The sequence below is a fragment of the Carassius gibelio genome, chromosome B16, assembly GCF_023724105.1.
Source record: "Carassius gibelio isolate Cgi1373 ecotype wild population from Czech Republic chromosome B16, carGib1.2-hapl.c, whole genome shotgun sequence".
Classification (NCBI taxonomy): domain Eukaryota; kingdom Metazoa; phylum Chordata; class Actinopteri; order Cypriniformes; family Cyprinidae; genus Carassius; species Carassius gibelio.
Genome location: NC_068411.1, coordinates 15,747,486 through 16,035,843, shown reverse-complemented (window position 1 = coordinate 16,035,843; position 288,358 = coordinate 15,747,486). Strand labels below are relative to the sequence as shown.

The following is a 288,358-nucleotide window of genomic DNA, read 5'->3' as shown; positions in this document are numbered from 1 at the left end:
GTCAGCACTGGAAACGTAACTATTTTTAAGTTCATTTAAAAAAAAAAGAAAGTTTGATAGCACTGTTAACTGTAATCTTTAGGAAGTTAATATATCAATTTTTCATGCTTATATTATAATGTTGTGATGATGCTATAATTCACAGCAATTGTAATTTATGCGGTTTTATTTTCTATTCATTAAGAAAAAGTTATTAAGAATTTTATTAAACGGAAAAGTAGGGGAATAGGATCTGTCCATGGCCAAGGTCAGACATTGATATGATATACATATGTACATGTTTACTGAATATGATGATGACAGCAGGCCTTGTTAGTCGGTGAATAACACCTAATAACACAGCAGTCATCTTTCTTTGCATCTGTACATATCAACCACAATCTGATCTCTCCTTTCTGCTCTCTCCATCTCTGCAGGGTTTACGTTCCCAGACTGGGCCTATAAGCCCGAGTCCAGTCCTGGCTCCAGACAGATCCAGCTGTGGCACTTTATCCTAGAGCTGCTGAGGAAGGAGGAGTATCATGATGTGATTGCCTGGCAGGGAGATTACGGGGAGTTTGTGATCAAAGACCCTGATGAGGTGGCCAGGCTGTGGGGCGCGCGCAAGTGCAAACCTCAGATGAACTACGACAAACTCAGCAGAGCTCTCAGGTGAGTCTTTTGTCTTTGCCCTTATTCCTGTTTACAATCAAGTTTACAGTACACAATTTCAGACACAATCCCCTTGTGGTTGAATGGGTACCTTTCTGTTACCAGGCCAGATAAGAGCGGTTCTTTAATTCTCTTTTAACAGAGTTAATTTCAGCAAAAATATTTTGAGGGTTATGATTTGTCCCTTTTATAATTTGGTCTGTCTTTTCCTCCTTATGTTATCTTTGGACCAACCAAAATATGCTGGTTATTACAAAACATGGTCCATCTTCAAGTATTTACTATTAAAAGTCAAATCCTTGACTGTTTTAGTTTGACCAATGAAGACTGAGGCCTATTTCTGCTCAGTCTAATGTTAGAGGAAGCTAATTCGTCCGACTCTTGTGTTGCGTTATGGGATTGACCCTTCCGCTGGAGAGTTATAACTGTATGGAGTCTGATCTCTCAGTAATCCCGGTCCATTTACCGGTGCAGGAGCTGATCTCATTACAGTACAGACAGGTCAATGTATTCTGAGCAGCCCACAGTTTTAGCCTTCACTCTATTTTCTGACCTGATCTGCATTTGCTCATTTGTGCTTTTATTTTGGTTCATGACTCACCTGCTTTAGCAGATCAGTGCTGATCCTCAAAGCGGATGGAGAGTGATCCACTTTCTGCCTTTATTTTGAAGGCTTCTCAGGACAGACCTCATACGCTAGGGCTGAGTTACGCCACATGAGGCTTCAGTGCTGGACGTAATCAATCAAACACTCTATTGATTGCCATCAGTGTATGATCCAGCGCAGTTAAACCACTACTGTGGATGTGGCATTTGTTAAAGGGATAGTTATTTTGCTATCATTTCATATCATCATTTTTATTTACAACTTTTAAACAAGTTTTATTTGTTCCTAACCTGGATGCACTATTGATACAGAACCCGATTGACTTTCATTGAATAGAGATAATGTAGTTTACCTCAAATCTTATAAGTTAATATATATATATATATATATATATATATATATATATATATATATATATATATATATATATATATATATATATATATATACACATATATATATATATATATATATATATATATATATATATATATATATATATATATATATATATATATACACACATATATATATATATATGTCAGCTGACATATTAATTGACAATATTTTCCCAAAATGATCCATTAGTGAATTATTAGTGCTTATTAGTATCAGGCCTCTATGTGTGCTGCTGATTACTGATGTAGAGCCAGACTTTGCAGCCGTGGTGTGTAATGATGTGCTATGGGATTGGAATTAGGGAATCACATCATGAAATCCATGGCAGTTAGGAGACAGTTGGAGCTGTTGTAGGAAGAGAGATCAAGATGCCATGTTAACAGCGTAGTGCAGGATTAATGCTTGTGTGTGTGTATGTGTGTGTGCTGGTGTGTGTTGGTGTGTTTTTCCATCATCTATCCAAAAGACATAAACACTGTCTTAAAAGCTCTACCACTTATGTTTGATAACCCAAGTTCTACTTTAGTTCTCTTCTTCTCTATTTTTAGCCTATTGTTTGTTTTTCCCAGATCAGATTTTGAGCTTAAATGTATTCCTTTACAAAACAGAAAGTATAATGAGAGTGAAGTGTAAACTGTTTACAAGCTGACAGCGTTGCTAAACTATGATGTCACCCTTCCTCTTCACTGTTATGTGAATGTGAGCTCTGTTCACACAAATGTGTATTTTGACTTTAGTGTTTGAAAGAAAGTATACTATGAAGCCAAGCTACTTGTTGCTGTAATTATAAGCGATTTCTCTCAGACTGTCCCTGTGAGACTTAGACAAACACACAGCGACACAGATACGGTTGCCAGATTGTTAGTCCAAACCTTAGAACCTTCAGTTACACGAATCCTTTTTTTCATAGAGTCAGAAAAAAAAGGTTTTTAGAATTTGGAACACAACTGATAACCATTCATTCTGTATAAGCATGTGCATCGAGGGATAAGTGTTCTGATCATCAAAAGTGCTACATCTGGAAACACTGGTTTTATTAAGAGTCTCATTTGGCCATCAGAATATGACTTTCAGGTATATTGATATACATATTTTTAAGGGGGCTTTCTTTCATTTCTTCTCACTTTGCTCAGAAACTTGTCACTTGTTTATAAGTAAGCTCTGTAGAACTTTCAGAATTTGGCTTATGGACAGCACCGAACATCATTTTTGTTTTTTAATTTCTTCATTTTAATTTTCTTTTAAAATGCACCCAAATCATCACAAAATATTTTTCGTCTGTCTGCCCAAGGACAGCTCAATCAAAACCAGCTAAATTCATTGACTTCAAACTGCTCAATCTGGCAACACTGCACAAAGAGTAGCACAAAGTGCGTTTTGAAATCTGAACCTGGTAATTGTTGGACTGGTGGACCTTCATTTGGTGTCAGATAGAGACCTTGTGCTTTGATCATTCTCAGCATGAGTTCCTCTCTGTGTTCTGGGCAGGGGATATTTGCATCGCCCTCGTCAGAAGGTCAAGCACCCGCACATAACTTCTCATTTGACTCCTCTGTTCTCTTTCCTCTCTCTGTAGACCTTAGTCAGAGTAAACAGCGCATTACTGTGAATGCGGAGGGGACGGAATTAAAAGCAGAAATGTGTAGGTTGTGTTTTTGTGTAAGTGCTCGCATTAATTCTTTGGTACAAAAAATGTGTTTTTTGGGCCATAAAGTTGTCTCCCACGTATCATGAAAAGGTTACAGGGTCTACATTACAAGCAATACTCACTGTAACTTTGCACAAATTAGTGATTTTTATTCTCACTTTTGAAACCATGAGTATTGTAATGTTTATCCAAATACAATGCCACAGAGACTTCCATCGTTTCAATTCACTTCATTAACATTAAAGTCACATCAGACCTTTTTATCTGATTGTAACAGATGATTGAAAAAGCATTTGAGACAACATTAATGTTAATTTCTACTTGTTCAAGCTAATGTCTTAAATTAACATTAACCTAGATTAATAAATGTTTTAATAAACCGAGGGCTGACTTGTAATTATTTTCTGGAAATAGTTTGAACTTTCTTGTAAGACCGAATGGTCTTGTTCCTCTTTTCTTTTTTCCCTTTGTCTTATTTCCTCTCCATTCTTTTCCTCTTTCATGATGTCAATGACTCACTGCCTTTCCTCCACATCTACAGCGTGTCCCTATCCCACAATCCCACACTCTACTCCTCCATCTGATTCATACCTTCAATCTGACACTTCTCAAACTCACAACAGGGCTTTCACATTCAACCCTGCAACTTGTGACATCCCTTTTATTCCAGGACAAACGCTCATTTTCAGACATTTCTTGGCCACTCTATGGCATGTGTTAAAGTCTGGGCTAATGCTCTAATCCGTCTGGTATTTGACTTGATGTTGATGGATTCAGGGTGTTGTTTCAATTATGTTCTCCTGCAGACGGCCCGCTGGGACTCGACTGATCACCCTCCCACCACACGCGTGTGGAAACTCCGCAAAAATGGAATTCTATTGTCCTGCTGTTGATATTCCACTGAACATCAGGACATTTCCTGTCTGGCACCCAAGCACGACGGACGCCCAAATACTCAGTCCCTTCCTTATTAGATTTCATCCCTTTTTTGTCAAAACTGACCCAAAAGAACTCATCAGAGCTTGTTTATTTAAACTCACAGTAGCTTCTTGCTAAGAATTTTTACTTTACAAAGCCATCAAAGTGCCAGTTCAAGTTATGTGACAATTTGAATCCACCGAAGCTGTAGTTTATTCTATTCTATCACAAACCTTCATGTAGTTCCATAACCATATCACTGTGTCCTAATTACACATGACACAACAAGATTCCAGCCATAAACAATTTGACTGTCCACACCAGATGCATCAAGATGAGTCAAGACCCACGCGACAGAATCAATCAAATACCAAACAGCCAATCAAAAGTGTGTGTTGGTAGGCTCTCTCTTGAAGCACACTTCACTCACCACGAAATGGATACGTTTATAATCAAATTCATAAATATTAAGTAAGGGATAATGTACATCCAGCCAGTTGTTATCAATATGCGATAACAACCGGCTAGATGTACATTATCCCACTTATTACACGGTTACTTGCCTCATAAGTAAATAATTAGACAAGAAATAATGATTTGAGCTGAAATATTTGAATGCAAAGCTTCCGTGAAGACATCATTTGCGAGTAAGCAGCAAGTTAATATTTTATTAGCTAAACAAACGCAAAGCTTCACCAAGAAAAAACTGTTCCGTTACCCGGATGAGCCTGTGTTATCAGCTTTTACCGGTTGTTATCGAGGGATAGCATACCTCGGAATGTTGCGACTGACCAATCAGAATCAGGTATTCCACAGAGCCGTGTAATAAACCTTTTTAACACTTGGTAAAAGTACACACTTAGTGACAGATACCATCTTTGTTATAGAACACACTTGTTGGTTCGCATTGAGTTTGCAGCTTTAACGTACAAGTTTGCTTAAATTTATTTTCAAGATCTGAGGTAAACTATCTGTTGTTGTTTTCAGTATGGCTATAAATGTCACACGATATGATATTCTCGAAAGAACATCCTTTGAATAACTTCAAAGTCAAACAATATTAAATGCACATTTTTGCTTTCTCAAAACTTTTCTAGATCTTTCTGGTGCTTTTTCCCTACAGGGAATTAAAACCCTTTGACAAATTCTTTTGTCAAATGAAACATGCCTATGATGTTTTTCGATGTTCTCGGTGCAATCATCAGTATCAGAACCGATGTAGTGTTGATTAAAGTGGCCAGCCATGATTTCTTCTTCACTCTTTGGAGATTTGATTAAGATTGACTGTGTGTGTGTACTTGTGGAAAGAGTGGGTCAGAGGCTTTGTCCTACAACAGCTCTCTTTGTTTGGAGGAGGATGACGACATGCGCGCGTGTGTGTGCGTGTGTATTTGAGGGCAGTTTTGGGTCTTATTGTCAGGGACAGAATGAGCTCTTTATTAGCTCAGTGGGTAGAGATGCACGCATACACACGCTAGTGCAACAGTGACACGCGCTAACACACGCAGCATACAAAACATGATGTTTATCTCTGGCTTCTCAATAGAGCTTATGGATGGAGTGGATCTCACTGTCCGTTTACCATCCGCCCTAGAGCCACACAGGCCCACTCGAACCCCACCCCATCATTTCACTTTTTCTCCACTCGTTTCAGAAACGCACACACATTTACCATATAAATGAGGGCTTCTGTTGTTTATGAAAAGCTAATTGAAACAACTGTAGACCTAAACCACACCAACCCTGTCTTTAATAGAAAACTCTTTAGGATCTTAAAATGTTTTTATGAATTGATTTGAAAATATAAATGTTCTCATAGAGAGGTGTTTTTTTTTTGGTGTGGGGGGCAAATTTGACCAAAATTAGAGCTAATACATAAACCTTTAAATTTCCGAGAGCTTTCCATTAAGTTCTGTTGATTTTCAGAAATTTGTGAGAAACTATGCGAGGACATTTTTCATTTGAGACATTCGTAAAGATTTTTTTGTAACTTTTATGATGATATTTTCCAAAAGTTTTTAAGAATGGTTTCAGATTTTTGAGGACATTTTAGAAGCTTGTGATGACATTTGAGATTTCTCAAGATTTTAGTTTTTTGTAAAACTATTTGTACATTTTCCAGGATATCTAAGGATATTTTAGACTTTTTAGACATTTGGCTTTGTGTGTAATTTTTCGTGTTTTGTGTCATGTTTGTGAACTTTTTTCAATCTGTCAATCAATATTTTACATCAAAATATTTTTTCAGAAGTTTTTAAGGATAATTTCAGATTTGTGAGGTTATCTACGTTGGTGAGGATGTATTTTTTAAAGTTTGTATATTTTATAAAGTCATATATGTCTGAGTATTAAGTTAAAAAAATATTTTGAGGATTTTTCAGGAATTTGTTTTCAGAGATTTATGAGTTTATTTCTTAAGTTTGTAAGTGAATGTCAAATGATACAGTATGTTTAAAAAAAGTGTAAATTAAAAATCTTATATTGTTGGTATATACTCAGACATATGTGTCTATCTTTTAAAAGCTTTATCTATCTTTTTGCAAGGATATTGTTAGAAATTTACAAGGACAAATATTCTGGTTTGTGGGGATTTTTCCCCTAATATTTGGTCCTCACAAATATAGCACAAGTCCACATAATACAGGAAAAAAAGCAGCACAATATGTACCTCTTTATCTGATAATCCTCATCCTCTCTGTCTTTTCTTTATTCTGCCCCTTTTATAAAGTGTGTTGTTCAGGCCCTGATTTGCAAATACCAGGAATTGCTATATTCCCGTCAGTCACAGAATATTGACTCTGAGAGCTTTTAATAATCTGCTGTTTAATCCAAGTCCTAACCCAGTAAAATCTGATCGTTTCCTGGAAACCTGCTCGACTGTACCACCTAAAGTCATTTAGTTACCAGAGTATATATGTGTCTGGCTGCATCTGTTAAAATTTGGTCATTTTATGTCCTATCCCTTGAAAATGTCTGTCAGCGTTCAGTGTTTCTGTTAGACCAGCCACCAGCGTGTGGGTTCACAGGTGTGTAAGTGAGTGTGACAGAAGGAGGGTTGTTGCCACTAGATGCAGATGCTCAAAGAATCCTTTCTTCTGCTTTGAAGTCAGTTCAAATGCTCTTTAAAGTGTGTTTGAGAGAGTGGGTGCACATTCACCATGTGTGTGGGGTGCGTGGCACTTCTTTCACACACTGTTCTGTGTCATATAGGCTATGACTTTAAGATATATCCTTTATAAACAACTTTACGTTATCTTGTGCAGTTTTGCTTATCTTGTTTAAATCAAAAACACAATACACATATTGATTAAGAAACCTTTTGTGATTTTTATTATTGCAGGTTTTATTTTAAAAAATACATATATAAAAAAGGGAAACAATTTTTTTTAAAATCTAGCTTAAAACGTCAAGTTTCTGGATGAATTCTTTGTTTTCATTTTAGTTTGACATTGTTTTAAAAAATGTATATGCCAATGTCAACTAAGTTTTTATAAAACAATTTAATGATGAAAATGTCATGTGGTGTAACCAGAAAGCACAATTATTCATAAATATTACATTTTGTGTGTGTGTGTGTGTGTGGGGGGGGGGGGGGTCGTACTATTTAGCATTTTACGACTTAAACTAACCTTTCCTTATCAAAAAGTCAAATTTTTAGAAGATTTATTGACCTTGAAATAAAGCCATAATATTTTTTTTCTTTAATCAGTGTCTATTTATTTGAATTTTTTATCTATTCTTTTATTCTATTATTATATTTTAACAGTGTTACTGCTTATTGTTTTCTATGAATAATTAACCAGAACAATTAAATCCTTCTTGATTGAATGAGGCTTTTTTTCAATTCAATTTAAGGATTGGAAAGGTTATGAATTGCATTATTAATGCATTTTTGAAAAGAATAAATAGATTTGAGTAAAACCTGAACATCACATCTGAGCATCAATTCATTGAGAAAAATGCAGAATATGACGATACAAGAAAAACTCCAACTGTTATATCCCATTATAATTATTCATTATTAATTATTAACACTGGTAGTGGTTGATGAGATTACCCCCTTCTAGCGCTTTCAGTGCCCAGAAAAAACACTATATAATTGTAAGGAATTATTATTATTATTCACTGGTTTTCACATCAGAAAGCACAATTTACTATAGTTCAAGAACGTTTAACCTCTGCCTTTGAAATCCTGCTTGCTACATAGAAAACATATGAAGCGACGGCATTGAGTGAGAACCAGTCATACCTGACAGCCACAGAAATAAGTGTTACTTCTCCTGGACTGTTGATTGGAACATCACAGTCAGGACGTCATCATTAGAGCATCCCTTCATCTCACCTCTGCCTTCTCATCTGTCATCCGTCATATAAGCTCAGGTTACAACCTCCAGCCAGACAGTGCAGAAGTACAGGAAGTAGATTGTGTGAGCTGGATATCTATCCATGCAAACACTGCTGCTGCTGGTGTATTTGGTTGACATGCTAATCCACAGCTGTCTCAAGTATATTTATATCGCAGTGTGTGGCTCAAGAGTGTTACCATGGGTCACATAAATGCTCATAACCTGCTTACATCGGTGTCTTTGTTAATGCTTGTATTGGAGGTGCGTTCAGTGTATGGTGCCCATAGTCACACATTTTTCCCCCTTCTGGTAGCCCGTACTTTGTTAAAAATAAATGATGCTTGTCTGAACTTGAAAAAAAGAACTCAAATCATTTTGACCACAACTAAAACATTTACACACGCTCACATCTTCGTCTGACCACAAGACTCTGTCTGTCTGTCTCAGCTTAATCTTTACAGACATGCCTGTCTGAACTCACTCACTCTCTCTCTCTCTCACACAAACACACACATGCAGGGTGAGTAAATATATCCTCTATGCATTCAAAAAGCTCAGTGTCAGCATCTTCCCTGAAACATGTCATTCACAGAGAACTGTGGCTCGAAGGTTATTAAGTACAAGATGAATCGCTGTCACAGGGATTTGCACACACACAAACACACACTAACTGGTGCAGGTCTGTTAGAAAGATGCAATGTTATTGGAGTTACATAAATGGATGGAGGTTTGTGAGGAATAGAGAGATGTTATGTAAAGAGCTGGGGAAGGACAAAGGTTAATATATAGATAGGAAAAGAGAGAGAATGGGATTATATAAGGGGATTAAGAAAGGAGAATTTATCAGTGGGTTATGGTGTTATATAAACAGGCACTAGAGTGACCAGAGCTGTCCTGACAATACCCCCCATCACATAAATGAACATATAAAAAATATATTAACAATACATACAAAAATATATTTGAATATTTATTTGTTTCTTGATGAAGTGGATTCATTTAAAATGTACACTGCACTGTTGGCTCTATATTTAATTTATTATTTAATATATAATACTTATTTATTACTAAAAAACAAACAATCAAAAAAATTATTCTGTTTATTTTTTTTTATCAAATTTAAATTCACTATCAGAAAAAAAATATATTTTATATTTTTACATTAACAATGTAATCAATATTCTGTTTGCTAAAGCCATGTATGAATCTCATCAAGTTAATGTTTTAAGCATTTTATATTTATTTCAAAATAATAACTCGAGGCAGTAACAATTCAAACAATATCTTTTATTTGTGAACATATGTTCAGCTGTTCTTTTTTAATAGTTAACTTTAACTATTTTTGAATATTTCGGATCAACAGAGATTTACTTTTAAATTTCACCAAGTTTTTAGATTACTGACTAAAAACTTCCACAGATCATGTTTTCACGTCAATTTAAGTCTTATTTCTCAGTGTGAGTTGTTTACTTACTTTTTTAAATTCCCATTAATGCCATTATTGTTCATTCCAACTGATTTGTGAACATGAAACACACAAACACAAGAGGCGGGATTTATCGCATGAACCAATCATAGCCATTCATAACCAGTAATATCCAATCTCATTGCATTGAAAGCATTGCCTCCTCTTACGTGACTTTCCCTCATTCATTCTCAATATCCCCCCACCAAACTGCACTCTTTAGGGGGTCTGTTAAAACTCAATGAGCTCAGGGGAGGCACTTTTAACTGCTGGTTTCACTGTTGGACAATGTTTCTGTAGAGACACTGCCTCCCTTGCCTCTTCGGAGAAAATGTCCCAGCAGATACGTATACATATGACTGTACAAAGTTTACACATCATCAGTGTCATACATTTACTTATTTTATTATTACAGAATTTGAATTTTTTTTATCTTAACATTTCTTTGTTTTAAACTTTTAATAACGTAAAACCTCATTTCAGGTTTAAATTTGGGCTAATATGTGTTCTGCTTGTCCTTGTGCAGGTATTATTACAACAAGAGAATTCTACATAAAACTAAAGGAAAACGCTTCACCTACAAGTTCAATTTCAACAAGCTGGTCCTGGTCAACTACCCTTTCATTGACATGGGGTCTGCAGGTACAAAATTAGGACACTCAAATCACATACATTTATTTACGCAATAAAATGCAAAAAACAGCTAAGACCTCCATCCCGGTTTGTTTCTCCACAGGAGCGGCTGTTCCTCAAAGTGCTCCACCAGTGCCTACAGGTGCCCATTTCCGTTTCCCTCCATCCACTCCATCAGACATGCAGGTGTCTGAGGGGCTGCGATCCCCCAGCAGCGAGGAACTGCGCAGTCCAGGGATGTTCAGTGGCCGCCGAATCGCCCGTGGGTCTGTCTCTGACTGCAGCGATGGAACTTCTGTCAACTCTGAGATCGAAGATGGGAACGGAGGTGCGGCCGAGGAGAGAGTGACTGAAAGAGTGGCTGAGAGAGGAGGAGGTGGAGGTGGTTTCCGAGGTGCCGTTCACCCTCGTCTGTCTCACGAGGCGATGTTCAGGATGTACGGTGGACCGGGAGGTCACAGATGTCATCGAGTGTCAGAGGTTGGTGGACACAGGGTTCATCCCGAGCCTCTCTCGCCGTACACTGTATCACCTCTGCCTGGTCCTGGTGGCCCAGGCCTGTTGGCGCCGCCTCTCTCGCCGGCGTTCTCCATGACCCCAGGCTCTCACCTGGCCTACACACCCTCCCCTACCCTGTCGCCCATGCCTGGCTCCATCTTCTCCTTCAACCCAAAGGACATGCAGCGCTACCTGCAGGCTCACACCCAGAGCGTCAACAATTACCACCTGAGCCCTCGTGCCTTTTTTCATTACCCAAACATCATCGTTCCTCAGCCTCAGCGCCCCGACAAAGGCATGCCCGGACCCCAGGGCTGTGATCGTGGCCCTGCCGAGAGGCCCTCGGTGCTCAACAGCCATCACTCCAGCCTCCCGCCACCTCACGCTCACCCCATTCACCATCACCTGGGGGAGGAGCAGCACCATTCTCCATTCAAGTTCAAGCTCCAGCCTCCCCCATTGGGCCGAAAACAGCGTGACAGTCAGGGTCGACAGGGCTCTCTGTCCTCCTCATCTACATCCGGTCTGGGCTCCTCATTGTCCTTTGGGAGTGATCTCAGTTCAGCCAGCGGATCAGGACTGGTGTCCAACTCCTCCTCAACTGGCTCGCTAAACAGTGCTGGGTTGCCCAAGATTAAGGTAATCAAATTTTTTTCTTTTCATATTTGCCATCCTTTCCTATCAAAATTCTTGCTATGGATGTGAAAATGCAGAAAATCTAACCTGGTCCAATTGTTTTAATAACGTAATTGACACAACATGAGGTTGTATTTATTGTTTAACAAAAATTTTTTTACAGTAATTTCGGACTCGGTGTGCAAAGACCTTAAGGCCTGGAATGCAGCATGCAGCTTATAAAAATTAATACTTAAAACTTTGTAAATAATTACAAAGAAAAATTGGCCATCATACACCAAACCAGTGGTTCTCAAATCCATCCTCATGACCCTCTGCTCTGCATATTTTGCATGTCTCTCTATTATTAAAGACACCTGATTCAGATAACCAGCTGTTTAGAAGAGTGCTCTATGCATGAACTGTGTTCTGACTGACTGGGTCCCTACACAGTGTTCATTGCTTCCTACTCCCTGAGCACTGGAAATCATCTGAAGTTCACTTTACTTTCGGACATTCATAAACAGATTTGGACCATGGCCTGCAGTGTCTTCACACACAGATGAAACTTACTGGAGAAGTGTGAAGTGTGACATAATGTACCTCTGTGAATAAATTACATTTAAATTCACGTCTCGCACAGTTGAATGCCCTTTGAATGGAACATATATGCTCCCTTCAAACTGGAATTTGGAATCAATATCCTGTTTAGTCCATTTCATATGGCAAGTAAGGTTGAATAGAACAAACATCTGTAGTGGTAAGAGATGAATATAAAATGTGCAGAGTGGGGGACACTGCACCAAACGACTGAGGATCAGTCATTCCAAACTCAAAGAGAAACTCTTTAAGCCTAGTTGCTAGAAGACACATTATAAATTAAAACAAATGTTTTCTAAATATGTGAGCAGAAGTCCTGAAGTGTATTCCCGCATTAAAAGTGTTTACAGTGCAACACAAAACTTTTAAAGTTTAACGCATGTTAAGAAATGTACTGATGGTTGTTCACACTGACTTCAAATGTTCAGAAAATCAGAAAATATATAAATATTGAAACAATGGCTAACAATCCATTAATCTTTACAAAGGAATGACAAAAAAAAATTCCTGGACCAGACTGGTTTGAAGTTTTACTTGTGTGATGCTGAATTATAACAGACTAAAGTCAAGAGTTCCCACAGTCCTAGAAAACCAATTTCAAAAGTGTTGTTTTCAGGCCTGGAGAACTAATTCTAGTTATGCTCTGTTATAAACAATTTATTTGCCTGGAGCATGATATTAAGTGGAAAAACAACTAGAATATTCATGGAAATGAGTCTTTAACACCCAACTCTGTTTTGACACTACATGCACTCTCTCTCTCTATAGGTCGAGCCCATATCTGACATTGAATCAGAAGAGGAAGTTGAAGTGACTGACATCAGTGATGAAGACGCTGATGAAAGAGATGAAGAGTTTGATGTTTTCCCCTCTCACTACCATAAATACCGTCATCATCATCATCACCATAATCATTATCCTCACAGCCAAAAGCACCCACAGCCCAACGGCACAGATGCTGCTCTCCACCCGGATGAGGACTTGGAGGAGGAGGTGTTCAAAGCCCCCGCCCCTCCACCCTTCTTCCTCCCTCCCACCTCTTCCTCAGGTGATAGCCGGCGCGGGACCACCATTGTGAAGAGTGAACCTGTGGAGCCTGCGGACATGCAGCTGGCCTCCGGCGGCCTGCCACAACCCAACTCTCAGTGTATCCCACTGAAGCTCCGCTTCAAACGCCGCTGGGACCAGGACCAGCACATGGAAGAGGCAGAGGACAAGAAAGTGAGAGGAGAAGTGAGGGGGAGAGAGAGGAACGGGATGGCGGAGGAGAATGGCAGTGGAAGCGGGAGCGGAGAGGCAGAGAGCCCACCTCCTCTCGCTCATCACAGAGTTAGCGCCGAGCTCCACCGAGCCACGGCACAGCTGTCACTGGAGAACAAGGAGTGCTGATATGCATCGACACACCTAGACGACTGCTGATATACAACTGCTGATGGATCCACACTCACACGTGACTCTTTTTAGATCAATGACTGCTGATACTGACAACAGTAATACTGACACATACACTGCACACTTAGACTAACTGACCCCTGCTTAATCGAATCCCGTTCCCCAGGCTTCCCCTGTTCCCCCGCCAGCACACGTTCCAGTACATCTCATCGTGACCGTTATGAGGAATGAGTTCACCCACGTGCCCCAGCGACCCTCAGGAGTCATGAACTTTGACCTTTGGCACTAGAGTATATTTTATATTTTTAGAAGAGAATTTTATTTTGCAAAGTGCCTGTGAGCTGTCCCTCAAAACCCCTCAAAGAGAACTAGAGACGGGCCTCAGAATGATCTGGTTCGAGGGGCTTGATCTTGATCTTCTCCAGCAGCCCAGCATTATTTTCCTCAGCGAGAGACTGTGATCAGTCTCGATGTGATGTGATGGGGTACAGATGCACAGAAAGTCACAAACAGACACTGTTCTAAAACCAGCCTGGTCAGAAGTCCGAACCCTCAGGGACAAAATCCCTCAGCGCACACACACACTCAGCCATGATCCCGTTCTTATTCCATGTATGAAACATGTGTCTGATTCGAGTTTGATTGTGTGTGTGTGTGTGTTTCGGAAATCTCCTTTTCTTTTCTATCCAAACCAGCTCACCATAAAACACTCACTCTTTTTTTTTTATCTCCTCTGGGACCATTCCTGAATCACTTTCATTCCGTTGGGGACGAAATGACTCGGGCGTATCGTGGTTCAGAGACTAAATCTCTTAAACGGCTAGTTCCTTAGTTGGTTAGTCTTCGAAATGACAGTTTGGAGGTAGCTTATAACAAGCTTTCCTTGTATAGCCAGTCCTTTAGCTTAAACTAAAAACCAGCATCCCACACTCAAGCTTGTACAGTGATACTAGACCAACAGGGACTCCATTTCTAACTATTTTGGCACTTGATGATGTACCCCTAGAACCAAGTGCTGATTCTTTGTCCTGATTAAATGTCCTTCAGCCATATAAAACAGCCGCTGACTTCTATGAGGGGGAGGTGGAACAGCAGTTTCAATCCGTAATCCCGACATTTAAATACTAACTTGAGTATAGAAGGCATGTTGCCAGAAGTCGCACACTCTCTCTCACACACACACACACACACACACTGCCTCTTACGCCTTATTTTAATAGCATGTCTGAAAAGGAAATACAAAAATCTTAAAAAAGATAGACCAGTATACACTCAATGTACCTTTATATATTATGCATTACACATATTATAAATGGAAAGCATAGCATTAACAGATGTATCAGTTTCAAGGGGTTTTGTAACTGATTTTGTTTTGAGGGGAAGGTTGACTCTTCTCCTCAGGGATAACATTGCTATTTGGGCAAGGGAGGAAAATGTTGCTTTTCTTATCACGTTAATAAAAGGTGGGTTAGAGGAGTGAAAAATGAAATTGTACACAAGACTCTAACAAAGTGAGCACGAGAGCTTTGCACCACAGATGATGTGGCACATTCGGTTCTTTAACCAGCACGCACCTCCTCAACATCCTGTTCCTACTGCTACAACTGATGTGTGTGTGTGTGTGTGTGTGTCTGTGTTTGACAGAGGCTGCAGGTCTCTGTGCATGTATGTCACACCACACCCAAGGCTGTAATTCTTTTGAAATCTTGCATCATGAACCTCATAAACCTGTGTGCACTAAAGCCCTGTGGAAGTTGAGCACAGGACTTGAGACATCCAGTTGGACACTAGCCATTATATAATGGTTTCCAGTGACGGGAAGGAGTTATATCATGGCTGAGGGGTCTCTAAAACCTAAGATAATGCATAAGACAAAATTGAACTGGCAACAGTGTCACCTCCTCAAAGTTTTGGACTCTTTCTAGCTGCCTTATTCCCACTTTAATCAGATTTGATTATGTTTAAGATCTCTTTCTTATTCGACGAGTCAAGTCTTTAACTAGGGTGAACTTGTTTTGCGCCCTTCATACCTCGAAATTGAAAAAAAATGGAGATGGAGTGAGCAGTATTGACCAGTGCGGTCTGTAAACTTTAGTTTGGGCACAAAGTGAGAAACATTGTTTCTTTTCAGGAGGCGAGTTATTTGTTTTCTCTTAGGCTGCTCTAGTTGGTGTTATCCCAGGATGTCACTTTTTCAAGTCGAATGACGTTTTGTTTTGTTTTTCATCCGAACTGCTCATGTTTATCTGCTTTCTGATGTCAATGTTGCTGTACATCCTAATTATTATTAGTTATTATCATTATTTTCTTTACATTTTCTCCTTGTGTTGTAGTCATGATAACATTGTATACAATACTGTAAGAGATCCTTTTTAAGAATGTTTCCCCCAGCCCTGCCTTCCCACGAGCGACCCGACAGCGTGTTTAGTGTAACATTTAAAATTCTGTAAATTAACGTGAAACTGTAACTTTTAATATAGGTGGTTATTGTGGAGAGATATTGGATGGAGGAAGGGCATTCAAGGGAGGATCGGGCTTATGATTTGAACTTGTCATGTAATTGTTATTTTGTAGTGTTACTGATTTCTTGCTCTTGTAAATTTTTTTCATCGGGGGATTGTATGATTTTAAAAGATATATTGTGTATTGTTTTATTGTGTAAAAGTCTCTATCGCTCTCACTTTCCTTCTCAAAATTGATTTCTGTGGTTCCATAATTCATAATAACAGGTTTTAATACCATGATGTAACACTTTAATTCCTCCTTTATTCATTTTTGTGTTCTTTTTCAGAATTGTAATTAAAATGTAATCAGGGTCAATTAAACTGGTTTAAAGCCATCTGGTTTCTGCAACTTTTTTTTTTTCACAACACAAATGCGTCCATTTTAGTCATGCAAGTAGAATCTCCTTTCCAGAGTTTTGTAGAAGCTCCTACTTGTGTTTAGTGTGTATTTTCTGTTAAAATTGCAGCAATTGGCATCTTAGAGGAGGCTACAAACAAAAAATTACAAAAATTAGTCAATTAGTGAATACATGAATAAATAATAAAAGTATAATTCCATGCAAATCAATATACTTTAAATGACTATTAGCTGTTGAGAATTTTTTTCTAAATTCATGTTGTGTATCCAGCCTATTGATATGATGAATAACAGACTCTTTAAGACTGACCTCTGCTGTCTGGAAAGCTGAAGTACAAGCCTTATCAACCATCTAAAATCATCACCATTGTTTTTTGAAAACATCCCTCATCTTTTTGCTCATACAAATGGTACATGTATTATAAACATTTAAATGTAAATAATATTACTAAATAAAATATTGCTATTTAATTGTATGAGGAATAGGAATGACACTGATGATAAACAACTAAGAATTTTAAAATAAGTGTTTTTGTTACTTCTATTATGACTGTGTTATGGAGGGTGCTTCTCAATGAATTAGAATGTCGTGAAAAAGTTCATTTTGTTTCAGTAATTCAACTCAAATTGTGAAACTCTGATATTAAATAGATTCAATGCACACAGACTGAAGTAGTTTAATAAGTCTTTGTTTCTTTTAATTGTGATGATTTGGCTCACATTTAACAAGAACCCACCAATTTACGATCTCAACAAATTAGAATACAGTGACATGCCAATCAACTAATCAATTCAAAACACTTGCAAAGGTTTTCTGAGCCTTCAAAGTGGTCTCTCAGTTTGGTTCACTAGGCTATACAATCATGGGCAAGACTGCTGACTGACAGTTGTGCAGAAGACAATCATTGACACCCTTCACGAGGAGGGTAAGCCACAAACATTCATTGCCAAAGAAGTTGGCTGTTCACAGAGTGCTGTATCCAAGCATGTTAACAGAAAGTTGAGTGGAAGGAAAAAGTGTGGGGAGAAAAAAGATGCACAACTAACAAAGAGCAATTGACAATTGCAATTGTCAAGCGAAATCGATTCAAGAATTTGAGTGAACTTCACAAGGAATGGACTGAGGCTGGGGTCAAGGCATCAAGAGCCACCACACACAGATGTGTCAAGGAATTTGGATACAGTTTTCATATTCCTTTTGCTAAGCCACTCCTGAGGCGTCTTACCTGGGCTATGGAGAAGAACTGGTCTGTTGCCCAGTGGTTGAAGTTCAGTTTCCACAGTCTGTGATGATTTGGGGTCCATTTTTGGTGTTTTTTTGGAAACCAAAGTCACTGCAGCCGTTTACTAAGAAATTTTGGAGCACTTAATGCGTCCTTCTGCTGACCTGCTTTTTGAAGATGCTGATTTCATTTTCCAGCAGAATTTGGGACCTGCCCACACTGCCAATAGCACCAAAAGTTGGTTAAATGACCACAGTGTTCTTGACTGGCCAGCAAACTCACCAGACCTGAACCCCACAGAGCCATAGCCTTGCTCAAGGGAACTTCAGCCATGGGTATTGAGGGAGGAAGAAAGCACTGTTCATTCACCCCTGCCCCACAACTTCTGCGAGCACCAAGACTTGAACCTGCAATCTCCAGGTTACAAGTCCAACTCTCTAACCATTAGGCCATATCTGCTTAAGTGTCTGTGGATGTGAAAGTAGCAGAAAGAGAAAATGTACACAGAGATGTAACTTTTAACTTAGTGCTAGAACAGTTTAAAATGGACCATTTTATGTGAATTTTGAACTTGACATTGTCTGATTATCTTAATTCACTCTTCCTATAGTAACTTTTTGTATGTACTATTGATTTAACTTAATCAGTAAGTTTCAGGTCTGTCTACTCATTCAAATAAATTTTCTCTATGAGCACTGACTGAATGAAAAACTTTCAGTAGACCGGTTGTGGGATTCAAATAAAGCCTGTGATTATATGTGTCATTCTGGTTCATCTCATCACCCATGTTAGGTTTTGTTTTGTCACATTCTCTGTCTGTTGTCTCCCTTTTACTTCTTTTATCACTTCAGTTGTCTTCTACATTTCAGAGAACTAGAGGAGGGAATGCAGCTCGCTGTGGCACGGTGGGAGTGTAGGGTAGAGGGATAGATGTATGACAGCTGATTGACACGACAGCATCAGAGCCAAAAGAAAGGGATTGACATCATGGAGGGGGTCAGGTCAAAGGGCAGGGCTCTGGGGAGAAGGAGTGCTAATAAGGGGGTATGACACTTGAGTACTACAAAAAGTGATTTATTTAAAATTATCTATTTTAATCTACAATGAAAAGTGCGCTAAAGAACTTCACCTTATTCTCAGTGTTCTGAATAACCCTAAGCCACCACACAGTGGCGCGTGCACTATGTTTACAGTTTTGTGCTTATCAAGATTAAAACCGACAGAGGTCGCTGTACATTGCTTATACATTTGAGGAGTATTTCACTTGATTCTGTCAACAGCAGCGATTATGTAACGACTTCTTTGCCTCTCAAAAGACTTTCACTACGAACATTCATTCGCTTCAATGCGTCAGCATGTCTGAATATGACTTTCTATGCGTAAATTGGCTACGTTTGAAAATAAAAAAACTTCTTTATGTAGTTGAAAATGATATTAAAATGATGATATTTATTTTTCCAGCGTGTTTTCAAAACGGTCATATATCGCTTTCATCAGTCACTAGTATGTTGTCCTACTACGCATCAAGCATGGGGTTAGGCGAGTACGTCAGGCCACGCCCCTTCCATCCAGCTGGTGGCAACATGCTTGATGACTTCATCGCTGAGTTTGATCATTGGCTCATCGACGCGGCGCATCTGGCCAATCACACAGCGGAACGATGACGTCACCTCCAAAATCCTGCAAGGGTTGTGTAGATGGGGCGGGGCACAACGGCTCATACGTTAGAGACAGCGGAACGCGGCGCAACGATTGGCTCTCGCACACGAGGTGAGGGGCTGTTGCTGAGAGAAAACCGAGGCAGAGTAGAAAAAAAAATGAGTACAAGAGCGACAACAGTCCATCCCGTATTCACAAGCATAGTAGTGTGAAAGTGAAATGGTTAGTCAGGAATCCGTACAAGGAGGGCTTTATCGTGATTAAACGAATCAAGTTTAGAGATTTTACCTTTTCATTATCAGAACCTAAATTTGTTTAATATAGCAAACAGTATTAAAACTGAAACGTGCGTTTTTTCATATATATGTATATATATATAGTTTAGAAACATTCCTTGCCTTCAGGGCATGTGAAAAAAACAGTGATTTTAGGATTGTGTAGCGCTGTCGTTTGCGGTAAACACGCACCTTTATTTAGGGAGCGAAAACTCGTATCGCGTTATTGGCCAGCGCTTCTTGAACACTTCCCTAGAGCCCGCCCACACCCTGTTCCTAAGGTTCCCAGCGCTCTCATTGGATACTGTAACTTTTGGAGTGAACGCCGGCTTGGTATCTAGCTTCATTCCGATTGGCCTAAAGCTCCTGGCAATCAAACGGAATAAACCACTGAGAAACGCCTTTTAAGTTTGTGCTGTCACATCCATAGGTCTCTGTATCTGTCAGTGCGCTCTGATTGGCCAAGCGGGCCAGCTGTTAGTGGTTCATTCACCATTTTGTGACTGTAGTGGAAAAGGGATTCATATAGTTTTTAATCCCTGTCTGAGTTGCTGTTGGGAGGGGGAAAAGATGTTTTACGGAGGACCGATATAAAGTAAAATTCGCGACAGACAGAAGACATGGTTGCTCGCCACTTCAGACGACACGACAGAGCCCATCTACAATTTGCCCCGTAAATTCATCTCTTACCTCCTAAGTATTTCTGCTGTTTTGGTAAGTAGTTATTACTAAAACGAATCTATCGCGTATATTAGTGACAACCCGTATTTTAGACACGAGTGTTGTATGCAAAAGACAAATGGAAAACAAACCAGCTCGCTATAATATAAAGGAAGGACCTAGAGCAAGAAGAAGGAAGGGGGTGGGGATGCAGTTAAACTTTGTCAAATGTTTAAAGACAGTGTTCAAACCAAGCTTTTGAGTAATTTATTAAGTTCACCCTTTCATGATTGTTTGGAGTGAATGGCATGAGTTTGAGCAACTTGAACAGAGCAGACTGGCGCTCGTGCAGCGCGTTACGCACTTGCAGGATCACGCTCGAGGAGGACTGCTCTGCCTTCAGTAAGCGAGGAACAACGTCACGGCGCCAATGTAAAAACAAACAAATTAATACTTTTCTTCATAACCAACGCTATTACCCGGACTTACTGCACGCGCTGTCATCAACGCTCTGCTAGGACGGCTCATAAAGGTGGATAATTTGCAAGTTTTGCTGCATGTATGTCCTTATTGACATGTACAGCCTTTGCGTAGTGTTTTTGCGCTTCAGTACGAGTGTGTTCGAACACGTTTTAAAGCTTTCTTTTACTCTCTTACAAGGTATTTGCTTGTCTAATTTAGCTGTTGCGAGTCCTTGGCATAGTACTACTCCCGTGACATTGCGAAGCGCTGCGAGTACTACTACTACCAGCGGCGGCTTTCGTGCGCATTCTGACGATACGCTTTTTATTATGTGCATTATTTCAAAGGCTCACCTCATAGTCCAATACATGTCGTAATACGTCCTTATGGAATTTTAAAAGAGCCTTTCATCCAGACTGCAGTTTTATAATCAGTGCATATTGCAATTGATATTTTTAAAAGTATCATTCAGTCCTAACGGGCCTTCTTGAATAGAGCCGTGTTGACACAAGTGGGTTTTTCATGTCACACACTCCTGAGATTTTGTCTTTAGCTTCAGAGATGCACGTAAATATGATGCACTCTGCTGTTAAAGAGTGTCTGCATAATAATGGCTCAGTTTTCCTGCATTAACACCATCAGTCAAATCATTTTTCATCAGGTCTTGTGTGCCACTTTGCATGCTTTTAGTATTGGTAGATGTTTTCCACTGAGGACTTTTGCTCTTTTGGGTCATGTTGGATAAATGAGTGATATTCTTCCGTGGTGGGGTGTTGATAGGATGTTGTTTTGGGCAGCCTTGAGTCTACGTCACTCACTACATGTACTGCTTCAGCATTCATACAGCTCGTCTGGCACATTCTTTATCGGTAGTGTTTTGCTACTGATTTCAAATTGTTTGAACTCTTTTGCAGGGAATTTCTGCACGGCTGCTGATTTTTCAAAGTGTGAGGCATGTGTCCCTGATGCCCCTTTGCTGTGCGCTCGTCTCTTGAGTTTCTCCATGTTTTTGCTGTTTCATGTGTGTGACTGTAACACCCCCTTGGTGACCCACTTTAAAATCCAAGTAAAGCAGGTAATATAGTTGGAAGTGGTCGGGCTTGGGGAGGAAGGAAGTCAAAGCACCCATGCATGCCCCTGAGCTGCACGACACTGCACCGCTGCAGCCCTGCATCCTTCTGTATGCCCCAGAATGCACATTTGCAGAATAATCTGTGAATGAGCACAAATCAGCGTCGATACGCAATGTGTTGTGTGGCGTGGGCAGATCGTTGACTTGAAAATCATAAACATTGTGGTGTATGGCACTATCGTGGATTGGATTTATTGTTATGTTTATTTGGTAATCCACATTTTTTGCATGTTTATTTTGCTCCGTAACACTGTGGTGGAGCGATGCACTGTAAGACTTATTCTCCAATTAAATCCAAATAGTGTGACAGGATGGCATACTGGCATCACAACTGCGTGTGAGTCTGTGTCCCCCTTTTCTGTCGCACATCAGTCTGAATATATAAGATAGGTGCTTTATTGACCCCTGAGGGGAAACGGTGTATAGATGTATGGTTGTGTTTTGGTTTGAGCATATAGTCTTTGGCACAAACAGTTGCTCCACTGACAACTGGTTCACAGTCAGCAGTGTGTGTGTGTGTGTGTGTGTGTGTGAGATCTTGCATGTTTTTGCTCGGTACTGGTGTGTGACGCATCGTGTGTTCTAGGCTTTATATATTTTTAAAAATAGATCATTGTGCAATATTGCTCTCTTAATCATGGTGGCTTAACTCTTAGTATTCAATTTATTATATCACCTTTTAATCTGGAAACTGAAATATGTTCTGGCTCATTTGATTCACCTTAATAAATGCATAGCCTGTGTGCATAATGACTATAAGTGAAAAGGAAAAAAAAACAAATGGATTCGTTGAGCCTTATAAACAGGAAATATTTATTATTAATTCTGAAATCATTTGACCTTTAAGGATCAAAGTAGTTGTTCAGTGACAGCTGAACGTATCTAGTCCATTTATCAACTGAAGTCAAGTATAGTTTTGAAGTGGATTAAGGTTGTACTGAACAGCAGTTGTTGGCCTGAGGATGAGGATGGCAGGTTTTACATCGATGTTCACGTAGACTTGTATAACACAGCAAGGTGTTCAGCTGAAAACCCTCCGCTCAGAGCGTGTGCTTGGATTGGACCTCTGTCATTTGGCTGGCGTCAGAGTTTTTCTTGCTTTAGTTAGACCTTAAATACAGGTATCATGCTGATATCTAAAATGCAGAGGCTTCGTTTGACCAGCTGTAGACACATACATAAGGAGTCAGAGCTGTCACAGTCACGGGAAGTGGACCTAGGATTAGCTGAATGTGCGTGTAGTTTTGCACGACTGTTGTGGCACAAAAGACATATCTGAATGTATGGATGTTATATAGTTTATCAGTTGTAATTCATTATTAATTTCCAAATTTGCTAATCTGTTTACTTATAATTTAACACATAGATGCATGTCACAGATTGCTGTGGTCTCATGTTTGATTTTTGTGATGCCAGTATTATTTAGACTAGAATTATATAATATATAAGAACAAAAATGTGGTAACACTTTAGAATAGGTAATACCTATTAGTTGCTTATTAGTATGCATATTACTACAATATTAGCCATGTATTAGTGCTAATTAAGAACATATGAATGCCTTTTTACTTGACCTTATTCTACATCCCTAATCTTAAGCAATACCTAAACCTAACAACTACCTTACTAACTATTAATAAGCAGCAAATTAAGAATTTATTGAGAGAAATGTTGTAGGTAATATTTAACAAGTGTTACCTATTCTAAAGTGTTACCAAAATTTTTTTTTTAAGGTACTTAATAACTACTCCTCCACTAGTCCACTAGACTGCATTTTACACACACACACGCACACACACACACACACACACACATCATTAGATAGGAATTTACTGTTGAATGCTGAAGTATTAAAGCAATGAAATATATTGCAACTATAAACTTGATGCATGCAACTTTTAGACAAGCCAACTTGTGGTGTACTAGTTCTATTATCACTTACAACTTGGCAAGTTGTCAAGTGCGTTCATTTAATCTAGTTCATGCAGATTTGAAAAGCAGCATGAAAAGCTAAATTCTGTGTGAAATGCCTTAGATGATTGTGATTTTAATGATCAAATGAAATTTACTGGTTCAAATTCATGAGAAGTAAAAATTTGGCTGAATAGTGATCAAGTAAAAGTAAAAGGGCCACATGTTTTCTAGATTGTAGGTTGTGCAGTTTGACATCATCCATGGGGTTTTCAGTTTCCTGAGCAGGAATTTCTAGAAGCTGCAGGGATCTCTGAATGTATGCAAACGTAGTAACACATTTTAAAAACACACTTAAGCTTCGCTGAGAAGATTATATATGATACATTTTCAGATCATGGGCATGGCATAATTTGTCGAATTCTGTCAACCATAAACAACAAGTTGGAAAATCGTTTGCAGTATACTAAAATATATACACACTTGAGGGTTATGTTTCTCTACATCAGTTAAGCAACAACTTTGCTTATCATATATTAAAAATAGACCAAGGACAAGGAAGACATAGCCATGTTCAGGATTTATTGGTTAAAAGATTATAATACACTTACAATCAAATTATAGCTAATTGCTTAGGATATTGCAGCTATGCTTTTAAGAACAATATTTATTAACATGAATGCTATGTATCCCCTCAATTTTTTTTACAGACTTTATTGTGTGTTTGTTTCATTAAATTTAATTGGTATGCTTGGTGACTCTAACTGAATATAAACCTCTAGAATAATGTTAGCAAATTACACAACCAGCTGTGGTTGGAGATTCACACCATAATTTGTATGTTATATAATTTATTGTGAATATTGTTTTTGTGCATTTACTGAAATAAGTAGTAAAACAGTGTATTGAGGAGAAATTGCCAGTGAGCACAGCAAACATTTGTGGCATCATATTTCTTTTTTTGAAGATCGATCATGTAGTATGAGATTGGTCTAATTTCTTTATTTTAAGCGTTCTTAGTGTGTGGATCCTTATTTACTTACAATTATTTCTTTTTGACCTCCGTGTCAAAAAAGACACTCACACTTTATGGTTTCAAATTCGCGAGACTTTCTGACTCCTCATCAGGGGGAATACAAGGGAAAACATGTTATTAAATTACCAACCTATGCTGAGGTCAGAAAATAGCTGATAATAGTGGAATTGACTCTGAATGTTGGCTTGATTGCTGACTCATACATTGTGTTCTGATAAGTGCATCCAAGTAATTCAAATTATTTAGCAATTACTAAAATGACATGCTGTCACACTATCTCAGAAGCCTTCTCACAAACATATTTTCAGAAATATCAGAAACAGTGTGCATAGTGATGCAAAGATCCTGAATTTTGAATTAAGCGTACTAACAATGTTTTCTGTATAATATTCCATGTAGTAACCAGGAAGGAAATCTCTCTCCATTGCAAATAAACAGTTTAAGGTCAGTAGGAACGGTGGGTGGGGTGTCTCCTGGAATGAGTCAAAGAATTCCCTAATTCTCCTTTTAAAGCCATCTCTCACAGGAAAATCCTTTGTGTGTGTAGTTTGTGTGGGAGTGTCTGTTTGCAGGTTATTTGTGAGTAGGTGGGAGTGTTGAATAGTAGAGAGAGTGAGAAACTGAGTGAAGAGCAGTGTTAATTTCGTTGACGAAGACTATGACGAAATATATTCGTCAACTAACCTTTTTCACGGACGAAAACTAAATAAAAACTAAATAAAAAGTCAGATATGATGACGAAAAACGTGACGAAATATAACTGACACTTTAGTCAACGAATAAAAATGAGACGAAAATATATGGGAGGGACGAATGGAGAAGAGATCCAATCAGAGCGAATCTTTGAGGGTAGGTTGATCTATGCAGAAGCAGCCGAGCCATTTTAAAAAGCTGCGGCAAATGCAAGCGCAACAGCTAAACAAAGCAGCAGTTACACAGCAAAGAGAACAAAGATGAGTTTGCAGAAATTCGCACAGTTTCGAGGACGTTTTCATAACAGTTTAGTTGTTTACACAGGGAACTACACTGCGACCTTTTGAAATGCCATTGCGACCCAAATTATTATGGGTTCGTAAATGTATCACTGATTATTTTTGTACCTACTTATGTGTAATGCTATGTTTTAATATGAGCATTTATTAAAACAGAAATGTGTATTTTAAGAATACGTTTTATAACGTGCTCCAAGCATTCAACACATCAAGTTGGCTTCAGCCCCGCGCTGCGGGAAAGTTGAACTGAGCTGAGCAGCTGGTGACTCGCGCAACACTGAACCGAGCTCTCGTTCAGGACGTTTGCGTCCTCCTGCACCCTGAACGAACAAATACAAATCGCATTTTAAATAAACATTAGAAAAAGTGCGAAAAGTGAAAGAGCTCAATTCAGCAGCGTGGTGTTCTGGTGTTCAGGGAGCAAGCAGAGACGCGTCTCAAAGTCTTCTTGCTTTTGTACCGACAACAAATACATACTAAATATGTCGAAATACCCGTCTTGGAAAGTGTGTTCGAAAAAGTCTGTAGTTATGTCTTCAGTGAAAGTAAAGAGTTGGAAATCGGATGCGTATCTTTATAATGGATCCATTTGTCTCTTAAAGTGACCGCGCCTAATTTACTAGCTCTGCTGTCAGTGTCTTTAATGTATGAAAATGAAAGTAAATCACTCACTGCTCTTGATTGAATTACTTTGTAGTTTTAACAAGAATTTATCCAAAGTCAATCCAAAAATCAGATAGAATAGATTATATTGTTTTACTAGTGTCTAAAAAATACAAAAAATAAAAATAAATGTATTACGGAGCTGAGCATGTTTTGCTTAAGTGTTTCTTTCTTTAATTGCTAATGCAACCTTTTCACACCACAGACTGAACCAAATTAAGCATTTCATCCGACATTATCAAGATGAATTTGTTGTTCTGACACAGTTTAACCCTGAGTTATTGTCATATTTTATTACCAATTTCTAAACTACAGCAAATAAACTGTGATATTGTAAGAAACGTTGAAGGTGTCTGAATACATTTTGGTTTGATTGTGTATTATATTTTACAGTGAAGACTATGCAGTGCTATTTTAAATGAACAAAAACAAACTTGTGAAAATGTAAACTTTGTGTAAATAGCACAAATAAAGAATGAACATACAATACAAATATAATATAGGTGGTTGTCTATTTCAATAATATTGTACTTCATCTTGAAAGAATGTCATATGCATTGCATATCATTCAGGACGAATGCATATCTTTTTCAGAGAGCATGTATATTTTTCATTGAGAGCAGGCCTTATGTTTATTTTATAAATACCATTCCATAACAGACTGATGGAAACATTTAGTCAAGTCAACAAAGTTGACTTTGTTCTACTAAAAAAAAACTAGACTAAGACTAAAAGACTTAAGACTAGACTAAGACTAAAACTCTTATGATATTTAGTCGACTAAAACTAGACTAAGACTAAAACATTTCAGATGACTAAAATGTGACTAAAACTAAATGGTGTGTTATTCAAAAGACTAAGACTAAGACTAAATCCGAATTCGCTGTCAAAATTAACACTGGTGAAGAGGAGTGTGATTTCACACACGTGTTTCTGTGTACGAATGAATAAGGACAGGCTGGTAAAGGGGGGCTGGCTTAAAATGCATTTTATGTGTAGAGGAGTGAATGTTTGTGTTTTTCTCTTGCTGAATTCTCAGCCTGAATTTCCACATGTTTGTGCATTGCAGCATGACAGCAGATGCTAAATATGTCTGTTTTGTTTGTGTGATATTGCAGTGTGGGTATGGGAAAAGAGGCATCCACAGAATCCCAATCCGTTACATGCACATGGGTGCTATATATCCCCCTAACATCATTTTGATACTCAGACTTTTTATTGTGAGATATGTATTCACAGAAAATTCATAATCATGAGTCAGTGAATTGTGCACACATTGATTGTTGATTTGGCATATCTACTATGTAGATATTACAGTTTTTTTTTTTTGAAGACACTTAAGAAAAGGCAAATATGCAAAATATAGCAGCTAACATGAATTAAAGTAACCACATGTCTTGACTAATGCAACAAAATACAAGGCTTAAATATGCTATCAAATCCAGTTATCTTGATTTTGGAATGTGGGGATAAAATTCAGGATTTTTTTATCGTGGATTTATTTTAGTCTAGATTTTTTTTTTTTTTTGAGAGGGTTACATTCTTTTGAATGTGGATATGGATGTAAAAGCAACTTTACACTCTTGGATTAACTCGTTTTTAATGGTACAATGTTTAATTAATGGGTGCCAACTATGGATAAATAATTTAATTATTTTTTATACTAAGTACAATGTGTTGTATATAATTATTTTTTTTTATTTTCAAATAAAATACATAGTTTTTTTGCACTTATGATTTGTTGACTTTATTTAAAATGTCTAATGTTTATTTAAAACCTTCTTCTTTTTTGGAAAACTGTGAAGTTCTGTGTCCGCTAATTCATGTCACTCTAAAAAAGTATAATGTACCAAAATTAAACCGATTGGACAAATATTTACATTTTTTACTTATGTGGATATATTTTCTTATGGGGCCTTGTGACTTTCTCTCTGACAATGTCATTTATGCCACCTATCTACCACATACCACCTTCTCTTGGTTTGATGGAAAACTGATGAATCTTTTATTTTATTTTTTTATTCAGTAATATAAAAATTATATTTTAATAGACCCAAATATTTTTTTCCTTCAATAGAATGTTATAACCTTGACTTACAAATTCTATAAAATTGACCTTCTCCTACAAATTTCACAAAAAATAAAATGTTATGTACTTTTTTAAATGTTTTCCCATATGGCACTGAAAATTATAGCACAGGTTCAAGCCTAGGAAAAAAAATACTTAGAAAGACTTAGGCCCAATCCCAATTCTATTTTATACCCCTTCCCCTACCCCTCAGCCTACCCCTTCCCCTTGTCCCTTGAAACACAGTGTCAAGGGGTAGGGGAGAAAATATTTCCCTAAGGATTGGAACACCACTACCATGACGTCACACGCCATTATTCATCGTCTAGCACACACATATGCTGGTGTGCATTAGAGCCTTTAATTATCGTTCTGTATTAATGAGCTGCACACGCGCAGCTCACACCTCCAGGAGAAAATAAACTTGCTCATTGCATGATTCAGATATTCTTGTAAATATTACAAACTATTAGTATGATCGCTCTTTTGCGGCTGAAGTAAGTAAAAAAATGTTTGCGCGGGTTTCGAACACGCGCTAAAAGACAGCACGTCTCGCCACAAGACAAAAGTCACTAACCACCGAGCTACCGGTCTACACAGAATCAGCTCCAGATCGGACTACTGTGGTTTAATTATAAACACTATCGATAACTCATATTTACCATAGTAAAACATGGTACATTTTAGTATGATCGAAGATACAAAAATTCTTCCAGAACAGACTTGTATATGTGCATTCCCAGAAGAGATGAGAAATGGATTCGTGTTCAGCACCACAAAAAGAACATAAAGTGTCAATATCAGGAAACATCTTTTTTAAGTAAAGCTTCACATGATAGAAAAGATGAAGTAATTTTTAAGACACATCCTTAACCTTATTGGTTATTAAGTATTTAGATGACAAAGTCCACACTATGATTATTAAATAATTATTTATTACCGTCGACTGTGAGTGACGTCACTTCTCAATGCAAACACGCCCAATAAAATGGCCCCACCCCTGTCACTTGATTGACAGGTTTCCGTGTAGACGTTGGAAATTCAAATACAAAAGGAATTGCGATTCCATTTGAGTTTTGGCAGTTTACATGCACAGTGCAGAGAGAGTGAAAAGGCAAATGTGTAATTAATATTGCTATTTAAATGTGACAGGCTCATAGCTCGTAAGATATTGGAAACACAATTGCAAATGGACTTTGCATTTCCATTTTAAATTTGGCAGACACTGTGCGTTCGCTTAAATGAAAATGCAAAGGTAATGCCCGATTTGCATTTGCGTTTGGATTATGTCACATTTTATGTGTCAACAAATTGAAAACGCAATTGCAAATAAAATTTGCGATTCCTTTTGAATAATGTCCGCAATATCATTCCATACAAAGGGTTTATTTTTTGTAGGTGAATTCTGTTAAATAAAATATCTCGCTTGGCATTGAACTTTGAGCTTTAGAATTTTACAGATATTATTTATACTCTAACAACAACATTACACACTAACTAAAGTTTATGGGATCACGAAGAACAGGACCTTTAACTGTACATGAATTTTGATTAACCAGTCTTGTTTTCAGAAAAGTACTTGGTGTACTGGAGAGAGTGTGTCCTTTGCTGAAGATTTCCTCATTGTAAATATTCTTTTTTAAATTTGTTGTTGCAACTTGTTTGCGCTATTCATAAGCACACTCAAGGTCTGCTGGTTTTCAGTAGACTTGTATGCTATTTAAATAATGTTGATATCTAAACATCTGTGTAAATATAAACATTAAATGACTTTTTTTTTAATACACCTTTTTGTGCACAAAGCACTACTGTTTCTGTTTGAACACATTAACAAAGATGGAGCAATATCTTCCGATTTGTTCTATATTGACATAAAGGAAATTTCTATTTATTTGTTTCTCTCTCACTTTTTTCCTTCTTGTTATAGGTTGTTGTGAGGAGAAGTAAAAGAAACCTCGAAAGCCAATTAAACAGGAGAAAAGAAAGAAGAAAAAATAAGAGAAAGAAGTAGTTGCCGCACTACAAAAGATGAGGACACCAAAGAAACAGAGAGGACGCTCTCCTTTATCAACAAGAGCAAAAGGAGCAAGAAAACGAGGGGGCAAACTTGAAGGACATTCACAGACAACACCGCCTGGACCTTCAGACCAGAAATACACTCCATCCAAAGAAGATAGCTCTCAGGACAAGCATATCAAGTGTAGCAACATTCTTAACAGTGAAGGGTTAAAAGAGCAAATTAGAGAAAGAACAATGGAAACATCAAAATCTGAAGAGAATACAGTAATAGTGAGTAAGGCAAAAAGCCCCAGGAAGGTTAACACTAAGAGTTTAACAGATAATACAGACTCAATCAAGATAGCCAGCAACGCACATGAAAATTCACATAGTAATAGCACAGACATCTGTAACACAAACACACAAAACTTTACTAGCACAAACAGTAAAGGTAGCAACCAACATGCAAACAGCATTGCTAGCAATACACAAAACACAAATACTACAGCCAACAGTTTAAATAAAAATAACTCTTTGAGTGCCAACCACACTTCTACCACACACTCCAGTCGAAAAACAGCCACTTTCAAAGCCAGGGTGCCCAAGAAGAAATACATGTATGAACATCAAGCTTTCAGTACCTCTCCCATCAGGTCTACCCCTGTCCAACTCACTATTCATAGCAATCATCGAAGTTCTCCACAGAACTCTCTTTCTCAAAGCACTACTCTTATGGTCAGAAATGATTTAGCTAAATCAGATATTTCTGATCTGAACAATAGTGGGAATGATAGGAGAGAAATGGGAAAAATAGCAAGCACAGAAACTCCAAAAGAAGATAGATCTAAGGGTGATATGTTGAAAAGTGAGGTACCTTCCGAAGGAGAAAAGGTGGTCCAAAAGGTGGAAGTAGATGGATATGGGGAGCAAGCCCCAAATTCTGTGCGCTCATCTTCCACAGACACAGCCAGTGAACACTCTGTGGACCTGGAGGTCCCTGAGCCCTCTTGTGTGCAGAAAAATTCAGGGAAACATGTAAGAACGTCAAGAAGATTCAACCTCTCCAACAACTCAAACCTGTCTGTTCTCTTGTCCCCAAAACACACACAAATTGAACATGGAGGGTCTGTAACAATAGCAGAAGCACTAGCTAAAGGACTGAAAAACCAAAGGGTGCTAGCACGTAGACGACCAAGAACTCATTTAAATGAAGATGAGAAGGTGATCAAAGAATATGTATTTATCTGTGGTGTGGTACGTGGGTCCAGTAGAGAGCAGCTGAATGTAGAGTTGCAGATTAATGGGGAGGGGACACTGCTATCATATCCATTTCATACATTAGTAAGTCGCCCACACCAACCCATCGACCTCATTTTAGACTCCCCACCCCCAGGAAATGAACTTGTGGAGGTTGGGACGCATGTTTGTGTGCCTTACGAAGGAGATAAAGGTGAAGAGTGGTACAAAGAAGGTGTGGTTGCTCAGGTAGACTCTCATTCAGCTTGCCCCTACATGGTGCTTTTGCAGGAGCAGGAGAAAGAGAGGTGCAACAATGAGGATATGCAACAGACATCAAGTACAAAGACTGTATGGGTTAACCGTCAGAACTTGCGCCTCCTTGTTCCACCATGGGATGGGGTTATGAGAGAGAAAGAACGGGAGGAGAGAGAAGACAGAGAGGAGATAGAAGTGGAGAGAGAGCTATGTCAGTTAAGTGAGGGAATAGATCTGGTAAGTGCAGGCCCTCCCAGGGAGAACTGCAGATTCCCTTCTCCAGACACAGGGGTTCATCACTTTGGAAGCACACATATTTCATCTTCCACTTCACCAGCAATTGTTATGGTAGCAAACAATATGTATAGTTTAGGAACTAGGAGAGAGGATGATGGAACTCAGAATAGGGAAAGATTTAGAGAAAGAGAACACGAGCGAAAGCAACTGCAGACTCCAGAGGTGGACATGGAGGTTTTGCGGCTTAACATGGCACCACACAGAGATGGTGGAGGACCCATATTCTCAGGGGGACCAAAAGCAGGTGTGCCTAATCAGCACAGACAAATTCTTTCCAAACCTCCTGGTTATCCAAGTCCCATTACAGTGGTGCGAGGCATCACCAGGACCTCTTTAGGAAGTCCACAGCCCACCTCTTCACCTACAGTTTCAGGGTCTGACGGAGGTATCTCTCACCCTATGCCACCCTCTGTGCCTCCTTCCCCCGGCTCCAGAGTTTCTTTGACACCTCTGGAAAAGACTCCTTCACAGACCTTCACCCCAATTCCAGGGAGTTCTGCCTCTTCTTCTGCTTCTTCCTCAAGATCAAGGACACCATTGTCAGCTGCCCAACAGAAATACAAGAAAGGCGATGTGGTTTGTACACCCAATGGGATACGTAAGAAGTTCAATGGGAAGCAATGGCGCCGCTTGTGCTCACGAGAAGGTTGTATGAAAGAGTCCCAGCGTCGTGGCTATTGTTCTCGTCACCTCTCCATGCGTACCAAAGAAATGGAGGGAGCGGTGGGAGAGAGAGGGAGCGGAGGAGGTGGAGAGAGTAGCTCGGGGACCGTGACCCCTTCAGATCTGCGGGGTCGTGCTAGCAGTGAATTTGACTGGGATGAGACTTCTCGCGACAGTAGTGAGACAAGCAGCCGAGGTACTGACTCTCGTCCACGTCTTGGCTTGCCATCACTGCTTCCTCAAGACTTCTCTCGTTTTGACTTTGACGAATGTGAGGCTGCAACAATGCTGGTATCCCTGGGCTCAAGGTCTGTAACGCCCTCATTCTCACCGATTTCAAATCAGTCCCCATTCTCACCTACACCTTCCCCATCAGCTTCGCCACTTTTTGGCTTTCACCCTGCAAATTTCAGTCCTATTACTGCCTCTCCGGTCTTGCCTCCTCGCCGCCACAAACACCCCAGTGGTACCAACAGTGGTGTCCCAAAACATGGAACAGGAGGCACAGAGAGGGAGAAAGACAGACACTTGTCTGGTATTGTGTCATCCTTACACACCAATCTAACCTTCACTGTACCTATGAGCCCAGGCAAACGCAGGACGGATGCGCCACCTCCCCCGGCTCCACTGTTGCAGGAATATGACAAACACAATCAGGAACAAAGCTGTCGTGACCCTTCTATTGTAACAAATCTCTGCATTATCTCTCCTCAGACCACTATTGTCATGCACCCCCAAAGACTGCCTTCAACCACTGCCTCTTCTCCACCCACTTCTCCCCTAAGCTTAGAATCAGGTTCACAATGTACAGTCTCCCAGCAGCCTTTGAGAGACTCTCCAGTAATAGTGAGAAATCCTGAGGTTCCTTTAATAAAGTTTACAGAACTACCACTGGCCAGAGTTGCAGAGGTGGACAGGACCAGTTCCACAGAAAACAGCCAAACTGGTGTGCATTCAGAGACAGGGCTACAGGTTCCTGTTCCAATTAACGCTGCTTCCACTAATGGATCTGTCTTACTGCAGAATCCCACCTCAACTCTTGTTCTAGTATCTACTACCTCTTCCATTCCAAACCCAACCCCTGCAGGTCTACCTACGCAATCCAGCACCACATTAGCCTGCATATCAGTGTCTAGCCCTGTCCCAGGGCCAGGTCTCATTGGTGCGGGTGATGGAGGGGGAGATAAGAGTGGCCAAGTGACACTGCAGCAGCCTGTCCCTTGTCACCCTGCTCCTACTGCCCTGCTGCCGCTCATACTTCCCACAGAGACCTTGCATCCTGTGCCATGCAAAGACATCATCATGGGGCGACCTGGAACTGGTAAGAGAATTCTATATTTATATTCAGTGCTAACACCAGTGTTTAAATTGTGATTTCCTGGAGACGTTACATAATAATAAAAGATGCCATGTTAGACTAAGTAAATGGAAATTTAAAAATGAAACAATTTAAAGAATAAGGATGCACTTTTATTTGTCAATTTTGTGTATGCACACAAAATGTCAAAACAGATTGAATATAATTTTTATTCGTTTACTTTTTTTAGTTGCTCTTCTTTAAATTATGTAACTTAAGTAACAAAACTATTTTACATATTAAGTTTTTTATTAAAGTAAAATAAAGGAATAGTTCACTTAAAAATGTAATTTTCTTCATCATTTTCTCAGCCTCATGTTGTTCCAAACCTGTATTAAAAAAATGCATGAATACTTTTTTTGTAGTGTTGAATCAATGAAAAATCAATATTCAAACACAAATCAAACATAAATAAATGTTATGTAAGGAATAAAGTACAGTTAGCCGATCGTCACAAAAAAAAAATAGAGCTTTCAGAAATAAAGAAACTATTTTTATGTACGTGTAAGGAAAAGTTTGAAGAAAGAAATAAGAAACTAGCACAGTTATGTAGGAAATCAGCTGCAGAAGACAACAATCAGTTATACAGTTTGGTCATCACACAAACTGTTTTGCAAAATGTGATCAGTAACCACTCAAAATCCAAAAGTATTTCAGACAGCCATATTTACTGACTATAATTTTAGAATGTTAGAAGTATAGATTGTCAATGTGTTTTCAGTGCTCAAAGTAATATTTTTTGTCATTTACAAAATTGCATTAATCTCATACCACAGTGTTGTTGAATGCTTGATATTGATCTTCAATGACTATACTTTTTCCCTTTTACTGAATTTACATATGTAACATCAAAATCTTTCTTTGTTTTTTCTTTGAGATAATTAGATTTCAAAACTCAAAAAATGTATTTGGTTTTATTATAATTTTATTTAAAAAAGAAAAGAAAAATATCCTTGAAATAAGCTGTTTGCATAAATGTTTTACATTGTTAAAAAGAGTATATTCCTTCAGTTTTTCAAATATGTTTACATTATTTTTCACCAACCACATTTTAACATGACTCTCAGTTTCCGCTGATGAAAAGCAGTCCCAAAACATGCTCTTCTCATCACCATTCCTCATATGGTGTCATTTTAATTCTGGGCAAAAAAAGTCTTTAAAGCTCTGTCTTGGTTTCATTTCACCACAAAATCTTTTCACACATAGTACTTGGCATATATCTTTTACATACAGATTTGAATCCCATTAGTGTACTGTAGTAAGTTTAAAAGTAATTGTTAGTCTTTCTGGCTTTTCTCAGATGTGTGCGCTAAGAATTTGGAGGCACTTTTCTAAACAGTTTTTGGATAGTTGATGTAACTTCCTAATTTAACCAACAGTACACATTGGGAAATTGTATTTACCCCTTTTCTTAATAATGCATTTTTTTTATTTTAGCTCTGACTCGTGCTCTCTAGTCTTTATTTTCAAAGTTGAATTTAAGATTCTCAAATTGCATGAATCCCCAGTTTTATTTTTTATTTTTTCAGTGATTCACATGTAAGGACTAAGGCAATTTTGACCTTATTAGGGCAGGTGTTTTTGTGAACACATGTGTAAAACAAAGACCAAATATATATTCAAAATTTAAGAGCACATCAGAAGTACAGTTTCTCAGTTTCAGTGTTTCAGAGTTGATAAATGGAGATCTGCATTTCTTCATATTTCAGTGAATTTATAATTGAATAAAATAAAAAGTTATGCTTTATAAATGTTGTATATCCAGATTAATATAGTTAATAATTACATATTAAAATTAAGCTCAAAACTAAGGTCTCTATTTCATATCAGGAATAAATGCTTTGGCATTAAAAGCAGCGGTATTCTGGTAATTATCGGATTTTGCAGTGTGGTTGTAATCATCAGCATGCTTTAATAGTTGGTTCGATGAAATGTTGCGCTGGTCGTAGCACTTGCAGTGCTGATCCTAGCAAAATATTCAAAACATGGTCATTACAACATGTACACTGATAAACTGAAAGTGAAGCAAAGTAAAAAGACTGATCTGAAAGAGCCAAAGACTGAACTGAATTAGTAACGTGTTCATTCTGCATGATGCATGCAGTAAAGAACGAGAGAATCTTTACTCATTCATACAGTCATAACAGGGTGTCATTTAGGGAGGCATTTAGTGTATGCTTGTGTGCTAGTGTAATATAAAAAAGTCTTCATAGTGTATTCATGCATATATATAAATATGTGTGGTATTTGTGATTTAGCTGTCATCAAGAGTGTGTATGGTGTGAGAGGGAAAGGGATGTGTGTTGTGAAATAACAAGAGGGCCTTTGTAAAAATTTAGGCCTGATCTCGTAGGCCTGCCTTAACAAGCAAGCCTGTGAGAAAGACGCTAACACACACAGTCTGTATAACAAAATTGCAGACCTGCTAAAATGTAAAAAAAATTTGATTTGCTTTTGTTGTTGTAATGTAATTTTGTATTGCTGCTCAGTTTTGATAGTTAACCTGTACGGTTAGCCCAGAGAATTATAAGCATTATAGGAGACTAATACTCTGAAATGTAATTATTGAAAAGTATATTGTTAATATTGATCTCTTTTAAATTATTAATATCTTAAAGCATGTTATTGTATTGTGATGACTGATGTGACTTCAACACACACAGATTTTTTTTTTATATACTGAACTTTTATAAATACTTTCATATATACTAAAATATACTAAACCAGCACATATAAATGGACATTTCACAATGCTGCCCATGTTTATAATAATTTGTAATCTTTCATATATAAAACAAGTTTTATTATTCAGATTAATTTGATAAAGACAGTAATTTGATAGTTTTAAGACAATTTGAAGTAAACAGACAATTCAATGTGTGCTTGTGTGTGTGTGTGTGTGTGTGTGTGTGTGTGTTCCTGGTATTTTCTAAGTTCTAATGTCCCCACAAGGATAGTAAAACCAGTCAGTTTTGACCTTGTAGAGATATTTTTTTAGTCCCCATGAGGAAAACAGCTTATAAATCGTATCAGTTTTTGTGTGGTAGGGTTAGGATAAGGAAAATAGAAAATAATGTTTGTACAGTATAAAAACTGTGTGTGTGTGTGTACCTAGTTAACTATGTTTTGAGGCAAATTTGATGTGAGCTAAATCTAAGCTTCTTTTGGGGTTTCTAAATTTTTTTTTTAAATTTGGGTTAGGTTTAGGTTGTAGTATATACAACTATCATATGTAAAAACAACAGAAATCAATAGAATGTTTCCGTTTAGATAGATTTACTGAAATGTGTGTGTGTGTGTGTGTGTGTGTGCAAGTTTATGGTCTTATTTCAGATGTGTTTATTGAGTGAAGGTTGATGTTTAGGATTACATCTATGATTGGTCCATATATGTTGTCTTACTCAGTAATATATGTGTTATATATTGCATAAGTGCAAAACTGTTTTGCTAATTTATTTCAAAACTGAAATAATGATTTTCAACTTGTTTTAGATAAAATACTGAAATATTGCAGCTTACAAACCCGTCAAAGCATCCTAAAAAAAACAGGTCATATTTTTCAGCTATTTTTGTTATTGTACATTATCTTAAAGGACATCTATAAATAAATTTAGATGATTGGTTTTGAGGGCACTCAGGGATCACATTTGAATACAGTGATTATGAGTATGATGTATATAACCAAAGTATTCTATAGTATTTGATATAAGCTAATATTGAAAACTAAAAAAAAAAAAACTTAAGAGAGAGGAAATACATTTCCTATATATCATGAGTCTCAAGTGAAAAAGTTGTATAAATTTACTATTTACTAAAAATACTATTTAGATATCAGAGAGAAAATATCTTTGTATCAAAGTATCTGAATCACTAAACAGCAGAATTTCATCTGTCATTTACTATGGCAATGATTCCAAACATTCTCGGCATCATTTAATCCACATCCTTAGCAAACACAGATGCACTAATCACTAGAGCCGACACAAATACTAACAATATGCATGTCTTTTTCTGTTGCTGTTTTTTTTTCTCTTCTAAAAACTGAATAACTGTACTACAACACTGAATCGAAAAGAAGTTAAACATTCAATTTTTTGCTGCAATTTTAAACTGATAAAATAGACTGTTTGTGTCTGCTTATTTCTCTGCTGAACATATATAGCACCTTCCTCAAACTTCAACGCATCACTTTAATTACATGTATTGCAGGCTGTTTTTATTTTGGGCTATAGTATAATTTTGTCTGTTTTTTGATACAGCGTTTCTGATGGTTCTCTGCCTCAATAGCACATAGGACATGATCTCTTCCATTTATGTGCCGAGTTCTGAGTCGCCATCTGTCGTATAGTCTAACTCTGCAATGTTTAGCACTTGTATGGTAGCACGGTGTCTCCCTTTTCATAATTTCTGTACTCATAATATCAATTTAATTATCTTCATTTTTTTCCATTCACCCACTTATTTGTGTCAGACTTTTTTACTGTTTTTCCCTCACCTATTTATTGCTCTCTGTCTCTCTCTCTCTCTCTCTCTCTGGTGCAGTGCAGAAGTCTCTCTGTTTCTCTGACCGTAGAGTATTCCCCGGGAATGCCATCCATTTCCTTTTTGTAGATTTCTGCATGAACACAAACATGTATATTGAACATTTATATAAACCACATCATAGATAGACAGCATTTTATATAATACTCTTTCATTGCTATATTGTGTGCCATCTTTCCTTGTATTCTACGTTTTAGTTCACACTAGTATCCGCTGAATGTTTGCTTTCTATGTTATATCTCAAGGGAGATCACAGGATCTAAAAATGAAGTCTCGTAAGACTCTTGCACATACATTCACATAAAAGCCCCCGTCTCTAGCTGTGATCTCTCCTTCACTCAGTCCTGTGTCTGCCAGAGCTGTGATCGCCTGTGTTTTTTCCACAGGGCAGTGCTGCCTCCTTGTGAGAAGAGTGTACCATTGCAGGCTTTAAAGAGACACCTGCGTAGTTTCATAACTACCTTTTTTAAATTTGTGGTGCATTTCATGGACCTGCACCTAGTCTATTAGACTTTCCTAACAGTGGTAAAAATGTTATAAGTGAGTGTATCGACGTGGATCAAAGGACATTAATCCAACATGATGGATTTTTGGTTAGCCAGCTTTTTTCTTGTCTTTGCCCCCTCCATATGTCCTTTGGAAAATAGCTGGAATGCTTTCACTGGCAGATGGCAGCAGTGATATAAATATCTTACAAAAGGGCAGTGTGTTCGTGGGGAGATAGTGCCATGGTCAGTGGTCACCAAAAGTGGCATGAGTAACAATACCCATAAACCTGTTGCTATGGAAACAGGGAGTGGGTTTTTTTGAGGTTGTGTTTTAATCACGTAAAAACAATGATTGGATAGGAGGAACAGAAAGGTTTTGGAGCATGGGGCTCTTAGACTATTAACCCTCAAACATACAGCACTGTACCAATCTCTACATGCGAGAAGTGTCGCTCATGGCCAACTAATTGCTGATTTGAGATATTTTACTGGCATTTTCCTGTATTCATATTACTATATTTAAAAGTAGTGAGCGATGTTATATTTTGCCCATGTGTCATTCTCAGTGGAATCAGTCAGGAAAGAGTTAAGAAGTTGTTTACTATGATCATAGTCTGAGCTGGAGGCTCTCGGGCTCACCTCATTGGCTGTTGCCAGGAGCTCAGTCCAAGCTCAGTGGCTGAGAGAGTGATTAGCGCCTCCCACTACTCTGACATTGTGTTATATGAGGAGCAATGTCTCTGATAACCCATTCTTACCTCAGTTTGATTTGCGTGGATTTCAGTACATCAGTTGAGTGTGTAAATATGTGTTCCTGCATAATCAAGTTTCCTATCATCAGTTCTTATTCTATTTCTCCTTTCCTGTTGTTCGATTACCATCTTCCCACATTCAGCGAACGAGGACGTTTACACAACTTTCACAACTCCCTCCTCCCCTCCTCTCCATGAAATGACTCTTGTTCTATTTTTATTCGCCTGACTTGCACAGTTTCCCCTTCCCACCCATTTTCCCTCTCTTTTCTCAAACATTCCACAGCCACTCTTTTTTTTTCACCCACTCTTGAGTGTCTTTCTGTTTGGTACTGATATATATATATATAAAATGTGTAGGATAGTCTTCAGGCATAAACGTAGCGTGGAATGTATTTCTCAGATAGTATCATGTTGTAATATTATTTGGCCTCTGTGTTTGAGTGGAAAATGTTACTGCACTTACGGTTAAAGTTTCCCTGCAGTTTTTCTCTCTCACACAAATCTTTCTTATTGTAGCGTGACTGTTTGTGAAGGGACTGGCTGATACTGGGCACAAGGCCAATACCCCTCTGCCCCAAACAAACAAACCAGTCACTGAACTCAGCATACACACAACCTACACACAAGCACGCTGACATTCATAGGCACCGTGAGCATGCCCGTGTCATGCCGCCTGAGAGTGGTATACTGATAATAGTGTTTTGGACAGTCACCTTTGTCTGTGACAGAATCACTATCAGCCGATTCACTGGTCAATGTCCCGATGGCAGTAACAGTGGTCACAAAGTTTAATCTCTGACCTATATTACTGCACTCAATCAAAACAAAGTTAAAAAACATTAAACAAATAGTAAAAAATGGGGCAATGTAAAGAATATTTCTCAACCTTTCTTCTTTTTTTCCATTTGCTTTTGATTATAACTGTAATGTGACAATTTTTTTTTTGACACTAGGCATTAAAATCAAAAGCATACTATTCTTACCTTTACTTACCACTCCAGAGAAGTTTTATAGGTGTTCAGTTCATACAAAAAAGAGCAATGTAGTGCTGAATATCAGCATAGAGATTAATCAGCTGCAAGTACTATGAACAATAAATTAATATCAAACAACCTACATTTCAGACAAAATATGTCAGTTTAGTTCCTTTATATGAAAGAAGCCAGAGCATCAAGCTTTGTGCATCACCAAACACCATGTCTGTATCACTCTCTGGTCTTGAACCCAGTGAACAGAAACCAGTAGAAAGAAACAAACTGTTACACAAAACATCACTCTTGAAACGTAGCTCAGCCAATCGGATTCGAGAACTGAAACTAACTGTTGTATAATGCTTACTACAGTGTTTTAAACTGTGTTTAGTGTATAGCTACAGTAGAGTTTATTGCAATGGTAATGAGATCAGTTTGTATTTGTATTTGTTAACTACAGTTTTGAAAGGAGAGGATTTGTCCAGCTGATGTAAGGATTTGTCACATGCCTTCGAGTCTTATCAATCTGTCCTCAAAATAACGCATTCGTCAATGTTATACACAATACAATGAATATAATACCTGTACAGTAGTTATGTCAAGCTGGGCTTTTTCCCATTAGAGTTACGCGGCTGCTTCAACGTCACAGTGGGAGCAAATATCACGAGAGCCCGCGTAAAGTCATGCCACAGATTCTGTGGCGCGTTATATATTTATGAGCTCGTTTTTTAGCCGCGGCCAGTGAGATGCAGAAAGCCAAAGCCGAATTTGCATATGACTGACATTCCAACGCACACTCCGACCAATCACCGCGCCGGATTGTCTTACGATAGGTTGCGTGGATGACCAATCAGAGAAAGCATTCGAAGAGTAAAAGGCGGGTCACGCGCTGGGCGAGGCTGACACGCTGAAAGAGCGAAAGAGGACAGCCTACTATACAACAAGAGGAAGAGGGAGGGAAAGAGAAAGAAAGAACGGGTTTGCAAAGCGAGAGAGGAGAGCGAAATCGAGGGAAGAGTCGTGGCCAGTTGAATGATGTTATGAGACAACGACTTATTTACTACGAACCCCCACAGAGCGAGCGGAGAGAAGCGCGTGATCATCCGCAGCGGATCGGACAGTGACCCGCAGCAGGAGAACCGCACTGGACTTTAGGGGCTGTTATTACACCTCAGAGCCGTTATTTCATCACAACAGCACTGCACCGGATCATCTCGGTCCAGCCTTTCTTTTCTGTTTTGTATTTCCCCGCCGTTGCCCGCAGTCGGTTAGGACACGGCGGAGTCTGACCGTTATTTCTTAGTGGATTTCTTACTAGTTTGGCGATTGTGTCAGAGCCGAAGGCGAGGCGTTAACTGCACGATTAGCTTTTTAGTTGAGACTTTTTGGGGCTGGGGTGTGTGTGCGAGGGAGGGGGTCTCGGAGCAGGCATTTAAAACCAAGTCGTTGCAACTAGAGTCCAGTTTAAGCGAAACGTGCGTCGTTTGTAAGCCCGAGCGAGATCAAAACAAACGTTTCCACAAAGGCAAGGCGATAAAAGGCGAGAAAGACAAAACGATGCTTTCTGCGTTTAGGGATAACGTTAGAGGATCAGCGTGCGGTGGTACAATCTACAGGGGCTTCATTTTCTTTGACATAATATGAGAATGCTGCTTAGAGTTGCGTGTGGTGAAGTAGTATTTATAGCAAAATATAGAGCATTTTAATGACACGATTACTTGCGTAATTACAGCGAACAACTCCAGCGCTACTAACTGTTACAGTTTGAGTAATGATTGTTGCTCTGGAGCACTGCACAGGTGTTGTTTCTCTATTGAATCCAGTTGTCTTCTGTCTTTTTACTCGAGACCACTCACTGGTTTTGTTGGTTTCTCTCTTTCAGGCACCCGTCTCTTCCCCTTTTTAAGTCCTAACTTGGGTGTTTTCCGTGTAGTGACATGAGGACAGGTTTTGTTGTGGCGGCCGGCGGTGCGGATGCGAGTCCAGGGGCGTTCCCGAGGGGACGGACTCATATGGAGCTGTGCTGCTGAAACCAGCTCCGGTTCTCCCAAATGCAGCCCCTAGACCAAAGTGGCAGTACAGAATGAGTCTGGTTACTACTTGTGTACTGGGCAGGGTGTACTTATGCGTTTGTCAATCAGAGATTGAGGCCAAACTGATGAATATAGGTCAGATATGAAAACAGGATGTGGATCTGCACTGACAAGCAGAGAGAATAATAGTGACCACGTGAAAAGACAGATGTGTATTACATGTGGCCTTTTATTATTAAGCATTTGATTCGTATAATTTCCCTGTCGGATGGATATTGCATTTGGTTAGTATTTTAAATAGAAGATCGCTTCCGTTGAGAGTCGCAACCCAAAGAATAAATTACACTCGTACTGCGGGTGTAGTAGCACCATGATCGTGCTAACCTGCTAATCTGGCAGATTTGGGCTTCCTATTTTCACGACGATTTACTGAGACAACCGTTTCCACGTTTTAGACAGTGGTTAGTTGATGCATGCAGTGCTCTTTTATTTTTTTGTAACCGTATTTAATACTATTTATCGCCCAACTAGTTATTAATCGTGATATTGTACATGTAAATCCCACTGTGCTGAGGTGAGCTCAGGTCGAGGACTGTTGCACTACTCGAGCCCGAGGATGACTGAGAGGCCTACTTAACCCCTTCATCCCCGCAGCTATCCGTCAATGTAAACAAGCTCAAACTGGGGGGCAAACAGGACCAAAAATAAACAACATCATCCAAATAAAACCAAACCCGTTTCTGCATTTCGAACCTCAATAGTGTGTTTACTCGTAACTGTGTTCACGACAGTGTTTTAATGCCAAGATCGCCATTTGTTGTAATCTGCGCGTTCCTGAAGGTGGAACGTCGCTTTACTCTTCTGTGCGGTACCTGATAGCACGATGTCATCATTTTACTACAATAGATCCGGTGTCTGAGCCAATAAATCAAAGAATACAGAAGGACGTGATCAAAAACTAAAGATCATTGTGACTGAACGACGGCAGGTCATTACCAAGAACATTTGGTACCAACATGAAGAAACTCCAGTAGACGGATGCTGGCTGCATCGTTTATGGCCGCTTATCTTCATCGCTTGACTCAACATCACCTGTCTGGGAAAACGTCATGTGGATATTTAATTTTTAATCGCAAATACTTGTTTTACACTATATTAGACTAACGTGTGAACAAGTACCTCTATGTAATATTACATGTTTGTGAAGTTTTTTCCGTAAAAAAAAAAAGCATTTCAAGCTTTTTACTCGACCATGTTTTCATCGGAAAGCCCGCAGTATCTTCGCCAGGGACTCAGCATGTTCGGTCAGTCATTATTACTCAACTTGTCTGATTGTTTTTCTTTCACTGCTGAAATACAGTATTGGTAAATCGTCACTGTGTCGATTTAACTGCAGCAGAAAATAATTTCATGAACAGCCTGTTCCTGAATCATTATTTTGGAAGTGATTGTTTGGCGCCAAATACAGCCTGCTTAATATCTGTCGCGTACAATATGTTTATGCACTTACTGTATTCATGACAGTCTGTCTTCTTTAATCTGTTTTTGTAATGTGAAACAAAATTATGCTACAACTACACGAGTTTTCTCTTATAATATTCAAATATTTATGACAGCTTAATTTAGTAACAAATAGCTTTTTTGTTACTGTTAATGGTTTTATATGTTTTGGTCTGTTATCCTTGATCTCCCTCCATCATTTTGTCTATTTTGATGTTGTTTGTACATTAAATATTTATTTTGTTATCATACAGAGTGAAACTGAGATTTGTAAATAGCATCTAAATCAAGAAATAATTGTATGTTACAGTTGTCCATCCAATGATATAACATTATTATGTGCATAAGCGTGTATTCATGTGGCTCATCAGGCTGTGATTTGGGTGTTGATATGGTTTATTGCTTGCTGTTAATACTGGCTAGACTGAATGCTCTTTTATTTTCTCCTGTAGTGTGGACTAATGTTGAGCCCAGATCGGTTCCAGTGTTTCCTTGGCATTCATTGGTCCCTTTCCTGGCACCCACCCAATCAGATCCATCGGCTCAGCCTGGTGAGGGCCAACAAACTGTCAGTCATCCGCAGACATCTTCTCTGAAGAAAGGTAATTTAGTTCATACAGCCATTGTCTGATTCCAAAATGAGCTAAAATGTGTTTGTCAAGAGATTATAAAAACATAATTATGGTAGATATAAAAAAAATTCAGGAGCATGTTTCCTGGGATAATCCGGATGCTGTTATGTATCTGGCCTCTCCTGTCACATCTGCAGTGACTCTCTGTAACTCTAGCTGCTGTAATTTAGCCATTACCCAGTGCAACGATTGACCTCAGAGGTTGCCAGATTGGAGGGATTCATTAAAGATGCTGTAATGAATAACCCGTCTTTCACTTTCAGAGGCTCAGAGCGGGTCAGTGCTGAAGGAGATTATAGAGGGAGCACCTAACCCTTCCTCACGCCCCACTCCCTCCGCCGATGAACTGCTCCCGGAGAGAGAGAAAGATGCGGAGCGAGAGAGACCTGACAGTGAAACAGAAAGTGACGTTGATGATCCGTGAGTGGTCTAGTGTGTGTGTGTGTGTGTGTGTGTGTGTGTGAGATGCGTCACATTCTGTTTGAATGTGTTTTGTTCCTGGTGTTCCTGTGTGTGGAAAGAGCTGCATAATGGCACCACAAAGAAAGAGAGAACAAAAGCATTCCTCTTTCTCCTGTATCTGTATATGAATGACAGCAGAAAACCAGAGGCAGTTTACATTAATGAGCTGTCATCTCAATACACTTCTCTCACTTGTTTTTCCCACTCCTTTATGAATCACATATAAAATTCTGCTTGCTTTATAATCATTAAGTCATGTAGTACAGTTCCTGCTCAATGTGCTTTATCCATTAAGCTTATTGTATTATCTTCGCATTAAGGTGTTATTGACATTCGCAAAGCATCCATCCCTTTAATATTGTACTCTGGATATTATAGAAGTGTTGAAGCTCTGTGCTTTCTGTTTTGGTGGTGGGCTGCAAAGCAGTAGCTCATGGACACAGTGCATTGCAGTTTTCAGTAATTGGCTCGGTGCATTCTGCTGTATGTTTCACGGCACAGTGAAGAGCCCTGAGTGTTGCAAGAGTGAAATTGGTGGATCTTTTGGGCCTCAGTAGCTATACGGTCGTGACTGTGTAATAATTATTAGTTAAATACCAAAGAGCATGTATAATAGAAAAATCCATCTTCAAACTTATGTGCATGCAAGTAGTAATACATCATCTTAATGTCTCCGCACTTAATAAGATAACTCAGATGAGGATGGCGTGTTGTCCTCGCGCTTGTTAAAAATAGGCAGCTGTGATCAAATGTTTCCTTTGTATTGAAGTTTGAAGTGTGAGAAACAATGTTCCTTGTTGTAAGCTAGAAAGAGAGATCGTTGTGCGTTTATTAGCGATAGACCGGCATAATCAATGTATGCTGCTGGATCTTCTCATATTATTTTGTATTAACTGCCATTTGTGTGTGCAGGTTTTTCCCAGGTGTTCTTCCTGATCCGCCAATTTCTGCGTCTCCTGGAAAACGTAGATCTCAGTCCCTCAGTGCACTGCCCAAAGATGACAAAACCAGTCCTGGAAAGGTAAACGTTTACACATGTGCGTTTTTAATAAGATTGTGCTATTTTTTTAATTTATGATTAATATTTGTTATTATTAATGTTGAAAATGGGCTCCTAATGCTATTATAGATACCTTTTTTTTCAAGATGATCAATAGACAGGATGTTTGTTAAATAAGTCCTTACTGCCACTTTTAATCAATTTAATGTGTCCTTGCTGAGTAAATGTGTTCATTTCTTTTTTGAAAACATCATACTGACCTGAATTTTTGAATGGTAGTGTATCCTTGTGTGAAAGCCTTATTCTTTCACACAGACTCATTTACTCATTCCTTATTATCCTTTCACTTTACAGAGGGAGAAAGACCACATCCGGAGGCCCATGAATGCATTTATGATCTTCAGCAAGCGGCATCGTGCACTGGTTCATCAGAGACACCCAAACCAGGACAACCGCACTGTCAGCAAGATACTTGGAGAGTGGTGGTATGCTTTGGGACCCAAAGAGAAGCAGAAATACCACGACCTCGCATTTCAGGTTACTGGAAACGTCTTGCAGATATGAATGGTTAGACACCGATTAACCCCATTAAGTCTTTCCAGCCCCCGTAAATGTTTTTCTCACTCATTTACAGGTGAAGGAGGCACACTTTAAGGCACATCCTGACTGGAAATGGTGTAATAAGGACAGAAAGAAATCCAGCAGCGAGGGACGTGGTGTTCCAGGGGGCAAAGACATCCGCGAGAGGAGCATGTCAGAAACCACAGGTGTGGAACAGGACAAGAAGTGAAGATTGTCACTGTGGGCAGTGTTATGGATGGATTATATGGTGTTATGTGTATGGATTATAGTTACACGTTTTTTTAAAGTAATTATTAGTTCAATAGTTTATCAGTCTTCTTAATATCTGAAAGGATTTTGCTCCAGAGTTCAACAACAAGGTTTTTTTTTTTTCAGCTGGTGATTTTTTTGCATCAGTAAGGTTTTTCTTTATGAAGATAACTACTACTGTATTTTTCTGAATATAAGATGAACCTGGTTATAAGACAATCCACTTTTTCAAGATTTTTGAAGATCAGATCTTGTCTTCTCTTGACCCAATTCCTTAAATATGTTATACATTTTCAAGTCATGTGATTTATTGGTATTGTTTATTTCATAATTTACCAACATAACTACATGTTTCACACTCATATTTTCTTTTGAGCTGTATTTATAATGTAGTGATATACAACGTGTGCCACCGCATTTAGTTTATAGCAATTGAAGAATGCGTGCAACAAGCACAGTGTAACACCTGACAGGAGAAAGTTCATTTTTCTGAGGTGAGAGAGACTTATAACCCGACAACATCTTATCTGACCATAGATACTGAATCAAGACAACTCCTTTTTTCTGGCACTCTTAAAGGGTGAGTTAACCCAAAAATGAAAATTCTGTTGTTAATTATAGTTATTTTTGGCCAAGTCCAGGAGTTTTTTGACCTTCTATACTACATTCAAGGCTCAGAAAGGTAGTAAGGACATCATTAGAATAGTCCATAGCCACCTTTCCATCGAAATTACCTGGAAAAATTTGTCCCAGGAACTTTTTTTCCTCCAGACCTGTTGCTGTCTGCGTTTCCATTACAGTCTAAAGTACTAAAAAGATTTGGCAAATAGTTTGGTGGGATAGGTCTGTGCGCGTTTCTCAATTTTAAGTATGCGAATTTCGAACTTGCATCCTCGGTAGTTCGCACTTCGCAATCTGATCTCCTGAGGTTGGGACAACGCAAGTCTGGTAATTCTGCAAATGGAACATCAGCGTAATTGATAACTTCAGTCAGCTCCCCTTGGCTACTGCAATTTTCCTCACTGTATGTACAATTAGACGAATTGAATTGAATTGAATTGAGACTAAATGTAATCTGAAATACCATTGCCTCTTTTCGTTTTCATTTAAACCTGAATGTAGAAATGTAGTTTAGGGAACGTACATACATTACAGTGAAACAAAATATTATATCAAACAGTATTGCATCTTTTTCATTTAAATTTTAACATATTAATAGATTAATAGAATAAAGACCAAAGATTATCTATAAGATTTACCCAAAACAAATTATAACTTATGTTTAACCACTACAGAGACATCAGAGCCAGCGGCAAATGTCAGAAAAACTGCTCTCGTAGGGATCGCGTGGAGGTCACGTCTCCGAGATCGGCGAAGCACATTTTCAAATAGGCGCTGTCTTTACAAATAAACAGCATATTTGATTTTTAAACAAATACATTCTCACCTGAAATACTTTGAAAACTACATTTCATGTAAAGAAATACAATGCTGGTAGAACTCAACCAATCAGCATGTTCAGCGCCAAAGTCCCGCCCCTGAAAGTTCCAGACCTTTGAAAAAGTACTACCTCACGAGCAGGGACTTTCTGGGGGGCAAATTTTTACCCAGAACTTTATTTAGATCTCGGTTTATGCTGTGGAAACACACAGAGTACCAGCTCAAAGTCCCTGGAGAAAGTTTGTGGGGTGGAAATGGATATCAGTGGTTAAATCTTAATTTTGTGAAGCTAAGAGCTAATACTTTTTTTGCACAAAGAAAACAAAGATCAGACTTTATTCAACAATTTCTTCTTTCTTGTGTCAGCTGTCAGTGTACATTCACAAAAGTACCACGCAGAGATATAAAGAGTATTTGAGAACCATACTTGAGTAAAAGTACAGATACCTTACAGTGAAAATTACTCCACTGCAAGTTACAAGCAGTGTAACAATACTTAAATATTTTACTTATACTAAATATAGGCTCAAAGAAGCGCTAGTCAAAGAGATACCAGTGAAAATCTGTAATGTTGTGGTGAAGCTGGGGAAAAGAGGCAGAAACAAGGATCTATGTGCAGGTATTTAATTGAAAACCTAGAACAAAAACAAAAATCAAAAACCACAGGGAACAAAGCATGCCAGGCAAACAGACAACTATGACATTCAATAACTCACAAGAAACTAGAGTAACACTAGGGATATATATACACGGGGTTAACAAGATAAAAAGACACACCTGGGGAAACTAATCAAGGGGAACCAATGAACAAACGAACTACAAACTGACTACAAAACCCACGGGAGACAAGAAGTGACAAAAATCCAAGACGAAGCACAGAGAACATGTAACAAAAACAAGAAAGAGTTGATTTGTGAAGAGAACAATAATGTTCATTATTTAAAACCAAACTAAAACTGAACACCTCAAAACTGCAAAAAACAACAACAACAACATTTTCCTTCAAAAAGATCTATTTAGTATAATGAAAAAATAAAACTCTCAGGTAAAATTAAAAAGACAAAACCTTCTTGCTCTGGATGTGCTGGTTTTGTCCCCATTGCCGGCTGCAGTCTTGTCCTCAACTCATTTAACCTGTGATCCACAACTACTTGCTAATGAACTCGCATTCAAGTAAAGTAGCCATGTTTACAAGTTTGGGTGAGTAGGGGCAAAATGAGTACTTTAAGTGCCCTGTAGTTGGCAATTTCACTTTTGTAGCAGAAATAAACTGCTGCAGAAAAAGCTAGGTGCAATGCAAAATGTAATATACATTTGCCACTAAAGAGTACAGATACTCATTCAAAAATGCAGTGAAGTAGAGTGAAATCTGCTTGTAACTAAGGTGCAGCCCATCCAGGTTCTACGTATGTAAATGTATTCCTGTAGCTTCATAAAATTAAGGTTAAACCCCTATGTCCTTACTACCTTTCTGGAGCTTCAACGTGTCAGTTGCGTTGCTATTTATGGAGGGTCAAAAAGCTCTCAGATTTCATCAAAAATAAAAAAATAAATAATCAAGGCTGATAGTAAGCCATGCAAATGAAAAATAAAGCCAAACTGGACACAAGAAGAGCTGTTACTTCTTGCCGAACTGATTAATGAAAACAAGGATTTAGGTTAATCAAAAGAAAATTGCCCCTACAAGTTCTACAACGGTAATAATACCCCCGTGATAAAGGCGAAACACCTTTTTAAAAGCCCATTGTCATCAAATGTATCTTAAATGTTTACATTCTAAGGCAGATTGCCGGCAACAGCCATTTTAGGATCGTTACTTTGTGGTTCGGTCTTAGTGACTTGGGGTCTTCTTCACCACACCTAACATTTCACAGATTTAGGAGCTAGTTTTATTGACAAAATGCTTTATGAAACACTCTTTATTTTTTTTAAATAACACGCCCGTTATTTTTTAAAGATTTTCTCCTGAATCTGCGATTTATTAGCTAGCCTTAAGATGTTTTGTGAATACGGCCCAGATTTGTTCTTAGTGTGACAGTGCACAGTGTTGCACAGTGAATCATATTTTAATCTTGATCACAATTTCTGCTTCTCTTTGGTTATTGATCTTTCATTTTAATTTGGCATTTGCATTATCTTGAATTGGTAACAAGCCTCCACAAGCTTCTATGTTTATGGTTGCCAGATTTCAAGGGTTTAAATCCCCAGTCAGAGCTTTTTTTCAGGAATCATTTTATGCACAGTAGTTCTTCCCAACCTGGAAACCATGGGCACACACTCTCTCTGCATTACGAAAAAATTGCTGATAAGCTGAAAACACTTGCATACATTTAAGCTGGAGTTTAGTGATCTCTATTGAAATATTCTGCTCAAAAATAAAAAAGTAATACAGTCTATTCACGCAGTTGTTTGTGCTGTTTGCTGTGACTAAGTCTGTGACAAACCATGTTAGTTGAATTTTTCCGATGAAATGTAAAAAAAAAAAAAAAAGTCAATGATCATGATTTAGTAATCATAAAAATTTCCATTGTGAATGCACAAAATGACATCAAATTGTTCATATGTAATTCAGAACCTCCATCTGTGTCAATGGGAATGGAGCTCAAAGGTGTGGGGCCTGGGATGGTGAGCGTGTCAGAGCGAGTTGGAGGTGAGGGACATAGTCAATTGCCTCGTCCTCGTGCCTTCTCTCAGAGCGCCATGCACAATCTGGAGAGGAGCGAGAGAGGCAATCCACAGGCACTCGCTGAGCTCACACAGGTATTACATGCACACTTGTGCAAGTGAGACATTTTCAGAGATTCATGCTCAACTTACTCTTTCTGTATTGTTAGATGTGTGGTGATGGTGGTCAGGTTGCTGGGCGGGGTGCTCTCTCTCAGACACAGAGGGGGGTAAGTGAGGACATGACAAGTGACGAAGAGCGTATGGTCATCTGTGAAGAAGAGGGGGATGATGATGTCATTGGTGAGTCAGACTTCATCATTTAAGACTACTATATGTATTGCCAAGAGTTTTCCAAAACAAATTAAGTAAGTGCTGATGTCATTTCTGTCGTCAAGACTTTTGTATTTATTAGCAATTGTGTTAGTCATTATTGTGTGTAATGTCTTATTCAGATGACTCATATCCAGGCAGCTCCATTGACCTAAAGTGTAAGGAGAGGGTGACAGACAGTGATAGTGAAAATGGATCTGGAGATGAAGGAGAACGCAAGGTATCATCTCGCATATTTCACATCTGTTAGCCTGTCTGTGTTGATCTGTACAAAAATATAATGTTTAAAGGAATAACTCACTCGAAAATGAACATTTTGTCATCATTTACTAAGCCTTATGTTGCTCCGAGAACCACAAAAGACTAAATATTAGAGAAATTCTGCTTCACCATACAGTGAAAGTGGAGGATGACATTTGTTCTACATTTAAGCCTACATTTACTTAATGTGAGGATAAGGCCATAATGTAGGATGTTATTTACTGATAGACGCTCATTCTGATGAAGCTCTATAAAATTTCATTCTTGCTCGAGATCAATTAAAAAATGGCACCTTTGGACGTGTCACACCAGGTTTGACGCCATTGGTGCCAAATGCCATTAGTTCTTGCATTTTAAATGAAAATAAGTGATAAGAAAATAACTTGATTGCTGTATTTGAACATTCTAAAAATGACATTTAGGATTTTCGGAGCTGTGGCTGTCAGGGTTCATTATCAGTGAACAATGACTGATATTCCAGTCTGTTCAAATCTATTGCATGGCTACGAAAGACTTATAAAGTATAAACTATATAAGAGTATAAAGAACAGTTCGTATAGCCTACGTATTTTCCTTTTTGTAGTTTGAAAATATGAAATGAAAATGAAATGAAAATGAATGAAACTGAATGAATGAAAATTCGTCATGACATTTGCCAAGTATGGTAACATCCAATTGCGCACACACACAGTAGTGAGAAGTGAACACACCGTGAACACACCCCCGGAGCAGTGAGCAGCTATATCCAGTGCCCGGGGAGCAACTGGCACTTCAGCCTTGGGTATTGAGGGTGGAAAAGAGCACTGTTCATTCACTCCCCCCACTAAAAACTTCTGCCAGCACGACACTCGAACCGGTGACCTTCGGATAACTAGTCCAAGTCTTTAAACCATTAGGCCACAGCTGCTCCAAATTTACATCGCTATTCATGAGTGTGTATGGAAATGAGAAGTATTCCTACTAAAGGCCTGATCACACCAACAAAGATGAGTCAGATTTTCACATTATTTGTCTGTTCAGTCCAGTGTGTAAATGTGTATAAATTGGCGGATGGGGCTAAATGAAAATGCTAATTCACTCTCTGACAGTAGGTTTTTACAACCCCAATTCCAGAGAAGTTGGGACGTTTTGTAAAATGCAGTAAAATCAAGAATTTGTGATATGGTAATTCTCTTGAACTTTTATTTAATTGACAACAGTACAAAGAAAAGATTTCCAAAGTTTTCACTGACCAGTGTAAATTTATTTTGTAAATATTACATTTTGTTTTTGACGGCTGCAGCACATTCCAAAAAAGTTGGGACAGAGGCAAAATAAAAGTGAAAAACTTAAAGAATATCTACATTAAACTGTTTTGAAACAGTTCAGAGTAAACAGGTGAATTGGTAATAGGTCAAGTTATCATGTTTGGGTATAAAAGGAGCATCTCAGTCTTTGCAAGCAAAGCCGGATCATTGCTCATCACTTTCTGCCGAATCCCTGGGCCAGAGCTCATTTCAGATGGTCAAAAAGACTGATTTCCACATTTTAACTTTTTTACCCGGGAAAGATTTTGGGTTCTCAGCCCCAAAGACCAAAGGGACCATTCAGACTTACATTAGCGATATGTGCTGTTGACATGGAGACATATGTTGGGATTGTACGGAGACATATACTGCTATCAAGATGATGTCTTTTATGGGAAGTCCATGGTTATTAGATCAACACAATGCCAGTTCTCATTCTGCATGTGCTACAACAGTGTGGTTTTGTAGAGACAGAGTGAATGTGTTAGACTGACCTACTTCCTATTGAAAATGTATTACCAGTCATAAAAAGGAGAATTAGACAATGACGATCACAGACTGCTGAGCTTCTGAAGTCTTGTATTAAGCAAGACTGGACAAAAATTTGTATAGTATAGTATTCTCAATTCCAAAACAATTAAACGTTGTAATTAAAAGGATGGTTGATGTGACTCAGCATTAAACATGCCTTTTTCCCAACGTTTTTGGAGTGTCTTCAAAATCAAAATTTGTTCATATTTACAAAATACATTTATGTTGATCAGTGAAAACTTTGGAAATATTACTTTGTACTTTTGTCAATTAAATAAAAGTTAAGGAGAATGCCAATGGCTGAATACCATTGTCCATGTTGGTCTGAACGGGCGCAATAAGAACCATTTATTAAAATGTAAATGTTTATCGCATTGCTTTTTTTACACCAAACATTCATCAGGGTGTGAACAGGCATCTTTAATGACATTGGGGTGAGTAAATGATGTCAATTTTCAGATGAACTGTGCCTTGATGAATTTAGTCCCAAAAAACGGTGAAGTGTAGAACAAATTTCTCCCTGTGGAACTAGAAAATAGCTTGTGGTCCTAAAGCATTTAACTAGTTTAATTATTAATGAAGTTTACAGAAGTCTATTGCACAGTATTTTTATTAACTGGTAAAGGATAAATGTCATTACATATGCTTTCTGTCTTTGGCTAATTGATGTTCTCCTCTTTTCTCTGCTGCTTTATCACTTGCGTGGCATCAGAGAGTTTTTGCTCCTGTGATTTGCTCCTCATCTTATGGCCCCGGTCATGGTCGGAGCGTGTCTCTCTCCTCCTACCCCACCTCTAGACATTTTAGCGATGCTTCATCAAAAAGAAAGCGAGCAGTGGAGGGAGGTGATGGAGAAAGAAGGGAAGGTGAAGGAACAGTGTCCCAGCCCACTGGGGGTCAGTCCATCCTGGTCAGTTCAGCCGGGGGAGTGTCGTCAGTGCTAGGAGCGGTGAGAGTGGCGTCCACTGTTGTCACCAATGTGGTGCGACCTGTGGTCAGCACGCCGGTGCCGATCGCCAGCAAGTCCCCACATGACCGGAAACTCGCTCCACCACAAACGCAGCTTTTCATTGGACCTGGAACCACAGGAAACCCAGCAACAGCTTCAGCTGGAGGGGGTGGGTACTATTCCTCATCATCGCCCAATCCTGTTAGTGCATCAGGAGCTCAAGGGGGACTAGTGACCAATATAGTTTTGGGAGGCACATTCCAAGGCCCACCCGCCGTACAGCTTGTCACACCACCTCCTTCAGCCTCCCCAGCATCAGCCCCACTTACTCATAGTAACGGTCCAATTCCTTTGCCCGTTCTGCAGTCGCACATTCTCCCCTCTGCCTCAATAACGCCTTTATCAGGTCAAAAACCCATAACACAGGTCCAGTACATTCTCCCTACCCTCTCTACCAACAATCCCAAGAGCCCCTCCCCTCAGCAGGCCAGTCAGCCAACCAGTATCTTCACCCTACCTACAGCTCTGCCCACTCACGCCTCGTTGGCCAACGGGAAGCAGTCGGGATACGTCTCCAGTCCTGCTGTGGGTGTAGTTAGCCCAGGAACCAGAGGTGAGGAGATATATACAGTTTAATAACACACTAAGAGATATTAGAGAATAATAAACTTGTTGCAATATGTGTCATCATATTAATAAAAAAAAAAACAGTAACCATTTTCATACAAAATCTGTTACATTGCAATAAAATTGCCAGATTACATCAGCATGAAAAAGCCAATGAATTTATTCAGGCAGTTCATGAGTTTAATGGAAAGCTATTAATTAATTAAAGCATACATTTTTTTTTATTATAAATACTTTTAAAATAACATCAATCAAAATAAAATATAAAAAAAAACATTTTATTTATTTATTTGATTTCATGTGACTATTGAACAACATCAGAGAACCATAAACATGCAAATGTGGTATTTAATGAAAAATGTTTATTTTAGCTCACGGGTACTTCAAGTAAATATATTAGTTTGGGAATGTATTACATGTAAATAAGAAATAAACTGTATTTGGGTCTTTTAATGTGTTTGAATTAATTGAGTGATTAATTCAAATAAAAATGAATGCTTACTCCGTATTTGATACAATGTTAAATCACTTCTTAAACCTGAAAAGGATTTTTGTAAATGAAGTGTTCAAATGCTGTTTAGCAATGGGACGGATGACTGGTCTTTTTGTGAATGTTTACAAAACTGAAAGACTTTCTAAGGTGTTTGTGTATATATATATATATATATATATATATATATATATATATATATATATATATATGTATGTATGTATGTATGTATGTATGTATGTATGTGTGGTATTTAAAAGAGTTTGGAAGAATTTCAATTGGAAATTGTGAGAATTATGATTACGACTATTTTAAAATGTAATTTAATCTGCTGCTTAACCTAACATGCGTAAAAAACGCAGTATACTTCAGGCTTAATTTGACAGCTAAAATCATTTTATTTAAGATGGATGGAGAGTTTTAAGTGGCTGGAGTACCACTGCAATGTGTCAGAAATAGAAACGCCATATCACATAGGTATATCGCAACAAAATGGGCAAACCACAGTTCACACTTGCAGTGTAGACAGCTTTATGCACTTTATATACATATGAATCATCATCCTTGTGGTTTAATTCTAATGCACCACTTTTATCAGGTCTAGACAGGATTTTTGACAGCAGACCACTTTGTTCACACATAGCACCAAACTGAAACTTTACTGGTACCAGGAAATTGAAAAGGCTCTAACACATGATCTCCAAACAGATAAATGCTGTTAATTTCCACAAAAGCCTGTATGTGCGAAAGTGCCAAGTGTCTTTTTCATTGTACTGTGGCTCACAGCCATCATCATGTTCAGGTGCTGTTCTCCATAGTTTTGTCCTGTGCCAGATAAGATGATCTGTGCAAGACCCAGTTATTTTAAACACTTTCTTTCTTTTTTTTTCTCCTGCAGTGCAAACACAGTCACCAGTCTTGCAGGGCAAGATGCTGGTTCCCATGGCAACAGTGCGATCTGCTACTGCCCCCTCTCAGCAGTTTCCCTTGGTAGCCCCTCCTCTTCCTGTTCAGAATGGAGGACAAGCAGGAAGCAAGGTGAGATCTCGAATGGTAAATGCTTTAATAAAAATACTGAATAACCAATTGAGTCATTTGTAGAGATAATTATAATTTATTATCTTTTTTGATTAGCATGTCTTCCTGTTTTCTTTCTAGATTATTCAGATTGCTCCGATTCCTGTCGTCCAGTCGCAGCTTCCCTCGACGGGACCAGTGCAACCTGGGAGCCCGTTTTCTGTTACTATGGGAACAGCTACTGTGGTCGCCCCAGGCTCTACCCCGTCTCAGACCGTGCTGCTACCGCCCCCACCTACAAGGTATAACGCACTCTTTCACAGGCCTACTTATACTCACCTAGCCGCACAGGCACAAACATCTCCCCCACTCTTATTTTAACTTCCACACCCACACTCCTGAAGTGCTGCAGCACTAGAGAATAACCTTGCATGGCTGCTCTCACTCTTTGTAAAAGCTGTCTAATCTGGTTCCGTAAATATCACTTTTCTCCCTCAGAATCACTTATGTACAGTCCACTCCTGGGGTTCCTTCTCCTTTGCCATTAGTTCCCATGACAACAGGCTCCTCCTCTCAGACAGCTTCAGCAACACCTGGATCTGCTTATGTTCCATCACCCTTGGCCACCTTTGCAGCGATCGCTCATCCGGGACAGACTTTGGTGCAGCCACTGATTGCAGGTTAGTGGATTCATAGTTTAAATAACTTAATACACGTTTAAACATTTCAGGGCAGTCGGTTGATTTAAAAAATTTATTATATTTTGTTTATATATTCTTTTGTGATTAAAAAAATAAAAAAATAAAAACAAATTAGGGTTGGGCAATATACATGCTGAAGCAGTAGAAATTTTCAACCGGTAGAGATTTTGAACTATCATCTCTATAGTGGTTACAGGCTCACTTGACATTGCTTTGCTACGTCGTCATGAAAACTTAACATTTGCACGTGTTTTTAAGCATTGTGGTTTAATAACAAGAGATTTTAAGTTGTTGAAATGCAATCAGCATGCTGTCTGAGAGACTTTTTATATTCAGTCTGACTAAAGTGACAAAGGGCTCAAAGAGCAGTTCTTTTATTTAAACTGACTGAAGGGGTAGTAGAATGATGTAAGTTCTATGCTGAATGAGGTAGTGAGCAGACCAATGCTGCACAAAGTGACTGGTGCATGTCAACGTATTTTAGTGTGGGGGTCATAGTTCAGTGGTACCTGGGGCAGGAGAGGGAAGGGGGGGGCAAGTTCGGGAGCGAGTTCAGCTTCCTGACAGCCTGATGAATGAAGCTGTCCTTCAGAAGCTGTGTGACGGGTGGGTGGGATCACCTGGAATGCAGAGTGCTTTATGGGTGAGATGGGTTCAATAAATGTCCTGGAGAGAGACAACAATGATCTTCTATTTGATTACTTTGTACAATGTATGTAGCATTTCTTATTTGTTATACTGTAGTTTTGTCTTATTGCTTTAAAGTAGTTTTCTTTTCATATTTAATTGCTGACTGTTTACTTGTCAGGAGTTTTTTTTGCAGTTTAGGCTAGTATTAGCTTTTCTGTGATATTGACACTGGTGACGAAAAACTATTAAATTTCTATGGTATCAAAAATGTTGCTATCATAACTTTATTTAAAGCAAGAATAACAAAAAAAAGTAAAATGTGATATATATATTGTTACCATAGCGCTGCATGATTAATCGATTGCAATAGTCATGTGCATCTTATCAGTAAAGCTGGTTCTGTGATCAGTAATAAATCGCCATCATATGCTTTCAGATAGAGCAGCATTTATACAGTTTGCGTAGCTCCTCAGTGAACTAAGGCTCTGTGTGATAAACATTGCTCCATCTGAAAGCACGTGAAAATACCACATTTGAGATGTTTTTACTCCGAACTCACTTCACAAGGACATTCAAGTGTTTGAAATAAATCCTTCTGAAATGATAAGAATAAGGCACGCAGAATATTTCATAGTATTCTAAGCAGTGATATAGTCTACGTCGATTAACTTAGTATTATTATATACTTTATTATAATGAAAATTATAATAAGAACTCAGAGAAATCATATATTGTTGTAGTCCTGTGTTTATTAGTCGTGCTGAATCAATGAAAGCAGTTAAATCTTCTGTATATTCAGCTACCCCTATAGGAATTTCCTGGATTTCATCTGTAGGGTGTATTTTGGAGTTTCAGCATGAAAGTGCCCTCTTGCCTTCAGATGGACATTTACTACTGTTCACAGAACCGTGCTTCACTGACAAGTTGTGCATGACTATAGCAGCTTTTGCCTTATTGCGATTTCATTTAGATTTATCGTGCAGCCCTACATTACCATGAAACAAATACATTTTGCAAATGTGGTTAGTTTGCATTTTTGGTGTTTCGTAAAGTGTGTTGCATTGCTGTTATTTTCTGTTTCACCAGGTCAGCCATCGCTGTTGGCCCCTGCCCAGTCTCCCAGCGCCCCTCACGCTCCTGCCATCACCGCCATCTACACCCCTACAAATGTGACTTTGCCAACTGGTGTGGTGTCTAGGGCAACGGTGTCACCCAGTGTGGTGTACACAGTGTCCAGTTCCTCTAGCCTCTCTGCACACATCCTTCCTAAACACACCACAACAACCTCTATGACCTCTGTGACCTCGGACAGGCAGAGGAACATATCCACACACTATGAGCAACAGTTGCACCAGGAACGAACACTGGACAGACAGCACATGGACAGTCAGGTCTACACACAGTCCTCTGAGAGACAGGCCGAGAAGGTTTCGCTATTACAGCAAGAAAAACAGTTCCAGGTCCCAAGTAAAAGCAGCAGCAGTTCAGTTGCGCCCCCACTGGGCACCTCAGTGCCACTGCAGCCTGGAAGCCTTGCTCAAATCTCCCATTCTGGTACCATAGAATTTACCTTCATAAAGTTTGTCTGTTTTCATGATGCTGCCCAGTGGTGATTTCTTTAGGACTAAACACAGTCACTCTTTTCTCTTTCAACAGGAAGTGCTCCAGGGACACCCAAACTGATGACACCAAGGCCTCCTCAGAAAGTGAAAGCCACAGTGGCCAACATCCCAGTGGGCAGTTATGATGGAGGAGGGAGAGGCAAAGAACGAGAAAAGGAGAGGGACAGAGAGAAAGAGAGAGAGCGAGAGAAGGACAAAGAGAGCGGCAGTCGGTTCTCATTTGAGGTAGACAAGGCAGCTGAGACGAGCTCGCCTGCAACCTTCCCACCAGAGGAGGGGTCTGCAGAAGCCCCCACCCACTCTTTAGCGGAGAGTGCTACGCCTAGTTGCCGGGGCAAAGAAGCAAATGCTAAGGAGGTTAGTGTCATTATCCTGGCTGCCAGTTAGATTTAAATTTAGATTTTTTTATATCAGTGTGTTAGTTGTCAAATATATTATGTTTTAAAATTCAGACTTTATTAATCGAAGCAGTGTATGAAAAGTAATACTACATCAATTGAATGTGTAGTAGGCCAAAAAAAAAAGAAGAAAAAAACATACTCCGCTCACTCACTCATTTTCTTGCTCTACCCAGACTGAATGGAAGGAATCCCACCCTTCTTCTCCATTACCTTCACCCTCTGGATCAGATCCTGCTCTGCCTCAGTCTCATGGTGATAAAGATGCACCACCTAAAAGAATCAAGGCCCGGCCCCCACCACTCAAACGACCATTTGATTCTGTTGACAAGTATGTTTCATGGAATATGGCATCATTTGTACTATGACTTATTTCCAGATTCATGTTAATCATATGTTGGTAGTAATTACTTTTGGTTGGCCTATATATCAAAATATTTGCTATATTTCCAACATCTGCATCAGGCGATACGTTTTTCTGTTTGGCCAGTGCATTCGAGACTTATTTGGACGGCTCTGAGATAGGCGGCGCCTGAGCACACAGTGCTCACATTCTCTCTCTTCATTGTTTGCTGTCGCTGTTAAACAGTTCTTTCAGATACGGATAGAAGTCTGTCTATTCAGATAGAACTGTAAAACAAAGGAATTAAAAGGTATACAAAAAGTATTATAACGATTGCTTTTATATTTTTAGTAAAAGAAAAACAAACATAATATTTTCCCTTTTACCATTGGCATTCACCAAATACTATGATAAGTGTCTCAAAGTGTTCATTTCATTTGTGACCTGGTGCAGAATCGTAAATATTTTAACATTAATTATGTTTAACAACTATGATGTTTGCCTCACACTCTTAATTTGGTGCTTATTAATAGTTAGTAAGGTAGTTCTTAAGTTAAAGCACTGGGTCCGATTAAGGGTTCTAAAATATGGTCATGCAGAATAAGGCATTAATATGTGCTTTTTAAGTACTAATAAACCAATATACCATCATGCAAGTAACATGCGTGCTAATAAGCAACTAGTTAAAGTGTTACCAACTGCTGTTTATTTTACAGGTTAAAATGGAGGAAAAAATGTACGTGTTTTCAGATTTTGGACCCCACTCGATGTATAGAGTAGTCAAAATCTTGTGATTGGTGATGTGTGCAGGGTCCTGTCAGAAGTGTACTTTGAGGAGCGCTTTGCAGAGCTGCCAGAATTCCGTCCAGAAGAGGTTCTGCCCTCTCCAACCCTGCAGAGTCTGGCCACCTCCCCACGAGCCATACTGGGCAGCTACCGCAGGAAGAGAAAAAACTCCACCGGTGAGAGTAGCATTCAGACCTCTCTAACAGCTCAGTGGGAAATCTAACTATAGCTGCCTCAGTTAATTTGTTCATGGCTATCAAATCACAAATCAACTAGCCTTCAATCCCCCTTTCAACAGACCTGGACTCATCCACAGAAGATCCCATCTCACCAAAAAGGAAAAGCCGCCGCAGATCTAGCTGCAGTTCAGAGCCAAACACACCTAAAAGTGCTGCAAAGTGTGAGGGGGACATTTTCACCTTTGATAGGCCAGGTAATACTTCACCACCCACAAAACCATCATCATTCTGCAGCCTATATTGATTCTATACTGATTCAACTACATTATAATTTTCTCTCTATCTGGTACAGATGGAGAGGATGTTCTGGGGGAGCTGGAGTTTGAAAAGGTGCCCTACTCCTCTCTCAGGAGAACTCTTGATCAGAGGAGAGCTCTTGTCATGCAGCTATTCCAGGAGCATGGCTTCTTCCCCTCAGGTAACGCACACACACTTTTATACAATACTGTACCCACCCACACAGCTTACAGATAGCACAGAAGTAAAGTAAAGAACAAACCAATCACAGCACAAATCTTAACCAAAATGGATGCTACTGACATAAGACTATTCATTCGACCCATGGATTTCAACAAGAAAATATAAATATAAAATAAATCCATAATATTTCCATTAATTATTCACCCTCATGTCATTCCAAACCTGTAAGACCTTCCTTCTTCTTCTGACAAAAATCAATTAAAGATATTTTGGATGCATTCTGAGAGGTTTCTGACCCTCCCATAGACAGAAAGAATCCTTAAACGATCAAGGCTCAGAAATGTAGCAAGGAGATCGTTAAAATTATCCATGTGACATCAGTGGTTCAACTGTAATTTTAGGATGCTACAAGAATGCTTTTTGTGTGCAAAGAAAAAAACAAAACAAAAAAAAACGACTTTATTCAACAATTCATCTCCTCCATGTCACCCTGGCATCATTTTGGAGAGTATCAGTAGGGGTACACCCCTGTTGAGTAGGGGTGTAAAGGCCCAGATATACTTCAAACAAAGTTCTTTTTCATTTTTCATTTGAGGGCAAGACAGAAGTTCATAAAGGTTAAGCGACAGTATTCTATTTTCAAACATTCTGACCTCCTGCGCTGCTGGAGGCTGGGTTGTAAACGTGTTACGCTGCCCGTGTGTACCCCCTAAACACAACAACAATTGTGGCTGTGAGAGAAAATCAGTTTTGTAAACATCTTGCAGTAGCATTGATCTATTCTGTGGCAAGAAAAGAAAAAGAACAAGAACAAGGGGCGTAGATGGTATGTGAGTTCCACTACGGAGAGACTAAGCCTCAACACTCCGAGTACTAGCTTGTGGGGCCAAGCAACACAATAGCCCCTTTCACACTGCCATTCCGGCAAATACAGGGGTAAAGTGTTCCTGTAATTGTTCCCTGGTCGCTAGATTTGGCACTTTCACACTGCCAGTGATGACCCGGTATATGTGCGTGCTTTCACACACAACCCTTGAAGATCCCGTAACGACACGTGACATCAGCGCGTGACGTGTAATGTACGAGTCGACAACGCTTGGCACGTTATACTTTAACTGAATCAAGCAAACGATCTCGGCGTCAGCGCGGAAAGTGAGGAACTAACTGATCTCTGCTTCATTACAGTTTGCACATATGTTTTCGTCGCGAATGTTGATCTTCCTTCAAAACAGCCGGTAAAAGAGTCGCGCGATAACGCGCGTCATCACTTCCATACAGAATTAGATCTGGCTTTTGTTCACACAGCGCTCGTTCCGGATCGATTAGCGCAATGTTACTAGGTCCCTGACCCGGGTTCAATTCGGTAATCAATTCCGGGACGTGGTTGCTTTCACACAGAACCAGGCGACCAGGCAATGTTACGGGAATATTGCGGGTCCGACGTGCAGTGTGAAAGGGGCTAATGTGTCTTAAGCATTCAAGATTGGACTGCGCACAGTCCACAAGATAGTCACAGAGATGTGTTCTCCTGTCTGACCTCCGTGGAATGAGAAATGAACTGGGGGAGAAAAAAATCGCACGTCTAAGAAGGCAGAGTTCTAGAACACACTCACCTACTGCGTAACCGCCATGGACCAGTGGTAACTCAAAGGTGTTTAGGAGACAAAACAAAGAACTTTGATCTTTGTTGCCTGATTTTGTTCGCAATGACGTCATTTCAGTTCGTTCTTTGATTTCGTTTGAAGTATATCGGGGCCTTAACCCGGCATCCTAGCCAAATTTGTCAATTGGACTCTGACCATCATGGCCTCCTAACCATCCCCATATTTGCTGATTGACTTCATCACTCTGTCTCCTCTCCCCCAATAAGCTGGTGTGTGGTGGGCATTCTGGTGGACCATGGATGCTGCACACTGGTGGTGGTTGAGGAGATTCCCCCTTCTATGTAAAAGCACTTTGAGTGCCCAGAAAACTATATAAATGTAATTAATTATTATAATTATTATTAGCACATACGCAAACAATGTGTGCAATGTATATATATATGTGGATACATTGTTTACATTCATATCAAACTGTAAATTATGTAATTTTTTTTTGTAAAATTTTAATTTTCTTTGCACACAAAAAGCATTCTCATAGATTCGGAAAATAACGGTTGAACCCCTGATGTCACATGGATTATTTTAATGATCTCCTTTTATTATGAACCACTAAAGATACATCAGAGCCAGCGGCAAATGTCAGAAGGACTAGCCGAGTTGAGAGTGCTCTAGGCGGATACATGATCACTGTGCGTTCACACCAGACATGACTTGCGCAAATAAATCTGGCTATTCGTGCATAGTTGGGCGGTTGAACATTTTGAGTTAATTCGCTTCATTCGCTCGTGAAATTAACTTCAAAACATGGGAGGGGCTTCTGACAGTTGAGTTCACGCAGCATTGTGATTTCAACCATCATTTATTCTGATAATTTTCTAAATATTACTGTTATTGTGTCATGAAATGTAGTTTTAAAGGTATTTCAGTCGAGAATGTAGTTGTTTTAAACTCAAATATGCAGTTTATTTATAAAAACAGCACCTATTTAAAAATGTGTTTCACCGATGTCGGAGATGTGAGCTCGGTGCGATCAGCAGGAGCTCAGAGCTCATATGTCCACCTAGACCAGCCTCACCTCAGCTAGACCTTCTGATATGTGCTGCTGGCTCTGATGTCTCTTTAGTGGTTCAACTTAAAATATAATTAGTTTTGGGTAAATCTAACAGGTTAATCCTTTTTATTCCTGTTTCTGTAAAAGTATGAAGTACAGCTCCGGGTATCCACATACAGCGACGGTGACTCTGTCCTCCATTGTTGTTTCGCATTTTTCCTCCGCTTGCTACGTCGTAATCACGTCACTACTAGAGCAAGCTCCTGATTGGTTAACGTGACGCGAAATTTCGACAAAGTTCAGATTGTTCAACTCGAGCGTTTCGGGCATCAAAACGCCTGAAACGCTCAATTCGCGCATGTACAGTATTGTTCAAAATAATAGCAGTACAATGTGACTAACCAGAATAATCAAGGTTTTTAGTATATTTTTTATTGCTACGTGGCAAACAAGTTACCAGTAGGTTCAGTAGATTGTCAGAAAACAAACAAGACCCAGCATTCATGATATGCACGCTCTTAAGGCTGTGCAATTGGGCAATTAGTTGAAAGGGGTGTGTTCAAAAAAATAGCAGTGTCTACCTTTGACTGTACAAACTCAAAACTATTTTGTACAAACTTTTTTTTTTCTGGGATTTAGCAATCCTGTGAATCACTAAACTAATATTTAGTTGTATGACCACAGTTTTTTAAAACTGCTTGACATCTGTGTGGCATGGAGTCAACCAACTTGTGGCACCTCTCAGCTGTTATTCCACTCCATGATTCTTTAACAACATTCCACAATTCATTCACATTTCTTGGTTTTGCTTCAGAAACAGCATTTTTGATATCACCCCACAAGTTCTCAATTGGATTAAGGTCTGGAGATTGGGCTGGCCACTCCATAACATTAATTTTGTTGGTTTGGAACCAAGACTTTGCCCGTTTACTAGTGTGTTTTGGGTCATTGTCTTGTTGAAACAACCATTTCAAGGGCATGTCCTCTTCAGCATAGGGCAACATGACCTCTTCAAGTATTTTAACATATGCAAACTGATCCATGATCCCTGGTATGCGATAAATAGGCCCAACACCATAGTAGGAGAAACATGCCCATATCATGATGCTTGCACCTTCATGCTTCACTGTCTTCACTGTGTACTGTGGCTTGAATTCAGAGTTTGGGGGTCGTCTCACAAACTGCCTGTGGCCCTTGGACCCAAAAAGAACAATTTTACTCTCATCAGTCCACAAAATGTTCCTCCATTTCTCTTTAGGCCAGTTGATGTGTTCTTTGGCAAATTGTAACCTCTTCTGCACATGCCTTTTTTTTAACAGAGGGACTTTGCGGGGGATTCTTGAAAATAGATTAGCTTCACACAGACGTCTTCTAACTGTCACAGTACTTACAGGTAACTCCAGACTGTCTTTGATCATCCTGGAGGTGATCATTGGCTGAGCCTTTGCCATTCTGGTTATTCTTCTATCCATTTTGATGGTTGTCTTCCGTTTTCTTCCACGTCTCTCTGGTTTTGCTCTCCATTTTAAGGCATTGGAGATCATTTTAGCTGAACAGCCTATCATTTTTGCACCTCTTTATAGGTTTTCCCCTCTCTAATCAACTTTTTAATCAAAGTACACTGTTCTTCTGAACAATGTCTTGAACGACCCATTTTCCTCAGCTTTCAAATGCATGTTCAACAAGTGTTGGCTTCATCCTTAAATAGGGGCCACCTGATTCACACCTGTTTCTTCACAAAATTGATGACCTCAGTGATTGAATGCCACACTGCTATTTTTTTGAACATACCCCTTTCAACTAATTCAACTAATTGCCCAATTGCACAGCCTTAAGAGCGTGCATATCATGAATGCTGGGTCTCATTTGTTTTCTGAGAATCTACTGAACCTACTGGTAACTTGTTTGCCACGTGGCAATAAAAAAATATACCAAAAACCTTGATTATTCTGGTTAGTCACATTGTACTGCTATTATTTTGAACAATACTGTATCGTGCAAATCGCTCCTTTCACGCCGCCTCATTCATACGAAGCGCGCCGCAGGATGTCTATTCACGTCTTTGCATTGACTTAACATGTAGGTCACTCACGCTTAACACTTCATTCGCGTCTTGTGTGAACGCATCATTACTGGTTTGGAACTGCTTGAGGGTGAGTAATTAAAGACAGAATTTTCATTTTTGGGTGAACTATCCCTTTAAATTTGTTGAGAGGAGCATCTGAGATTATGAAGGCCGAAAACCCCTGCATTAGATAAAAACACTTTCAGAGTTTTCTTTAATCTAATGCTCTTTTTCTCTCCCCCTTTCTCCCTTCTCTCGATCAATAGCTCAAGCTACTGCTGCATTCCAGGCGCGATACGCTGATATCTTCCCCACTAAGGTGTGTTTACAGCTCAAGATCCGTGAGGTCCGGCAAAAGATCATGCAAACGGCAGCTCCATCTGAATCGGCTGGCATTTTGGATATTTCCTCATTACCAGGACCTTCTGGGGCGGCGACTGCCAGTGACGCAGCTATGGGGGCAGAGCCTGAGGAGAAAGAGGACGAGCGGGAGGGTGAGCAAAACAGCTCGGGGGAGCCCAGAAGCGCTGTCGATTCACAGGACACCAGCAGATGAGGTTGACGGGAAAATGGATGGCTTGAAGACCACGTTTCCCCTCAACATCTGCATGATCTTCATTTGTTATCTTGTCTCTGCTATGACCGCCTCCAAAGGACTTAGAGAGAAAAAGCAAGAGCAAAATTTGTATGTAAATGGAGCAGATGAGGGGAGATGCCTCAAAACACTTTGGGGTTTTGAAACTTCTCAGTATTTTACGTGATGTTGATTTATGAAAACTTCACATTCAGACACTTGCCTACATACAAACAGACACTCTTAACTATACATCATCAGTCAGTAGGCTTCCTTTGGACTTTGAAACTACAGGACTGTGGGCCTGTCCTGTACGCCAGTGAAGTAACAGTATTGCTGATACCTCTAAAAAGGTGGAACGTGCGAGGGCACTCCTACCCCTTTCCGGACTGAGTTGTGTTCTTATGGCCTGATTGCCAGTAGCTTGGCCACAGGTGTTTTTTCTTTTATTGGTTTGTGGGTTTCTGCCAGTCATTGTGAGGCGGGCCTCCACTGGCTGAGTTTAAGTGATAATGAAGACTTGTTGGACTTTGATATTTTTCTTCTGTGGTGTTTTAATTTTAGAAGAATTTTCACAGAGAGCTTTGTTAAGGCACTGAAAACCTTTGGCGAGAGACTCTGCGCTGCCATTCGTAAACCTTTCATCCTATGATTGGCTTTAGTGGCTGTCAATCAAACTGGGGTCATTCCAAAGCCTCTAATTGACTAGCCATGAAGGAAAAAGGTAATGGAAGGGAAGTCAACAGGCACATTATTGCCATTGATTTATGTTTTTCCATATATTAAGAAATAACATATTTAAGCATTTCTTTCCCCTGCATTTTTTATTAAACTTTTCATGAGCTGGTGAAGCAAGGAGCAAAGAAAATGTTTGGGAATATATTCTTAAGAATTTACTATAAGAATTTTATTAACTTTTTAGAGGAGAAACTTGATTTTTCAACATGTAATAATACAGGTCATTATGTTATAAAATCTCATTATACTGTTCTTATTAATGCTTTGATGTTCTTGTGGATCTGATCCTTGTAACCAATATATATATATATATATATATATATATATATATATATATATATATATATATATATATATATATATATATATATATATATATATATATATATATATATATATATATATATATATACTGTATTCTTATTAATACTCTTTCTCTAGCAGAAATGGAGGGATGAGTTTGCCCTCTTCCCTTGCTCCCAGATGCACTTCCACTACCTTTTTTTAAACATTTTCTCTTTAACTCTTTATCTTGATATTCACAATATGTTTTATTTCTTACCAGGAAGCAATTATGTAAGCCTTTATTGTAAAACACTCCAAACATCTTTCTGGTAGTTATACATGTTTTTTATTATTTCGATTTGCCACTTACATTCCTCCCCTTTCTCATTCCTCCTCCTGTCACTTTATCGTTTTTTCCTCAATCACTTTAAGGCTTTGGTGGGACTGGGAGGCCACGGATCATCTTCTCTTGCAGCAGTGGTCTTTGTTGTACATCAAAACAGTAGAAGTCCATAAACTCAAGGATCACAATAAAGAGCATCAACAAAATCATTGTTGGAAGAAACAAAGCCAGTAACAAGAAGAAATTGTAAAACAAAAGGGGAAATAAAGAAATATGGTTATAAACTGTTCTTTTTGAGTTACCTTGTTTTGCTGATTTACGTACCTAAGAAAGACTTTACACTGAGAAGCTTTACATTTTAACTGTATCTCTCATTAAAAAATAAACAGATGTTCAATAAAGCAGACTCTTCGTTATAAGTAAAAAGATTGAGGAAACAAGTCTTCATTGGACATTGATTGGGTGACGTCATAGATTTTTCAGTGTGCAACAACCATTTAAAACTTAAGATATATTTTTGTGTTTTGAGTTGGAGTATGCCTGAATGGTACATAAACGTTATAAGATGTGACCATTAAGAATAATGGAATGATTGGGTGTTTCCATATGCAAGTATTAGTAACATTATATTGTGGTTAGTTTTTTAATCACATTTCTACATTCTAGCCAATTGAATTATGGCCAAACGAATTAATTCTGGTTTTGTCCATACAATGAAAGTCATTGGGGACCAGTGTTGCTTTGGCCCTCTTTGACATGGATTGCATCTACTAAGAACACTGAAACATTCAAAATATACTCTCTTAGTTCAGCAGAAGAAAGATTTTTTTTTTTAATGACCTATCTCTTGGTGGCCTCATGATTGCTGGGTATTGCTGTTGTAACCCCACTTCCTCAAAGAAATTACAAGGAAGGGAGACAAACTGTTTTAAGTTTATTTTCAACACTTTTCCAAATCAGCATCATAACATAAAAAATGCTACAAACATTCAGTGCACAGACCAAGAGATGGGAATACATGGGAATTCATTGTCACTGCAGCGATGGTGCATAATATCTGTCCATGATGAGCACTTGTTTTGTCCTTAAACTCCCACTTCCCAAGAACTGCAGGTCAGAACTTTAACTGGGAATCATTACACAGCACCCTGTGTTATCAACCTGCTCTACTAATGTAATTCTTTACTTCTGAAATCTGTGCCTTCATAGCCTCCATCTGGCTTTGTCCAAATGTCAGAATGAAAGTGTCATGCAGTTTCATCAGTAAAACAGACTGTCCATTTCTTGTCCCAAAACAAGAGCCATCCTATTACAGATTTCATCTTTAAAACCAGCCCTCTTTTAAGATTGTTAGCTGAAATTATTTTGCAAAAAGTCTTTTAAAATGGAAAAAATAAAGCTGCAAAATATCTGAAAGGATGGACAAGAGTGGCTATTTGAGGTACACTTGTTCACACATTCAATGGAAATGACTAAAATGTTTTGAATATGGAAAACTTTCTCAATCTCTGCTTTCCCTGTTTTTTTTCTCTCTGCACTTTTTCTGATCCCCTTGTGCTTTTCTTTTAATCGCAGTCTTCAAATCACCAAGATGATGGCCACTGGAGTGCTGCACTGTTTTTCACTTCTCTCACATTAACTGCAGGTTGTCCACAGTGATGGCCTCCATGTTGATGCCACTCTCCAGTGCTGTGTGGTACAGCTCGATGGCCTCTGCCAGGTCTCCGCTCGTCTCAATGATGGCTATAGTCTCTCCAAGCTCATTATACATGATAGTGGGGGTTCCCTGTGTCTGAAACATTGAGAAAATTTAAACCATTATTGTGTGCACAAAAAATTAACTATGCAAGACTAGCAAAGATGCCAGTTTGCATTTTTCCAGCCTTTGCAATAGATTTTTAATTCCAAACATGTTTTTTAAATCGATTCCCAGTTCTAACACAAAAGTAACAGTTTCCTACCTGTGTCAGGTTGGATGTTTGTATTTGAATGACTTGGGGTTGTCCAAGCTGCACTTCTTGTTGGCAGAAGGCTGGTACCAGGTCCATCTCAGAAGCTTCCACAACAGCAACAGTTGCGGTTTCAGAATCTGCAGCCACTGCTTCTGCGCTATGTTCTGATTCTTGTTGCTTTTGGGTACGATTGTGGGTCTTCCGATGGTTCCTAAGGTTCGAAACCGTCTTGAAGGTCTTTCCACATTCACCGCAAGCATGCGGCCGCTCACCCGTGTGTGTACGCCGATGTTCTGCCAGATGCATGCTCTGCACGAAGCCCTTATCGCAGAACTCGCACCGGAACGGACGCTCACCCGAATGCGTGCGAAGGTGTTCCCGCAGGTGCGTATTCTGGCGAAACCGTTTTCCGCAGATCGCGCAAGGATACGGACGCTCACCGGTATGTACCCTCTGGTGTAGTGTAACACTGGAGGCTGAACCAAAGAGTTTTCCACAGACCGGGCAGGGGTGATACTTGCCAGTGGCGGAGCTTGAGCCTCGAGGCCGGCCGGGCCCGAGTCCATGACTTAGCTGGTGCAGGCGGAGATTTGCAGGAGAGTTTAACCGCTTGCCACAAATAGTGCAATCTAGATTAGGTTTCACCATTGAAGGAGCGCTTAGTTGCTCTGTATTATCCATAGAGCCCTGCTGGCTGCTAAACTGCGAATCCTGAGAGATACTGTGTGGCTGAGTCAAGTTGGGATGTTCCTCCAGGCAATGAATGTCTCGTTGACGCTTGCGCAAGAACCCCTCGCAACAGTGCGGGCAGGGGTAAGGTGCTGGTGACCCTGGGTGGTGAAGAAAACGATGAGCTACAAGTTTAGCAGGACGGATAAAAGTAGCGGAGCAGTCTGGACAGGGCGAGGGCGTCACATTGCCGTGAAGATGCTGACGGTGTTGACGAAGATTTGACGATTGACTGAAGGCTTTGTGGCAAATGTCACACCGGTACGGACGGACTCCTGTGTGGGTGAGTCCATGACGGGAAAGATTTGCAAGAGAGGAAAAGGTCTTTCCACACATGCTGCACTGGAACGGCCGCTCGCCGGTGTGCGTGCGCAGGTGGTTGCGCAGATGGATCTGCTTCTTGAAGGGTTTCCCGCAGATGTTGCATTTAAAGCGCCTTTCGGTGGTATGAGTCGTTCGGCGATGACGCAACAGACTGACCTGTGAGGGGAATCTTTTTTTACAGATAGAGCAAGGGAACTCTGGTTCTTCCTCAGCAGCAGTCCCATGTTTACTTGGTTCCTCTCCTCCTCCGTCCACACTGGCAGTAGTTGAATGGTTGTGTTCAACTGTCAGTATTTTCACTCCATTTTGGGTTTGTTCTGTATTTGAGGGTTCAGCGTGAAGCCCGTTTTCTGTTGGCTCTGAAGACTGGGAAACCACTGAAATACCTTCAACGAGCACAGGACCTGTGTCACTGGATTCTTTTCTGTCATCTTTCACCGGAGGAACTGTCACAACATGTCTTTCTTTCCTCCAAGCAGCCTCTCGTTCTCTTGCTCTTTGGATGATAGAGAGAGGTGACTGCTGGGCCAGTACAAACTGCAAAGCGGAAATGGTTGAATTAATCTCACAATGAATCTTTTTCTTAGTTAAAACGGTCACATTCAATTCCCTTTTTGAGGAAAAAGTATATAATAGGCCACTGTGTAATTAATAGGTTCTGAGGTGTGTGAAATTTCTTTACAATAGCATTAACAGTATGCATTTTTCTTGAATGTGATATTTTTCAAATTGCATGGGAAATGAGAAGACTGACGTTAGTGCTATGTTAGAATACAATTATAATAATTCAGTTCTGTTAAGTTATTGGTGTTTTTTTTTTCAAATGAACAATATATCGGTACATTATTGGTTATTGGCAAATATTACAGATTTTTTTTAATGTATTAATTTTACTTAAAAAAAATTTTTATTTATACATTTGAAATATTCTATATGCATCACAATACTGAATATTTATTTAAATTCCCTTGCTTAAATTCCCTTGCATCATTTAAGGTTTTATTTTTATTTACGTTGTATACAATATAGTGTAAAAATTTTAATATGAGGCATTTACAGATTTTCAGCCAAAACATGAAACTCTAAATTTCATTTTGATTAGGGCAAAGGCATCTAAATGTCATTATACGGGAAATTAACATAAACAAATAACAGCAAACATATATCCAATATTGAGCAATGCGAAAATATTTAATAAATGTTTTTATAAAACCAGCTGATAAGCTAATTTCCTTTATTAAGTCAACTATTACCTGAGAGACTGGTGCGGTTGGCTCACGTACTACTCGGTGAGTGCGACGATGGTACAAGAACTTCGTCATGTTGGTGAAAGTTTTAGCACAAAATGGGCATTTGTGCAGTGGCTCAGATGTATGGGATTTCCTGAAGCGGGAAAAGTGAAAGAAAAATGAGTTTTGATGACAGAGAACCCAAATCACGAGCAAGTTTTAATGTTTGACTATACAGTTTGTATTTATTACCTGTGTATCATTAGAGTCATTTCTGTTGTAAAACCATGTCCACAGTCCACACACAGAAAACGTGCCTCACCAGAGTGTGTGCGCATGTGAGTCTGAAGGGACACCAACTTCTTAAACACTTTATCACACTCTGGACACTCGTGTGTTCCTTGTTCATGCACTCGAAGGTGCGCCACTAGCCGATTGGCAGAGGTAAATGTTCTTTTGCAGTCCTCACACTGAAGATTGCTGGGTGGCGGCGTCAATCCCAAACCAGCTGACCGGGCAGTGTATGTTCGCCTCCCAGCAATACTTTTGCCAACTTTGCTGCCCTCTTCGGATCCATCGCTTCTTCCTTCATCTTCCTTAGCCCCAGAACTGTCTTCATACCCCACCATCAGCCCAGTGTCCCCACTCTCTTTGTCCTGGCCTAAGAAGTGCTCCCCCTGGTGTTGAAGGAAATCCTCTGGTGTGCTAAACAGCAGATTGCACTCAGAACACTCATAAGGATGGATAATTAAAATCTCCTCATTTCCCTTCTTTAAAGTGTTGACCTGACCAGAGGAAGGGAGGAGGTTAAAAGTGGTCACGTTGTCCAACCGGATAGGATCGGCGGGTAAGAGAGGTGCGAGGAGTTTAGCTTTGCGGAGAGTAGCTGAAGCAGAACCATCAGCGATCGCTTGGGCGGAGCAGAACTGTAGGCGGAGCATAGCAGAGGTGGAGCCAGGCAGGGAAGCGTTGGCTGGTACTAGCATAGTTCTGGGAGGGGCTGAAGTTTTAGATGGGGTTTCTTGCTCTCGAAGAGCCTGAAAAATAAAGGCAATGGAAGTGAGTTCGGGAATTTGGGTCGTGTGACATCCTCAAAAAATATGGAAATAGGCTAGATTTAACTAGATGCATTGCCAACAACACTTTTCAGAAGATTTTAGACCAATGAGTGGGCAGGACTACCCACTGTGACAGAAAGAGAAATCAAAAATACATTTTATCGCGTCACTCCTAATAAGATCATGGTGTAAAACAAACCCCCTTTAAAAATGTATTTGTATTGTGTGTATAGCTGTATGTATGCTAACAGACCTGGGCTAAGTTCAGGATCTGGCCTGCCTTCTGTTCATCCAGAACTAGATTTTGAACATTGAGCAACTGAAGCGGAGTGACTGAACCATCTGCCTGAAGAACATATTCCTGAAACGGAACACAAAATTCAATTAGAAGTTGCTAAAAAGATTACAAGATTAATATTTTACTCCACAGTATGTGCAAGTTGTTTATTGAGCACCTTAAAGTTCCCCTGAAGTGCCTTGAAACATGAAGCATAATTCTATGTGGTGATGTAATTTCAACTGAAACAGGAAGAGAGTAATGATGGGTCGTTCTTGAATGATTCATTCATTTTGAACAAATCTTGAATGTGACTCGGAAAGAACGAGTCGTCTCGAAAAGTGATTCGTTCAGTCGTAGATGCGCAAAATTCTATAGGTTCTATACTGGAATTAGTCTAGTAGTTCACCTGTTTCAGTCAATAGAGTCTGAGCCAGAAAGAGAATTGATTAGTTCATCTCAGTCTTTTGGGTTTGAGTCATTCCTTTACCACGTGACAGACCCATAAGTTTGTCATATTAATATTTGTATTTCTAAGCTGAAATTTACACTCACTTCTCTGATGTGAAAAGGTGAATCTGAAAGGCACATACAGACAATAATCAAATTTGTACGACATATTTACTTTTGCACTTAACTTCAATTTTTTGGCACTTGCAACCTTTCAGATCTGGCAGTACAAGTTCAAATTCTAGTGCTTTGACTTTTACACTTGTATATGCAGATATGAGAGAGCAGAGCTGAGGGCAGGGCTTTAGTGTTAATGAAGACATTTTATTGGTCGAAATAAATAATTTTTTTTTGTATCAGCTATTTGTGAAACACTGCAAACTATTTTCACTGAACATCCTTTGCTTTGACAGGATTTTAAGACACTAGATTTATCTTGTCATTCAGGAATGGTAGACAAATAATGCAACATCTTTCATATGTATATCCTATTGCATATCACTGTATCAGAGTTGAGACATAACTCTGTTGTTTGTATTTTTATGTTTTATGAAAATAATTTTAACTTCTTTATTTGGTTACATACCTAATTTGCTTGTCAGTAATTAACCTTTTTAAATGCAACATTACCTAAAAAAATAAAAACCAAAAAAATAAATAAAATAAAACAATCGGTTCACTCAGAGGAGAATCAATATTTTAACGTTTCTGTTACTGCGTTCCCCGGATATTATTACCATTTCTAAACCGGTTCGGGTGGAAGAAATACCGGTTAATAACGTTTTTTTTTTTTTTTACAATTTTCCTTGTCTATAATTTGCCTAATAATAATAATATAGTACAGCATTTTCTTTACTCAAAAAGAAAAAGAAAAAAGAGAGATCTGGTAATGTTAGCCAATAACCTGCTGAGTTAAATCACAGCCAACTTATTATTTTCTAGATTTTGGCCAAATTTATACAGGCTACTAAAGAATCTGACAACAATTTAAAGAAATTAAAGTATTTCTAAGATATTTAATAAAGTTTTTTTTAACAATGTTTTTTTTCAAACAATGTATGTTTCTTTAACTGTATTTTATTTTGATAATGAACAGGGGCCCACTCTGCTGTTTCGTTTTCTTTTCCGAAAACTTTGGAACGTGTCACAATGAACCGTAATTTAGCAATTTTTTTCTTTCATTTCGTTAATCTGTCAATATGATTTAAGCAAAATATATTTAGTGTATATGCCAATATTCCTTTATATGTAATCCTATAGTTTTTTTGTTTTCTCCATTCACAGAAGCGCTGTAGGTGGGTGTGATCTGTTGAATTCATCTCACACTATCCTCAGATAAACTCTAGGGCGGTGCATTGCCATTGAGACTTGCCTTTGATGAGTTCACAGCTGAGAGGTTGGCTTCAGCATCACATTTGCAAAGGACGTACTACTGGAATTCTTGATTGTTTGACAGCAAATTTCAAATATTAATTGGAACGATAAAATAACGTTATTAACCGGTTAAAGGCCATGACAAATTTTCGATTCTGTTCAGAACTATAAAATTTAATTTTGTTTGTTTCTGGTTCTGTTCCTGAAAATGAATTCTGCATCTCCATCAAGTTGGTCAGCAGCAGGAAGCATAAAGTGCTCTAAAACTTCCTGGTATACGGCTGTGTTGACCTTGGACCTCAGAAAACACAGTGGACCAACACCAGCAGATGACATGGTACTCCAAACTATCACTGACTGTGGAAACTTTTCAATGGACCTCAAGCAACGTGGATTGTGTGCCTCTCCTCTCTTCCTCCAGACTCTGGGACCCTGATTTTTACTTTCATCAGAGAACATAACTTTGGACCACTCAGCAGCAGTCCAGTCCTATTTGAAGTGAGACGCTTCTGCTGCTATCTGTTGTTCAAGAGTGGCTTGACAGAAGGAATGCGACAGCTGAAACCCATGTCTTGCATATGTCTGTATGTAGTGGTTCTTGAAGCACTGACTCCAGCTGCAGTCCACTCTTTGTGAATCTCCCCCACATTTTTTAATGGGTTTTGTTTCATAATCCTCTCCAGGGTTACGGTTATCCCTATTGCTTGTACACTTTCTTCTACCACATATTTTCCTTCCCTTCGCCTCTCTATTAATGTGTTTGGACACAGAGCTCTGTGAACAGCCAGCCTCTTTTGCAATGACCTTTTGTGTCTTGCCCTCCTTGTGCAAGGTGTCAATGGTCATCTTTTGGACAACTCTCAATTCAGTAGTCTTCCCCATGATTGTGTAGCCTACGGAACTAGACTGAGAGACCATTTAAAGGCCTTTTTGAGTTAATTAGCTAATTAGAGTTGCACCAGGTGTCTTCAATATTGAACCTTTTCACAATATTCAAATTTTCTGAGATACTGAATTTGGGATATTCCTTAGTTGTCAGTTATAATCATCAAAATTAAAAGAAATAAACATTTGAAATATATCAGTCTGTGTGTAATGAATGAATATAATATACAAGTTTCATTTTTTGAATGGAATTAGTGAAATCAACTTTTTGATGATATTCTAATTATATGACCAGCACATGTATATATTGTTATAAAAGTAGTTTTACATATAAATAACAATAAAAAATTTAAAATAAACATTTTTACAATATACCAAGTCAGAAGGCTCATTAGCCTCATTTATTAGAGAGTGTGTGTGTGTGTACTCACTGTGTCATTGCCCAAGCTGCTGTGGGTGCTGCTTCTGTTGTGTGTCTCTCTGTGAGCAAACCACATCTCAGGTGTGTCAAAAAGAGCCAGACATTCCAAACACTGATACTGGATTGGCATTTCGGCATCGACAGCATCCACCTCTGTGACCTCACATAACTCTGTAAATAAAGCATTTATGTGCTGATTACATGCACTTTCAAAAAACCCTCCAACTAAACATACAGTACAGCAGAACACACATTAAACACTGCACTCACCCTGGCCTGCCTCTCTCATGTGCAGCTCTTGATGCAGCAGCAGTTCATCTGGGTTCCTCAGGATGGCTCCACACTCCAGGCACTGATAATGGCTCTCCCCAGAGTCACAGTCCTCAAGGCTCGGCAGGACCTCGACCTCGCCCCCATCTGCTCCAGTGTGGATCTGTTGGTGCACCAGCACCTCCTCCAGTGTATTAAAGAGCTGCTGGCACTCACTGCACATGTACTGATGCTCCACATATTCCTGATCACTCATGGTAACTGCACAGTGCTAAACCTGTTAAGATGCAAAAACTATCGGTGTGATGAAGAGCTGATGCAGTGCTGTAATGCTCAATATGAATCCTAAAAAACGTAAGCAATACAGATATGCCAGGAGACTCTCATCGTCTGGCCTTGCACTTTCGTATTACATTTCATAACCTATCATTCAGGATTAGATTCCCACGGGTCACTAATTATAAAGATATAATAAACATGATTTATATGATCATTGAGGCTTGGGATAAAGTATGTCCCACAATTTTTCACCCTTCATCTAATTTCTAAAATATTAAAACTTTGAGATTATCACTACACAAATTCACAGATTTTCTCTTTCATTTTAATTTGAAATACCCATAAAACCACCTCAGACCAGTTAGATCAGTGGTTCTCAATCACAGGGCCTCAGTAAATGTTATTTAGTTAGTCATTTTAACATAATCCTAACTAAACTAAACAAGCTACAGGTAGTCCAAAATATAACAGCTAGATTCCTTACCAGGTCAAGAAAATATGATCATATTACCCCAATTCTACGGTCTCTGCACTGGATACCTATTAAGTTCTGTATCAGTTACAAATTATCATTACTTACCTATAAGGCCCTAAATGGTTTAGCTCCTGAATACCTAACTAGCCTTATATCATGTTACAATCCATCACGCTCCCTAAGGTCACAAAACACTGGACTTTTGGTAGTTCCTAGGATAGCAAAGTCCACTAAAGGAGGTAGAGCTTTTCCACATTTGGCTCCCAAACTCTAGAATAGCCTTCCTGATAATGTTTAGACACACTCTCTCTATTTAAATCTAGATTAAAAATGCATCTCTTTCGCCAAGCATTCGAATAATGCATCTCATAAATTGTGACTGCAGTTGCATCTGATCAAATGCACATTTTTTTCTTTATCTTTGGTTAAACTAATTAATTTTACTTTTTTGGAACAGCAGCTACGTTGATTATGTCTCTATTTGTTTCTCTGTTTTTTCTCTTTTAGTAACTAGGATTTACACAAGCTCCAGTCTGGATCCAGAACACCTGAGAAGAGATGATGCTGACCTCTCAGAGGACCTCAGATGATGCTAACCCTGAATCAACAAACAGAACTAACAAATATTTGTGATTGCATCAAAAACTGCAGTTAGTAATGTTCTTCGTCTGCCTGACTACATCTTGTATAAATTTTTCTGAAAAATCCTGTCATATGCACATAAACTGACAGTCGCCACTTATAAGATACTACTAAATATTGTAGAAAGACACACTTAAATAGTTTAAAATAATTTTGAGATTAATACACATAGATTATTATAAATTATAGTTGGGTCTAAATTCTCTCTTCTACAAAGGGGGCCTTGGAGTCAAAAATGTTTCTCACTCTCTCCACACACACACACACACACACACACACACACATATATATATATATATATATGGATATTTCTATTACTTAAGATCTCAAGACTGTGTCCCTACTTTTTGTAAACTATCAGCTGTTTATGAGAATATTTATTAAATCAGGTCACATGTCATTAGGCCTATGCATTAAATATATTTATGCACAACATTTTAATATGAAATCGGTGCACAACATACGAGTAGACAATTCGATAACTTCTCTTCATCAATAAATCAGAAAACAGATGCGTGTGTTAAAAGCAAACTGTTTTATAATAAACCTGAAAATAATGCAAAACTTCTGCCACTAACGTTACTCTTGGCGCAATCGGTACTAACAAACAACAGCTTTAGCGGGTTTCAGGCGAGTGGTTTACCTTGTGGCGAGCAGTTGGTGGCGCTCTTCAGATTTTGCCAGAGCTTCTGGAGCGCACCGCTGTCTCCTGAGCGAGTCACCCCGCTGTACGGCGGTCGTCAGGCGGCGCTCTTCACTTTTCCCCGCAGGTCTAAGAGTGCTGAAGGGAGGCCTTCTTTCCCCAGTCTTTTCCGAGCCTCGCCTCGCGCGCTGCAGCTGGGTGATCCCTCGTGCAGCGCTCGTCGGCCCCGCGGAAGCGTTCCCGTGTTCACAATGCGTTTCTCACCGCAACGAACCAATATTAATCAGTGCTACGCAATGTTTGTTAAATATTTTGACGTAAAGACGATCGTGGATGTGGAAATGTACCGTTTGTCTGGCCTCTGTTCCTTGCTCTGTGCATGCTGCCCCGCCCCATGGAGGGTCGCCTGTGGCGTGGGCAAGGCGCTGATTGGATAAAAAGACTGTCTGTCTAACTCCAGCTCTTGTGATGGACAATCTAATGATTGAAGCATTTCTGGATGTTAGAGCTTGTAAAAGCACATCTGCTGATAGAAAGGTCCTAAATCATCAGTAAATTCATAAATAATAAAACTAATAAAACTTTATAAAAATAAAATAAAAATGTATTGTTACGTATTTATTATTCGTTGTTCATTTCATGAAATGTATAAGTCCCTCAAATAATAGACAATGCTAATAAAACATGTCAGACCTTCCTGAACTCAAGGGAAAAACAGTTTGACTTCTGTGTAAACGGACAATTTGTCAATGTAAACGTTTTTGTAAAACTAAAGATTTTAATCAACAATAAATGTGAACAGTTGGATATTTATATATTGAGTTGTTACTGTATTATAGTGTGTTGTGCCATCAGGTTATGTAATTTGAAATTATGTTAGTTTCGAGAATGTTATTCCATTTACGCTCAAAGGTTTTTTTTTTTTTTATTGTTAAGACAAAACATTTTTGTTTTTTCCTTGGCATGAAAAAAGAACGAAAAGCCGGCCATTCTTAGGCCGGTAATGCTGCAGGGTCACGATCTATGCACGTGAGAGCGTTGTTGAACTTCATTACCCAGAAAACAATGCGCGTAGAGCGTCGCTGTGCGTCAGCTCTAGTTGCCCAGCCAGCCACAGAGAAAGAAAGAGGAGGTGCACAGTTTGCTATTGATAGAATAGTTCAGCAATCTTATATTTTTTTTAACGATTATTATAGTTTAAATTGACATATTCACTACGCGCCTGGGCCAGTCTACAGGCACAGTTTACCCCTGCTCTGGCACACCTGCAACCCGAAATGAGCGGCAGCGGGCGGCCCAGGACTAGCTCGTTTGCTGAGCCTCCAGGGGTCCCGGGAGCCGCTGCAGCCGCTGCCGGATCAGCCGTCGCGGGCGGAAGCTCTTCAGGAAAGACGGGGGGCGCGCAGGCCTCAGGCGGGAGTTCGTCTGGTTTCGGAAACCTAAAGTTGGGCAGTGAGTATCATTTAATGACATCACACGACAATCAAAATTAATGTGATATTGGTAGACTAGTAAAAGCCCAAGTGCTGAACAGTGTAGTGTGCTGTTCATTTATTTGTCTGATTATTTTGCCACGATCGCGTTAACCTACTTTAGGCGGCTAACTGGCTAAGCTAACGTGAGATTGTTTTTGTAGACGGATCAAGGGCTTTGATTGCTCTAAATTAGCTCGACAATCCTCAATAAGAGCACTGGCTACAAGCTTCTCTTAAGATCGATACCAATGCATCACATTTTTACAACCCTGAACCCTTCTTTAAAATATAATACTTGGTTTATTAGATGTAAAGACGTCGCGTTATTGAGGATGTACTCGTTTGGTAACAAAGCTCAGTTAGCCTGCCGGCGACATCTAACAGACTGTATCTTCAGTTTTGCGTTTGATTTTAATAATTTCATCATGGATGCATTTAGTCGCATAAGAAATGTCTTTAATGATAATCTTTGTTTTAAGTTCAACCTGCCTAAAGAGGGCCGAATTAGCGTTTGCCTGTCCACATATTTAAAGGAGAAATATAATGATCAATATTTATAACATTATTATTATTATTTGAATGTAATGTTAAACGACCCAGCCTTCCTGCTCGCAATCTAACAGATCATCACAAAGCTTCGAGTACAAACACTGTCCTATGAAGAAAAAATGACCCAATGTAAATTTGTGGTTTGGCTACTCCTGTGAAAACTAGTGGTTTCCCTAGAGGCATAAACCTCTTAATTTGTTGCTCCAGAAATGATTCTCAGTGACTGCAGTGCTGGCAGCAGCGTTTATCTACACTGGTGCTGACTGCTGGATTTCCATAAGAATGGTGATGGGTGTTATTACTAGGAATGACAGGAGATGGAGTGGGTGGATGTTTGACTGTAACCCACGAGAAACCTTCAACCAATAGTTACAACACAAAAATCATTGCTGTTTTTGTCCTGTTTTTCAGCATAGTAACCATTTCTACTTACTCTGCTTGTTCTCACCGAAAGATATGATACATTTGTGTGTCATTTATGTATAGTTTGCATAAAGTGTAAAATGTCTTTACATTTTTATTTGCAAATACATGATTTTTATACTCATACACACATTTCTACTGGAAGCAATGATAAAACTGTAATTCAGTTCATCACTGAAAGCCACTAAATGGCATAAACATGATCAGTGAGCACATGGCGAAGTGACTGGCCATTAACTGGACTGAATCCATCTCTCTCATCCTAGAGCACCATACTAGACCGTCTTTTAATGGCAGGCTCTGGCTTTTCAGATTCATGACCGCATCATTTTAGATTCTATATAACGATTTCCTTTTTTACTCTGAGAGAATTATTCAGTTACGTGAGTGGTTGTGAAAAAGCCGCAAGACATTTATGTAATAATCTTTTCCTCAGTTAATTAGCTTGCCTTCCTGAATAAAAATATATCCATCTCAAATGTATGATTGTTGCAAATGTAAATTTTTTTTTAATGCAACATCAAAAAATTGGCAGTCAAAATGTAATTTTATGTGGTGGTGATTTTAAATAAGCCACTAATCCAGAGTGTTTCTCATCCCACCCGAAGCAGTGTTATTCTGATGAAAAATTCTCAATAGCAGCAACTGTCTATGTCATGCATGACAACAGCTGTCTGCTCTGCTTTGATCCGCTAAATAATAGTTTTGCCGTGTAATAAAGCTTTTGTTTTGGTGAATCTGTCATTCCTCGTCTAAATCTAAACTGACAGCCACTGATGGAAAAAAACATCACCCTAGGGCTCTGCTTGTCTCCAGGCATCCCCATTATTGCGGCGTGCTCTTGGCCACAGGTGGAAATGTGGTCAGACTTTAGTAGACTCCACCCGTGTTCAAACAGTCTTAAGGGTGGTTCTGCTATTCCTTGTGATAAGCTCTACCCGTTGTTCTGTTGTGTTTGGTCACGCATCTAAACACAGGTGTTGGATTACTATTAACACCTGTCAGACGGAGTGGCTAACAGACATAGCGTGCTGGATAAGAGGGCACAGATGAGTTCATAAAGATTTCATGCTGGGTCTGGACTTTTTGCTTTAATGTTTTCATCTCTTTTGAATATAAAGATCTCTCAGGCATTCGGGAGTAGTTTTGAGGAATGTCATGTCAATCTAAACCTGATTGACTTGCGTCCATAGAGTGTGAAAGGAGAAGTTTTAAGGAATGTGCTGCTCACCAATTTCAATGAAGGGAGGAACTGTGATTTCATGCTTCAAAAGGCACCACAAAATAACCATAAATGTTGCATGTGACTCGTCTTTTCAAATCACCACACTCACCAGCTTATTACAGCTATTACTCATGTTTTCTCAGCTGAAATTGCACGGTAGATTCATAATTAATACTGTCAGCAGTCAGCACATAATTTAGGAACGTGTCCACCACCAATCCTGCAGCATAACATCAATACATGTAGATCATACAGCAGCGCTCTGCTTCTGACAACTTATTCAAAATGCTGTGTGTTATCACACAGATATTATCTTATTTTACAGGGTTACTTTTTTGTTTTGGATGGACAAATCTCAACGCACTTGAGTATCACTAACCTCAGAAAGGCTACGTTTGACACTAATAATGAGTGTAGGCGACAAAGATAAAAGTAACCCTCTTTTAGTCAGTGTCATGCATTGGTCCAGTGCTCCTGACAGAAGCTACGGCAGAAAGAAAAATACACAGAAAATACTAGTTTTGTTAGTTCACTCAATGGTAGGATTCTGCTTTTGTTATATAAGCTAATATTTAGAGACCAACCAAATAAAATTCCAATTTAAATGCAGTAATTCACCTGATATTACAAAAACAGTTTAGTAGAAAAACTGAAGTATTATAATAAAATAGTAAGTCCAGTCGATTTTTCAGTCTCTTACTTACAGGGTTGGTGCATCCCAAAATGAGAATTGTTATTTTTCTCTTCACCCTATAAAACATTTGTAAAGAGATCAAAAACCAATTCCATATGAATTCAGCAGTTTAATCCAAGTCTTCCGAAGAGACATGATTGCTTTATATGATGAACAGATTTAATTTAGGCTTTTATATACGTATAGACATGGATCAGGGAACATAAATGGCTCAACCATACTTGACTTCATTTCATTGGTCCTTGCGCCTCAAGCGAGCCTCCTTGAGATCCATAACCATATATTGCTGTTAGCTGGTTAATGTTTATATGTGACTAAAAGTCTAAAATATATCTGTTCATTATACAAGGCGATCAGGTATCAGCAGACTTGGATTAAATAGCAGAAGGCACAGAAATCTCTTAGATTTAAAAATATCTTAATTTGTGTTCCAAAGATGATCGTATTTCTTATGGGTTTGAAGCGACATGAGGGGAACGCAGCATGAGCGACGTGAGTAAATGCTGACACTGAAGCTGAACTTTCATTTTTGGGCTGAACAAACCCTCTTAAACATGAATTAAGCAATGACTATAAAGGTAAATCATCAGATGTGTCACTATCTTTGAGGTTGTTGTCTTTGTAATTTTATCACATTGAGTACAAAAGTAGTGTTTAAAATGTGACCGCTTTCGTTCAGGTCATGGGGGAATAACACCTCCTGTGGTTGAAATCTTCATTCTTTTGAGCAGTCAGATCTTTCAGTCAAAGCCCTGTTATGTAAAAAAAAAACCTTGTTTTGTTGTGTGTTCAGGGGATAGTGGGAAAGTAACAACGGTAGTAGCCACACCAGGGCAGGGTCCGGACCGTCCTCAGGAGGTCTCGTACACAGACATCAAGGTGATCGGGAATGGATCGTTTGGAGTGGTGTACCAGGCTCGGCTCATCGACAGCCAGGAGATGGTGGCCATAAAGAAGGTGCTTCAGGATAAGAGGTTTAAGGTAAAATGAGAGGGTGTCATTATCATAATAAAAAACCTGGAAAATGCCTTTGAACATGAAATGTTTTTACTTGTAATGCTACAGGCCCTTTAAATATGGCTGCTACAGTCACGTTGGAGTTTTCTCTTTGTCATTGCGATTTGTCCAGTGATAAACATTTAATATCTGTTGCTTCTGCTTCGATTTCAAAGCTAAAAGTACAAAAAGCCTTATGATCACATTGAAAACACCCCCTTTTAAGTTCATCGGTGTGCTCCAGTTGTTTTGTCCAGGCTCTACTGCCTTGAGGAAATGTTGCTCTACACATTTTCAGAAGACCTGAAGCTCTTTCAAACTGACTCAAAAGTGAACAGGCACTACAAAAACTATTGCATTAATGTTATGGTTGACTCTGATCACTTTTTGATCCACTTTAGTTTTAATAGGGTATCAGTCCACTTCTCAGTCACTGTTTTTCTATAATTGCAATGTAATATTTATTATTAATCGATTTTAGGACTGTTTTAGAAATATACAATTAGTAATGTAGTGTTAGTGTTATATATTTCTGTCATGATTTGTGTATTTCTATATGTAGTGTACAGTATTTTTTTAATCTCCTCATTCTGTATTCATTCTCGCATAATAATTTGTAGCAGCCAAAAATGCTTGAAATTACTCACATGTGAGCCTGGAATACTTTGCATTCGCAATGCATGTTATTAAAACACCCCACAAACCTGTAAGGATTTAAAAGGCAATATGTCCCATCTCTGCCCCCGAAGAACATGCTAATGTAAATGGAAGCAGTGTGAAAACACTGAATTATGAGCATGTGTAGCGTCTCACAGACAGGATAAGGCACGGCCTTCCACCTCGAAGTGAGCATTGCATGCAAGCTGTATATTTAATGAAATATGTAATGTATGCAGCACTAGTTTTACATAGGCTGCAAAGTCAGAGAAACACTTCCACAGATGAATGCATTAAATATGATGAATGTTTGATTTTAATGCCTTGACTTAACGTCCTTTACACATCCTTTCTTTCTCCACAGAACCGTGAGCTACAGATAATGAGGAAGTTGGACCACTGTAATATTGTCAGGCTACGCTACTTTTTCTACTCCAGTGGAGAAAAGGTTATTTTTCTGTCCAACCTTTGATATTTTATATTCCCAGTGATGTTAATTTGTCATGGTGAATAATATAGCTTTGAAGAATGTAATCTCTGTTGAACAATCTTCTCTCTTTTTTCTCCTCAGAAAGATGAAGTGTATCTAAATCTGGTCCTTGATTTTGTACCAGAAACCGTGTACAGGGTGGCACGCCACTTCAACAAGTCCAAGACCACCATCCCCATTATCTATGTCAAAGTAAGTCTGTGTGTAATCATGACTGCTGCTACTGTGCCCATTCAAATGTACATGTATAATAAACAATAACATCTCTTTCCTGTCTCTCTTTCTCAGGTGTATATGTATCAGTTATTTCGCAGTCTGGCATATATTCATTCCCAAGGCGTCTGCCATAGAGACATAAAGCCACAGAATCTCCTGGTGGACCCAGACACAGCTGTACTCAAGCTGTGTGACTTCGGCAGGTGTGTGTTCTGATGCGTCTCTGTGTGTCATGTATTTGAAACACACCCATGAACAGTTGAAGTCAAAAGTTTACGTGCACATTGCAGAATCTGCAAAATGTTAATTATTTTACCAAAGTAAGAGAAATTATTTTTTTTTTTTTTTTTTTTTTTTTTAGTACGGACCTGAATAAGATATTTCACATAAAAGACGTTTACATATAGTCCAATGGAGAAAATGATATATTTATAAAAGTTTACATTTACAAATACATTTGTAAAAATGACCCTGTTCAAAAGTTTACATACACTTGATTATTAATGCTGTTATTGCCGGAAAGATCTACAGGTGTGTTTTTCTTGTTTAGTGATAGTTGTTCATGAGTCCCTTGTTTGTCCTGAACAGTTAAACTTCCTGCTGTTCTTCAGAAAAATCCTTCAGGTCCCACAAATTCTTTGGTTTTCCAGTATTTGTGTGTATTTTAACCCTTTCCAACAGTGACTGTATGATTTTGAGATCCATCTTTTCACACTGAGGAACTTTTTTGTAAACTTTTGATCTTAAAAGGATTGTTCACCCCAAAATGAAAATTCTGTCATTAATTACTCACCCTAATGGTGTGCTAAACCCGTAAGACCTTAGTTTACCTTCAAAACCCAAATTAAGATATTTTTGTTGAAATCCATGAGCGCTCTGACCCTCTCATAGATAGTGATGTAATTAACACAATCAATGTCCAGAATCGTTGTAAGGTAATTGGTCAAATAATCCATGTGACATCAGTGGTTTAACCCTTATTTTACGAAGCTACGAGATTACTTTTTGTACGCAAAGAAAACGGAAATAACGGCTTTAACAATTTTGTCTCCTTCGCATCACCCTAGCACCATTTTGGAGAGTATGCATCTGACACAGAACAGCATTTTCTGTTTTCATTCAGTGCCAGTGTTTCAAACTTGTGTGCATTTGTGTCCTGTGGTGGGAGTCTTGAAATTTGATTTAGATTTGAGAACCTTGATCTGATTCCAAAATGATTCTTAAATCAGCTCTGTTTTTCAGAAATGAAGTGAAAAGATTGCCAATTGTACGCCTTCATATGCAGCCCACTATATCGTTACATGTGTGTATTTTTTATACGATTTTTCTAACCCTCTGTCTCTAACCCTCCACAGTGCAAAACAGTTAGTTCGTGGGGAGCCCAATGTGTCATACATCTGTTCGCGGTATTACCGCGCTCCCGAGCTAATATTTGGAGCCACGGATTACACATCCAACATTGATATCTGGTCAGCTGGCTGTGTATTAGCAGAGCTGCTTCTGGGACAGCCCATATTCCCCGGTGACAGTGGAGTGGACCAGCTAGTGGAGATCATCAAGGTAAGTGGAAGATCTACATTGCTGTATTTTGAAGAGTAAGCATAGACACAAGTTTTAACTCTCACTCTGTCCAACTTCTGCAGGTTTTGGGGACCCCGACAAGAGAGCAGATCCGAGAGATGAACCCCAACTACACAGAGTTTAAATTCCCACAGATCAAAGCTCACCCTTGGACGAAGGTGAAGCACCTGTTGCTGTGAAACAGATGCTGACACAGTCAAAACATGCCATCTGATCAGTGCTAGATTAACCCCACAGTTGTGGTCAATGGCTTTGGCCCTCTAAAACTGTTTCAACTGATGAAGTCTTTCATTTTTAAGCTTGTCAGATGCAACATTTCTCTGTGATTCTGTGCATTTATGCTAGGTGTTTAAGCCGAGGACCCCTCCTGAAGCCATCTCATTGTGTTCTCGTCTGTTGGAGTACACACCGGTGACGCGGCTCTCTCCGCTCGAGGCCTGTGCACATGCCTTCTTTGACGAGCTGCGCCAGCCGAATGCCCGTCTGCCTAATGGCCGAGAACTTCCCCAACTCTTCAACTTCAGCCCTGTGGGTGAGTTGAACTGAAAGAACTGCTTCTTCTATTCAGATTTTGCCATGTTGGGATTAATCAGAGGCCCATGCTCGCTCTCTTTATTGTCGTGGTTTTTATTTTGCACACAGTAGAAAAACTCTTACGGTTTAGTGTGTTACTTGTATCTAAAGAGCTAATTTTGTCTAGTGTGTTTTGGTGAGTTTCTGATGATCTGAGGTTTTCTTAAAACAAAACAATGTAAAAAGCATTTTCAAAACTCAGCACAATAACAATTAAGAAGTGAACATTCGAGTAAGCTAAAAAATAGCAACCCAATCAGAATGTGAATACAGTGGTGCATCCAAAAAAAAGGATGTAGTTCCAAATTGATGCTGGCACTATCGATGTTCTTTAAAGAAAAAAAAAAGGTGCTTATTTTAGCCTTGCAGCTTGGTTTTATATTAATGTGACGTGAGCGTGTCTTTAACTTACGGTAACTACACATTGTCAAATGAACAACCAGTCAGTAATTAGACTGATTTAAGTCTAATGAACCTATTAGTAAACAGTAGACTAATGGTTTTTGGTTCATCAGAAATGTCTGCTCTGTGAATAAGTGTTATATTGAAGCGTGAGCATAATTTTAACCTGTTCGTAAGTAATTAATACACGATTTGAACATCATAGCAGCTTGCAGTTTTCACTCTTGCACAGCAACAGAAACAACCCGAACTTTCTTTTTTATCAAAGAAAAAATTACACAAAAATATAAAGCCAAACTTTTTTTCATCATTAATAATAATAAATGTTTCTTGAGCACCAAATCGGCATATTAAAATGATTTCTGAAGTATCATGTGACACTGAAGACTGGAGCAATGATGCTGAAAAATCACAGGAATACATCAAACATCTCCCAATACTATTGGTTTTACTGTATTGCTTAAATCGTGTCTTTGTAAGAGAGCCTTGTTTTCCAAAACACCTTGCTGACCCCAAACTTTTGAATGGCAGTGTATACACCTCAAGTACATATAACTTAAAAATTGTATTGTTTTACATGAAATAATTTAACTTTACATGTATTTGACTAAAGTAATAGTGTGCAGAGGCTTTTGAGATGTGTCCCTTAAACACAGCCCGTGGTCATGTCTGTTTGTTAAAAAGCAGGAAACCCTAACCTGGCCACTCAGGGAGCTGAAGTGCACTTGATGTATTTATACTTCTAGTATGTATAGGAACAATGTACTGCACACTTAGACTGATAGCAGAGCTTTACAAATTATGATTTGATGCATTGCCATTTGAATCTTCCCCCACTGCATAGATAGATCCTCGCAGTGAATCTGGAAAAGTGAGCTTGAGCAAAAATGTCAGCGCCATCTGTATTGAGTGATTCTGTAAACTACCAGCTAAAAAAGGTTTCCTTTTAAGAGCCAGTGCTTCCCTAATCCATTTTTTGGTCTGGAGCTCTGCAAATAGTGTGGGTAAAATGGTACATTTTGTTAATCACCACCTTTTTTCTTGAGCTTGTCACAACCTATGCATCAAATTTGGCCTTTTAGGACACTTAGAAGGGAATCATTGTAATGCTTTCACATCCTATGACGCAAGTAAAAAGCTATTGAAGGTTTTGACGTGTCTTGATATCAATGGCTAATTCTTTGTGTTTCTCCCCACCTGCAGAGCTGTCTATCCAACCACAGTTGAACTCCATTCTCATTCCTCCCCATGCTCGCTCGCAGACGACACCTGCCTCACACGGTACTGATCACACATACACACCAAATGCCTTTGATTTCCCCTTCCTGTATGCATTTGTGAATCCACATGTCCTGTGTGTCTTCACAGAGGGCAGCGGTTCAGACGGTCCAGCCCAGTCTAGCTCAGCACCGGGACCCCTGAGCAACAACACCTAATTGTTCCCTTGGCATTAATGCGACATTATCACCCCTCTCTCCTCATCCCTTCTTTCTCATTCCTCTCTCCTTCCCAAAAGCAGCTCCAATCAGTCTCTCTCTCACACGCTCTCTCTCTCTCAAACACACAAGTACGCACACTCGTCACCTCGTGTTACGCGTCGTCACGATGAAAGAAGTGTGTGATGCGCAGATTAATGTCGTCAATCATCACAGGAGGAGATAATGAGGTCGATTTAAATTTAGTGCGATGATTGTCATGTTTCGGTTTAAAGACTGGGAAGGGTCTCTTAGGGCACATGTGCCCCCTAGTGGCATGAAGAGCACCGCACAGTTACTGCTCTCTGCCTCTGCTACCATCCTTTTGACTTTTTAACAATATGTGGAGCTCCTTTAAATTTAATTTTGCTCTTAAAGTGATACGTTTTAACTTTCTTTAAGAGTTCTTGCGCAAAGCAAGGACTACGATGGGTTTTATGAAGCAGCGAGCGTGAGATGTCAGAGTTTGCGTGTCAGGATGTGCTGTTTCTCTTTGCAGAGATGAAAATGGGTGTCTTTGTGCGAAATGTCAATTTTAAGTAATCATTGCACATTTTTTGTTTTAATTTCTTTTAAGGAGAGTATGTGGAGAAGTCGAGACAAGGTTTATCTGGGTTTATGGTCAGTTTCATTGTAAAACGTGCTTTCGCTCAGTTTTTTTTTTTCACACAGCTGGTAGGTCAGTCCCATCACTAGCTGTGTTAGCTGTTCTGTTGTGCATTATGGAGTCTATGCCACGTGTGTGTTTCTATACATCGGCATGCCCATCAAGTGTGGATTTAGCTGATGTTCATCTAAAAGACACACACACACACACACACACACCATGAACACTGAGCAAATAAGACTGGAGCTGTTTGTCTTTCCCTTCTTCCATCCTTCCTATCTTCTCCTCCTCTCTCATTGCTAATATGTAAATGCCATGTACCTTTTATTTTGTTATTTTTGTTATTGTTCTTCTGTTGTCCTTGTGATTAGATTTTTCTTCTAGTGGAGCAGTGCTGGTATGAGCAGAAACCAGCCTTTCTTGGTGTCTCTCTCTCTCTCTCTCTCTCGCCCGCCCTCCCTCCCTCTTTCCTCCTATCCCTTCATCATACAACTGTATATAACATTTCATCCAGGCTCTCCCTGCATCTGGGGAGAAAGACAAAACTGATCAAAATTTTGTTTTTACCTGATCTCTCAGTCTCTTTCTCTGACTCTCTCTCCTCGCCCGCCCGCCTGCGTGCCCTTCCCCCTCCTCATCAGTGTTAATTCTGATCCTTTTATTTATTGTATTGCTGTCTGATTCTGGTTTTAACAATCTGATGGGGGAGGGGTTTGTGTGTGTGATGTCATTTGGCGTAACGTTCATATCTCAAACTGGAATATCGTCTGATGGTATGTTCTGGAAAGGGCAGGTGCACACTACCACACACAGGCTGCTCGTCCCATCAGTCAAAAGATGAACGGTTAAAGGGAGAGAGAGGGAGAGAGAAACGATGTTTTTGTTTGTTGGTATAAATAATAAACTCATTAATAAAGGTATAAAATGCCTCTGTGAGTTAAATTGTTTATTTACCATGGATTATTCAATTGTTGATACATTTTTGAACAGTAAAGGACATACAAAGGTTTTAATATTTAAAATGGTATAAAAAATTGATAAAACTATTTAAAAAGTATAAATACTTTTTTTCGTCGTCTGAAAACACCATTTATTAAAGTAGGTTTGAAAATTAAATTTTTTCAGCAAGAATGCAATTTCAATATTTCTGTGTTCTAACCATATTCTTTAATCAAAATTATTTTAATAATTGGCATTAATACTCCTGTTTTCAACATTGTTGTCTTAAAACACACAGATAAATGTAGCTTCTGAAAATTTGTTTAAAAAAAAAGTCAATAAAAGTGTTTAGGTGTTTGTGGAGACACCAGTGTTTTTGGTCACCAGTGGGGGTCCTCATGGATTCAAAATCTGAACAACCTTCAAAATGCAGTTGCTTTTCAGTTGAGGGTGAGAATTTGAAATGCCTTATTGTGTTTGTATGATTGTAGGACATTTGCATTGCCTGACATTTAAAGGATAATTGCACCAGATGTTCAATTCTGAGTAGACTTTCAGTTCAGCACCACTGTGTTTAGACTGATCACAGTGCACTGAAAAACCCCTGACAACAAAAGCCAATCAGGAGCTTCTGGAAGTCTCTGTTGTCCTCTGTTCACACTCTGATTAGGTGTTAACATTTGAAAATTAGTACAGGTTAGAGGGTGGCAATAAGAAATTAAATCATGAATAGAAAAATGTAACGCTTCTGTTGATTTGACCTTATAATCATTTTTAGTCTCATCTCCCTGCATTCATTTTTCTTCAAGTCAACAAATACAAATGTTAAATAAATAGGCTTAACTTTTATGGCCACTTCTTTATTGACTGTAGAAGTAATATAACCTTACTTTTTCATTAGAGGAGACGGAGACCTCAGCTCAAGTCCTTTGGCATACGCTTGATTACTCTGTAAGGCACTGAGTCGTCATACACTGAATACTAATGGAGTGTTTGTTTCAGATGGCCGGAGATATGCGGTCACCTTTCTTACTTCAAGCAAGTTTATAATTTCTGCAGTCTCATCACTAATTACCTCAAAATGATTTTGTCTGAGCAAAGAATTGCAAAGCACCCTAGCAATTCTTACATGTGATGAAAAAAATTATTTATTATAAGATTCTGAACTGCTGAATGTAAGCTAAATGGATTTTTTTTTATTCCTAATATATGACATTAATGAGAAATTGACCTGATTGTCAATTGATATTTGGCTAAAGGACTTTAAACCTTTTCCATGATCTAATATAGGCCTATAGATATGTGAATATCATTAATGATCAAGTTTAATTTCTTTAACGTCATAGCAACAGCTTTTCTTTTACAAGATCTCTGTAAGTGGCTATAAACTTTGAAGCTTGTGAATGTAAAAGGGTTGCATGTGATTATGAAATTATTTTCATTTAATTTAAATCAGAATTTGTTTCATTGCTGATTTTTACATTATTTTAATCTCATGTCAAAAAATGCCAAATGAATAAAATAAGTCCAATAGTAAAATGACAGGTCTTCTTATTTTGTATCTATTTTTTAGTTTCTAATGACATTCACGGCAGGTCTATGTTGTTGAATCTTGTTTATGAACTGTATGATAAAGCAAATAATACCATTGTAATCAATGTTATGATGTACTGAATCATGCAACTCGGTTTGTATTTTATTTTGTTTTTTAAATAATAATGGTTGCATACAGAATTAGAAATGTCCGAAACATTTTGGAAAAACAGATGTAGGCTACAAAATGTATAGCCTATAAGAATTAATTTCTGTTCAATTAATAATAATAATAATAATAGATTTTATTCGTAATGCACTTTTCATTCACAGAATCTCAAAGTGCTACAATAGAATAACAAAATCTAAAAACAACCACAGAATCTAAAATATCGCAAACACTAAACATAATATTTCAGCAATTGTATGCTTTCCTAAATAAAAAAGTATTCAGGTTTGCTGTAAAAGAGTCCAGTCTCTGTGTGACTCGCAGCTGGACAGGAAGATGGTTCCAAAGCTGTGGGGCTCGTCCCCCCTATATAGTACGAAGCTTGGTGGAGGGAACTTGAAGGAGCATGCTACCTGATTATCTGAGGCCATGATTTGAGGGTTGTAAGCTAGTCAAATCTTGAAGATACAAAGGTGCCTGGCCAAAAACACATTTATGGATTAACAGAAGGATTTTGTATTAGATCCGGGAAGAAACAGGGAGTCAATGGCGTGATTTAAGGATGAGAGCGATATGTTCATATTTCCTTACTTTCATTAGGATTCTAGTAGCACTGTTTTGGATGTATTGTAAATTTTGTATGTCCTTAGCAGGAATCCCAACAAAAAGTCCATTGCAGTAGTCCAGCCTTGAGGAGATAAAGGCATGGATAAGTTTCTCTGCATCTGGGAGGGTAAACAGGGTGCGGAGTTTGGAAATTTTTCGTAGATTATGAAATGATGTCTTACACAGATGTTTTATGGTCGCTGAGGGTCAGCTGTGAATCAAACCTAACCCCCATGTTGGTGACTGAGGAGGAGAGAATAACGTCCTTGCCATCAAAAGTGAACTGAGCTATAGGAAAGGAACAGATCTGACGGGGATACCAACAAGGAGTCCCTCGGTTTTACTACTATTTAACTGTAGAAAATTGCTGTTCATCCATGCCTTTATCTCCTCAAAGCATGCAGTGATGTGCAAGATGGCTTCTGAGGGGTTTGGGGCAGTTTTGAGAGCTGCGTGACATCAGCATAACAATGGAAGAAAAACCAATGTCTGCTGATGACATACTCGAGAGGTAACATATAGATGGTAAAAAGGATGGGACCAAGAACTGACCCCTGCGGAACACCACATGTGACGGTGGACAGCCTGGACTTACATCCTCCCAACATGACATGTTCAGTTCAATTAATATACTTTATTCTTATTCAGTTAATAAAATTTATTTTATTTCGTAAATTTCAAAATCCAATTAAAATAGTCATAGATTAACATTAACGTCTTCGCTGCTGTTGAACCTGCAGAGCCCTAGATGACGTATTTTTGGCAAGTACGCTTGACTTCAGGGGAATTCTATTGGCGGACTTGAAAAGTGTAGCGGACCAATGAGATCGTGTTTTGTTGAGACGTTCCAAATAACATTTCTGACAGTTACGAAAGGGGAAGGCCATAATCGGTGAGTTGTATATTTTATTCTACCGGAGCAATACTTTTTTGCGACTTAATCAAGGTTATTCACAGTTTCTGTAATTCAACAGTAGCTGTCATCTCGGAGACTCGACTGGGGGAGACATTCGCCCTTCGCTAACGGGCGGATTCCGCCAAACTACCACCGAAGAAGCGCGCGCTGCCCTTCTTCGGCGCTTCTCTCTCGCTCGCGCTCGGCATTCAGTTGTTTGAGCGCGACCAAGCACCCATAGCGGCTGCACTTTGAACAGATAAATATCAATAAACCAATGACTGTGGCTCTGTAAATGCATTTCTCATATATTAACCATCTTTCAGTAAAAGGAAGTTGGTGCATCTAAATGCTAGCAGGCCAGCAGAGCCCCGCTAGTTGAGGCTGCTGGCTAACTGGTGTTAGCTCATTAGCCTGTCGGCGCAGCTTCTTGATTCTGCTGTCCCTCCAGATCCTGCAACTATCACATTTCTGGTGCAACAGAGAAACACATATAGCTTATTAACAGATTTAGGGGTTAGCTGCAGACATAGTTATTAGTAGATGGCCATTATATCTGAAAATCTAAATGTTTATCAATATCGGTATAGTGTCTTATGACCGATATGTGAAACCGTTGTTAATCATTTTATGTCTGTGTTTTGACATTAAAGTCTAGAAGGCATTAATTAATTAATTTTTTGGACAAAACTATAAAAACTCATTATGCATGATAAAAAACAAAAACAAAAAATCATCTAATATTTTTAGTAATGTAGGAAGTTATATAAATACTTAAGAATAATTATAGCACAATTTTTTTTATTATTTATTTATTCAGAAGCAACTTAATGAATACTGTGGTTTCCGGTTAACATATTGCCATTGTTTTGTGATACTCTTCTGGTTTTATGGCATTTATATATATATATATTTTTGACAATCATGGCAATGATGAGGAACTGACATATGTGACCCTGGACCACAAAACAAGTCTTAAGTGTAAATTTTTCAAAATTTAGATTTATAGATCATCTGAAAGCTGAATAAATTCGTTTTCCAATGATGTAAGGTTTATTAGGATCAGACAATATTTGGCCGAGATACAACTATTTGAAAATCTGGGTGCAAAAAAAAAAAATCAAAATACTGAGAAAATAGCCTTTGAAGTTGTCCAAATGAATTCGTAGAAATGCATATTACTAACCAAAAATTAAATTTTGATATATTTACAGTAGGAAATTTACAAAATCTCTTCATGGAAAATGATCTTTACTTAATATCCTAATGATTTTAGGCATAAAAGAAATATAAATTTTTGACCCATACAATGCTTTTTTTTTTTTGGCTATTGCTAAAAATATACCCCAGCGACTTAAGACTGGTTTTGTGGTCCAGGGTCACAAATACTTGTGAATATTGGTGACAAAATGTAATATGCAATATGTAGAACAACAGTAAAAATATTTAACTTAAATGCATTTCTGTTCAAATTTAAGCTGTATATAAAACAGGTATTATTACATATAATTAACTTTTAAAACTTTATTTACATGTGATCTGTTTAGTGACCTACCCGATGCATTTTGTTTTTAAATATTGTTGACCTGATATTGAAGAACCAGTAGCTTCTTATAAGGAAAAATTAGAATGACCGAGTCATATTTAAGCTTGTTTTGTGACATTTCAGCTTTAATTCTTTGGTCTTTTGTGCCGTCTTTATAAATTATGTGGAGTGAAACTAATGAGTGTGGCTTTGTTTTGCCACAGTTTGCACGCCATGTAGCACTCAGCCCCCTCATGTTAACACTGATAACATGCTGTAAGGACATTTCACTTGCCATCTGCCATGGAATATCTGTTATTTCACACTCATCCTCCTGTCTTCCTTAAAACATTTCCATCCATCCTCTTCCTGTCTGTCACTTCATGGAGGTGTAGCATGCAGCCTGAATCAGCCCAAAACTCTTATCAATGCTTCAGTTTCGTAGTTCTAAATGTTTGTCATTAAAGACTTTTTTGGCATAGTTGTCTTTTTCTTTTCTTTTTCAGTTTTGAGCTACATTCCTGTAAAGGTTTAGGGTCAGTGAGATTTTTATTTTATTTTATTTTTTAAGTCTCTTATGCTCTTATTACATACAGTAACTCTAATAACTCGTCTTTTTAAATATATTTTAAATAGTTTATTCCTCTGCTGTCATTTCTCCAGTCTTAACAGTAACATGATCCTTCAGATATCATTCTAATATTCAAGAAACATTTACTCTTATTACCATGATATGTATATTTTCCTAAAAATAGGAAGTTCGGAAAAAAGTTCTGAAATAGAAATGTTTTGTAACTGTGTACATTTATTTTTTTTCCTGCCGTTTTCGATAAATTTTATTAATTGCTAATTAAAAGGATTATGTAAAAAAATAAAACTACATATAAAATAATAATAAAAAAAAGCCATAAGCTTTTTAAGTATAGGTCAAAAAACCCTAATCCTTGTCAAATAAATAAATACAATTTAAACAATTGAAGACTATGTAAAAAAAAAAAAAAAAAAAAAAATATATATATATATATATATATATATATATATATATATATATATATATATATATATATATATATATATATATATATAACCATCTGCTTATACAGTGGGGCTCGAAAGTTTGGGCACCCCTTGAAGAATCTGTGAAAATGTGAGTAATTTTCAAAACATAAGACAGATCATACTAAATGCATGTTATATTTTATTTAGTACAGTCCTGAGTAACATATTATACATAAAAGATGTTAACATTTAGTCCACAAGACAAAAAAAATGCTGAAATTATTAAAATAACCCCACTCAAAAGTTTGGGAACCCTTGGTTCTTAATACTGTGTTCTGTTACCTGATGATCCTCGGCTGTCTTTCTGTTTTGTGATGGTTGTGCATGAGTCCCTTGTTTGTTCTGAACAGTTAAACTGAGCAGCGTTCTTCAGAAAAATCTTTACGGTCCTGAAGATTCTTTAGTTTTCCAGCAACTTTGCATATTTGAACCCTTTCCAGCAGTGACTTTATGATTTTGAGATACATCTTTTCACACTAAGGACAACTAAGGCACTCAGAAACCACTATTAAAAAAGGTTCAGACGTTCACTGATGCTCCAGAAGGAAACAAGATGCATAAAGAGCCAGGGGGTGAAAACTTTTGAACACGATGAAGATGTCCAAATTTGTCTTATTTTGTTGAAATTTTTTAGTTCTGCCCTTCGTAAGCAACAGAAGATACTTGTATGTTTCCCGGTACACAAATTAAGTACAACTTACCTTGATCTTCAAATTCCAAAAGTTTTCAACCCCCAGCTCTTTATGCATCTTGTTTCCTTCTGGAGCATCAGTGAATGTTTGAATCTTTTTAATAGTTGTGTTTGAGTGCCTCCATTGTCCTGAGTGTGAAACGATGGATCTCAAAGTCATAAAGTCACTGCTGGAAAGGGTTCAAATATGCAAAGATGCTGGAAAACTGAAGAATCTGCAGGACCTTAAAGATTTTTCTGAAGAACAGTTCTCAGTTTAACTGTTCAGAACAAACAAGGGACTCATGCACAACCATCACAAAACAGAAAGACAGCCGAGGATCATCAGGTAACAGAACACAGTATTAAGAATCAAGGGTTCCCAAACTTTTGAGGGGGTAATTTTAATAATTTCAGCAATTTTTTTGTCTTGTGGACTAAATGTTAATATCTTTTATGTACAATATTTTACTAGGGACAGTACTAAATAAAAAAATATCATGCATTTAGTATGATCTGTCTTATGTTTTGACAATTATTCCCATTTTCACAAATTCTGCAAGGGGTGCCCAAACTTTCGAGCCCCACTTTATATATATATATATATATATATATATATATATATATAGGTATGCATTAAACTGTCCCCAATACCTCTTTTTGTTAAATGAATGTTAAGTGCTAGATACTTTATTTTTTTAATTTGTCCCTTTTTTTTTAAATGGTCCAGTTGGAGTGCAAGTAGGATTGCTGCAGTTTATTTTTAGTTGTACAAAAGATGGCACTGTTATTGGAGTCAAACCTTTATACCCTTCAATCAAACTTGTATTATTGTTTTACTTATATTCTTGTGTGTTTTGAGCAGCCATGGAGTCCTCTTCAGTGTACATGTGCTTTCCCTGTTATCGGGAGTTTCCCACACTGGAGGAAGTGCTCGCACATCAGATGACCTGCACTGCGGAGAATCCACAACTGTTGCCCAATGAGACGCCCATCGAGGCTGCAGCCACCGCCGCCGGTCTGCCACAGGTATAGACACATATCTCCCAGCATGCACTGTTCACCCTAAACTACTTCACTACTTTATCTTTCTGATAAAACTCCCAGGAAATCATCTTCTTCCTAAGAGTCACATGAGATGGATTTGTCAAGTTCCTTTTCATTAAAACAAGCCAATTTTTCTTTATGGTGTTACTCAGCATTATCTTTAAATGGGGTGCATTAACATGTAGCTTCTGAAAGCCTGTGAAAAATGTAATCTATTGTATCCCCTTAATACCCCTTGAACTCGTAACTATAATTATCCAAAATAGACTAGAAAATTTGAAGAGCAGCTTCCAGTAATCCTGAATGGTGAGCTGAAATGTAAAAGGATAATTTTGTAAGCGGATGGGTTTTTTACGCAACTGCTAATTTGCCTCTTCACTACAGGGGGGAAATGAGGCACTTGAGATTCTGTCTTTTACGCTCTGATGTTGATGCACTTTTACTCTAGTTGTTATAAAAACAGTCAAGTTTGAATTAATGCTTGACTGTTTTTATAATGATTGGAGTAGCTCTCTTCAAGTTAGTTATTAGTCACAGCTGAAAAAGACATTTTCTTTCTTTCTGCATTTGAAACAAGTAGCAAATCACCACTCAGGAAAAAGGGGAATCAAATGAGAAAATGTGCCTTTTCATTTTTGCATTGTCATAGACAAAGCCTCCAACAGAAATATTCAACTATTTCTCCATATAAAGGTTTTAATTAGAAATGGATATGTTGCTGTTCCGTTTTCATGTAATGGGCTTTATATGTAGGCCTATATTTCAATTTTTTTCATTCATTTTCTTAAACAGGCTTTTAAATGCATTAAATAAGTGCAGACTTAAGTATGAATACTAGCAATACAGAGGTTTAATTGCAAGGATCAAAGCTCACATAAAAACTAGAAATGTCATTACGTTGTGAAACGTGATTTTGAAAATGAATATACAAAATACACTTTAAAGTGGTGAACAATTAACTTACAGCTTTCTTTTAAACAGAGGCAGGTGACAGAGTATTGACAGACATGTCACAAGTTTGTTTTAAGTTGGGTTTTAATTATTTTAAAGGGTTCATGAACTGAGAAACCAAAATCTTTTAACAAATAGGTCACTGTACTATAAAAACATCCTCAAAATGTATTTGTTAGTCTAAAAACATCTTATATTGAAGGCAGTCTGCTACAACAAAAGCTTGTGGAATGTAAAACTCTGATGTAATAGTGTGGATAAGCACCGCCTCCTCAGAAGAAGTTAGCCCCGCCCACCGATTTGCCCATGTAGTGTTAATTATTACTTTCTAAATTATGTTTTTTGATGTACAAATGTTGATAACATCATAAGTGGATCTCAGAGGGCAGTACAAAAAAAAAAAAAAATGAAAACCTCTTTATATCAATATTTTTCACCTCATTTTGAGTATGTGATGATAACGCTGCTCCATTTCAGCTGGTGAACGAGACAAGGCTGCAGCCTGTTATGTCGGTTTCGCAGTGGCATCGTCTCTTTGACTTTGTTTTTAGATCTCCATCTGCTCTTATCTCATTCGAAACATCCGGTTTACGGATGTCCTCAGCCAAACCTCCCTGTCTCTCTGAGTCATCCTCTACTCTTAATACCCTCTCATCAAGATGGCTTAAATGGGTGCTTAAACTATTAAAAAAAGATAGCATGGCAAACACAAACAGTTTGTGCCATGTCAGTTCAATGGGATGTCGCAGCCGGTTGCGTCAGATGATGGTAACACGGACCCCCACGCTGTGCCCTTGATAACAGTGTGAATGTTAGCTTGAATTGAGTGTGACATGAGCTAACTCCTTGAGTTGGTTTTTACACTCTGTGAGAGCAGTCAGCACCGGGGTGTTTCCTCTCGGTCACTGTGTTCGAGAAGAAGTTCAAACTTGTTTGTTCTTTTTCAGTGTATATAAAATATTAAAGTCCTTATACAATACAAAAAACACTGTACTGAAAACCCAGACAATCAAGTGTTACATAAATATAAAAAATCAAATAAACACATTATTGGCATTGCAACTGCTTTGCACAGATTCAGATGTTTATGCATGCTTTACACTGAGACATTTTAAAATGTATGTTTCTTTCCAACACAACTTTACAATTTAAGCAGTTAAGATGAAATATTTACGGAGCCCCGCACATGACATACAGGAAAAAAGTAGGCTTAAACGTGCGCACGATTTACTTTTTAATCCCTCGATTTATAAATTGTCCACACAATTTACAAATTAATTCCCTCGATCTGCTAAATCGTGTACATGATTTATAAATCGAGAGAACAAATTACTAAATTGTGCGGAAGATTTAGCAAATCGAGGGAACAAATTTGTAAATCGTGCGCACGTTTAATTAAGTACATTGAGGGAAGGAATTAGTAAATCATACACACGATTTATACATTTTTTCTTGCATGACATGCAGGGCTCCATAAATGTTTAAAATAATGATGAAAATCTGAAATAAATTTGAAAAATGTAGAATAGAATTTTTACAAATGGCTTCTGTGAAGTATAATTTATGAAAATGGGTCAATGACAAATAAGAATTTGAGTGATAAAGAGAAGTAAATATATTTTTTCTTTAAATTCATATAACTTTCGAAATTAATTGAAGAAAGGTTTAAATGTAATAACATTGTTCAAATATGTTTTTAAATACATAATTTATTTCTTACAAATATTAATTATTAATTCATCTATATTGAGTTTTGGAGGAGTTTGCATCACATGACATGACGATGAGAACCAACTTTGCCTCGTTACAAAAAATGCCAGATTATCTGATATTTTAAGAGATGTATTGACATTGCAGTGAAGCAGTTAAAATATTTTTCTAAGAAATAATTATATTAAATAATAAAAGGTTTATGCCAAAAAAGAGAGAGATAAATATTATTTATTTTGAAGAGACCTTTTGTTTCCGTGAAGTCTATGCTTTCTTTCATCTCACCAGGTGGTGATGCAGGCTGTGCCAGTAAAAAAAAAATAATTATATGTATATATATATATATATTTGTTTTTTTTAAAAGAGTGACATATCATTGACCCAAAGTGCTATTCCAAACTTTTATTTTGCTCTGCACTTGTCATCGTTTGTCATGAGTACTTGATGTATGTTTTCTTTCATCTCACTAGGTGGCGATGCAGGATGTGTCAGTTAACCAGATCCAGACTCAGACAGCTGTTGATCTGTCATCTCTGCTAGAACAGAAGAAAACTCTTCAGGTGGATGCTCCACGTGTTCTGTACCAGTGCGCTGACTGTGAGGTTCTCTTTGATGCTCTGTCACTGTGGCAGCAGCACCGCAAAATGGGTTGTTGCCTTAAGACGGGACCGGGACCGGGACCTGGACCTGGAGGAGAGCAGAGTGTTGAAAGTGCTGCAACAGCAGCCCAAACGCTTCCTACCCAGACAGAATATCAGGACGTTGAGCAGTCACAGAATTCACACGAACAGATGGAGGTGAAAGAAGAGGGAAGGCAGGCTCAACTAAAGATGGAGAGCACTAGGCAGGTATTTGTGGCAGTTGGAGAGGTTTCTGGAAGAGTAGCGGTGCCTAAGGCCGTACAGAGAAACAGTGTCCCCATAGATCCTCAGGAAACTGTGTCTGTGGAGTCCTCAGCTGAAGAAAACAGTCCCGCCACAAGGCGCAGAGGGCAAAAAAAGGCCAAGCCCCCCTCCAGCCTGCTCTGCGTGGAGTGTGGGCAAAGCTTCAGCCTGGTTCCAGAGCTTGTGACTCACCGTAAGAATCAGCATGGCTTAAAGGATGCCATACACCGCTGCACGGTTTGTGGAGAGGGCTTCCTCAACACCACTCTTTTCCTCTATCACCGAAAGCAGCACCGCTCCGAGGTGGAGGACAAGCCCAAGCAGGCTCAACCTGCCATTCCTCAGCTCTCCACAGCCATCCTAGAGGCCCCAGGTGAGGGTCTCTTGCTTTTAGCCACAGCCGGAGAAGGCCAGAGCCTAATGGAGGTGACCACTCTGGAACAAACCATAACTGAGACCCCTGTAGCACACGTGGAGGTTGAGCTGGACAATGATGGGATGAGAGGATCCGAGGCTCTCCAGAATGAGCAGGAACCTGCCACGGAAGGCTCAGAGGTTTTGGTGGAGAAGATCGTGGAGATGGTGGAGGAGAGGAATGAAGCAAACCAGGAAGAAGGTATGGAGGTGGTCGTTGATAAGATGCAAGAAGATGAGGAGATGGAAAAGAGCGCTGTTGTTGAGGAGATCCAAGGAGAGGTGGAAAGCAGCGCAGACAAGGAACCTGAAAAGGCTCTCTCTTTGAGCAAAGAAGGACTGAATTTCCTCTGCCATCAGTGCGGATCTGTTTTCACCAGTGACCAGGAGTTGGCAGAGCACCGCAGAACCGAGCACGGCTTGGAGGCGGCGTTGCACACCTGCACAGAGTGTGGGGCTGACTTCATGAGCACCACACAGTTCCTGTACCATCGGCGAGAGCATAAGAACGCAGCTGCGGGAGATCCACCTGCTGGAGAAGTGAAAGGCAGGCTGTACCTTACTGATGGGAAACACGGAGACAACGTGAACCTTGGACAACCAGGTCAGACTGAGTGCTTGCAACACAACACCATTCCAAAGAGATCTTACTAAGTAGGAAATCCATACTGGCATTTTACTAACTGACAATGTAACTATGATTCTGGTACACCAACAGACCTGAGAAAACTCAACTCAACTCAACTCAAGTTGGACAATACATAAAAGAATAGTTCATTTACTCACTCTCATCTCATTCCAAACTTGTGTGACTTTCTTTATTCTGTGGAAAAGAGATTTTAAAGAATGTTGATAAATTAACCAAACAGTTTTAGTTGCTATTGACTTGTATGTCCTTACGAAAATTAATCATGGTTTTATTGTAGTTAACGTGTAGTAACCATGGTTCTGATTGCCATATGTGTATCCACAGTTTTGATACAAATACCATGGTTAAACTTTGGTTAGTGTAGCACAAACATGGTTAATTTGTGGATACCACGGTTTAACTATAGTAACCATGTTCTTTTGAATTTATTTGTAATAAAACCATAGTTCATTTTCATAAGGTTTGTCCAACAAAAACAAAAAAACACTTAGTTTGTCACATTTTATGTTTCACAGAGGGGAAAAAAAGTAATTTATTTATAACTATCCCATAAAGTCAAAATTGTGAAGTTGCTGATTAATTATTTTCAAGTACTGAAAGTACCAGATGAATTACTTAAAATCAGAACATTTTAAGTTTTTGTAAAAAAAACGTTTTTGTAAAAAAAAAAAAAAGAAGAAGAAAATTTTTTTTGCTTTATAAAGACATCAGAGCATCAGATCAGAAACCATTATAATAATCATAAATATTTAATTATATGGAACATATAGTATTTTAATAGTAGAAAAAAACTAGTTAAGTAAAGTTTGTTTAAAGTAAAAAATAAAATAAATAAATAAAGATTTTTTGCGGTATTATCTGACTAATTATTGATTCACAAGATCATATGTGACCATGGACCACAAAACCAGTCATAAGGGTCAATTTCTCATTTTGGTTATTGCTAAAATAAACCAGTGGCTTAAGACTGGTTTTGTGTTCCAGGGTCACATATGTACAGGTAGATGCATTTTATTGATTTGTGAAAACCTGCATGTAACAAGTCTCTGTTAAAGGTTGTGATATGGTTCATTATTTAATCAGCATTTACATTTATGCATTTAGCAGACGCTTTTATCCAAAGTGACTTACAGTGCATTCAGGCTGTACATTTTACCATCGAACCCATGACCTTTTGCGCTGCTAACACAATGCTCTACCACTGAGCCACAGGAACACGGCATCTCACAAAGTTCTTAAAGTTTAAGCCTGAAATGTATCAAATGAATTCAATATTACTTGTTGACAGTCTCCTTTGTTTAGATTTCCTGTTAACAAAGTGTTTCTGTCGGCAGCAGCAGACGGCACCATTGAGGCTCCCGCCAAGCTGTGCCGCGACTGGTCACGCACTGCCCTGCCCCACGAGTGCCCACATTGTGGGCAGGGCTTTACGCGGCGCAGCCGTCTGCGTGAGCATGTGTTCCAGCACACAGGTGAGAAACTCTTCAACTGCAAAATTTGCAAAAAGAGCTTCCCGTCTCCGTCCAACCTGCTACGTCACAACCTGACCCACGGAGGATCCCGCATATTCAACTGTCCCCTCTGTGACAAGCGCTTCTTCCAGCCGACGTCACTCAAACGCCACATGCTGATTCACCAGGGGGGTGAAAGCCAGGAACGCAAGATCAGAGGCAGAAGAAAAGGCAAGGGACAGTCGAGCGATGGGGGTCTGCACATCTGCCCAGAGTGCCCAGCCAGCTTCAAGTTTGAGTCCCAGCTGAAGAGTCACAGGTCTGTGTGTGTTTCAACCAATAATCTCAATTCATCATCACTTTCAGTAACTATATTAATATATTAATATATCAATTCCAGAGAAGTTGGGTCATTTTGTAAAATGCAGCAAAATCAAGAATCTGTGATTTGTTCATTCCCTTTAACTGTTATTTAATTGACAAAAGTAGAAAGAAAAGAATTCCAAGGTGCACTGACCAGCGTAAATGTATTGTGTAAATATCATCACATTTTGACACAATCAGATCTCTGTGTGAAGCACTGGCTGTTGTCAGCCTCCTTGTGAAAATCTCACAGGATTATTACAGTTAATGGCAAAATGAATGATTTCCAAATTATATTTTCTAATGACACACTACAGCAGAACATGGAAATAACTGACATGAAACCATTTAAGTTCTAATTTACTTCTAATAATTTTGGCCACCACTGTATATCTCTTCTTTTGTGTTCCATAGAAGTAAGAAAGACACATAGGTTTGGAATGACATGTGTTCATCCTCATTTTTAGCTTGTTTTCAGAGATGATCTTTATTTCATCTGAGAAATGGAAAGGTATAAGTAGCTGGCGACAAAAACGTAAATGATCTCACGCTGGTTATCAAATCTGATCTTTAGGAGCTACTGTCTGCACTGCCATTTAGCAAGTGATGAAATCTGATCCGTTTGCTCAGACAGTGCAGTCAGTATCCGGTGCATCAACATGGGTTGTTGTAGTAATGATGTGAGCGTCAGCATGATGCCAGACTTTCTCAAACAACAACAACTCCAAGTAGCTGTCAGTGTGGGAAGAGAGGACGGAAAACTGCCTCTTCTCCTGTCTATCATGACATCTCGCTGCGGTGCTGAACTACGAGGTGTGTGAGAGAACAGATGAGTTTTTTGTGTATACCAAAAGAGTGAGTGAAAATGATCTTTACAGCTGTAAACATAGCAAGCTTTACGTGTATTTTTTTGTGTGACGGGTTTGAGTCAGATATACGAAAACATTTGATTTTTGCTGCCTGTCTGAGCAAAAGGGCCTGATGCCAGATTCATTTAAACGGGAACTTGACTTGAGATGACACCGGGCTAATCATAGATTGTTCTTGTTGGTTAACAAGCTCTATTTGGGCCCTTACATGTTATAGTCAACGTCCCTACAGGTTTTTCTGAACCGAAAACACTTGCCCTGTCAAACTGTACAACATCAGGAATACTTCTGATTAGCAATGCCTTATTTTGGCCTCCAGTCAATGTGAATCTTGAAGAAATAAAAACAGGAGCTCTAAACAGTCACCATAGACATTAGACATCTTGCTGCCATGTGGCTTTGCTTTACTCAAGATATAAAAAAAATTAAAAACTTTTATTCTTCAAGGATGCATTAAACTGATCAAAGCTGACAGTAAAATTATACTGTCACAAAAATATTTCTTTTGAACTTTCTATGCACTAAAAGAATCTTGAAAACATGCGTTACAGCTTCCACATAAATATTAAGCAGCACAACAGTTTTTGTCACGTTACTTGAGCACCAGATCATCATATCAGAATGATTTCTGAAGGATCATGTGATACTGAAGACTGGAGTAATGATGCTGAAAATCCAGCTTCGCGTCATAGCCATAAATTACATTTTATATCTAAAAATAAGCAAGAAATATTTATTTTAATTTGTAATCATATTTTAGATTACTATTTTTACAGCATTTATCAAAAAAAATAAAAAAATAAAATCCAGTCTTTATGGGCATAAGAGACTTCTTTGCCTAACACTTAGAAATCTTACCGACCCCAGAGTTTTTATATATTTACGGTAGGAAATTTACAATACAGGTGCCGGCCATATAATTAGAATATCATCAAAAAGTTGATTTACTTCACTAATTCCATTCAAAAAGTGAATCACCTTAGCAGTGCCACAGACTGATCGACTCCATGCCACGCCGCATTGCTGCAGTAATTCAGGCAAAAGGAGCCCCAACTAAGTATTGAGTGCTGCAAATGCTCATACTTTTCATGTTCATACTTCTCAGGTGGCCAAGATTTCTAAAAAGCCTTTCTTTGTATTGTTTTAAGTAATATTCTTATTTTCTGAGATAATGAATTTGGGATTTTCTTTAGTTGTCAGTCATAATCATGAAAATTAAAAGAAATAAACATTTGAAATATATCAGTCTGTGTGTAATGAATGATTATAATATACAAGTTTCATTTTTTTTGAATGGAATTAGTGAAATAAATCAACTTTTTGATGATATTCTAATTATATAACCAGCACCTGTATCTTCATAGAACATGATCTTAACTTAATATCCTAATGATTATTAAAATCAATCATTTTGACCCATGCAATGTATTGTGGGCTATTGCTACAAATATACCCGTGCAACTTCTGACTGGTTTTATGGTCCAGGGTCACAAATAAATTGTGTATAACCTAATGAAGTTTGATGTAAGTAAATAAGACACACACACAGAATTGCCTAAATTTATATTTTACACGTTTCATATATTACATATTTACACATTGACACGACGTCTCGAAAATGTATAATTAATTGTACATACATTTTCCCCTTTGTTTTTCACAAAGGAAATATGTGTAGCAATGTAGGAATGTGTCGAGAAGAGGGAATGTTTCCAGTAAAGACAAAAAAAAAAAAATCGAAACATGATGGATTTTCAGATTGAAATGCTTGGCATAGTTAAACACTTAGGGAGCAGAAAATGAAAAACATTCAACAGGGTGAATGCTTCTTCCTGCTAAGTACCTTAATGATGGTAGTGTGAGATATGACTGCTTTCCTTATGTGTTTGCAGTTATTTCCTCTGTGTTTGGTGTCATCAGCATACTGACTACAAATGAATGTGGTGTTACTTACTCTGAAACAAGATGAATTCTAAAGAAGTTCAATAACCAGATTTGGAGAATGCCTCTTTATAATACATTGTGAGATTATAATGCTTGTCTAATTATTTGAAACTCTATTCACAAGGGCCTTCATTACTGGTTCTCTCATAATGCTCAGTGGCACAGGAGTAAAGCACATTAATGCTGCAATTGAACAGAGTTATTATCTCGGTACCATCAAACTTTCTTGATTTTCCAGAGCAGTGATACAGCTAATAAGATCAGAAAGCAGATAAACTGTTCGGTTGTTTACAACTAATAAGCATTTGTCAGTTAATTACTGAAATTGCATTCTAAATTAAAACATCAATAATAATAATAATAATAACAATAATAAATCAGATGATATTTCTTTCACCAGTCATTTTACTGAGGGCACTGGTTAAAAATGACAGATTGCCACAGGACTGGAAAGTAAATATAAGCAGTAATTATTGATTTCAGGAATAATTAGTAAGGCCCCTGCTGATTTGAATCCCCTGCGAGTGGGCTTTAAGACATTTATAGAGTCTGCCACTCTCCCACACGCTTCAGTTTAGTGACGTTTCTTTAGCTCAAAGACAAAGTTGAAGCTGCATTATTTACCGGTGATGTTAATTATAACTCTATGCACGTACATGACTGTGTGTCTTATGATATGTGGGTGAATCGAAACGTAAATTTTCTCTCAGCGATTGGTGCTGGATTGGCTCCAGGGTTTGCATGATGCAGCCTTTCTTATTCACTTTCTCTGTTTTTCGCTGTTCTAGACTCCTACACACCAGCCATCCCTTCCCTTGCAATGTGTGCGGGGAGGCATTTATACGACGCAAAGAGCTGGACCTCCACTCTCTCATCCACCAAGGTCAGCCTGCAGGAAACACTTACACACTCAGCCTTTTGTCCTTACAAGCTCTCATTCACATGCTATTTTCTACATGATTAGTGTTAGGATTAGGCCTAAAAATTGATTAATGTAATTAAATTAATTAAACAAGATGATCATTGATTTAATTGAGCGCATATCATTTGGGCTTCAACTCATTTGGACTACAATGCAAATTTTCCAGGATTTGTGATCTCAAACTCACTGAAGCTCGCTGCAGGGGTAAGTGGTGTGATATTTCCGGACCAGGTACCGAGTGCTGCCAATCACAACACACACTGGACCAGCTGACCAATCAAAGCACATTTCGTTTTTCAGAAGTTGGGCCAACTATTCGAGCCGTTCATGCCAGACAGGGCAGAGAGGTGTTGAAACAATATAAAATATGTGAGAAATAATTATGTTTTTGGAGCAACCTAGTATGAGAGCCTATTCTAGTACAAAACAAAATCAAGACTTTTTATAAGAGCATAATAGGACCCCTCTAAATAAAAAACGTATAAACATAAAATTGAATATCAATATCTACATCTAGGTGTGTGTGTGTGTGTGTGTGTGTGTATGTATATATATTTGAGTGCTCTTTTTTTTTATTAACTACAGCTTACTACTATATATATATATATAGTAAATAAAGCTACTTCTAAAGCTACTGTTTGTATTAACTGTTCATTATATCGTAATAATAATTATAGTAAGTAAATCAATATGGATATCCCAAGTACACTCACAAACTCACTTTAATCAGTTTCTTCTTTCGAGTCACAGCTCTGTGTGGGTTCTTGTTTGTTTCTGAACACACACACACACACACACACACACAAACTCTCTGACAGATCTGTCAAATGAATGAGCTTTCATCGATTGCTTCCAAGTAAATAGATGGGGTCAAAGGTCACATTGATCAGGATGGGTTGTGTATATTGATAAGATCAGCTGCTGATCACTATCACCTCTGATCAGAGGCTCTTACACGGATCGGTCCACTGCCGCAGCTGTTCCCCTCTTGAGCTGAACAGAAGCAGAGAACGAAGCAGGATAGATTTTTTTATGCAGGTGTAAATACGGGAGTGCAGAGTTGCTTAGTTGAAGCTTTTAAAAGCCTGGAAAGGTCAGTGAGGCTGAGTCACAGCCCGACAGTTTGAATGCCCTGCATCTAAACATCACATCACCCGTGACCCCCATAAAGTGCTGTTATTTCTGTGTATGCGCTGTGCATTCTGTGAAATGTCTGTTTATCAGATGGCTGTCTCTGGTTGGTCCTGTGTAAATAAGAAGGAGCTTTTTGTGTGCTCATGTTTGTGTTGCTATCTTCGTCTCCGGCCCTCTTTTTAGATGAGGAACAATCGAAACATGTTTGTTTTTCTCAGTCTATAACAAGTAGAAGATTATTTTTTGTGTGCGTGTGTGTGAGGGAACGTGTGGGAAAAAGTTATTGGATAACTTGCCCATCATATGAGGGTAAACTCTGTCATGTCCAGGGTAAAGGTCACTTTTTAGAATATATATGATTTATTCATATTTTAATAATATTTTATATAAAAATATTTTAACTGGGCACACGGTTTAGCATTAAGTATCTCACACGTTATCCTATAGTTACCCGTCTGATAAAATTATTTGCTTTAATAATGTAAATTACAGTGAGAATTAACCCATATTTTTCTCAACCTCAAGCCATCCTAAGTGTATATGACTTTCTTCTTTCAGATGAATATAATCTGAAAATGAGATTAGTTATATTTAACAATGTCCTGGCTCTTCCAAGCTTTATAATGGCAGTTTTTGAAGTACAAAAAAGTGTGTCCATCCATCGCAAAAAGTACTCCACACGCCTCTAGGGGGTTAATAAAGGCCTCCTGAAGGGAAGCAATGCGTTTTTCTTTACAATTATTTGTTTTGTACTTGTAATTTGTGATGCAGCTTAAGCTAAACCTACATCCTACATCATCCTCTGAAAAACCATTCTCTTGTGAACACGCGTATAACCGTTAATGAAAGCTAGAGTTTACAGTTTATAAAGTTTTATGTATTGGTAATTCATCAAGATGTATGACATATGTGTTTAGACTTGGACAAATTAGCTTCGATATAAAATATATTTGGCCTGCATCTAGAAAATGTATGTTTACATTTCTATAAAAAACATCTTTCAATCCTAAATATTTTATAATTTTTCATCCCTCAGTCTAGAGCTGTATGGCGATTTAAATATGGCCATGTGAACACAGTAGTAGTTTCCATCCACATATTTACATGCGTTTTAGGACATCATAAAAAAGCTGTATAGAAATGGTAAGAAGTGCTAAACATTTTTAAATGTGCATGAACAAAGTGCTCAATTGAGGTTGATCTTTTTTTAATGATTTGGAAATATGCACATTAAATGTGATAGAAATCCTTTACTGAATAAATTCCTGAATATAAAGTCATGTGACTTTGTCTCAACAGATCATATGACTGGACAATTTTATTATTGATCATTTGCACCAGTTTCCCAGGAAGCAACAGTTTAGTCCTCTTGAACACACGGAATGGAATCTGTGCTTTATTTAGAAATGTTAATGTTAAGAAATATTCAAAATGTTCACTTCAGTTTGCCACTTACATAGTGAGTGACACATCTTACCCCACTCTCAAACTCTCTGTCTTTGTTTGTAGATAAAGAGCCAAAGTCGTGTCCTAACTGCGGCTCTCAGTTCCTGAATCAGACAGTGCTGGACACACACCTGCAGCGCTGCACAGGGGAGGACAAGGGCCGCCGCAGATATAAAGGTCAGGGAAGAGGCAAGGTGGGAGGTCAGCTGGAGTGCGATATGTGCGGCCACCGCTGCGTGACTCAGGATGGTCTTGACCTGCATCGCCTCTCCCACACGGGCCAGACGCCCCTGCGGTGCCCGCTCACCCCCTGCAGACGCCGCTTCGCCTCCAGCACTGCTCTAGGGGAGCATCTCTTGGCCCACTGCTGTGGAGCATTAGGCAAAAGAAATGCCCCACGCCGATTCACCTGTGACTTCTGCGGAAAAGAGTTTGCCTACGCGTCCACTTTCACTGTTCACATGAGGACGCACACCAACGAGAGACCCTTTGAGGTATTTGGAGGTGTTTTTTTTTTCTCAGGAAAAAGAGATCCTGAATGGCTGAAATAAGTGCTGGTTCCAGTGTTCATATTTATTGTGATTTTTAAATTTTTACTTCATTAGTTTTAGGCCAGCTTTCTCTGGCTAAAATATAATAATATACTGTTATTCAAGTGTGTGCCATCAGTATGATTTTTTAATACTTTTATTCAGAAAGGATGTGTTAGATTGATCAAAAATGACAGTAGAGATGTATAATGTTACAAAGTATTTATATTAGAAATAAATGCTTTATATTAAACTTTTTTATTTATTAAAGAATCCTGGGGATTTTTAAATTTACTTTCTACAAAGATATTAAGCAACACAACAGGCACAACAATAAGAAATCAATAATACAGTACATTAATTCAATAAAATGCTTTCTGAAGGTTCATGTGACACTGAAGCTGCTAAGTTTTGAAATTACATTTAGAAATATATTAAAATAGATAATCTATTTATTTTAGTTTAATTTTAAATTATAAAAACATTTCGCAATATTGCTGTTTTTACTGTATTTTGATCAAAAAATTTATCTTTGGAGAGTATAAGAGTAATGTATAAACATTTAAGAATTTTAAACAATTAGTAAAAATGATCAATATTAAACATAAAAAAACTAAGCTACTAAAATAGTAGTATCTTTATTGGCCACTTTTCTTAACTTTTCTATTTTTTCAAGTCTCTGTGTTCTGCGTTTCTCATGCTTTAAAGAATTAAATATTTATTTTCCATGTTGCAAACTATTACTAGTAACATTATGGCATTCATTTTTTCATCTCAGCTCCATTATCATTTACGAAATCAGAAATTCTTTCATTAACAAATCAGCAATGATGAGAACAAGATTTTTCACTCATTCACCTGCTCTCTCTGTTTCAGTGCTCTCATTGTGGGAAGCGTTTCCGGCAGCTTCCGCACCTGCAGGATCACGAGCGCATTCATAGCGGCGAGCGTCCGTTCACGTGCTGGGTGTGCGGTAAAAGCTTCAGCGTAGCAGCGAGGTTAACTGAGCACGCTCGTGTGCACAGCGGCGAGCGGCCGTACATCTGCCCTCGGTGTCCCACTGCCTTCCGCTCACGACCCAACCTCGACAAACACATGCGTCAGCACGCCAACGACCCCGTGGATCCTTCCGCACAGAACGCAGATGATGACGCAGCAGTGCAGACCATCCTCTTAGTACAGGAGTCTTCTTCATCTTCACCATCCTCCTCATCCGCCATACCTGTGGTCCAGGAGGGCATGCTGGTGGCAGAGGAAGGCAGCTCCTCTGTGGTCTTCCTGCACTCCAACCTCAACATGCCCACCATCACTGTGCCAACTATCACAGTTCCCTCCATAAATGTAGTGGAGGGTCAGGATGTGCCTCACACTATTGAGGTTATCTTAGAGGAGACCGTGTAACAATATGATCAGATGAATGCGGGGTGAACGTGAAGAATTTTTGTTTGTTTGTTTGTTTGAAAAAGAAAGGCAGATACAGCAATAGGTATAACAATAGGTATGGACTTAACAAAAGTTTGTGTGGATTTTCTGAGAGATGTCTCATTGATTAGGACATATTTCGCTTTTGCAATATAGAAATACAACAATTTGACATCTTTACCCTGGAGAAAATAAAATCACAAAGGTTTTTGCATATGAATGGCAACGCTGTAATTACGATTTGATCTTATCTTTTGGTTTGAGTGTTTTATCTGCCTTTAATACAAAAAGTGAACCATAATTTGTGGTGTTTAATTTTAATAAAAAGCTTGAGCCTGTTGGGGTCCGTTACTGTTTAATTTAAAGAGATTTTGACTTCAGCAAACTGGAATGAAGCTGCTGATGAAGTAGAAATGTTCTTGTCAACTCACAGATGACTGTACATGAAGCTTTGGCCAGTCAGGGAAAAATTATTTTTGCTTATCATATCAAATGAATTAAAGGTGCCATGTCAGGTTTTTTTTTTTTTTTTTTTTTAAATCAATTCATTTTTTTCTACACCAAGATTGTTGCTCTAGTATTCTTGCACCCTAAACACTCCTAATTCAGAATGGGCATTGCATTGTTAAAAAGACTTGAACTGAATGTGCTCTTGTAGTGTACTTTAAATCTAAGAAGTTTATTTTTCCTTCAGTAATTTCTCATAGCATAAAAGGCTGCTTAAGTGTACAATTTCATGACTGTTTCTAAACACGTATTTTATAAAGTTTGACACACATTGTCAAGTTACAAATGTTACTTTAAAGTACATTTTAAATAGTTGTTTTAACAATGTTTTGTTGTTGACCAAACACACTAAAGCACAATTAAAGTACTTGATTATTTATTTAATTCAAATTGAATATATTTTATATATACTCGTAACTAAATAACATATATATCTAAATACATGATATACACGTTTCAATAGAAATTACTTTAGATCATGTTTTATTCCGGCAAAAATGTTTATCAAAACATTAAGCAGCACACTCGTATTTCGAAGATAGAATAAGTAATTATGACATTACAAATGAAGAATTGCTCAAAGTTATACTTGAGTGAGTTGGCTAAATGCATTTTAATATAAATGTAAACTATAATACATATTAATGACAGGCATGTAATTGTCTGGAAACATGACACTTACTGTAAGCTTGTGTCTGTCAATCATTTTGCGCGTTCACAGCTGGCAGTCCATATATGGGAACCGGAAGCGTAGCTTCTGACGATGGATGAACTTGAATAGGTTTTCGTTAGAAACCTGTGGAATGTTCGCGAATTCTTACGGTTTAAACTGCTACAACTTCAAAAGTAAAAGATAAACACCCCCCCCCCCCCACAAGACTAAAGTGAGTATTGATAAGTTAAAGCTTTTCAACGTTTGAGGTAGCTGAGATGCACGTGAAAATGGATGGCGTTTTTTTGTGTTTTGTTGTTTGTGCTTCTTTCCAGGTAAATATAAATCAGCGGAAGTTCTAGAAAGGATAACATTCCTTGCATGTAATAATTGGGGTTTATTACTGGGGGTAGTATAGATTGAGCTGCCAAAGGGGTGCACTGGTGCAGAACATTAAGCAGAAACCAACTTAAAAATTAAAATGCACAGCTTTTAAGTGACTTGAGTTATTTCTGTCATCAAACTGCTATATAAGAGGGCTCAATAAAGCAGGTTTCAATAAAAAAATTAATGTATAATAATAATGATAGTGAAAATAAAAGAATAAGCAATTATTCAGCAAGGTAATATATAGTTCATCATCCTCACTATAGGCCACTTATGGTTGCCCAGCAACATGTATGCAGTCCCAGGTGTGCTGCACCGGGAAAAAATGGCCAGATATTTGCAGAAAAGTAATTTGTCCAACCTATTTGCCTCAGAATATTATGCTGAGAATTATGCCTCTCTTTCTGTGCAAGCACAAATGAAATAAAGGGAAAAAAGTGGTTTAAATTTCAGTTTTTCTCTATTTTTTCACCAGCCTCCCAGAGTACAAACACAGTAAATGATCCTGCAGTTTTGGATGTAAGTGATGACTGCAGTGAAACCAGCACTTTGGGCTCTTTAACTGCAAATTTTGTCGTGAATTTTCACTAGTTGAATGAGGTTTGAGTTGAGCTCCATTACCCCAGCTCATTGAGAGATTGAGGCTAAGTAGAGCCATTACTGGAGCTCATAGTGTTTGCCTGCACTCGCTTCCTTGCTCCCTCAATTTACTCAGGACCCGCTGAACTCCTCCCCATACAGCTGCTGCATCATTATGATTAGTCCCATAAATGATAGACAGTGATATCGAAACAGCATTTCCCTTCCCTGCACTGAATTCCCAAATAACCATTTGATAGATATCTTCCCCAGCTCATTAATTTACAGACTTTGTCTAGCAATAACTCTGTGACCTTCATGTAAATGGGCAATCTGGCAATTTAAGATGCACCAGCGGTATTTTTTTGTCATTGAGCTGCTTTAGGGGACAAATAAATAAGATAATCGATTTATACAAAATGCTTTTGATTGAATCTACTTTCTGTTAACAACACCAACATCTGTTAACCAACATTAGATAAACAAAGAGTAAAGACTATGTCTTTAGAATTTAAATAAAATCAGCTATTTTTGGAAAAATACAATGAAATATTTTTATTGTATAAACAATGATCGACTAGTAAAAGTTTTTTTATTTTCTTTATTTTTTTTTTTATTCAGTTGTAATTCTGAATAACATTAAATAATAAATATAAATCCAAGTACTGATTTTCTGATGTTTTTGCTAGTATTTGCTAATATTTTAGCAAAGACAGAATGGCTGTTTTTGTAGACAAATCAGCTGGTGAGTGAAAATTTATTTCAAGCTCCTAAGGAAAAAAAATGCTTATTAACTTTTTATGTGTAAAGTTAAATCTCCTTTGTTGCCATGATACCTAAATGTAAAAGAAAAAGACTAAAATTACCATAAAAATAACATGAACAACTTATTAGCTAAAAATGTATTGTAAGTGGTATTGTAAGAATTTATGTAAGTGGTTAAATAAAATAGCTCCATATTTCTGCTTTTTAAAATACTGGCCCCCATTCACTTTCATATAAGTTTCTCACCATAACCTTGAGTTTTTATTAAAATTAAGGGCAAGTCATAATATTTTTTTTTATTCATTAACATTATGGCACAGATTCTGTTCATTGAGCTAAACAGGTATCAAACTCTATGATGTTTTATCTGAGAAAATTATTTGAATCATATACAGTGAAGATGAACTGATAAAATATTATAAAAAAAGGAAAACAAAAAGCTGTGTAATTTCCTCGGTCAATAAGCCTTGAAGAATAAAACCATTTAGTTCGCCTTTATCCTTCATACTGTTTAATCTTGTAAATTCTATAAATATCTACCCACGAGTACAAGCCGTGAGGCTGCATATTCAGTGCTGAGCTGAAACCTGCTGACCTTACAATACACCAGTGAGTAAAGACTACGAGTGTCAGGTATAGACGGACCGCAAATGTCTGACCCTGATTCTTCTACACCTGTTTTACTTGTTCAGTGAGCGACTTTGATGTGATGAGATCTGTGTTTGTGTTTAAATGATAAAGATATTTGGACGATGATGCATATTTTTGTGGCATGTGCATATAAGTCCTCTCTTTCTCTGCATCTGTCTCTTTGCTGAGGTAGCTGTACCTACTGTGACTTTGACAAAGTGTTCCCCCTTGTGTGTTGCCCCTCTGTGTATGTGTGTGTGCTATATCCGTACTGCAGCGCGTGTATGTGTGATGCTGCGGTATATATATTCATTAACGAAAGAGACCCATGAGCTTGTTTGTATATAGAAAAGAAGCTCTGGCCCTCATGGATTGCGCTGACCCTTCGTCTTTGTGTGTTTGAGAGCGAGAGAGAGGGTAAACGTGATGAATGAGGTGTGGATATGCTGATTTAGCTATCATACACCAGCTTCAGCGCTGGTGGGAAATAACATATCATGTTCATGTGTGTTTCTGAAATGGCTACATGTTTGCGAAGCCTCCTGTTTAAAGGTTTGCCATGCTTATCTGGTGTAGTTGGGTCCGTTTCTCTCCTGTTCTCTTTCACACGCGCGCTCTGTTTGCCGGTCCTTCTCATTACACTGCTATACCATCTCTCTCTCTCTCTCGCTCTCTCTCTCTCTCTCTTTCGCTCCCACTCTTTCCCCCCCATTTATTGTAGAGGCTATGTGACTGGAATACTGAGTAGCTAATCATTATTCCACCAGTGAGGCACAGTGCACAGGCTGAATGTCAATTCTCTCTCTCTCTCTTTCCTTTTCCCACTCCCTCCTTCTCCCTATCCCACCTCCATTCCCTCATCCCTCTTCCCATTCACTCCATCATTTTCCGTCCGTGTCCCTCCTTCCCCTCCCATTCAGTCCCTCCTCTCTCTCTCTCTCTCTCTCTCTCTCTCTCTCAGCCTTGTACCCTTGGGTTTCTGCTTGTCTCTGTAAGAATAACAAGGGAATCTTATGGAAATGAGGGTTGTATTCAAGGATTTACCTCCAGTTACAGGTATAGAACACAAGGCTTTGAAACGGCGTCATCCCAGTGCAAGATTTGTGCCTCGTGTCATATTGGAGAGTCTGCTCGGTTGCATCAAAAGGGGATTCTGTGCTGATGAGGCTGCAGAGCAGAGGTGGAGAGACAGCTGTTGAATGCATATTTAGCCATTTCAGGAAAAGAGAGAGAGGGCTGGATGATTCTCCAGTGTGTAGACAAACAGGGCTGCAGTGAAGGGGACTCCTGCTTAACAACAGGTGCACATGACAACCCTTAAAGAGACACGACACACATGCTTATCAAATGATTAGAAGTTAATTGGTAGGATTAGGAATGTCAGTGTGCATGTGGAATCTGACTGTCAGTGAATAAACCTTTTTTTTTTGTCTGTTGTTTTCTCTTTTTCCTTTTGTCAAATAGGTAAAAAAAAAACATTGTGTGTGTGTGTGTTAGTTTTACAATCATTTTAGTACACGTATAACCTGTTGGGTTTCTATCTCTGTGTTAGTTTGTTAACTTTATTCAAATGCTTCAAATAATCGGTACAAGTTTGAGTTGTAGTTTGTAGTTTGAGTTGACATTGTGGCGTCTGTTACCTAGCATTGTGCTGCTGCGTCAAGGCACGTCAAGTGTTTTACCTTTGTGACTGTTTTCTATACTTATTTGAACACTTGTGTGAGAAGCTTGTGATCTCACTGATGCTGGCTGATATTTGCTTTCGAAAGAGGAGGAGGAGGAGGAGGAGAGAGAAGGAGAAAAGGGGTGCAGGAAGGAGCAGCGAGAGAAGGAGTGAGAGCTGATTGGATTGGAGGGAGAGCAGAGGAGGTAGGGGGATACAATGATAGAGAGAGAGAGAGAGAGAGAGAGAGTGCATATGAGGAAGGGAGGGGGTTTGAAGACCGAGTGAATGCAGCTTGCACTGCTGTGCTTTGGAATTACAGCTATGAACATTGTTAGGTACTTGAAAAAGAAAGGAAAGCAAAGGAAAAAAAGGACAGTTGGTAGAAGAGAAACATTACAGAGCCTCTTGATGCTCGACGCTGAAGAGAGTGAGTGAGAAGACAGAAGGAAAAGAGGAGGTGCACCGGAGGAGCTTCACACGATCCTCTCATCTTCAGTTCCTGAGCAGATCGGCCTGTTGTCTCCCATCACTGGGGTCGTCGTTGGAACTGCGTCTCACCGTGTTTATCTCTGTGTACGTTTGTGTCAAAGCTTATTGCATTATGACCGTTTCGTTCACAGCTCATAAAGCACAACTACTGTTTTGTGGTGGCTTGCTTTTGAAACACTGAGTGAAAGAGAATGCCATGCCGCTCGCTCACTGACTGACTGACTGTGTGTGTGTGTGTGTTGCCGGTGTGTGATTGGTATTCTGTAGACAGTGTGCGGTGCTCCAAACAGGCTCTGCCCAGAATGGTTCCACAGAGCAGGGATTGTATTAACCTGAGGAGGACCACTCTCACACAGGGGTGAGTTTCCAACACTCTCACGCTCTCTCCAGTTTTCTGGTTTTTCTCTAGATCTTCTTTCTGTCATAGGATGTCCTCTGGCATCACTCTTGATGAATTTCTCATTTGCTGTTTCGTTAAATCTCAGTGCACCGTTCAGATTTTTTCCCCTGTTTCCTGAGCTCCCTATTTTTTATTCTTCCTCCATCCTCTAGTCTGAGTCAGAGAGAGCTGGCTGTCTTCTTCTACTTGCACATTTGAAAGAAATTTGTATTGGTTGCCTCTCTCCTCTCCTCTGCTATACTGATTCTTTCTTTATTCGTACACTGGGAATAATCATTTTCTTAATTAGTAGTTTGCCTGCGTTTCTAGGAAAAAGATCCAAACTAAGATGTTTAAATATTTTAGTTGTTTTTATTAAGTAATACAAAATCTGTTTTCAGAGAACATTTCTTGAAGTAGGTCTTTTTACCCCACTGGCATTTGGTTTTTCTTGTTTTAAACATACATTTCAATAAATGTTATAGATTTATACTTCAAACAACATCAAATAAATGCCAAAAAGAAAAATATTTTAAGCATAACTCATAAGTGTATTATTTTCTTAATGTTTGTTCTTGTATATTTAAGTAAATATCTAAAAATTCTTAAAACAAGATTCACTTTATTTTGGAAAATGTAAAAAGTAATTTTGTAAGATAAGAGGGACTTGTTTGTACAGACTGACTATATATCTTTGTTTGTTGAAGTTTCCATTTTCCAGCCGATTTTCCTTGTTTTGAGCATAAACCTTTTTAAATAGTTACATTTGTTCTTAAAACAAGGATTTTTTTGGAATGTGTGTGTTATTTATTTTCATTTAGTTAATTTAATTTAACACAAATTATAATGTAAATCTATCATAGTTTGAGGATTATGCATAAAACACAGGGTCCATAAGAAAAATAAATGTTTTTAAAAAAATATTTTGTTTCATCATTTTGTTCAGTAAATTTATCTTATTTTCAGGCTGTTTAGATCCTTAAACAAGACCAACAGATTAAGAAGATTTGTGCACATTTTCCACAGTTAGTTTATATTCAGGGTGAAGGCAGAATTTTTTCCTGTTGCACACATTGGCACTGCTGCTGTGTGTGTGTGTGTGTTATATCTGTGTGGTGGACACTGTTGCTCACTGTTAACAGCCAGATCCAGCTCACTCACTCAGATGTAGCTTCAGTCTTTTTTCACATTTTCTGCACTTTGTGTGTGTGTGATGAGAACATGGCAGCTGTTGTCTTCTGCCTGCGATGTGGATTTCTCACATAACATCAATCCAGATATCTGACCTTTTGTCTCTGTATCTTCCCACCTGATGCACACACCACATCTCACCTGCTCACTCTCACACAAGTGACAGTCTGCTAACATGCTAAATGCTCCCATTGGTTTATTTGTGTGTTGATGGTTGTGTATTAATCAGTAGTGTTTTAGAATGCTTTAAAAGGTCACAGTTCAGGCCTGGATATATTTTAGTGTCCATCTTCCCCCGCCTCTCCCCACCTTCTAGCCTTATAAACCATTTTACAGGGTTTGCGAGTCAGTGGGCCTTCAGCCCTGTTTATATAGTTGTGTGAGCATGAAGAATGACTTGTCTGTGTTGGAAGAAAGAGTAAGAGAGGAGGCTGTCTGAATAGGAGGAAGGGATGGAATAGAGAAGAAAAGAGGAACACTTGAGTAAGAGACTCTTGAGAGCGACGTGTCTCATAAGCAAAAGAGACACCAGTGTCAGGACTGTGATCTGCTCTCATTTCATACATTTTCAAGTTTTTAGTTGTTAATTTAAAAATACTTTTTTGCATGAGTATTTTAATTAATTATTTTCCCATGCCAAACTCAATACCACAGCCTAGACTGTTTCCAGGGCATCATTTTTTTTATTTCTGATATCATTTTAATAGGTGTTTGCATATTATTGTGTGGTTGCTAGGGTGTTCTGGATGGTTGCTAAGTGGTTGGTTCCTGGCCAGGTCAAAATAACCCACCCGTAAAGGTGCGATCACATTTACAGTTGTACAGTGAATTTTCAAGGGTTAAATCCAGTCAGTCGGAATCCACACAAAATTCATGGACTTGCCACATTGACCAGCCGAAAGCTGCTTGGTTTGAAAGTGACTTCTGTGTGAGCTGTGCTCTATACATCAATACACTATTGGCACTAAACAAGGGGACCTTTTACCCTTGAAATTTGCTAATAGGTATCACACAATTATGTGGAATACAGAGCTTTTTTATTTATTTTAAAACCAAGAAATTGAGTCCTTGCAAATACTCAAGTACAGTTACTTGGTGTAACATATCATCTTTATCTAAAAGCACGCTTTGACAGTACCACTGACTTTGAGGTAAATGTTAAGGTTTTACGGTATTTTCATGGGAGATACATACTGTTAAATTAAATAATTCTATTATTTAAACCCTTATGTTCGGTAAGATAGCATTTTTGTTTTCTTTGATTGTGCACTGTAATGTATTTCTGGGGGTGTGCTGCTCAAATATGAATTCTGCTTCTAGATCTGCATAAATGACCTCCCAGTAGTTATTCTCACATTCTGTCTCTACTGTTCTCTCGCTTAGCTTCTGTTTCTGTCTGTCTATCCTTCTTTGTCTCTACACCTCTCCGAGACATCTCCTGTCCTCTTTTTTTTTTGTCTAACCGAGCATATCTTTTTAATGCAGTCCTTTTTTAAGGTCTCATTCTCACTCTGCCACCGTCCATGACGCTTCCTCTCCATTCCCTCATCACCCTTTTTTTTTGTCTCCCTTCACCCCTCTCCTCCTCCTCCCCTTCATATCAGTCCTGCTGATGAGGGAGACACCCTCCTAATCAAAGCATGACATGAAGAATTGTATGGAAATAAGAATCTGGATAGAACAGCTCCACGCCAGAGGATCCACCTTTAATTACCTTCTCCTTTCTTATTAATAGAACAGTGCGTCTCACCAGAGAGTTTTACGCTCTGATGAGGCTGTTATTTCTCGTGACCATCTACAATTAGTCAGTCTGGGAACCCTTGGCCAGGTCCAAACGAATCTGCTTCAAATCCCTTGACTATTGTGTGTTTGCTTGTTAAATATTAAGTCTAGGTTAAATATGCCAATACTTTCCATTTTATATAACAAATGTAAAATAACCAAAAGCCAGTAAACTATTTATTTATTATTTATTATTCATGTATTCTTAAATGAAAGATGATATTCAGTGAGAAAAAGAATAGGGAGAGAATTCAGTTTATCACAAAAAGTACAATAGATGTAAGAATAAGGACATATTTAAATGCTAACTTGCTAAAACAATGCCTGTTTGGCTGTTGATTAATATATGCAATAGCCTGTGTGGCCAAAAGAAAGATGTCTCTTTTTGTTTAAAGATTTATAAGTTATTACTTATTAAAGACCTTTTTTATTTGTAACAACGTGCAACAGTGAAGCAGAAACATCCATTAAGGAAGTAAATAGTGTTACACATTACTACCGTATTTGTCCCTGACATTCATAGTTAGGCATTATTAGTAGCAGCTAATGTCAGTTCAGTCATGATAGAGTACTTCAGTGCTTTTATTGTATGATAATGAGGCTGTGTTTTGATTGGATATTGATTGCAATGTAATGATCTTGTCACGTTTGAGCACATCCATTCAATAACATTACACTGTTGCACTGACACAGTACTCTCGCTGTTATACACGCATGGTGTAACTGAATTACTCTTGTGAATAAGAAATGTGAGTCTGGAAGTTCTATAATGACATTTTGGTTTTAGTTCAGAAAAATCAGTATGGTATATCAAAACTCCATCGTAGTAGGACAGTCATATCAGTACTGAAGGTTGCCGTCTGTACTACAGCATAATGAATAATTGATCATGCATATTTCTCACTGTTTTTCCTCAGGTCTTAAGCAATGCAAGGGCACGAGACTCAGATGAGGAAATTCTCAGTGCGGCGACGGATGTGACGCCCCTCCGGTTCTGTTTGCTTCCACGGACCTCGGAGCAGCCATAACTCGATCTGCCTCCATCCCAGAGGTGCCGTTCCGAGGACAGAGGGAGTGTTCTTGCCAAAACTCATTCCTGAACTCCTGAAGGGAGGAGCCGTGGGAATTGGAGGGATAGCTGGATTGATGAGGGTGCTGGAGAACAGAGCGTGAGCCGCTCTCTCCACATCTCCACCTGAGCGCTGGGCTCCTTAATCAGTTCATCCTCCCAGACACTTGAGCTACACTTATTCTGGAGGACTTTTGCTCTGAGACTTCAAATCTTCCGCTATATGTTTTTAATCTATTCTAGTTTCTTTGCTCAAGTCAATGCTCCCCTTCATCATATGTGGCAGGTGGGCCTTAGAAACAATTCTCTGTGAAACTAAAAGCAATACCGTGTAAGGTAGAGTGAGGTGGCAGAGGAAAGCAGGGTGAAAGTGCTGACTGGGTTTGAGTGTTTTTGTGCGTGTATGCAAGGCCTTTGCAGCGATGGATGAGGGTTTGTGCCAAAGGCTGACAGGAAGAGGCAGCTAGACGCCAATGTATATCCAAAGCCTCTATGTGTGCGCAGGAGAGTGCATAAGTGTGCGAATGTGCATGTGGGAGCATGTGATTGTCTCTTGGAGTGCCGAATTCTGAGAATTGGCCGTTATTGCAGCTCCCTCCCATTTTTGTGTTAAAGCCTGGAGGGTCAACATTAACAGTGCGTGCACGAGAGAGAAAAATAAATAAGTAACAGTGACACTTCGGTTTCCTCTCACCATATTTTTGGTGCCCATTGGTGGGGTTATTTTTCTGAGTGCTTGAGCTTTGTAAAAATAAGAATAAACGACTTTTGTCCCCTCAAAGTGGATTATTATAAGAATCACAGCTTGTGAAGGGCTCTCAGATGGATAATTTCTAGCTGGAATACCTTCTCCTTTTTGAGACTCTCCACACCACTCCCTTTCTGTGACTTTCAACCTGTCATCCTAGCAGACGTGTTGCGATTCCCCGGAGGACTGCGTTCACTTGTCACCACAGAAATCCATGGCATTCTGTCCCTGACCCGGTCCGCTTCATTCTGTGAGTATTTTTATTCCTGTCCGTGTGTGTGCATGAGTGAGCATTTGGAATGAATCTGTAACAGTTGTTTAGGCTTAAAAGGCTTTAAGCTTGTTGTTTGTTCTGCTGTTCATGTAACCTGGTACGCTTGAAGTGATGGTACATGTGTTTTTGCTTCGCAGACAATATGAGCTTTTTTATCGCTGTGACGCCCACCTTACTCTGTCACTGCCCATTAGATGAAGTTCAACTCATTTGTTTTGTTTTCTCTTGTGTAACCATCATAGTATGAGGACTGGGACGATCCGACTCCCTCCATCACCTGAAAGTGAGTAGGGATGTGCCCTTAAACAGCTCAGTGAACTATGAATAACATCACCACACTCCCACCGCACGCACTTCCCATGGTGCTCTGCGGGCCTGAATATCCTCTTCTGAGTAAATGGAGTGCGTTTATGGGTTTTTGTAGGCAGGCATGTAATAGACCTATCGGAGCTTCTCGTTCGCATTTAGGATCCAGATTGGAATGTGAGAAAAGTCTAGCAGAATCTGAATTACTGCTCTGTCATTTGCTCAGTGCTCACCCTTGTGCTGTTCCAAACTCCTTTATTGCTAACTGATCAACCCAAAAGAAGTGTTATGTGCTAACATCTAAGTTTGATGTTAGATGTGTCAGTCAATTGGAGTGCACCGAATATGTATGAGATTTGAATTTGAGATTAAAATATTTGAAGTCAGTTTCTACCGCTCACCAAGGTTGCATTTATTCATCAGGATCAGGAGATAAATTCATATTGTGAAATATCATAACAATTTAAAACTCTTTTTCTATTTGAATATATTTTCAAATGTACTTTTTTCCTGTGATGGCAAAGCTGCATCATTATATTCAATATTCAGCATCATTGCTCCAGTTTTCAGTGTCATGTGATCCTTCAGAAATCATTCTAATATGCTTATTTGGTTTCTACTAATGATCAGTGTTAAAAGCAGTTGGAATCTGTGATAAATTTTAATGCTTTTTTGATGACTAGAAAGTTTAAAAGAATAGCATCTTATTGAAATAGATTTTGTAATAACAATGCTTTACTGGCTTTACTTTCACTTCTATTAAATTTACTACGGTCTTGCTAAATAAAACCCTACATTTCTTTAAAAACAGAAAGGAAAGAGGCAAATGAAAGCGAGGAAGGACCTCGAGGCAGAACTCAACAGTAGTTGTATTGCACAGTTTGGTGGAACACTGCAGTCTATGGTTTAGATAAAAAAAAATTTTTTTTTACGGTGCTTATGCATTATTTTTGATTTCGTGAAAGCCTCAGTCTACATTCACTGTAACCGTGTGAAAAAAGTGTGACAAGCACATGTAGTGATCAAAATATTCTTGGAAAGTTCTTCTTTGTGTGCTCTGCAAAATATAACATCATATAAGTTTGGCATCACATGAAGGGTGAGTAAATAATGGCAGAACTTAATTTTTTTGGGTGAATAATCCATTTAATGTCTCATTTGAAGCTGAAAACTAGAGGCATTATGTAATCTCCTCAGCGTGTGACTGCTCTACACAGGTTTAGCAAATCCTTTCTGACATAATGGATGTGTCTCTGCTTTAATAGAATAGCATGTCATTTTGTCTTGCTGTCTCTCTACCTGCTGTATTGTGTGAATAACAACATCTTTTGGACTATCCCTATCCAACTGATGTCCATCTTCTGTTGCTGGTGCAGATATGTGCATGTTTTCTAGCCTTTGGAGTTTTTGATGCTTAATTAACATTACTGTCACCAATCCAGAGTCTGAATGCACACGCCAGCTGCCGCTTTGACATCAGCATGTACTGTTGCCATGGCAGTGACTGTTGTTACTTCTGTCTGGGCTACAAATACTGGGAGAGGCACAGGTGTCCAAAAGCATTACCAGAGTTTGCACGGCACTAAAATGAAACGTTCAGCAATAAACCTTTGCAGATTTGTTAACATTAGGAAGCAGCTTCTTAATATCCTCATTAATATCCTGTAATAAACTGCCAGTTGTTATTAGTTAAGTTACATTACTTCACACATTCACACCATTATAAGATACTACAGGAAGATCATGCCGGTCTTATCAGCTTCTGTGCTGACAGAAGTGATGAATGGGATTGATATCGTAGCCTACTTGGAATAAACCGCAAAGCTAGTAGGATTTCACAGTGTCTCAAATATGAGGCCCTGCCTGGACTGATATGTGTCTATATAATTGTGCCAAAAAAGATTCTGCGAGAATATCCCTCAATATAAACCAGATTTATTTCTACCTGTTTGGAAAACCTCCTGCAAAGTAATATTCACTGAAATTGGAAAGGCCAAGCGCGGACATAAAACTGTGATTGTCGCACAGGAGGACATGAGAAGGGTTCAACAGTGGTGATGAAAAAGCAGCTTTATTGTAATGTCAGAGAGATCTCTAGCAGAGCTGTTTCTGGCAGCAGCGAAGAGAGAATCACTGGTTCTTCACTGAATGGAGCTTAGTGTGGTTTGTTCTTCAAGCCCTTGAAGGTTCGTTTGAGTTATGTATTGTTTGGAAATGTGCACTGGGGATGCAAAATGTGACCGGTATGGCTTGCAAATGGCATATTTACTAGTTTCTAGTGCATTGTTGTGCAGTACCGAGTCGCAGTGTGCTGAGTAAAGCATAAAACAAATTCTTGGTTTGAGTGATGAGAATACCAAGAAGAACGCTAGAAATATATAAAAGGAATAATGCAGATGGGTGATGCACAGAATAAAAAGTGTATAAACTACATGGTTTCAAACCAACAATAGACTCAAAATCTAAAATAATTTTTGTATTGTTTTCCTGTATTTCGGTAAAACTCTTTAAGTTAAATTTTTGATTGTCTCTGGAGGTCTGTGTTTCATAAGTGAAATGTCCAAGAATCTCTATGTGTGTGTTTGTGTGCATATCTACCGGCACTCAAGCATTGGTAGACTTTTATTAACTAACAACAAGTGATTGGTTGCTGAGAGCGGTCTGATCTGATTCAGAAAGTGCAATAAAATCTCAAGTTCTACTGAGCCATGTGCGCAAAAGCTTTCATTACAAGCCATTTCCTCCAACACTCGGCATAATTTAGCTTCTAATATTTAAGTCTGAGTGTGCCACAGTCAGAAGTCAAGGGTGTACTTTAAATAAAAGAAAAAAAGAGGCATACTTGGTTCTGTGTACTACCTTTTATAAGAATGAAAATAAATTGTTGATTTTTTATTTATTAATTTTTTTAAATAAAGGTGAGAGCAAAAATTGGACTGCAACCTTTTCTGGAATGCATTTTTAGAAAGGAAAATGAAAATGATTGCTGGTGTTATTTCAGACCTTTTTGAAGCTTTCTTCATGACAGTAATGATACCCTTTTACCCCCTCAAGAAAAACATAATGTTGAATAGAGAAAAAAAACATTCCGAGTCATGGTAATGCTTTTGAAGTGCTTTTGCTTTAGAGAAAATACATTGGTCACTCTCTGCTTTTCATTTCCATCTCTTTTTTTCCTCTTTCATTCATTTAGAACTGAGCCAATCAGGTGGTGTCACAATTAAAATCAATCTTCCATTAAGGACAACTAGCTTTGCCTGTCTGTGGTTCTTACCTTTAGGCCCTCATTTCAGTCCTGCTCTGAAAAAGATCCATCTTTATTAGTCCTTCACAGTGCAAAATCAATGGCAACCCTCTTTCATAAGCACACAGAGCGCAGGTGAACTCGGGTTCTCACATCTCTGCAGTTAGCCCTCAACCATCTCACCCTAAAGACAAGCCACTCAGAGAGATGATGTAGGAAATGGCTTGAAAAGCAAATGAATCATGGGGAAGTGGATCGTACAGTAATGCTTTGAGGAATTAGACTAATTGAAAGCTTTAAAGGGCATCTATAATGCAAAATTCACTTTTACATGTTGATTGAACATAAATGTGTGTTGGCAGTATGTGTACACAACCATCCTTTGATTATAAAAATCCACGTGCTTTAATCCCCAGAAACTTATATTAGACTTAATATTATCAGACTTACATTACATCTTGTTTAAAAAAGGACATAATAGGTGCTCTTTAAGGTACACACACGTAAGGTTAATGTTATTTTTTACATGGTTACACCACATGACATTTTTAGAGTCATAGAATTTAAACTTTAAAACCAAATTAAATATAGAATGGAAGCTAATTTCTATGAACGTGCAATATGTGTTTTAAATTAGATTTTTTGAGTTTTTTTTTTTTTTCTTATTGTGGTGGAGTATATTTCTTGTCCCTATACATTTGGTATATAGCATGTGCAAGTCATCATTGCATGTGTCATTTGTGGAAAAGGCTATCCCATTTGAGTTAAGATGCTGTCATTGGAGTCAAATGCCTATGTAGGCAAGGCGAGTCTGATTTCACCAAGTAGCTACATCCTTGTTGATCCTGGCACAACATTCCAATCAACCAATCAAAATTGAGATATAACTTTTCAGAAAATACCTATTTTAGGCTTAAACCCAGGGTTAAGTGCTACTACACCGATGTTAATCAACTATACTTTCCCACTGATTTTAGGAATAAATTATGGGTAGGGTTAGGATTTTTTTTGACAGTAATGTTGATCCAGGAACATGTCTTACTTGGCAAAATCACAGAAACCATGTCGGCAATGAGGAAACTCACTAGTGCAACATCGGAATCTAATGGATAAATTACACAAGCTGACTTTCTTAGTTGGACAGAGTGTCTATGGTTGCTCAGCTAGCTCCCGTTTTTGACCCAAAGCAATATGTCTTATTGATTAACCATCAAGAGCAAAGCCTGAGACCTCAAAGATGGAACAAACTCCAGCACAACCTCCACTGTACTTTTTCCTCACTGGAAATTGGACATGTTCACAATTTGGGGTGTCAGACTGAGGGGAGCCAATTATTTTAGCAATCTATCTCAGTTGTATCTAATTTTGATATGCACAGGGCATGTGACGATTTTCACCTTGAACTTGTTTTAATGCTCTAGGGTAAACAGTGAAAGGCTAATGTAACTGTCTTGGCAGGTGATTTTGGGCCTGGTAGGGGCAGAAGTAATTTGCAGGTTCTGTGAGCTTAGTCTCAGGCAGCTTCTGACTGGACAGTCCTTTGAAGTGCATTGCACTGGCGTCTAATAAATAAACATAAGCTGTGTTTGCTTTCAAGTAACGCAGCAGGAGAAATGGGCACATGCTCTGATGTGTTTGCTGCTGTCCCCGTGTTTGCCGGAATATATTATATTAGCTATTATGTCCACAGGTCGCAATTTGTTTTTGAAAGTAGTAGTAGTAGTTTACCCAAAAATTTAAAATACAAAATCTTTCTGGCCCTCATTTTGTTCTAAACCCATATGACTCTCTTTGTTCTGTAGAAAGCAATTTTTTTTCAGTGTAAGAACATTAAAGGAGAACTGTCAAGCTTGAGAGTATCAAGTAAATAAATTGTATGCTGTTTTATAGCTTTCTGATGCCCTACAATCAAAATGTAAAACGTTATTCACCAAAAGTCTTGACCTATGTCCTAAATCTGTCTCAAGAGAGGGTATAAGAGAACAGTGATGGCCAGTTAATAAACAAATCATTATTTTGAGTCTGATCTTTTTAATGAACCATTTGATCCAGTTCACAGGATCAATCTGTGTGAATTGTTTACAAATCGGGTTCTTAAAGGATTAGTTCACTCCAGAATTTAAATGTACTCACACCCATTTTCATGTCTTTCTTTCTCCAGTTGAAAAGAAATTAAGTTTGTTTAAGGAAAACATTACAGGATTTTTCTTCATACAGTGGACTTCAGCGGGGACCAATGGTTTCAAGGTCCAAATTGCAGTTTCAGTGCAGCTTTATATACTTTTGGTTGGTAGGGTTAAATTTTTCCTAGAAGAAGAAATATTTTAGGTTAAGCTTCAAGCATCGAGGATACGCACAGGAATGGGCCATTTTAAACAATAAGGTGATACAAAGACATATAAATATGTGTAATTCAAAATACAACAACTTTTGAATGGTCCTCCTTCTCTACAATTGTATACACTGGGTCGGTACTTCCACCTGTCACACGTGATCTTTCCAACAAGATTACTCAATGCTTGAAGTCATAGATGTGTATAGCAGAGCTATTGCAAGACGAGCATTTGTGTTTAAAAAGTATATCAGTTAAATTTTTTTTAGAACATTTCCCGTTGTTTAGCTGTAGAGCCCTTTAGAGCTGTATCGAAAAAATTTAGACCTTCAACCCATTGGCGCCCATTGAAGTCCACTATATGGAGAAAGATCTTTAAATGTTTTCCTCATTCTAAACTCACTCACTTGAAAAGATACTCCTGCTAAAAATTTTAATTCTCCCTTCATGCCGTCTGATACTTTCTCTCTTCAAGGGAACACAGACAAATAAAAATATTCCAACTCTGTGAGTGTGTACAGTGCAAGTATACAGGACCCCACAAAGTCAACCCATCAATTAATGCTTTTAAAATCTGTCTGTACTTTAGACAACCCTACATCTGGGATGTTGTGAGGGTGAGTAAAAGATGAGAGAATTTGAATTTATGAAAACTATCATTCTAACTGAATGCAAAAGAATCGGCACATTATTTAAACTTTCTAGTTCCTAATTACTGAACAGCACCCAGAATATTCTTTCTTGCTCACCAAAAGAAAGTCACAAATGTTTGACATGAGGGTGAGTAAATGATGACAGAACGATCATTCTGGGTTAGCTATCAAGTTAATATCATCCCTCCATAGAGCGAGAGGAATCATCTTCATACGAGGCACTACATTGGTTTTTCTTGAGTAAATGTCACAGTATTCTAACAGCTTTCATAGAGCCTACGGCCTCACAGCGAGGTCAGGGTACACTCTGTCCTCATGATTAAGTCTCCTTGAAATGATATCAGCTCATGTGTTTTCTTTCCAGTGTCTGATCACAGTACTGTTAATCCATTCACACTGTTGTTTCATCATCTTTGTCTCACTTTAAAGTACAGTCAACACTCCACTGTACACAGCAGTACAGTGGTCTTTCAGCACTGTTTATAAGCTTTCAGAAAAATTGTGCGTGTGTGTGTGTGTGTGTGTGTCTAGCTGTCCATCAAATTACTCAAGCAGTTAAACGGTCTGGGCGTCTGTCACAAACGCTCGAGTCGACTCTTCCTGAACGCCATGTTCTGATGGTTTTCCCCTCAGGTTAATAAGCAGGTTGTGGCGTTCACGGTATGCTGTTGTTTGATTTCAAACAGCTGGGCGCGTCGCAATCGCACAGGGACCTCCGTCATCGATTGACATTTGCCACCCTGTGAGGCCCAGACAGCTGTCACGCCACGTTACGGACACGACCACAAGGTTTGACAATCTGAGTTAAGTGGTGCAAATGTGTGAGGTGGCGACGTCTCACCGCCGGTCTGCTCTTTAATTAGCCTGGCCCATCAGCGTGTGCCCGCGCTGAATTATTTATCCTTGTGAGGCATTAGCACGCAAGGTGGATTCATTTTAATGACACAGAGAGGTCAGCGACCGCTACCGGAAGTGAGGCTATCATTTTTCCTCTTTCCATTCATTTTCTGTCACTTATTCCTCCGCTTTACACACATCAAAGTTTGATTTCAAATGTGTTGAATCCGTGTGAGGCTGGATGTATCCTACAAAGAGAATGTGGCGTTTTGACAGATTTAGCTGTAGTGGGGCTGGTTTTGATGGGTCTGTATGAAGCTGGTGTAGACGGTAAAAACGTCGACAGACATCTTCATTTTAGATCTGGTGTTGGGGAGGATACTTTGAAACCGCAGCTTGCCAAGCTGCTCATGTTTTAAAGTAGTAAAACTGTTCAAAAGCTGTTCAATCAGTTGCCACATTATGTGTTACAGCATGGATTTTTGTCTTATTCATGCAGTTTTTCAGCCAAAAAAATGTTTACCTTATGGGAGAAAAGCAGTATCAGCTTATCAGAATTCTGAGTGCAAACAAATCGATCGAAGTGTTCAACTGTCCTGGTGCTGTATTTTAGTGAATGCCGTTTTTAAAAAAATGAGCAGGAATTGGCCAGACATACAAAGCACTATGATTTCAACACTCATCAGGTTCTATATAGGGAAAAGTGTGTAATATTTAATAGTTGTATTTAATTTACAAGTCATTCACAATTTGCTACTAATATCTTTCTGACCTATTTACTTGCAAACTGTTTGAAAGAGATCTTTTCGCAAATGATCTTTTCGCGAACCACAATTAATTTTAGTGATTAAATTACTTGTGATTAACACAAGAAAAATTGCAGGTAACTACCAGTGGCGGCTCCAGACAATTTTGATTGGGGGGGCAATGGGGGGTCCTGGTCTTTTCAAAGGGGGTCTCATGAAAACCAACAAAAATACAGTGGACATGGCTAATAACTGCTTATTACTGCTACTCAACAACAAAAACACCATTGCAATGTAAACAAATGACAGGCTACATTTGTTATTCATATCCTTCACACTTCACTTTCATGTCAGGTATATTATGCATTTTTATTGACATTGATATTTTTACATTTATTTCCAGATAGCTATTATTGAGTTTACAGGCTAAAGTGGTCTTGCTGTTGTAAACACTGTTGCTATTGTAGAAAAAATATTTGCATCACATTTAAATTATAATTATATTTTAATTCATTTCTGAATTGTTTTAATTTTTATAATGATCATTCAGAGAATGAGAAAATCTGAATAAGCCTTACCAATGTTGTGATAATTATTTTTACATGTTAAAAATTAATAAGTACTGTAATATAATAAAGGTTTATTCAAATAACATAAAAAACACCAGACCCCTCGATGCCTATGAAACTTTTCTCCCTCAAACAGCATGCTAGTGTTACTTCTACACTACAGGCTACACACAGCAATATAAACAACATATCTGCATGTTCTCACATCACATCGTTCTTGTAAAATAATAATAAGTAAATTAACATCAAAATCCCTTCGCTGAGAATGAAACACCACTTACCAGCTGCCACGATGTTGAAAATATCCTCTAGCAATTAAAAAATGTGCGTGCAGCATGAGGAATCTTCCCGGTTGGATGAGGTCGTAGTCAGGTGAACGGTCATCATGTTGGTCATTTTATTTACAGCTAAATTATTATTAATAAATTGTACTAATATTATGATTGCGCATGGGCAGGCATTCACAAAAGTTTGTTATTACAAAAAAAATGCGAGGAAATTTTGGTTTGACAAAAGGGCACTTAAGGGGCAAAGGAGCAGGTGCTCAAGTGAACCGGTTCTTTCGGACAATTCGATCAAATAAACCAGTTGAGAAAAAAAATGGTTCACCGGTTCTTTTGCGCTCTATGTAATGCCGTCATTGGCGATGATTGCCCTTCATTCAAACCTTTGGTTTACCCGCACTTATAACATTAGCACAGAATCAGTTCAGAATCAATCACCAAAAGAAACAGTTTGGTTCAGATGCGCTCTGTGTCAGTCTGCTTCACACTGAATCACGCATGCGCAGTTATCATCAGCTCATCGGTTCTCGAATCGGACACGTCTGACAGAAACGGTTCTCGGTTCAGTGTATGAATAAATGTCGAAATAATTATTATTTATTATTGTTCTGCGTAGTTTGAAGAGAAACATTTTTGGATCTGTATCCCGAATATATATATTTTTTGGGGGGTCAAGGCATTTTTTGGCAGGGTCTTGAGACCCCCCAAGACCCCCCCTGGCGCCGCCGGTGGTAACTACTCTTAATGTCATTAAAACTGATTGCGTAAACATAATGATCAGAGGATTTTTATTGCAAATCACCACAAAAAACTGTCCAAAATATCGGCACAATTAAAAAAAAAAACCATAAGTGAATTCTGTCATTTTGGGCTGCAAAAATTTCTGTGAAGTCATAGTGGCGCTGACTAAAGAAATGTAACCACATCGAATTGAATGTGTAAATAAAACGGATGAGTCTTAAATGAATAAAAGTCATATCTTGGCTTGAAAATGAAGATTTATCGATCTATTTACATGAATTCTAAGAACAAGTTTGAAGTGTGGTAGCATTTTGCTATACTACTTTGCTAATTGTTAGTAGCTTTGCACTGGAAAAACTGCAGTATTTTTAATTACAGCCTAAACTAATGAAAAAACTATATATTTTTTTTGTATTGACACTATTTAGTAACTCCAAAACACTGTAGATTTTCTTGTGTGTGTCTTTATGAAGATGCAGATCTATCTGTAATATAAGCACTGATTATAAACTCTTCCCTCACTACCTCTACATGCTCTAATTTAAATCTCCAGCTCTACTGTTTCTTCCCCTCCAGCACTCTTTCGCTCTCCTCGCATTCATCTCCCCTCATCACATGCCTCAGATACCATTGTTATCTTTATCTGTCTTCCTTTCCGTCACTTTTCAAACATCCCTGCACACACTCACACATATCTGTTTTCTCTTCTCGCTGCTGAAAACATTGAATTCAGGAGGGAAAACTTAACAAAATAATTCAGTTTAAGCATGAATATGAATGTTTTAAGGGAAATCTAAATGTTTTGTACTGTTTGGCTGTCATGCATTTTGCATCCACACATTTTGTCGTCACATTTAATAACTTGTTTTGTGATGTCTGGAGTTCATTCTTGTGGAGTTCAACACCTAATTATTGTCACCATTCACTGTGTACACTAAGAAATGAAGAAAAAAAAAAACTGTTAACGGTAATTTCTTGTAAAATTACCGGTAAAACTGTAAAACCGGGAAAAACTGTAAACTGACGTTCCCAGAATTCAGAATGTTTTTCTTTGAAATAACTGTTTCTTCTTATTTTTTTCTTATTTGTTATGTTTATTAGGGTTGTATGTTACATATAATGTTGTTAAGTTAATGTTTATTGCGTATTTCAGTTTAATGAGTCTCACCATGATGGTGTTTAGTGCTTGTGTGAATGACACTGTGCACCTTCTGTTAATATTTAAAAGCTGCTTGTGATGGGCTTTGGTTCATCACATGACTTTCTCATCACCACTTGCATTTGGTGGTTATCGTTGTATAATAAAAAAAGAATTGAATTGATGTAGAATTGATGATCACTTATCAATAGTAGCCTTTCCACAAATGAAGTTAAATACTAGTATGTAAAAGATGCACAGTGTCATACAAACAAATACTAAATGCCTTCAAGGTAGCACACATGAACAAATGCAATTAATGTTAATTTGATGACATAAGTTGTAGCATAACTTTACATAAATGATAACAAAAACTAAGAAACACAAATATTTGAACAAAATACCATGACAATGTCACTCAGGCATTTCTTGGAATGTTGGTTTATAGTTTTCACTGTAAATTATAAGATATCTTTTTAACTTCCAAAAATGTTACATTTATTCTGTAAATGTTTTCCGTATAACTCTAGAATTTTTGAAGTCTTTTACAGTTTAAATTAGTCATGTTTCCTGCAGGTCCTGATTTTAATGAGCTCGATGTGTTTCTCAACATATTTTGTACAAAAATGACCTACACCTAAACCTAACCTTAACCATGAGTGATCCCTGAAATCAGAGGAAGTGATAGATTAATGTCACTGATCTACAAGCACCAAACACTGATTCTAATCCTAAACTTCACAAAAACTATAAACTGGGTCTTCAAATCTGATTGGCTAACAGGAACATGTCACACTTGGTCAATTCTGATCAGGTTCTGCCATGTTTATAATGCATGTGTTTGTAGACCTTTTTTTTATGTAACTTCAGAGCTAACAGCTGGAACTATAGATTATGTATAACTCACATTATATTTACAATTCAATTTCTTCCTTTTAAAGTTCAGTGAATTTGACTTTTTCAGTTTACAGCATAAATTCTTTGCTCACATTAACACTGTAGCTTTTTATGCTTTTGTAAAATAAAGCCACAGTTTTCATTCTTTTGTTATTCCTTTCCCCACCTGCCGCTTTCCTCCCTTTTCTCCTTCGCTCTTTTCAACATCCATTTGCATGTTTGGTGAAGTGTAACCCTGTAAATTACTTCATCACGCCTCACCAGCACATACGTAACAACAGCCATGGAGCGACACTGGTCCTCGCTGTCTGTTTTACTTTCCCTTTACTCATTTCCAGCTCCACTCATCCTTTCTCTTTGTATCATGCTGTTTTGTCCCTTGATGTTCTCAGGGTTAATAAATTTTTTTTTTGCTGCACAACATTTCTTACAAATTTCGGTCTCTCTCTCACGGGGCCCATCGTTCTTTCTTTCCTGACCCTATTTATTGAGATTGAGGAGGTTGTTGTTGCCCCATGGCTCCAAACTGTGGTGTAACAGAGAGAGAGGCAGTAAATCAAGATGAAGGGAAAACAGAACCCCTTGATTCGGTGTGCCCTCCTCTGCTGATTGGTCTGTCCTTCACCTGGGTTCAGCAGAGGACAGTGGGAGATGATGGGGGTGAAAGAGCGCTGAGCAGTTGGAGTAAAATATTTAACAAAAGGAATTGTGATTTAAAAAGAGACTGTAGAGAGCACTGTGATAGCAGCATGATGAAACCTGGGTATGAATGAGCTGTTTAAAGGGACACAAAGAAATGTGAATGGTGGAGTGATTTCGAGTGTCTGTGTGTGTGTCAGTGTGTGTCAGTGTGTGTGGGACCACATGCCCCACAAGGATAGTAAAACCAGAAATCACCTGCATTGTGGGGAGCAGCCAACTGTGTCCAGGAGGAAACCAGCTTTATAAAGTATAAATAATGTCTGAAAGAAAATGTACAAATATTGTGTGAGGTATTGCTTGGTAGTAGAGTTCAGAAATATTAGCTCAGGAACTGTAGAAATCACTGGGGAGTCTAGCAGAAACCTCAATTCAAATACGCACATGTCCCCTTAGATGTTTGAGGCAATATCAGACAGGTGGATTTTCAATGTTGTTAAGGGTAAAATAATAATAATAATAATAATAATAATAATAATAATAATTTTGTAAAAAATATATATATTCAAATTAAATTAAAATTGAAAATTTGTGTTTTTTTTCGCTCTCTCAAAAGCACTGTAGTAGAAATTAAATTTTCTATTTGGTCTGACTTAATATTTCAAATAATTTGTATTATATTATATTATATCTCGACTCTCTTGACTATATTCTATTATATTCTATTCTATTATTTAAAAAAAATAAAACTAAAATGTTATGGTCAGTATAATTGTATTTTAAATATTATTGTGTTGTATTGTATTATACTTTATTTATTATTTATTTTTTTGAAAGAGGTCTTGTTTGCCAGTTTATGATTTAAAATAACTTTTCTTTTATATATGTATTAAAATGTTTTCCTGTGATGGAAAAGCTGAATTTACAGCCTTTAAAGTCACACGATCCTTCAGAAATCATCCTAATATGTTGATTATTACTGCTTAATATTTTTGTGGAAATCGTGATAATTTTTTTTTATTGTTGATGGAATATTTAAAAAGTACAGCATTTATTGGAAATGGAAACCTGTTGTAACATTATAAATGTCTTTACTATCACAGTTGATCAATGTCATGTCTGCTTTGTGAATACTCAAGCTTTGATTTTGATTAATGCCTCGATGCGAGAGGAATAACCTATGAATACTAACTTTGGTGTTTTCCTTTTTTTTAGTCATGTTTTATCTTGCCTAGGATGCCAAGTAAGCCAGGACCCCCTCACCAAAAAAAGAAAAGAAAAAAGAAAGGGGCACGACACTGTTGCCCACCATGACAGGAAAACAAATGTGTATATGTTTTTAAAACTGTGTTAGGCCGGGTTCACACCGCAAGTTTCAGCAGAGCAGAAGCAGCGCGTTAGCAGCAGGTAGGCAGAGCAGAAGCAGCGCGCGCCTATTTTGCTTTCACACCGGCAGCGGAGGCAGCGCGCAACTGAACAGCAGATTTTGGTCAGAGTGCTCTATAATGGGTACGTTCGCATTGCTTTATTTCCCATTTAAAATACATTTAAATAAAAAGACTAGGCAAGAAGCTTTTTTAATTAATAATTTAATTGTTACTTTTGTTGGATCTTTGTTTTGCTGTCTTTGTTTTCCGTGCAGTACGTGTTGTTGATAGAAGAAAGGCCATCGCGCTATATTTGTTATTAAGGAGACTAAAAAGACCCAGACTTTGGGTTCATCCCATTAACCGACGTAGGAGAGAACATGGTGCATATTACCATCTTGTCACTGGGTTTGTTTGCAATCAAATTTACCAAAAAACACCCTGAAAACCAATTTAATAAACGGTTTTAAATTATGTGTAGGCTATTGTAAATGGTTCACAGCCTTGACTTCCTGCTCATCTTGAAATCAGCATTTACTTGTTTATTATATATGCATGTATCACCTGCTTTTGTTATTTGTGTGCTTATGTGTAATTTAGAAATTGTAAATAAATGGTTCCAATTGAATCAATTTTGAATCAAATATTGAGTTGTTTGCTCGTGTGCCAGCGAAAGCGTCAAAAACACTATAAAATTAATTACCATCTGCAATAAGAGCCGCTGCAACTTCATCCCATGCTTTTTCCTTCTCCTGCAAGTCTTTATAAAGAAAATTGTGTGGATCATAAAGAACTTGATATTTCTCAACTTCCACAATGAGACGAGTGTCGTCCATTATTGTCTTTCCAGGTGCACTCTGAAGACCACCGCCTGTGACACCACGTGCTGTTGTTTATGATTGTTAGCACGACATCCGTTCTTCTGCCAATACATAGGCCTAGTTAAAAGAATAGGACAACTACTAATAATAAATAAATCTCCAAGGCTAAGCTAGCAATATAAATTATTTAAAGTTGTTTTTGTATTTCGGCAAAAAAGTCTATTTTTGGATAGAACTGTAAGTACTTTAACAGATTTTGTAAAAAAAAAAATATATAGGCCTATATTAAAAATAAAATTATAATAAAAAATAGAAAAATATGTGGTTTTAAATATCATAATTTTTTTATGTAATTTGCTAAGAACACAGTAGATATCATTAATGCAAATTTTGGGCAAATTTTCGTTTAAGTACATGTGTATTTTGGCCATGATCATGATCATTTTGGCCATGGTCACTTTATCTTCTATACATATTTTTTTATATTAATTTCCTTTTCGTAACATACTCTAGTTCTTGTTAAAACACCCTAGATGTGCTTTTTTTGTGCAGTTAGAGCACTTTTTGTGTGAAATCATATTTATTTTGTGCATCAAAGGTGTACTTTCACTTTAACTGAGCGTCAGCAGCGCTGCAAAAATAGACCCAGCGCCGAAACGATCGCGGCACTGCTGCTTCTGCTCTGCTGCTTCTGCTCTGCTTCTGCAACGCTCTGCCGCGCAGCTTCTGCGTGCGGTGTGAACGCTCTCATCTGTTAACATAGGCACCGAAAAAAATACGCGCTGCTTCTGCTCTGCTGCAGCTTGCGGTGTGAACCCGGCCTTAGTGTGTTGCAGCGGTCTTGTTCCTTGTGTCCTTCTCTGACTCTGCCATTTTGTTTGTGTGTGTGTGAGAAAGAGAGGAGTGTTGAATCTGTCTGTGTGTGTGTGTGTGTGTGTATGAGGCTTGTTCTCTTGTCCTCTAACGGTGAGCAAAACTGAAGGCCTGCAGCAACAGCAGTGACACAGGAATTTACACGTTAACAATGAGGAAAAAATGATTCAATGCACAACGGCCAACAAAAAGAACAACTTACATAGCCTGTAAAGACTCTCTTTCTCTCTCTCTCTCTCTCTCTAGCTCTCGGTCTCGCTCCTGCTATACTGAGACTGATCTCTTCTTTTTAATGAGCTTCTACTACCCCCTAACATGAACAAATCTCTCTCTCTTTCTCTCGTGTTTCAGCTGAGGTTTTCTCAGTATTCAGTTTTGAGGTACTTATTGGCATGACAAATATTTGTACATTTGCATTGCCAAAGTGTTTAGAGCTGAGCTGCATACAGATAAAACAGTGAACAGCAGTAACAATGTACATAAATGAGGAAAAGTGAGGGAAGAGTAAAATATACAATGCTGTCTCTCTATCTTTGTACTATGGTTGGGGGTCTGTCTCTCTCTGCTTTGCTGTGGTTGATGGGCTCTCTGGGTGGCACGTTGCATGGCAGGTGCCAGCCTGAATCTCAGTCATCACTGTTATTTTGCGCTGATTGCACGTGTTATTGTAGCTAATTAAAGACTGATGAGCATTAAATATTTAGGTTGCTGTATAATTAGCTCACTGAAGACAGCCATACCAGAGGCTATGCCCACTCACATTCACAGATAGATCTAACAGAGCGACATAAAGCCACATACGCTCTCGCTCATATTTTATTCTTCACACTAACAATATTTTACAACACTTTCCCTCTTACTGATAAAACGACTGATTGTGGCAACACTTCCGGGTTCCTGTCTCCTAGAAAAGAGCTGATTTAGATTAGCGCTTCATTAAAATTGAGCTGAAAATGAATGAAAGGCCACGTTTAGAAACGATTGTTGAAGATTTGGACCCCAAATGAACTCCAATTCAGGATTTTGTATGTATTATAAGCCTTGCTGCATCACACAAACCCTGAAGTAATAAACAGATGATTTGTATCTTTAATTTTACCAGGTACTGTATAAATGCATAAAAGCCACGCAATACTGGTAAAATGTTTATTCATTTATATATTTATTTTTGTTAGTGTTGTGACTGAAGTTTAATCAGTAAAGAGTATTATTAGGTCTACTCATATGATTAAATATTTAATAAAGAGTTCTGCTAGTCTCATTTTTACGTTTATTTCTGTATTTTTAAATGCCACAATTCTCAGGCTTAAATACGCTGCTTTTATATATATTACTTTTTATCACTATTTATTTGGGGTCAGTAAGACTTTTTTAATTTTTTTTATAATAATGAAATTAATGATTTTATTCAGCAAAGGACATTTATATTTGTAGCATTATCCAACAATACATTGTATGGGTCAAAATTTTTGATTTTTCTTTTATGCCAAAAAATATTAATATATTAAGTAAAGATCATATTCTATGAAGATATTTTGAAAGTTTCCTATCATAAATGTATAAAAATGTAATTTTTTATTAGTAATATGCATTGCTAAGAACTTAATTTGGACAACTTTAAAGGTGATTTTTTTGCACCCTCAGATTCCAGATTTTCAAATAGTTAGATATTGGCCAAATATTGTCCTATTATAATAAATCATACATCAAATGGAAAGATTATTTATTCAGCTTTCGGGTTATGTATAAATCTCAATACATAAAAAAGACCCTTATAACTGGTTTTGTGGTCCAGGGTCACAAATGTTAGTTCAAACTTTCTATTCATCAGAGAATCTTGGAAAAAAAAAAACTATTGAGCAGGACAACCATTTTCAACATTGATTGTAATTATATTGAGCTCCAAATCAGCATATTAGAATGATTTCTGAAGGATCAAGAAGTAATAGCTTCTGTACCATGACAAAAAAATCCTTTTAAAACAAACTTAAATAGTTATTTTTAATGGTAAAATAACCAATATTTATAATATAAGTGTAATTTTTATCAAATAAATGCAGCCTTTACTTCCTCCAAAAACAATACAAAATCTTACTGACCCTAAATGTTTGAACGGTTGAAAAAAACCCCCTTGATGTTAATTGTTAATCTTAACTGTCCTATTTCTCTCAGTCATTCTTACACACATAGGCTACTCGTATAGTCCCTGATGTCTCTCACCCACCAAACAGATCTCATTTGGTTCATTTAATCATGTCTTTAAAAACATGACCCTGATTTCTGTATTTCAGAGCATTTGTACTCTCCACTGGTCCGCTGGCCCATTTCAAAGTGAAGTATTAGCTACGTTAAACTCTGGTGTTCATAGCGAAGCAGCCGCAGTGAGATGTCTCTGTAGGAGGAGGCTTTAAAGTTGTGAGTAACTGTTATGTGATTACGTCTTTCACAGCTCGAGAACACGCTAACCTCCGACTCACACAATGTTAACTTCAATCCTTTCCAGGCTATTTTTCACACTTCTTCTGCTTGCTTCAGCCAAAGTAGAGGACCGCAGTGTAAATATTTGAGCAGTTTATGAATGAGCGTTTTAAAAATCGTAGACAACTCGGAGCTATCTCTGAGGACTCGGAGATTATACATATTCAAAAACCTACACTACTGGAACATTTAGTTACACAGTACTTAAGCAAATCCTCTGGTACACACACACACATGGTGTACAAGTGTTAAATTGGTAGCTGCCAGATACCTGCGTAATTTATTATTTTTTTCACGTAGTTTTCCACCATCATAACTGTAACCACACGTACTCTTGGAGAATTAATATTCTCATTAAGAAAATTGGAAGTGCTGTATAATCACTTCAGGATGTGAAAAGGAGGGTTGGTAGTAAGATGGAAGGCGACAGGACAGAAACTTGCTTGTAGCTTCTTCTTGCAAACCCACGCACATAAAAGCACATCCATACATGCTGCTCTTTGTTCTGTTCCTCTCCAGTCCGCTGTCACTTCTGTCGGAGGGTTTGATGGAGTGTCAGCATACCTTATTCAAACAGAGAGGTGACTCCAGCCTTTCATGTGGCTCTCTCGCACTCTCTTCCTCTGTCAGCATGCATTTCTCAAACCGAGCGCGTGCCTATACGCTTTTCTCCAGCTCTCCCGCTCTCTCGTTCCCCCACCTCGGGCTGGATCGCACCCACTGCAGTTTTATTTCTGCTCTTATGGTTCTGACCCCCTCGACTCCGTTATCTGTTCGTCGCTCTCCATCCCTTTCTTTCTTTCCACATGAAGAAGCTGTAGTGTACCTTGTTACATGTTATCACTTCTAGGGCTGAGTGAAATCCATTTATCTGCTTTCCCTACATCCGTTTATTCTTTTTCTGTCATATTTTACCTAGTTTATACCGGAAATTACACAGATTTCATAGCAAGTGATAAAAAAGGAAAACGTCTGAAGGCGTAGTAATACCGTTTTTTTTTTTCATGATTAATGAAGCATTCTTTAAAACGAGAAACTCATGCTGGGAGGCAGTAATGCTGTTGTGTCAGGGATGCGCAGATGAATCATATGACAGGATATATACAGTTGGGGGAAAAAATACCCGTTGGATTTACCGGAATTTCTTCATAAATTGAGCATGAAATTTGATCTGATTTACAGGTAAGTCACAGCTATAAACAAATACAGTCTGCCTAAAGGAACATTCAGTAGTTATTTAGCTAGAGTTAAGGCCTTCACACAAAGGATGATAACTATAAATATAGCGATAAAAATATTATTCTGAAAATCATTTTCATTTTAAAGGGGTCCTATTATGCTTTTTCACTTTTATAATTTTAGTCAGTGTGTAGTGTGTGTTTGGGAATAAAAAAAAGATCTATGAAGTTACAAATCTCAAAGTCCACATTTCAAAGGGAGATTTAAAAAATTTTCTTTATCCCTTTTCAAGTGCTACCACGAACGGCTCGTTTGGACTACAGCGTTGTTTTCTGGGTTTTGTGATGTCAATAGTTTGTATATGTATATATACAAACCCAATTCCAAAAAAAGTCACTGTACAAATTGTGAGTAAAAAAAGGAATGGAATAATTTACAAATCTCATGAACTTATTTTTATTCACAATAGAATATAGATAACATATCAAATGTTGAAAGTGAGACATTTTGAAATGCCAAATATTGGCTCATTTTGGCACAATTCAGATGACTCTTCAGGAAAACCCAATTGATTTTCTTGTGTGAAACCTTTTAGAGTTGCTCCTTTAAACGAATAACAAATATTTTTGGTCTTTATTGAATTCTTCCCAATGAAGGCTGCAGAAGTTGTGAATCTATAACTGAAGTGAAAAGTCCAATTTATACAAGATTGATCAGAACTTCCCTGTCCTATAAAAACACATTTTTTGCCACTCCACAGTAAGATAAGATGTCTATAAATAAAGTTAAGCACTGTTGCTGCTCTCTCTAGGAGTGGGAGCCCTGTGAAGATGACTGCAAGAGTACAGTGCAGGAAGCTCAATGGTGATAAGAAGAACCCTGAACTTCTCTGTTGGCGTGTCTATAATGTGTTCAGCACTAAGAAAAGAGTGGTTTTCACTGGAAGACTTCACAAAGGAAGCCACCACTGCCCCAAAACAAAACATTGCTATTACTAATGTTTCTGGGGATGGATAAAACCAAAGTTTTTTTTGTTTTTTTTTTTGGAGAAAATGAAAATGCTACAGTAAGTAAGAAGCACAACACTCTCTCAGCTGCAATGTTTGGAATTCCCGAGCAGGAATTCCACAAGTGGAAGTTCTGCGGAAGGTGATGTATCAGGACAAGCACAGGAGTAAATCAACACCAGAATGATCTTAACAGAATAATATGGGTCTGATGCACTGAGCAGAAACATTTACACCATTTATTGAAATAGTCTGAACAGAAATCTTTTTTTTTTTTTTTTTTTGCTGATGGCTAGTTTGATGTCTTTGTTTAAGGCCACATCTTAGTGTGATGGTTTACATGTGTGTATTCAATGAAGACATGAAAACCTATCATTGGTTGTGTAATTCATTCAAGTACTGTAGACTGATGTTACTTTCAGTTTCAAATTGTAAATCCAATTTATGCAGATGAAATCAGATAAGTCCAACAATTTCATGTACATTTCTGTGAATATACACACTTTAACACGAACACGCTTCAATAATAACACCTCAGTATCTGCAAGTAGGATTGATTTGGAGAGCTTTTAGCAGTTTCGTGTTGAGAGAGGCTTTATTGTAAGGGAAACATTCTGCTGGACATCAGTTATACAGTGAGTCCTTTACCATACATGGCATAAGTCAGGACATCTCCCTCTTTCTTTCTTTCTTTCTTTCTCTTTCATCCATTAGCGAAAAAGTAGGACAGATCTTTTTTATCTGGCATATTTGGATTTGATCAACCATTAGTGTCCCTTCAGCCATATGCCTAAAAGACAAAAAGGAAGGCCTTCACTCTAGACGTCTCTTTGGCTCTCATTATCTCAATTTACTCATTGCTGCCTCCATCCATCCCTATTATGATTCAGTATACTTTGGGTCCATGTCAGATTTAAATGAATATAATAGGATGGATTGCTAACTTGGTCCACATTGTGAGAAAACCTTCTTGTTAACAGCAGATCTGAGAGGAAAAACAGCCCATCCGTTTGCAATCTAGTCACTGGATATTTATGCCCATTGAATAGCCACCGGCTCTGAAACAGTCCAATAAGCTCATGAACAATAGCGCTGATGTGAAAGTACACAGTGAATTAATCATGGATAGAAAATGTTGTTTAGAATGAAGTTTTCGAAATTAATTTTCAATTGCAATTGCCATCCAGATATTCCAACGGACAAACTAGCAGTAATTTTTGTCTGTTAATTGTTATGACTAGTACTACAAAAATTATTTAAATATAAAAAGTAGACAGAGTCAGTGATGTGACATTTTTTTTTTTTTTATTATTATCTTTTTTTATGCATTTCATATTACATACAACTTGAATACAGTTATTAATATTTTTTTATTTCCTGATATGCCAAAAGAAATAAATTCTTGAAAAGTAATACTTATTAAAAAGTTTGTCATATTTTTTTTTATTATTTGTTAGGAAAAATAGTCAAAAAAATTGAAAAATATTTTACATAAAAATATTTAATGGAAAATATTAAATAGAAAAGGGTTTTGAAAATAGTGATTATGATGTGTGTGTGCTCTCAAAGTGTAAAGAAAATATGGAATAATTATTGGTTAAACATGACATTCATTTGAAATGGTTTTTCAAAGCCATGCGAAAGCAACATGAATAAAAAAAAAAGTACACTTCTAAAAACTTGACAAATTGTGTAAAACATAGACTGAATGCATCTCCCAAATGCATACAAAATTTTTTTAAGGCTCTTGCATCCTCATCCCTCCATTCCTTCATTTCTGCAGCCCATCAACACATTCCTCCTCATAATGAGTCTAATCTGGCACATCATTGCTTCGGCCCTCTCTCTCCTTCCCTGAGATTAAAATGGCCACTTCACCTGCAGGCTTCATTACTCTTGGTCATGTGACGTTTTATCATCATGAGTGAACTCATTTGGTCAGAGATAAATGGTGTAATTTAGAGATGTGGTTTTTCTTTAAATGAAAGTGATGTAGATCAAGAACAGAAAGCCACTGAGCTGGTGGAGAGAGTTTAACAGTTAATAATTTCATGTAAGAGTCTTATTAAGATGTCCATTACCTACATACTGTAAAACGGCATTGGAAGATTGTGCCTCATCAAAATTTCAGGCAAAACTCAAACAACATACAGTACCTTATAGCTAAAATGATCACTAGTGGCCCTAAGAATTTATCAATTAACAATTAATCATGATTAAAGAGGCAGATTATTAACTAATAAATCTGTTCCTTGCACAATATTATGGCACTTTTAACATATGCATGATTTGTTTACTTATTTCTTTTACTAAACTTGCTTGGTAGCTCACCTGATACAGCACTGCCATTGTGACGCAGAATCCTGATAAATACCTCAAAGACTTATAGAAGCTAAAATGGTGTGGTTTCTTCAGCAAATTTTTTTTTTTTATCTCACTTTCGTTTTGGTTAATGCTATCAGTTTTAGGGTAGAGTTTTGTGTATTGTGGTACAGTATTATTATTTTTTTTTTACATGATAGAGCATTAGCCTTTTAGCAGCACTCAATATATAGTTTAGTCATGAAACTCTAGATCGCTCAGGCTGATGGGTTGATAACTTAACTGATGATATTCAGAAAGTTAAAAGACTTGGCACAAGCTAATTGGTTCATGTTGCATGTGCAGCCAATGAGCTTACCGTTTAGCATTTATATAGCTGGCTAGCATTTACTAGAGATTCCTGCAGCACGCTTTTCAGAGTTTCTCTGAAACCCTCCACCTTCCCCAGCTCCACCTGTATAGATCAGCTTCAGGTTGTATTATAGGCTATTTGTGCAGCAGCAGTATCTCTAAAATACTCATACAGCAGCAATAATCGATAACTACAGCAATAACCAACTGCAGCAGCATAGCAGATATGCTCTGCCAAGTCCAACATTGTCATATCCATCACCATGCTAATATCTTCAGAGAGTTGTCATGATTAAACTGAATGTTTTCTTTCTGAACTGCCACCATACGTGCAACGAACATTGTAGCAAAATACGCCAGGATCACATGAATCTGTTTTGGCTAAATGTGCTTTTAGTGCCTTTCGTTAGACCTTTGATTTTGAAAGTGTACCGAAATGTGTAAGAAGCAACATAATACCTTTTTTGAAAATTGTTGCCTCAAGCTTGTTCTTCTAATGAGCCTTGGTTGATATGGCTGCTGTTTGATATAATAGCTCAAGCTTAAGTTTAAAGCCGTACCCTAAGTCAAACTGCACCCCAACAATGCAGCTACATGCTGTACTGTAGTTTTGATGCCATCTGCTGATTGTCATCATCCATGTGACTGCCCTCTGAATGCAGAGTTCAGCAGTAAGTGATGGTGGTGGGGTACATGAACGCAGTTGGTCGGTCCTTGATAAGTATGTTTATTGCCTTAAAATGTTCATTGGTACTTGTCATGTGGTGCGGTATTCAAAGTACACTCTTCTTTACTTTTTTTTTTTTTGAAAGATTTTATATTCTGCAGAGGACCTTCTCATTAAGAATGTGGACTATATGACTGTTTTGAAGATAGATGGTAGATGGTAGAGTATTAGAATGGCACTATTCACAAGAAATATTATTCCGAAGTATTTTTACAGATATATTGCCCTACAGCCCCCAGAGAGCAGCTTTAGGTGACAGTGATGAGGAGAAACTCTGCAGATGATACACAAATCTGTCAGCACCCCCTTGCTAAAAACGATTTATTTTTAAGAATGTACTTATGTGGTACAGTAAACACTCTGAAATAAAGTTTATATATTTTTCTTGTATTGAACTGTTCACATTTTGTGCACACTGCACAGGATTTAATGAGAATAGTTGTGCAAACCGTCACATGTTCAAATAGGCTTGACACACGCATGTTTAAAAGAAGCTTTTGTACATGGTAATGGTTCCAAATATTATCAAACTGCCCAGAATTAATTAACCTATTCATTATTTTATTGATTAGATGGAATGTGCAAACCTTTATGTAAAAATAAAATGTATTTAAAGTGACAACATTATTCTCATTCACAAGTTCTTAATTTTATTTTTGGGGTCTGCTTGAATACATTTACAGGATAAATATTTGTATACATTGTGCTGGAGAGTAGAGCCTGTGCTTCAGTCAATGATGAGCCACAAATTCTTATCATTTGCTGCTTTATATAAAGACAGTAAATTTGGATTCTCCTGATGAAGTGGTGGTCTCTGTGTTAAGTATTTCAGCACATACGTGTGAGCTGCAGTGATTTGAGTAAAAGTCATGCATTTAGTTACTTTACTATTACACATTAAGTGTTTGCAGTTTTATATTAAGAAATATTCCTTCTCAGTGGACTCAAATGAAAGAAGTTCATAGTAATAACATCATAGGAATGCTAGTTTTTAAACTTGAACTGTTTGAAGCAGTGGGAGAGGAGTTAATTTCCATGGTAGATATTGGTAATATTGGTAAAGTAATGGTTGAAAGCTGTAAATTAACAGTACTTTACTGGCACCCCTGCTGCCAGTAAATTACTGTTATTTAACGGCACAATTTTTTACAGTGATGGGGTTTGCAGGGCCTGGTGCAGGTTGTACCAGTGGGCACTGTTTGAAATAGTTTGTTTTTGTATGTTTATTCTGTTTATTTATTTGTTCTATTTACACAAGTTTTTTCAATTTTGTAGGTGTCCAGGTACAGACACCAAATAATTAAATGTAAAATAGCACTGCATAGCCTTCAATATAAAAATGAAATATATAATCAAACCAAAATATATTCAGACACCTTCAACATTTCTCATATTATCACAGTTTATTTGCTATAGTTTAGAAAATGGTAATAAAATATGACAAGAACTCAGAGTTGAACTGTCAGAACACATTCATCTTGATAATGTCAGACAACTTTGATAGAATGGAATGGATTACAATCAACCAAAACTTCAGACAGCTGTTAGTATTAAAATATTTACACAACTATTAATATTTTTTTGACCAATTACCAATCAATGCTTAATGAAAAATGTAAGCAAAACATGGTGAGGTCAAAGTGTCTGAAGAAATTTAAATTTTTTTTTTTTAGCAATTTCACTAGTAGTGCTCTGTATGATGCATTTTGGGGTATAATACATCACAGTTTGCTTTATTTTGCTATACTCACTTGTATAAATGAATTATAATGTCCTGCGCCTACTAAAACAATAATACAAAATAATATAAAAATTATATCTGGTGTCTAAATAATTGTTGGGTTGACTGTGCATTAATTCTTGTTAAAATTACAAAGTAATTCAGTCAAGAGCAGTGTGTGACTTTCTTTCTTTCATTTTCTTGGATTAACATTACATCAGCTAGTAGCTAAATTAGGTGCGGTCATATTAAGAGACAATGAATGCATCCAATATATAATACACATGAGATGTGGCTCTCTGTGTGGGAACCAAACACAGCTCGCGATTAACCAGCTACTCAGTTGAGCTTTTCCGCATCTTGTGTTTGAATGCTTTGAACTCTTTAAATGTTTAAATTGGCAAGTGGTAAGGCTTAAAAACATGTGAAAAGGATAAGGTTTTGTGGTGATACGCAGCAGTGACCTTTCAACTGTCCTGATCGTCTTTTAGGCTGGCCTCATCAAGACGGTGAGAGAACGGGGGCCCCCCTCCTCAGTCGTGGGATCCTATAATCGTCACCACCTTTCACCCCAATAGCGACGGCCCTGGTTTTAGATAAGAGAGACACCAAAAGCGTGCAGTGTTGGGGATTCTCCAGAACCAGGAATGGGAACCACTGGCTTAGAGTGTGTCCCATTGGGACTGGGTCTCTTCAACATAGAGAAATCACTTACCCAACTGTTCTTTGAGGGCAGGCCAAAGCAGCCAGCAGGCGGGAATTATGCAAATGTGTAACATGGTGACATTGCTAAGTTACAGAAAAATGGAAGAACTACAAACAAGTTTCTTTTGGAGAGAGAGTGTGTTCTGCTTGAAAGATTAACTCGCTTTGGCATGTACTTTGTGTTTTGTAACTTCGCAGATCATTTACATGCACAAACAGCTACAGTTTTTACACACTGAAGGAAAATCAAAAAAGCATAATAAGCAAGGGTGCACATAAGTTTTTCGGTTGGTTTCTAATGAGAGCACCAAGAGATTTGGTTTGGTGCTCACAATGCACACAGTGTGACCCATGAAATATAACTCTAAAAACTAAAATTAATAATAGTAAAAATAATATAATTGTGCTTAATATAATTAGGTTATTTAAAAAATAACAAAATAATGAATGAAGTGTGATAATGCTTTTATATTTTAAAATAAAAATGAGTATTCAATTAAAATGCCTAGTTCTTTCATGAACCCTAGATGGCACAGGCTGATTGTTTGTTAATGTAACTGATGATATTCACAACGTTAAATGACTGACTGGTTCATGATGCATAAACAGCCAATGAGCTTGCTGCTTTACATTTAAATGACTAGCTCACATTCACTTGATCATTTTGCAGCTTGCTCTCAGAGTCCCTCTGAAACCCTCCACCTCCGCAGCTCCACCTGTATAGATCTGCTACATGTTATTTTACATGCTATTTGTACAGCAGCAGTATGTCTTAAATACGCACAGCACCGAATCGCTGTATGCATTGGCAGTGGCAAGTTCCTGTACTTGCTTGCAGAAGCAGGAGCATTAATCTACAACTACTGCAATAACCAACAGTAGCAGCAATTCAGCAGCAGCAGCGTAGCAGATCTGTTCCGCCAAGACCAAATACATTAACATTGTCATATACATTACCTAAAATCTTCAGAGAGTTGTCATGATAGAAATACAAGCATTAATATACATTTAAAAATACAATATTAATATATTTTTCTATCTTTCTTTCTTTCTTTCTTTCATATGAATGTTCAACATTTTCAAACCTAAAACCAGAAAGGTTTTAGTTTGGGCTTTTTCATTTTAATGCTGACGTGCTGACTAAAACATGTCAGTGAAAGAAATGTGATGTCACAATTTAACATTTTTCGCTGAAAAATGGCTGGCAGCAAGTAGCTTACACTCTTATAAAGTAAATATAAATATACAGACTGCCATCAACCATGTCAGTGGGAAAATGAGCGATCCCTGACTAATTTATGCATATGACAGAAAACGGAAATGAGAGAAAACTGTTTATTACATTTGAAATATGGATATTTACCCATTCGCTACAGGAGGCCTTTATTCATCCTCCGCAGCCTTGAGGGGCAAGTCTTGTTATGGATGTGTAAACTTTATTTGACGACTTTTGGACAGTTGAACAGAAACACCCACTGACTGCAATGATTGAGCTTGGAATAGCCAGGACAATTTTTTATATAACTCTGATATGATTCGTCTGAAAGAAGAAAGTCATATACACCTAGGATGCTTCGAGGATGAGTGAAACGCTTTAAGTGATTAGAAAAAAATGGATATTCTGTCATAATTTTCTCACCCTCATGTTGTTCTAAACCTGTATGACTTTTTGTCTTTTGTAGAACACTATCTGTTAAAGAACACGGGCAACAAATCAACACTGACTTTGACTGAATTCAATATTTCTCAAATAAATAAGTCATATAGTTACTCATGGTGAGTAAATTATGAACGAACTTTCATTTTATGGTGAAATATCCTTTTAAGTCAACAGCGCTGCTGTATACACTGTACATATTCTATTTGTTTTAATGTTATATTGGCATTCTTGAGTCTGTGGGTTTAAGTTCCCGTAGGATGGAGGTATAAACACAGAAACAGAGCCAACTCGATGTTCTTCAGATTTTATTGCCTCGTTCAGTCTCTCAATAATGTTTCCTGGAAGCATTCACTACCTACATTTGGATGTATTTTATTCTCGTCTTTCTTCTCAGTATCTTCTACCTGGGTCTGCGGGCGGCTCAGGATAGCGGTCCTCAGCTGGGGCCTGAAGCGTGGAGCTCGCTCAGACTCTGGTTGTTTATTGTTTATCGTCTCTCACCAGAGACTAACAAACAAAGAAGCATCAGATCCTTTCTGTGACCCTTCCCTGCTGTTCCCACAGAGCATCACTACCCTGCTTTTATTCGCTTCCAGCTGATTTACACAGGATGAGTAAACACACAATCACACACCGTAACACATCTAGAGTGCGCCACACACACACACTTCCTGTAAGTTGAATCGGCTGTATATACTTATATAAATATTCTCCGGTGAGGGAGAGCGAGAGTTGAAATGGTCTGCTGGGAAAAAGAAGGTTCGTTCTTGGCTTTTTGAGATGGATAAAGGCTGATAGATTTTTCTGCACTATGAGGTCTGTGTTATTTTTGTTGCCGGTTTGGACGCGTGGCAAACAAAGAGATGTTTGCACGATGCTGCTCTTACTCCTTTTATAGTGTTACGTTGGCTCAGGCTTCGGAAGAGCCCTCTTGTGTGTTGGTTAGCACGTTGGGAACAGTTTCATGTATGTGTGAGCTCATTTAAAGTGCTTTTCATGTGCAGTTTAGTTGGTTACCATGGCTGTCCGAGTTAAGTAATCAAACACAACAGTATAATCTCTCACTTTTATTCCATAACCCTGCAGTTATATATAGACTCCTCCATCTCCACCCACTCTTCCACCCTCCTGCTCTCTCTATCTCTCCACACTAACTCGCTCTTCGCTCTTTCTAACACACGTTCATCTCTATCCGCTTTCATTCGCATTCTCCCTCCTGGATGTGATTTACACTCTCTGATTCCCGCCTGTCTCTTAATTACTCAGTTAACCAGTGGCACAGCACCCATTTTGTCCTCCTGCTAACTCTTTTCTGTCTCTCCCGAAGCTTTGTGAGCTCTCATTTTCCTCTGGTTGTATGTAATCCTCTGCATTGTGTGTGTATACGCTGTCAGGTGATGAGTATTGATTGTATACTTGGCTGTAAGGCTGTGTGATTAAACGCGATGAATGGGAGGAGAGGGGCCAACGATAAATCACCTTTATGCCACCGTATGTGTTTGATTAAAAGGGTCTTGCATCTGATCCTGTCTACAGAGCTTTAAATCCAGGGGCTTTTTAAAGGGGTCATCAGATTTCCCTGGATATTCTGAGATAAAACAGATGGATGCGCTTTGAAATCATACTGTAAGCTTAGGAGCTCGAAATGTCCTCTCCAGTCCAGTCCATGAATGTTATTTATTTATATATTTAAAAGCATTTTGTTTAACATTTGTAACATATTTAATATTTTTTTAAACAAATGCCCATATGGATGGCCATATAGATGACTAAGAGTGCTAAAAATAAATTAAGGAATAAATGATCAGTTTAGTAACTTAATACTATTTTTACTTTATTAATATTTTTTTATAAAACTACATTTTAAAATGTTTTAGTTAGTAGTTTTAAATAGGTTCATTTAATAATTTATTTTTAGTTATATTTTACTGCATTTAAAAATTTGTTATATCTATATTAATCCATCCATTTTGGAGTCATCAACTTGTTTACATTTACATTTTTAATTAAAATGATCATGTATTCCCTCATTTTTATTTGCCATTAGTCTTCTGTGTCTAGTCATGATGATATTAAAGTGGAATAAGAAGACCAACAATATGAGAGTTAAATGAGAATAAAGGTTTTCAAAAGCATCTGTTCCTGTCTGTGTGTAGCACCTACTACTCTGCAGATCCTTCTAAAGGAACCAGACTTTAGAAATGAGCAGCTTGGATGATCCCTGATCATTTCAGTTTGATCTTAACATTTTGCTTGGCACATTTCAGGTAGATTTTAGACAGTGAAAGGTTCACTTAACAATGTTATACAGCTTTTCACAGAGGCTGTTATTGATGGATGGGGCAGTCAGAAACTATATTTGACAACAGCAAACCTGCAAGCCAGTGTGTGAGGACTGGAGCACAGCACCACTCAGTGCTGTTACACGTTTCTCAGGTGAAGGGGGTGTTCCTTAAAGCCACAGTCGTAAAATATGGAGTTTTTCATTTTTAGGGCCAAATAGAAAGTGAAAATGGTCATAAAACCCCTAAAAAAAATAATGTTCCTGACATCCAAAAAATATTATTTGTAGACCTCAAAAAATAAATAAATAAATAAAATCAGTATATATAAAAAAAGCATTTACATTTTTGTAAAATTATAAGAAAAAAATTCCAGGGGTCTCGCTGTGGCATTTGAACACTATGAAAGATAAAATTGTGAAATTTGTATGTATAATAGTTTCTGCGATCATCCTCTGATCTGTTATGAATGGTGGACACTTTTTTTTGGAAGGCAACACACCCACCCACACATACACACATGCATTATGCATGTGTTCAAAACCTTAGTCCCGACTCACTGAGCTATGAAACGAGGCCATGCTAATCTCGCATTAAATGTTTGTGCTTCCATAAATACCAAGTCTTTTCGCTTATTTGGTTTTTCCTCTTAGCATATGGCCCATTACCATAATGACACATCGCTGGTGGCCTGATAAACATTTTAGCTGTAAATATCTTGAGAGCTATCTGTGGAACTCTATCCAGGCTTTAATAAGTCGTCTTCAATTCTACCTGGAATTCAGCTGGTTTAGTTAAGCTTAATTAGACCTCAGTGAGCTCGATAACTGGATTTCAACAAGCTTTCACTTATTTAATGAGATTCTATGTTTGCTTACAGGTGTCCCACGCGTCTGCCCCTGAACCTCTAAGAATACTCCGTGTATACTAAGAAATTAGCAAGAACGCTACAGGCCCGATTCCATCTGAAACAGCAGTTTTAGCAGTGAAGTTGTTTTAAAACTCTGCGCGCACGAGGTGATGAGCTTGGTGTTGACTAATTGAGACGAGACCCCCGCAGGGTTTCCCGCGCTTCTCAGTCTGTGAGTACAGCACAGAGAGATTCAAGTTCTCACAGGTCAAAAGTTATTTAGAGGAATTTGTCCATGCACATTGTATCTGTTGGTACTCAAATCAATTACTTCACCAGAGAACGCTTATGAAGGCCTGAATGATAAAATGAAAGCATTTTTAACTTTCTCTTGGGAGAGGGGGGTGTTATTCACTCTGCATTGTTTAAGTGCATGATTCGCTAGCAGAACTATGCAAATCGGGTAACTGCATAAACGCCCACAAAATCGGTGCTGATTACAATTTGTAAGGCAATATTTGGATATATGCCAGGTTATAATACTCATCTGCATCATTTGATCATCATTTCATGAATAACTGCTTCTGTGATCAATAAAAAATGTACACAAACATCACTCAGTAATAGCGTGGCGTTAATTGCAGCAGACAATTTGTGGGCGCAATGTATCATAAGCCTAATTTACGCAAAGGCACCATGTTTGGTCTGAAAGAATGATTTAATGTAAATAGACAAGCTGCAGTGCTATTTTGTCAAATTTTGTGGCTGGTTAACTGGATTACTGGTGATTAGTGAATAATATTAGAATATGTTAATAATATACTACGTACAAATGTTTTGTGAATGACACTGTAAATTGCATCTTCTTTTATGCACAGTATAAGCAGCATCTGTCTTATTTTACACTTGTACACATTCACTGCATTATTGAATTCATAGCCTCCTAAGAGACATCCGGAAGAGCAATATGGAATAAGATGGCAACATCATATATCAATGCGAGTCAGGAGCACAAACAATAATCTCAATGGGAAAGAACCCTGTAATCATATTGGGTTTTATGCCAAGTGAAAAGATCAAAATTCACTGTGTTCCATTTCCATACTGATGAACTTCAAAGGTAAGAGACAAGGAGAAGATGAAAAACCAACATTAACTTCCTGAAATATCAGATGCATTCTCTCTCTCTTTCTTCCCATCTCACCCTGTTGCCACGGCAGCATAATCTGGCTCGGAGAGAAAGGGACAGATAGAGCAAATGTCATCTGACTCATTTAATGTTGGTGTCAATATGTGTGTGAGCGTGTGTGTGATAGAGAGAGCAGGAGAGACAGAATGAATGTCACAATGTATCATAGAAACCGTTGGTTGAGCTGCGACTTAACTTCATCTTCAACAAGCAATAAGTGGCCTTTTCTCTAAAGCCTAATGTCTAATAAAGAGTTCATATGAATTAATATTACTGGTGATTGTAAAGGTTGAGTGTAATCCGTTGAAACACACTGACAGTTACTGCTCTAACATACTGACAGGCACATCATGCACCTATTTTTGATATCTATTTGAGTTGGCACCAGTGGCAGTTCTGGCTCTCTTGGTGCCCTAGGCAAGAAAATACATAACCAAAGAAATTAGTCAAGTTATAATCCAGCCTTAACAGTTTTTCTTAAACATACAAAAATCCAACTGCGCTTGACAGTCAGTGGCTCAGCAAAATTAAAAATTCAAGAATTGGTTCATTTTTTTTAATATAGAAATTGGAACTGAAATTGTCCACATCCCAAGTGAAGTTGAATTGGAATTAAAGGAAGTGAAATTTACAGTTCAGATTAATTCAACAATTAGTGACACTCTGGTGTTCTTCCATCCAAAATAAAAAAATAAAAAAATCTCTGTTAGTTTTTGTTTGTTCATAAGGCCTGTAACTTCCGATTTCAAGACTTTTTAAAGTTCTTTAAATTTTAAGACAACACCATCCTTTAGAGTTGACTTGAGCGCAAGAGAATTAAAATCTCCAAAATCATCCACTTAACCAGTATACAACCTATTTTTTTTTAATAATTTTAGAATTTCAGTTCACTTCCTTAAATTTAAATTAGAATTTCAGTTCTGTATCTGTTTTTTTTTTTTTTTTTTTTACTATACCACCATTCAAATTTAAACTGAATTAAAAAAAAAACATTCTCTGTTTACGTCTGAATGTTGCACAAACACATCATTATATTCCATGAGAAAAAGTTTGAAAGTTAGAAGTTTCCAATGACAAGAGTGGGTAGCTGATGACAGCACTTTCAGTTTGAAGCTAATGAAGTGTGACCACATTTAGACATGTGAATGGATGATTTATGCCACAGTAATTTAGACAAAAAAATATATATTTTTTCTTTACCTACAAAAATGGAAATGTGCTCTTTAAATTCTACAGTATGTGTTTGTTTTGTAATGAAGTGTGCATATTCATCACCAGATTTTCTACCATAGTTTTGTAATCTGCAGGCATGGAAGCACAGTTGTGTTTGCGTCCGAGTCCTTTATCGTTATGCTATGCTTTACACGTTTACAGCAGTCCGCACCTTGCACACCCATGTAAACTCAGGAGCCTGAAAATGCCCTGGCTCCCGAGAGCATCTGCAGACGTCATGCATGAGGAATCATCATGTTTGTTTACTCTGCCAAAGGGAATGCTAAAGAGCCGTACATCTGAAATGCTCTCATTTAAATCTGTTGGCACAGCAGGGTTGGTTAAATCATTCATCTGACACAAAGAACAAGATTTCACATCGGTATAAGCCTTTCATCTTCATATCTTATCACGTATCTACAATGTACCAGCCCAAAAGTGTTAAAACGCCATCAAATATTCAGCAGCGACAGACCACACCTGCATCTTTCAGATCCTGCCAAAACACTGGTCTGTTACTGGCGCGATCAGGACTGTTAGGTTCTTAATTGCATGGTGTTTATCTGTGAGTGGGCAGAGAGCGAATTGCTTTCTGCTGTGAGGTAAGTCAGCATCCTGTGCCGATCACTTGTTCATCTGTGTGTGCACGTGTGTTTGTGACGAATCTGGATTTGACACAGATGTTTGTGTTGCACCTCAGGGCAGGCCTTGTCAATGTCAAAGAGCAGATCTGTCAAAACACACATGGACTGGTGTTTGTGTGTTACGTGTGAACAGCATCAGTGACCCATGTTGTCAAAGAGGACAGCTAGGTGGAAACATCCCCCCGTTTCAAAAGCATGGAAGTGTGTGTGAATCTGTGAGAGAGGTTGGTGGAAAAGCAAAGAGACATGTAAGATCAGAAGGAGGCAAGAAAAAGGAAGGATTGACTGTCAAGCTGGTGGATTTTCTCTTTGTATAAGTGAGAGAGGGCATGGGTGTGTATGTTACAGGGTGGGTTAAGGACAAAGTAAGAGGCTCAAAGCGCTGAAAGATTGTCAGAGGAGAGCAGAAGTACACTGAATCAACTGACAGAAGAAGAGATGGAGAGAATTAGGGAGACAAGCTGTTTCTGACTGATTTGCCCATTGAGAGAAGACTCAGGAAGTCTGAATGTGGGATTTCAGTGCAAGGATCACATCTTGTTTCCTAACCATCTGCCAGTGTAGTTTAACCAAGCTCTAAATTTGCTTAAATTGCACTGCACCATATTTACATTAAATGGGTGTAAATGTGAATGTTTCTGATAATTACACATATAAAAAGTTACTTTGCGGTAAAAACATCCTGCCTCAGAATGATACCTCAGTGCCATCCTCCCAAATTTACTTAGGTTTTCCAGTCTTCTAAAACACAATTTGAAAGAGATTTGAAAACTCCTCAGTTGTGATTTCATGTGTGTCATTGACATGCCCCAAAATAAGTTTCTGTCCCTTCTGTTGAAATGACGGGGAACCAAAACTTAAAAGATCCAAAAAAGTCATAAAGGCATCGTAAAACTAATCCATATGAATCAAGGGGTTTAATCCAAGCCTTGTAAAAAGATAATCACTTTATATGATAAACAGATTAAACATTTGATTTAAGTGAATGTGCTCTTAACTCATGTCTGTCAGTCAATTACAAGTACTATTCAGCTGTGAGTTGTTTTAAGCACCTTTGCATTCCCTTCTAAAAGATCAATTTATTGGATGACATTAATTTTTAATGACATGCCTGAGTGATTGAATTAGAATGTTTTTCAGTTGTTCTACAAAGGACTTTTTTTCTAAATTATTCTCAACATATTGCCATTTTTTTCTAAATATCAATTAATTGTAGCAGTCTGACAACAAGCTATAGTAATAGGTTTAGAAATATATACACGGATAATAGTTTTTATCCCTTTTGATGTATTACCATCCTGAAACAAACTGTTGCAAACATTGTGGTTGCGTTGGTTTTTGCGCTAAATTACAGTGCTGGCTATCTTTGACCATCACAAAACATGTCAAACATGTTGTGGGGGAGGCTGTGGATAGGATGCTGTGAACTTCACCTGTCACAGTAGGTATGAATCTGCTATCAGACTTGCAATCTGGGTTATATGAAGCGACAGGAACACTTTTTGTAAGAGAAGAAAAAAAAAAGACTTTATTCAATAATTCCTTTGTCAACGGTCTCCTCTGTCTCACTCCATATCACCATGCTGTGTATGTTCCTCTGTGTCTTCAGCACCACAAGGATGCACTGTTTCTATGTGTATTTAGCTTATCCACCCTGTTTTTCCACCCATTTTATCTTTTAAAAGAATAAAATAGTCATAGCTGATAGACAGTATAAGACTCTGAGTATAGGAATGAGTAAAGATGTTTGTTGTTAGAATGACAAAAAAAGTTTTAAAAGTTTTTTACTTTTTTATGCCCCCTGGCCGGGCTTCGGGCTAATTTTCATGTCATAGGACAGACGCGGGCGCAAGCCGGGCCTTGGGCATGTTTAAGGCTTCTCTTTATTTTTATATTTTAGGCATCCATCAATTAGTGGTGAAAGAATTGCTGCACTGATGGAAACACAAAAGCGTGCTACTGCAGCAGTTAGCGTGTTCGTGCCATCAGCGCAGCTGAAGAGTTCTGCGTTTAAATGCATGCAATAGGCTTAAGCTTGCGGCAAAGCATCAGCAAAAGTAACTACCATAAATGAGTCAGGGGGAAATAGGAAGGAGATATTTGAATTATTTACTAATAAATAGTGTTTTCTGAGTTGGTGTCGCAAAGGTGAAGTTGCCAATCCTGACTTGCCACCTCTTCAGTAGACCCTTTAGAGAGAAGTGCATCTTTACAGAATATGATTATAATGAAAGTTTTCGTTGTTGATATGTTTTATTTCATTAAGTAGTAATTTAAAACTTTCTATAGATATATTTGTACTCACTGGGTTTCGGTTCATTTTTGTGAAGTGCTCCTGTTCAGAGGTCCAAAGCAGCACTGAAGGCACCGGCGACTGAGGTGGAGATGGGGCTCTGGAAGCCTGCTGCAGATTCATAGCTTCAGAGGATGGAGGTGGAGCCTGAGGGAAGGAGGAGCCTGACAGAGCCGGAGGGATGGAGTGATGAGGCGAAGCCATAGGAGTGGAGTCCCAAGGCGGTGGATGGTCGACGACTGACCAAGGTGGAGCCAGAGGGACGAGAGAGCCCGGTGGAGCAGGTGGGATGACGGGCCACAGTGGAGACGAGGAAGCTAGGTGCCAAGGCGGAGCCGATGGGTTGAAGGACAGAGGTGGAGTCCAGGGCTTGGAAGTTGGAGGTGGAGACAGGGAATCCTCACACCAAGGCAGAGCTGCAGACTGGAAGTCTAACGGCAAATCATCATGCCTAGATGGCGCTGACTGAGGGTGAGCTGCGGGACTGACTGGCACCAGCGGAGATGGGGTTAAGGAACTGGCTGTTTTGAGAGGAGGTGGGAGAGGGAGGCTGGGAGGGAACACAAATGGACTTGGGCTGGGTGGAACCAGCGGAGACACGGGAGATTCATGGCTGGGAGGAACCAGCAGAGACACAGGGGACTTGGGTAATACCTCACTGAACCAATCAATTAAATCCATCTGGAAGATGTTATAAGTTCCTCAAAATAACATTCAGAAACCAGATGCAGCTCACCCTCAGTGATGGGAGAGTGGGCGGGGCTTCCCTCCAAGCCCCCGATCTCCACCAAAACTCCTTGGGAGCGGACGATGTTGCCAGCTCACACGCAGGCTCCATGGCGACGATCGGCTTAGTTGCTCAGGCCGGTGTAATAAAAAGTACAGAGCGAGTGGTCTGGGAAGTCAGTAAGGCACGCAAGATCGATAAAGTCCCTGGTGTGGTCCTCCAGCGAACAGTCTAACTGCTCCAGGCATAGGAGCTGGACAGCTGGTAAATCCATCCCAGGAGGGGGGAAAGCAAAACAAAAAAGCGAAGAAAAACGCCGCTAAACTCACTTTTTCGGTCTGTTATTCTGTAACACGCGTTGGGTGTGTAAAGTAAATGCACGAGGAAGAAGATATATATAACGAGTTCTTTTAATGATCACGGGAGAATAAGGGCTAATCCAACACAAATCTTCCAACATTAGAACATAACATCAAACATTATGTTAATAGCGGTCCAGGAGGAACTAAACAAACAGGGTTTTTAAACACAAGGAAAGTAATCAGGGGAATGGAAACAGGTGGGGATTAGTCAATTAACAAAACGAGGAACTTGGAAACAAAGGAACAGAAGTTCATGACTGTGACACACACAAATAAAAGTAGTCCCTTTATAGTAACAAATTATGCATTACTCTTACCTTACTTACTTTAGCTTGCACTCTTTGCACAAACTATTGAATATAGCGCACATTTATCTAGGTTAAATTTTTAAACGTGCTTGAACTGTTTTATATCTGTAGATTTTATTTTAGTCAAGTCATGATGATTTGACAAGGCTAAATTGATCAAACATAGGTTCATATGTTTGAAAAGAACGTATACTTAACAGTTTTACAGTTCCAGTAAAGTGTGACAGATTGCAGTAATTTGCTGCATCCTCCACATCTGAGCAATGTGAACTGACCCACAAGAAGCCTGCATGAGCATTTGTGGCTTGAACAGATTTTTGTATTTACTTTAGCGAATCACGCAGATAGCGTGTGCAAATAAAGAGTGCCGTCATTGAGTGCAATTCACTCTCGGTGAATTGCCCCTCAGCATGCCAGTGTGTGTTTGCATTCGCTGATGATTTCAGACCCCTGATGAAGAGGGCTTTTGATGGTTTTATTAAGCTCTTGTGCTCTCGGCCCATTGAGTGCCAGGAGGGACACATGATGGGTGTCTTTTCCTGCCTCCGCTCTGGAATCTTTCCACATGTGGAAAAGGCGAAGATAAGAAAGGAAAAAGCTTCCTCGATGCTTCCTCTTCATCTCACAGAAGCCTGGTGACATCTTAATGTGTCTGTATCAACTGGCAATGCTTGCATCCAGCACTCTAATTTCACAATCCAAATCAATTAAGGAGAATGAATCACTCTGCTATTATTATAACTGTCAGATTCACTTCTTACTTACAAAGATGAAGAAGAAACAAATGAAGCGGCTGCTGTCTACCCCTCCCTTTCCATGAGGGCTTCCTCTTCAAGCATATTCTCTCTCAATGTCTTCTTTTCACTCTTTCTTTCTCTTTTTTCTTTCTCTCATTCTTTGTTCTCCTTTTGTTACCCTGCTTTTTACTCTAGTCCCCCTCTCCACATTTCTGATCTCCTCTATTTTAAAATATTTTTTGCTCTCCCACCCTCTCTCCTAAATAATTGAGATTTTAGAGTTTACTTGCCGGCTGCCAAATATCACTTCATTCAGTCATGTGAATATGCAAAACAGCGGGTGTGAACTTTAGATGTGTATTTGCGACACTGGTCATTAGTATTTGTCTGCAATAATTACAGTGGAACAATAATGGCTTCCTCAGTTCTGTATAAACACACGCTGGGTCTTTTCATTTCCTCTTTTTCTCACTTTTTGTGCCCTGCTGACACATCCAAAGAAAGAAAGAAAGAAAGAAAGAAAGAAAGAAAGAAAGAAAGAAAGAAAGAAAGAAATGAACAATGCTGGGTCTTTTCATTTGCTCTTTTTCTCACTTTTTGTGCCATGCTGACACATCAAAAGTGACTGGGAGAAAGAAAGAAAGAAATGAACAATGAAACAGGGAGAAGTACATCCACCACTTCTTACCTGTGGTCAAATAAATGTTGACCCTGATTCACTGTCTGCTCCATTATAACACCAAACTGTGCGTAATGTTACAGTAAAACTTATAGAGCGGTAGTGTGTTTTTCACCAAACTTTAAAGTACTGTGTCACAGGGTTACCGCATCATACAGTACACGAACATTCAAAAGATTTTTTATTTTTTTTTGTAAATAAATACTTTTATTCAGCAAGAATGCATTAAACTGAATGCATGGTTACAAAGTGACAGTATTTCCAAGATATTTGTAACAAAAGATTTGTTTCAAATAAATGTTGTTCTTTTGATCTTTATATTCAGCCGAGAATCACATTTCTACATTCTGCCTGATATCTAAAAATATTTATAAGCACTGTTTTCAACATTGAGAACTTTTGAACATTAGTGTATATGTTGTCAAGTTGTCACAGGTTTTTGTCTTAGTAGGTGTTGGAGTCAGAAGTTCTGTTAAAAATATTATTGTAAGCCTAGCAGTAGTTTTGTATCTTAGTTCTAGTATCTTGTATCTAGTTTAAAACCACCTTAAATAAATGTCATTTGTGAATTTTTCAAAGTAAAATGTCAGTTTCATTATCATTTTGAAATGTCTGTTGTTAATCATCTGAACACAATAAAACCACCCTGGCATATACATATTCAGGCAAAGGTTGAACTTTGTTCTCAGGACAAGGAAATGTTTAATAAATGTCAGGTCGAAACAAATCATGCCCAAAACAATGGTTGATATTTTATTTTACCTTTTATATTTTTGTTGCTAGATGAATTGTTTTGTCTACAACCGGGGCAAGTTGTCACAAAAGGTCAATGTGTGTGCATTGAACTGGATCTTTGGTGGAAATGTACTATAGCTGTTTTTGTAGTCTAGACTGAAACTGATGGAAATCTGTAAGTGCTCATGTATAACAAAGTTCATCTCGTTTCTGTGTTCATCTAGGGGGTGCTATAGGCAGCAGAAGGCATCTCCATGAGGAGCAGTAGAAGATGCCGGAACTGCCAGCGCTCCTGCTGTCGATTTACTTCCGCTTCCTGTTAGTCACCGTGGTTACCATGCCGCCTTCTTCCCTGAGCCAGACACCAATTCTGTCATCCGTACGGATGGGTAAGTTGCACACAAATGAACTTTTGTCATGTGGTTGACAAGCATTATAAAGTTTGGTCTGCAGTCATTAAGTCTTTTATTAGAATCAAGGCTGGAGATAAAACAGACAAATGTTTTGGTTATCTGCCTTTGTCAGAGTGACAGTTCTTTATCTGAGCAATTATATAACAGATGAAATATATCAGGTGATTATAATTAATCAATCCAATGACTCCACTTAAACACCAAAAAATGGGAACATTAATAAATCATGCAAAAAAAAGCTATTCATAATTATTGTATAATTTTATATATATATATATATATATATATATATATATATATATATATATATATATATATATATATATATATATATATATATATATATATATATATATAAACATGAAAGGTCAAAATCATATTTCAAACCTGAAGGTGACATTGTCTTTAAATAAAACATCCAGGTTGCCTTTCTTTGTAAAAAAGTTTTTTGTCAATATCTTTACCAAGGCGAGAAACTTTCACATCTTAAGTGCCTATACATTTAAGTTTTTTTTTTTTTTATCATGGTTACAATCGGTAAAACATGTCTTTGAATAGCTGATTTCTGTTCACTTACTCTTATTCTTAGTGACCTTGATGTCTTTACAACATACTTAAATGGACAAGAGCACTGAAGTAAATAAATAAAAATTTTAGTAGAATGTTATGTGAGATTTATTGTGATACAATTTATTTATTTTTTGTGGAAAGACACAAATACATTGCAACACTGAAGAACATGATGCACAATATCGACATGGAAAACAACCTGTTATGTATGCTTCTGTCGTCTCGGACAACATCTGATCTGTAACTCACATATTCACTAAGTTTTGTGATCTTTAATAAGTGAATAATGGAGGGCATTCGCAAAGCTCTTTTAATAAGTGATAAGTGGAAATAAACCAGGGTTTATTCTCATTAGATTTGATTTGACAACTATTCTTTGTATAAGCGAGAATGTAATTAAATTAAAGATTGTTTGTGATTGTTTTCGTTTCCTATACGTCTTAGTCTATATAATTGGCTTAAAGGAAAGTGGATATGACTTTATTAATTTTAGATATTGATACAACTAAAAATGAATGGATCTTTTTATTTTAACTGAAAATAAAAATATTATTAAACCAAGAATTTATAAAAGCCATAAATTCATGTAATTCCTCTTCACTTATATAAAATATGAAACCACTGTTCACTTGACTTGATGGTTTATATAAAGTAAACTGGGCTGAAATACATAATACATGGAACAGTTTTGACACTATATTATTGATTGTTTATGTTGCTAAAGGTGTTGCGCGGTGAACCTTTGGTTGAAGCAGTCATACCTGTGCTTTATCATGACTAAAGCTGCTGACCAATCAGAATCAAGGACTGGAACTAACCATTTTATATATTACATTTATATTACATGTAACCGTATTTCTCCTTCTGCCACTCTCTCATTCTCATTCTCTCCTCTGTTAGCGGCAATTTTGGATGACAGCTCTGTCTGTGGGCGTGGGGAGCGGTTAGCTTTAGCGTTAGCACGCGAGAACATCAACAGTGTGATGGAGGGCCCGGCTCGCGCTCGCGTGGAAGTCGACATATTTGACCTCCAGAAAGACTCTCAGTATGAGACTACAGATACAAGTGAGTCATACATTAAAAATGTGCACACACACACACACACACACATCCCTCAACACAAAAAAACTTTAAAGTAAAGCAGTACAGCATACAGTGACTCATAAAGCCAAACACAGTGGATATGAGGAATTCTCAATTCTCTACTTGCTTTGTCGTAGTGTGCCAGATTCTACCGAAGGGCGTGGTCTCAGTGATTGGCCCCGCCTCCAGCCCTGCCTCTGGCTCCATAGTCAGTCACATCTGCGGGGAAAAGGAGGTGAGGTTCATTTAAATATTCCACATTTACTCATTTTGTGTACATTCCCTTACCATAATCTGTTTCCTTTTGTTCTTCAAACCGCTCTCCATCAGATTCCGCATGTGAAAATCGGTCCGGAGGAGACTCCACGGCTTCCTTACCTGCGCTTTGCATCTGTGACTCTGTATCCTAGCAATGAGGATCTGAGCCTTGCCGTCGGAGCCATCCTACGCTCCTTCAGCTACCCATCAGCTAGTCTGGTCTGCGCTAAGGCCGAATGTGAGTCCCAGACCTCTGCTCTGCTCATCAGCTGGTCTGGTCTTCCTTCAAGCTTGAATATGTAAAATGATTCCACACGGAGGGCAACACACATTTTTTTAGACAGCAAACTTATCATTATTAGTTAGTGTTGAAGTCTTCAGAAGAAGGTGCATCTTTCTAAAGATGCAACAATAATTCCACTCTTCCTAAAAAACGTTTAAAGTAATTTTTCCTCAACTCCATCCGCCCAATCAATCATCTTCTCTCAGCAAACACTCACATTACAATATGTATTCAAGGCTGATGAGAGAGAGATGAAATTACAGAAGTTCTGGAGAACAGACTCTGACAATGACACTGCAGTGCTTTCTTACTGCAAGCACTAACAATTACTTTGTTGTAATAGGTAGCTGTGCCAATAAAACATACTGCTGAGCAATTACACAGCATGTCACTGGACAACATAACGTTCACGTAATCTGAGAATAAATCTCCCCCATGCTGCGCGTGTTAATGTGTGAGACACCAGCACGTATGCAGTGTGTGTGCATGTGTGGCTGTGTGTGTGTTTGTGCTTTTGGACGCTCATGTGTGTTAGAGAGGGCATCGCTACATAACGCTCAGCTCTGACCCAGTTGGCTGCACTATGGTTGCTATGGCAGCAGAGTAGGTGCAACTTGCCACTCATCAAGCTCATTTAAAATGGTGGCAAGAGACGGAGAGAAGTTCGCCGCTGCACTACAGCTTCTCGTTAAACAGAGAGAAAGCGATTTCACAAGCCTGTTTGGACACGGATGTTTTCATGTGTGTTGTGTGCCGTGATTCTGGGGTAAACATCATTGCCTTTCATTTATGGAACTGTCATCTGATGCCACACACTTTGTGTAAGCTTCAACTGTTTTTTTCTTTTTTTTCTGGTGACCTCTTGTCTGTCAGACTGAAAGGAACATCTAAACAACTGCGTAAACACATTCTAAGTCATTTTTTTGTACAAAGCTTATCTTTTAAACAGAATCGAACCATGATTTTTATCTACTGCAGTCTGCAGACATATTTTCCAAAACGAAACCAGCTGCCTCTGTGTCTATATTTTGCATGAATACAAAGAAGTGATTCATACAGACTGCGCCTTGCATTTAAAAACACGAGATGGAGGGCAGTGAAGCAAAAAAATAAAAAAATGGATGTGCATTTAAAAAAAAAGTTGAACTACCCTAAAGACAATTTTAAAACAATGTGCAAGGTGCAAGCCACGAGCACATGGTCACACGTTAGCGTGACCATCTAGCATGTTAACGTGGAAAAACAACAGAAAAGCAATCCATTCACAACTTTTGCCTCAATAAACTACTAATTTGCTGCTTATTAATATTTAGTAAGGTAGTTGTAATAGGTATAGACACTGGGTAGAACTAGGGATGTAGAATATGGTCATGGAGAATATGTGCTTTATAAGTACTAATAAACAGCCAATATCTTAATAATAGGCATGCTATTAAGAAACAAGTTAACAGTGAGAATTGCTCCCTATAGTAAAGAGTTACCAAAAGCAGTGAGTGACTGAATTGGAGAATTATCAGCAGTGACTCAAGTAGTGTGCCACACAATTGATTTCTGTAGCGTTTGACATTAGCATGTTGCTGTGCGGTCACATTTACCTGTATTGTCCAACTTTTATCAAGTTTTTATTGATAACTATTTTAAATATTATATTTTAAAGGGTATAATGCATTATAATGATTCAAAATGTGCATTGTATTAAATTATATCTTGTAAATGATAATAACATAATTTAAAATGCATAGTGTAACCATAAAATGATAAGTGTTATGATGTATTAACTGTGGTTACAATCATTCATGAGATTGTACAATGCATTATAAGGTGCACTACAAGGCATAATTTATACATTAAAACTGTAAGAGCGGTTTCCCTACAGTGGTTCAGGCTGTAGGATTGCTGAAAGGACTAAAGAAACGTGTCAGCACGATGGTATAAAACTGTACATTTCTAGTCTATTACCACCCACTGCCACTTATACCAACGACGGAAATAAGCTCAGTTAGAATACCTTAATATGTGGGAGAGCGTTGCTATTAAGTGACTATATTATATTGCAATAGGTAGCACTTTAAGGTTAATATTGAATCAAGACTAGCATAATTTATCACTTGAATGGTTTAATAACAATATTTTGTTATGGTTACACTTGAATTGGTTACAAAATAGATGAAGGATGGTAAAACATTTAGTTTAATTGTTCCCAACATGCATTTAATATATTACCTGAGAGAGAAAGAGTGAGGGGGAGGTGAAGAGAGGGAGAAAAAGAGGGAGAGAGGACAGAGCCCAGATAAGAGAGATCCAGAAAAGAGGTAGCAAAGAGAAAAAGAGCAACAGTCACGATCTTCTTTTATCCCTCCATTGACCATGTGACTATAAACTAAATGTGAGATGTTCAAACTGACCAATCAGAAGATTACATCTTCAAGCACTGTGCAAAAGGTGTGACAATAAGAAGACATTTACAAGATGTCTACACATGTTGGCCTACAGGCCTTGATCGATATCAACACCCCTGTGCCTTCACCAAGATATGTTTGGGACAGGACAGCAGACGTCTTTGATTATTTTTGACCCTAAAAAACTACTTTTATAATGCATCATACGTAAAGGCTTTAAGTAAAGAGTTACCATTTCATCTATAATTTTTTTTAAATTATCATTAGACCTTTGTAACAGTATACTTATTGATATATTATCTTGTCGTTAAAATGGCAGAAAACTAGTTAACACTGTTGCAAGTCGCATTTCTAATGGGTGAAGGAGTGACCTCTCTTCTGACCAATGCAATCATCTTTCTTCTTCGTTCATTTCATATTATGAAAGGACTGTTGTGAATTTTTATTTTCCTCTTGGAGCAAATATAAATAATTAAATTTGGTGGAGTGCTTTCTGGGATTACCTTCATGCTGCTAGAATTTAGGCATCTCATAAATAAAATGCCTAGCTTTTGAAATTGGTTTTGTGTCTGGAACGTGCCTATGATGTCCTACAATGCTGGCTGCTCACTAGGTTTTGGAACAGAGCTCTAGTCACTGTCACACATGAGTCATTAAGCACAAGGCTGGTCTGGGTCTGATAATGTTTGTTTCAGTGTGTCACAGCGCTGGTCTCTGGTGGGAAACAGAAGATCTGAGTTCACACTGTAACACAGCTGTGGGAATAAGAAAGTGAAATATCGAGAAAGAGACAAATTTAGTGGAATGAAGTGAACAGAGAGGCTAAAAATCAGAGAGAAATCAGTGCAAGAAAGACAGAAAAGGGGAGGTATTGAGAGCGAGAATGAGAGTGTGGAGAGCATTGATTTCTCTCCTCCCTCTAGCTAATTAAAGTTTGGCACTGGCTTTACTGGCTCTTTCTGTGCATGCAGGCTCCCTTGAGAGCGCAGCTACTTATTTACATTTTCACTGGGCTTTGTGTTGCCACTGACTCAATTTCTTCACAGCAGCATTGCAAACGGACAGATGCATGCTGTTCATAAACAACTCAGACACAAACCATCTCAGGTACACCTCACCAAACCTGGTTTGGCCCCTTTCAATCCCAGTCGGGTGTTTAAGTGTCTATATGCTTTCAGCCAACAGCTCGCTTTGTTCCCCACAGGTCTGCTGAGACTGGAGGAGCTGATAAGGCGGTTTCTGATCTCTCGAGAGACACTGTCCATCAGGATGCTGGATGACAACCTTGACCCTACGCCTTTACTGAAGGAGATTCGTGATGACAAAATAGCTACAATAATTATTGATGCTAATGCATCTATATCTTACCTTATACTGAAAAAGGTAAGCATACAGTCACAATATCTAAATGCTGTTGCTTTGGCTCATTTCACATTCATTCATTCTCCTTTCCTCGCCCACTTCAATCTCTCGTTCTCTCGTCACCTTGTAATTCAGCTTTGTTCAATATATCTGCATTTTAATGTATAGATGCTTTAAATATCATAATGCTGTTGAAGGACTGTATTATACAATGTTCTGCTTTTCCATGCAGCTCTTGTTCACGCACACTGAAATGTGTTCATTGTCTCGTTCCTCTTGCCTTGCTTTTAGGCGTCAGAGTTGGGAATGACATCAGCGTTTTACAAGTACATCCTCACAACTATGGTAAGATAGAGGAGGAGCTCTTGGCCTATTTTCCTGCAGATATATTCATGCCTGGAGCCCAATCTTCTGTATTAACAATTCATCTTTATTACACAAACCCACTAACACTTCTCAAGCCAAACCCCTTCATAGTTTGAACTGCATTAAATACATACTACTGTATAACCCACAAACACAAGGCACACTATTAAAACCTCTGGTTATTAGTCTAACATACTGTGTTTAAAGCACACTTGCTGAAAAAACACTACCAGACTTTCAAATCATTCCGAACGGAACAAGCTTAAGCAGAAACATGTGCCTTGTTGCTAGGAGATGCATGACAGATGTAAACAATGTGTTCTGAAATCAGCTCAAAATATCAAATATGTTTGATCTCTTCTGACTAAATGGAATCATTCTGAAGCTAAAAAATCGGAGTCTGTGCCCATAATACATCACGTGATTTCTGGTGAAATGGGTCAACTGCCAACTGTTTAGAACAGACTGCACAAACGAGGCCGACAGACGCATAACGACAACCGACTGTTGGCTTAATGTGCCATGATGCACACTATTGAAACCTCTAGTAAATATAACAGACTATTCATAATTTAGTCCCTACTTTAACAAACTCATCACTGAAACCACACATACCACTGATACCTCTAGTCACAAGTCCATCCCAACTGGTTGAAGCATTCATTTAAACATTTCATCTTACCCGTTTACTCAAACCTTACTTGTTCATGAACTGTATGGCCTAATCTAATTTATTACTTCAACCTTACTCACACCACTATCAAACCATATTATTACTAGTTTAACCTTACAAGTTACATGTTACTCAAACTTTGCATGCATTGCTGAAACATGTAGTGACTGGTCTAGTGTAACACATTACAGAACTCTTACACTCTTCTAGTCTAACCTAACATCTCACTTTCATCCCACATACTCTAGTCTCTAATTTAACTTATTACTCAAACTTAATGTTTGAAACGGACAAATATAACCAATTATTCACATACAGTATTACTAATCCATATTTTAAACGTACTCATTACATTGCATATACTACTGATACCTCCAGTCACTACTCTATCCTAACATGTTACCACATAATGTACACAATACTGAAATCCTTATACGTTAACCATTTGATCAGTCAAGTTAACTCAAACATTACCAACTAAGAGACAATACAGTCTGTTTTAACTCGTTACTCCAACCTTACACAAACAAATGAAACACTATAGTTACTGTACTCAACACTACTGTGGTCAGTCTACCTAAAGTAACATACTTAAACCATTTATGGACACTGAACTGAAACTTCGAATAATCATTAATCTAACCACTTTACACAGACCTAAAGTATGACCCACTATTGAACCACATTATTAAATTAAATTAAAATTAAATGTATGCATTTAGCAGACACTTTTATCGAAAGCGACTTACAGTGAATTCAGGCTATCAATTTTTACCTATCATGTGTTCCCGGGGAATCGAACCCCCAACCTTGATATCGCAATGCTCTACCAATTGAGCTACAGAAACACTAGTCTATTATTTTAAGACTATATTATTATTACTAGTATTATTTTATTACTAGTCTACCATAACAGGTTACATGCTACTCAAACATTTCATGCATTACTTTAACCTAATCTAAAGTGTTACTTTCACTTTACCCTAGGCTAACCAGTTTACACCAGACTTACCTATTATAAAACCATCTGATCACTAGTCTACCCTAACAAGTTACATGTTACTCAAACCTTGCATGCATTCACACACACCTTTAGTAACTAGTCCGATTTATCACATGGCTCGTCTTCTGCACATTACTCGCGTGCACCATTCAACATTAATTCAGTCTACACACAAACCATACTTAACTCCTGAAAAACCACTGTTTCACAGGACTAGTCACTATGCTGTTTTGAGCTGTATATTCTTAAAAAATATATATTTCTTACACAGACTGATGTTCTCTGTTTTCTGCTGTGTAATGTCATTCCTGTGTGTGTGCAGGACTTCCCGCTGCTATGGTTGGATGATATAGTGGATGAGCAGTCAAACATTGTGGGCTTCTCGATGTTTAACACCACCCACCCATTTTACCTGGAGTTTATCAGGAGCCTTAACCTGTCCTGGAGAGAGGGCTGTGACATTAACCCATACCCCGGACCAGCGGTGAGATGCACACAAACACAATACAGAAGCCTGTTGATGTATCACACACACTAAACTGTGTATGTGTGTGTCCAGCTGTCGTCGGCGCTGCTGTTTGATGCGGTCCATGTGGTGGTGAGTGCAGTGCAGGAACTCAACCGGAGTCAGGAGATTGGCATCAAACCTCTCAGCTGCACCTCCCCTCAGATCTGGCAACACGGGACCAGCCTCATGAACTACCTGCGTATGGTCAGTCTGTGTGTGTGTGTGTGTGTGTGTGTGTAAATATACATATTCAATCACTTGAAAGTCATCCAGCATTGTTATCTGCATTAGAGAGCATCCACTGTGTTATTTAAGGTAACATAACTGTTTCTATTCTCTTTCTCTCTGTGTTGCCTTGTTTTGATCAGGTGGAGTATGATGGTTTGACAGGTCGAGTTGAGTTCAACAGTAAAGGCCAGAGGACCAATTACACCCTCCACATCCTGGAGAAGCACAGGGGAGGCCACAAAGAGGTTAAAGACACACAAACACATACACATTTACTTAGCTATCTAAATGGGAATATCAAAAGATGTCTAATGCTTCTATATATGTTAATTTAAATAATATAACCTAATCCTAACCCTAAGAGAAAACTTTAGCATTTAAAAAAAAGGATATCACTAATACAATGTTTTGTCAGATTTGACTCTCTTCTGGGTACAGATTTGTTAAGTAGGTTCACGCACACACACACACACACACGCACACTTTGAATAGTGCCAACATCTTGATTGTTCCATTTGTCATCCTTGTCTGTGTTAGATTGGGATCTGGTTCTCTAATAACACTCTGCTGATGAACTCCACCAGTCTGGATATCAACGTGTCTGAGACTGTGGCTAACAAGAGCCTTATCATCACCACTATACTGGTGAGGACCAACTGCACTACAGCAGGCTCATATAGCCACACAATATATTTACCACATCTACATTGGAAATACCTGTTATGCAGAATCATTTGAGCTCTATAATGTCCACTTAAAAAAATAAAAGTCAACTTGGACGCACAGTTAACAAAATGTCTATCATGATGGAATACACATAATTATTTTTAAGCAAATAAGGAATTCAAAGAAATGAATCAAAATTGTGAATCAAATCCCTTGCTAAAAATGAGCTTATGTTTTTACTGTTGTGTTCCAATTAGAAAATATGTCGCTTTCCTGTCATTTTACTCATTAAAATACTGGAAAAGAAACTCACGACTCTTTTCTTAACTTATAAGCTTTTAAAAATGTAATCTAATATTTTATCTAATATAGTAAGACGACTGGGATAGGGACCTGAAACTTCAACATGAATGACCCACGTGTGTGTGTGTGTGTGTGTGCAGGAGAACCCGTACATGATGAGAAAGGTGAACTACCAGGAGTTTGAGGGGAATGAGCAGTATGAGGGTTTTTGTGTGGACATGTTGAGAGAGCTGGCTGATATCCTCAAGTTCACCTACCGTATCAAACTGGTGGACGATGGGCTGTACGGAGCACCTGAACCCAACGGCTCATGGACGGGAATGGTGGGAGAGCTGATCAACAGGGTATGTGCTCATATACTCATCAACACATTCTCTGCTGAACTCATTTTGGAAAGCACACAGCTGCGTTACGTTCAGCTCTGTGTCTCGTTTCTAGATGACTTTTACAAGAATTCATGTTCTTCTACTTTAATGTTTTGTTTTCTTTCTTTCTTTCTTTCTCCTTCGTTCTCCTTCATTCTCTGGAGAAGAAAGCTGATTTGGCTGTTGCAGCTTTTACCATCACATCTGAGAGAGAGAAGGTCATTGACTTCTCAAAGCCTTTTATGACGCTGGGCATCAGTATTCTCTACCGAGTCCATATAGTAAGTCAGACACACAGAATCAACACAACAGCATCAGTCTGGATGTTTACATAGATCAAAAACGCAGACAGAATACAAAAACATGTCCCCTAATGACCCCTAAGTTTACTTCAGATGGACAAACTTGATAAAAAAAATTTATTGCTGTTGACCGATAGGCTTGTGTTCAGTCATACAATAAATACAATATAATGCGGTTTAAAGGGATAGCTCACACATAAATTAAGATTCTGTCATTACTCAACCTTGTATTGTTCCAAAACATATGAACTTCTCTCATCTTCAGAACCAAGATTTAAATATTTTTGATGAAAGCAGAACTACCAGAAACATAGTGAGTACATATTAAAATAGTCCATGTGACATCAGTTGTTCAACAAAAATAATCAATACAACAGAATTTTAAGTTTTGGGTGAACTATATCTTTGAATATGCTTTTTGTAAAGCCTATGCAAAGCTTCATTCCTTTACAACAATGTCTTTAAAATATATCTTCATTTCTGTGGTTTTCTCATCAAATATTGATGTTATTAACTATGATCAATTTGAATAACGAATTGGCTAATAAAGTAATTAACTATGTTTTATAAGCAAAACATGACCCACTCTTTCTGAAAACGAAAAGTGGTTAGTGTAATAATACCTATACCTTAACACTAAACTGCAATATCTGCTTTCCATGGAAGAGTCCTTAAATCCATCTTTCTTTGGTGACTGGTCTGCCGTTTTGATCAGTAGCGCCCTCTTGTGGCTGAAGTAAAACATGCAAGATTAAAACATACAGTTGAACAATCAGAGGATGAGATGACTGACATTGGTGCAAATACCCTGATAATAGTGTGATATTCTGTGCTTGTCCTGTCCTGAATAACAGCCAGTGTAGATAGATAGATAGATAGATAGATAGATAGATAGATAGATAGATAGATAGATAGATAGATAGATAGATAGATAGATAGATAGATAGATAGATAGATAGATAGATAGAAAATTTGTCTAAAAAAGCCTCAATATGTATTATATGTAATGCATTTCCTATTGCTACATTAATGTAATTATCAGATTGAATATTCATCATGCACCTAATTCCTTTTGGCTTTTATTTCTACCACCTTCCTTCCTTCAGCTGCATTCATTTACTTCTCTTTCTCTTCCACCATCTCTCTCAGGGCAGGAAGCCAGGTTATTTTTCCTTCCTGGATCCTTTCTCACCGGCTGTTTGGCTCTTCATGCTGCTGGCTTACCTCGCTGTTAGCTGTGTGCTTTTTCTTTCTGCTAGGTACACACCGGCACATACACATAATCAATGCGTTTGGTTGTTTTGCTCTGTAAAATAATTATTTATCTGTGCAGTAAACCTGTAAAAAATATTAATACTTTATTTCAGAGATGTAAATGAAATCATCAGTTATGTTTAGTTTTCTTAATCATTTATTTTTTTAAACATTAATCAAGAAAAATGTAATGATTTATTGTTTGCTTGGTATACCGAGTAAATAAATATTTAATGCAAGGTTTTTTCTAAATCTGTGTGTGTGTGTTTGTGTCAGGTTGAGTCCGTATGAATGGTATAACCCTCACCCGTGTCTGCGTGAGCGCAAAGACCTACTGGAAAATCAGTACACACTAGGAAACAGCCTGTGGTTTCCTGTGGGGGGCTTCATGCAGCAGGGGTCAGAGATCATGCCCCGGGCCCTCTCCACACGCTGTGTCAGTGGGGTCTGGTGAGTGGGGCTCAATATGTGTTGATGGTCATTTTAACAGAGTCAATAGACACATTACAGAGCACAGCTATAGGCTCTTTGCTCTCTGCCTCCATCGTTTATGTCCTCACTCTCTCTGTCTCTCTCTTTTAGGTGGGCATTCACTCTCATAATAATCTCCTCATACACAGCAAATCTGGCTGCGTTTCTCACAGTGCAGAGAATGGAAGTGCCAATCGAATCACCCGATGACCTGGCTGATCAAACCAATATCCAGTACGGCACCATTCATGGAGGAAGCACCATGACCTTTTTTATGGTACAAATCATACGATATTAAGTTTATGCAAATAAGCTCACACAAAAGTAACCACGTGCTGGCTTGCACATGTCAATGTTCACTTATGAAGCATCTGTCTGGAAGGGTTAGTGAGTCGGCAGCTGTTAGTTTTGAGAGCAATAGTAAGAACTTTCCATAAATACTCTGCACTTCAGAAAATGTTAAGCAGCCTCAAATCTGTTACAAACACTAACCACATGTTTGCAAATGTGATGGAACAGAAGTAGCAACATTTTTATTTATTTATATTGTTATGTATATGCAAGTGAAACAGACACTTGGTCTATCCATCGATTGTTGATTGGATGCTCACAGATCTGAGCTTGCAATTGAGTTAAAGAATAAGGGCAGAGTTTAAGCAGCCTAAATGACCAGAGACAGTCACTTCACCTGAAGAACAAGTTAAAGCATTTTTATGCCATTAAATCTAATTAAATCACAAGGTCAAATTAATGAATATAGATAAATCACACACAACAGAATCAGTGACCACCATGTAAAACATAGATTTGGTGAATTTTAATTTCATGTCGATCTTTATTCATGTACAGTAATTGATTAAAAAAAATGTTTAGTTTTTTTTAGGGCTGTCAAAAATAGCGCGTTAACGACGTTAATTAGTTGTTTGTTGTTAATTACGTCAAATTTTTTAATGCATTTCACGCATGTGCAGTGTGACAAATTATTCAGGTCAGGAAAGTCTCGTCGATCTCTGAATTCTCAAGATAGTAAAAAACAGCGGCGAAAGCACCGAATAAGCTTAAGGTTTTACCCCAGTTACTCTCAAATACATTCATGCCAAGCTCGATAAACAGAGATGACTTTGGTAGTTGATATGCTGGAGCTTCTTCCTGTTATAGTGTCCTGTGTTTCACACTGCGCATGCGCAGAACAACTACATGCAATGCAGCTAAAATTACAGCTGTTTGGGAAAGCATATGCATTTTTACTTGGTCTTACTCTCACTTGAAGCCTTCAGAACGTGAAAATATCGATCCTAAAGTATTGTGGCAGAGCAAATGAACACCTCCCAAAAACGAGTGCCCAGAGTGCTGCTTATGTGATGGTGGCGCATGTTTGTGTTTCTGAGTTCATTCTTTCGAGTTTCTCTATGCAAAATTTCATAGATATGTGGCTATATTTAACCACTGGTTCACCTAAAACTCTTACACTATCTGTAGTTAAATGGCATGGTTTGATATAGTGCTCAGGTAAATTTGATCTAAGTAAATGTTAAACTTTTGAAATTCAGAAAAAAAGAACTTGTGTACTGATGAATCAATACATGAAAATTATGTATCTGTGTCCTGTTATTTATCTTTTGGTAGACATTTCAGAAAAAAAAAATGGATAGGATTCAGGTGTAATTGCAAATAGTGATTAATCCTGATTAATCCACTGAAAATTCTGATTAATTTGATTAAAAATTATAATCATTTGACAGCCCTAGTTTTTTTTTTACAAAAATTATAACGTTAGAAAACAATAAAAATGCATTGGACTCTAAGCATGCAAATTTTGCCTAAATTAAGTCATTATCAATTTAAGACCAAATGCTAGTTTATACAAACCCAATTCCAAAAAGGTTTACACTCTACAAATTGTACAAAGACACTGTACAAATTGTGAGTAAAAAAGGAATGGAATAATTTACAAATCTCATAAACTTAAATTTTATTCACAATAGAATATAGATGACATATCAAATGTTGAAAGTGAGACATTTTGAAATGTCATGCCAAATATTGGCTCATTTTTGGATTTCATGAGAGCTACACATTCCAAAAAAGTTGGGACAGGTAGCAATAAGAGGCCGGAAAAGTATACAGTAAGGTGCTTACATATAAGGAACAGCTGGAGGACTCTTTAGGTCAATCAGCAACATGATTGGGTATAAAAAGAGCCTCTCAGAGTGGCAGTGTCTCTTAGAAGTCAAGATGGGCAGAGGATCACCAATTCCTCCAATGCTGCGGCGAAAAATAGTGGAGCAATATCAGAAAGGAGTTTCTCAGAGAAAAATTGCAAAGAGTTAGAAGTTATCATCATCTACAGTGCATAATATCATCCAAAGATTCAGAGAATCTGGAACAATCTCTGCGTAAGGGTCAAGGCTGGAAAACCATGGATGCCCGTGATCTTCGGGCCCTTAGACGTCACTGCATCTCATACAGGAATGATACTGTAATGGAAATCACAACATGGGCTCAGGAATACTTCAAGAAAACATTGTCGGTGAACACAATACACCGTGCCATTTGCTGTTGCTGGCTAAAACTCTATAGGTCAAAAAAATTATCTGGGCCAAGGCTCATTTAAAATGGACTGTGGCAAAGTAGAAAACTGTTCTGTGGTCAGACGAATCTAAATTTGAAGTTATTTTCGGGAAACTGGGACGCCATGTCATCCGGACTAAAGAGGACAAGGACAACCCAAGTTGTTATTAGCTCTCAGTTTAGAAGCCTGCATCTCTGATGGTATGGGGTTGCATGAGTGCGTGTGGCATGGGCAGCTTACACATCTGGAAAGGCCCCATCAATGATGAAAGATATCTCCAAGTTCTAGAACAACATATGCTCCCATCCAGACGTCGTCTCTTTCAGGGATGACATGACAATGCCAGACCACATACTGCATCAATTACAACATCATGGCTGCGTAGAAGAAGGATCCAGGTACTGAAACCAGATCTTTCACCCATAGAAACATTTGGCACATCATCAAGAGGAAGATACGACAAAGAAGACCTAAGACAGTTGAAGCAGGTGCTAGAAGCCTGTATTAGACAAGAATTGGACATCATTCCTATTCCTAAACTTGAGCAACTTGTCTCCTCAGTCCCCAGACATTTGCAGACTGTTATAAAAAGAAAAGGGGATGCCACACAGTGGTAAACATGGCCTTGTCCCAACTTTTTTGAGATGTGTTGATGCCATGAAATTTTTAATCAACTTATTTTTCCTTTAAAATTATACATTTTCTCAGTTTAAACATTTGATAAGTCATCTATGTTGTATTCTGAATAAAATATTAAAATTTGAAACTTTCAGATCATTACATTCTGTTTTTATTCACAATTTGTACAGTGTCCCAACTTTTTTGGAACCCGGTTTGTAGATTAAAGTACAATTACTTGCATAAAAGACAAACTTCATGTAGGCATTCATAAAATATTTGTGAAAATTAGAAAATAATTTATTTTTATTATCACACTGTAGAAAGGGTCCAGATGATATGTCAATTGTGTGTGTGTGTGTGTGTGGGTCTGTGTGTGCATATATATCTTAAGTACAATAAACTGAATTATAATTTTTAGTGTTTATGTTTATAGAACTTATCTAAGAAGTGTCATAACAAAAAACGGTCTAATGCTTTAAGCACCTTCTTTCACTGCACATCTTTTAAAAATGCCTAATTTTGTACCATATTCATGGAAAGTGCCAGAAGGCATATATTTGCATATGCATTTGGATGGGTTTTGAATCTCTTGTTTATTTTCTTTCTTGTAGAGTACTCTTGGCTTACAGACTATGTATTTTCTTCTCATTGTTTTGTTTGATCAAATGATTTTACCATCTGTGTGCATGTCACTGTTTCTTTTCTATTTGTTATGCTGCATGTCAAATAGCTGTTTAAATGTTTATTTATGATGTATGCACGGATAATACATCCTCTTCTTCCCTCTTTCAGAACTCTCGTTATCAGACGTATCAGCGGATGTGGAACTACATGTATTCTAAGCAGCCCAGTGTCTTTGTGAAGAGCACAGAGGAGGGCATTGCCCGAGTCTTGAACTCTAAATACGCCTTCCTTCTTGAGAGCACCATGAATGAGTACCACCGCAGCCTCAACTGCAACCTCACGCAGATCGGAGGCCTGCTGGACACCAAGGGTTATGGAATCGGCATGCCTCTCGGTGAGAGAGATGGACATCATTTTATTTTGTAAAAATCAAGCACATTAACACACTTAAAATTGAAGCCTCACAAACAATGTGGCAGCAATGTGAATCACAAGGTTTTTAAACCATAATAACACTTCAAAATGAAAAAAAAAAAACTTATCTCTTTCACTTTCAATATATACATGTCCATATATACATTTTGAAAATCACCATTAAAACAAGTAATTGTGAAATCATTTGACTATCATCAGACAGGCTTGTTTTTTTTACAGAAGTGAGCGTGCCAAGACTCACGGTTCACAACTTACTGACACTTCCTCATGTTTAACCACCAGACACTTACAGCTGCATATTTCTGTCTCAAAGGTTCTCCTTTCAGAGATGAGATAAGTCTGGCAGTTCTGCAGTTGCAGGAGAATAACAGGTTGGAGATCCTGAAGAGAAGATGGTGGGAGGGAGGGCAGTGTCCCAAAGAGGAAGACCACCGTGCCAAAGGCATGAACCTCTCCTGCACTTCAACACAATATTCTCCTCACATTCTCATCCCTGTGGAAAAACCCAGTCGGAACCGGTAGCTGTAAGGAACATGTTAGTTGGTCAACCAGCTACAGTGTTCCAAAAAACAGCTGGTAGTTCCAAAAACCAGCAGGTAGTTGGTTTGTTTCTGATCCAAGATGACAAGAAACAATCTATCAGCACATACCAACTCATAACCAGCTAGAAACCAACTACTGTGTTCCAAAACGCAGCAGGGATTTCACACAGCCATTGTAGAGTGGGGACTTGGTTCTAACTATCAGTTGTTGAATGTATGGAGGCAGATCTGAATGTGAGCTTGAATCATTTGTAAGAAAGGGCATGGGTTTAGGTGGACTATATAACTGGAAAAGTCTGGCATGCTTAACCTGAGAGAAGTCTGTCATTTATCAATTATGACATTTCCCCTTCATGCCCACTGTGAGAAAGTATATTTATTACATTCTATGTCTTTGATGAAAGATCCTCATTGATACATATTGTTTAAAAGTGTTTAATTCATTGTTGCAGGTCTTGGGATGGAGAACATTGGCGGTATATTTGTGGTGTTAATCTGTGGCCTGATTATTGCTGTGTTTGTGGCTGTGATGGAGTTTGTGTGGTCCACACGCCGATCAGCTGAAACAGATGAGGTACGACCTCTCTCCTGCGACCGCCCATATCACAGTCACACTACAGTAGGTTACAAAGCATCCCGCCGACTCCTCGCCTTAGTGTGTGTCGTAGTCAAGTCCAGTTCAGTGGTTGTGTTATGGTGTGCATGTCTACTTATGTATATATCTGTAATATGTACTTCTGTGATAAATAATGCAATTGTTTGGAATTATAAATTATATTTAAAGGGAACCTATTATGCCTGTTTTTTACAACATGTAATTTAAGTCTCAGGTGTCCTCAGAATATTTCTGTGAAGCATCAGATCAAAATAACCACATATCATACATTTTTTGGGGTACGAGCAGAAACATCCTGTTTTTCAGAGCTATGTTGTAATTATTATTATTTTTTTCAGATTTGCATGTGTCCTCTTTAAGATTTTTATATATCTTAATTATATTAATGGTGATATATGTGTTTGTGTATAGCTGTGATATATATATATATATATATATATATATATATATATATATATATATATATATATATATATATATATATATATACACATCTGTAATATATTCTAATCTTCCTTCGTTCAAGTGTTTAATATATTTTTGTAAATGTTCAGGTGTCTGTGTGTCAGGAGATGTTGACGGAGTTCCGTAATGCAGTTTCCTGCAAGAAAAGTTCTCGTCTTCGCCGCCGCCGTCCCCTGTCCAGCTCTCTGGCCCTTCGACACCCCACCCGTATCACTTTAGGGGCCCCGCGGCCCCTGCGCCTTGTCAGAGAGATGCGCCTTAGCAATGGAAAGCTCTACAGCGGTACCGGACCCCTGACAGGAAGTTCAGGTCCAGGAGGAGGCCCCTCAGACATGGGCCCCGGCCCCCAGCGACTCCTGGAGGACCCATTAGGTGCCAACAGCACCCCCACAGTGGCCCTGGGTCCCCCCGCAGTGACAGTGCCTCTGCCGCGGGGCTGCACTCACGTGCGCATTTGTCAGGAGTGCCGACGAATCCAGAGTCTCCGCACAACGTCCTGCACACGTATCCCTCCCTCCTCGGCCCCTCTGCCTCGTCTGGCCCCGCCCCCTCCACACTCATCCTCCAATACAGACAGCGAAGGTGGCGGTGGGCCGAGCCCATGCCGGATAGGACACTCCCCGCCGGCTAAAGGCTGCACTTTACCACCACCTCAGTCTAGCAACAACACAGATCTAATGGGAGAGCAGAAATGAGAAGAGACTTGACAAAAGAGGGAGACAGAAGTGTGACATTTTTGCAATACTTGCCCTCATGTTTAAAATCACAGACAAATCTGCTTTCCATCTTTTATTTGGTACGAGAGAATTATCCTCTTCTTTTGGATAGCCGTGTGCCACATCAATGATTATTTTGTACTACTGAATGATGTATTATAACATTGACTGTGTCTGAAGAAAGCTTGAAAATGTGATGGTAAGATTTAAGACTATCAGTCCGAGGATTTAGAAAATGCTACATGACAGGCAGCACAGAAATATTAAACGCAGAGATATTAAACTTCCCTGTGATTCTGATCTTCAGGCAACACACAGATGTCTGCTTGCAATCAGAGGCAGACGGAGACACAGACTCTCCTTTCCTTCCCTGACTGAACTTGGTTTCTATATCACGAAAGAGGTCACACAGAGGAAGTAGCACAGAGACACGCTCTTCTGGATGTAATTTTCTCAATGATAACATACAGATCAGAGCCAGACCGTGACAGAATGACAGCACACACGTTAATGGAGGACGATGACGATATAAAACACAGACTTGTTAATTAAAAAGATATTCTAAACAGATATTCTTACTTTTCTGTACTATACTTATTTTTAAATTGACTGTCTGTGTAATTTAATTCTGGGGTTGTGTTGTCTGAATTGGAAATTAAAAATAGAGCTACTTTATTGATACAGAGGAGATCAACTCTGACTGAATATGTATGTTACTGGAAATGAGGAGTTGTGTGTTCATTAAAACGTGGACTTTGATTCGTCTGCAAGAACTTGTGAGTCCGTAAACTGTGCTGGAAATCACACCACATACCTCAACCCAAATTTACTCAGGTGTGTTTGGCTGCATTCACCACAGATCAGAGTTTTTAGAAACAGGAAGTCAGATCTGATGTCATAGTTCATGCTTGAAGATTTTTCAAACACATCAGTGAACTGAAAATGACTAATTTAAGAAAGAAAGAAGGAAATAGAAGAATCACAGGTGTTCCAAAATGGTGAACTATAGATTCATTCTATAGAAAATACTTTGGAATAAAAAAAATAATCTTTACATTTACATTTAATCATTTAGCAGACGCTTTTATCCAAAGTGAACTACAAATGCGAACAGAAGCAATCAGACCAACAAGAGAACAATAACAGTGTACAAGTGTCATGACAAGTCTCAGTTAGTCTAGTACAGAACACGTAGCCATTTTTTTAAAGAATATGATAGACAAGAAAAGAAAAGGTAAGTGCTAGTATTAGCTGTTTAATTGCCGGCGAAAAAGATGAGTCTTTAGATGTTTTTTGAAAATGAGTAAAGACTTAGCTGTACGAATTGAGATTGGGAGGTAATTCCAGCAGCTGGGCACAGTCCAGGAAAAGGTCCGTGAGAGTGATTTTGAACCTCTTTGGGATGGCACCACAAGTCGTCGTTCACTCGCAGATCGCAAACTTCTGGAGGGCCCATAAGTTTGAACTAGTGATTTTAGGTATATTGGTGCCATGCCAGTGGTCGTCTTGTAGGCAAGCATCAGTACCTTGAATTTGATGCGAGCGGCTACTGGTACCCAGTGTAACCTGATTAGGAGAGGAGTAACATTTCTTTTGGCTCATTGAAGACAACCCTCGCTGCTGCATTCTGGGTAAGTTGCAGAGGCTTGATAGTACATGCATGAAGACCCGCCAGGAGAGCATTACAATAGTCCAGTCTGGAGAGAACAAGAGCTTGGACAAGAAGTTGGGTGGCTTGCTCTGACAGGAAGGGTCTAATCTTCCTAATATTCATATTAGGGTCATTTGTCTTTACAGACTTGCATTTTTCCTTTTTTAATTTTACTTTTCTTTTTTTTAATTGTCAACCCCTATGGTTTGTACAGACTGGATTGTGTTTTTCTGCAGACAATTGTGTTATTCTAAATCTAAATCAAAGCCAACAAAGAGATGAAAATAAAGGGACACTAGGAATAATTGTTTACAATGAGTTTGTATTGTAATTGTGACGAGTGGGGCGGGGCCGAGAGACGTGGGAACAGGAGCGAGGCCAGTGGAGTGATTGGAAATGTGCGACACCTGCTCGACCCACCAGTCTCGAGTCCCTGCCCCACTCGTCACAGTAATGTATTCCAATCAACCAATTTCTTTCATCTTAAGAGGTACTAAAATTTGTGACTTTTTTTTTTTTGTGTGTAAACCACACACAGACTCAAGTCTACCTCTAAAAAGAAAACAAGAACACTTAAAATCTTAATAGGACAATAAGTTTTGACATTTTTACTCAAAATCAGTCTCTCTTCACCTGTGCATACACAGTGTCCTGCTCTGCTGTGTGGGAACCCAAAGCCATCTGACTGGCTGAGGCTCGTAGTGACGCTGATTCTGACCGACCGCTGAAGGAAACCGCAGCATATTCAATGTCACCTGATGTTGAGGTGCTTCTGTTAGCCTTGCCTGATTTCAGTATTGTGACATCAGAATATGTGACATCCTAATACAGGTAAAGAGAAGTTGAGTTACTTTCTGAAGCTCATGGTCTGTTTGACATGTGTAAAATACATAACTTGTGATTCAGGATTGACTGCATCTTTCACTAAATATCTTTTGCTCCCACAGTTAAGATGTTGTTCTCAGCAGCAGGAAGTCTCACCTGTTGTAGGTCACTGGGGCTCTGAGTTGTGTCTAGTAAAGAGGAAAAACACAGGTCAAATAGCTGCATGATACATGGTTTCACAGAAGAGGATTGGAGTCAAAGGGATAAAAGTGTGACTAAAGTGCAAGAGCAAAGAGGAAAGTTTAGAGCCCCCTTTACAACCTTTGTCAAAAGTCTGTCCCCATGATTTTGTAATCTGTACTCACCAATATTTTGAATCCATACTGTTAGTTTATACTTTATACATTTGTACTTAGAGATCATAAACTGCACCCTTAAATTTGTATAAGATTAGTTCTAAAATCTGTTCCTATTTCAATTTCATCTTTCAGGAGACCTTTTATCTACAGCAATGTAAAGAAACAGAAGTAATTAATCAAGCAAGCATTAGTAATATTTCCAGTTTCACACTTTTAAAAGAGAGATTTTAAACAGCCCATTCATGACATTTATACTTACAATAAGTGAAAGTTCTGCCGGTTCGTCTGCCATGTGTACCAAATCATAAAAAGAGAAATGTTAAAGGTGTTTTATCATATTGTGATAACTTTATGCTGAATACTGAACATGATAATAAATGTATTAGTTACAGCTCACTTTACTATTGTTTTACTGATTCTATATTTAACATCAGTATGTTCTTTTTATTAGTTCCAGGTTTGTTAAAAATAAAGACAATGATGGATTATGTTGTGTTTCTTATATAAATATAATGTCTAATGCTGGCACATTATCTTGTTTTACCTATAATACATGTATAGATGCAGTACTGGATTAACAACATGAAATCAATTTTTAGTTGGAGAACCTTATGAAATGGATTTCATTTTTTTTGCTGTTTTTTTGCCGTGCTTGTTGACTGTTGGCATGAATCAATCTTATTTTGATGCATTTACTTAATGTTTTGTGGTCACATACCGTCTGTTTTGCAGGAATAGATACCCCACAACAACAATAATCAGAGTGATGATCACTACAGCAGTCCCAATCCCTACAGCCTCAGCGGTGGACAGAACAGGACGACTGTCTGTGGACAGATCAGCAAGAGGAGCTCGTAATAAACCAGCAGTTTAGGAAATCAAGGGCTGAAACTATCATGAATGTAATGCACAATATCTATTCACTTTCACTTTCAAGGAGAGGTGCACTATCATGTGTCACAGTAATCATTATTTTTAGAAACCATTAGAAACCAATATAGCAGGGGCAAGTAACAAATATTTGTATTCTTCAGAAAACTAGAAAATTGTAGGTTATAAATGTTGAATAGTTTACACAATTGTCAAATAACTAAACTTTAATGTTTCATTATGTAGGCTTATTAAGACACTACAGGCAAAAACTTGTGCTGGTCAATTTTAATATCTAAGGATGAGACAGTTTTTACACTTTAAAATCTCCTAATTAAGGTAATAATGGCATGACGTATCAACTTTGCTTATCAACATTACAACAATTCATAAAACATATATAAACATATACAATTTAGAAAATTATTCAGAATTTATAAAACTAAGTTTCTTATAAAACACCAGTTTCTTTAGACGCCTTGGTCAGTTGAAATGAGCTGTATTTACTTACATACCTTCTAACACTATAAGAGTGGTTTGTCCTGTAAGACTCCCTCCAGGGAAGATTGTGATGTCACAGCTGTAAAGTCCCTGATCACTTATCTTCACATCTCTGATGATGATGGAGGCCTCGTCGATTGAAGGAGAGCTCTTACTGAAGCTGACTCTGTCTTTCAGGGGTGTCTCATGTATATGAAGGCCATAATCATTGTTAAAGACCATGATTTTATATTCACTGGACTGATTCTGCCATGTCCACTGCACTTGTGTAATTTTGTCTTCTGAGCTTCGATGGATATATTGGCATAACAGTGTGACATCATTACCCTGGTACACAGTAACCTTAGGATCAGTGACAACTTTCTGTCCATAAAGTACTGTAAAAAAGAGAAAGAGATGTGTATGTAATGATAAAATCTCCATATTCATCCGGAAGAAGGAGGCGGGAACCGGCGCACAATCAAAATGAAACTTTAATATTAAAAAAAAATACAAAACAGCGCACCAGCCCCTCGCGGACGACTGGTGCGCGCAAATAAAAACCAAAACATAAAATAATGGCCCAGGCCTGGTCCTCTCTCGTCCTTCACTATAGTCGCTCCAGTTTTATATCCTTCCACCTCCTACGTTGGACTCGATACCAGCGGTGGGGCGCAGGTGCAGCTCATCTCCAGTCACTACACCTGGCCTCACTCCTCGTTCCCACGCCTCTCGGCCCCGCCCCACTCGCCACAGTGTATATTTATAGAACCATTTCATTGTTGACAGGGCTTTTTAACCATATAAAATATTCCAAGATTTTAAAAAGAATCTAATTACAATATATGTCTGCTAATATCAAGCAAACTAGTTTCAATAGTGTACTCTGTCCACACAGGAAATTTCCAGAGACAGCATGACAGGAAATGCTTTATAAAATAAAGTAAGACACAGAAAGAATTTAGCAAAATCAGCTTTCCTCCTATACATATAACTCATATATGTTTCCTTATTTACACACACACACACACACACACACACGTTTGTTTTTGTGAAAAGTGGGTTCATCCCATAGGCGTAATGGTTTTTATACTGTATAAACTGTATATTCTATCGCCCTACACCGACCCTACACCTAACCCTAACCCTCACAGGAAACTTTGGGCACTTTTACTTTTTACAAACTCATTCTGTATGATTTATAAGCATTTTGAAAAATGGGGACATGGGTTATGTCCTCATAAGTCACCCTCTCCTTGCAATACCTGTGTCATACCCATGTCATTATACAGAGTTGTGTCCTGATATGTCACAAAAACAAGAGCACCCTCACACTCACACACACACTCACACACACACACAAAACCCTTTGTACAATGAATTCCCTCTGAAAAACTCCTTCCATTGATCTGAAGTGATTTTATCATGATTCACATGATGATATTAGGACTGTGGAATAAACATAAAATTGTATATATATATATATATACAATTTTATGTTTATTCCACAGTCCTAATATCATCATGTGAATCATGAGTTTTTCAGAGGGAATAATGCATGAAAAGAAAAAGGATTGAAATCAATTACATTGTCATCATCTTACAGCAAATTTTGTAAAGACAGTCTGTAAATGTTAGAGATAATGATGAATACTGTATGACAGCTATGTTCTCCTGCACTAGATTTGACACTACATTCATTGTACAAAGGGTTTTGATCATATAGCTATTAACTTTGTTTACAGCCAGGACTCGCTGAATAATTTCTAAAATATGAAAAAGCAGTAAAAATTCACTAACCTGTAAACACAGACGTGCAAGACAGAAGTAGAGGAATAAACACATTATGTAAGTCCATAATAAGCTTTCATTTCCATCGAGCAACAACACAAGCTGCATAACACCAGTTCATCTTATAAAAACTTTTCAAAGTTTAGTCATATAAAGGGAAGTTGAAAGAGCTGCAGACAGCCCTGACAACTTGTAGATGAAGTTGTTTTAAAACAGAAGAAGAAAAAAAGCAGAAATTATAAATAGGTTCGCCAGATGCTGGATACAATGGTGAAAATGGGTTTGCATTAGGCCTATGTTTCTGTATTTGAGTCCCTTAGTGTTCCTGTAGCTCAATTGGTAGAGCACTGCGGGTTGGGGGTTTAATCCCCGGGAACACATGAAATGTAAAAATTTCTACCCTGAATGCACTGTATAAAAGTGTCTGCTACATGCATAAATGAAATTTAATTAAACTTGTTATGTTCTGTTTCCATTTCTTTACAGTAGAAATTTAATTTGATCGGTTTGACATTTTAAGATTTTCACAAGATCAAGAGATTGCAATAATGGAATGACCAATTGAATTTTTTTCATATTTTAGTCAATGTACTGTAGGTCTGCTACTGTATTATTGCTCAATCAAGGACAGCAAGCCAAGTGTGTTTACCATTAGGTATATCTAGCAGGACTGCATGGGCAGGCAAACTTGTGAAAAAAAAAAGTGTTCGTGTGTGTGTGTGTATGTGAGTGTGTGTGTGTGTGAGTGTGAGTGTGAGTGTGTGTGTACCAGGTATTCTCTACATTATGAGGACCAAATGTCTCCACAAGTATAGTAATACTAGCAATCTGTGTGTATTGTGTGCTGGTGATTTGTTACAATCAGCAGTCGACGAAGTACACAAATCAAGTACTTAAGTAAAAGTACAGATGCGTATAAAAAATATTACTCCAGTAAAAGTAAAAGTACTACTTTTTCAATTTTACTCAAGTGAAAGTGCAAAAATACTACATTTTTTAATCCTACTGCTCAAAATACCTGAGATTTTTTCTAAAATAACCACTATATGGAGTCAAGATACATTTTTGTTGTTGATATGGACTACATTGACGAGAATTATGTTCATTGTGAAGCTTATACTGCGATGTACCTGAGAGAAAACAGATCTGACCATATGATCTTCACCAGGAGGAAAAAAAGTGTTTTAAAGTTGTTTTTTTACAGAACATCACAGTTATATACGACATGAGAAAAAGGCCTACACTTAGGAAAAACATATATATTATATTTTCATATTGATTTTTCCCTTCTTAAACCTTGTCTGTGGTGTAAAAACACCCCTAGCATCACTTCCCACTTTGATAATTAATGTAGTTACCATGTTCTGAACATCACATCATTTCTTGTCCCTGCAGATGTAATCTATCTAGGTGGCTGAATAAAAATATTGGACTTTATTTAAAAAAAAAAACCGGTCAGGTCATGTTTTTTTTTTACCATAAACATAGAGACACTGATTGAGGTGTCATGACGTCATGTCACTATCATCAGACACGCTTTACTAACATTGGACTTCCTCTCACACTTGCCGAATATTATTTAGCCTAGCTCCCTTACTAAGCACTTCCTAGTTTCCTGTTTCCCAGTCTTGTTCCTTGCCTCGATCTTTTGCCTGTTTTTGGATTTTGCTCTATTGTCTCGCTGTTTGGACTCTGTTTTCCCCTGCCTGGACTATTGCTCATGTAGACAGATTACCCCTCTTGTCAAGGCTTTGGATATTGTTCGCCGATCAATGAGCCACGCATGCTCTCTGAATACTCTTATGTCTTGCCCGGTTTGCCATTGTTTGACCCTGCTTGTGTTTGACTATGTTTCTAAATAAAAGCTTGCACATGGATCTGCACCCCTCACGTATCGTCGGCTCCCACCTTACAGTCTGCAATCAAGCATTTCAGTGGTCTTAAATAGATCACTCTTTACAGCACATTTAGTTCACAAACAACTGACAGTTTTGACCTATATATGATTTTCAGTTACAATAATTAATCATAAATTTCAATAGATTAACCCTCTGGAGTCTAAGGGTATTTTTGGGGCCTGGAGAAGTTTTGTCATGCCCGGATATTTGTGTTTTTTTCAGTTTCTTATAAATATCTAAATGGGTAAAGTCTAATATCACTGTAATCAGCACAAACTGGGCTATAATAATATGTGAAATGCATGTATTACATGATTGTATTTTTGAGAAAAAAAATGTTATGCATGGTTAGTGAAAAACTAAAAATGTTAAATCACTTGAATAAGGCCATAAAACACATACATAACATTGGTTCCCGGGATTGTTGAGAACTGGAGCTTGTAGCCTACAATTTTTCTTTCTAAATTATGTGAAAATCATCTTGTTTACTCATTCACAGAAAAAAATATATTGATTTAAATTTTCTAAGACACTTTTTGTTGGTAAAAGTCATATGCGAGTAGGCGTCAACTACCATGAATATCATTGTGATTTACACCTGAGAAGACAAAGGCCTGCATAATGAGCTGCATAATGAGCCTCTCATTCAACTGTGCCACTGAGGGAGGACTTACAAGAAAGAATGTGAGAACAAAATAAAAGTATATAATTTTATGTTTGTAGTTTATTAAGAATATATTTAATTATCCCACAACATAATTTAATATCCACTTGGGGGAGCAGTTAAACAGTTTACTAGGGACAATCAAAGCTTACTTTCAAACAAATTTTACTCCAGTCACACAATCCTTCAGAAATCCTTTTAACAATCTTATTTTCTACCAAAAAAAAAAAAAAAAACATTTATTATCATCATCATCATTATTATTATTATTAATGTTGAAAAGAGCTGAGAATATTTTTCAGGTTTTTTTTAGGGGGAATAAATTGAAAGAACTGCATTGTTTTTACATTTGTTAGAGTTATCTCTATTTGTCACATTTATATTATTTACATCAAGCTTTTGAATGATATAGTATTGTATACTGTTATTGAAACTTCATAATGTTTCACTTGAATCTGAATTCTATTATATCTGAAACACAATCTGTTTTTTTTAAAAGGACGTCATATATCCAGCAATATTAAACTAGTCTAGTAGATTCCATGCACTCTCAAGGTCTTTTTCTTTTTCTTGATTTTTACAAAGCCTTTGACACGACTGAACACCATTTTCTTTTTAAATCACTTAAATTGTTTGGTTTTGAGGATTCTTTTATTTCTACTATTTCTATGTTTTATAAAGGAATCAACAGCTCTGTTTTTATTCATTTTGACATTTCTCACAGATTTGATGTATGCCTACAGCGTGGTGTTAGGCAGGGCTGTGCTTTTTTTATTAGTTACTGAGTTGCTTATCTGTGAGCATTGTTCAGAATCAAGAATTGAAAGGAATCTTAGTTTTTTTTTGGGGGGGGGGGGGGGTGTTAAATTTCACAGTTGGCAGATGACACCACGTTGTTCCTAAAATATGAAAATGTGTGTCAAAGGCTTTAGATTTAATTAAACAGTTTTCTTGTGCTTCTGGTTTAAAATTAAACATTTCAAAATGTGAGATCATGCATGTCCATGATTTGAATCATGATTCGATAGAAAATATTTCTCTTAAGCCCACCTAGGTACAATACCTAGGTATATTACAAAAACTCTTCTGGCAAGACGACACTTAAATGTTTCAGCTAATTAAATCTAAAAATATTCTTGATATCTGGTTACAGCGGGACCTGTTGTTATATCAAAGGCAGAAAGTATTTCTCATTTTGTATATCAATCTTTTTCTATATTTGTTGAGAACAAAATAAAAAAAGAGTTGATCTCTAATTTTAGAGCAGAGGGAGGTGTTGATTTTATTTTTATTTTTTTTCTGACATGATAAGCGTGTTTAAAATAAATTGGCTTAAAATATGTTTTGCCAATCCAAGCAAAACATCCTGCCCTATCTCCAAGCAATTTTGGTCCAACGTTGGCTCATGTATATTTGATTATGCCAATGTTACTTCTTAATGTTAATTCTCTCAGTCTAAAAGACATTATATTTTATTATATTAATGATAAAAATAGACCCCTACGAGTGCAATCTTTTCTTTATCTTATATGGCATATTCTTTATTCATAAACAAATTCTATTACCATTTTAAAGCTGAATTAATATCACTTCTTAAATCTCTTAGTTAAATATAAACAACAAAAAATCCCTAAGATTTATAAAATATTATGAAGAAATGTTTAAAGAAAATACATGCATTTAAAAGCTTTCCCTGTATATTAATGTTTGTATGTTATTGTATAAATTATGGTAATGTATGTATTCTTGCGGATCTTTGTCTTGTCATCTTTTTTTCTTCTTAGTTTTTATTTTTATTTTGTATAACCCTTGTTTTGTTGTGTTTTCTTTGTTTTATTATATATATTTGTAAGTAATTCCTTGACAATGTTCTTATGTTATTAAGCATTAATTATAATAATAAAAATATGGTTGGAGCATGTGATATATTATAAGGAGTAACGATATGTTTTATGAAATGTAGTGAAGTAAAAAATAGAATCTGCTTTGGAATGTAGTGAAGTAAAATTAAAACTTACTCAAAATAAAACTACTCCAATAAAGTACAAATACATGAAAAATGTACTTGAGTAACGAAGTATACTCCATTAAAGACCAGCACTGGTTACAATTGTGTCAAGGATGATTTAATGTTAATAAAATTCATAATTCATTCCAGTTCATGTCTTAGAATGTGTATTTTTGTTTGTAATTTCACAGCTGTTTCAAGTTGGCACTTTTTTATAGCGAATGTACTGAATCTGCTGATGTAATTACAACCGCTAATGTTAGAGGGGGTCAGGGGGTATGGGGCTGAGCTCTCGTGCCTCCACTGGTAAAAAAAAAAAAAGGAAATAAAAAAATGAACTTGCCACTCAGCATCGAGCGTTCACTTTCATTGCTGAGGAGTGTTGAGAAAAGAAACCTGGCAAGGTTGGTATATCACCCATTCACCATATAGATGTAAATTAAAAACTATTAGTTTGAAAGTCTCGGCCTGCGCTGATAATGTACCAAGTACTTATGATGAGTAACGATAACGATAACGATATTGAATATTTGATCGCCAATATTTCTATCGTACCAAGTGATAGGCCAAATGTTCACAACTCATAGACACTTCCTCATGCTTAACCACCAGACACTTATAGCTGTATATTTCTGTCTCACAGGTTCTCCTTTCAGAGATGAGATAAGTCTGGCAGTTCTGCAGTTGCAGGAGAATAACAGGTTGGAGATCCTGAAGAGAAGATGGTGGGAGGGAGGGCAGTGTCCCAAAGAGGAAGACCACCGTGCCAAAGGCATGAACCTCTCCTGCACTTCAATATACAATATTCTCCTCACATTCTCATCCCTGTGGAAAAACCCAGTTGGAAAAGGTCTTCCAAAACAAAGTTACTGTTGTTAGATGCACTTATAGCTCTTAAACATGAAAAAAGACAGATTTTCATGATGTGTCCCCTTTAAGTGGCCCTGGGTCCCCCCGCAGTGACAGTGCCTCTGCCGCGGGGCTGCACTCACGTGCGCATTTGCCAGGAGTGCCGATGATTCAGAGTCTCCACACAACGTCCTGCACACGTATCCCTCCCTCCTCGTCCCCTCTGCCTCGTCTGGCCCCGCCCCCTCCACACTCATCCTCCAATACAGACAGCGAAGGTGGCGGTGGGCCGAGCCTGACTGAACTCGGCCTCTATATCACGAAAGAGGTCACACAGAGGAAGTAGCACAGAGACGCGCTCTTCTGGATGTCATTTTCTCAATGATAACATACAGATCAGAGCCAGACCGTGACAGAATGACAGCACACACGTTAATGGAGGACGATGGCGCTATGAAACACAAACTTGTTAATTAAAGAGATATTCTAAACAGATATTCTTACTTTTCTGTACTATACTTATTTTTAAATTCACTGTCTGTGTAATTTAATTCTGGGGTTGTGTTGTCTGAATTGGAAATTAAAAATAGAGCTACTTTATTGATACAGAGGAGATCAACTCTGACTGAATATGTATGTTATTGGAAATGAGGAGTTGTGTGTTCATTAAAACGTGGACTTTGATTCGTCTGCAAGAACTTGTGAGTCCGTAAACTGTGCTGGAAATCACACCACATACCTCAACCCAAATTTACTCAGGCGTGTTTGTCTGCATTCACCACAGATCAGAGTTTTTAGAAACAGGAAGTCAGATCTGATGTCATAGTTCATGCTTGAAGATTTTTCACACACATCAGTGAACTGAAAATGACTAATTTAAGAAAGAAAGAAGGAAATAGAAGAATCAACAGGTGTTCCAAAATGATGAACCAAATCTCTTTTTTAGTATAAATTATTTTAAATATTTCTATACAAATGTGTATTGCAAATAAAATGATGGTTATTTACATTAAAAATACATCTTGAGGTGCAGAGGATATTTTAAATTAATATATTAACAGGGATTGAGGAGCTTTTCCAACCAGGTGATCGTGTTATGTTAAAACTACAGATAAAGAAAATACTTTGGAATAAAAAATAATCTGTATGAATTTGTCTTTGACAACATGCATTTTTCCATTTTTTTTTATTCATTCCTTTTTTTAAGTGTCAACCCTTATGCTGTGTACAGACTGGATTGTGGATTTTCTGCAGACAATTGTGTTATTCTAAATCTAAATCAAAGCCAACAAAATGATGACAATAAAGGGACACTTCGGAATAATTGTTTACAATGAGTATGTATTAAAATGTATTCAAATTAGCTAATTCTCTCATTTTAAGAAGCTCTTAAATTTGTGACTTTTTGCGTAGACCTCAGACAGACTCAAGTCTACCTCTAAAAAGAAAACAAGCACTTTTTCAAGCATTTTTTTTTATTTTAATAGTACAATACGTTTTGACAGGAAGCACAGTGGGAGAGAGAAACGGGGATGGAATCAGGAAAGAATGATAACAATAATAATTCATTAATTATTTTCCATACTAAAGGTCAATGACGTTTTGCTTCTTATAAGCTGGAGTTTTATTGTCTGCTGCTATAGATGCTCAAGCTGTATAATTCTCTACTGTACAAACACCTCATTCAATAATAGAAACATGTAATTATCTTTGACATTTGAACTCAAAATCAGTCTATCTTCACCTGTGCGTTCACAGTCTCCTGCTCTATTGTTTGGAAAATCAAAGCAATCTGATTGGCTGAGGCTCGCAGTGACGCTGATTCTGACCAACAGCTGAAGGAAACCGCAGTGTATTCAGTGTCCCATGATGATGAGGTGCTTCTGTTAGCCTTGCCTGATTTCAGTATTGTGACATCCTAATACAGGTAAAGAGAGTTAAGCTCATGGTCTGTTTGACACTTGTGAAATATAAGACTTGTGTATTAGATTCAGGATTGATTGCATCTTTTAACTAAATATCTTTTGCTCCCACAGTTAAGATGTTGTTCTCAGCAGCAGGAAGTCTCACCTGTTGTAGATCACTGGGGCTCTGAGTTCCCAGACAGCAACATAGTGTTGGCCCAGATCCGGCCCACATCTGGCCCGCGTGAAATCCATGCGGGCCAGAGGTGGGCTGGATCTGGGCCGAAACTGCTTGCTGTCAGGGAAGAGGAAAGTAAAGAGCCCCCTTTACAACCTTTGTCAAAAGTCTGTCCCCATGATTTTGTAATCATACTTCATACTCTGTTTTAAAATTTGAAATTAAAGATCATAAACTGCACCCTTAGATTTGTATAAGATTAATTAATTAATTCTAAAATCTGTTCCTATTTACATTTAATCTTTTGTGAGACCTTTTATGTACAGCAATGTAAAGAAACAGAAGTAATTAATCAAGCAAGCATTAGTAATATTTCCAGTTTCACACTTTTAAAAGAGAGATTTTAAACAGCCCATTCATGACATTTATACTTACAATAAGTGAAAGTTCTGCCGGTTCGTCTGCCATGTGTACCAAAACATAAAAAGAGAAATGTTAAAGGTGTTTTATCATATTGTGATAACTTTATGCTGAATACTGAACATGATAATAAATGTATTAGTTACAGCTCACTTTACTATTGTTTTACACTGTAAACCCTGATAAGTTCACAGAACTCAAAAAATATTTTGTAACAGATTACACAAAAACATTTAAGTGATGTTTTTAAATGTTTTAAGTTTACATAAACTTAAAAAAATTTAATTCCAGTTGCCTTAAATTATCTCAGAGTTATCTTAAACAATTATATTTCTGAACTTATAATTAGGGAGTCATTCACTCATAATTTTATCTATTTTTCAACTCCTATAATGTGGGAAATACACTCAAAATTAGGCTTTTGCTGTCCATCCTCAGTCTAACCACAGGCTCTACTCTTCACCACAACGGTAACACTACAAATCCAACATAACATAAACCTTTGTAAAATCTAATATAACACAACATTTATGTATTAACTTATGTCCCTCTATGTTAATCTTGTGTAAAAACACACAAAATAACACTTAATTTCTAAATTTATTTTCCTTGTTTTCTGATGCAAAGCATGCTGGGAACTAGAAAACACAATCATTTTAAGTTCACCTCACTACAACAAATTTTTGAGTTAACAAAACTTATTTAAATTAAGTCCAATGAACTTTCGTTATTATTTGTGTGCAATTAACTAATTTCATTTGATTAATTTCACTGTTCGGTTTTACAGTGTACTGATTCTATATTTAACATCAGTATGTTCTTTTTATTAGTTCCAGGTTTGTTAAAAATAAAGACAATGATGGATTATGTTGTGTTTCTTAATATAATGTCTAATGCTGGCACATTATCTTGTTTTACCTATAATACATGTATAGACGCAGTGCTGGATTAACAACATGAAATCAATTTTAAATCAATTTTATTACAAATTAGAGAAACTTTTGGAAATGCATTTTATTTTTTTGTTAGTTTTTTGCCGTGCTAGTTGGCTGTTGGCATAAATCGGTCTTATTTTGATGCATTAACTAAATGTTTTGTGGTCACATACCATCTGTTTTGCAGGAATAGGAACAGGACGACTGTCTGTGGACAGATCAGCAAGAGGAGCTCCTAATAAACCAGCAGTATAGGAAATCGAGGGCTGAAACTATCATGATTGTAATGCACAATATCTATTCATTTTCACCACTCAATCAAAGTATCAAACTTTGGAAAATCATATCACGCCATTTGTAATAATAACAAGAATGAAACCTAACTGTGCTGCTTCATTATTTTTTGAAACCATTAAAGCAGGGGCAACACATATTTTTATTCTTCAGAAAACTTAAAAATTGTAGTTAAAAGGTTCTAAATGTTGAATAATTTACACAATTGTCAAATAACTAAACTTAATGTTTCATTATGTAGACTAAGACAAGACACTACAGGCAAAAACTTTTGTGCCAGTGTGCCAGTCAATTTTAAGATCTAAGGATGAGACAGTTTTTACACTTTATAATCTCATAATTAAGGTAATTAAGGCATTACATTGTCTTAACTTTGCTTATAGTCAGGCCATCAACTTTATAAGAATTCATAAATCATATATATAATTCATAAAATTATTCAGAATTTATAAAACTAAGTTTCTTATAAAACACCAGTTTGTTTTAGTTGAAATGAGCTGTATTTACTTACATACCTTCTAACACTATAAGAGTGGTTTGTCCTGTAAGACTCCCTCCAGGGTAGATTGTGATGTCACAGCTGTAAAGTCCCTGATCACTTATCTTCACATCTCTGATGATGATGGAGGCCTCGTCGGTTGAAGGAGAGCTCTTACTGAAGCTGACTCTGTCTTTCAGGGGTGTCTCATGTATATGAAGACCATAATCATTGTTAAAGACCATGATTTTATATTCACTGGACTGATTCTGCCATGTCCACTGCACTTGTGTAATTTTGTCTTCTGAGCTTCGATGGATATATTGGCATAACAGTGTGACATCATTACCCTGGTACACAGTAACCTTAGGATCAGTGACAACTTTCTGTCCATAAAGTACTGTAAAAAAGAGAAAGAGGTGTGTATATTTATATAACCATTTCATTGTTGACAGGGCTTTTTAACCATATAAAATATTCCAAGATTTTAAAAAAGAATCTAATTACAATATATGTCTGCTAATATCAAGCAAACTAGTTTCAATAGTGTACTCTGTCCACACAGGAAATTTCCAGAGACAGCATGACAGGAAATGAATTTAGCAAAATCAGCTTTCCTCCTGTATTATAAGTACTTATTCGCCTTATATATATTTCCTTAATTACATATAATTTCTAACATATATAGATTGTATAAGTGGTGGGCCATTATCGGCGTTAATGTGCTGCACTAACATGAGCCTCTTATCGGGCAATAAAAAAAAAAATATTGCCGTTAATCTATTCTCAAAGTTGGGTTGAGAGCTGGGTCTATACTAGGCAAGCTATGATGACTTTCACCTTGATATTTTAGCAGGGATGTATACCTAGCCAAATTTCAATGTAGGGGGCGAGAACGAGTCTTCGAACCTGTGTGTATGCCCACTGTGAAGTTACCACATTAAACGTGACTTGCTAACATGGATGCAGCTGAAGCCGTCAGGCTTGCTTCAGGGAATTTATTTATTTTATTTTTTTGAAGAAGCTTCCCAATGGAAACCTCGACAAGACACACGCCTGTTTCACACATACTCCGTCTGCAGTGCGTATGCAGTCTCTGTGCGTTTCGTATGTGGTGCAGAAGCAGCAAGGACTCATACTCATTGTGCTTTCACACAGGACACGTTTGCAGTACGTAAACGATCGTTGCACTGCTGCAGACGCAACGCTCCTGGAACGCACTGACGGAGCGCAACCATGTGAACGCTGGAATCCGGTAACATGGGTGCGTAAAAAAATATGCAACGCATACACACTGCAGATGGAGTATGTGTAAAACAATGTGGAATTAGTTTACAGCTTTCTCAAGCACTTTGTGATGCATTTTGGAAACAGGAGATGAGCCCCTGGTCTAATGCACCACCTGGCTTGAGAAACTCATTCTCAAAGACTTACTTTTAGTCATTATTTTATTTGGGTAGCACACATATTCTGAATGCCTGGCAGAATACAAATGAGCCATTTTAATCTAGATTAATCAAGATTAATTCCAAGATTACAAAGAGATTAATCTAGATTAAAAAAATTAATCTATGCCCACCACTAATATATATTATATATATATATATATTAGGGGTGTAACGATACGCGTATTCGTATTGAACCGTTCGGTACGACGCTTTCGGTTCGGTACGCGGTACGCATTATGTATACCGAACGGTTCGTTGGAGTAATTAATTATATTTGAAAAAAAAAAAAAGAGAGAGAAAGAAATATAATGATATGCGTTCAACAAGGTAGCCCAATAACCCAAACAACGTAACAGGCAACGCCCCTGACACTCCCGAAGAAGAAAAAAACACCATCTTATATGTTTATGTTAGGCTACTCAGCAGGCGCTCGCTCACTCAGTACGCGCTGAAGGCTCGTTGCAAAATAGCCAATGCGTTTAACAGACTAGAAATGAGAAGATCCTCCAATAACCAACAGGTCTGGTGTTTGGGTGCACTTTGGATTCCCTTTAAGCTATAATGGTGATGGCAAGAGAGTGGTGGATAAAAAAACAACGGTATGTCGCATCTGCAACATGACAGGGTACACCAGCGGGATTACAAAAAAAAACAAAAAAAAAAAACAGCGGGAATATCTGGGATATATGCGTCAGTACTATCTGGGAAAAGACGAAAAAAAGGAGAAACATGCACGCAGCAAACTATCCCTGCAGCATTTAGACACTATAGCTTACAGGGAATCCAACCCAAACACCAGACCTGTTGGTTATTTTAGGATCTTATATTTCTGGTCTGTTAAATGCATTCGACATTTTGCAACGAGCCTTCAGCGCGTGCTGAGTGAGCGAGCGCCTTAGGGGCAGTTCACATATCGTGCCTAAAAACGCATGGAAAACGCTAAGCGCGTCTTTCTCCTCCTTTCCAAAGCGCTCGGGCAGAAGCGCTCATGAGGCGTCTGTCTTTGCTAAGCAACAATGACGTGCTCTCTCCATGAGACGCGGAAATTTCAGCGAAGGATAAATGGATTTGCAGCTCTAAAAATCATCTTGAATTTATTTCAAAATTGCAATCCATATACAATTATGATCAGCTGATCCTTCATCTTGGCTGAGCTCTCAACGTTGTTACGGGAAAGGATGAAGCTGATTGGTTGGTTCTTGTCACATGACCCGCGGTGCGCTTGCGGCATTCTGAAAAGTTGAGATGTTTTTACATTTTGCTGTATCTAAAACGTATCGAACCGAACCGAACCGTGACATCAGTGTATCGTATCGAACCGAACCGTGAATTTTGTGAACCGTTACACCCCTAATATATATATATATATATATATATATATATATATATATATATATATATATATATATATATATATATATATATTGTGACAAGTGGGGTGGGGCCGAGAGCCATGGGAATGGAGCGAGGCCGGTGGGAACGGAGTGGGGCGGACCTCCTCCATGGGACTCAAGACCAGGCCTGGATTTTATTTTGTGTTGTCACACTGTTTCGTGTTTATTTTGTAATTCAAGTTTAATCTGAGTGTTCGCCGGTTCCAGCCTCCTTTTTCATGTGACTGTGTAGGTTTTCTATTGCGTTACACATATATAAGTATGTGTTATGTTTTTCAGCAGTCTTAATGAGTTCTTGGCAAATCATGTTAAAATCAGGTAAATCACTTCAGATCAATGGAAGGAGTTTTTCAGAGGAAATAATGCATGAAAAGAAAAAGGATTGAAATCAATTACATTTTCATCATCTTACAGCAAATTTTGTAAAGACAGTCTGTAAATGTTAGAGATAATGATGAATACTGTATGACAGCTATGTTCTGCTGCACTAGATTTAACACTACATTCATTGTACAAAGGGTTTTGATCATATAGCTATTAACTTTATTTACAGTCAGGACTCGCTGAATAATTTCTAAAATATGAAAAAGCAGTAAAAATTCACTAACCTGTAAACACAGAGGTGCAAGACAGAAGTAGAGGAATAAACACATTATGTAAGTCCATCATAAGCTTTCATTTCCATCGAGCAACAACACAAGCTGCATAACACCAGTTCATCTTATAAAAACTGTTCAAAGTTTAGTCATATAAAGGGAAGTTGAAAGAGCAGCAGACAGCTCTGACAACTTGTAGATGAAGTTGTTTTAAAACAGAAGAAGAAAAAAAGCAGAAATGTGTAGAAATAGGTTGCCCAATCAGGGTATCTTCCATCCATTCCAAATCCTTTTGCAATTAAAAATAGAAAACGAAAAGACTCAAGTATTATAAAGTATTTTAAAATGTAACGGCAGTACGACATATTAAGTTAATTACGGTAATGCGACAGAGAGTCGAGTGGTTATGACGCAATCGTTAGCCTATTTTTACAAAAACTGTTTCTACGGGGCCATAATGTAACATAGAAGGTAATGGAGCCCTTTATACATTGTCGTGTATCTTTAGAAATAAATAATGGACAAACGGAGTCTTTAAACGCCTCAGATGTAAAGTTATTCGCTGTCAAAGTGACGCCAAAATGAATGGGAGGTCAATGGGATGCTAACGCAAGTGAAGTTCTGCTAAAAGATGGCGGCACCCGGCCGACGGCAGCGCAGGGGAGCGAAGGGGGAGCGAAGTGCAGACCGCTTTCAGTTTATGTGAACATCTAGTTATAACTTTTGTTTTAGACAATATGCTGCATTTTGAACCATGAGGGAACTTAAATAAAGTGACAGATATAAATAGAAATTAGCACATCTATTATTTATTACTTTTCTATTTTGAGTTTTATTAATAAAGCACTTTATGCAAATTTCAGAAACCATTGGTTGTTATCCCAAATGTTTACCTTATGCTGTGTTCCAGACAACGCGGATGCAATATAATATTTTTATTATATCATACTTAATTATATGAATAAGATTATACTTTAAATAATAATTATAATAATAATAATAATAATAATTATTATTATTATTATTATTATTATATAGCCTAGAGAGAGAGAGAGAGAGAGAGAGACATTATTTTGGGGTCCAGGTTGCTGGTTTTCGTGCAAGTCAGCAAGTCATTTATAGATTATTTTTATGTACTAGTACTTATTTATTAGGTACTAGTGTGTATTTTTTAGATACTAGTACTCATTCATTAGATACTAGTACCTATTAAATAGACACTAGTACTTATTCATTAGATACTAGTCCTTATTATTAGATACTAGTACTTATTGTTTTAGATACTAGTACTTATTATTAGATAATAGTACTTATTCATTAGGTACTAGTGCTTATTTATTAAAAACTAGTCCTCATTCATTAGATACTAGTACCTATTAAATAGATACTAGTACTTATTTAATAGATACTAGTACTTATTCGTTACTAGTATGATTTTTTATTTTACTAATATTTTTTTTTTGTTGAACTCTACTGTAGCCATTTGGACTAGTCATAACATAAGACCAGTAAAAAAGCAGATCTGACTAGTAAGATAAGAATAGTCACTAGTAGTGATTAAAAAGGTACTAGTGTCTAAAGAATAAGAACTAGTACCTAATGAATAACTACCAGTATCTATTAAATAAGAACTAGTATCTAATGAATAAGTACCAGTATCTAAAAAATAAGTACAAGTATCTAATGACTACTTACTAATAATATTTAAATAAATACTAGATACTTAGAGAGCCCCGTCAGATGCTGAATAGGCAATGAGATTCGAGCCGCTGTTTGGCACGTCGGATGAAGGGCTCCTAATGCAACCCGAAGGGAGCCAGCGGCTGTATCCCATCGGGAGGGAGATCCCTAGCCATCATTGAGCATGCAACATGACTCAGATGGGGGGTTCACACTGTGACCGAAGGGAGCTGTGGGTCTGCTGCACCGGAAGAGGAGCCCTAGTCCGATGCTGAGAAGGCAAAGAGACGCGACTGTTGGAGGGACTCCCGCTGCATCCGAAGGGAGCTGCGGCTCTGCTGCACCGGAAGGGAGAGTCCCCCATTGCGGGTTTATGTGAGGCACGTTTTTTTCGCCTCGGAGGGTTCTCCCAGCCTCCGCAGGGGATTCGCAACTCTGTAGCGGGAGTGCTGCCCCGGAGGGGAGAGCCCTGATTGACGCTAACTGGAATACGACTGTTGGAGGGATTCTTGGGGGTTCACCCTGCGACTGAAGGGAGATGTGGGTCTGCTGCACCAGTAGGGGAGACCCGTCCGATTCGGAGTAGGCAAGAAAACGCGACTGATGGAGGGACTCTCGCTGCGTCCGAAGGGAGCTGCGGCTCTGCTGCACTTGAAGGGAGAGTCCCCCTTGCGACTGTATACGAGGCGTAATTTGATGCATCCGATGGAGGGCCGTCACAACGACCGAAGGGGGCCTGTGGCTCTGCTGCACCGGGAGGGATAACCCCATCTGCCACTGAGTGCACAGCGCAACTCAATGACAGATGAAAGGCTCACACTGCGACCGAAGGGAGCCACTGCCCAGCTGCACCGGAAGGGAGAGCCCTGTCCGATGCTGAAATAGGCAAGGAGATTGTAACGATGGCTGGAGGGCCCTTACTTTGGCAGAAGAAACGATAACTGAGAGGCTTCTATTATTCAAGTACACAACATGACTTGAGGAATATTTATTTATTTATTATTTATTTTTATTATTATTATTATTATTATTATTATTATTATTTTTTTTATATATATATATATGTCTGATTAACAACAACCGAGGGCATCTATCGGATTACGTGAGAGGCCCCTTTTGAGCTGCTTAAGTTTAGGGCTGAAACGATTCCTCAACTAACACGATTACAAAAAAAAAAAAAATTATTTAGGCAAATTCCTCTGCCTTGAAGCCTCTTTTAATTTATTCTAAATCCCACATCATGTTCAGATCTTATTCATGCAATTATAAATAAATAGTAAACATATGACCTCATATGTCCTTGGTTTAGTTCTGGACTATAGTGTAAAGATAGACATTGTGACTAAATGTCACAAATAGGCACTGATAGTTTCCACTGAAATGATGGTAATTTTGTTATTTATGTATGAAATATCACAAAAATGTTTTACAAATTTTAAGCAAAATTCTCATAACCTGACACAATTCATTATTTAATACATTCTGCAGATTTTCTCCTGAAATCATTGCAAAAACTGTGACAAACATCCACAGATTCCAACTGATCCTGCTGTTGTAATATATGAGAAGTCCATTCACTTTACTCCATTCACTTTAAATGTTTTCAATATTTATAACTTTAAATTTTGTCCTCTATCACATATGTGTTTCAGCCAAAGGGTGTTTTTATATTTATGTTCAGCTACTATTGATCACATACAGTCTCTCAGAAATCAAACGACACATCCTCATTCTTTCTTTCCTGAAATGGACAAATAAAACATAAAACTGTGATAATGAGTAATACAAAACAAAGGCTACATTCATGACTAAATTCACCTTTAGACCTGATCACCATGTCACTCAGGGAAAAGAAATGAGGAAGTGATATTTTGTTCTGATCTTAAAACTGACTTCTGGTGAACAAATTGATAAGACCAATATTTCTATTGAAATTAAATGACCTCATTCCTTAACTATATTATTCATTTTCTTTTCCAGTGACTGTGATACAGCCACAGCTGTTATTTTCTTAAAAATGTAAACTCCAGAGACAGATGGAGTTACAGCTTCTGTTTTCACTTGTTTTTTGTGTTGTGGTGCAACATTGCTAAGTAATTGCAAAAACTTCTTTCTGATTCTCAAAAGATTTGTAAATTACTTTTAAAAATTTGTTTTGAAATAATATCTTATCTTCAATTTCTAAAATGTTTGATTTATTTTCAAATAATAAAAGAAATCCACACTTTACACACACAACATGCAAAATATCACATTTATCTTGCAAAATAAACATTTCATTTAAACTATTTTAAATCTTCTTAAAGTTGTTTTTGCGTCATAACTATAAACCAGCAAATGATTAGCCATATAGAGAGCAACATGGATATGATAAATGTTAAACACTTCTATCTTGTGACTTTTTAATGTCATAGCTCTCAAATTTACATGAATTTGCAGAAAGACTATATACTGTATGCTTATTCAGGATGTATTTACATTATAAATAGAAAACATATCAAGCATGAAGAATAGTGAAATAACCAAGATTTTTTATTTAAAAAAATTCAGAACAAAAAAGATATTTTGAAAAATTTGGGGATCTGAACATTCGATGTGCACCGTTAACTTCCATGGTATTTTCCCCCTATTTAAGTCAGTTGAGCTCATCAACTGTTGGGATCTGTTCATAAAGGTTTGGAACAAGTGGGGGGTGAGTAAATGGTGCCATAATTTTCATCCTGAAAGTGAACTACTCTTTTAACATCTAACTCTAGGTGGCGCATTGAGATCAGTGCCTTCTATAAGTGTTGAGCATTTCCTGAAAGAGCATTTTATCAGTTCAGAAGATGATTTGAGCTGCAGCTCCTGACAGATGAGAGCTCGATCATGATGGCTTATAATCGTTTATACTGGATGATGTGCATGTTGTCATGTTTTGGTGAGCCTTTAGAAAAATAGAAAAAAATCTTATGTTGCTGTTTCTATGTAAAATAACTACAAAGGTGGTTGCTAATTGTTAATCTCAGATTTTTTAAGTTCAGAAACGACATGTCTGGCTTTTACTGCAATTGTTATTTATAACTGTAGTAAGTGCAGGAAAAAAAAAGGTTTTCGATTTGTTTTATTTACTTATTGATTAATTGATTCTATTGACATAGGACAATATTTAGGTGAAGATCTGCAGTTTTCTGGGCCAGCTAATGGAGCAGTAGGAGGAAGTGTGGTGTTCGCTCCTGGTAACCCGCCCTCCACATCAACTGATATAATTCAGTGGAATTTTGGAACAACTGTTATATTGATAGCACAGTCTGATTCAACTGTAATAGCCTCAGGATACAGAGACAGAGTCAGTTTTGACAGAAACACTCTCGCTCTGGAGCTCCGGAACCTGAGACTGGATGATTCTGGAATATACAGACTGACTGTAATAACTAGCGCTGGAGATCCACTTACGGGAGAAACTTCACTACAAGTGTTCGGTGAGTGTGTTGCTAAAAATTGGTTTAATATTGACCATATACTATAGCCTAATAGGTGATAAAAATGGGTATTTAATAAATATGTGAAAAAAAAATTTTTTTTAAAAAGCAACATACCTTTATACCATATAGCCATAGATTATAATAGATAAAAAGAAACGGTTTCAAATTCCTGTTAGTGTAGGATAATACTTTTTTATTGTTATGCCCTTGTCCCACACTTTCAAGCTTTTACCAACTTTGAAAACACACACATTCTGCTCATAACTTGGAACTGGGTTCTAACTATATTCAGTGCTTACTAAATGTGAAAGAGTCATTTTGTTCTTTGTCTCTCACTTACACAGAACAAATATCTAATGTCAGGCTTATTGCTCCAGAAGAATCATTAATAGAGGGAGAATCATTTGCTAAAATCAGCTCTGAGGGAACTGGCAGCATCACTTCTGTGCAGTGGATGAAAGATAACAGTCCTCTGTCTCCTAGCAACAGCATCATTTTCTCATCTGATAACAGATCAGTGTCCATCAGTCCAGTGCAGAGATCAGACAGTGGAGAGTATCAGTGTATGTATAGAAACCCTGTCAGCTCTGAGATGGCAAAACTCAGCCTGATCATCCACTGTGAGTCTTAAACATTCAAACATCAGACTTGATGAAAAACAGACATTCTTCAGTGCTCCGTTTGTTCCTCTAACAGAGTGTCTCTTGTATGTGTTCTAGATGGACCAGACGATGTTTCTATTAAGGGTCTGGATGTGGTGGATTTAGGCGTTCGTGTATCGCTCTCTTGTTCTGCAAATTCTGAACCTTCTGCCTCATTCAGCTGGAAGTTTAATGGAGCAGACACTGATGTGACCACAGACACATTCACCATAGATCAGACTGACTTCACACACAGTGGAGATTATGAATGCACAGCCTGGAATAGTGTGACAAAGAGAAGCGTTTCACAAAAACATGCTTTAATGGTTAAAGGTAAGTACTGTAGCTAAAATTAACCTGAAATGAGTTAAGTTTTGATAGCTAGTGCTTTAACATACAATTCTATTTTCAAAATAGATAAAATAAATAAATATGTAAATACATAAATCTCTACTATTCTATACACCTCTATTTTAGCTTCTGCTCTTATTTTGTTTTAGAAATGTTGTGTTTCTTTACTGTTCTTGTATGTTTACTATAGTAGGTGGAGGAGATGGAGGTGGAAGATACTGTATCCCAGAGAACAAGTAACCATTGAATTGCAAAATGGAATGGAATTAATGTTTCAAGACAATGTTGATTCAGTGCCACTTCTGCACCCTCATTTAATGGTGAAATAAAAATGTTAAAATTACAATTAAGTTATTCAATCAATATAACAAACAATATAACAATATAACTTCAATATTGCTAAAATCAAGTATACACACACACACACATATATATATGTGTGTGTGTATGTATATATATATATATATATATATATATATATATATATATATATATATATATATATATATATATATATATATATATGGCACCCTGCATTTAATGTTGAAACAAAGCTCAGATTTTAAGAAAAAAATCTGTAGTGATGTCACTTAATCAATGCTATACTGCAGTGTATTCTTAATTCTACATTCTTTAAACGACATTGAAAATACAATTGTAACAAAATTCAATGTCAACATTATTAAATATGACGTACACTGTTAATATTATTATTACACATTATTATTAACTCATCATTAACAAATATGCTTCATTAATTCATGACCATTACAAAGATTATATTAATACAGTTAAACAAAGTATAAAAAAATAGATTTAAAAAAAAAACTTTACAGTATTTAAGTGACTTTCATTTTACTAGAATACTATACTACAGTATACTATACACACATATACTGTAAATCTGTCATGTATACTTCTGCGGCCCCTGCGCCTTGTCTGATGAGCTTTATCAATGGAAAGCAATGAAAAGATCTACAGTGGTACCAGATCCCTGGCAGCAAGTTTAGGGCCAGGAGGAAGCCCCTCAGATATGGACCCTGGCCCCCAGCAACTCCTGGAGGACCCATTAGGTGCCACAACGTCCTGCACACGTATCCCTCCCTCCTCTGCCTCGTCTGGCCCCGCCCCTTCCACACTCATCCTCCAATACAGACAGTGAAGGCAAGCTGAGCCTAGCGGTGGATTGGCCATCTGGGGCACCGGGAGTTTTCCTGGTGGGCCGCTGTACGTAGCCTATATCTCTCCATCGTCCCTGATGAATGACCCGCATGCTCAGTGCAGCGACTCAAAAGCGCTCATCTGTGTCAAAATGTTTTAGCCAATCAAATCGAAGAAGAATGGCAGGATTTACTGTTCACAGAAGCCGAGCGGCAAGACTTTAGCTTTAAAGTGCCATAATTAGGTATATTTGTCATGATTCTGCCTTCATGTCCTGACTTTTCTCTAGTCTTGAGGCAGGATCATGACAGACCCGTGTTTTGTGTACAAGCACATGGCCTTGTCTTTGGGCCATGTGCTTGTGTTGTCTCGTCCCCTTGCCCCGCCCTCTTGTTATCCTAGTTTTGTCGTGATTGCCTTACCTGTGCCACCTGTTGTGTCTTGATTAGTTCCCCTATTTAGATCCCCTAGTGTGCTCTGTCTTTTGTCGGTTCATTGTAATTGTTCCTCATTGTGATTGTTTCCCCATTGTGATATGCGTTTCTACATGTTCCTGTGAAATATTGTTACTCGGTGTTGCTCTTGGAAGAAGACGTTGTGAGACCTGTTATTGTTTATTTGTAGTTAGTGTTCTTGTGTTTCGAGTCTTTGTTTATCGTGTCTACCCAGTTTTGTTAAGTAATATAGTATCTGCCCTATAGTCATTGTTTTCCCCCTCGTGGGTTTTGTTTTTTCCCTTTTGTGATTAATAAACCCTGCGTGTTGTGATTCCTGTCTGCACTTGAGTTCCTCCTTGCCAGACCCTGACAATATTGTTATGTTAAATATATTTGAATTTAATGTTTTAATGGTTTAACATTTAGACCTAAATTTAATATTTTTTATTATTTTTTTGAGCAAAGCTGAATTTTCAGCATTGTCCTCAGCGTCACATGATTCAGAAATCATTCCAATATACTGATTTGTTGCTTTATTATTCCAATTATTATTTATGCTCAGTTATTATCTGAGTGTACAGGGAAAAAGTCTGCATCTTTCAAGAAGATTGATTTTTATGCAAGACAACGCGCCATCACATGCATCAAAGTACTGCACTGCGTGGCTGGCCAGTAAAACCCGCATGTGCAAGAACGATCCGAACAGGATCTAGTTCTTTCTCACAACTAGTCCAAAACTATCTCATAATGTTCAGGGAGGTAAATATCATGTTAGTGGGGTTGTGTCAACCCACAAAGTTGAAAAACTTACCTTGGCAACAGAGAGAAAAAAAAGTAGCCAAATTCCTCAGGGAAAATGTGGATATGGCAACACTTGCATAGCGCGCAATCATACGTAAGTAAACACAAAGGATATAAAGTAATCGATTATGCGTTTATTCCTAGTGTGATCTGAACAACACTTTTTTTCACTTCACTAAGTACTTATTTAACAGGAATTATATAAATAGATTTTGTAACAACAATTTATATGTATAAGAGTAATTGGAACCATTTGATCCAGGGGGTGGAGATGGGTAGCTTTAGGGGTGGAAATGGAATGGGGAGGAGTTGGATCTCAAGTTGGAGTTGGTGCACCACTGTTATACCAGTGTACTTACATGGTAACTCCTCAGGGAACTGTCCACTTAATATAAAGATTACCCTTCTGGACACCAGCCACAATTTATATGTAAAGCCTAACTTACTGGCCGATGCTGTGTAACAGAGTAATTAAATGATAAATCTTATTGAAAGTGTAACACTTTCTTTACCAAAAATTGCTGATAGTCCTGTTATACAAAAAGTATTGTTACCAATGTCCTGTTACACATTTGTACTTACACATACAGTACCGCTCAATAGGTTGTTAAGTATAGTTGCACGAACATTAGAGCTGTAGATACTATGTACCAATGTGTACTTACACTGCGGTTACAGACTATGAACACATCTAGTTGCAAGTCACAGGTATACAGGTATTTATGCGGACATTTAATATAAAGTTGGACCATAAAATCTTTGAAATGTCTCTCGTCAGCATGGAATTATGATGAAGGTCGATATAGAGTGAAGTAAAAGCCACATGAAATCTGAGATGACCTGTCACACTATGGTCGCATTGCAAAACATTTGACATGGCTTGGATTTAGTACCACATATGGAAGTGGCACAAATCAGAATGAAAAAGATCAGATTTCATGATTCTTTGTAAGAAGCCACATCCTCTTACAGAAGGATTTATTTCTGACATTATGGAGTGAGTTTGGAGTAAAAACATGTTACTAAATGTGGTATTTTCACGTTCTTTTAGATGGATAAAATTAACTACACTGAGTCGTAGTTCACTGACAAGCTACACAAACAGCTTCATAATCGCAGAACAATTTCTTTGATTTTATTATTCATGATTAAATCGTCTGCGATTATAAACAATTTTGTGTAGCTTGTCAGACATATTGCAAATATTTTAAAATGTTATTTCAGTAATACAATTTATTATATAAAACGCTCTCTAAAAATACATAGAGAAAGAGAGAGAGAGAAAGCATTTGTCATGCTCAAAAATAATATATATGCAATATATATCAAATATATCTTCAAATTCCTTAATATAAGCTAAACTGAAATGCACACATGTGCACTGACCACACTTGTTTCTTCCTTTTTTTCTGAGAAATATGTTAAAGTAAATTTCTCATAGTATTTCCTTCGTCCCTACAACTCTGTTACAACTGTTACAAAACTCCAACTTTTACAACCCTACAGATGATCAAATTGTAGCACTCTTAAGCATTTCTAAATTCATTAACTTTTACAAACTTAAATGTTCTGTATAAATGTTCTTTATGAAACTTGCAGTAAACATGCATAACATGGTTGTTACATCACGCTGGTTGTTTAACTTTGTGTAAAAGGTAAATTTAGACAGAATTTTTGTTTTTTGTAAAACAAACTGCCTTTGACAGGGTATTGTGGTACAGCCTGATTGATAATTGTCCTGAATCATTATAAAACAGTCTACTTGAACTGTGTTTTGTAGCCATAAAAAAATAAAAATAAATACAAATTCCGTGTTGTTTCACAGATTACTTTTGAGATGAATTTGGGGCCATAAAAAAATAAAAATAAAAAAAGAAACTACTCTGCTGTTTAATAATATTTTCCGGGATAAATTCCTAAACCGTGCTACAGATTATGATAGCTGCAGAACTAAATACATAGGACAGATTGTCTACTGCTGCCATCTGTTGTTTATGAAGTGAGAAATACCACTGCATTTATTCCACCGACTGTATATTTAGCCTACTGTATACAACTGTATACTGAATGCAATTGTTTGTTAAAGTTAACCTAATTTTACCATATTCAGTGCTTAATTTCAGACATATTTTATGTGCCAATAGTTTAATAACCAGTGTGGGCTTTGGAGGGCACTATTAAATAATAAAATAAATAAGTCACTAGACATTTGTTTACACTGGATCCAATGAACTGAATCATTTTATGTGTCAGACCCAGTAAATAACCTACATCAGATTGTTACGACCACACCAGATTGTTGAAACCGATTTTTCTCTCATTTTGAAAAGAAGAGATTTTATTAAACTTAATAAAGGAAGGGAATCGTTAATCCTTAACCCTGATCCTTAATCCTGAGTTTTTCATTACTCAATGGAAAACGTTAGCAAAACAACTATTTTGTTAAGCCAGCTACTCTGCAAATAAAACAATACCTGGACATGAACATTTATTTGAATAGAGCTATTTTTAATTGACCTTTATATTACCTTAAAGCTTCCGGTAAGAAAAATGGTCCATTATGAAAATTAATGGGAAAATCGACATTAAACGAACACTGCACCAATGAACAGTAGGCTATCTACTAAATAAAAACTACAAGAAGTTAGACGCGAGATGGCGCTAGTAAACAAGAGAGCGCGCCTGTGATGCGACACACTTGAAAGCAGGTAGCCTGATCCAATCAAAATCGCGCATTCCAGAAAGCCATATAGCACAACACTTTTATCCAGCACCGAGCCTGATTGCATTATTACTTGTGTTTGCATTACAGAACCAGCCTTTTAACCTATACACAGAGTATTACCCTTTGAAACGTCATGACTGTGTGCCTCTCTCCTGAGGTACAGATAAATAAAATCAACAGGTGCCTTTGTCTCTAGAGAAGTCTTGCGATATAAACGCAAACATAAGTAGACAAATATTTCCAGACATTATTGTGTATTGTAGCATAAAAGGTGAGGCTGGTCCTCCCCACCCAAAAAACAAAAAAACAAAACAAAACAAAAAAAACCCCGCCTTTGGTATTTGTTATCTGATCGCCCACTGAAGATACAATTCTGTCTTTGATATCATTTATTGACTTTGTGGTTCCCAGACAATCAGGGTGCAGCAGCCACACTAATTTTTTCTTACTTCAAATCTGTGAAGAGATTTATCATTCAAAATAGGCCTAGAAGCCACAAAAATTAAAATTCAGTGTTACCATTTACCTACCCTCATGTCACTGCAAACCTCTATGACTTAAGTTTTGTTGTTGTTGTTGTTTTTATGTTCCACAAGAAGGAAAGTCATAGAGGCTTGGAATGGCACAATGGTGAGTAAATGATGACAGATTTTTCATTTGAATGTGAATTGTACCTTTGATGACTAGTCAAATTTATACATTTAAAAAACCTGACTCTGCAGTGATGCATTTACAATGGTGACAGTAAAAAGCATAATCTATGTTTATTATTGAGCAAATATGTCAGTCACTGATAGCAATAGTTTAATAGCTTATTAATGACACCATTTACAAATCATTCACAGTAACTGAATGATTGATCTTCATTTTAACAGGGGTTTAGCTGAAAAGAGTAGGCCTACATGAGAAAAAACATAAGAACATCAAAGAGTGCATGCTACAGAACATCAGATCTGTTTGCTCATGGTGTGTAGCAGGAGACAAATAAAAACTTTAGAACAATAGCACTTAGTCAGATATTAAAAAGCTCTTTTTTTTGTCATGGCACACCTTCTTTATATTAAGTTTTTACATGTAGAAATGCTGCTTGGTGAGATTGGATTCATCAAGCATTTTCCTCTTCACTGTTTGTTGTCAGCATATTATAAAACTAAAGAATGGTTGATATATTGATATTATATCAGTTAATTAAATGCCAACATTTACGGTACTGCAAATTTAAGTATAATCTCAATTAATAAATAATCATATCAAACGTAAGGACTTAATTTAAAATATCTGAACATATATATATATATATATCATGGGTCATTATTTTCCTGAGGCACAGAATTTGATTAATTAACTTGAAAAAAAGTTTGACTGTTTAAAACTCACAATGTTGATATTCAGATGAAATGACAAAACTAAAAATAGCACGCTGTGTTGAAATGAGATTTTGTGCCATATGATCAAGAGAATAAATAAGGTACCATCTTATCCTGTCTTACTATATTTCATAAACAAACTAAGCAGTATATCACCCTGGGGATATATTTACACATAAATACATAATTATTTGATTTAGTTGTCTGCTGTTGACGCTTCCAAATTTATGATTAAGAGGATCACACTAAAGGGTAGCATTGTCACCGATGGTCATGCCTGATTATTATTAGTCCCTGATCAATAAGTGACTACGTTTCATTTATAAAACATTTTATTATTATTAAAGAGTCAAATGGGAATGGTTCTTGGGTGCATCAGCTCTGAACATGAAAGTCAAAAGGGCGCTATAACATTTAAATAATCGCAAAATAAACATTGATTCATGATCCTTCACTATTTTTACTGCATAAAAAAAATCCTGTCAATCTGAAGTCATCTTTAAGAACGAAGTAAATGAAGTAATGTTAAACGTAGTAAATGAAGTAATGTTAAACACGGCTTTTCAATGACGTGTTTGGTTAAGGTCCTGCACTTGAGATAAAATATGTACTGGAAACATACTGTACACCTTCAGTACTCGAAACCAGGAGTGACGCTGAAAGCTAGTTTGAAAGAAAACATCAAACTTCAATTGTCATAATGAGTCACTCCATGTTAATATCAATTCTTAGTGTTGATAGTCCACACGTTTTACTGACCACAAATCTTTTCTTTCAACATGACGAACTATTTAAATACGCATGACATGACCTTCCATGACTAGTACGTCATCTGGGTACCAGCGGTCTGGCTCTATGTAATAAACCACAACAAACACACCCTCCACTCAACGTGAATGTGTGTGATGATGACAAAAGGTGTGTACCTTTCTGTCACATGCATATTCATTGGTGAACCTAGCCTTTTACATAACAGGGTAAATATTAGCAGAATGTAAGTATAGCTTTGATTTTACCATTTTACCATATTGCAGACTTGTCGGAAGTCTGTGGAAGAAGTGAATGATTTTCATAGGATTTCCAAAATGGGACATAAAGTAATCGCCATATTCTTCACCTTAATATGTGCACCAGGTAATTATTCAGCTGTATTTTCCTAGTTTTTTAAATTAAATTCTAATTTCCTATTTTTCATAAATAGCAATGCAGAAAGGAGACTGTTTGATAATGTAAATTTACAGCAACTGTTTGACACAACAGTTAAGTTTCTAATCTTTTAATTCAGTATTTTAAGATTTTTTTTGTTTTTTAAGATTTACTTGTAATTCTGCATAAAAAGGGGGTTTATGTCAAATTTAGGAAAATATCAGAAATACTGAGCAACAAATAGCTTTATAAATACATTTATTATCAAAAGCATTTGATAAATTATATTTGAATATTTGATTTTACTCAGTTTCATGACAGTATTAGATGTTGGCACAAATGGAAACAAGCAATTAATATACAAAGGCAAAATGTAAATCAGTAGACTTGGTTCCATCAAGATATGGAACAGCAATGAAGAGTTGAAAGTTTTCTTTATATATTCAAAATTATACCAACTGATACTCCTGTCTCTCTTAGGTCTTTATGCAATGTTCCTGATTCCATCAAAAAACCCTGTGGCTGTTGGGACCAGTGTAACTATACGTGCGAATGACACTGGGATCATAACAACTGGTGCCTGGTTATATGGACCTAGTGCATTGTTCATATGGTACCCAGGGGGCATTTTACCGGGAACTAGCCTCAAAAATGGAACAGCATTTGACAATTCTACATATCAGCTCACCTTATCGTCAGTAACGCTGATGAGTTCTGGCCTGTATGTATTAGAATCCTTAGAGCCGATCAAAACACGAGCAGAGATTACATTAGATGTTCAGGGTAAGTTGAAAAAGATTCTCTTATCCTACACACTGTAAAAATTAAATATTAACAGCATTTTAAAACCTTCGATTCATCTACATAAGAATATGTATTGCAAGAATTTGTTAAGCTACTTGTCCTAAAATGTCATATCATGAACTGCCTAGATTGTGTAGACTGGTAGAAATAAGCCACAGAACTTTGTTTTTAGGTTCACTGTTTACATTTGGATGTTATCATGTGAAACACTTTTTTTTATAATTATATTAGGGCTGTCAGTTTAAAGCAATAACTTAATTAATTCTGGAAAAAAAAAATAACTCAATTAAAATATTTTAAAGCAGATAACGCACTGACCCCGCCGCCAGACCTATACATCACCAGGTATACTGAAACGTATCTGGGCCAGTTTTGGCAAAGATGTGGCACAGTAAGCTCTGAATAATGTGGCTGTGAGATAAAGTGGCCCGCATATGATGCCACAAATGTGGCCCAGTTATCCTAAAACGTATATGGGCCAGGTTTGGCAAAAATATAGCACAGTGGCTAATGTGATCATGAGCCTTAAGTGCCTAATATTGCCCAAATATTTAATAACAATTTGAGTCACTTTTGGCAAATACAGTATATGGCACAGTTAGCATTGGCTAGCCAGTGAGTAAGCCTAATTTTTTTTTTTGACATGGCAAATATGCCCAATATATTATAAAACAGATGAGTGTCCTTTCTGGTTTGGATGTAGCACTTGACACTGGCTAACTGAAATGGATATTTGAAATTGTAAATATGGCCTAATAGATTTTGGCTACTTTTAGTAGGATGCAACACAGAAAACTGATGCAGGGTGATCTTGATACGAGTTATAAGGTGGCTACATACCCAATTAATTTTTTTAAACATGCTTTTGATGGCAGTTTTAAAACAGAAAGTATTAAGAGAGACTATAAAAAACACAGAAAACATAAAAAAAACAGAAGTGTCTGTCTGTCTAACTGTCACGGTTTTTGTTAATTTAGACTTTTCTTTCCTTTTGCACCATTTCCTTTGTTTATTGTATTATTCGGTTCAGGTGTGCTTAGTTAATTATTCCTGTTTGGTCTGAGTATTTATGTTCACTTTAAGTTTGTCTGGTGTTACATCTACAAGTCTGAATGTTGCTGTGCTACATTATGTTTGGCTTTACCCTTGTTGGTTTGAACACTTATGGTATATAACCATTCATCTTTGATGTGAGCTCTTTAACACAGCGTAGCTGTGACACTTATAGACTTACTGTGAAGGTAGAGTCTGAGGGAGAAGCATTTAGATTCAAACTTGTGAAGAACTGTTTTTAAAGTCTCACCATGTGTCTTTGAATATTTATCTGTAACATCTGGGTTGCTGCTTGTGCAATTGTCCTTATACCAACTTGGGTTGGGATGATTTTACAAAGTAGGAAAAATTTCTGTAACTTATTTGAATATTTAGGGAGGACATTTAAAAATGTGTCTTTACAATATGTTGAGTATTGTTGATTAGTAACTCGCTTAGGCTTAGTTTGGCCCAGATAATGTATGTTTCTGATTTATTTGTTTCATTATGAACTAAAATGCGCTCAGGAACGGTGGATGGGAGTCAATGGTGTGATGTCTACTTGATACTTTCTCATTTAACACACACACAAAAAATTACATTAAATAATCTGTTGTGGGTATTTTCACAGTCACATTTATTTAGAGATGAATTACATTTATTAATCGACTCCTCATGTAATTAATTAGATAAAAAAAATGTTAAAAGACTGACAGCCCTTATATTTCCTTACAAATTAGATTTCTTGAGTTGTAGTAAATGTTTCTTGTGTTCTAGGTAACATTTTCAAAAATCTTGTACTTCCTGTTGTTTTCTTTAAAAAATACACATTTTTAGGGTTAATTGCTTATTTCAAACGCAATGTATCCCTCACAATTCAATGTGTTTGAACTTTTTTAATATTCATAGTACCTTCTTGTGGCCTGATAATCTACTGCATGTCCGGTGATTTGTAGACTGCTCCCTTATATTACCACTGAATCATTTAACATTCACAATATTATACAATAGCCTAAGATAGCAGCTTAGCAAGGATCATCAAAACCGTACATTTTACAATGAAATGTTATAAATTCTTAACTCTTAATGATAAAATAATATAAGGACCATTGTGAACCAAAATGACAGACAGAAAGAAAAAAAAAACTGTGACAATCTTTTGCTATTTTACCAACATTATCTACTGGATCTCAGAATAATTTGCTGTGGTTTGTGTACACATTTTAAGTGAGGGTGATTTCAAAACAAACATTTGCGCAGTGAGCACACAATCAATTAACTTTTGCTTATGAAGCATTACTTAGTTTCAAGAAGCAAATCCTTACACTCCCTGTACAAAATGCAACATTATTATAACGCCTACATTTGCCTCGTGATTGCTTAATGTTATTTAAATAAATAAATATAAAATTTAGGATTACATTTAATAATCTTTTTAATTTAAATAATAACTGTGCTAACATTAACCTGTTAGCTAAGACAGGAGCGTTGTGTTTGCCGACAGCTATGGTTTTTGTCTACTCTGCAGTGAAAAGTCCAAAATATTACACGGTTGAGGGGATGCTAATGGATTTTAAAAACTCATTAAAAACGTAATGTACTTTAAACTTTCGCACTAAACATTTTCTGTTAACTTGTAGAACCTGTCGGTAATGTAGCCGCATTTGTAAGCATGACAAACCTGGTGGAGTTTAACGACAACGTGACCTTCACCTGCACCGCCGTCAGCGGAAACCCGCTGTGGTTTTCATGGCGCAACGGAAGCTCTACCGTCACAGCGGGAGGAAGAGTTGACCTCAGGAACGGTGGACGAGAGCTCTTCATCAATGGTGTGATGCGCTACGACGAAGGACCGTTCAAGTGTCTTGTGGAAAACAACATCAGCAAAGCAGAGTCTAATCAAATGAATCTAAACATAAGCTGTGAGTATGACAGCACACAACCATGATTTCACTAAAGCACTAAAGCAGTTTTCCTTCAAAGGGTATGGACAGCTGACAGTAACTACGAACCTAATTCATGTTTCAGAAGCTCAACTGAAATGTTTTTTTGTGTGTGTATGTGTGTTTAGATGGGCCCAGTAACATGGCAGTGACAGCCTCGCCAGAGAAAGCGGCATATATTTCTGGTTCAGACATTTTTCTGTCATGTTCTGCTGACTCTAAACCGGCAGCTTCTTTCTACTGGATGTACAACGGCAATAACCTAAATGTCTCTGGTTCAAGTTATAACCTTAGAAACACAACTTCTAACAGAAGTGGCCAGTACACTTGTGTTGCCAAAAATGCAGTCACGCTCCGTTCTGTTGCAGTGATAAAACAAATTAAAATAGTTGGTGAGAACATGCATTCACAAAATATGTTTTTATAAATTCCTGATTATTCTTGTGATCATTTTTTTTAATCTCAAATACATTTTTTTTTTCTTTATTTAGATCCAATATTGTCAGTGACAGTGAATCCAGCGGGCTCCCCAGTAGAAGGCAATGTTTTTAATCTAAGCTGTAATGTTGTGGGGCCAGTGGACTCCATTCTTTGGATGAAGAATGGAATATCCCTGGGTGCCGATGATACGATCACTTTCTTCAATAAAAACACAATCTTGAGCTTTTATCGTCTCGGTCTTCGTTATGACGGACTGTACACGTGTGCTGCTAGTAATGCAGTCAGCAACATGACCAGTGGGGCCTACAATCTTATGGTCAACTGTGCGTATGATATTTCCAGAACATCCATGTTTCTTGTTTCTGTATAGATTAAGATGGGGTAAGATGTCCTCCCAACATAAATTTTTCTCTTGACTATAGATAGATGGGCATAAAAGGTAATTTCTACACAGTTATTGAATGGTTATGCTTTGGGGTGGCTCAATGCCACTTTTTCAGAACCAATCCTGACCTGATATTATCAGTTCTGAGTATCGGACGATAACGATATTGATCTGATTCCAGTGCAGTTTTTTCTGTACCTCGATATGTGCTGAACGGATTATCACTCTTTTGTGTTACACACAAAACTAAATATAGACAACTTTCTCAGAAATATAATATATGACAAAAATACTATTCTAAACTAGGTTAGTGGATAAATCTGTAGCAAAAGTTACTCTAGGAAAATCATGAATGAACAATTTTATAAAATCTAACTGGGACACAGTTATTTGATTTAGTTTGTTGGTTTGTCTGTTATTTAACGACAACATGTACATGCACATGAAATATTTGTCAGACTATTTTACATTAATTACTCTTTTTGAAAAAATATATACTTTGAAAGTCTTCTTGATCCAGGTAGGGAACCATCTTACCCCTAACTAATCAACTACTCAAAGCAAAAGTTTTAATTTATTTTCTCTAATAATATATTAAATAATATCAAATGCATCTTCAACAATCTCACCTTATATATGAGTTCAAAATATTAGTTAAATCTGTTTGCATTTCATTGTCAGTTTCCTTGTAATGTAATAAAGATAACATATTAATACAGTTGCTGTATTTGATAGATGGCCCGAACAACACCGCAGCCTCTGGTCCAAATATAGCAGAAGTGGGATCCAGCATGACCTTCAGCTGTTCCTCAGTCTCTCGTCCTCAAAGTCAATACAGCTGGTATTTCAATGGCTTAAATGTGAAAAATGCTTCAGTGTATGTGACTGCGCCTCTCTCAAAAACCGGCAGCGGAGAGTACACCTGCATGGCCTTCAATAGCATAACAGGCAGAAGCAGCAGTTCCTCCGTGACATTAGCTGTATATGGTAAGTTATTTAATTCAGTGCTTTGCTTAACTGAAACCAGCGAGTGCATTTGTTCTAAAATGTGAAAATGTTTAACATCCTGGTTTTTAAAATCTAAAATATTTGTGAATGTGATTTATAATTGTTTTGAATGAAATTTAGTTCCTGTCAGCAATGTTACGGTGAATGGGAACAATCGGCAACCAATCTTCAATCAGCCATTCACACTAACCTGCACTGCCAGTGGGGATGTTCAAAACATTCAGTGGATGAAGAACGGCACAAAAATATACAGCGACAACAGGATCAGTTTCACCGCTAACAACTCGGTTTTGAACTTTAACCCACTCACTCTAAGTGATAATGGGCTGTATCAATGTCTAGCTAGTAATGCTGTCAACAACATGACCAGTGCGGCCTATAACCTCCAGGTCTTCTGTGAGTAAAACACCTTCATTTGACCTAGCTGCTGGGCTTTGTTCTCGTAAGCAACACTTTCGAATGTAACTTTGAGCAGAGAGTGACTTGTGCCTTATCTGTGTCTGTGCCTTAACAGATGGTCCTAGGGACACAACCATCTCTGGACCAACTGTAGGAGCTATTGGACGTAATGTCACCTTCAGCTGTTCTGCTAATTCTAACCCACCAAGTCGATACAGTTGGTTTTTAAACAGCACAAAGGTGGGAGAGGGTCCAGTGTTAACCAGAGCTCTCTCTCTGGATAGTGGTGGACTCTACACATGCATGGCCTCCAATGATATCACAGGCAGCATCAGCAATGTAACACTGAAGTTAACTTTACTATGTGAGTTGTTATGCCTTCAAGTAATGTATTTACTGTAGTTTATGAAAAGTTTATAAATTTGGTTGTTCAACAGGCAGGTCAGCACATCTTTCTTATATAGTTCTTATAAAGAGTGATATCGAAAGGTCAGTTTGTTTTGTACATTTTTTTGTGCTCTCCAGAATAATGGATACTGTACATGTTTGGAAAGGCATAAGAGGGAGTAAATGATGACTGAATAAGAATATTTGATTGAACTATCCCTTTAAGTGATGTAATCTGTCTGATTTCGTTTTTCTGTCTAAATTTTAGATCCAGTCAGCAATGTGATTGTAAATGCGGTCAACCAGCCACCAGTATTCAGTCAGCCATTTACTCTGACCTGCACTGCCTCAGGAGATGTTCAAAACATTCAGTGGATGAAGAACAACATGTTCCTTCTTCCTCGCACTGGAATCACTTTCTCCACCGACAACTCGACATTGAGTTTCCAAAGTCTAAATCTGAATGATGATGGATATTATCAGTGTGCAGCAAGCAACAACGTCAGCCTCATGACTAGCCTCGTTTATGACCTGAAAGTCAACTGTGAGTAATGCACATATATTTGTAACATGTCCACTGAATCAGTGTTCATGGGAATCATTTTCGATGTATATGGCATCTTTTAGATGGTCCATGGAACACGACAGTTGTTGGCCCAAGCATGGGAGAGATGGGGTCCAGTGTGACTTTCAGCTGTTCTGCAACCTCTCGTCCTAGTCAGTATAGCTGGTTCTACAACAATTCAAAGGTAGGAGATGGTCCAGTGTTTGTGAATGCAGCTCTCTCACTGGCGAGTAGTGGACGCTACACCTGCATGGCCTTCAATAACATCACAGGCAGCAGCAGCAATGCATCACTGGAGTTCACTGTAATAGGTAAGCTATACTTCCTTACAGTGATGTCTTTTCTTCTTCTTTGAGGATCAAATTGGCTTTTTCATTTACATATAGAAAGGGATCATTTGAAAAGGTGATAAAGGGGATTTAATATTACAATTAAAACACTGAAGAAATATTGTATGATTATTCCTTAAAAATAAGGTTTTAATCATTTTTGTAGTAGTAGTATCCTATTAAATACGTTCTACAGAACACTAGTAATGTAGTTCTGCCAAAATGTCTTCAAGTTAAACCAAACTTTTATTTTGATGGTTTGCACTTTATGTTTATAAATGATATATAAGGATAGTTCAATGAAATGGTCAAATATGAAGTTACTCTCAGAGCAGTTTTGGAGAAGTTGTTTGTATATTTATGTCCTCACGTTGAAGGATGTTAATATCACTGCAAGCATCACGCGCACTTCATTACACACACAAGGTGAGTGACTAATCTAATATTCTGTACACTCCATAGAAGCCATTGTGAGAGTGGACATCACCTCCAATAATCCCATTCCTCTGGCTTCCCAAAGCCTGCAACTCACCTGTAACGTGACGGGAGCCTACAACAGAGTCCTCTGGCTTCGAAACAACCAGTATATCCAGCCATCAAACAGAGTCACGTTTTCCGCAGATAACACCACTGTGACTTTCAAAGCCTTGCAGACTGCTGATGACGGGAGATACCAGTGCGTCGCTTCGAACGCAGTGAGACCGCATTTCAGTCAGCCATACGATCTTGCGGTCGTCTGTGAGTAATATAAAACATCTGTAAATTAGTTTGATAAAACATGTTTTGCATGAACTAAAGCTCTGTGTGTTTATTGGGCAGTTGGACCAGAGAGTGTGACGATCTTTGTGCGCCCTGGGATTCCCCCTGCCCTGACATGTCAAGCAGTGTCTCAGCCACCAGCTGTTTATAAATGGATCCTCGAAAACAATGTAGTAGTTGGAAATCATTCTTCCATATTGCTTCCCATAAACTCTATCTTTGGCAGCAATTACACCTGTGTGGCCAAAAACCCACTGACCAATGTGACACTCTACATGAGCCACATCCTCAATTGTGAGCATTAGCCCAACTTCACACACAGCAGCTAACATGCAAAATAAAAGTTAACTGATTGTCAGAATTTTTTTTGAAGGAAACTAATAACAGATCATCATTTCCTCTGTCTTTACTCCAGATCCTGACGCAGCTGTCAGTGTCCAGGCGAGTGTGATGTTGACGGCTCTGCTCGTTCTGCTGATCCCAGTGCTGGATGAATGGCTCTAATACTGATATTGCTGTGAACATGCCATCTGTCTTTGAGGCCAGAATGAGACTTGTGGGTACATTTATCACTTAAAAGCAGCAAGAAAAAAATCGCACTGGCAAGATCATTCAGCCCAGATTAGTGGAGCTGCTTCTTAATTTTAAAACATATTTAAACATGTAAAGACAGGTATGAAAAATTATTAACCAAACATGCTTATGGCAAGTACAAAGTAAAAAAGAAAAAAGGATTACATCTTAACAGTCATACATTTTAATGAATCATACTTTATCACTCGCCTATATGTTTATCTTCTAAAACCTATATCTTTCGTACATTTATTACTATCATTAATCGGACAGTAATTTAAGACATGGATGCTATACTATAATTAAATCTGCTGAAATGAATAAACTCTGGATTATTTTCTGACTTTTAGCTCTGGTTTTAAGTTTCTATTACTAATATAAACCAAATTCAGGCAAATAATACCCGAATGACCAATTATCCAAATGACCTGTTTGCATCCGAAATGTGTATTTATCTCACAATAGTAAGATATTTTCTTATAGAAATATTATATGCCTTCTGTGTGATTATTTGAAATGTTTTACACTTTATTTATATACCAAATAAAAGTACACTATTCAAATTAATTTCTCTCTTTGTCAACATGCTTTATTTGTAAATGTACATGTCTTTTTCCAGTATGTACTTTCCCCCGTTTTAAAACCTGAATGTAGAGCATTGACTAGAATACATGTTATTGTATTGTTAATATAAGAGATACAAAATAGTTCAGTATATACTACTTAAGATATGGTGTGATAAGTACATGTTTAAAATTATGGGGGTGAATAGCTGGTGAGTATAGTGACTGTTAGTTAAATCGGCATACTGATGCCTTTTTTCTCCTTCCTGTTTTCTCCAATCAACTGTTGGCATTTTCTAAATGTTGAAATTCCCTTCTTTTGGCACCATGCTTTCTTGTCTTTACTGAGGATTCCTGAAAATAAAACAAGATGTATGTATGTATTATAACTTCCGCAAAAACTTTGTAACTTTTGTACAATTATTTTACAAGCTTTCTTTTGACACAGTGTTTCGTGACCTGCTATGTATTACATAACAAACAAAATGGTCTGGGTAAATACAGGTTGCATGACTCACTATTTTGACGTTGCAACCCACAGGGACAGTTCTGCTCCAGTGCATTTCTTTTCCCTGTGGAAAAAAAACCCCACATCAATTAAAATTAATAGGACTCTTTCATTTTATATAGTAAATACTACAAAGTATTACATTTGGGCAGCACATACTATTAGAGAATTTCTGAACCAAAACCTACATCACACTTTAAAGAAGCACAAGACTACACATTTTACTACTGCAACACATAAAATAAGAGTTTTCTTCAGAATGGCTCATTGAATGGCTAAGGATCATTACTAAATCTTTATTTATGTATAAGAAGTTATAAGTGATTTCTGGCTCCTAATATGTGATGATTGATTAAAAGGTTATTTTTAAATCATTTGTTGCCATGGTAGGGCTTGCACAGACTTGTCGACTACATGCACAGAGTTTGCAAGTACTACGTGAATTTTAGGATTACAATATTGCGTTTAGCTGTTACTTTCTATGACTTTGTTGATGTTGCATGTACAATTTAAATATGTAATTTAATAATTAGGGGTGTGGCCAAAGCTGAATACCTTAATCGGAATGGCACGGATTCAAAAAGAGTAACGGACAAGGAATAATTCTGCCTGAATATTCGGCTGAGGCTGGCACAGTCTGGTGTTTGCTTTAAAACAGATGAGCCAGGGGATCAGTGCAATATTATATAATGTCCTCTAAAGTCATGCAAAAGAGTGTAAAGTGAATGAATGTAAACTGAATTGAATGAAAAGAGCGCAATTCAAGCACCACTTTGGTGTGGCCTTTCCGTGAAATCAGAGCTTGGCAAGAGTAATAACACCTATAATAATACACCATACACATTCTATTATTTGTATATTTTTTTAAAAATCTATGTTTTAGGCTACGATATGATGCGAATGAATGGAATAAGCAAGCGCGCTCAACAATCAAACAGTCGCGCTGCGCGTCTCAATCTCTCAAAAACAACACCAGTTCTCTCTCATAGGCTAACAGGCACGTGCACAGGTAGGGCTCAACCTGTGCAGAGCACATGCCCTTTTTGCCCTTACACTCCGAAGTGCCCTTTTTTTGGTGGTGTTTTTTAAAAATTTTTTATCAATGCTATTGGTCACCCTTTACATCTGTCTGTCTGTTTTAAAAATATTTAGCAAATGAAAGTTCTTAAAACGAGCTTGTGTAAATCTTATTCGATCCTCAAGCTGTCAGTAAGCTGATAACTCCGCCCCCTTTATATTCATTGAATCAACTGAAGTTCCACATCAGCCGCACTGTAGACAACAGCTGAGCTGAAAAAAGTTTTGCGAAGGGTAAATAAATATCTTGTTGTTTGAATAAGTACTACTAAACACTACGTCTATAAAGGCTCGTATTTTATTTATTTGATGTCTGACTGACTGACTGAGACATGTGGGGTGTCGCCTGAGAGAGGGGGCTAGCATTTGCCATCTAGTCATAGCCAATTCATAGCCAACACTTAAATGGCCTATGCATACAGTAGCATTTAATCTTTTATAAAATACGATTTTGGCCAAATGCATTTTACCACAGGAAAAACCGAGCGCTCCGTCTATATAGCAACAAAAACTAGTTTGTAACCTGTAGATTAAAGTGTAATGTGATGCCGGCAGCGGCAGGCACCGTCGCCGTTTTAATGACGGACAAAAAAAAATTCACATTTGCACACATTCGCTGGTCAAAAACTATATATTGATAAGTAATACAACAACATATAATTAAGTTGGCTTGACAAAGCCAACTTACTGATCTACTATTTAATCTTATTATGTTGGCTTGGCAACAAGCCAACATACTGTTATGCTATTTAAACTTCTTCTTTTTTTTCTTATTATTATTTTTCTGACAGAAATTCTGTACGCTACTCCTCCTAGGGCTTTAAAGCCACAAGCCCCAAACTCGGCAGACACCTGCGGGATAGAGCGGTGGTGTGTGCTATATCTTTTCAGAGTGATCAGACTTAAAGTTTTTTTTTAATTAATTTTTAAATGTCAAAATTCATTACCCATAGACTTACATTGTCTGAGAAAAATTGCGCCCCTACAGTTGCAATGACATTTAGGGGCGGAGTCGGGTTTCGTTTCACTTTTAAACTGGTTAAAAATACTGCTGCTCAGCCCAGGCTGTCTACACGGAGCCGAGAACTAGCGAATTCATTCTTATTTGAGACCTTTTAAAAACGCGATTACACGCAATCCACACGTTAGAACACACCAAGAGCTAAATTCAGATGTTTCTGAACTGTTTAAAGTAATAACATTATATATTCGCGGCAGCCAACTGCTCGCGAGCTGGCGATGTATTTCTCTGAACACTTGAAGTCCACAGAGAATTTACAGCCTTTCGCATTAAAACACTGCAGCGAAACGGCACAAAACAATTAGAATAATATATTACACATATGAAAATGAGTGTTTATATGTGCTTGTGAGATTTCTCTGTCAGGCTTAACGTCGCAGCAATTGCTCAGCGTTGCATAACATGGTAAAGCAGGGAGCTACACTGAGACCAAAAGGGTCGCATGCATCACTGATTATTTTTGTACCTACTTATGTGTTATGCTATGATTTAATATGACCATTTATTAAAACAGAAATGTGTATTTTAAGAATACGTTTTATAACGTGCTCCGAGCATTCAACACATCAAGTTGGCTTCAGCCCCGCGCTGCGGGAAACTGAACTGACTGAGCAGCTGATGGCGCGTGTGCACGAGAGAGAGCCGCGCGTATCGCGGACAGGGACAGCAACACTGAACAGAGCTGTCGTTCAGGACGTTCACTTCCTCCTGGACCTGAACGAACAAATTCAAATCGCAGTTTAAATAAACAGAAAAAAGAGCGAAAAGCAAAAGAGCTCAATTCAGCAGCGCGGTGTTGTTCAGGGAGCAAGCAGAGACGCGTCTCAAAGTCTTCTTGCTTTTGTACCGACAACAAATACATACAAAATATGTCGAAATACCCGTGTTGGAAAGTGTGTTCGAATAAGTATGTGGTTATGTCTTAAGTGAAAGTAAAGATTTGCAAAAAAAAAAATCGGATGTGTATCATCATAATGGATGCGTTTGTCTCTTAAAGTGACCGCGCCTAATTTACTAGCTCTGCTGTCAGAGTCTTTAATGTATGAAAATGAAAGTAAATCACTCACTGCTCTTGACTGAATTACCTTGTAGTACAAGAATTTATCCAAAGTCAATCCAAAAATAAGATAGAATTGTTTTACTAGTGGGTGCAGGCCACTAGTTCATTTATGTAAGTGAGTATGGCAAAATAGTGATCTGTGAAATATTATACAAACTAATTCTTCATACAGTAGGCTACCAGTGAAATTGATTTAAAAAAATAATAATTAAGGACCTGCCCATGTTTTGCTTAAGTGTTTCTTTCTTTAATTGTTAATGCAACCTTTTCACACCACAGACTGAACCAAATTAAGCATTTCTTGCTTGGTAACTGTTCAACAAAGTATTGATAGTTGTGTAAATATTGTCATACTGACAGTCTGAAGTTTTGGTTGATTCCATTACATATCTTTTTATCAAAGTTATCCGAAATTATCAAGATGAATTTGTTCTGAGTTATTGTCATATATTATTACCAGTTTCTAAACTACAGCAAATAAACTGTGATTATGTGAGAAATGTTGAAGGTGTCTGAATACATTTTGGTTTGATTGTGTATTTTATCTTACAGTGAAGACTATGCAGTGCTATTTTACATTAACAAAAACAAACTTAAAAAAATGTAAACATTATGTAAATAGCACAAATAAATAAATAGAATGAACATACAGTACAAATTAAACAATTTTAAACAGTGTGTAACTGCATCATCTATACAAACCATTGTGCTTGGACCCCTTATGATCTCCTTGATTTTAAATGCATTGTTTCAGTAATCTTGTGTGTCGTTGCCCACAACGCAACGGTGGCAGGACTGTGAAATACATACACGAGAAAAATAGGCATGACTTATTTCACATCCAGCTAGACAACCCTGTCATAGCTGTTATCATAGCCCAGGCTTTTTATTAAAAAGAGAAAACAGCAAGGGAGCATGGAAAAAGACTGTTGCAGGTGTATTTTTTTATGGCATTATTATGTGTATTAATTTTGCAGCGGGGCAACTCAATGTTGGGCACACAAGTACTTTGGCTCTTTTGGTCCATGGCCAAGATGGCCAAGCCAACATCAAAGTTAGTTCACTAACTTTTAATTCTAGTTATTATTATTATGTTGGCTTGGCAACAAGCCAACATACTGTTATGCTATTTAAACTTCTTCTTCTTCTTCTTCTTTTTTTTCTTATTATTATTTTTCTGACAGAAATTCTGAACGCTACTCCTCCTAGGGCTTTAAAGCCACAAGCCCCAAACTCGGCAGACACCTGCGGGATAGAGCGGTGCTGGTTGCTATATCTTTTCAGACTGATCAGACTTAAAGTTTTTTTTTTATTAATTTTTAAATGTCAAATACATTACCCATAGACTTACATTAACTGAGAAAAAATGCGCCCCTAGTTGCAATAACCGAGATTAAAGGGAGGAGTCGGGTTTCGTTTCACTTTTAACCCGGTTAAAAATACCAAGTAAATAATACAATTTCCCTCAAACTGACAAGCTAAACCAACATATCTGATTATTACAGGGGTCAGGGCTCATTAATAATTTATTTCTGGGCAGAGAGCAGTCAGAAAGACGAGAGAAGAATCACTGCTGCTCAGCTCAGTCTGTCTCCACGGAGCTCACAACGAGCGAATTCATTCTAATTTAAGACCTTTTAAAACGGCGATTGCACGCAATCCACACGTTAGAACACACCAAGAGCTAAATTCAGATGTTTCTGAACTGTTTAAAGTAATAACATGATATATTCGCGGCAGCCAAATGTCCGCGAGCTGGCGATGTATTTCTCTGAACACTTGAAGTCCACAGAGAATTTACAGCCTTTCACATTAAAACACTGCAGCGAAACGGCACAAAACAATTAGAATAATATATTATATGGTTTTAAAGTAGTTTTGGCCACTGTCACGCTGGTCTTAGCTGGTTTCTAACTGAATCATCATGCTGAACGTCACAGATGAGCTCGGGATGTATTCCTCTGAACACTTGAAGTACACATTTACAGCCTTTCACATTAAAACACTGCAGCGAAACGGCACAAAACAATTAGAAGAATATATTACACATATGAAAATGAGTGTTTATATGTGCTTGTGAGATTTCTCTGTCAGGCTTAACGTCGCAGCAATTGCTCAGCGTTGCATAACATGGTAAAGCAGGGAGCTACACTGAGACCAAAAGGGTCGCATGCATCACTGATTATTTTTGTACCTACTTATGTGTTATGCTATGATTTAATATGACCATTTATTAAAACAGAAATGTGTATTTTAAGAATACGTTTTATAACGTGCTCCGAGCATTCAACACATCAAGTTGGCTTCAGCCCCGCGCTGCGGGAAACTGAACTGAGCAGCTGATGGCGCGTGTGCACGAGAGAGAGCCGCGCGTATCGCGGACAGGGACAGCAACACTGAACAGAGCTGTCGTTCAGGACGTTCACTTCCTCCTGGACCTGAACGAACAAATTCAAATCGCAGTTTAAATAAACAGAAAAAAGAGCGAAAAGCAAAAGAGCTCAATTCAGCAGCGCGGTGTTGTTCAGGGAGCAAGCAGAGACGCGTCTCAAAGTCTTCTTGCTTTTGTACCGACAACAAATACATACAAAATATGTCGAAATACCCGTGTTGGAAAGTGTGTTCGAATAAGTATGTGGTTATGTCTTAAGTGAAAGTAAAGATTTGCAAAAAAAAAAAAATCGGATGTGTATCATCATAATGGATGCGTTTGTCTCTTAAAGGGACCGCGCCTAATTTACTAGCTCTGCTGTCAGAGTCTTTAATGTATGAAAATGAAAGTAAATCACTCACTGCTCTTGACTGAATTACCTTGTAGTACAAGAATTTATCCAAAGTCAATCCAAAAATAAGATAGAATTGTTTTACTAGTGGGTGCAGGCCACTAGTTCATTTATGTAAGTGAGTATGGCAAAATAGTGATCTGTGAAATATTATACCCACTAATTCTTCATACAGTAGGCTACCAGTGAAATTGATTTAAAAAAATAATAATTAAGGACCTGCCCATGTTTTGCTTAAGTGTTTCTTTCTTTAATTGTTAATGCAACCTTTTCACACCACAGACTGAACCAAATTAAGCATTTCTTGCTTGGTAACTGTTCAACAAAGTATTGATAGTTGTGTAAATATTGTCATACTGACAGTCTGAAGTTTTGGTTGATTCCATTACATATCTTTTTATCAAAGTTATCCGAAATTATCAAGATGAATTTGTTCTGAGTTATTGTCATATATTATTACCAGTTTCTAAACTACAGCAAATAAACTGTGATTATGTGAGAAATGTTGAAGGTGTCTGAATACATTTTGGTTTGATTGTGTATTTTATCTTACAGTGAAGACTATGCAGTGCTATTTTACATTAACAAAAACAAACTTAAAAAAAGTAAACATTATGTAAATAGCACAAATAAATAAATAGAATGAACATACAGTACAAATTAAACAATTTTGAACAGTGTGTAACTGCATCATCTATACAAACCATTGTGCTTGGACCCCTTATGATCTCCTTGATTTAAAATGCATTGTTTCAGTAATCTTGTGTGTCGTTGCCCACAACGCAACGGTGGCAGGACTGTGAAATACATACACGAGAAAAATAGGCATGACTTATTTCACATCCAGCTAGACAACCCTGTCATAGCTGTTATCATAGCCCAGGCTTTTTATTAAAAAAAGAAAACAGCAAGGGAGCATGGAAAAAGACTGTTGCAGGTGTATTTTTTTATGGCATTATTATGTGTATTAATTTTGCAGCGGGGCAACTCAATGTTGGGCACACAAGTACTGTGGCTCTTTTGCTCCATGGCCAAGATGGCCAAGCCAACATCAAAGTTAGTTCACTAACTTTTAATTCTAGTTATTATTATTATTCTTCTGAGCCAAATTTTAAACACTATCTCCTCCTAGAGCTTTCAAGCTAGAACCACCAAACTCGGGTCAGACCTTCAGACTGGTCTGACTCGGGTTGCTATATCTTTTCTAACTGATTCTGCTTATGGTTTTCGTAAACCAGACTACCAAAACCACCTTAAATCCCATAGACTTTCATTGCGGGGGTACAAACTTTTGAAAAATAAGGCTTATAATATATTTAAGCTGTCTACTACCAGGGCAAACCTTAAAAACTCTCTACTGAGAATACAGCTAAAACCAGCCTAAGCTGATCAGTTGTTTTGGCTAGTCTCCCAAACTGGTTTTTAAGTGGTTTTGACCACTCTCACGCTGGTCTAAGCTGGGTTTTAGCTGGTTTTTACTGATTCCACTGTTTTTAGCTGGTTTTTGCCAGATTCGCATAGAAACATGCTAACAACATGCTAGTTACTCACTAATCAGACTAGAAACATACTTCTAACAAGTTTTAAAGTGGTTTTGGCCACTTTCACGCTGGCCTTAGCTGGTCTTAGCTGGTTTTAGGTGGTTTTCTTTACTGAATCAACTGGTTTTAGCTAGATTATCATAGAAACATGTTAATACCATGTTAGTAACTTGCTAATCAGACTAGAAACATACTTCTAACATGGTTTAAAGTGGTTTTGGCCACTGTCAAGCTGGCTTTAGCTGGTCTTAGCTGGTTTAAGGTGGTTTTCTTTAATGAATCAACTGGTTTTAGCTAGATTATCATAAAAACATATTAAAAACATGTTAGTTATTTGCTAATCAGTCTAGAAACATACTTCTAACATGGTTTAAAGTGGTTTTGGCCACTGTCAAGCTGGCTTTAGCTGGTCTTAGCTGGTTTTAGGTGGTTTTCTTTACTGAATCAACTGGTTTTAGCTAGATTATCATAGAAACATGTTAACAACATGTTAGTAACTTGATAATCAGACTAGAAACATACTTCTAACATGGTTTAAAGTGGTTTTGGCCACTGTCAAGCTGGCTTTAGCTGGTCTTAGCTGGTTTTAGGTGGTTTTCTTTACTGAATCAACTGGTTTTAACTAGATTATCATAGAAACATGTTAATAACATGCTAGTAACTTGCTAATCAGACTAGAAACATACTTCTAACATGGTTTAAAGTGGTTTTGGCCACTGTCAAGCTGGTCTTAGCTGGTTTCTAACTGAATCAACTGGTTTTAGCTCGATTATCATAGAAACATGTTAACAACATGTTAGTAACTTGATAATCATGTCAAAAACATGCTTTTAACATGGTTTTAAAGTAGTTTTGGCCACTGTCACGCTGGTCTTAGCTGGTTTCTAACTGAATCAACTGGTTTTACCTGGATTAGCATAGAAACATGTTAGTCACTTGCTAGCCATGCTAGCCACATGCTAGTCACATTTTAATCATGCTAGCAACATGCTAGTTGTATACTAATCATTCTAAAAACATGCTAGAGACATACTAGCAACATGCTAATCATGCTACAAACATGCTAACGACATGCTAGTCACTTGCTAATCATGTTAATAAAATGCTAGCAACATGAAAATCATGCTAGAGACATGCTAGCCACATGCTTATCATGATACTAAAATGTTAACAACATGCTAATCATGCTACAAACATGCTAGCAACATGCTAATCATGCTAGCAAAATGTTAGCGACATGCTAGCAACATGCTAATCATGCTAGAAACATGCTAACAACATGCTAGAGACATGCTAGCCACATGCTAATCATGCTAGAAACATGTTAGCAACATGCTAATCATGCTACAAACATGCTAGCAAATGCTAATCATGCTAGCAAAATGTTAGCGACATGCTAGCAACATGCTAATCATGCTAGAAACATGCTAACAACATGTTAGCGACATGCTAGCAACATGCTAATCATGCTAGAAAAATGCTAACAACATGCTAGCCACATGCTAATCATGCTAGAAACATGCTAGCAACATGCTAATCATGCTAGAAACATGCTAGCAACATGCTAATCATGCTACAAAATGTTAGTTACATACTAACAACATGCTAATCATGCTACAAAAATGCTAGCAACATGCTAGCAACATGCTAATCATACTAGAAACATGTTAGCAAAATGCTAATAATGCTACAAACATGCTAGCGACATGCTAGCAACATGCTAATCATGCTACAAACATATTAGCAACATGCTAATCATGCTAACAAAATGCTAGCGAAATGTTAACAACATGCTAATCATTCTACAAACATGCTAGTGGAATGCTAGCAACATGCTAATCATGCTAGCAAAATGCTAGCAAAATGTTAATCATGCTACAAACATGCTAACGACATGCTAGTCACTTGCTAATCATGTTAATAAAATGCTAGCAACATGAAAATCATGCTAGAGACATGTTAGCCACATGCTAATCATGCTACTAAAATGTTAACAACATGCTAATCATGCTACAAACATGCTAGCAACATGCTAATCATGCTAGCAACATGCTAATCATGCTAGCAAAATGTTAGCGACATACTAGCAACATGCTAATCATGCTCGAAACATGCTAACAACATGCTAGCCACATGCTAATCATGCTAGAAACATGTTAGCAACATGCTAATCATGCTACAAACATGCTAGCAACATGCTAATCATGCTAGCAAAATGTTAGCGAAATGCTAGCAACATGCTAATCATGCTAGAAACATGCTAGTCACATGCTAGAAACATGCTAGCAAAATGCTAATCATGCTAAAATCATGCTCTCAACATGCTAGAAACATGTTAACAACTTTGCTAATCATGCTAACGACATGGTAGTCACTTGCTTATAATGCTAGTAATATGTTAATCACTTTCTTTTTTAAACTTCTTAACTTTTCAAACTTTTACATTTTTAAAACTTTTTAAGCTTTTCAAACTTTCTACATTTTTCTAACTTTCTGGCCAGGCTTTTTCAAGCCAACTTAAAGTTTGAAAACAAACTTTACTATCTAGTTTGTTTTTACCATCGGAAAATCATAACATGTGCGCCCCCGCGCTGTTTCGTACTGGAACTTACACAAAGCGACGAGTGATCCTCGTCACCTAGATAACATTTATAAAATATATTTCTAAGATATTTCTTCTTTGATTTATGATTGCTGATACACTTAATTTATTAACATTTAAGCTAATCATGTTTTGGTATACTCTCCGTTTGTCCTCACATGTATAAAATGTAGTAAAACATGGTAGGCGGATACATGTTGGATATGTTATAGTTACGGTATGGCTATAGTTTCTTATAATCTGGAATTGAGTTGGACATAATTAAATTATATTTCAAAAAAGTTTGTCAAAAATACTTGACTCATTGCTCACCTTCCCCTCTTCTCAATGTCATTCATAATCATGTAAACCAAATAATACAAATTAGCTTATAAAACCAAACAGAATAGCTAAAAAAGAGAATATATATATATATATATATTTTTTTCTTTGCAAAGTTCATAAAAAAGTGCATAAAGTTCAATAAAAAAAGATTTTGGTTTCTGTTTGGTGTTATAAGCTAATTTGTATTATTTGTTTAACATGTTTATGTATGAGTCAAGTATTTTTTTTCGCTATAAATGCAATTTAAAAAAAGAGGGAGTACACAAGAGCTGTTGTAATTAGGTTTAAATAAGCCCTTAAAACCCTGTTTATCTATATTATCTAATTATCTAATATTATTATTATGGTTGTTATTAATCGTGAATAAATCTAAAGCTTTTGAGACTATTATTTTGTGTTAATGAATTTGTCATGAAGATGTGACCATTTCTTCCTGTTATGCAGGCTTACTAAATAATCTTGATATAAAAAAAGGGAGGGGGGTGCCCTTTTTCAGTTTCAGCACATGCCCCTCAAAAGGTCTGTGCACGGCCCTGTAGGCTAATAATCATCTTAGAAACAGAAACATTTTATACTTGGCCTACATGTTTGCATCTTTATTTTTTCTGGTTTGCGTGGCACTCACATTTTTGTTTAGAGAAGTTAAACGTAAAGAGAAGAGTTCTGCGTAATGAAAAGGTGCGCATTCAATTAATTCAGTTCAAATGAACACTTAACGTTTGTCATGACATCTCTCTGCTTGCATGATAAGTATATTTTTAGAAATTAATAATTGTTTTAGTTTAGTCATGCAACCATTTATGCCATGATGACCTGTAGGTTCCAAAAAAATTCAACTTTCTGTAACTGTTTGCATAGAGAAAGATCACATACCAATGCAGTTACATGTCTTGCCCTGGTGCCTGGATATGACTTGACCTTTGACCACTGGAGACTTATTTGAATCTCCCACCTTTGGTTGTTCTGCAATAAAGGAGTATATAGAAACATATAGATACAAACAATAACACAAACTAACAATACACAGAATTTAAATTTTACCTTGACAGTTGATGTTAGTGGTAATCACCACAGCAAAGACCAGCAGAAGCACCTGGAAGTTCATTGTTATCCCTAGCGCTTAGTCAGAAAATGAGAAACGTTGTCTAAAAGGATGCTCTTAAGTCTTCAAGACTTCTGCTTTTCAAGAGAACTCTGTTCAAATCTAGGGTTACACAGTATTTATACGACAAAGCTCCGATTTCTGGGGCTCAAAAGCCACATCTAATTATGCCCCAACTTGTTGGATAGAATCTTAGAAATGAAGAGTGAATGAAAAGTTGACAGCATATCTCGTTTACTGGGAACTGCCAAGATTTGGGATGAGGGCAGCATGCAATTTAGGAAAAGAAAGCCATTATTTGCCTACTTTGTAATTCAAACTTTGATATGACCCTTCACAGATTTTTTTCTTTTCTTTCTTTTTCTTACCATATCTCATTTATAACTGTTCTGTTCAATTCAAATGAGACTCAAGTTCTGCACTTGAGTGTTCTGTGAGAATCCAGAGTTCAGGTTTCACTAAACCTTAGAAGAAATAATTTGTCCTTTCTCTAGTCTAATAACATACTATGCAGTTACTGATGCGGCAACAGTGATATGTCATGATAAAAACATGATGGATGTTTTTGAGAACAAGAAGACCATAGGTCAAACTTAATGCACACCTTAGGACCAAAAAAAAAATTCCTTAACAGCTAAATGATTTCAAGCATGCACACCATAATCAGTCTTGTATTCACTCAGATTCATCTGAAAAGACATGGTGGTCTCACTAAAAGTATTGTATAACTGATGAACAAAAATGGAAAAACATATTGTCTTGGTCAAGAGTTTAACCTCAACCCAACTGAGATGCATTGGCATTACTAAGAATATGGTTGAAATACTCTTTCCATTTAATATACAAAATTCTCCAGAATTGCTGTGCAAGTATGATTCACATTTGTAGAAAAACGTGGTTTGAAACCGTATTATGTTAAGCAGACTGCGAAAATCAGTTCAAAGTTATGCAGAAATATAAGTGTTTTGAAGTGGGCTTTCAGATTAGATGGAATGAAGAGAAATCAGATTCTACCTGTAAATCTACCGGTTACATGCTGACATGTACAGTGCATTGTGAAAAATTTTAATAGCATAACCCTTTTTTTTTTTTTTCACATTTTGTTACGTTGCTGCCTTGTGTGAAGAACTGTCACAACTATGTAAATGTATTTAAAAAATAAGTACATTGCAAAAGCATATTCATAACCTTAACTTAGTACTTAGCTGAAGCACTTTACTGCCTCATATCTTTTGGGGTATGATGCGACAAGCTTTGCTCCTCATCATTTGGAAATTCTCTGTCATTCTTCTCTTCACCTCTCAAGCTCTGTCAGGTTGGATGGGGACAGATGCACATTTTCAGGGTTCTCCAGGAATATTTGATTGAGCTCAATCCCTGGCTTTGGCTTGGCCACTCCAGGACTGTGAACTGAGGTGTGTGGTAATTTTAAGCAGTTTAACATAATACTGCAACATTAAAAAAAAAAATTAAAAAAATTAAGGGGTATGAATACTTTCGAATTAATAAAACTTCTAAAAAGAACTGAAGTTACATATGTCTAGACACTCACTGATTTAGATCTTGGAACTGTAATTCCATCTTTACCAGGCTGAATCACTCAGCATGATCTCATATGTCACCCAACACATTTTATGTGTACACCATAACATGTCCCAGCCAAGTGCTTTGCAATGCGTATCATGTTGTAGCAGCAAAGACGCAGTATCATGAGACTTCAGTTCATACAGCTCAAGGAGAGCTGTCAGCCACTGAAGAATGTTTTCTGAAAGCAACAGTTGTTACTTTAATATCTTAGATACACATGATTAAATTAATTTATAAGCACGTTTAAGAACTAAATTGAATTCTTATGGCTTTTCTTATTTTTATGGCTAGTTCAGGCTGTAAAATGTCAGCCTTGGTGACCTTAAAGTGTATATTTTAAAAATATATATTTTAAAATCATACTAACCACACATTTTTGGGTAATATTTAAAATCTTTTTTGTATACCAAAAAGTTATTTCTTGGCAAATGTTGTAAAGTGAAATTTTCCTTTTTTATTATGGACACATATCCATGATTCATAAACTAAACATAGCATTTCAAATAACTATAAGGAAATCCAAAACCTGACAAGTTTTCCATGATAACTGTTTATTGCAGCACCAGGCATGACATCGAACTCCTCAATTTCTGGAATCGCCCAAGACTGGAAGATAGTAACGTTCACAAAAACCCTTCAGACAAAGCAGTACGAACACAAACACCAGGACAAAGCAGGACATTTGAAAGTGATGGTTTGTTGGTTGTAATACAACAATACATTTTAACTGTAATACAATAAAAATAAAACCAGTGATTGGCTCCTTATGATTTAAATTCTCAACATAAAAGATCATGTCGCCCGAACCTTTAGTTATGAGAGTTTAGAATTCCATCCACAGTTTAAATCTTTCAGATACCCCGGTGCATAAAGTTCACATAATTCACCTGCTGTCTTGTGATTCGACAGCTTATCACACACTGGAACGAAACACTAAATGAACAATACAAATATAAAGTAGGAACATACCTGGGAGAAAATTACAAAAATAACAAAAATACTGTACAAAGTAAATGAAACACTAATTCAGTGTTTATCACCAAGTGTCTAAACAATACATCTGAGGGAATCATTTTAAAGGTACATAACTTTTTGTGAAGCACCTACCCTTTTCTCAGAAAAGAGCATATGGGCATGTACTGTGGACAATCAGTAATGGAGAACAAACCAAATGAACTCGTATTGTTCCTTTCAACAAGTTAATGAAGAGTTGTCACCATCGAAGAGCTATACTGCATGCTTCTGGGAAAGCTGCCGTTTCCTACACAAGCATTACATGAAGTTCTTCAGCAATCAAACCACGATAGCAGCACATAGCCCTCATGTAAACTTCAACAGCCATTAGTCATCAGAGCTCATCGATGGAATAACATCATTTGAGTTGTTGCATCTTGTAAATATACACATTTTGCATAAAGAGAATAAATCTGACAGAATTTTGAAGGGATAGTTCACCCAAAAAATTAAAATCTGTTTTTACTTACCCTGATGTCATTCTAAACCTGTATGACTACTTATTTTGTGAAGCACAGAAGAAAACGCATTTGGGGACAAAAATAGAACAACATGAAGAATGACATCACAGATTTTTGTTTTTTTTTGTTTTGATGAACTATCCCTTTAAGTAGGTTCCCAGCGAACAATAAAATCAATTTTTGTAGTAACAAGGAAGCAATAATGTATATTGATGGAAAGCATGTGATATACAGTATATGTGTTTATGTATATTAAGCAGTCATGAGTTTTATAAAGGGTGTTTATATCCCAGTAATGCTTAATTTGTAGAGCATAAAGGATCCGTTAAATGGACATGAAAGGGTGTTTCTGCTGTATTTTTTGTGTGTTCAGGGAGCATGTTTATCTAACAGGGATCTAATGCGTTCATGTAAGGGCTGGCACACCCTCTGGTAGGCCCGAGGCGTGAGGTGCAGATAATCATACATGTCCTGATGTGCGATGGAACCATCTGATTGAATGAACCCAGGGTCCATGTCCAGAAAGGAGGCATGAGACAGAGACGCTACCTCAGCCTGAACTAGATCATTCACACTCGCATTACGTGCACGAAGAGGGTTTGGACTTTTGCCTCTCGGCAGCAACCCCTAGTGGAGAGGAAAGAGAGCATTACATTACAGATGATAAGTTTGGGCCTTTTACACCACACAGTGTACTAATGGGACACCAATACCTATTGAGGAGTAAGACGGTAGTATTGTAAAATATGATTCCAGCTTAAAATTTATTTTAAAATTATGGCAAAGCTGAGTTTTCAGCAGCTGTTACTTCAATCGTCAGTGTCACATGATCTTTTAGAAATCATTGTAATGTGTTGATGTGGGGTTCATGGAACTTTTCTCATTATCAGTGTAGACAAAGATAGCGCTGTTATGAATATTTTTGTTAAAACCGTGATACCTTTTTTCAAGATTTTTGATGAATAGAATGTTCAAAAGACCAGCACATTTTTTAAATGATACATTTAGCAGAAGCTTTTATCCAAAGTGACTTAGAAATGAGAGGAATGGAAGCAATCAAAATCAACAAAAGAGCAATGATATGCAGGTGTTATAACAAGTCTCAGTGAGCTCAATGCAACACATGTAGCATGGTTTTTAAAATCATATAATAAATTATAAAAGAAAATAAAAAAAATAAAAACTTTTATAATGCTACAAATTCTGTCACTTTTGAGCAATTGAATGCATCCTTGCTGAATAAAATCATTGATTTCTTAAAAAACAACAACAACAGTGGTGCACATTATAGTTAATGTGATTTATATTTCCATTCATATGATGAAATTATTTGAATATCTTTTTTGTAAGTATCCCCTGATTCTTGTTTTTTCAACAATATTTTCTTGCATTTTTTTTTTAAGCATATTCTGTTGCCTAATTCTCTGATGACCACTGCAAAATAGCTAAGAAATGCCACTTTGACTTATAATACTGGTATGATGAATTAAATTAAACATTAAATGATTGTAAAGAATTAAACAATGCTGTGACAGATGTAAGAGCTAAGATTACTAACCAATACAAGAGTGTGAGCGTGGGGCAGTTTCTGATGGATCACATTGATGATGGCCATGATGCCTCCACAGATCTGTTCCGGGGTGTGACCATGATTATTAGTGCCTACCCATAACACCACCACCTGTATAAAAACAAACAAAATATCACATTTCTACTTACTCTATTCTGCTTCAAGATGATCTTCCACATTTTTGTTATTTCAAATTTAAGATGTCAAATTTTCTTTCATCTCCCAATAAAGATAAGGGATTCATATACAAATACAAATGCAGAGATTTACTGTTTACATATACATAGTTCATCTGGACCATCTAGAATAGGGTAAAGATACTCCACCTTAAAGGGATAGTTCACCCAAATAGCAAAATTATATAATTTAATACTGGTTCCAAACCAGTAAGACCTCCATTTATCTTCGGAACACAGTTTAAGATATTTTAGATTTAGTCCGAGAGCTCTCAGTCCCTCCATTGAAGCTGTGTGTACAGTATACTGTCCATGTCCAGAAAGGTAAGAAAAACATCAACAAAGTAGTCCATTTAACATCAGAGGGTGAGTTACAATTTTTTGAAGCATCGAAAATACATTTTGGTCCAAAAATAGCAAAAACTATGCCTTTATTCAGCATTGTTTTCTCTTCCGTGTCTGTTGTGAGAGAGAGTTCAAAACAAAGCAGTTTGTCATATTCGGTTCGTGAATGAATCATTCGATGAAACCGGAACTTTTGGAACCAGTTCACCAAATCGAACTGAATCGTTTGAAACGGTTCGCGTCTCCTACACACATTAATCCACAAATGACTTAAGATGTTAACTTTTTTTAATGTGGCTGACACTCCCTGGGAGTTAAAACAAACCAATATCCCAGAGTTATTCATTTACTCAAACAGTACACTGACTGAACTGCTGTGAAAAGAGAACTGAAGATGAACACAGAGCCGAGCCAGATAACGAACAATCATCTTCAGTTCTCTCTTCACAGCAGTTCAGTCAGTGTACTGTTTGAGTATAGCATTACTCCAGGATATTGGTTTGTTTTAACTCAGAGGGAGTGTAAGCCACATTAAAAAAGTTAACAGCTTAACATTTGTCGATTAATGCGTATTTGTAGATGCGAACCGTTTCAAACGATTCAGTTCAATTTGGTGAACTGAATGATTAGTTTGCGAACCAAAAATCACAAACTGGTTTGTTTGAACTCTCTCACAACAGACACAGAAGAGAAAACAATGCTGAATAAAGTCATAGTTTTTGCTATTTTTGGACCAAAATGTATTTTCGATGTTTCAAAAAATTCTAACTGACCCTCTGATGTCACATGGACTACTTTGATGATGTTTTTCTTACCTTTCTGGACATGGACAGTATACCGTTCAAACAGCTTCAATGGAGGGATTGAGAGCTGTCTAACTAAATCTAAAATATCTTAAACTGTGTTCCAAAGATACCGGTCTTTACTGGTTTAGAACAACATGAGGATAAGTTATTAATGACATAATTTTGCTATTTGGGTGAACTAACCCTTTAATATTTTGAAAAGCTAGATAATCGCTGGCTTCATTGTGAAAAAAAAAACAGATTTTACAGATTTTGTAAAATGAGGGGAATAAAATCTCTAAGATAATTTTAAAGAGTAATCCTTGTTTTTATAATTTCATTCAATAAATGGTAAAATTCTTCAATCGTATACCTTTGGGCTGATGTAGTCCAGTTCTCCATTCATGAGTCTCCACAATACATGGTGTGTAGCATCCCCACCAACCCCAAAATTCAGAGCATGGAGAGGAGAAAACAGTTTTCGCCAAACCTGCCAACAAACATAAAAAAATATTTTACAAAAACACATAAATATGTGTGCAGTCGCTCATATGACTAACAGATATGAAGTATGAATAAGGAGATGCAGATACTTTGCTATACCTCAAACTCATGCAGAAGCTGGACAAGTGAATCTCCAACAAACAGAACATCAGGCTCCTTTCCTTTACTGTCTGACACAAATCGATTGTGCTGCAAGAAAAGATCACGTTAAAAATACTATTACGACTCAATTTTCATATTAGAGAAGATATTTGCTAAGTGTTTAAAACAAAGTGATATATTAGCAGCCTAATAGGAAGTCTAAGGTTGTAAAATATATTATTATAGAAAAGAAGCACCAATGACATCCATCGGCCATCTCCCTGTATGTCCTCACAGGGTGTGGGTGTGGCTGCAGGGTTTGAATCTTCACTCATCACTTCCTGGGGACAGACAATAAAAGGTTACATTGTCTCCAATAGCGTTAAATATGCATCCTCATATTAGACCAAACAATATTTAATTTACATTTTTAGTACGACGTTGTGTTTTAAGCATACACAATATTTTTCGACAAGTTGTATTGTGGTTAGTTTATATACTTTGTACACATCAAAATTCACAGCTGAACTAGTTTGGTGCAGTTTTTGGGTGAAGTTTGCACTGCAGTAACGTTAGTTAACCTCACAAACAAGCTGGAGCACAATAAGCATCTTATCTTATTAGCATCTGGCATCTTTGTGTTAATATATACAAGTTAACGTTCTCTAACGTTCTTCTTAGTAGAACTAACCAGCTCACATGGCTAATTTAACGTTAGCACTTAGCATGCAGATAACGCTGCCTTCAATCTAGAGAAACATTACGCAAATGCGTTAAAACGATGTGTTACATCATACATTTCCTATTTAAGTATATCTAATACATGTTAACACTAATGTCGATTCATATTAGCTAAAGAAAGGGGATTATTGTTACCAAAAAGTGTTTCCACAGCGTGTTCAGTGTTCAATCAATCAGCCAGCGTCTGCTTCGCTTCCAAACCCCGGAAGCTGGAATATCGAGCCAGGCATTACTGGGAGATCGCAGAGCACCGTCGGCCTTTAAAATCATACTTTATAAACGAGAAAGGTCATTAAATGTCCTTCGTTTTTGATGTTTAAGTGGTTCAAATGTACGTAAAACATTCAAACATTATTTAATTCCATTCCATTTTACCGTAGTTCCTTTCTTCGAGGAAATATGCGTTTGATGGATATCTATCTTTGAAGCACGTTGCCAAGCAACTCAAAGGTAAAACATAACGGCTTTTGGATTTCAACTACATGCCGATGTTATTTGTTGATTTGAAATACCTATATTTAACAATGAAGAAAGTACTTCACTTTCAACACAAAGAATGATGATCATTTGAGGTATGTTGCTTATAAATGTTGCCATATGGTCTAAGTTACGTTAACGTTACGTGTAAGTTAATAACATTAAACATTAGACTGTTAAATCATACTATTTATCGGAATTATGAACGCATTCAGACTAATTTGTTTTAATTTTAATAACTTGTGTTTAATAGTCTTAACATGAAGATGAGCCAGCAATCCAACAAAAGTTTTGTACATAAATATAATTTGCTGAAGACATCCAGTGACCGCCACAGTAGCACAGCCAAGTCTTCATGCCAAACAGCCAATGCTGCCCACACCAGCAAACAAGTGTGCTCCAGCAGCACGAGAACAGATGTGCATTGCAAATCGTCACATAAAGTGAGGCGTCTTAAAACCAGGAACGAGAGGAATCAGATTCGAGGTCTGGAGAGGAACAGGTATCACACAGTTTCTCAGCACAGCAGAAGAGAAGGTGGTGAGAAAGCACATCATCCACTGGCTTGCTCTAGAAAAGAGAGGGCATTCGCTAAGCCATTCATACCCCAGAAGCCAAGCATCATAACTGAAGGACGCCTTACTTCCAACCGAGGCCTTTTCAGTCATGAGATTAGGTCCATAGATATTGAGAGGCTGGTGAGCGAGCAGATAAAGAGAGACGAGCTGAGAAAAGAGCAAAGAAATAAGTCTGTGATGCACATTACATCACCGCTGCCTCCCTCTATACCTGATTCAGTCCCGGTCTGCTGTCTGGATGAGGTACAGGAACCAGAAAAGAATACACCGCCACAAGTGAAGAGGAAGAAAAGCTCAAGAAAAGAGCCTAGTGAAATAAACACAAGTGGTTTTCAGATTAATAGAGGGGTTGTTGTATCTATGGGACCATCTAGAGAAGATGGGAAGCATGACAGAAATGCCAACTGCAGAAAGGAAGATGCCAATAGTCAAACAAGACTAGATAGTCAGAGTAGCCCCCCAAGAGAAACTGTGGTCTTGTCATTCTCCCAAAATGAACCGATTTATCACTTATGCTCTACTCCAGTTGAAACTAAAATGAATAACTCATATGATGTTTCACAAACAGGCGATCTCAAATCCCCTAATGGAGAAAACCATCAAAATGGTTTTATGAATATTCAGAGATTTGAGAAAAACTCGAGAACAGTGGGATTCCCAAACATGGAAGTTACGCAAATGCTCGAAAACCCGCAGACTGTAACCTCTCCATCTGACCTGGACTCTGGGGCTCGTCAAGTAGGAGTCAATGTTGAGCAAGGAGAGCAAATGTCACTGTCATGTAGGGAAGCAGTGAAAAGGCTCCTGACAAGGTTGTGCCAGAGTTCAGAGCTCAGTGTGCCAAGCCTTTGTCATCCCCTGCTGGCTGAGTGTAAAGAGACACTACTACAGGATTTACAAAAAAGACACAGTTTCCAGTTAGAACGCAACCTCCACAGGCTACACTCCTTCTTGAATAGGAATCAAATGGCTTCTCAGCTCAGCTCAGGACAGAGAGATGAAAATTGTTCACCTTCTAGCCATACGGTGGAGAATGAGGATAGGTGCTTCAACAGGAACAAGGAGATATGGACAGGTGTGACATTTATTTTATTTTTTACATTTTTACAGACAAAAAGAAGAAAATTATTTTGGAAATCAGTTGAGCATGAAAACATTGAAAAAAAAACAACTTAAAACAAAGTCATTGGCTCAATTCCCACTGAATGTAAGAAATGTATACTTTAAATACAGTAAATTCACTCTGGATAAAAAGTGTTTGCCAAATTCATTAATCAAAATTAAATGTCTTTAAATAAGTCATGTTGTACCCATCAAGTAAAAAGTAATAACATACATTGTTCTCACACTTTGAATGTGTTTTTAAATAATAACAGATTATGCCAAACTCCTCTGTGGGATTTTATTATTATTATTATTATTATTAGATCAGGACAATTGTATCACTTATTTTTGAATTAATGCACTCCAAACATATTTGTAATTAAGAAAAAATATGCGTGCCATTTGCATGATGGGTATAATTTACGATGGATATTTTAAACGACCTTTCTGCATCCTAGACAGTGCCATGCATCAGGATTACTTAACACAGGATGTTAAGCAGGACTTGGACAAAGGAGCTTTCACCAAGAAACGTAGGATACACGAGTGGAAGACCTCGTCCAATTTCTTCTCCCTTGAAGAACCGCAACAGTCACACATTGAAATGGTGAGTAACGAAGTAAAGTAAAAAAATCCAAATAATACTAAAATAGTTGTAAACTAGACTATAACAGAGGTTAAAAATGTTCACTAATGCAGTTGAGGATTGAATGGCTAATTTGCATGTGCATTTGATTGGTTAATCTTTGCAGTTTGACCAGTGGAGGACAGCTAGGTTGTCTCAGGATTGCAGGAAAGCTCAGCATCATCGCAGCAGACAGCTCTTTAACCAGGAACAGAACTTTACCCAGCATGCCATCCCTAAACTCAAAAGCCCCACCTGGGTTGATCATACAGTGGACTCCTTTTCTCAGCAGCAGTCACTGAGCAGAGGGGAAGGTTTGAAAAACATAGATTTAGATCTCTCAAGAATCTCTCAACAGTGGAGGGAAGACAAAGATCTTGATTTGAATTTGTATCACATATATGAGAGCAGAAAACAAAAACCGCAAGCATCTTTTGGAGGATCCAGATTCTGGTCGCATCAGCAGCAAGTTCAGGATGAAACTGAAAGATGTGCTCCCTTTTCATTCTCAGCATCTTATCTCTCAGAGGGCTTTCAATACAAGCCTTTTTTTCGCTGTCCACATCCATCTAACACCCAGCACAGGTCAGACTGTCTTGGTATGTCTTACTATCCCAAGACAAACACACCAGATAGGGTATTTTACCCTCCCCTTTATCTTTAGCAAAGCTGTTTGCCACAATTGAGGCTGTTTGCCAAGATTATCTTTGTACGAGTAACACACATTTCTTTTTTTCTTTTTTTCTTTTTTTTTGAAAGACCATCACCTTGAGATTTGAATTTGAGGGTTCAGTGTGCTCAGATTATGTACAGTCATGATTTCTCTGGTGTATTTATACATACTGGTAACACAGGTATTAAGAGTGAATGAAACTTCTTAAAAATAAATCACTCTTTGTGCTGCACAAATAATAAAAGCACCACACATTAGTTGTCTTTTATTCTTTTGAATTAATAGGGAAATGTTTATTCACACGGATGCTTGTTGTTTATTTACTTATTTGATTATTATTTTTATAATATTTTTTTTTTAAATCAGATTTCTTCTGTATATCTTGACTGGACTTTTATCAGTTAGTTCAGCATTCTGTAAATAAAGAAAAAGATGCATATGGTTTTGTGATATTCTTTAATAAATCAGTACAAAAATAACAATTTACATTTTGTATTTGGTAAAATATCTTGTAGTAAATTTAAATGTAAGAATTCAGCTGTGTAATACTCTTGTGAAGGTTAACTGAACACAGCTTTTCAGTTATTTTATCTGTTGAATATATATATATATATATATATATATATAATATTTTTTTACAGTAAACTCCTAATAAAAATTCCAAATTCCTTCTGGCGAGTTTGTATCTTTTCCATTATTATTTTTTCTATGTTTACAAACCCGCAGCATTTAAAGCCCTTTAATTTACATTTATTGAAGTTCATTAAATTTGTTCTTATTAAATTTGTTCTTATATTGTACAGATTAAATTATATGTCAGTGTTATCAGGGCATCAGGTAATATACTTCATTATTTATTGGTGTCTGATTGACAAAATATTCTCTTTCCTCCTGGTCCGCACCCTCTTTGTCTTCCCTCCTCTGGTCTTTATGCTCCTTCATCTTCTGCTCCTCTTGGCTTTCAGTGTTGCTGCTTCTTAGTGCTCTCTTTAATTGATTCCAGAACAGTTCTTTTGCACTGTTTGGATCAGAACAGTTTGGCCCAGGCCACTGCAGATATGTCTTTTTGAGCATGACCTTCCTCATACGATGATAAGTGGACAATTGTCGCTCAGGGATAGGTTCCAGAAGAACCAGCAAAAGCACATCCTGCATTTCTTGAAAGAGGCGATAGCTGGCCAGCTGGATCTCCAGTGAACACCATTCGCTGCGAAGGAAGCTCTGACTGACCACACAGATGGTTTTGCGACTGCCATATACAGCAGCCACAATGTTGTCAACAATATCACGGCCCAGCTCGAAATCTCTGTGGTGCAGGCAGAGCCGAAAAGAGGAACCCTCAAGGTTTGGCAGCAGCTGTTCCATAACCCAGTCTTCATCTGCTGAGTTGTAGGAAACGAAGGCATCATATTTGTAATTCTCTTCCTGGTCCCTTAAGCGACGCCACTGTTCTCCAAACCATGATCGAAACACATAGTAGCTGTACTTAAATTTCCAGTAAAGTTTGACATAGAGAAGTGGTATCAAGCTCAGTAAGATTGTGAATGTACATGTTGAGGAAAACAGGTAGAGTGCTATGTCTATATAACACACATTAGTGTCGAAGTTGTGAAAAAATGAGCCTGGATGGTCTTGGCAGGTAATATTGTAAAGATAAGGAAACTGGAGTCTTTTACTGCTTATGGTCCAGTTCTGTAGTTCACTATTCTGGCAGCTACAACTGAGAGGACAGCTGCGCATGTCGATATATGTTAGATTGGTCAGATTGTCCAGCAGACTGATGTCCAAAGACATCATGGCATTGCGATTGAGATGTAGGAGCTTCAGTCCTGTGAGATTTCCAAAGACCTCTTTAGAAAATGATTTAATGCCCATGTTCTCAACAAATAATGTCTTTAAATTTCGAAGGTTTTTGAAAATACCAGGTTTGAGCTGGGCGATCCCAACACATGAGTTGTCCAGAGTTAAGAACTCCAAGCTTTTCAGGTCATCGAATGTTTCAGCTCCAAATCCAATGATATGGTTGTTGGTGAGGTAAAGACTTTTGAGAGAAGTTAAACCACGGAAAAATGCGCGTGGCAACAAGTTTATGCCGCTTGGTTCCTGTGCATCAAGTTTCAGATCAAGGAGCTTGGACATATTAATAAATGGCGAGTATGTATGTTCTGAAAAATACAGAATGTGGTTAGCTTGTAAATCCAGCACCTGCAGGGTGGCATGAAGTTTTCCAAAGAGCGTGCTGTCTATCTCTTTCAGTCGATTTCTGTCTAAATACAGTTTGGCCAATTTTTTCAGCCCAACAAATGCATGTGGCCTTATCTGTGTGATCTTGTTCCCTCCTAAATCTAAAGTAGTTAGATTTGACAGATTTTGAAATGCATAGTTGAAAATCACAGCTATTTGGTTGTTGCGCAGATTGAGCGTTTTCAAGCTGATAAGATCCTCAAAGGTGTCATTGTAGATATCGCTCAACAGATTGTTATCGAGACGAAGTGTGACAAGATGTCGGAGTCCACTTAAGGCTTTATGGTCCAAATAGGCAATTATGTTTATGTTTAGCTCGAGCTTTGTTAAATGTGGTGTGTTACTGAAGGCATATGCGCTAACCTCTAGAATACGATTGTAACGATAGGTCAGGTTTTTCAAGCTGAGATTAAATTTGGTGCAGGAGTTTAGCCTGGTCAGATGGTTATGTTCTATTTTTAGAGTTTCCAATTGGTTCTGACAGTGTAGAAACTGCAAGCAGTCTGTGGTTTTCATCTCATTCCGTGAGAGGTCCATTAGAGTGATACTGGAGCAATTACAAAATGTGCTTCTGTTTAGAGATCTTATGGAATTGCTCTGGAGTATCATTTTAGGTATTTGATGATCTCGCAGGTGAAGACACAGCAAAGGCAGATTCTGATCTTTCAGTTTCAAACCTGAGAAGTCAATGTGCCTTGGTTGAATATTGGTATAATTAAGAAGCTTGTTGAGAGAGACATTGGTAAAGCGCAAGCGCAGGTACTTTATACTCTTCAGATTCAAGCCCTGAAAAGATTTGGATGACAGAAATTTGTTGTCTGACAGATCTAATACTTTCACATACTTTAGGAAAGACTTGTCACATCCCAGTTTGTGTAGTTTATTATCACTGAGGTAAAGTTTGGAAAGCGAGTTCGGCAGACGAGTGGAGTGATGCAGGGTGGTTAGATTGTTAAAAGAAAGGTCAAGTTGTTCCAAGCTAGACAGGTTTGTTATACACTCAACCAAAGATGAAAAGTTTTTCAGGTGGTTCCTGCGTAGGTCAAGAATCTTGAGGTGTGTCAAATTGGAAAACAGGAACAAATCAATATATGTGAGATTATTGTTTCCCAGGAACAGCTCTGTGAGGCTATGTAGGTCACTGAAAACATCACGGTGGAGAGATGATAGGTGATTGCAGGACAGATTTAACATCATGAGGTTCTGCAGGTTATTAAAAGCATCTTTGTGGATGCTAGCAATATGGTTAGCATCTAGTACCAGAGAAGTCAGATTGGACAGATGATGAAAGCTTTGGCCTTGAATATGTGTAATGTTATTCCGAGAAACTGTGAGGTTTGTTGCAGTGGGGTATACATCACTCACAATTGCAGTTATGTCTGTTTCATGACATTTAATACATCTGAAGATTGTATGATTAGAATCAGGGATCTTTATGCAACTCCTGAAGCTGTAGCTGAAGGCAAGGTCAAGGAGGCAGATGAATATTGCCTTTATGATCAGTTCACGACACGCAGAATCTGCCATGTTTTTCAATTCCACTTTTTAATGTAACTCCCATTGACTGCCTTCATGAAAGTCCAACACTGTGAGGTTCTTCACTCAGTATGAGCAGCACCTAACACTAAGAGTTTAATACAGCCAGCTGCTAGAAAAAAAGGGAAAGGATATAATCAGTTTGAATCTGGAATAAACTTATGTATTAATCCAGACATAATGCTGATACATAAGTCAAATTTACATATTTATTTCCTCTTTAAATGTAACAAATGCATCAAGAACATGTTATGGATGTCTTATTTAAATTATTTATTATATAATCGCTTTAAAGATGATAGAAGTATCCAATTTATTTAAATATATGCAGGGCAACATATACAAAAACATCCTATAATTACATTACTCAGAAACAAACTGCTGTAATGTATTCTCAAATGTCCCAACAGTCAATTTCCCATTCCTCAAATCCTTTTCCCCTTTTGTTTTATTTACATCCTTAAAATGTAAAGTATACAATGATGGATTGAAACTATAAATCATTGTAAATATTTAAAGACTTTCTTAAAGAAGGTTTTCATGGAAATGCATGACAAGCTCTTCTGAAACAAGTTTCCCTTTTTTCACATTCTACGGTTGTTCACGATAATGACACTCAAGTACACACAAAGGCAAAAAGACTGTCCCGCCATACAAATTCATTATTTCATATTATTACATTGACAATTTTGCTTAAATACTGTCTCCAGATTTAAACTTAAACTAAAATAACGTGATTCAGTAGCTTACCTTCATAAAATCATCCCTGATAATGCTGCACGACTATCATAGTTGTTCTCTTTCTTTTAACACATCAGGGACATTCCCTTCACAGGAATAGAAAGAGGAACCAAAGTGTTTCATGCCAGAGCAAATGAGTTCAGACAACGGATCACAGCCTGATCCAATTGTTTTGATTTATTGTTCAGATAAATATTAAAAGAAATTCAATTCAATTCAAGTTTATTTGTATATAGTGCTTTTTACAATACAAATCGTTACAAAGCAACTTTACAGAAAATTACATTTCTACAATATTTAGTAGTACCTTATAAGTGGTGACTGTCAGTTTGTGTGTGTATGACAAGATTTTTCAGAAAACATTAATACAAGACGTACTCAGCAAGACTATGAACACTATTAACAGCAATTATTATTTGATGCAGTCACACTTGTAGCAATATTTGTTAGTTCTGTTGTTGATTCAGGATTAGCATCATGGGGTCCTCTGAGGGGTCAGAAATGTTCACTAATGCAGTTGAGGATCTTATGGCTAATTTGCATGTGAATTTGATTGGTTAATCTTTGCAGTTTGACCATTGGAGGACAGCTAGGTAGTCTCAGGATTGCATCAGAGCTCAGCATCATCGCAGCAGACAACTCTTTAACTAGGAACAAAACTACTTTACAGTGAACCATGATCGAAACACATACTAGCTGTACTTAAATTTCCAGTAAAGTTTGACATAGAGAAGTGGTATCAAGCTCAGTAAGATTGTGAATGTACATGTTGAGGAAAACAGGTGGAGTGCTATGTCTATATAACACACATTAGTGTCGAAGTTGTGAAAAAATGAGCCTGGATGGTCTTGGCAGGTAATATTGTAAAGATAAGGAAACTGGAGTCTTTTACTGCTTATGGTCCAGTTCTGTAGTTCACTATTCTGGCAGCTACAACTGAGAGGACAGCTGCGCATGTCGATATATGTTAGATTGGTCAGATTGTCCAGCAGACTGATGTCCAAAGACATCATGGCATTGCGGTTGAGATGTAGGAGCTTCAGTCCTGTGAGATTTCCAAAGACCTCTTTAGAAAATGATTTAATGCCCATGTTCTCAACAAATAATGTCTTTAAATTTCGAAGGTTTTTGAAAATACCAGGTTTGAGCTGGGCGATCCCAACACATGAGTTGTCCAGAGTTAAGAACTCCAAGCTTTTCAGGTCATCGAATGTTTCAGCCCCAAATCCAATGATATGGTTGTTGGTGAGGTAAAGACTTTTGAGAGAAGTTAAACCACGGAAAAATGCGCGTGGCAACAAGTTTATGCCGCTTGGTTCCTGTGCATCAAGTTTCAGATCAAGGAGCTTGGACATATTAATAAATGGCGAGTATGTATGTTCTGAAAAATACAGAATGTGGTTAGCTTGTAAATCCAGCACCTGCAGGGTGGCATGAAGTTTTCCAAAGAGCGTGCTGTCTATCTCTTTCAGTCGATTTCTGTCTAAATACAGTTCGGCCAATTTTTTCAGCCCAACAAATGCATGTGGCCTTATCTGTGTGATATTGTTCCCTCCTAAATCTAAAGTAGTTAGATTTGACAGATTTTGAAAGGCATAGTTGAAAATCACAGCTATTTGGTTGTTGCGCAGGTTGAGCGTTTTCAGGCTGATAAGATCCTCAAAGGTGTCATTGTAGATATCGCTCAACAGATTGTTATCGAGACGAAGTGTGACAAGATGTCGGAGTCCACTTAAGGCTTTATGGTCCAAATAGGCAATTATGTTTATGTTTAGCTCGAGCTTTGTTAAATGTGGTGTGTTACTGAAGGCATATGCGCTAACCTCTAGAATACGATTGTAACGATAGGTCAGGTTTTTCAAGCTGAGATTAAATTTGGTGCAGGAGTTTAGCCTGGTCAGATGGTTATGTTCTATTTTTAGAGTTTCCAATTGGTTCTGACAGTGTAGAAACTGCAAGCAGTCTGTGGTTTTCATCTCATTCCGTGAGAGGTCCATTAGAGTGATACTGGAGCAATTACAAAATGTGCTTCTGTTTAGAGATCTTATGGAATTGCTCTGGAGTATCATTTTAGGTATTTGATGATCTCGCAGGTGAAGACACAGCAAACTCAGATTCTGATCTTTCAGTTTCAAACCTGAGAAGTCAATGTGCCTTGGTTGAATATTGGTATAATTAAGAAGCTTGTTGAGAGAGACATTGGTAAAGCGCAAGCGCAGGTACTTTATACTCTTCAGATTCAAGCCCTGAAAAGATTTGGATGACAGAAATTTGTTGTCTGACAGATCTAATACTTTCACATACTTTAGGAAAGACTTGTCACATCCCAGTTTGTGTAGTTTATTATCACTGAGGTAAAGTTTGGAAAGCGAGTTCGGCAGACGAGTGGAGTGATGCAGGGTGGTTAGATTGTTAAAAGAAAGGTCAAGTTGTTCCAAGCTGGACAGGTTTGTTATACACTCAACCAAAGATGAAAAATTTTTCAGGTGGTTCCTGCGTAGGTCAAGATTCCAGAGGTTTGTCAAATTGGAAAACAGGAACAAATCAATATATGTGAGATTATTGTTTCCCAGGAACAGCTCTGTGAGGCTATGTAGGTCACTGAAAACATCACGGTGGAGAGATGATAGGTGATTGCAGGACAGATTTAACATCATGAGGTTCTGCAGGTTATTAAAAGCATCTTTGTGGATGCTAGCAATATGGTTAGCATCTAGTACCAGAGAAGTCAGACTGAACAGATGATGAAAGCTTTGGCCTTGAATGTGTGTAATGTTATTCCGAGAAACTGTGAGGTTTGTTGCAGTGGGGTATACATCACTCACAATTGCAGTTATGTCTGTTTCATGACATTTAATACATCTGAAGATTGTATGATTAGAATCAGGGATCTCTATGCAACTCCTGAAGCTGTAGCTGAAGGCAAGGTCAAGGAGGCAGATGAATATTGCCTTTATGATCAGTTCACGACACGCAGAATCTGCCATGTTTTTCAATTCCACTTTTTAATGTAACTCCCAACGACTGCCTTCATGAAAGTCCAACACTGTGAGGTTCTTCACTCAGTATGAGCAGCACCTAACACTAAGAGTTTAATACAGCCAGCTGCTAGAAAAAAAGGGAAAGGTTATAATCAGTTTGAATCTGGAATAAACTTATGTATTAATCCAGACATAATGCTGATACATAAGTCAAATTTACATATTTATTTCCTCTTTAAATGTAACAAATGCATCAAGAACATGTTATGGATGTTGTATTTACATTATGTATTATAAAATCACTTTAAAGATGATAGAAGTATCCAGTTTATTTAAATATATGCAGGGCAACATATACAAAAACATCCTATAATTCCTTTACTCAGAAACAAACTGCTGTAATGTATTCTCAAATGTCCCAACAGTCAATTTCCCATTCCTCAAATCCTTTTCCCCTTTTGTTTTATTTAAATCCTTAAAATGTAAAGTATACAATGATGGATTGAAACTATAAATCATTGTAAATATTTAAAGACTTTTTTAAAGAAGGTTTCCATGGAAATGCATGACAAGCTCTTCTGAAACAAGTTTCCCTTTTTTCACATTCTACGGTTGTTCACGATAATGACACTCAAGTACATACAAAGGCAAAAAGACTTTCCCGCTATACAAAGTCATTATTTCATATTATTACATTGACAATTTTGCTTAAATATTGTATCTAGATTTAAACTTAAACTAAAATAACGTGATTCAGTAGCTTACCTTCATAAAATCATCCCTGATAATGCTGCACGACTATCATAGTTGTTCTCTTTCTTTTAACACATCAGGGACATTCCCTTCACAGGAATAGAAAGAGGAACCAAAGTGTTTCATGCCAGAGCAAATGAGTTCAGACAACGGATCACAGCCTGATCCAATTGTTTTGATTTATTGTTCAGAGAAATATTAAAATAAATTCAATTCAATTCAAGTTTATTTGTATATAGTGCTTTTTACAATACAAATCGTTACAAAGCAACTTTACAGAAAATTACATTTCTACAATATTTAGTAGTAGCTTATAAGTGGTGACTGTCAGTTTGTGTGCGTGTGACAGGATTTTTCAGAAAACAATAATACAAGACGTACTCAGCAAGACGATGAACACTATTAACAGCAATTATTATATGATGCAGTCACACTTGTAGCAATATTTGTTAGTTCTGTTGTTGATTCAGGGTTAGCATCATCTGAGGTCCTCTGAGGGGTCAGCATCATCTCTTCTCAGGTGTTCTGGATCCAGACTGGATCTTGTGTAAATCCTAGTTATGCACATATGATCAGATACAACTGAATGCACATATGATCAGATACAACTGCAGTCACAATTTAAGAGATGCATTAATCGAATACTTGGCGAAAGAGATGCGTTTTTAATCTAGATTTAAATAGAGAGAGTGTGTCTAAACATTATCAGGAAGGCTATTCCAGAGTTTGGGAGCCAAATGTGGAAAAGCTCTATCTCCTTTAGTGTACTTTGCTATCCTAGGAACTACCAAAAATCCAGTGATTTGTGACCATAGGGAGCGTGATGGATTGTAATGTGGTATAAGGCTAGTTAGGTATGCAGGAGCTAAACCATTTATTGCCTTATAGGTAAGTAATGAAAATTTGTAACGGAACTTAATAGGTAGCCAGTGCAGAGACTGTAAAATTGGGGTAATATGATCATATTTTCTTGACCTGGTAAGGACTCTAGTTGCTGCATTTTGGACTACATGTAGCTTGTTTATTGATGAAGCTGGACAACCACCTAGAAGTGCATTAAAATAGTCCACTCTAGAGGTCATGAATGCATGAACTAGCTTTTCTGCATTAGAAACAGGTAAAATGTTTCGTAGCTTGGCAATTTTTCTAAGATGGAAGAATGCAGTTTTTGTAACATGGGAAATATGATTTTCAGAAGACATGTTGCAGTCTAATATAACACCCAGATTGTTGACTGTAGATTAAGTAACAGTACATCCGTCTAGTTGCAAATTGTAATTTACAAGATTCTGTGTACTGTTTTTTGGTCCAATAATTAATATCTCTGTCTTATCCGAATTTAATAAGAGAAAATTATTGGTCATCCAACCTTTTATATTTTTAACACACTCTGTTAGCTTAGATAATTAAGAAGTTTCATCTGGTCTTGAGATATATTGCTGAGTATCATCAGCATAACAGTGGAAACTAATCTCGTATTTTCTAATAATATTACCAAGGGGCAACATGTATATTGAAAATAGAAGGGGACCTAGGACGGATCCTTGTGCCACTCCATATTTTACTGGTGATAAATGAGATGACTCCCCATTTAAATAAACAAAATGGTAGCGATCAGGCAGTTTTTTTGCGAATCTTTCTTTGGTGGCTGAAACAATAGTTCTGCCCAGACGGTAACGCTGAGACATATAGTTAATATCAGTGATATGCAGCATGCATGATACAAGGAAATGGTCAATAACATTTTCACTTTGAGGTACGATATCTATATTAGTAAGATCGATTCCATGTGATATAATTAAATACTTTCTTTAAACAAATAAATGTATAATAACAATCATCATTCTCACCATCATATAGCCCTAAGGTTGGAGTAGGCAGTTGGAAGATATTTAAGTTTGAAAGGACTCAAACTAGAGAAAAAAGTTGATTCATAATGCATCTTGATTTAATGTAAGGTGTAACAATATAACACATAACTAACATTGTGTCTTTGATTTCATGCAGCATTACATGCATGTATTTGAAGGATCACACGAACCATGGATATTTTGGAATATTCTAAAAACAACAACAATCCCAGTCATCTTAATTAGCCATTCTCTCCTCTTCATTTTCTTTTTAAATCAGCCTCTTGCCTTCTGCTCTCGAGCCATCTGACAGAGTCCACAGGACGGACAGCAGGTCATAAACACCCAGTCGTCACAGACAGAGCCCTAAAAAAGACACAAGCCAACAATGCAGTGCTAGTCTTTGACATCAAAGTAATGATATAATGTATTTCAGCAGAAATTACAACACTACATCAAGAGCAGAAATAAGCTATAATAAATACATCAATACATCAATAAAGATATTTATTGCATGGCCCACATTAATACGATATCTGTCACGGATGCTGGTTCTCAATGCAATCATGGCGCCAGGTAGAAAGGGCAAACAGCAGCTGTCACCATTGTCCTGTGCCACCTTACATCCCAAAATGCAAGGAATAAATGCCCCACACAGACCTGAGGAATAAACCAGTGTCAGATTTCACACTATTTTAACATGTAAGGCTTGTAAGGTTCAACAAATTGGTTAAAGGGATAGTTTGTTAGAACTGACTCACCCCCATGTCATGCCCAACCTGTATGGTAAACTAACCCTTTAAACAACGTACTCAACCTATAATTTGCATTCATAAATGTTTCTCCCTGCTTCATACACTCACAGATTCCACAGTCGTCACAACAGTCGCAGACATCAGAGCTCCAGTGAGAGACAGTGTAGCTGGTTACAGTCATCTGAGGCTGGGAACTCACTGCTTCTGTTTGATATGACATCACTGACATAAAGCAAAAGATACAATATAATGATTTACAACTACAACTTGCACTCTTATGTTGTTGCAAAAATACTGAAAAATATTGACTTGATGTGTATATAAAAACTAACTTATCATTTGATGGCTGTCATATCAAAGAGATATTTTAATATGTTAAATATGTATTAATTAATGCAAAACATAAATGACATTTCTAAGCAACAGAAAGAATGGTTTAAATGGATCTTCTCTCTCTCACCTGTTTCTTTGGAGATGCTTCCTGTTACTATGTCTCACTTCCTTGGGAGTGATGTTCAATTCCTGATAGATCTAAGTGAAGTTGGAAATCACCTCAAGCTTGACGAAGGGGAGGAGAAACTTTACTAGCGGTGAGTGGTTTCTGTGACCTATAAACTAATGGTTGAAGTGTTTGATTTGGGGGTGAGGAGTTTTGCTCTATTTTAGGTGTCCACACCCTTCCATTATGACAATAGTTTTCTACTAACTTTTAAAACCTTCAGAAAAGTACTTTGTGTTACCTGTATGAACAATGGCCTTTTAAGCAGATGCAGCTGTGATCACCAAAATACATTTCATTGTCATTTGAGCTATTATCCTAGAAATAAATGGAAGCCCATTTCTTCCACATAAGAAACAAAAATCATGCTTTGGTAAATCATAATTACAACACATACCAAAATTGTGAAATGGAAAACAAAATTATAAGATTAAAACAAATTTGCTAATGTAAATCATCATAAGGAAGATCAGAGAATGAATTGCATTTATAAATAATGTATGAAAATTTGCATACTTTTACATCTGACATTGTGTTTCTATTTTTTTCTCAGATTTTAGTCTGTCTTTGAGTCCTATAAACTATAATGCATCGTGTCAATGTAGAGATGTTTCAGCATACCTGGTTGAAAACGTCAATGTTAACCTCTGAATTGCACCAAACCTTCAAATATACCATCCTGTTGTTAACCCTTTTTGAGCAAAACAATGGCTGTAACGTTTAGACTTTGATTTGCAGGGCTAACCATGTTCTCTTTCAAAGGCAACACTTTAATGTGACTGGCCACAAGAATCATAGTCGAACAAAACACTGTGAATGTGACTAGTGCATTGTTTGCACAATTTTTAGACAGTTTCTAGGGAAGAACACTTGACACTGGTCCCTACAGCCAAAGCCACAGGTCGGACCATGTTCTGGATGAAATCCGAGAGTGATATACCAAAACTAAAGTGTGAAAATGTTTTATCAGGCTTGGCGTATTTTTTTTTAAAAAAGAAACCCGAAAAAGAAATGTATTTCCTAGGGAATGTGGAGGTGCATACATATGAGCATGGTATACTCAAAGAGTTATATCATTTGTTCGATCAATTAAAATCTTCATAAATAGGATACTGGAATTTACTTGGATGTTTTTTTGTTTGTGTTATTAATACAGATTTGCCACATCTTCAGACATAAAAGAGCAAATGAGGACAAAGGTAAGTTAAATGGTGGCTTACGGTTTCATAATAGTGCAGCAAATCTGTTGAGCTGTTTGACATCATTATTTACACATCAGGGCATGTCTCTGGTTTTCTTATCTAATGTATTGCACTGCTGTAACACTTATTATTTCTTTGCCTTTTCATGTGCATCTGTGAGGTCAGTTTGTACAAACACAGTAACCAGCCTCCAGCCCCTTAAGTAAATAATCTCTTTAAAACACTCAAAGTCATATAAGAATATGAAATTTCATACGTGCTCAACAGTTATAATATACTGTGAAACGTGAAAAGAAGCATTTAGCAGTGTCTTCGTCTTTAAAAGTACTATTTAGGTCTATTTCTTTTTTAAAGCAATATTATATAGATACTGTATTTTTGAATTTAAAGCACCATATTTTTGTATTTAAAGCACCATATTTAGTCCTGTATGTGAAAAGAAAAAATATTACATGTACACACTTTATTTTACCTATCATAGATTTAAATGAATGCTTCAAGTCTATTGTGCAAGTTCTACAGTCAGTTCCTTATTCTGGTTTCTTTAGCCACACAGACATGTGTAGGCCACATGATTTCACAATGCCAGAAGATAATATGTTACACAACTGTATTGTCAAAATCACACTCCACGGTTTCAAGCGTATTGGATATGGTTCAAGTAACGGATCTGAAACACCGCCTTTGTTTCATTAGCATTAGAAACAAGAAGCTCTGAGTGCAGTTGCATGAGCAACTGTTCAAATGTAGAGCTGTCTGGATTTTTCTGTATTTTAACTGTATTTCATCTGTGATGCAGAAATGATGACATTAACAAAATAAAAAAGAGAATAATAAAGTATAAAGGATTTAAAATTGTTCCTGAGTTGCTTGGACTATGTGCAAAAGAGGGTTACTTGAATAAATATATTTACATATTTAAGTGGAAATATAGAGCACATGTCATATTTTGCTGTGATACATTATGTTAATCTTCCACAGGTTACAGCTGTACTTGAAACATCCAGTTCAGACAAAAAGAGAGAATACTGCTGCTCTGTGGTGGACTGAATCATCGCAGGTCATAATTATTCAGTCATTCTTGCCATTGGTTTGTTTTTGATCTTTCGTCAATAAACATAATGAATAATATTAAGTAAGCCAAAATTATCAACTTGGAACTGTCTATTAATAAACTGTATATAAGTAGTCAGTCATTTGTCTAAAGAGACCACAATCTTGAGCTACATATCTTTACCAAAATCCAGGAGACACATTGTTATGAATAGATTTGTGAATAAATATTTCGGGTCATATCTACAAGTAGACTTGCTTAAATTAATGTCTGTATATTTTGAGACACAAAAACGTGTCTATATACAGCAGACATTGGGAACTTGTAACTGAATCTAAACCTCAATTTGTAAAGAATTGTTTTTTTAATTCAAATCGAACATGAATAAGACTCAAGCACTGTAGAGGATACAGTTGTACATTGCAGTCATTGATCAATGCATAATTCTCACTTTGGAGTTAAAATACTTTTAAAGGGTTCATGAACTGAGAAACCAAAACTTTTCACATATATGAGGTCAATGTTCTATAAAAACATCCTGTAAGTTTCAGAACTCAAAACTTACTCGTTAGTCTATAAACAGCTAAATACTCACACAAGTGTGAGTAACATTTTTTTTATTACGTGGTCACTATTGTTTGTCTGTTAAACAGATCGTTTGATACAAGTATTCATGCAGTCACAGCCTAAATCACAGCAGCGTCCATCTGTGAGGAATGAAGGCTGTCAAACAAGCCAATCATAGCAGTCTACAATCCACCACACCTCTGATGAGAGGGGTTAAAAACAGGACAGAAAATAGCATATTACTTCTGAAGTGTGTTTTTGATGTAAAAAAAAAAAATATATATATATATATATATATATTTAGTGGCAGTTAAATATATATATATATATATATATATATATATATATATATATATATATATATATATATATAAATATGCTATTTTCAGGACAGAAAATAGCATATTACTTCTGAATTGTGTTTTTGATGTAAAAAATAAAATATATATAAAAAAGCGGCAGTTCATGACACCTATTGTTATTGTGTGAAATAAAGATCATCTTACAGTAAAATCAGTTGGTGGTATTATTATTTTGAATTTATATTAGTGAGGCCAGAGGATGTGGTTACATTTCTGAGAACGTGTCAACACACATCAGAGCTGTTCGTTGAAAATTAAAGAAGTGTTTGTCATGCACTTAGTTTACAGTAAATAAGTAATCACAACCGTTTGCTTTACAAGGTGGTTTAAGAGTAGTTTTACAATGTTACAATATTATATATTACAGTGTATTCATGCTCAACCTAGTCGGATGAATGAAAAAGTAATTGTTCTGTGACAATGCCCTCATCAAAATCCATATTCAAATATATGAATGTGATTTAAAAAAAAAAAAAAAAAAAAAAAAAAACTTTGCAGAGGAAATTTAGCATGCTATAAGAAAAAAAGCCTGCCTTATTTTATTGTAGACCAAAACCAATATGTATTTAATTTTTTTTTCTTTTTTTTTTTTTTTTTTTACATTTTTTTTTTCTTTTTTTTTCTATGTCTTATAATGCATAGAGCAAGAAAGATGAATGTCTGAATGCTACAAGACTCACAAGACTATGGCTAAATGGTTTGATGTAAATTAAAACCTTCTGGAACCAGATTATTATCATTGTGGTTTAAAACTGTCCATACACAAATAAAAAATAATGCAAATATAAATACATTAAAATGAACTATAGTCTTATGTGTCAACCTTTTTTTTTTTTGATAACCCTCACAAATATAATGGGCTTACTTGCATGTTTGTTTGGACAGAAATTAACTGCATACATGTAAATAGTCTAAACAACAGATCATCATGTATGACTAATTTGTTAGCAGACTGAGGTTATTGGCTTCCTGTCTGTAAACAGGCAAGATCCATCAGAATATAATTAGATAAAAAATGAGAGCAAACAGTCTTGAGCAGTAGCAGCAGAAGATATTTAGCTCAAAATTACTTCTCCTTTTCTCTCTTAACAAGCACCTTTTAATGTGATGTTTAAAATATTTCCGGTAAGAGTATGTTTTGTGGAGAGAGAAAAAGGGAAGAGAGAAAAAAAAGGTCAGGAAACACTAAGATAAACATGTTTCCTGAACAAATTCAGTTACAATCAGATGATCATCTGATCTAGGTCAACCCCTGCACAGACAGAACAGGTAAAAGACTTTGGATTTTTGCTTCTACTGTATACTCTAATATTTAATGTTAGTCCTTTATACATCTATGAACATTCTTTAAACAAAAAAAGTTGATTTATTTTTCTCAAATTTGAAATATATTTGAAATTTGTGTCAAATTAACCAGACGTTAAATAGTTTGACTGCAGTGTAAAAATATATTGGTTTTGAAATTAACTACAACAAATGAGAATATTCTCTCTATTTTACATGCAATTTAAAGTTACTGCAAGTAAAAATAATTCCTTGCCTTTTCTCAATGATTTTACTAGTAAAAAAACCACATCCATCAGACTATGGTGAAAATATTTATTATTCATGCACTCAGTTTAGGGTAAACAAGTTAATACAACCGTTTGCTTTACAAGATGGTTTAAGAGTATTGTTTTCTGATATGTTACAATATTATATATTACAGTGTATTAATGCTCAACCTAGAAAGTTGGATGGATGAAAGGTAATTGTACTGTGACAATGCCCTCATCAAAATTAATATTCAACAATCTAAATGTGATTTCAGGGTGTAAAAAAAAAACCTTGCAAAGGAAATTTAGCATGTTATAAGAAAAACGGCTGTCTTATTTTATTGTAGACCAAAAGCAATATGTTATATTTTTGGCCTTATAATGCATAGAGCAAGAAAGATGAATGTCTGAATGCTACGATCACAAGACTATGGCTCCAGTGGTTTGATGTAAATTAAAATCTTCTGAAACCAGATTATTATTTTGTAGTTTAAAACTGGCCATACACAAATGAAAAATACTGCAAATATAAATAAATGTATATTTTATGACTCAATGATTTTGCTAGTAACAAAACCACATCTATCCGACTATGGTGAAACGATTTAATATTAATATAAATATACTTTTAAATACTTTTCCCCAAGAACCCTTTATAACTGACCCTAAAAAAGTATAAGATTTAATTTCACACACTTTCAGATCTGACAGCCAGCTTTGCTTGAGGTTGTAAAGGTGTTTTCGAGACACTTTTTGAATATGTCTGCTCTCAGCAAATTGGGGATGTCAAAAACATGTTTTTGTATAAATTTATCAAATGAGTGCAGTTTTATTTCCCTGTGGACAAAGCCTCCAGTTCCCCTTTGCAGTGGTTTAATGAGTAGGATTCAGTTTCTGTGTTGACTTCTCCCTCTCTTTCCCTCTATTTTTCGGTAAGAAAGGAGAGACGTATAGACAAGACGACCTGAGAGACGAGTGCATCTCGTGCCCACTGTTTTACTTGTATGTCTCACTTCTCTGAAGCTCATCATGAAGCACACGACAGCTACAGAGGTCCCTGATGTGAGTGTTAAGACAGCACTGAGAAAAACCAACAAAAGTTAACAATCTGATTTAACAGAATATTGTCCTTTGCTTGTTTCAGAACACCGATTATGACTACACAATCAATTCTGCTGATTATAACAATAGCGATGTGGATGACAAAGATGCTGCCCCCTGCAGTCTGTGGGATACATGGGACATTCTTAGTCACTTTGCCCCCGTGGCTTACATCCTAGTCTTTATCTTGGCACTGGTGGGTAACATCCTGGTTCTGTGTGTGATCCGCCGTTATCGCCAGTCTCGACATAGTCCCTGCTCCTTCTCCCTGACAGACACCTTCCTGCTCCATCTGGCCATCTCTGACCTCCTACTGGCTATAACTTTGCCATTTTTTGCTGTCGAGTGGATTCACGAGTGGGTCTTCGGTGTATTCATGTGTAAAATAGCTGGAGCGTTGTTCTCACTGAACGTTTATTGTGGGGTGCTTTTCCTGGCCTGCATCAGCTTTGACCGATACCTGGCTATCGTACATGCAATCAATATCCGTTGGAGACGCAAGACCTGCCACGCACAGCTGGCCTGTGCCACCATCTGGGGTGTCTGCCTAGGATTGGCGATGGTGGACGTGTACTACCGCAATGTAGTGACTGTTTATGGCATAAATCGGTTGATTTGCCATATAGATTTTTCTCAAGAGAACAGCCAGCAATGGCAGATCGGCATGCAGCTGGTTAGTATGATTTTTGGCTTCATACTTCCCTTACTGGTCATGCTGTACTGCTACCTTCGCATTTTCAAAGCACTCTGTCACGCCACACGTAGGCAGAAACGGCGCTCGATGAGGCTCATCATCTCATTGGTCATTGTGTTTGTAATCAGTTGGGCACCTTATAATGCCTTGCGGATGACCGACAGCTTGCAGACGCTTGGGGTCATTGTCAAAACCTGCGCGCTCAACAAGGTGCTAGATGTGGGCATTTTTGTGACAGAGAGCCTGGGGTTGGCGCATTGCGCTTTAAATCCACTACTCTACGGCCTTGTGGGGGTAAAGTTCCGTCGTGAGCTCACCCAGATGTGCAAGGCTGCTTTAGGACCCCAGGGGTGCCTCGGATTAGCAGGATGGGTAAACAGTCGGGGATCGACCCGCAGGCCAACTGGATCATTCAGCTCGATGGAGAGTGAGAATACCACCTACTTCTCTGTCATGGCTTGAAAAGAGTGAACAAGAGTGCAGGAATAGAAGTGAAGTGGTTGTTTTTATCTGGAATTGGGAAGAAACCACAATTTCATCTGGTGTAGTCTGAGAGATACTGAAACTGTTTCATGTTCTTTCTTTTTTTCCCTTCTTTTTCTTTTTCTTTTTTTAAGCAAGACAATTTGTAATGCAGTCTTAACATCTATTCTATTCTGGAGGAGGAGACTTTGTCGTTAATTTTCTGTTGTTATTATTAAAGATAATAAAAATAAGTGCCTGCATGAATATCCCAAAATTAACCAATTTTTTTCAAATTTTGCTGCATTTTAGCTACAGGCTCTATATAGCTATATATTCATATTTTATATATTTAATATTTTCCAAAAATTACACGCTGAGACAGAAAAAAAAAAGAAAAATGCTGTAGAAATGCATTCTCATCAACAATCATGCCTTTGTGGCAGCTGTAATCATGACAATCATCCGTTGAGTTGTCTAGGTCTGGTATCACAAACAGGAACTGAAAACAGACTCCACATCCACTTTCTTTACTTTTCTTTTTTTATAGATATAGATATAAATACTTGTCATAAATAAGGCTGTGACATCAAATTGAGTTTTGTTTATCATTTTATTAATCTGTTGTTTAATCCTTTAAGCAGATGACATTATACAATACATCACAACATCACATACAGTACATAATAAATATGAATATGACAGAAAGCTTTCTCCTGATGTAATTTTTGTAAAACATTCCTATTGTTATTTTTGTGAATTTAATGTTTCCACTTCTGATAAACTGTATTATACATTAAACTTTTAATATAGATTTGTGTGAGTCACTGTTTTATTACTCTTCCTCAGCTGTAGACTACGGAGGATGTCACACTCTGAAGATATATTTTGTCATTCTGAGAATGACAGCCACAGTGGATACCCAGAATAAAAGGTGTAATCGCTTTTGTTTCATCTCGATTGAATTTATTCGTTTGATTTTCTTGTTTCACAGCTATTCTCATCCATATTAAAACTAATTGAACATCTATTTTATTCTGAGAATGACAACCACAAAGGAAACCCAACGGTATAATTGCCTTTGTTAATCTGTATTAAAAACACCTCTCTAAAAATTTTAATATTTCTCTTTCAGAAAGCATTTTGGAAGTGTTTGTATTTATTAATGCTACAGTTTTCCACAAATAAATACATTTGAATTTTTTTTTATTACGAAATTTTCTGCAGTGAAATTATGACATAAGTGTTGGTAACAATGATAATATAAATAGAGGTCTTGCAACTTGAGAGCATGCTCTTTCGGCTGAAAGGCAGTCTGGGGGTCAGGAAATGTGAGTCAGACTGGAACTATAAACACCCCACACCTATCTGCTGAGCCTGAACCTTCTATATATGGTTGTGCTGAGCCTTCTAGCCTTCAAACTTGGTTCTCTGTGGATTTTAGTTAATGTCAGTTTGCTTTGAGGTACATGCTAAAAGAAACTCTGAGCCCATTATAGCAATATAAAGTAGCACAGCACTGATGTGATGTGAACTCAAGCTTTTTGGGACAAGCATTATGACAGCCAAATATCATGATTCAGTAGGGGAAAATGTTAATACAGGACAGCATTTTGTACTTGTTTTAAAATAGCATCTTTTGGACAACAATTCGATTGTCACCAGTAAGCTCTGATTACAAAGCACTTGTATACATCATGCTCGTTTATGACTTAAACAATGGGAAGGGGGATTTTATTTCACCATCTTATGAAGACAACTTAATTTCACTTTACTCGACCTCTGTCAGTTTGAGCTCTGTTGTTATATATGCGTATTCAATTCAATTCAAGTTTATTTGTAAAGTGCTTTTTACAAAACAAATCGTTACAAAGCAACTTTACAGGAAATTATGTTTCTACAATATTTATTAGTAGCTAGTAGTTTGTGCACATTTGACAGGATTTTAGAAAAAATAAAAAAAATAATAATAATACAAGACGTAGTCAGCTAGACGATGAACTATCAATATTATTAATTAAGTTATTATATGATTCAGTCACACATTTAGCAATAATTGTTAGTTCTGTTTGTTGATTCAGGGTTAGCATCATCTGAGGTCCTCTGAGGGTCAGCATCATCATCTTCTCAGGTGTTCTGGATCCAGACTGGAGCTTGTGTAAATCCTAGTTACCACGGGATGTGAGGCGAAACATAGAAACAAAATAGAGACATCATTAGCATAGCTGCTGATCCAACAAAGTAAAATTAGTTTAACCCAAGCTAATGAATAAAAATGCACCTTTGATAAGATGCAACTACACTCACAAATAAAAGATACATTATTTGAATGCTTGGCGAAAGAGATGTGTTTTTAATCTAGATTTAAACAGAGAGTGTGTGTCTGAACCCCGAACATTATCAGGAAGGCTATTCCAGAGTTTGGGAGCCAAATGTGAGAAAGCTCTACCTCCTTTAGTGGACTTTGCTATCCTAGGAACTACCAAAAGTCCAGCGTTTTGTGACCTTAGGGTGCGTGATGGGTTGTAACGTGGTAGAAGGCTAGTTAGGTACGCTGGAGCTAAACCATTTAGGGCCTTATAGGTAAGTAATGATAATTTGTAACTGATACGGAACTTAATAGGTAGCCAGTGCAGAGACTGTAAAATTGGGGTAATATGATCATATTTTCTTGACCTCGTAAGGACTCTAGCTGCTGCATTTTGGACTACATGTAGCTTGTTTATTGTCGAAGCAGGACAACCACCTAGAAGTGCATTAAAATAGTCCACTCTAGAGGTCATGAATGCATGAACTAACTTTTCTGCATCAGAAACAGATAACATGTTTCGTAGCTTGGCAATGTTTCTAAGATGGAAGAATGCAGTTTTTGTAACATTGGAAATATGATTTTCAAAAGACAAATTGCTGTCTAATATAACACCCAGATTTCTGACTGTAGAGGAAGTAACAGTACATCCGTCTAGTTGCAGATTGTAATCTACAAGATTCTGTGTAGTGTTTTTTGGTCCAATAATTAGTATCTCTGTCTTATCCGAATTTAATTGGAGAAAATTATTTGTCATCCAATCTTTTACATTTTTAACACACTCTGTTAGCTTAGATAATTGGGAAGTTTCATCTGGTCTCGTTGAGATATATAGCTGAGTATCATCAGCATAACAGTGGAAGCTAATTCCGTATTTTCTGATAATATTACCAAGGGGCAACATGTATATTGAAAATAGAAGGGGACCTAGGACGGATCCTTGTGCCACTCCATATTTTACTGATGATAAATGAGATGACTCCCCATTTAAGTAAACAGAATGGTAGCGATCGGACAGGTAGGATCTAAACCATCTTAGAGCCTGCCCTTGAATATCCCTGTATAGTTTTGTAATCGATCTATGAGTATGTCATGATCTATGTTGTCGAACGCAGCACTAAGATCAAGTAAGACTAGAAATGAGATGCAGCCTTGATCTGACGCAAGAAGCAGGTCATTTGTAATTTGAACAAGTGCAGTTTCTGTGCTATGGTGGGGCCTAAAACCTGACTGAAATTCTTCATACACATCATTTTATGCAGGAAGGTGCCCAATTGAGCAGACACAACTTTTTCTAAAATTTTAGACATAAATGGAAGATTTGAAATAGGCCTATAATTTGCCAGTACACTAGGATCTAGTTTTGGTTTCCTTAATAAGAGGCTTGATAACCGCCAGCTTGAATGGTTTTGGGACGTGACCTAAAGATATTGACGAGTTAATGATATTGAGAAGCGGTTCTTCGGCTACAGGTAACAGCTCTTTCAGTAATTTAGTGGGTACAGGATCTAATAAACATGTTGTTGGTTTAGATACAGTGATAAGTTTATTTAGCTCTTCCTGTCCTATGGTTGTAAAGCACTGCAGTTTATCTTTGGATGCGATGGATGAAACTGAAGTGTTAGATGCTGTAGAATCTACATTCGCTATTGTATTTCTAATGTTATCTATTTTATCAGTGAAGAAATTCATAAAGTCATTACTATTTAACGTTGGTGGAATATTTGAATCAGGTGGCGTCTGGTAATTTGTTAACTTAGCCACTGTGCTAAATAAAAACCTTGGATTGTTTTGGTTATTTTCAATGAGTTTGTGTATATGCTCTGCCCTAGCAGTTTTTAGAGCCTGTCTATAGCTGGACATACTGTTTTTCCAACCTGTTTTTCCATGCAATTCTAAAAACTTCTAAGTTAGTTTTTCTCCATTTGCGTTTAAGACTACGAGTTACTTTCTTGAGAGAGTGAGTATTACTGTTATACCATGGTACAGTACGTTTTTCTCTAACCTTTTTCAATTTGATCGGGGCAACAGCTTCTAATGTATTAGAGAAAATAGTGCCCATGTTGTCAGTAATTTCCTCTAATTCATGTGTATTTTTGGGTACAAATAGCAGTTGAGATAGAACAGGCAGGTTATTTGCGAATCTTTCTTTGGTTGCTGGAACAATAGTTCTGCCCAGACGGTATCGCTGTGACATATAGTTAATATCAGTGATACGCAGCATGCATGATACAAGGAAATGGTCTGTAATATCATCACTTTGAGGTACAATAGCTACAGCAGTAAGATCGATTCCATGCAATATAATTAAATGTAGTGTATGATTCAAACGATGAGTGGGCCCGGTGACATTTTGCTTGACTCCAAAGGAGTTTATTAGGTCAGTAAATGCAAGTCCTAATGTATCATTTGCATTATCAACGTGAATATTAAAATCTCCCATGATTAGCGCCTTATCAACTGTAACTAGAAGGTCTGAGAGGAAATCTGCAAATTCTTTTAGGAATTCTGTATACGGCCCTGGTGGTCTATACACAGCAGCCAGAGCAAGAGATGCATTAGATTTCTTTTGCATGTCTGACAGAGTAACATTTAGCAGAAGTATTTCAAAAGAGTTAAACCTGTATCCTGTTTTCTGGGTAACATTGAGAATATCACTATCTATATATTGTTGCAACACCTCCGCCACGACCAGTCTGACGGGGCTCATGTTTATAACAGTAGTTTGGTGGAGTAGACTAATTTAGACCAAAATAATCATTTGGTTTTAGCCAGGTTTCAGTCAAGCAGAGTAAATCAAAACTATTATCTGTGATCATTTCATTTACAATAACTGCTTTTGGTGTGAGTGATCTAATATTTACGAGCCCAAACCTTAAAAATTGTTTTTGTTCATTTACTTTACATTTTTCTGGTTTAATTACGATAAGATTTTTTCTAGATCCTACATTATATTTATATTTTGACCTCACTATTCGGGGAACAGACACAGTCTTAATAGTTTTTACAGCGCAAGTACTTTTATCATTTAAGCGGGTGGAACAAAACTCATCATAATGGTTATTTGAAAATTGTCTTACTAGTCACATGGAGCGTGAGTACAGTGGAGGTCACGATGATTAGCCTACTGTTCTGTTGAATTCATCTGATTCTATGTTTTTTTTTTTTTAATCCTTAGCTGCTAACGAGAATTTTTATAATCTTTTTATAATCCTTTTATATAATTCCAAAAAATGGTCTAACATAGCTACTTGAGCTAACAAGATTTTATCAAGTAAATCCTTATTTACAGACTTTTTAAAGAGCTATCATTTAACTATCATTAAATCACCTTGCATTATTTTTTTTTACATTGTATATATTTAAAAACTTTTATACACTAGTAGACTCAGTGTGCATCTTTACTACAAATTTTTTACAATTTTTTTTAGGATGAAACAAAGAAAATATGAGAATTTATGTAGCGATTTGTAGTGAAAAAACTAAAAAACTATGACTTCATGTTAGGTCAAAATTATAATGACTATAATGGCCAGTAGATGGCTGAAGTGTTCTAGGCAACTGCTGTGAAAGAATTCTAGATATTATGTTTAAATTAAAATATTAAATTTATGTACATGTATTTATACTTTTATTTATTTGTCTGTTTATTTATTATTATTATTTTATATTTATTTCTTTATTTAATTTATTTAGACCCTGATCCAACGATAATTCTCATTGGTTTAGTTGTGTTTGATCAGGGTCAGAGCTGAACTCTCATTAATTCCTTCATTTCTACAGTATGTGTTTGTTCAGACAATAGCCAAACTGTGACTTTTATGACCACTTATGACCACCATCAAAAAGTGGATAATTGGCTATTATGTATAGCACCTATCTATGAGAGGAACCCCATTCTCCTTCTTAGATTTTAGATGTTACTTCACTCTCATATGTTAGCTATGAATAGTCATTTACTACAATGGCTAAAGCTGTTTTGAAGCACTTTTATACCGTGCTGAGTTTTTTTTTTGAGTGGAGGCCCTGGAATTAGGGGGCAAAAAGGATGAGAGACACGTTATCTTCAGGGGTAACACTTTAGAATAAGGTTCCATTAGTTAATGTTAATTAATGTATTAGTTAACATGAACAAACAATGAATAATATATTTATTACTGTGTTTATTCATCTTCGTTAATGTTAGTTAATGAAAATACAGTTATTCATTGCTAGTTCATGGTAATTCACAGTGCATTAACTAATGTTAACAAGCACAACTTTTGATTTAAATAACGCATTAGTAAATGTTGAAATTAACATGAACTAAGACTTATAAATGCTGTAGAAGGATTGTTCTTGCTTAGTTCATGTTAACGAAAGTAGTTAACTAACATTAACTAATGGAACCTTATTCTAAAGTGTTACCTCTTCGGGAAATGTACTATATTTATTTTGATTGTTAAGGGATCTTTTGTATGGCAGTGGTGCTATCATCACCTTAATCACCCCAAAGAACCGCTGAAGAACCATACTGCACTTAACATGTTCCTTATAGCGGTTCCCCCATTGTGTGTTCTCCGTTCAGCTGCATTTTAGACTATCAAACTCTAGAGGGCGGAAATCTCGATTAGGAATAAAATATCAGCGCAATACCAGCGCAATCCCAGAAATCACAGAGATATCTTTTTTGTCAGTATTGCAAACCCTTACTTTATTTTTCTTTATTTTGGTTTGCCACCCCAATATTTACTGTGGCCTCATCTGGCCACCCCTATTAATTTTTTTTCTAGGGACGCCACTGGCTACAGTACCAAGTTTGTTAGTGTAATGTATTTACAGATATAACCGGCTGGGGCAAGAGTGCACGGGGGTAGTAGGTAGAGAGGAACTAGAGAGCAATGGGTTAAGGTGAAGAAATTTAACGAGGGCAGAATCATCGTTATCTACTCCTTTTCTTTCACTCTGTGCGCGCGTGCACGGCAACCAAATGTATCGCAATGAACAAACATAGCCTACTCCGTCCCAAGTCCCAATAGACGGGTTACGTGAAATAGGCTAAAGAAAAGGCGGACTGCTTAGAAAGGAAGACAAAGGAACACAGACGAGCTGGAACATGACAACACCTGAAAGTGTTTTCTGGCAGATTTTACGTTTCATGATTCTGTCACTGTCGCTTAAATCTGTTCTGTGGTAGCTACTATAATGTTTAACATGAACATCTTGAACCAAACAACCCCAGTTTTTGATATAACTCTCGGAATTAACACTTCGAGAGCAGCTAAAAGGTTTTGCATAGCCTACTTTAAAACAAACCCTCATCATATCTGTTTGCATTGGCAAACTCAAGCGGTAGCTCAGTTCAAATGTAGTTTATTTTTGTATGTGCGCTCCGTTTCATCTAACCCACAGTTTTACTTTCCATTTAGCTGTTATTGCGACATCATGTGAAAACCCAGCATGTGACTCTTTGCACTTAAAAACACTCACCGCTGCCAACACAGATAGAGAGCAGCTTTAGTCAGACACATTGACTCTTAGTCCGTTTTATTTTAGTCAAACATGGAGGTGGAGCTGCACGGACTCTTTGAGGAAAACACAACATTCGACTATGAGAATTATGATAATAAGAACATCTGTCCGTCCAGCACAGTCTCAGACGCTTTGGCGGTCTTCATGCCCCTGCTTTACTCTGTGGGCTTCTTATGGGGGCTGCTGGGAAACGGACTGGTGCTGGCAATACTGTGGCTTAAGATGCTGAACCTGGGTGTGATGGACATCTTCGTCCTTCTTCTGAGTGTCGCAGACACCCTCTTGCTGCTTACACTGCCTCTCTGGGCTGTAGATGCGGTTAAGGGATGGGTCATGGGCACAGAGCTCTGCAAACTGTCTGGGTTTCTGTTCGAGGTGAGTTACTGTTGGCTTCGTAATGTATCCGTTTGATGAGATTGTAGATGTCATTGCATTTTCATTGTACACATTGCAACCATCAGACATGGTTGGAAGTTAATCACACTCTAAAATCAAACTGGCAAAGTGTGGAATGACAAGTTTTGGATCTTCTGGTGCAAAACAAAACAAGAAATAATATCATAGAGAGGACCACGACAGACCCTCATGACTGAGTATCAAGTAATATAAGATAATTTGACCTTTAGATTACAAGACAAGGTTAGTTCATGTTTTAAAATTTAATGTGGAGTGACTCCCATAAAAATGTACAAATTAATGATAAATACATTTACATCTTTTAAACATGTTATAAACACACTTTCTAATTTGTCATTAGCAGTCTATTATGGCTATATTGTAATAATAACTATTTCCTTTTCATTATCTCTTCAGTTCAATTTCTACTGTGGTATCTTCACGCTGGCCTGCCTCAGTGTTGACTACTACCTGTCCATCGTTCATGGAGTCCAGCTGGTTTCTCGTAAAAAGCCTAGGTCAGTTTACGGTTGCTGCTTGATCATCTGTGTCCTCTGCCTGCTTCTGTGCATCCCTGATTTGATCTTCCTCAGTGGTAGCACAGATCAGAGTAACCAGGAATGTATGCACCATTATCGGCCTGATTCCTGGCGTCTTGCCTCTCGTCTTCCACATCTTGTTGTTTCAGTGGTACTTGTGCTGCTGTTCTGCTTCTCCATCATCCTGCTGAAGTTACGGCACAGCTCAAAGTGCCAGCAGAAGAAGAAGGGCCAAAGCATTGCTATCATTGCAGTCCTCATACTGTTTTTCTTTCTCTGCTGGACACCCTACAGCATTACCTTCATTGTGAACACTTTTCAGTCAAAGGATGGCGACTCTTCAGCAGTGGAAGGAGACTGTGAAGGGAGGCAGTGGACAGCTAGCAAAATAAAAGCAGTTTTTGGGCTTCTCCATTGCGTTGTAAATCCTGTGATTTACTTCTGTCTCTCCCAAGAGTTTCGGGCTCGCGTTCTGAATGTGATAAAGTTCAATGCTTGTGAAATGGAGAGTAATGATGTTTCACTTTGGGACTCTAGTGAAGTAAATGGTAATGCTTCTGTCCAGGAGAAACAAGGTTCACTTCAACATATGAATATATGAATGACATTAAACAAATAATAAAAACCCAAGATCATTATATATGAAAGTATGGATCATGGATCTGTATCTCGTAATTCCTAAAATGTATGGTATGCATTCTTCATTTAACATTTAATAGATATCACTAAGTATGAAATAACCAGTTGACAGATGATGCCTTTTAAAGGTTTCCGTACATGTATTCTGGAAAAAATTGTCATTATGGATGAGAAAGGATGAAATGAAAAAAGATGGACATTAAATGAAAGAAGGTTATGAAATGTTGGCAAACTCATTTGCACTTTATGTTATTTTATTTGGTCAAATGTCATATTTATTTATTTTTGTTGTAAACGTTTTGGAGTCATGTTCTAGAACAGTGTTCTTAGTAATGGACTGAAATTATCAGCCAATATTTGGCCATTAGCCGGTTCTGTGCCTATACTTGTATTATCAACAGATGTCTTCATTCACACTCAATTACAAAATCATTGTCAATGGATAAACATTTCCTTTGAATTTTTTTTTGTCAAATGTATCACTGTTGTATGAAATCATTTCAGCATTCAAAACGTTTGTACATACATGCATGCCCATATATAATAACAATATGTATATATTTAACTGTGCCATTTAAATTAAAACATTGTCTATGTTACATTCATGTTTGTACAATAAATGTATTTCTATCTACTAAATCTGTTGTAGGTAGGAGAAATAGTTTTTTAATGAATTTAATCAGTAGCATCAGCGGATATACTGATGAATAAGATTTTTATTTTGAATTTCGGCTCCAGTGACAGGAAGTCAACTTGCTAAGCGGTTTCTTACACTTTTTTTTTTTTTTCATTTTTTTTTTTTTTTTTTTGATGTCTTCAAGTCAGTGGTCTCTGGAAGGGTGTGTCCTGTTACTTACATAAGTGTTAAATGTATAACGGAACACAATGGTATTTTTATGTCCCACCCAAATTCTTCTCTTTACTTTGGACTAGTGTCCTTAGTAGATTTTAATAAAGCTCAGTATAGTAATGGTTATTAAATAGAAAATATATTGAAAATGACTTTTTACTCATTGCTCATCAAATAATGCTGAGAGAATAATCATTTGACATTTTGTGTAGTTTTCTGTGAGATGGGGTCATAAGGGATTCTTTTCCCATGTTGCATAACCAAGTGTTCTCCTGAACCCTTTTGGAGGAAGAACTTTCTTCCTGTGAGTTATTCATAGCTCTTTATGTAAGGGGTGAATTGGTAATTGGCAAAGACTGTTGTTGGGATTTTCAGACATAATTTTTTTGGTGTTGTCATTAGTGGAATATCCCATGGACAGAGCAGACAATGTGATGTACAGTCAGAAAATGGGGCATTGTACATGCTCTAGTTTTGTACTGTGTTGCAGTGTAGTGTCCTTTCGAAATACTGTCAGGATGACAGGATCCTAAACAACAGAAGGGCCTGTGTGTAGTAGTGTAGTATTTTTTACATATCTGTAAACATTTAATACACATAATCCATTCCAGTGACAGTCCTTTTTCAGTAGATTTTTTTCTTAGAAAGTTATTTGTATTCTAAAGTGTTCTGAGGCCATGCACACACACACACTCACACACACATACACACAAAAACATGTGATGCTTAATTTCCTCATCTTCTGAAACAGAACATGTGGTGAGCATTAATGTGAAAAGGACAGCATGATTGCATTGTCATGTGATAATGAGATCATCAATATTCTATCAGACATTACCCATGAGTCATCATTAAAGTAAGAAAAATAAAACAAAATGAGAGTAGATGTAGTTGAATTTTCAGAATTTAAAAAATATATTCACACTGGTTGCAGTATGAGGAAGCTGCTTTTTTTTAAGGGTTCATTTCCTGTGCTATTCTGTTTAAGTTACTGTGTCTGACAGTTTTTTTTGGTAAAATGTGATAGTTAAGTTGTTTCCTTTTTCTCTGTCTTTTAGTAAGTGCTATTGACACATGATTTGCATCCAGTTTTTTGAAATGTGTTTTTGTAGCTCCTTTTATTTTTTGACAGGTCGAAAAAAGTAGTGTGTGTGTGTGTCTGTGTGTGCTGTAGTAACCCTGGTAGATGATGGCTGAGAGCACTGGAATAACTTGTTTAATTCTTACAATATGTGTATACACAAACTTGTTTTAACATGTCTTGGACTTTTTTGTCAACTTTTGAGAACTGGGTTGTGTATGGGCGGAGCCTAATCATTCAGTCCTGTCAATCACCAGGGTATAAAGCAGCAGTCATTTCATCATCCAGTTGTTGAGCTGAGCTTCAGGTTCGAGACTCCTTCAAGGAAAACAAACCATTTGCAGTTTACCATTATCTATCAAGACTGAATAGGCAGGCGAACTCATGAAAAGTGCTAAATATAGGTACTTTATTAGTAGTATTTTATAACTCGAAAGATAAATAACACTTATGGCTTTATGTTCACATTCATCTGACACCTAACAAATACAATTAAGTATCCATGCTGTGAAGGCTCTATATGTGCTATTAAGTCTGTGAAAAATGGTATCTTTGACTTGATGGCTTATTTTTTTTTCTCTAGATACTTTTTTTTGCTGTTAGAAATGTTGTGTGTGCCTTTTCAGATGTCCAGTCAGCTGAATTCTCCACAGGTAGACTCCAATCAAAGTGCGGAAACATCTCAAAGAATATCCATAGAAATGGGACTCATCTGAACTAAATTTCAAGTGTTGTTTCAAAGACATCTGAATGTCAGAAATGTAAAAAAAAATAATTAAAAAATAAATCAGTTTTATGTTTTTAAAGTTATTATAAATCTGTAAAGTCTCTTTTGCCTTGTCATTGGGTATAAAGTGTGAATTTATATGGGGGGAAATTCTAACAAAATGTGAATGCACTGTGACAGATTTGCTGTAGCAGTGACATCTAGTGGTTATTTTGGGGATATTTTTAACGTGTACTGGAGTATATGCTTCACATTTCTTAGGAGTAGGCCTTTGTGTGCCTGCTGTAATAGAGAGCCACAGACATGATGTGCTGAAAAAAAGATATAGTAGCCTCTGTTTTATTTTATTCGCTTGTTCCCTTAATTTAATTTGTGGCTTCTTTTTATTAATTGGTTCACTCGTTTAAAGTCGGTTACTGATTCTACTGATTCTGAATCACCATGCACAGACATTTCGGTAGGCATGTGAGGGGAAAAGGGCACCCTCTCAAATTTATTTATATAAAACCTGGCAACCTGGCAAAGACTGAGCTTCTTGAGTTCCCTGCAGTGATGAAGTCGTCAAAATCATGTTTTACTAAAAACAATGGCGTTGTTCCCCAGTCTTCACCTTTTCTCTTGCCAACTCCATCTTTACCTGCAGACTGAGCTCTTGCATCATCTTCGCGCCAGTTATTCAGCCAATAAAGTGTAGGCCTATGTATTCCAAAATTGTGTCTAGTACTATATAAATTACAAAGGTTAAATTGGCATCTTTATTTCAAACGATCTGACCGACCGTGACCCGAATATCATTAAAATATTTTTGGATGACTCTTAACCGCGGGCGCCACTGCTCCCCATCGCTGCACCACTGCGGGTATGTCGACTTTGCCTTGGTGCTACTTGTATGGAGTTTGGGGGGGTAGCTTTCGCTGCCCAACCCGTCGCGCTGACTCATTCCAAGTATAGGTCTCTGCAAGAAAGTAAATAGTAGTTACCAGATCTGGGTGTTTTTAGGGGTGGGGCTGGGTAAGGGGGATCATTTAGATTGCATGATTTAGAAACACCCAGCAGTTTGAAAACACCCACAAGGTGATAAACGCCACTTTTGCTCTGCAGAGACCTAAGTCTCACTCATTCGGATGATTCGGCTCGGTTACACGATTCAGGTCGCCAGGCGACCTCCCAAGTTCTCGCGAGACTTTGGTGGCAGTCCGGGATGCCTCTGTCTCTGCGCAAGGAGATTGCTGTCCTGCTGGCGAAGGATGCAATCAAGCCGGTCCCTCCAGCCGAGATGAGGAGCGGGTTTTACAAACCTTACTTCATTGTACCCAAGAAAAGCGGTGGCCTTCTACCTATCCTGGATCTGCGAGTCTTGAATCGGGCCCTGCACAAGCTTCCGTTCAAGATGTTGACGCAAGATGTTCTGGGTAACGTACGTAACCTCGTTCCTTGATGGAGAGAACGGAGACATCATTCAACAACCTTGAACCAATCGCTGTTGCCGGGACATGTTCTCTGCTCCTCAGTGTAAAACCTGAAGAGTGGATGCACCTGTCGCCTATTTATACCCATAGGCACGGGGAATGGCTCAGGTATATAAAATCCACTAGCCAATTTTCATTGGCATTTTCTCTTAAACTCAGAGATGATTGGTATCCCAAGTGAAACCCCATATGTCATTGACATAACGGAATGAGGGTTACGTACATAAATGAGACGTTTCTGTGGGAACCGGAGCTTCTAACCCAAATCCAAAGGCTCTGCTTCTAACTGCAGCTGCAGTGATGCAATGACTTTTTTTATTTTTTTTTTATTTTTTTCAGTTTCTCCCATTCATTAGTAGGCTAGTAGAAGTGAACTGTATTTGTATTTGTGTAGTCTTTCTTTCAATGCAAACATAATCCTCACCTTGCTGTCATCAACAAAGTCAGGTCCAGGAAAAAAAAAGTCATGCCTAGAAGACCGTCGCAAGTGTGCAGCATACACTCACAAAATAATTTATTCTCCATTCTGAACCCCACCCTCTCTGTGTAAATGAATGTTGCATGAGTCAAATTACAAAATCAAATTGCATTTCAAATAAACATTTCCCAAAGATGGATTCTGTAATTTTATGTAGTTCCTCTCACACTGTATCAAATATTAAAATATCACTCTAAATATTCAAGTGTTCATTTTTCTTATAAGTTTGGTTTAGTGAATTATTTGATGCTATACAAATGGGGTGTGGCATCATGATTTTGTGATTTGGTCTATGGGAGCTTAGGCAGGACCGTGATACTGTGCCTCTACTTCACCATCACTACTGCACAGACTCTGTCTGGCTCCAAATTGCATTACCAGCTCAAGATGACAGCTGCCATTTCTGCCACAATTTTTCTACTGTGGAAGGAAACACGTCACCCATCTTTCTGTTACAGTCTGTGACCAGGACGTGTGCATACTGCTCCACAAGGCACTCGATTTACTTGCTTACTATAGCATTTTTCATTTTATCACACTGATCTCATACTGCAGAAAACTGACAATGTGGTAAGCTGAAGCTCTGCCTCTTCTGCATCTTGGAGCACCTACACTAATTTTATTTCAATATTGTCCCTCAGTATATGCTCCTCAGGGGTTATATCACCACACATTGAGTCTGAGCCCCTTTACTCCCATGACAATTGATCATTTTCTTCTACTGTGTTGTAGTTTTACAGCATTTAAAAATAAAGCAGATTTCTGGCATTACAGCTAAAGGTTTTATGCACCCGATTCGAACGTTATCACTCGATTGAATGGGGCGTTATCAGCGGTTATCAGCCCATAGAAATGGGCCAGGAGGGGCCTCCTGTGCCTACTAGTAGGCTCAGAAGGCAGTGATCATCCATCCAAATGGTTGATCACCCACAAATATACAAGAGAAGACTCCAGATCCAGTCCCAGAATTCCTGCTCACCGGTAATCGGAAGTCTACTGGACGAATGCGGCAACGTTGCGAAATTTCCTGCTTAATATTTTCAGGTAAGACTATTAAAATGATAAAACCGAGCATTTAAACTGTAATGGAAAACAATACATACACTCGTATTGCGTGTCATGATTGTTGACATGAGATCTGCAAACGTTATCGCTAGACCATACATTATTAGCGTGTCGTTATGTTAACGTTGCATGCTTTATGTGAGCATTAACGTTGCTAATATGAGTGTGTATTTACGTCTGAAGCTAATGGGGGAATTAAGTTTCTGAATCGGGTGTTTTATGTTAGTACACTGAAAATGATGCAGGGAGGTTTTTTATACATCAAATTTGAATACTGTTCAATAATAATATAATTTTCATAATTTACATAATTTACATGATTTTAAGATGCTCACAATCCATTGAACAATTCTGCCAAGCAACAGCAAGTGATCCATTTTGACAAAATATTTTAAAAAATCTGTAATTTGTTACCTCTCTAAAATATGTGTGCTGTAATGCATCAGATATGCATAAAAATGTAGCGCAGTTGAGAATATACAGTTGCTAACACAAAGAGAAATTTCTGAAAGCAAGATTAAACAAGAGTTCTATTATATATTCATGTCTGTTGTGTAGTCTGCATACGTAAAATCACTGTCATGATTCTATAATTACAACCAAAGTGCTCTTTATACTGATATAGATATTAAAGTTTGCAGAAAAAAATAACATTCTGACTGATTGTACATATATTAGTTTGATGGCATACGATATTTCAGAAACCAGACGTGTGTGAGTTGTCCACGGACTCTGACCACAGAAAGCTCTTCCGTGACATCAGACCCACATAAAAAATCACTGGATGGACACAGCAGTGTAAGTAGCCCAATGTAGTAGTAGCTGTGAGAGCTACATCCAACGATGTGAGGGTCCCACAGGATGTTTGGTTACTGGGATCGATGACCTCGATGGATTGTATGGTGTCAACAATGAGGGTGATGTTGTAAGGCGTCCAGTGGATGAAGAAGGCTACTACCAGAGCCACGATGACACGGATGGCCCCCTTCTTCTGCTTGCACTGGGAGCCACGGCGCAGCCGCAGCAGGATGCAAGAATAACAGAACATCATTATAAGTGCTGGAAGAATGAACCCCAACATATAGAGCAGACGAGTGGCCAGATGCCAAGAATCAGACGGATAAAATGTAGCACATTCTGTCTTTTCCTGACGTCTGAAGTCCTTGTAGTCCTTGAGAAATATCCAGTCAGGAATGGAGAGCAGAAGGCAGAAGAGCCAGACCATCAGGCAGCAACAGTGAGTCACTATTGGCTTTCTACGAGAATACATCTGCACTGCGTGGACGATGGACAGGTAGCGGTCAACACTGATGCAGCAAAGCATGAAAATGCCACAGTAGAAATTGATCTGATGGAGAAAGATTTGCCAATGAGAGATTTGGGCAAACCCAAAGTTGATTCTTAAAGCAATATTCCTGGTGCAGTACAAACTCAATCGACAGCATTTTTGGCATAATGTTGTAAATTAAATTAAATTAAATTAAATTAAATTAAATTAAATTAAATTAAATTAAATTAAATTAAATTAAATTAAATTAAATTAAATTAAATTAAATTAAATTAATAATGTTGTCAAACAAATGTTTTTCCCATGTATTACAATGGAAATTAATATGGCCACAATCCATAAAAGTAGTTAAAATACTCACTGTATATGTAGTATTCAAGTTTAAAATTTTAATTTGTTTATTTAATTCTCAAAATTCCTTTAAGACTAAATATAAAGAAATACTCTTCTAATACCGCCAACTGCATGTCTATTCTGTAGAATATTGTAATTCGTACAATTAAACCCATAATTTCACAAAAACACAAGGCCATAAAAAATTTACCTCATAGTCTTTTGCTCACCTTGAACAGAGCTCCAGTCATTTTGCAGAGCACTGTGCCAAAGATCCAATCATACGCTGCATGTACAGCCCAGAAGGGCAGTGTTAGCAGCAGCAGAATGTTAGCTATGCTCAGATGGAGGATGAAGATTTCAGAAACATTCATGCTCAGCCTTTTCTTCCACAGTACCACCAAAACCAGCCCATTTCCCACCAGCCCCACTACCAGCGCCAGAGAGTAAAGGACCGGAATAAAAATGGAATCAAAGTACATGGAAGTCTCCTGATCACAGATTGGGCCATCACAGCAGGACTCATTATCATTCTCACTGTGACTGTCATTGTAATCACTGAAGGGGTCAAGGTCTTTCATTTCCATCTTTGTATCAGCATTTATCTTCTGAAAAAAAGAAAAAAAAAGAACTTACACTGAATACTATAGTATGTCTAGTAGTCATCCACTGTCAGTGCAGTCTTTTAATGCCATGAGTCTGATTTTTTTAGGTGTGAGATCTTAAAACTAGTCAATGAGCTATTTAATGTGTGGCAGCAAGTTGCTAACCTTCTGCAACTCCAACACTAATCCCAACCCCTCAGTTAAACTCTTTATACTTTATAATTACTATTAAAGTACTTTATAATTGCATACAGGTTATTTGGAGCTGGGCAATCAATTCTGCTTTTGCTAAAGTAACTTATTTTGACCAACAGGGGGCAATGATGACCCATGGTGGCTGGCTGAAAGGCTGTATTCTCAGGATCATTCAGAAAAAAATACTCACTCTAATGCCACTTCATTACTTTCTTATTTCCATGGAACACAAAAGAAGATACTTTTGTGAATTTTTGATTTTTTTTTTTTACCATATACAATTAAATAAATCCATTTAGTTTTATGTTGTCATTGTTATTTGTTGTACAGACAAAACAGTTTAAATGTTCATCAAAATATCTTCTTTTGTGTTCTGCTGCTGGCAAGAAAAAAGGAGAAGAAGAAGACAAAAAAACTTATTACGAATCTGAAACAACATCAGAGTGCCTAGTCCTGTTTGGGGTTGATACCTCCAGACACAGGATTGGGTCCCTCTTATGATGTGGATGACAGAATGTTGCATATATTAAGAATCATCCATAGCCTTTCAGGAGCATATTAATTTCGATTTGGGAGCAAATTATAGGATTTTGTAAGTGCAGTTACAGCAACATTAGGTGTTAGGTGCAAATTAGGTGTTTTCATATTCTGTGAATCACTCAACTGAAACGAGATGAGAAAATGAAAAATGCACACTGGCCACAAAGCACATTCATCACTGATATCTATCAGTCATAATGCAATTCAGTTTCTTATCATTGATGAGACCAGGTTAAATCTCCTGTGACCTTCACATTTGTGGCTGAGGTAGCAGTCTCTCACCTTCCTGCAGCAGAAATAAAGTCCATCTGTTTGTGCTGGAAATTCACATATACTCTTTGATTCTTAAAATCATTCATCATAATCAAAAGTTATACTCCTTTAAAAATCTTTCAGATTACATATCAACCCAAGGGAAGCAAAATTAATATAATTTCTGTTCACATATCAGTTTTTTAACAATGCCTTTTTTTAAGTTTTCTTCAAGTCACTGGCCCCTGGAAGTGTGTGTCTTATCATTTACTGTACATAGTTGTAAGGTACACAGTTCCACCCATAATCTTATTTTCACTTAATAAAGTAATTAAAAGCTTGAAATGGGTGGTTGCCCTGTTTCCTTTTCCCCTTCTTTCTTTTTAAAGAAAAATTTGGATGTCAGTTTCTAAAAAGCAGAAAACAAAATTAAAGAACACTTACACACTGTATAAGCAGTTATTTGCCAAAAACTCCAAGTCAATTGGAAGACACAATCTCCACTTCACACAGTAACCCTAAATTCTATCTCCTCTCTGTAAACCGTCTCATGAAAAATATGTTCATGCAAACTTCACCCTTATTAATTGAGTCACTTCTCCCATTTCAACAAAGTAAAAGTAAAACAGTAAAGTTACATGAATTTTTCTGCACTGCCACACTCTCACTTCTTTTCTGAGAATGGTAGCTGTGTTCTGGGAAATGGCATAATGTAATGGGGGGGGGGGGGGTGTAAAATAAGTAAGCAAAAACAAGCAGGTGCTCGTATTATGTGACACTGGAGACTTGTTGTCAACTCTCAGCACTTAATTTAGGCAGGTTGTAGTGATTTACTGAAGTTTCCCTCTAGATTTTTGATTATCACCCTTTAATATTTTGCCTTTCACATATCTTATGTGATGTTTTACGTCAGACCACATTCTAAAGAAGCTTTTATGTTTTGTAAATGTCTCAGTTGTCACTCATGATCGGAGACTGATGGGAACGCACAATCAGTAATGTAATTGGTTATTTTTTCCACTATAGTTTTACTACCACTACAGTTTACAGAAATTAAAGTTCTAGTTAAACTTCATGTTGAAAAATACAAATTCCTGCTACTTTTATCTAAAAAAACAAACATATTCTTCATTTTTACAGTAACAGTAACAATGTAATTAATGTTTGGTTTATTACATTAAATGTCTATTCATAAGCAGCAATGCACAATTCAAAATCATACCATCAAGTTCAAAGATGACATGAAAGTGGTGGGTCTCATCAGTAAGAACGATGTTCCAGCATTCAGAGAGGAAGTGCACAGGTTAACAGACTGGTTAACTGAAAATATCGGCAAAATAAAAGGGATCGTTAAGAAAATGCTGAAAATCAACAGCTCCTCCGTGGAGATGTCAAGAACAAAAAAAAATCCTGTGCTTATATAGAGGAGAACCTTACCTGGGCTGCGTAAGGTAAGCATCGTAAGGCTAAGTAGTGTTACGTAAGACAGAAACAGGATGTAAATGCAAAGCGTGGTTTATTCTTTCAGCACAAAGATCAGATATGACGAAGTAACACAGCAGCACAGGCGGGCGGACACAAGGCAGGGTGGAATGGTGACGCAGGGACTTTGATGGACAAAGGAATGGTGGTGCTCAGTCCAGTGATGATCCCTCAGTAAGTGAATAATCCTTGTGACGGTGCTCGGTGATCTAGTGCTGAGTGGAGATCCAGGGAAGAACGACGACAACATGGGGACTCCAGCTGACTAATACAGACACGGGAACAGGTACAGGAACACACCGGGAAGAACAACGATCTGACAACATGAAACACAGGTTACTGAACTTATAACGGGAACAAACACTTGAAACCAGCTGGCACTGCTTATCATCTCTGATCAGTGACCACGCCCACAGACACACACACACACAATAGCACGCTAGACGAGAGAGAGAGAGTGAATTCATGAACCGTGACAGTACCCCCTCCCCAAAGAACGCCTCCTGGCCTTCCCCGACGGACTTACCTGACAATTGTAATCATAGATCAGAGAGTGATCCAGAATGTCTCTAGCAAGAACCCAACTTCTCTCCTCTGGACCGTAACCCTCCCAGTCCACCAAGTACTGGAATCCACGTCCCTTTCTTCTCGAGTCCAGAATACGATTAACCAAACCAAACATCACAACACTCTTTCCAGATCTTGGTTGGCCCTCTCAGTTTGACCATTGCTTTGGGGATGAAACCCCGAAGAGAGACTGAGTCGCCCCCAATAATCTAAAATTTTTTTGCCAAAATTTGGACACAAATTGGGGACCCCTGTCGGAAACCACGTCCATCGGGAGGCCATGTAAACGAAAGACCTGATCTACGACAGCAACCGCTGTTTCCTTGGCTGAAGGTAATTTGGGCAAGGCGATAAAATGAGCCGCCTTCGAGAACCGGTCCACGACAGTCAAAACGACAGTCTTGCCCTAGGAGGGCGGTAATAAAATCTAGCGTAATGTGGGACCAGGGTCTCGAAGGGACTGAGAGCGGTTGGAGTAACCCATCAA

The 288,358-nt window shown here is 37.5% G+C and overlaps 17 protein-coding genes and 2 long non-coding RNA genes across 33 annotated transcripts in view; 10 read left to right on the top strand and 9 right to left on the bottom strand.

Annotated features, from left to right (window-relative positions):
* LOC127974677 (ETS domain-containing transcription factor ERF) overlaps positions 1–16,611 on the top strand; it is a 43,337-nt gene extending 26,726 nt beyond the window's left edge. Inside the window, exons 2-5 of the mRNA XM_052578123.1 lie at positions 417–651; positions 10,561–10,676; positions 10,771–11,804; positions 13,149–16,611. Of these exons, the coding sequence (XP_052434083.1) occupies positions 417–651; positions 10,561–10,676; positions 10,771–11,804; positions 13,149–13,769 (2,006 nt within the window). The 3' untranslated portion in view covers positions 13,770–16,611. The remainder of the gene's footprint in view (positions 1–416; positions 652–10,560; positions 10,677–10,770; positions 11,805–13,148) is intronic.
* A 3,630-nt stretch (positions 16,612–20,241) lies between these two features.
* Positions 20,242–69,536, top strand: LOC127975378 (protein capicua homolog). Of its 2 annotated transcripts, none has more exons than XM_052579412.1 (21): positions 20,242–20,505; positions 30,643–34,488; positions 45,266–45,415; positions 45,709–45,865; positions 46,820–46,928; positions 47,262–47,444; positions 47,542–47,674; positions 51,751–51,938; positions 52,013–52,145; positions 52,298–52,395; positions 54,966–55,815; positions 57,218–57,357; positions 57,478–57,638; positions 57,835–58,016; positions 59,754–60,221; positions 60,324–60,646; positions 60,864–61,018; positions 61,841–61,992; positions 62,115–62,249; positions 62,348–62,473; positions 67,462–69,536. In XM_052579412.1, the coding sequence occupies exons 2-21, from the start codon at positions 30,744–30,746 to the stop codon at positions 67,749–67,751; spliced, it is 7,878 nt and encodes a 2,625-aa protein (XP_052435372.1). In that variant the 5' UTR covers positions 20,242–20,505; positions 30,643–30,743; the 3' UTR covers positions 67,752–69,536. The 2 variants fall into 2 exon arrangements, with proteins under 2 accessions (XP_052435372.1, XP_052435374.1); XM_052579414.1 differs by lacking the exon at positions 20,242–20,505 and adding an exon at positions 20,832–20,983.
* On the bottom strand, positions 36,237–41,972 carry LOC127975380 (uncharacterized). Its single transcript, XR_008157510.1, has 3 exons — positions 41,863–41,972; positions 39,020–39,139; positions 36,237–36,490 (listed from the first exon to the last, which is right to left on the bottom strand). It is a non-coding gene; the product is annotated as an uncharacterized LOC127975380 (long non-coding RNA).
* Positions 69,537–70,049: 513 nt separating the features above from the next.
* LOC127975379 (zinc finger protein 574) lies at positions 70,050–80,537 on the bottom strand. Its single transcript, XM_052579415.1, has 8 exons — positions 80,144–80,537; positions 78,105–78,381; positions 77,845–78,005; positions 74,681–74,788; positions 73,622–74,406; positions 73,394–73,523; positions 71,097–72,677; positions 70,050–70,927 (listed from the first exon to the last, which is right to left on the bottom strand). Exons 2-8 carry the CDS (start codon positions 78,358–78,360, stop codon positions 70,766–70,768), a joined length of 3,183 nt encoding a protein of 1,060 aa, XP_052435375.1. The 5' UTR covers positions 78,361–78,381; positions 80,144–80,537; the 3' UTR covers positions 70,050–70,765.
* A 605-nt stretch (positions 80,538–81,142) lies between these two features.
* Positions 81,143–92,435, top strand: LOC127975023 (glycogen synthase kinase-3 beta-like). Its single transcript, XM_052578757.1, has 10 exons — positions 81,143–81,595; positions 85,303–85,490; positions 86,527–86,610; positions 86,734–86,844; positions 86,941–87,071; positions 88,224–88,428; positions 88,512–88,607; positions 88,795–88,981; positions 90,628–90,705; positions 90,793–92,435. Exons 1-10 carry the CDS (start codon positions 81,421–81,423, stop codon positions 90,858–90,860), a joined length of 1,323 nt encoding a protein of 440 aa, XP_052434717.1. The 5' UTR covers positions 81,143–81,420; the 3' UTR covers positions 90,861–92,435.
* A 3,133-nt stretch (positions 92,436–95,568) lies between these two features.
* On the top strand, positions 95,569–114,977 carry LOC127975159 (zinc finger protein 26). Of its 3 annotated transcripts, none has more exons than XM_052578990.1 (7): positions 95,569–95,645; positions 99,768–99,931; positions 103,081–104,512; positions 105,892–106,327; positions 109,973–110,067; positions 112,750–113,180; positions 114,093–114,977. In XM_052578990.1, the coding sequence occupies exons 2-7, from the start codon at positions 99,770–99,772 to the stop codon at positions 114,615–114,617; spliced, it is 3,081 nt and encodes a 1,026-aa protein (XP_052434950.1). In that variant the 5' UTR covers positions 95,569–95,645; positions 99,768–99,769; the 3' UTR covers positions 114,618–114,977. The 3 variants fall into 3 exon arrangements, with proteins under 3 accessions (XP_052434950.1, XP_052434949.1, XP_052434951.1); XM_052578989.1 differs by lacking the exon at positions 95,569–95,645 and adding an exon at positions 96,423–97,709; XM_052578991.1 differs by lacking the exon at positions 95,569–95,645 and adding an exon at positions 96,425–97,709 and having other exon boundaries at positions 105,895–106,327.
* Positions 114,978–120,084: 5,107 nt separating this feature from the next.
* On the top strand, positions 120,085–196,169 carry LOC127975039 (glutamate receptor ionotropic, kainate 5-like). 3 transcript variants are annotated; one of them, XM_052578778.1, is made up of 22 exons: positions 120,085–120,397; positions 120,581–120,671; positions 124,583–125,732; positions 165,595–165,759; positions 167,254–167,418; positions 167,574–167,671; positions 167,767–167,932; positions 171,581–171,759; positions 172,030–172,083; positions 174,103–174,264; positions 174,340–174,492; positions 174,657–174,761; positions 175,054–175,161; positions 175,626–175,829; positions 176,018–176,131; positions 177,302–177,411; positions 177,683–177,856; positions 177,989–178,154; positions 181,863–182,088; positions 182,443–182,571; positions 183,124–183,245; positions 183,842–185,227. In XM_052578778.1, exons 4-22 carry the CDS (start codon positions 165,642–165,644, stop codon positions 184,445–184,447), a joined length of 3,159 nt encoding a protein of 1,052 aa, XP_052434738.1. In that variant the 5' UTR covers positions 120,085–120,397; positions 120,581–120,671; positions 124,583–125,732; positions 165,595–165,641; the 3' UTR covers positions 184,448–185,227. The 3 variants fall into 3 exon arrangements, with proteins under 3 accessions (XP_052434738.1, XP_052434737.1, XP_052434739.1); XM_052578777.1 differs by having other exon boundaries at positions 183,124–183,290; XM_052578779.1 differs by lacking the exons at positions 182,443–182,571; positions 183,124–183,245; positions 183,842–185,227 and adding an exon at positions 195,658–196,169.
* LOC127975041 (nectin-4-like) lies at positions 186,611–203,699 on the bottom strand. 3 transcript variants are annotated; one of them, XM_052578782.1, is made up of 6 exons: positions 203,523–203,699; positions 200,110–200,472; positions 188,022–188,130; positions 187,563–187,588; positions 187,101–187,132; positions 186,611–186,941 (listed from the first exon to the last, which is right to left on the bottom strand). In XM_052578782.1, exons 1-6 carry the CDS (start codon positions 203,581–203,583, stop codon positions 186,738–186,740), a joined length of 795 nt encoding a protein of 264 aa, XP_052434742.1. In that variant the 5' UTR covers positions 203,584–203,699; the 3' UTR covers positions 186,611–186,737. The 3 variants fall into 3 exon arrangements, with proteins under 3 accessions (XP_052434742.1, XP_052434741.1, XP_052434743.1); XM_052578781.1 differs by lacking the exon at positions 200,110–200,472 and adding an exon at positions 188,689–189,051; XM_052578783.1 differs by lacking the exons at positions 200,110–200,472; positions 203,523–203,699 and adding exons at positions 188,689–189,051; positions 190,454–190,600.
* A 442-nt stretch (positions 203,700–204,141) lies between these two features.
* Positions 204,142–210,808, top strand: LOC127974316 (carcinoembryonic antigen-related cell adhesion molecule 20-like). The gene is made up of 5 exons (XM_052577499.1): positions 204,142–204,190; positions 208,343–208,651; positions 208,906–209,274; positions 209,374–209,628; positions 210,648–210,808. The coding sequence occupies exons 1-5, from the start codon at positions 204,142–204,144 to the stop codon at positions 210,806–210,808; spliced, it is 1,143 nt and encodes a 380-aa protein (XP_052433459.1).
* Positions 210,809–217,156: 6,348 nt separating this feature from the next.
* Positions 217,157–226,475, top strand: LOC127975040 (carcinoembryonic antigen-related cell adhesion molecule 5). Its single transcript, XM_052578780.1, has 13 exons — positions 217,157–217,271; positions 217,764–218,066; positions 220,760–221,041; positions 221,191–221,454; positions 221,554–221,826; positions 222,624–222,875; positions 223,017–223,292; positions 223,411–223,659; positions 223,951–224,226; positions 224,310–224,558; positions 225,039–225,314; positions 225,396–225,629; positions 225,751–226,475. Exons 1-13 carry the CDS (start codon positions 217,223–217,225, stop codon positions 225,837–225,839), a joined length of 3,072 nt encoding a protein of 1,023 aa, XP_052434740.1. The 5' UTR covers positions 217,157–217,222; the 3' UTR covers positions 225,840–226,475.
* Position 226,476: 1 nt separating this feature from the next.
* LOC127975043 (uncharacterized) lies at positions 226,477–239,086 on the bottom strand. The gene is made up of 3 exons (XR_008157435.1): positions 238,261–239,086; positions 226,990–227,043; positions 226,477–226,825 (listed from the first exon to the last, which is right to left on the bottom strand). It is a non-coding gene; the product is annotated as an uncharacterized LOC127975043 (long non-coding RNA).
* Positions 239,087–240,610: 1,524 nt separating this feature from the next.
* Positions 240,611–246,028, bottom strand: LOC127974807 (platelet-activating factor acetylhydrolase IB subunit alpha1). Of its 2 annotated transcripts, none has more exons than XM_052578341.1 (6): positions 245,889–246,028; positions 245,270–245,353; positions 245,031–245,120; positions 244,801–244,917; positions 243,110–243,232; positions 240,611–242,178 (listed from the first exon to the last, which is right to left on the bottom strand). In XM_052578341.1, exons 2-6 carry the CDS (start codon positions 245,345–245,347, stop codon positions 241,921–241,923), a joined length of 666 nt encoding a protein of 221 aa, XP_052434301.1. In that variant the 5' UTR covers positions 245,348–245,353; positions 245,889–246,028; the 3' UTR covers positions 240,611–241,920. The 2 variants fall into 2 exon arrangements, with proteins under 2 accessions (XP_052434301.1, XP_052434302.1); XM_052578342.1 differs by having other exon boundaries at positions 245,270–245,349; positions 245,889–245,957.
* Positions 245,913–249,461, top strand: LOC127974805 (uncharacterized). 3 transcript variants are annotated; one of them, XM_052578339.1, is made up of 5 exons: positions 245,913–246,041; positions 246,134–246,203; positions 246,484–247,883; positions 248,371–248,519; positions 248,665–249,461. In XM_052578339.1, the coding sequence occupies exons 3-5, from the start codon at positions 246,491–246,493 to the stop codon at positions 249,199–249,201; spliced, it is 2,079 nt and encodes a 692-aa protein (XP_052434299.1). In that variant the 5' UTR covers positions 245,913–246,041; positions 246,134–246,203; positions 246,484–246,490; the 3' UTR covers positions 249,202–249,461. The 3 variants fall into 3 exon arrangements, with proteins under 3 accessions (XP_052434299.1, XP_052434298.1, XP_052434300.1); XM_052578338.1 differs by lacking the exon at positions 245,913–246,041 and having other exon boundaries at positions 246,061–246,203; XM_052578340.1 differs by lacking the exon at positions 245,913–246,041 and having other exon boundaries at positions 246,193–246,325.
* Positions 249,462–249,649: 188 nt separating this feature from the next.
* Positions 249,650–257,543, bottom strand: tlr21 (toll-like receptor 21). 4 transcript variants are annotated; one of them, XM_052578337.1, is made up of 2 exons: positions 257,478–257,543; positions 249,650–253,102 (listed from the first exon to the last, which is right to left on the bottom strand). In XM_052578337.1, the coding sequence occupies exon 2, from the start codon at positions 252,979–252,981 to the stop codon at positions 250,036–250,038; it is 2,946 nt and encodes a 981-aa protein (XP_052434297.1). In that variant the 5' UTR covers positions 252,982–253,102; positions 257,478–257,543; the 3' UTR covers positions 249,650–250,035. The 4 variants fall into 4 exon arrangements, with proteins under 4 accessions (XP_052434297.1, XP_052434296.1, XP_052434295.1 ...); XM_052578336.1 differs by having other exon boundaries at positions 249,650–253,099; positions 257,478–257,541; XM_052578335.1 differs by lacking the exon at positions 257,478–257,543 and adding an exon at positions 253,741–253,806.
* LOC127974809 (toll-like receptor 13) lies at positions 253,891–256,718 on the bottom strand. The gene has a single exon (XM_052578345.1). The coding sequence runs from the start codon at positions 256,716–256,718 to the stop codon at positions 254,424–254,426; it is 2,295 nt and encodes a 764-aa protein (XP_052434305.1). The 3' UTR covers positions 253,891–254,423.
* Positions 257,544–258,098: 555 nt separating the features above from the next.
* On the bottom strand, positions 258,099–260,672 carry LOC127974808 (cornifelin homolog). Its single transcript, XM_052578343.1, has 4 exons — positions 260,531–260,672; positions 260,179–260,292; positions 259,839–259,975; positions 258,099–259,681 (listed from the first exon to the last, which is right to left on the bottom strand). Exons 2-4 carry the CDS (start codon positions 260,288–260,290, stop codon positions 259,592–259,594), a joined length of 339 nt encoding a protein of 112 aa, XP_052434303.1. The 5' UTR covers positions 260,291–260,292; positions 260,531–260,672; the 3' UTR covers positions 258,099–259,591.
* A 4,205-nt stretch (positions 260,673–264,877) lies between these two features.
* Positions 264,878–268,725, top strand: cxcr3.2 (chemokine (C-X-C motif) receptor 3, tandem duplicate 2). 2 transcript variants are annotated; one of them, XM_052577609.1, is made up of 3 exons: positions 264,878–265,023; positions 266,231–266,351; positions 266,434–268,725. In XM_052577609.1, the coding sequence occupies exons 2-3, from the start codon at positions 266,319–266,321 to the stop codon at positions 267,544–267,546; spliced, it is 1,146 nt and encodes a 381-aa protein (XP_052433569.1). In that variant the 5' UTR covers positions 264,878–265,023; positions 266,231–266,318; the 3' UTR covers positions 267,547–268,725. The 2 variants fall into 2 exon arrangements, with proteins under 2 accessions (XP_052433569.1, XP_052433568.1); XM_052577608.1 differs by having other exon boundaries at positions 264,879–265,023; positions 266,227–266,351.
* A 6,595-nt stretch (positions 268,726–275,320) lies between these two features.
* Positions 275,321–277,540, top strand: cxcr3.3 (chemokine (C-X-C motif) receptor 3, tandem duplicate 3). The gene is made up of 2 exons (XM_052579472.1): positions 275,321–275,740; positions 276,179–277,540. The coding sequence occupies exons 1-2, from the start codon at positions 275,396–275,398 to the stop codon at positions 276,899–276,901; spliced, it is 1,068 nt and encodes a 355-aa protein (XP_052435432.1). The 5' UTR covers positions 275,321–275,395; the 3' UTR covers positions 276,902–277,540.
* A 5,490-nt stretch (positions 277,541–283,030) lies between these two features.
* Positions 283,031–286,417, bottom strand: LOC127975174 (C-X-C chemokine receptor type 3-like). Its single transcript, XM_052579011.1, has 3 exons — positions 286,267–286,417; positions 284,461–284,838; positions 283,031–283,957 (listed from the first exon to the last, which is right to left on the bottom strand). Exons 2-3 carry the CDS (start codon positions 284,815–284,817, stop codon positions 283,307–283,309), a joined length of 1,008 nt encoding a protein of 335 aa, XP_052434971.1. The 5' UTR covers positions 284,818–284,838; positions 286,267–286,417; the 3' UTR covers positions 283,031–283,306.
* Positions 286,418–288,358: the final 1,941 nt, after the last annotated feature.

What these genes read in the sequence shown, in the direction of transcription:
- LOC127975378 (XM_052579412.1), top strand. Translation starts at nt 30,744, where the DNA reads ATGAGGACACCAAAGAAACAGAGAGGACGCTCTCCTTTATCAACAAGA. An exon ending in GGGGGATGATGATGTCATTG is followed by an intron (nt 52,146 to 52,297) that starts GTGAGTCAGACT and finishes TGTCTTATTCAG; the next exon opens with ATGACTCATATCCAGGCAGC. An exon ending in GAGGACAAGCAGGAAGCAAG is followed by an intron (nt 57,358 to 57,477) that starts GTGAGATCTCGA and finishes TTTTCTTTCTAG; the next exon opens with ATTATTCAGATTGCTCCGAT.
- LOC127975379 (XM_052579415.1), bottom strand. Translation starts at nt 78,360, where the DNA reads ATGAGTGATCAGGAATATGTGGAGCATCAGTACATGTGCAGTGAGTGC. An exon ending in ATGACTCTAATGATACACAG is followed by an intron (nt 73,524 to 73,621) that starts GTAATAAATACA and finishes TTCCCGCTTCAG; the next exon opens with GAAATCCCATACATCTGAGC. An exon ending in AAACATCCAACCTGACACAG is followed by an intron (nt 70,928 to 71,096) that starts GTAGGAAACTGT and finishes TCAATGTTTCAG; the next exon opens with ACACAGGGAACCCCCACTAT.
- LOC127975023 (XM_052578757.1), top strand. Translation starts at nt 81,421, where the DNA reads ATGAGCGGCAGCGGGCGGCCCAGGACTAGCTCGTTTGCTGAGCCTCCA. An exon ending in TCCCCATTATCTATGTCAAA is followed by an intron (nt 86,845 to 86,940) that starts GTAAGTCTGTGT and finishes TCTCTTTCTCAG; the next exon opens with GTGTATATGTATCAGTTATT. An exon ending in CTTCAACTTCAGCCCTGTGG is followed by an intron (nt 88,982 to 90,627) that starts GTGAGTTGAACT and finishes CCCCACCTGCAG; the next exon opens with AGCTGTCTATCCAACCACAG.
- LOC127975159 (XM_052578990.1), top strand. Translation starts at nt 99,770, where the DNA reads ATGGAGTCCTCTTCAGTGTACATGTGCTTTCCCTGTTATCGGGAGTTT. An exon ending in CCGCCGCCGGTCTGCCACAG is followed by an intron (nt 99,932 to 103,080) that starts GTATAGACACAT and finishes TCATCTCACTAG; the next exon opens with GTGGCGATGCAGGATGTGTC. An exon ending in TCCCAGCTGAAGAGTCACAG is followed by an intron (nt 106,328 to 109,972) that starts GTCTGTGTGTGT and finishes TCGCTGTTCTAG; the next exon opens with ACTCCTACACACCAGCCATC.
- LOC127975039 (XM_052578777.1), top strand. Translation starts at nt 165,642, where the DNA reads ATGCCGGAACTGCCAGCGCTCCTGCTGTCGATTTACTTCCGCTTCCTG. An exon ending in CTTACCTTATACTGAAAAAG is followed by an intron (nt 171,760 to 172,029) that starts GTAAGCATACAG and finishes CCTTGCTTTTAG; the next exon opens with GCGTCAGAGTTGGGAATGAC. An exon ending in GCACCATGACCTTTTTTATG is followed by an intron (nt 178,155 to 181,862) that starts GTACAAATCATA and finishes TCCCTCTTTCAG; the next exon opens with AACTCTCGTTATCAGACGTA.
- LOC127975041 (XM_052578782.1), bottom strand. Translation starts at nt 203,583, where the DNA reads ATGATGGACTTACATAATGTGTTTATTCCTCTACTTCTGTCTTGCACC. An exon ending in CACTCTTATAGTGTTAGAAG is followed by an intron (nt 188,131 to 200,109) that starts GTATGTAAGTAA and finishes ATCTGTCCACAG; the next exon opens with ACAGTCGTCCTGTTCTGTCC. An exon ending in CTATTCCTGCAAAACAGACG is followed by an intron (nt 187,589 to 188,021) that starts GTATGTGACCAC and finishes TACACATGGCAG; the next exon opens with ACGAACCGGCAGAACTTTCA.
- LOC127974316 (XM_052577499.1), top strand. Translation starts at nt 204,142, where the DNA reads ATGGCGGCACCCGGCCGACGGCAGCGCAGGGGAGCGAAGGGGGAGCGA. An exon ending in GGGAGCGAAGGGGGAGCGAA is followed by an intron (nt 204,191 to 208,342) that starts GTGCAGACCGCT and finishes GACAATATTTAG; the next exon opens with GTGAAGATCTGCAGTTTTCT. An exon ending in ACATGCTTTAATGGTTAAAG is followed by an intron (nt 209,629 to 210,647) that starts GTAAGTACTGTA and finishes GATCCCTGGCAG; the next exon opens with CAAGTTTAGGGCCAGGAGGA.
- LOC127975040 (XM_052578780.1), top strand. Translation starts at nt 217,223, where the DNA reads ATGGGACATAAAGTAATCGCCATATTCTTCACCTTAATATGTGCACCA. An exon ending in CTACAATCTTATGGTCAACT is followed by an intron (nt 221,827 to 222,623) that starts GTGCGTATGATA and finishes TGTATTTGATAG; the next exon opens with ATGGCCCGAACAACACCGCA. An exon ending in ATACGATCTTGCGGTCGTCT is followed by an intron (nt 225,315 to 225,395) that starts GTGAGTAATATA and finishes TTTATTGGGCAG; the next exon opens with TTGGACCAGAGAGTGTGACG.
- LOC127974807 (XM_052578341.1), bottom strand. Translation starts at nt 245,347, where the DNA reads ATGAGTGAAGATTCAAACCCTGCAGCCACACCCACACCCTGTGAGGAC. An exon ending in ATGGCCGATGGATGTCATTG is followed by an intron (nt 245,121 to 245,269) that starts GTGCTTCTTTTC and finishes CTTTTCTTGCAG; the next exon opens with CACAATCGATTTGTGTCAGA. An exon ending in TGGACTACATCAGCCCAAAG is followed by an intron (nt 243,233 to 244,800) that starts GTATACGATTGA and finishes GTTTTTATACAG; the next exon opens with GTGGTGGTGTTATGGGTAGG.
- LOC127974805 (XM_052578339.1), top strand. Translation starts at nt 246,491, where the DNA reads ATGAAGATGAGCCAGCAATCCAACAAAAGTTTTGTACATAAATATAAT. An exon ending in GAACAAGGAGATATGGACAG is followed by an intron (nt 247,884 to 248,370) that starts GTGTGACATTTA and finishes TCTGCATCCTAG; the next exon opens with ACAGTGCCATGCATCAGGAT. An exon ending in AACAGTCACACATTGAAATG is followed by an intron (nt 248,520 to 248,664) that starts GTGAGTAACGAA and finishes TAATCTTTGCAG; the next exon opens with TTTGACCAGTGGAGGACAGC.
- tlr21 (XM_052578337.1), bottom strand. Translation starts at nt 252,981, where the DNA reads ATGGCAGATTCTGCGTGTCGTGAACTGATCATAAAGGCAATATTCATC.
- LOC127974809 (XM_052578345.1), bottom strand. Translation starts at nt 256,718, where the DNA reads ATGGCAGATTCTGCGTGTCGTGAACTGATCATAAAGGCAATATTCATC.
- LOC127974808 (XM_052578343.1), bottom strand. Translation starts at nt 260,290, where the DNA reads ATGTCATATCAAACAGAAGCAGTGAGTTCCCAGCCTCAGATGACTGTA. An exon ending in TTGTGACGACTGTGGAATCT is followed by an intron (nt 259,976 to 260,178) that starts GTGAGTGTATGA and finishes TTTATTCCTCAG; the next exon opens with GTCTGTGTGGGGCATTTATT. An exon ending in GTGACAGATATCGTATTAAT is followed by an intron (nt 259,682 to 259,838) that starts GTGGGCCATGCA and finishes TGTCTTTTTTAG; the next exon opens with GGCTCTGTCTGTGACGACTG.
- cxcr3.2 (XM_052577609.1), top strand. Translation starts at nt 266,319, where the DNA reads ATGAAGCACACGACAGCTACAGAGGTCCCTGAT. An exon ending in CAGCTACAGAGGTCCCTGAT is followed by an intron (nt 266,352 to 266,433) that starts GTGAGTGTTAAG and finishes TGCTTGTTTCAG; the next exon opens with AACACCGATTATGACTACAC.
- cxcr3.3 (XM_052579472.1), top strand. Translation starts at nt 275,396, where the DNA reads ATGGAGGTGGAGCTGCACGGACTCTTTGAGGAAAACACAACATTCGAC. An exon ending in TGTCTGGGTTTCTGTTCGAG is followed by an intron (nt 275,741 to 276,178) that starts GTGAGTTACTGT and finishes TTATCTCTTCAG; the next exon opens with TTCAATTTCTACTGTGGTAT.
- LOC127975174 (XM_052579011.1), bottom strand. Translation starts at nt 284,817, where the DNA reads ATGGAAATGAAAGACCTTGACCCCTTCAGTGATTACAATGACAGTCAC. An exon ending in TGACTGGAGCTCTGTTCAAG is followed by an intron (nt 283,958 to 284,460) that starts GTGAGCAAAAGA and finishes TTTCTCCATCAG; the next exon opens with ATCAATTTCTACTGTGGCAT.